The 288,358-nt window shown below is 37.1% G+C and overlaps 9 protein-coding genes across 17 annotated transcripts; 4 read left to right on the top strand and 5 right to left on the bottom strand.

Moving 5' to 3' along the window:
- Positions 1 to 11,838: 11,838 nt before the first annotated feature.
- LOC117336339 (proline-rich transmembrane protein 1-like) lies at positions 11,839 to 41,104 on the bottom strand. The gene is made up of 4 exons (XM_033896833.1): positions 40,998 to 41,104; positions 24,461 to 24,621; positions 17,359 to 17,487; positions 11,839 to 15,853 (listed from the first exon to the last, which is right to left on the bottom strand). The coding sequence occupies exons 1-4, from the start codon at positions 41,014 to 41,016 to the stop codon at positions 15,683 to 15,685; spliced, it is 480 nt and encodes a 159-aa protein (XP_033752724.1). The 5' UTR covers positions 41,017 to 41,104; the 3' UTR covers positions 11,839 to 15,682.
- Positions 17,557 to 22,488, top strand: LOC117336336. 3 transcript variants are annotated; one of them, XM_033896829.1, is made up of 3 exons: positions 17,557 to 18,365; positions 20,916 to 21,057; positions 22,329 to 22,488. In XM_033896829.1, exons 1-3 carry the CDS (start codon positions 17,585 to 17,587, stop codon positions 22,363 to 22,365), a joined length of 960 nt encoding a protein of 319 aa, XP_033752720.1. In that variant the 5' UTR covers positions 17,557 to 17,584; the 3' UTR covers positions 22,366 to 22,488. The 3 variants fall into 3 exon arrangements, with proteins under 3 accessions (XP_033752720.1, XP_033752721.1, XP_033752719.1); XM_033896830.1 differs by lacking the exon at positions 20,916 to 21,057 and having other exon boundaries at positions 17,557 to 18,364; XM_033896828.1 differs by having other exon boundaries at positions 20,916 to 22,488.
- A 41-nt stretch (positions 41,105 to 41,145) lies between the features above and the next one.
- LOC117336338 (proline-rich transmembrane protein 1-like) lies at positions 41,146 to 46,153 on the top strand. Its single transcript, XM_033896832.1, has 4 exons — positions 41,146 to 41,294; positions 43,299 to 43,468; positions 43,895 to 44,023; positions 44,317 to 46,153. The coding sequence occupies exons 1-4, from the start codon at positions 41,276 to 41,278 to the stop codon at positions 44,485 to 44,487; spliced, it is 489 nt and encodes a 162-aa protein (XP_033752723.1). The 5' UTR covers positions 41,146 to 41,275; the 3' UTR covers positions 44,488 to 46,153.
- Positions 46,154 to 51,640: 5,487 nt separating this feature from the next.
- On the top strand, positions 51,641 to 63,842 carry LOC117336337. The gene is made up of 9 exons (XM_033896831.1): positions 51,641 to 51,834; positions 58,412 to 59,071; positions 59,576 to 59,755; positions 59,999 to 60,193; positions 60,568 to 60,751; positions 61,232 to 61,458; positions 61,843 to 61,914; positions 62,592 to 62,669; positions 63,743 to 63,842. The coding sequence occupies exons 1-9, from the start codon at positions 51,693 to 51,695 to the stop codon at positions 63,745 to 63,747; spliced, it is 1,743 nt and encodes a 580-aa protein (XP_033752722.1). The 5' UTR covers positions 51,641 to 51,692; the 3' UTR covers positions 63,748 to 63,842.
- Positions 63,843 to 80,843: 17,001 nt separating this feature from the next.
- On the top strand, positions 80,844 to 129,196 carry LOC117335710 (homeodomain-interacting protein kinase 2-like). 6 transcript variants are annotated; one of them, XM_033895881.1, is made up of 16 exons: positions 80,844 to 81,156; positions 91,045 to 92,097; positions 104,565 to 104,688; positions 106,254 to 106,376; positions 109,323 to 109,409; positions 109,847 to 110,031; positions 110,436 to 110,598; positions 110,851 to 111,064; positions 111,726 to 111,814; positions 112,486 to 112,548; positions 115,855 to 116,067; positions 116,427 to 116,530; positions 116,795 to 117,043; positions 117,709 to 117,806; positions 118,090 to 118,759; positions 119,102 to 129,196. In XM_033895881.1, exons 2-16 carry the CDS (start codon positions 91,061 to 91,063, stop codon positions 119,448 to 119,450), a joined length of 3,768 nt encoding a protein of 1,255 aa, XP_033751772.1. In that variant the 5' UTR covers positions 80,844 to 81,156; positions 91,045 to 91,060; the 3' UTR covers positions 119,451 to 129,196. The 6 variants fall into 6 exon arrangements, with proteins under 6 accessions (XP_033751772.1, XP_033751773.1, XP_033751771.1 ...); XM_033895882.1 differs by having other exon boundaries at positions 109,323 to 109,418; positions 110,851 to 111,052; XM_033895880.1 differs by having other exon boundaries at positions 109,323 to 109,418.
- A 754-nt stretch (positions 129,197 to 129,950) lies between these two features.
- Positions 129,951 to 217,246, bottom strand: LOC117335713. Of its 2 annotated transcripts, XM_033895887.1 has the most exons (9): positions 215,716 to 217,246; positions 188,392 to 188,569; positions 187,693 to 187,941; positions 179,921 to 180,046; positions 179,225 to 179,343; positions 177,482 to 177,542; positions 163,531 to 163,566; positions 149,360 to 149,455; positions 129,951 to 133,322 (listed from the first exon to the last, which is right to left on the bottom strand). In XM_033895887.1, the coding sequence occupies exons 1-9, from the start codon at positions 217,176 to 217,178 to the stop codon at positions 132,735 to 132,737; spliced, it is 2,916 nt and encodes a 971-aa protein (XP_033751778.1). In that variant the 5' UTR covers positions 217,179 to 217,246; the 3' UTR covers positions 129,951 to 132,734. The 2 variants fall into 2 exon arrangements, with proteins under 2 accessions (XP_033751778.1, XP_033751779.1); XM_033895888.1 differs by lacking the exon at positions 163,531 to 163,566 and having other exon boundaries at positions 215,716 to 217,243.
- A 93-nt stretch (positions 217,247 to 217,339) lies between these two features.
- Positions 217,340 to 225,305, bottom strand: LOC117336669 (mucin-3A-like). Its single transcript, XM_033897278.1, has 6 exons — positions 219,863 to 225,305; positions 219,482 to 219,579; positions 218,872 to 219,021; positions 218,187 to 218,399; positions 217,458 to 217,836; positions 217,340 to 217,368 (listed from the first exon to the last, which is right to left on the bottom strand). Exons 1-6 carry the CDS (start codon positions 225,303 to 225,305, stop codon positions 217,340 to 217,342), a joined length of 6,312 nt encoding a protein of 2,103 aa, XP_033753169.1.
- A 5,019-nt stretch (positions 225,306 to 230,324) lies between these two features.
- LOC117336668 (mucin-17-like) lies at positions 230,325 to 238,856 on the bottom strand. The gene has a single exon (XM_033897277.1). It carries the CDS (start codon positions 238,854 to 238,856, stop codon positions 230,325 to 230,327), a length of 8,532 nt encoding a protein of 2,843 aa, XP_033753168.1.
- A 27,043-nt stretch (positions 238,857 to 265,899) lies between these two features.
- On the bottom strand, positions 265,900 to 271,687 carry LOC117336667 (filaggrin-2-like). The gene is made up of 3 exons (XM_033897276.1): positions 271,637 to 271,687; positions 267,074 to 269,476; positions 265,900 to 266,769 (listed from the first exon to the last, which is right to left on the bottom strand). The coding sequence occupies exons 1-3, from the start codon at positions 271,685 to 271,687 to the stop codon at positions 265,900 to 265,902; spliced, it is 3,324 nt and encodes a 1,107-aa protein (XP_033753167.1).
- Positions 271,688 to 288,358: the final 16,671 nt, after the last annotated feature.

Raw genomic sequence — 288,358 nt, 5'->3', positions numbered from 1 at the left:
TTCAGATTATTCTTCATAAATTGTAAATGAAGGAGACTCATTCTCTCCCATCATTCACACTTCTTAACATCCCATCTCTACCTTTCCCAATCTCCAATTACCGAAAATAGTATCACTATGTTAAACTATAATTCCATCTTGTGTAAATACTTACGTGTTGTATAATGTTGTTGGGAAAAGGCTTCATATATGTTGGAAAACTTGTGCCCGATCCCCGTTGTATCAAAACTGATATGATCAGAGCGGCTCATTCAAGATGGCCGTTTCAATAGTCCTTAACCATGATAACTCATACATGTATACAAAGGTAACTTTTCAAGTGCTCATATCGACCTCGCGTGAGAGTGAACAGCCTGTCCCCAATGTTGCTCCACATTATGGCGGAGAAAATATTGACTGACATTTCTCAGTCCTCCAGCCAGTGCCCAGTTGTTCAAAAGGTTAGTTTTTAGTCAGTTTAACAACAATTTTAAAATCATTACAAAAGCACTTTTGGTAAAACTTGACAGAATTTAACTAAGCACTAACACTTTTCATTCTCTTCCTACCTGTTAAACCGTATCTTGCTATAGATTTGCCCAACCACTTCTCCCACACTCGTACACTGTATATGATCATCAATTAGTACATAATTCCAACGTTCTCGCTTCAATTAAAAATGCGTCTCCTACATTGTTCACAAGGAAATATGGTGACAATGATTCATAACTCAGTTAACCTTCAATTTCCGGAATGTGAAATTCCACACGTTTTACACGAAATTGCCATGTATCACATGCATTGTCATAATGTTTTACACATGCAAACATCTAAGGTTGATAATTTCATAAGTACGGTTGAGTAAATATAAGTATACTTTAAGGTGACAGGAGTGCAGCATAACAAAAGATTTAATTACTGTCGTGGAGCTACAACATGAAATGTACAACTTACCTATCATGGCGTGTGTGGTCCTGCTAGTATTGACAAAGCTGTCCTAAAGGTTAAAACATATAGTGCGCCAATCAAAAAAGATGGACATATCAGTGATCATAATCCAGGTAGATTACACCAAGTCTGTTTACATAGATCCACATATCATCACGACTAACCTGTCGACACACTACTACATTAATATTAAAGGAAATATATCCATGGTTACGCCCTCATTAGAAGCACTACGGGAACGGCAGAAAGTCATTAGGTGTAACTGGTCTAAGTCACATTACAACCAGAAATCGATGACCAGGTGTGGTTAGTTGCTGTGAATGCAACGAGTGTCCCTGGTGTATATATGACCAGTCGGTACGGTACGCTTGACGAGTACCCGACTTTGGACTCCTCCACCGATACTTCATAGGCTAACGATAGCCTGGGTTGATTGATGGGCTTTAACAGGTATGGTGAGGCAATAGTGCGATTCCCGGTGATGTCACAAAGTCACGTGATTTGAGTGGTAGGCAATACGGGTGTACTCACTTGTTTACATTCTGTGAGTCGATAAATGCCGAACTTTGTAATAAGATATGCCGACATCTTGCTGTGTCATCGGTTCACCTTTTATATCTGAAGAACTTGTTGCAAGAGGTGCCTCCCTGCCTTTACACGTGGACATACCCATCTTTGCCCAAGACATTGAAAGAATACATGACGAATTGCAGTTCGACTCTTAAAAACTTAGAAAGTCATCAAAGACCCCAAGCCTTTGTGTTTAGTTCCTCGTGTAGACTGTCGTGACAACATGTGCTGTTAAGTAACAGAAAAAGAGTACATGTGCCATTTTTTTTATATTCTATGTGAGAAAGTGTAAAACTTATTAAATCTAATTTATTGACATATAAAATAAGTGTCTGAATTGCTACACCAAAATGTGTGTACTGTTGACACTTGCATCAGTGAATATAATGAAGAACATTCTATTCGATATGTCAACAACTGACCAAAAACAATAAATTCCAAACAGTTTCATAATAATATACATGTACTCAAAATACTACATTTATCTTACATAAAAAACGACAAAAAACATAGATATCAATAAATTAAAAGCATACATAGCAAAAATGTACAAAATACATAAAACAATTGCACCGAAACATAAGTTTTTATTCAAACATGGGAAGACTTCCAGCAATTATTTTCTTATTAACTTAAGTTAAAACTAAAATGAAATACTGCATACATGTACATGAATATACAAAAAGACAATTTTTAGCATTTCATCATTAAATCTTATGTTTCCAAACAAATCATAAATATGTTTATAAATATGTGTAGTACATGTATATCTGGCCATGAGCTTACTTAATTCTAGTCAATATATTTGCATTTTTGTTTTATTTTATCCTATGTGGCTTGATCTTATTTTGGCTTCCTAACAAAGTATAAAGATGTTTATTGATGTGTAGCAAATGTATATTTATACTTGTGTATCTGGACAAGGGCTTACTTAATTCTATTGAATATATTTGCATTTGTGTGTGGTTTATTTAATCCTATATGTCTGGATCTAAAACTGTTAGCTTTTTATCATTTATTGATAGACTGGGTGAGAGAATGAGTGTAAGTTGTTTGTGTTATTGTTATGTGGTAATGTTTATGTGAGAGAGTATGAGATGTGTGACATGTTTCAGTTGTGTGGCGAGTAAGAGCCCCCGTATATGAGGATATTGTTTATATTTTTAAGGCTGACCCAAAGGTCCCTACCTTGGCAGCCTTCCAATGTACTCACGCTCTGTGGGATTAAAATGGTTATTGTAAACCAGTAGATAGTTTACCACAACTTAAATTCTCACAAAGTACAATCAATGTATATATTAAATGAACCCAGCCTCTATTTTCTTTGGAAATTTTCTTTTTTTTGGGGGGGGGGGGGGGGGGGGGGGGGGGGGGGTTAAGGGGGAGGGGGTAAGGGGGGGGGGGTAAGGGGGAGGGGGTTTGTATCATTATTTATTCGTATGCTGGTTTCTTGGTTTATGCGGCAGAAGCTCTCTTCCTCGACTATGTCTGGTGTGGATGACTCTGAACTATAGAGAGGGCTTGTCAGAATCTCCGGCATTACATAGTCCATGAAAATTGTCTTAAACTTTGCTAGCACTTTCTGGCAAGATTTTTAGTAATAGTGTATTATATTCGCTATTGTATCTTTCCCTGTGTAGATAATGAAGTCACAAAATTGAACGCGGTGAACAGACATTTGAAGTTGCCCCTGGGTTATCATATTATATCCAAGCTTGAGTTTCAGGTCCTTATCAAGGCAAAAGGAGCTGTCAAATTTTGCTGCATGGTCAAGTTGTGATTTCCTGAATTTGTAAGGACACTTTATTCACGGATACCTTCTCATGAGGCTCCAAGATACGACTTTCTGATGTCAGAGATTAAATGGATAGTTATCATGGCTTCCTTTTCTCTAGATGTCTCCAGAGTCCCATGAAACATATTTTGTCCTTGAAAGATAATAGGATGGAAATCCAACAATTCTTCTTACTAAATTGTCTTGCTTATTGGTATTTCGCCTTACAAACATATCATGAGCTTTACTGGCCGTAATTTCTTCTTTCCTTTAGGCCCGTAATAGATGAATGGTGTTATTTTATCTCGACTGAGTGTAATCCTTTCACGAAGCTAACGGATGATACCAGTGAGAGTGAGTAATTATCAGCATAATACATACCCCTTCATTAAGACTAGTACTGCATGTGCTCCGCTCTGAGCGAGTGGTACGGTGTCCGAGTCTATAGGTGTTTTGAAAAGAAAGGATAGTATTTGGGTTATTCTTTGCAATCTTTAGCTGGAATAATGTCTGGACTAAAAAGATTGCAAAGAATAACCCTGTCCACACTGCTCTCTGGCTGACGACGACCATCCGTCAGAAATCGTTCGTTCGTCGTCCAGATCTACGTTATCGCAGCTATGTATGGACAAATAGGTTCATGTACTTGTATATGCTGCTAGAGTTTATATACCTGACTCATTTTTATGTTGGACGGCATTGTTTTATATGGTGATTGGTCTAAATCTGACATTTCTGAAAATTGTCTTTTTCGTTATGAAAACTGACTGAAATAGCTTACTCAAAACATGTGCATTGCTTTTGGTGAATTTTATTCATTGGATATTGTTGGTTTGCATATTATTTTTTTTTTTTTTTTTTTTTACTTTTGATAATGTTACGAAATTCCTTTTTGCTGTAATCTGCAGAATATCTTAATACGATGCATGCTGTCAGCTCTGTGTGTCTTTTAGCGTCTCAGATTTTAGGCTTTTTTATCTGTCCTATTCCTGTGGCTTACGGATTTTCCTAACTTTGTTTTAAGATTAATTTTTTTCATTTTATCTTTTACTGGACATCATATTCGTTTGAAAACTAGTCTATATTTGTTTTTTGCCGCACGCGTGTTTTAACTGCACTGTTTATCACCCTGGGAGATTTTGTCGGAGAAATGTCCAGTAAAACAACACCATGGAATAATCAATGAAGACTTTTTGTTAGTTAGGAAACAAGTGTGGTGCTGATTTAGAGTATTTGTAGTAAAAATGCCACCGCCATGTTTACTGGTAGGCTCAAAATGAAATCTAATCCGAACAAAAACTGGTATTAGGGAATTCGTTGAGGCTTATTTCGGTTATGTAGTCATTAATGAACTGTAGAATCTGATTTGTTCGATAGTCTCAAGCAGAATCAATAATATATATATAAATCCAGAAAAAATAATCCACTGTCAATAGTTATCTGCTACGTAGCCAATGTCCAGAAAATACGATTATTATGGAAAAATGTGTCCACCAAACGCATTGGAACCTGAGGATATCTAACACTCTATCAGAACATTTTATGTCTGTCGTCAATACAAACCGTTTAAAAAGTAAAATTTGGACAAAGCATGCATGACCTTACTATTTTTAGAGCCAAGTAGTTAATTTGACTATAAACATAAACTTACAGGCGTTATAACATGTACAATTGTACCAGGCGCTGATTGATAAGTTGTGAGCCTCGTATTGAAAGTGGTACTCAATGATGTTCTTTTTAAGTCCTACTATTCTCTGACTATACAGGGTCGTGTACCCAAGGACTGGTGCCATTTGGTTAGTTCATATCGACGAGGTAGCACTGTAAAGTAATCGACTTTTGCAAAATGGACAGAATCGGTTAGGGTTAGGGTGAAGAGTCTGTCATTGCCATGGCTGCCATTCACGACTGTGGCTTTAAATTGATTTAGCATCCGCCTTATTCACCTGATCTCGCTCCATCAGACTTTCATCTATTTCCAAAACTGAAAACAGCTATTTGAGGCACCCTAATCCCTAACATGCAGTGGAAGACTTTCTGAACAGCTAAGAAAATGAGTTCTATAAAATTGGCATTGAAGCCAAGTGTATCAAGTGTTGAATTTCGGATCTACAAAGTCAGTCCACGGCGCAGTATTACGATGAACGTATCATTTTTTTATATTTTACTGGGTTTTTTTTAATTTTTTTTTTATTTCAGTTTTTAAGTTCCAATCCTCCGTCCGTTTTTCCAGCCAGAAAAAAAAATGTGGAAAATAAACCTTATGCACATTGCATTGGACATGTGCAATCAGGTTGCAATACATAAGGCAATATGTAGTAGAACTTAATAAATAGCTATTGCAACAACTGATTATTGTCAAATCATAGCAAATTACCAGGACATTTAGGACAAAAAAAAAAAAAAGAAAGAAGGAAAAAATATCAACAGAAAGTAAAATTTTCTTCCGTTTACAAACTTTCTACTTATTGTAAAAATCATGTTTTTACTGAAAGCAATTTTTTCACAACCTGCGAGAGCATTCTTTGTTTACAGAAATTCAGCAAACCACACGTTTTGTAAAAATTAAATTAAAATATAAAGAAATGAGATATCTTAGAAATAATTCAGAATATAAATATAATTAGCGCTGTGGTTGAAGGAAAAATATCACTTGGCAAGCCTTCCTGACGACGTGTATATAATCCCTAGTAAATCACCTTTAGGAGCCCCGGTAAAACTGCAAGCTTCCGATGTTTACATTTTTGTTCGAATGCAAACAAACGCTTTCAGTCATAAATACTTATAATATGAGGCTACTAGATAAGGCTTTGTTTTCCGAGATGGAGTCTAGCACGTACAAGTTTGCCACTGCTATAGCCGATTGTGGCGCCATTACTCCTCGACAAAGTTCAATTATTTGTAAAGATTTAGTCCGAGGAAGATATATTCATGTCACTAAGCCAGGGAGAGAAAACTCCTCTTTATCAGTTGGATAATGATCAAAATAATACATTTGAAAATGTGTCGCATGCTAATGAAATCAATTCAATAAATGCACTATTTTACCAGGCAATGTAACTCAGGATGATATTGACCATTCTGTCGATCAGTTTGATGGGGTTTTACTTAAAACCATGCAACAATATTTCAAGTCGCTCACTACAAAGAGTAATAAGGGAGATAAAATATCTAGAATACTACTGGTCAAAAGCGTTATGCCTTCGCAAAGTCCATGAAAATTTCCTGGATTCAGAAATTACTGAAAGAATACTCATTAACGAACTTACATTTTTGAAAAACAAAGTCTTAAAGAACCAAAACATTCACCAAAACATTCACTAAGAATTTACGGGTCATGGATCTATAGGAAAGAAGCTAAAACAATAAAGGATTTGTTCTGGAAAGAAGTTTAAATAACTTAGATATATTTTTGCCACTCCCCCTTTAAATGAAGAGTCTATTTTTACCAAGCTCCGTGGTTTAACAATGATATAAGAATTGACTACAATTCAGTCTTCGTCAGTAAATGGTCTGAAAAAAGGTATTTATTTTATTCATAACGTGTGTAATGAACACTGAGATTTTATTGTGCAAAGAATTTTATGAGAAATTCCTCTTTTCTCCGCCTGTTACAAACTGGATAAAGAAACTCCATTTGTCGCAATGGCCATTTTTTAGAGAAACTATTCTTTCCCTTTTATTTTCCCACATTGTCCAACTCATGTCCTATAAGGCCAAAAGTGAGGCATTTTTAAGGGGAGACATTAGGAAGAAAAAAGTTGTTAAGAAAGAAAAGAGAAAACATAAGATCCCAAATTTAGTCGTCTCTTACGATCATGCAATGGGGGCAGCAGGTACAATTCTTTCGTCCTACCTGCAGGGCAGACTTTGAAAATAACAATACGGGCTCGCGTTTATGAAATTTCTGAAGTTCTAAGGAGTTGCTGTGGGATAATTTCTCATTGTTTGCAAAAGTTATATTAAGAAATTAGGTATTAGTAACATATTCTTCATTCTTTTCCAAATTTATCGGATTCCAAAAATTGTCTTCGATTGAATGTAAAAAGATTGTACTTTTGTAAAAAAAGAAAAGGAAAAAAAAAGAGAGAATGTTGATGTCAGGTATTTTTTTATTGTCTTACAAATGTGCATAAACAATACTCATATGACATTGTAACAAAAAGTACAATAGATATGTTATAAAATATTCTTGACCTTGAAGATTTTGTTGATATTCTAATGGTCAAAAAGATAGATTGTCATACGTAACACCGATGCTAGCTATTAGCTAATGATGGCGCTTCTTCATAATCATTACTATGTACAGTTTAGTTTGCACAGACTTTAAAAACTTGGTAAAATTTGAAGGGAAAAGTACGGCATTGGCTGTTAAAGCGAGACTTAAAACAATTCAGAGTTGGTGCTAGAACTACGGGATCAGGGAGTGCATTCCAGTGGTTAATTACCCTCCTGGTTAGGGTTCACTGTGTGCTGGATGTCCTGCTCTGTTTCTTGAACAATTTATAGGAGTTTCCTCTAGTTCTTTTTGAATCTACAGATGTAAATAGCATGTCCTTGTCTAGAATATCTATGTTGTTCATGATTTTATAAGTTTCCACTATGTTGTTCCTAAATCTTCTGTATTCAAGTGATGGAATGCCAAGTTTAAGTAAGTTTCAGGAAAGCTGTTCGTTAGACATTCTCAACTGTGATTTGATCTTTTTAAGCACTGTAGACCAAACTTGGGTGGCGTCTTTTAACTTTGTCGTAACAAGGTGTTATATAAGCACCGGAACATATTTTCATCAATATAGGTGAAGGTCCTGAATATAAGGCCTATATATCTATTCGTTTTTTTGACAGACACATTGTCTTAATTCCAACATGAAATCTTTAATCCAATCTAGAGTATTTCCTTCCACTCCATAACCTCTAAGTTTGGCTAGTAGATGTTGATGAGGAACCTTATCAAATGCTTTACTGACGTCTAAATATACTGCCTTGGCATTTTCGCCGTTAACACCTTAACATATAGAACACAAAATTTACAATAATTACAAACATCCCCTGTTACAGAATATTTGCCGCTTTTGTTAATAGGGGTAACGTGAGCAGTTCCGGTATTTCCCCTCGTTATGTGATGATTTGAACAATTTCTAAAGGCACTGCCAATTGATCCTTAGTTTGAAGCAGTAAGGGATGGAATCGATCTTGTCCCTGGAGATTTGTTGCCGTTCTTTATAATTTTGGTCCTGTTGATTAGTACGTCAGTTAAGATAGTCTTACAAAGTCTTCTAGGGAAGGATGGAATTGTTTCGTCACAGTAGGGGTTAAACACAGTACTAAAATAGTTGTTGAGTTCTTCTGCTGTGGCTAGGTCTGTCAGAGTATATGTCCCAGATCTTCTTTCTCCATGTTAGTGACAGAAACGGTTGTTCGAGTTTTTTGGCGAAGCTTATTAACACTTTTGATGTTTTCGGCCAGGTGTTTTTCGTAGGTGTACATGGACTTCTTAATGGCTTTGGTAGCCAAGTTCCGACCAGATTTATATCTCTTCAGATTGTTTTCAGATCCACGGTGTTGATAACTGATCCAAACTCGTCTTTTAGGACTTACCACCAATTTGGCATCTCAGTAGGTTTCCATGCAACTCTGGACAGGTTTACATTGTTTTCTGGTATAGCGTCTTCTATAATATTTGATACGTAACCAAGGTATTCCATGTTTGCGAGGGGCCGCGGTGGCCGAGTGGTTAAGGTGTCCCGACACTTTAACGCTAGCCCTCCACCTCTGGGTTGCGAGTTCGAAACCTACGTGGGGCAGTTGCCAGGTACTGACCGAAGGCCGGTGGTTTTTCTCCGGGTACTCCGGCTTTCCTCCACCTCCAAACCTGGCACGTCCTTAAATGACCCTGGCTGTTAATAGGACGTTAAACAAAAACAAACCAAACAAACCAAACCATGTTTGCGAGGTGGGGCGTTTACTTAGGACTTTCTGCCCGTCTACGTCTTTCATCCGCGTACGTATGGTGCTATATTGGCCTCTGTGGTAGTTCCTTTTCCTAGTTTTCGTTTCTTGCTTCTAATGTTTTATATTCAGTTTAACAGATAAAAGCAGGTGATCACTCTTCCCAGTACTTGGGAGTAAGTCTATAAGTTCGATCATGCCCTCCTCCTTAGTGAGGACCAAGTCCAATATAGAGGGATTCTGACCCTCACGAACCCGCGTCGGCTTACTTACATGTTGATAAAGGGAAAAGTCTTTAATAGCCTCTAGGAAAATAGTTGAGTGATGATGTTCTGCTACTTTACTCCTTTCATGTTCCAAATCAATTTCAGGCATATTAAAATCCTCAATGATTAACATTTGGCTGTTATTACGTAACTTTATTTCTCCATTTACATTTTACAAACGATATTTGAAAAGTGACAATACTCTCGGTTGGAAGGTGACATGCTAGAGAATCTGCGTTTAAATAATCCAAAGCAATTTTATAGAAAATTTAGCTTGACCAAGTCAAAAAAAAAAAAAGACCAAGAACGACAACTCTGTTGTGACCAATAGTGAACATAATTTATATTTCTAATTTCTTTCAAGAAGATGATGTAACGTTATACATACCAGGAAATAGATCAAGTAATTACCATTGAAGAAATTAATAACGCTATAAGAAATTAGAAATGAGGTAAATCACATTACTTCTGATGCCCAGTTTAAGTTCGACCAGGACTTCCACATTTGCCGCCATTTTTTTAATGTCTTTCAGTAGAAATCAGTGGCTTTGTTGTTATTTTGTTGATTTCAGGAAAGCATTTGTGATATAAACTTTCGAAAACTGGAATATGAGGGAAAATCCTATATTTATGTACATGTGAAATCTTGTGCTAACTTGAATGGAAAAGTGTCTGCTTTTTCAATAATTATATCTGTTTATTACAGGGCAAAATATTATTGCAAATTCTATTTTGCTATGTGTATTCATGATTTTTTTTCTTTTTGTATTCATGATTTTGAATCATTTTTCATAAATAGCTGTAGAAGTAATTATAATTTTGAAGAACTGAGTTTATATTTATTACTATATAGCTGATGATATGATTGTATTCTCAGAGTCTGTCGAAGGTCTTCAAGAAATGCTGAATAACTCAGATGCATATTGCAGGCAGTGGAACAGTTAATGTTGAAAAAACTAAAATAATTATCTTTTTAAAGCAGGTAGAATAAGAAACAATGAGAAATGGTATACAAGTTACAATAATAAGTTTACTAATGTTCAAAAACTGTTCAAACACGGAAAGCTGTTTTAATTATTTTCAAAATGTTCAAATTCAAATCTAAATATCAAAATTATATGCTACATCTTTTTGATACATATGTGGTTGGTGGTATACATTTTATGCTAGTGAAGTTTTGGGAGTGTGTAAAGCCCTTGATGTAGAAAAGATTCATCTGATTTTTTGTAAGAAACTATCAAAAGTAAAAAAAAATTAAAAAAGAATATCAGCACGATTTATTTTGAATTAGGTCGCTTTCCCTTAGATCTGATTAGAAAATATAAGAAAATAAAATACTGGTTTAAAGTGGTTTACAGGGAGAAATGTATGATCTCTAGTTGTTGTGATTTTTTGGTAAAATGGAGTGGAAATAGAAATGTATTCGACTGGGAATATAGTATCGGAGACGATTTGAATAACTGAGGATTTGGAGGTGTATGGCTGAACCCATTCAATGTTTGTTACCAAAAATTAACTCTGCTAGAGATTAAATAGAGACTATTTGATCAAGGGGAGCAAACTCTACGAGCTAATTATATAAATATCTAAATACCTGACAAACTTTCTCTTCAATTTTGTCTTAATATAGGACCTGTCAAATATAGAATGACTCACTAAAATACCTATTTTGGCTAACTTACTTGATATTGAGACAGGAAGATACAGAAACATTAGGAGAAAAGCAAGATTTGTAAACAATATGGAAGATGAATTCCACTTTTTACTTTCTTGTAACAAACTTTGTAATCATAGAGTTAAATAAACTTCAGTTTATAAGGCTATCAAGCTTCTAAATTCGCAAAGTATCAATGAACTCTGTGCATTGGGTAAATATATTTTCGAATCAAATAAGCTAAGAACCACTTTAATATGTTTTGAATTGAAATTGTATGTTGTTCTAACAGATTCATTCTCTATGCATTATGCATTGTATTTCTGTCGTATTTTGGTTATGTTACACTGATGGGACAATAGACTAAAGTTATAAGTTAAACTTGAAAAAAACTGGTTTCAGCCAGGTTTCAGTTCCGATAAAAAATGCCTAACAGACGACACATGCCACCCAACAGCATAAGCTCACTTGCCCTTCAGCCAGTTGAGCTAAAACCTCAAGGGAAGTAACTCAACAAAACTTATCAGAGATTGTTCATTTTCGAGCTGAGAATGTAATCAAGGTCTTCTGTCAAAATTAAATGTTTGTAGAATTGAGAAAACAGACCAGTAGACAAGCAGATAAGCTGACAGACACCAGCATTTCTATATCCCCAAACAATACGTCGTGGTGGGGGGACAAAAAAATTCAACAATTTGTTTTATACTGACATGTTTATTTGAAATATACACGTATGTTGAAAAATTACAACAAACCTTTATATCTGTTCATGATAGTAAAAACTAGATAAATGATAGTAACAATTAGACAAATCATGTTTTAAAAAAAAAAAAATGTAAAAAATATAATTGTTTTTCATTCTGAAAATAAACCAAACAAAATCCATTTAAAAGAAGGAAAAACCAAACTGAATGTCTATATTGAAAATTCTAAAATACCAAATTATCAAAACCATTTCTGTCACTTTATATATCAACAAAACATAAAGTAATTCAGAATATTAGTAATGCATATTCTATGGTATTTAATAAGGCAAGCAACGGTATCAGTTCTAAACAGAAACGTAATTAACCTTGTCCATATAAAAACTGTCTGTATAAAAACAAATGCATGTAATTCATTTAACTTCATTTCAAAGTGAAATTTTTAAAATGTAAAAGTATTTGAACACATTAAAACTGTCAACAAAATAACTTCAAATGGCACTTTTTTTCATAAAATAGAGGCAAAAAACCCCGACAGCCCATGAGGCTTTAGGAGAGTACCAGGGTAAGATCAGGCCAATAACATCACTGACGAGTTCTAGAAGGACGAAATAGCTATAAGATGTAGGTTCATTCATTTTTGGTCTCTACTGTATCCAACTCTCAATTTATATTGGAAAGTGTAAATATCTTGTGTGTCTTGGTATACATAATAACCCATTGATTTCATCAGCCAGAACTTGATCTGGAAAAATATTAATTTATGAAACACAATATCACTGCATTTTTCAATGCATACAGCCCAGTAATAAATGACAACATCACTATATTATAAAAGCATTTTTTAAAAAGCACTTTACAGTATTTCACCTGATCAAAACCACAATGAGAACAATGTCAATATATAGACCCCATAAAGTGCCAATAGTGCAGATTAATTTTACACCGATTAACTCAAAAGTTCTTTTATCATTATAAACAAAAAATCAAGCCAATCACGCTTGTTTTGCTAAGAGATACCTCACATTCATCAATTATTTTGTTGATGCTTAAAAGAATGGGAAAAATAATCAAAAAAAGCCTAAAATGGAAGCCAAATTCAGGTATGGATATGAAATTATAGTATTAATGTGAATTTCAATTATTGTGGCAACATTTCCCCTGGGGGTCAGCTTTCTAAGAATACAAATTGTTTTCAAGATAATAAAACTTTGGTGTAAGTATGCTTATAAATAAGCCTACCTGGGGTATGGAAACCATTTGTGAACAGAAAGACTGCAAAAGAGACAAATATTTTCTTTGCAGAAAAGATAATGAAATAAACTCCCATGGTAGGGCAGGTGACCCAATACCTTTACCCACCCAATCAGAGAAAACATCTGGTGATAATCTGACCATCCTATATCTATTTAGAGTAGCTTACTTTAATAGAGTGTACCAAACAGAGAGATGACGGTCGAATTGTATTTTATAATCAGTAAATCACTGTAAATGCCATCAACCTGATTACTACTTCTAAACAAACTAATCCAAATTTATCTATTTTACAAAAGCATACAGAAGAGGACACTTCCTTTTAGGTACAATACAAAGGACCAACTATTTATGTCATGACAACTTGGACTAGAATTTGCAATGGCCCATCTATTAAGTAGCATTGCCACTGGGATTTGTGATTTGCAATGGTCCATCTATTAAATATCATGGTCACTTGGACTAGAATTTGAAATGGTCCATATATTAATATTATGGCTACTGGGGCTTAAATTTGCAATGGTCAATCTATGAAGTACCATTGCCACTGGGACTTCGGTTTTGCAATGGTCCATCTTTTCAGTATCTTGGCCAAAGGGACTTGAATTTGCAATGGTTCATCTATTAAGTAGCATTGCCACTGGGACTTGGGATTTGCAATGGTCCATCTAATAAATAGCATGGCCACTGGGGCTTAAGTCATGAGAACACAATGAAGAGGCTTGTGGTAGGATTCTAGATCTACTTCAGTTCACATAGTCCTGACACTATTATAAGCTGCTTCTAGAGGGACTTGACACAGATTTGCAGTGGTCCTTCTTCTAAGTGTCTTAATAATAAAACAACATTGGGTACTTCATGACGAAAAATACTGCACAAAAACAATTTTATGTTGTTAAAATGTCGCCGCCCTAAATCTTCCACTTTGAACAACCCCTTGGTGGGAGATCTCCCATTTTCGCCCCTCTAGAGGATGGCAACAAATATCTTATAATTTAGATATCTTACAGGCCATGGGGTTGGGAATTTGTGATTAATCACTGAATCAAGGCAGAATCAATAATTAATCTTTAAACTCTTTCTTTTGGATATACACATTGTTGATAGGACTGTCATCACACCTAGAAAACTCGGAAAAAAAGGCCGAGATTTAGAGGTAGAATACTGGGACAAGTTGTGGTGCTGAAATAAAGCAAGAATTTGGTCGACATTGAATACAACTACTATAATTTGTAAAACTTTGAAAATATAGGGTCCTAATTTTTAAAATCCTATAACATTAACAGCTACATTTCAACATACAGAATTCAAAATAAATAAAGAATTTCAAGACTCCCAACATCATGAATTTTGTGACCCTGTAATCTTCAAATCCTTATACATTATATACAGGCATTATATATATTAAATTGTATTAATACATTATTTACGGGAATTATATTAAGTAAATTGAATTAATACTCCAAATCAGACTCAATGAAACTCTTTAAGAGTCCATGACAAATATGTAAATTCAGAAGGAAAGACACTTTCACGAGACCCTATATTGTATATTAATTTTAATTCTTATTCAAGATTTGTAAAAATGAAAAAATGATAGGGAGTTAAATCCAATTCTCAAAATCCAACAAATTTGTGAAATTTTCAAAATCCACAAAATAAAATCATTTTTGTCTTGGAATCTCAGCCATGTTAAAAAAAAAACATGGCTATCCTGCATTGAGTTTCAAAATTGATTATCTTTTCAAACACTAATTTTGTATGCTTTGTACCTAATATATTTTCTGAGAAATTTATAAAAAAAAATTAACTAATTATATATAATAAATATCTCTTTTCCAGACAAATGGGTACAACTATGTACTATAATCATCATATTTCTTCTTTAACAGTAATCAACTGAACAACCTCTGTGGCAAGAAAGGGATGATACAATCTTCTGCACAATATAGATAATTAATGTGTAAATACTTAAACATGGGACAATCAACACCAGTATTACAGATTATCTTTATACAATTAATGTAAAATACAGCTAAAATAATCTTACCTAATAAAAATACACTGTATATTGTTCTTCATTTATCATTTCTATATCAAATAGATTATCACACAAAATGTCTATGCTTAGATTCAAAATTAAAAAATATACTTTTTGTTCATCTTTTCAGTTTTCAAATTTATAAATCTATCAATTGGTCATGATTTTTGTTTCAGTAAAGTAAGAATAAGAATACTATACTACAAATAAAACTACACCTTACAACATGGAAATTCTAACCTCATAACAACACACGTCGGCCTGAGAATTTGATACAGTCTATGTGTATCTGGACATAAACAAGTGGATGTAGTAGCACATTTCTGTAGGTTTCAGTGAACTGGATTTAACATTTAGCCTTCATTATACACACCAGGATAGGGTGATATACATCTAGACTATATCAAAACCTCATATCCCTAATATACATAGACTGTAACAAGTTCTCAGGTCCCTGTGCCCAATAACTGCCCTGTTCATGTACTGGCTACATGCACCACCATCAATAACATGTTGGTTTGTCTATATGGACCAGCCCTCATTTTAGTAACTCCTCATGTTGGTCATGATCAGGCCCACATACACTCCAACAATAATCATGGACACAACAATGCTGGCAACACCAGCGAAAATGGCGATGTTGGAAAGTCGCCTAGCAGAGTCTGAATGTTCTCTTGCCCGTTGAAAGTCGCCTCTAGCATAGGCATTTTTGGCCTGAAAGAGGGAAAAAAATGCAATTTTTGTGAAAACTAGGTTTATGGGAATATAAGAAGCAAAGCAGAAACTAGAGAAAGTTTTGTTTTTGACATATCTCTAAACTTAGGGGTCAGGCTGACCTGAAAACCAGGAAATATAAATGGTGATTCATACTTGACCTAGATATTGAATAGGATTAATCTGAATTGAGTAATATATAAATTTACTGTGTTAATTTATCGGTCAATCCGAGTACATCAGATTAATCAAATAGCTTCAATGAAATGAAAATTCTGAATAAAAACTAATTATCATGAAGAAACCAAATTGTGTTTAGACAGACAGATACATTCTAAACCTATGGCATGGCTATGTACTTCAATACTGTATACCCGGTACATGCACAAATCCAAAAATTAAATAGGTAAATGACTCGATCAAAACAGCCTTCAGAGTGGATGTCTCCACCAGTTATTTGAATTATTTACATCAAGTGGAAAGCTTAAGATAAACTCCAGTGGAGTGCTTAAAAAGTCATTGAAGGTACACTTTTATTTAATTTAGTCTCTTAGAAAATGTACAAGCACTGGAAGTAATCTCATTTTAGTCTACAAACAACTGAAGTGGAAAGCTCGAATAAACACGACTTAGACATACTTGTGTTCAATCATATGAACTTGTGATGGAAAGACAGCTTGATTTGACTTTTTTGTTTACACCATAAATAGTAGAGAAAAAATGAATCTGTCAATTCCTATCTAGGTAAGAGACAGCTCACATGTGCCTTTTTCCTTAAAATATCTTAACTCAAAATGGGATCATGTCATCACTTTCTGCATATTATGTCAAGCAAAGTCATTAATTATTTCACACATTCAATGTGCTCATGATGATATTGTGATTATTTGGTCCAGCAAAAGAGAAGTTTAGAACAAGTCAACAGGAGACTATATAGGCCTGCATCCCTGGCCGGGTACTAATGTAGAGTTTATCTACGGTATGACATTTGTGCGGTTGCTAAGCTGAATACCTCTTCATTTCAATTTGAGAGTAGGCTAAATGTATTAATTTCAACAAAATTTGAAGTCCTTCAACCCAGCATATTTTCGATCCATATCATGAACCTAGGTCTTTAGCTTATTTAGATAATAACTTCGAAAAGTAAATGTTGTTCACTTGGAAAAATAAACTTAGTACCCCTTCATCCCAGGTGGCCCAAGTTTTCTCTGGCCCTGTCACCATGTCTGGTGACAGGGCCAGAGAAAACTCGGGCTACATCCCAGGGTGCTACAGGCCAAACATCAGGTATCTGGACCACTTTAATTGATTGCTGACATGAAGTCTTTTTAAAATTTTAGCAAATTTTACCTCTTTGGCCTTGAAAGAAGATCAAGGTCATTCATTTGCCCTTCATCAGAGCATACTACAGGCCCAATATCAGGTTTTGGGCCTCTTGGTTATTGAGAAGTAATGTAAAATTGTTCGCACATTTGACCCCCGTGACCTTGAAGGCAGGCACTTACCTCACTGGCTTTCATTATGGCGAATATTCCCACAGGCCAGAAACAGCAGACAGTAGTGAAAATGGCTCTGGTCATGTAATCAGGTGGAGGGGGTTCCGAGAAAGTCTGAGGCGGAGGTACCACTTGAATCTGTTGACCAATAGTAAATAGATTTATCATAGTTATGTAAATGAGTGTATGGGTAAGTCCGGGTCTCTATTCCCTTATCACTTGGGTTCACATTGACATGTCTGAGAAGGAAAGTTTAGAGGAAATCATTGATTCTCATCCTGCTCCTCCAGCAAAGGAACCAGCCAGCAATGACGCTTTCCAGGCATTAGGCTTATTCACTACTTACCTGGATGAAAGACTAAAAAGTCTCCGTGAAGATATACGAGATGAGCAGGTCCTATCTGCTAATTCTTTCAAACGGTTGAAAAAGGAAAGAGAGGTAAAGTTCAAGTTTAATGGTAACCAGAAGCAATTTGAGTTTAACACAGAAGTGCTTGACGAACTTGAACTAGCAGAGAAAGCTGTTCAGAAAAGTGACGCAAACTCTACTTTGTTAAGCCTGTCGAAAATCAAGACTCTTATTCATAAAAGAAACAAGCTCATTCGTATTGCTGACAAATCTTCCTGTGGTTGGGATACTGTGAAGGAGTATGAAAGTGACGAGCTCGCAAGTGATTCCGAAGATGAAAAGAAAATCCGTCAGGCGGAATTTCGGGCACAACGCAAAAAAACGAGTCCAAAAGAAATCTACTCCAGCAGCCGCGACTGGTGGACCCCCCCGGGAAACTGTATGGCTCTCAAAGTATTGGCGGTAATCATTCTGGTGCTTTTCGTGGCTCCCCTCAGTTTCACCAGCTTTCCAGGTTTCATCGCGGAGGGACCTGGCCTCAGTTCGGAGGTAGGGGGCGTGGCAGCCCCGCCCCCACAGACTTGTGCCATGCCTGTGGAGGAGTTGGACATTGGAGAGCAAATTGCCCAAAGATCACGGATTCAGCCGGAAAATGAAGACAATTCAGTTAAGTACCATACTCGAGATTTGTTTGATTGTCAGCTTAATGACGAGAATTATGAAATTTCAGAAAACCAGATTTCACGTGATTCGAAGCCAATCTCCAGTGTTAAAGGTCGTTTGAAAAATTCGTTAGACTATTGGAAAAACTGTGTAGAAGCAAACGATTATATTTTGAGCGTTTTATCTGATGGTTATTTAATACCTTTTGTATCCACTCCATACAAGAAATGTAATAATAACAATAAATCAGCTATGAACCATTCAGAATTTGTAACGGAGGCTATCTTAGAATTGTTACAAGCAGGGAGTGTAGTTGAAAAGTTTGAAATTCCACATGTTGTAAACCCGTTGTCCGTGTCGGTTAATGCCAGCGGCAAAAAACGTCTGATTTTAGATCTGCGTGAAGTAAACTTTCATGTTTGGAAAGAGAAAATTAAATTTGAAGACTGGAAAACAGCTATGGATTACATCGTACCGAACGGGTACATGTTTAAGTTTGATTTGAAATCGGGTTATCACCACGTGGACGTTCATTCTTCTCATCAAAAATATTTAGGTTTTTCATGGGTCATTGACGGGAGAATTAGGTATTTTTGTTTTACTGTTCTTCCTTTCGGTCTTTCTTCAGCCCCGTACATTTTTACAAAAGTGCTCCGACCCCTCGTTAAATTCTGGAGGAAAAATGGAATTTGTATTGTTGTGTATCTTGATGACGGATGGGGTATACGTTTAGATTTTGACACCTGTAAAGGTCATTCAGATTTCGTCAGACAGAGTCTTGTATTTGCTGGTTTTGTAGCTAATGATGGAAAGTCTATTTGGCAACCCACGCAAAGATTAGAATGGTTAGGGATTAATTGCGATTTGGTTATCAACGCTACATCAATTCCTATAAGGAGGCTAGATAGTCTTACTCAAGTTCTTAGGAAGATCTCTACCCCCGGGTGTGTGGTGACAGCACGTCAAGTAGCTAGTGTCACGGGCAAAATCATATCCATGTCCCCTGTCTTGTGTAATATAACTCGATTGATGTCTAGGTATTTATACAGGTTGGTCGAGAAAAGGTCGTCTTGGGATTCCGCTTTCGTGATAGACAAAGATAACGAATGTTGGAGTGAAATGAAGTTCTGGCTTTCTAATGTTAACTCTCTCAATTTGAAGTATATAAGCAATCGTATCCAAAAAAGTAAATGTGTCGTATACTCTGATGCGAGTAGTCATTCTTGTGGAGCTTATGTAGTGGAAGTTGACAATGCAGTATTTCATCAAACTTGGTCGTATGAAGAGTCTCTCAAAAGCTCAACTTGGAGGGAGCTCTATGCTATTCAGTTAGCTATGTCAGAATTTCGAGATATATTGAGAGGTCAAATAATCACATGGTATACTGATAATCAAAATTGCGTCAGAATTATTGAGAGCGGAAGTTCGGTGTTAGAGCTTCAAGTTTTAGCCTTGAAAATTTTCCAGTTAGGTATCTCTCTTAATTTGTCGCTTAAAGTTGAATGGATCCCTCGGTCTGACAATGAGAAAGCTGATTACATCAGTAAGATCATAGACTATGATGATTGGGGTATATCAAAAGATTTTTTCGAGTTTTTGAATGATATGTGGGGCCCACATACTGTGGACCGATTTGCTAATCATTTCAATTCTAAAACATTGAGATACAACTCAAGGTTCTGGTACGCTGATTCTGAAGCAGTTGATGCGTTTTCCCAAGATTGGTCGAATGACAATAATTGGCTTGTTCCTCCTGTATATTTAGCTCCTAGGGTGATAAAATGCATGATAGATTCACGATCTTCTGGTACGTTAGTGCTTCCCAAGTGGATTTCGGCCCCCTTTTGGCCCTTACTTTTCGGTGATCACCTAGAAACCCAAACCTGTATAAGCGACATTCTTGTTTTCACTGAAAGTGACCGCATTTTCGTACCGGGATCACACAAATCGCTGTTTAATTCAGTTGATTTTAAGGGGCACGTGCTTGTAGTACGTTTTGATTATCAACAATAAGTTGTAGCCAGGTGATTGGTTAGTGGTGATTGTGAGTGCGTGATCAGCTAGAAGGACTGTGATTGGCTGACACGACACACCCACTTACTATCAATCGTATGTAGTTGTAGTTTTGTTCACTCATGTGGAACCGACAAGGCCACTTGCATTGACTCGAGATGTATATATTGTTGTGCGGCCACTTGGACATTGACATGAAGCATGTATTGTTACAATTGATGCCACTTGGCTTTTGACTGAAAATTACTTTGAGGCCACTTGGCTGTTGAAATGAATAATTAGCTTTTTTGTTTGCTTATGTCATGAAAATATCATGAGGCCACTTGGCATTTGATATGAATATACGAGGAGGCCACTTAGCTTTTGATAATAGTGTACATGTACACTTTTTAGATAATTGATGTTTAGAGTATATTTATTGGATTTACTCAGCTTGTGGACACATGAAGGTTAATTTGTTGTTGTTGTTTTTTTTATAATTTTTTAGTGGTGATCATAATGAAATAAATGTTGTTGATTAGAGTTTGTTTACACGTTACAGATATTTTCTCGAATGGTATTTGGAAGGAGCGTTCCTTAATAAAAGACGGTAGTCTACGTAGTCTGGCTTCTGACCTACACGACTTCGTGCTAAAATCAAGGGCAGATTCTACCAGTAAAGTTTACCAAAGGCGATTTAAAAAGTGGGTTGAATGGTGCAGCCTTTACCCAGAGATCACCCCTATTCCAGCCAAGGAATTCCATGTTGCGTTGTATTTCAAACAGATCGCAGAGTCTTCAAAAAGTTCTACTGCGATTGATCAAGTATTTTATGCTATCGGTTGGGCCCACGATTTGGCAGGATTGCATAACCCTTGTAAATCAGCGTTCGTCAATCACGTGAGAGAAGCTGCCCGCAGGCAATTAAAGACATCCGTTATTAAAAAAGAACCGCTTACTCCAGAACATTTGAAAAGCTTAGTCTCGAATTTTGCGGGTCATAGAGCTAATTTGAGTGATTTAAGGCTTGTAACATTGTGCCTGTTAGGATATTCTGCATTTTTACGTTTTTCGGAAATTTGTAATATTAGAAGATCAGACTTAATGTTTTTCGAGTCGCACATGAATATAAACATACCAAAGAGTAAAACGGACATTTACAGAGAGGGTAACACAGTTTCAATAGCTAAGCTAGATTCACAATGTTGTCCTGTTTCTATGACACTTAGGTATTTGCAGCTTGCTGAAATTCCTCACGATTCTTCCGAATTTATATTCAGATCTTTGTCATTTTGTCCAAAATCGAACTCCTATAAATTAAGAGGTACTTCACCGTTATCATACACTAGGGCCAGGGAGGTGTTACTAGAAAAACTGTCAAGCATAGGACTTGACCCTTCAAAATTTTGTCTACATAGTTTGAGGTCTGGCGGTGCGTCGGCTGCGGCTAATTGTGGGGTATCTGACAGATTATTCAAAGCGCATGGTCGATGGAGGTCAGAAACTGCCAAAGATGGCTATGTGAAAGACAAGCTTGAGTCAAAATTATTTGTATCAAAGAATTTGGGTTTGTAACTTGATGTTAGTTAATGTACATTTTAAGGGATTACATGGTAATAAACATGTTAACAGTGTATCCCGTTCTTTGTTGTCTGTACGTCCTCATATAGCTAGGCGGACTAACTCCCAGTAATGAGTTTGAGTTTATATGATAAATAATTTATGTTCGTTTGAGAGAAACGAATTAGAATATAAATAGATTTATCATAGTTATGTAAATGAGTGTATGGGTAAGTCCGGGTCAGAGTTCAGCACGTGCCGCATTATTGGCACGTGCGATAGGTAGTCTTAGGACAGTGATGACACGTACAGGTGTCTGTGTTTGCCTAGCCATTGTACTATACGGACTTCCCACCCACCCACCCCTTTTTGAATCGTCTGTGTGTCTACTTTTGTTTTCGTTCTGTGATTGTAGAACCTTTATTGGACGGACACAACATGGATGTTTGTAACATTCCGAAGTCGGATTGAAGCGAAGACACAATGGGAAAGTGATGGACTCTGTGCTTGTGATTTATTGTTATATCTAAAGTGAATAAAGTACGTCCTCATATAGCTAGGCGGACTAACTCCCAGTAATGAGTTTGAGTTTATATGATAAATAATTTATGTTCGTTTGAGAGAAACGAATTAGAATATAAAATGACTTACATCAATGAAGACTGAAGTTCTATATTATCACAGGGACTTTGCACAAATTCGAAACCTAACGACTATATATATGTAGTTAATATAGGAGAATACATATGTAGTTGATATATGTATATATATATATTGACAGACCAGCAGTGGTCGGGATTTGTGCCAAGTCCCATGATATACATGAAATTTAAACAGATATATATTTTACAGAAGAAGACTTATCTAAAGGAGATAAATCAACATTTCTTCCAAATAAAACAAGAGGCCCAGAGGGCCTGTATCGCTCACCTGGTTTCATAAGATATGAAACAAGAATGATGCTTAAGTATATTTGTCGCTGGTATTGCTATGTCAATATATATCATAAGCATTTTATATGGGTACATGTACATTGGTTTTATTTTAATTCTAAAAATGCCAAAAAGTGCATTAATCCATGAAATGAAATTGACTTTTGGCGCGACCCCATAGGGATGCTACCACACAAATGTGAGTGATATTCATTGCTTGGTTTCAGAGAAGAACTTGTTTAGACCAATTGACCCCTTTCGACCCTGCCCTCTGCCCCCTGGGGGGGGGGTCAGCTCCTTCCTTTATACAATTTTGAATCCCTATCCCAATAGGATGCTACCAGTCAAACCATTGCTAAGTTTCAGAGAATAAGTTGTTTAAATAAATTTAGCCTAATTGACCCCTTTTGGCCCCACCCCTCAGCCCCCTGGCGGCCCGAGTCAACCCCAACATTTGTACAATTTTGAATCCCCACCCAATAACCATGCTACCCCATACAAATGTGAGTAATATCCATTGCTTAGTTTCATAGAAGTTTAAACAAATTGACCAATTTTGGCCCCGCCCCTCAGGCCCCTGGGGGGTCAGCCCCACCATTTGTACAATTTTGAATCCCCACCCCATAGGGATGCTACCAGGCAAATATGAACGATATCCATTGCTCAGTTTCAGAGCAGAAGTTGTTTATATCAATTCTGCAAAACTGACCCCTTTTGGCCCCGCCCCTCAGCCCCCAGGGGGGTCGGCCTCGTCATTTGTACAATTTCAAATTCCTACCCTGAGGTGATGCTACCAGTAAAATATGAGAGATATCCATTGCTTGGTTCCAGAGAAGAAGTCAATTATATGAATATAGCCCGATTGACCACATTTGGCCCCTGGGGGTCAGCTCCATCATTTGTACAATTTTGAATCCCCACCCCATAGTGATGCTACCAGGCAAATATGAGTGACAGCCATTGCTCGGTTTCAGAGAAGAAGTCGTTTATATCAATAAAGCCGGATTGACCACATTCGGCCCCGCCCCTCCGGCTCCTGGGGGGTCAGCCCCATCATTTGTACAATTTTGAATCCCCACCCCATAGTGATGCTACCAGGCAAATATGAGCGATAGCCATTGTTTGGTTTCAGAGAAGAAGTCGTTTATATCAATAGTGCCAAATTGACCCCTTTTGGCCCCGCCCCAGAGGCCCCCAGGGGATCAGCCCCATCATTTGTACAATTTTGAGTCCCCTACCCATAGGGATGCTTCTGACCGAAATTTGTTCAAATTCCGATCAGCGGTTATGAAGAAGAAGTCAAATAAGTCAATTGTTGACGGACAGACGGACGGACGGACGACGGACGCCATGGTATGGCATAAGCTCACCTTGTTCCTTCGGACCAGGTGAGCTAAAAAACCTTAATAACATTTCTGAAGCAGAAATTCAAAGGGCAATAGCTCCAGCAAATTGTTCAAATGAACAATTCTGGTAAAAAATCCAAAACCTTATGCATGAGAGAACCAGACACATACAGGTTTTGACAAACACACTGCTCAAGTTATCTGTCCAAACCAATATACATGTATTTAATGTATTTGGGGGGCGGAACAAGCACTCATGAACGACCTACCTGTGTTTGTCCGGGTCCCATCTGAGGTTGAAAATGGGGATGGTCACCTTGGTACATTGGGGCTCCTGGCGGTGGGCCATACGGTTGATGTTGTGGCACTGCACTATAGCCAGGTGGTGGCTTTTGTAAGGGCTGTCCATACTGGGGCGGATAGCCTGGTGCTGAAAAATATATGTATTTATAGATCTGATTAGGAGAATAACATGGACATGAAGAATGTGAATAAGGTAGCACAAGGACTTTAGGATGATGATCATGATCATATAGAGTATGCATGTTTGATGATATCAATTATATATATTGGTACTACATTCACTGGTACATACACCTGTTACATGTACATGTATAATGTAATATGTACTTGTGTGATCATTGACCTCGCTGACATCACTCAGATGACAAAACTCTCAACAAAGACCACCCCCATTATAAGACCATCTGATGTCTGTCTCATAACAGGGGGACCTACTGTTTATACTTTTTCATTGAACCATATACATGTTATGGCATTTACAGCTGATATGATCCCTTTTTCATCGCAAGTCATCAGATTATTCATCAATAGGCACTAAATTCAAAACTTTTTCAAAGTCCATATTGAATGATTTATTAATGTTTGCAACTTGCATTTAAATACTATGAAAGGCTAATGCAGGAAAGCTCATAAAACCATTTTCTGTGTACATTCTCCTGAGCAGAAATGAGATCTTGCTTAAAATATCTGAAAATCATGAAAGAAGTCAAGTTAACCAATCCGAGCCTTCTCCTGTAATTGACTGAACCGTTAAAAATGTTCTTTCTAAACGACAAAAATGTCTGCTAAATATTTTGGCATGAACTACCACAGTACTAGTACGATCCTTCTGATTAATGGGAATTAGGGTAAAATCATATCTCTTGGTTTTAGCAAACATATTTTCTTTCCCCACGATACAATGGCCAATATTAGCACAGATTGGGGGATACATAATTTTGTTAAAAAAATCATGATGTTGTATGAATATTGATCTTCAAATTTATTTCATGAAAACATCCAAATTTTGATGACTTTCCGGCAAAGGTCATCAGGCAATCAGATGAAACTTGTTCCAGAAACAAATATTTTTGTTGTTCGAAATTGTGAACATAGCCATTATATATACATAATGATGTTTTCACTATATTAAATCTTCCGACACATAATATACATATGTAAACCGATCTTATCAAAATTAGCATTTCAACTACTGAACTGATGCACATACCGGTACTTAAATGGATTATATAAAAGCTGTTGAGCATTTGCTTGCCATTTTTTGAATTACCAGTTGCAGAAATAGGTATATCATTCAATTTTTACAAGAAATAATACCAATTTAGCACAATTGTATGGTCAAATTTGATGACAATATTATTATTTTTGTATGTGCATGTACCATCGGTCATATATATGAAAAATCAACCAAACACCATATTTTCAGAGCAAAACATAACTTGTTTTGTTAATAAGGTTACTGTATACATTTAAAAAGACAATAAAAGCCATTATCAACGTGCAATAAATATTCAATATATATATTACCGACCATGGCAGGTGTAGTCTACGATCACACAAGTATTGATGCGTAAAATATGTACTAATACGTAACGAGCTTGACCAAGCGTAGAGATTGAAGTCATTTACATTTACGGCTGAACATCACCTTCGGGACGAGCTGACATAAACACCTTCGCTTAGAGAAGTCAGTTCGTCACGCATTCACAACAATTCAATATTTTTCAATCTAATGCCCACCTATCGGGAAATCTGTGTTGTATTTCGGTTGGTTTTACTATGTTGTTATTTTTTCACATCTATCACTTTAACAGAAAAGCTGGGTAGACACGTAAGCTTTGGCTACATTTAGCCCGAGTTTCTTCTGACACTGACACCATTGGCATTGTGACCATAAGCTGACCGTTTGTCCCGCTTAACGAGTAGGGTCTGTCAGCCTACATCCCCGCCTGTACAGGTCTCTGTCTGTACCGGAAGGACCCAACTGTACCGGGGTGCATTCGATACAACATGTACTGTGACGTCTATACAGGCTTTTGTTACACATTAAGTGTTATTTAAAGACGAATGGCAATATCACAACTGTTCCTCTCAACATTACATCATTATTATTATTATCATAAATACAGGTACTGATCTTGACCGGTACGGTCCGGGATGTAAATTAAAGTTGTATTATATCATCAATACAGGTACTTAATTATGTTGACCGGTACGGTCGGGGATGTATATTAAAGATGTATATTATCATTAATACAGGTACTAATGCTGACCGATACAGTCAGGGATGTAAATTAAAGTTGTATTATATCATAAATACAGGTACTGATGTTGACCGGTACAGTCAGGGATGTAAATTAAAGCTGTATATTATCATAAATACAGGTACCAATGTTGACCGATACAGTCAGGGATGTAAATACAAGCTGTAATATATCTTTAATACATGTACTAATGCTGACCGGTACAGTCAGGGATGTGAATTAAAGTTGTATTATATCATTAATACAGGTACTAATATTGACCGGTACAGTCAGGGATGTAAATTAAAGTTGTAGTATATCATAAATACAGGTACTAATATTGACCGGTACGGTCAGGGATGTAAATTAAAGTTGTATTATATCATAAATACAGGTACTAATATTGACCGGTACAGTCAGGGATGTAAATTCAAGCTGTAATATATCTTTGATACAGGTACTAATGCTGACCGGTACAGTCAGGGATGTAAATTAAAGTTGTATTATATCATAAATACAGGTACTGGTGTTGACCGGTACAGTCAGGGATGTAAATACAAGCTGTAATATATCTTTAATACAGGTACTAATGCTGACCGGTACAGTCAGGGATGTAAATTAAAGTTGTATTATATCATTAATACAGGTACTAATATTGACCGGTACAGTCAGGGATGTAAATTAAAGTTGTAGTATATCATAAATACAGGTACTAATATTGACCGGTACAGTCAGGGATGTAAATTAAAGTTGTAGTATATCATAAATACAGGTACTAATATTGACCGGTACAGTCAGGGATGTAAATTCAAGCTGTAATATATCTTTGATACAGGTACTAATGCTGACCGGTACAGTCAGGGATGTAAATTAAAGTTGTATTATATCTTTGATACAGGTACTAATATTGACCGGTACAGTCAGGGATGTAAATTAAAGTTGTATTATATCATAAATACAGGTACTAATATTGACCGGTACAGTCAGGGATGTAAATTAAAGTTGTAGTATATCATAAATACAGGTACTAATATTGACCGGTACAGTCAGGGATGTAAATTAAAGCTGTATATTATCATAAATGCAGGTACCAATGTTGACCGATACAGTCAGGGATGTAAATACAAGCTGTAATATATCTTTAATACATGTACTAATGCTGACCGGTACAGTCAGGGATGTAAATTAAAGTTGTATTATATCATTAATACAGGTACTAATATTGACCGGTACAGTCAGGGATGTAAATTAAAGTTGTAGTATATCATAAATACAGGTACTAATATTGACCGGTACAGTCAGGGATGTAAATTAAAGTTGTAGTATATCATAAATACAGGTACTAATATTGACCGGTACAGTCAGGGATGTAAATTAAAGTTGTAGTATATCATAATACAGGTACTAATATTGACCGGTACAGTCAGGGATGTAAATTAAAGTTGTAGTATATCATAAATACAGGTACTAATATTGACCGGTACAGTCAGGGATGTAAATTAAAGTTGTAGTATATCATAAATACAGGTACTAATATTGACCGGTACAGTCAGGGATGTAAATTAAAGTTGTAGTATATCATAAATACAGGTACTAATATTGACCGGTACAGTCAGGGATGTAAATTAAAGTTGTAGTATATCATAAATACAGGTACTAATATTGACCGGTACAGTCAGGGATGTAAATTAAAGCTGTATATTATCATAAATACAGGTACCAATGTTGACCGATACAGTCAGGGATGTAAATACAAGCTGTAATATATCTTTAATACATGTACTAATGCTGACCGGTACAGTCAGGGATGTAAATTAAAGTTGTATTATATCATTAATACAGGTACTAATATTGACCGGTACAGTCAGGGATGTAAATTAAAGTTGTAGTATATCATAAATACAGGTACTAATATTGACCGGTACAGTCAGGGATGTAAATTAAAGCTGTATATTATCATAAATGCAGGTACCAATGTTGACCGATACAGTCAGGGATGTAAATACAAGCTGTAATATATCTTTAATACATGTACTAATGCTGACCGGTACAGTGAGGGATGTAAATTAAAGTTGTATTATATCATTAATACAGGTACTAATATTGACCGGTACAGTCAGGGATGTAAATTAAAGTTGTAGTATATCATAAATACAGGTACTAATATTGACCGGTACAGTCAGGGATGTAAATTAAAGTTGTAGTATATCATAAATACAGGTACTAATATTGACCGGTACAGTCAGGGATGTAAATTAAAGTTGTAGTATATCATAAATACAGGTACTAATATTGACCGGTACAGTCAGGGATGTAAATTAAAGTTGTAGTATATCATAAATACAGGTACTAATATTGACCGGTACAGTCAGGGATGTAAATTAAAGTTGTAGTATATCATAAATACAGGTACTAATATTGACCGGTACAGTCAGGGATGTAAATTAAAGCTGTATATTATCATAAATACAGGTACCAATGTTGACCGATACAGTCAGGGATGTAAATACAAGCTGTAATATATCTTTAATACATGTACTAATGCTGACCGGTACAGTCAGGGATGTAAATTAAAGTTGTATTATATCATTAATACAGGTACTAATATTGACCGGTACAGTCAGGGATGTAAATTAAAGTTGTAGTATATCATAAATACAGGTACTAATATTGACCGGTACAGTCAGGGATGTAAATTAAAGCTGTATATTATCATAAATACAGGTACCAATGTTGACCGATACAGTCAGGGATGTAAATACAAGCTGTAATATATCTTTAATACATGTACTAATGCTGACCGGTACAGTCAGGGATGTAAATTAAAGTTGTATTATATCATTAATACAGGTACTAATATTGACCGGTACAGTCAGGGATGTAAATTAAAGTTGTAGTATATCATAAATACAGGTACTAATATTGACCGGTACAGTCAGGGATGTAAATTAAAGTTGTAGTATATCATAAATACAGGTACTAATATTGACCGGTACAGTCAGGGATGTAAATTAAAGCTGTATATTATCATAAATACAGGTACCAATGTTGACCGATACAGTCAGGGATGTAAATACAAGCTGTAATATATCTTTAATACATGTACTAATGCTGACCGGTACAGTCAGGGATGTAAATTAAAGTTGTATTATATCATTAATACAGGTACTAATATTGACCGGTACAGTCAGGGATGTAAATTAAAGTTGTAGTATGTCATAAATACAGGTACTAATATTGACCGGTACAGTCAGGGATGTAAATTAAAGTTGTAGTATATCATAAATACAGGTACTAATATTGACCGGTACAGTCAGGGATGTAAATTAAAGCTGTATATTATCATAAATGCAGGTACCAATGTTGACCGATACAGTCAGGGATGTAAATACAAGCTGTAATATATCTTTAATACATGTACTAATGCTGACCGGTACAGTCAGGGATGTAAATTAAAGTTGTATTATATCATTAATACAGGTACTAATATTGACCGGTACAGTCAGGGATGTAAATTAAAGTTGTAGTATATCATAAATACAGGTACTAATATTGACCGGTACAGTCAGGGATGTAAATTAAAGTTGTAGTATATCATAAATACAGGTACTAATATTGACCGGTACAGTCAGGGATGTAAATTAAAGTTGTAGTATATCATAAATACAGGTACTAATATTGACCGGTACAGTCAGGGATGTAAATTAAAGCTGTATATTATCATAAATACAGGTACCAATGTTGACCGATACAGTCAGGGATGTAAATTCAAGCTGTAATATATCTTTAATACATGTACTAAGGAACAACCAACCAATTGAAAAAAAATATTTTTGAAACAGCCCCTGTGTATAGAACCTTGAGCCAAGGATAAAATGTCTGGCAGCCACTGATTGGCCAGTATGCTATGAAGTGAGAAAATAGATATGTAGCCTGATAGGTAACTATCAATAAGAAATGTTGATATAAATTTCTTAAGTCCGATTGGTTTTTTTCCCAAAAGTTCACGTAATAATAGTAAACAGGTAAACATTTAAGATTTTGAGAATTTTTACTGCGAAATTCACCTATTTTCAAAATGGCTACCCTGGAGAAAATTTGAGCTGAAGGACCCAACTTTTTTTTTGATTAGGTGTTATATCAGACCCTAAACTTTTGTTATAAACCATATTGTCATATTGAATTCAAGAATTTGAATGAAATACTCCAAAACGTTAACACTAAAGTCTATGGGAAAACAATTGGTTGGTTGGTCTCTATAAAGAAAAGTTTGAGAAACAACGAGGATCGCTGAGAATCGGGCGACGATCTATGGGATTATAGTGCGTATATTAAATGTGCATAAAACATTTTTTAATGATTTCATTGTTTTCACTTACGATATTATGAACACGAAACATCCAATATGTTCTATCACGGACATATATTTGAAGTTTGTATTCAAATAATCTTTTAACATTAATATATCAATTTCAAGAAACAAACTAATATATCAATAGTATTACAACAAGTATGATAATTCAAATGTAACACCGCTGACAACGTATTCACTACTGGTCACAAAAATGCATCAAATGTATCTCAGTGCCGTACGGTAAAGAAATATATGTTATCAATAGCAGCAAATGGAATAACTGAATAAATAAATATCAGCGTCAAAAAATAATCGCATATACATTTGTATTACAGAATTTCGGGTAAAATGTGGAGACTCTGCGCAACGGAATTTCATCTGAATGCAATCAATTATCTATTCGCATCTTAAATTTAAAAGATATAAAGATAAAGTTTAGCGTTAAGTACAGGTGTTCAAGATATTTAAAGTGTTGCATAAAAACATGAAACAGTCTCTTCTTGTTTTCTAATCATTCATATTTACCTGTATTGGGAGATAAAACATCTTTAAAAAAAATTATGACCTTTTATAACTGTAAGCCGATGGCTGACTTACAGTCAAACCTCGATGATTCGAACTTCGTTGATTCGAATTTCTCGCTGTATCGAACTTTTTGCTTGGTCCCGAATTTCCTTACTATATAACGCTACTAACGAACCTATGCATGATTCGAATTTTTATAAATCGAAGTTTTCGATGTATCGAACTTTTTTCATGGCCCGTTAGCTATGATGTCATAGGTAATTGACATCTCATGATTCGAACAAAAGTTTACCTGTACTGACCACTGGACAGGTGTTGGTCGTGACCCCCGCGGCAAGATTTCACACTTTTCCCCTAGATGCCCTGACTGACAATAGGGATAACGATAGCGTGTGTTGTCACTCCCGATCATGGGGTTAATTAATAATCAGACCAAATTGATAGATAAAAGGTGTATTTAGAAGCCATGACATTTAATCACTCCGGTAAAACATTTCGATAGTCGTCTCTGATAATCTTCGCCGCCATTGAAATCAGCGGTCGGTGAGTAAATTTTACGGAACTATAAAACAAGCGGACCAATTTTAAACACAAACAATTAGCGATGTCTTCACTCATAAGTGTCACATTGCAAACTTATACATAAATATCCAAGTAAATCGATTATTTGTCATTCAATCATGCAGTCTCCAACCGATCGGCATTCCGTATTTTATATGCACATAACGTAACCGCATGTGTCTTTAGCAGAAAAGCCTAACGACTTACGTAAGTGTGCATTGTACTTCTTTTGCTTTATCTGTTAAACGCGATATAAGTGTTTTGTAACCGATACATAGTTTGTTTAATTAATAAAATGTTAGGTATAATTAATGAAAAGTATTTTTATTTTGTTGTGTTTGAGGTATAAATTAACTTTTGAGCCTGACAGGTGACGATCATCACGAAGACACCGAGGACATGTAACGTTAACATATATGGTCATTATCAAGAAAACATCGATCTATTGTCAACCATGAATAATTCGAAGTCCCGCTGTTTCGAAGTTTTTCTGTTAGTCCCTTGAACTTCGAAACATCGAAGTTTGACTGTATATACCCCGCTCCCCCTCCATGCTATTTGCAAAGTACAGTTTTGTAGTATTTTGAATACTTACAAATTCATATTTCATTTTGGATAAATATGAAATCGGCCAAACGACTGAGGGGTATAGCTCTTTATAATGACCTATTACCATAGTAACCATAATTCTACACACGACCCTTTATATTTGTGTGAAGTTTCATTGGAATCGGATCACCAGTTAAGAAGCTGTCCGGACAAGGAAAACCTGTTGAAAATGACCGGCCACCTTGCCAACCGAAATTTTGTAATTTTAACAGCTGCATGCAAATCTACATTCGATCCTTTATATGCGTGTGAGGTTTCATTGGAATCGGCCCATCGGTTTAGGATGAGTTGTCCGGACACGATTATGGGACGACAGACAGACCGACAGGCCGATTCCAGTATACCCCCGGGGTACAATAAACTCAATCTTCTGAGACTGTTTTGTGTTAGACTTGGAGGTAAGCGTTGACGTGCGCCTAGCTAAGATGTTTACGATGAAACTGATTAGTAACATGCACGATACTTTCATCATACCTTCACATGAAAAATGACACACGCAAATAGGCTTGAAATAAGTTGTGCCCCCCTTAATCCGGAGAGGTGATGACTTAACCTTATCGGACATATACTAAAGGTTAGCAAGCCAGGTGTCCTGACAGGTAAAACAATCTCCCTGCACTGGCTAATAAGACAGTTTAGAATTGAAAGATAACTTAATTAAATTTCCACTCGAATTTCGGGTCATTAGTTTACTCTTAGCACTTAACATATCGAACAACTAATATTTACTAACGACCAGAAAAGACACACACACACGCACATTCGATGATGCGATAAATATGCAGATAATCTTTTCAGCAACTTTACAATTTTATATATACATCTATACATGAATGCAGAGATAATTTTCTAGGGTAACTTGTGTCCAGTCCTTTTGCATTTATCTGGAAATAAAACTTGTTTTAACTAAAGAGTGTTATCTTGACGGCAGGACAGCCATAGTGTCAATGACTATAATTGATTGTTTGATAAATGAGTATTATCGCCTTGAGTCGACCAGCTGTTTCCACAAACTGATCCCGCGTTTGTATACATTTGCTTCGGGAATAGAATTGTGAACAGTAATCTATGATAGACAGTAATGGTCAAGGGATTCGGGAACAAATTTACTGTGCCCTGAGGATAAGATCTACGTTTTGAAGTGTGGTACACCACTATGTGAAGATGTGATTACAGTTTGATAGCTGCATTCTTTGTGATTTGTGTGTTATTGCCATTAAAGTTATTTTTCACATTCTTATACTTCGCATAACAAATGATTTTAATTGGCATGCAAAAATATTTCATAAAGTGTCATCTGGATATTCGGCGGGGGATTTTGAATATCACATTCTACTTTGAGAAAATACTAGCTTTACTTGCACATGTAGTTGGTGCATTATGGACGTTAGCTATAAAGCATGAAAAAGAAATGATTTGGTCCAGAGGAAATGTTTCCCTCATACACAAAGAGATTTATATGCTTTATCAGTATATCAGTATTACTAATACAGAAACAAAGTACATTTTTTCTCGAGTGCGAAGCAAGAGTCATACGAGTGAAACAGATATTACCATTATTTTGCTTGCACTTTTAAAGGAGAAACAATACGACACCTTTTTGAATTGGCCACTTCACGTAGTAATTTACCATTGTATGATGTTAGCTGGTAATAATCGCTGACACAAATTGTAATATATCAAATATTACAGAGAACCCAATATGGACACGCAAAAGATTTTGATGGGAAACCAACTACTTCAACCTTCACTTCGTTCGGGTCCTGACACTAAAATCGGCGAATCTTAAAAGTTATATCATTACAGGGTTTTTCGGCATTGTCGTTTGAGATTGATCATCAATACATACGTCATAAGATCAAATTGTCAACAGTATTTGTTACACAATTATTTATTAACTAATATGGGATATATATTCGTCAACTTAAAAGTCTTTCACAATTAACAGGACGAATGTTACGTCCAAAAATTACCCAATAAATCAACAGTAAATTGACGTGACATCAATCTTAAATATCTAATGGTTGTATATGCCAAATTAGAGGGGTCTAGGATGCATACTTGTGGACACAATATCTTTTTAAATACTTACCTGCATAACTTTAAGGTGTGTAGACGCTGACGCGGAAAAGAGCATTACCCCATTAGTAAGTAGTGACCAATTATCTAAAAACGGACCCTGCTTATATCATTATAACTCTTTACTTAAGGAATGGACTTTGTTCGCTACTTACCATTTCTACCTTCTATGCGTGTTTTTCAATGCACTTCCAAATGTGCACGTAATTTTGATGCTGCTCTGGGTTTATATTTTGAAACTGGACATAGAGGGCAGTGGATGGATAAATAATCTCCGCTACAGCAGTCATTACATCTGGACAATTTTGACTGCAGAGTTCTTAAGGAATCGAATACGTATTGATTCATGCTTTCCCACAGACTTTTGTCAGCAACTGAAATAAACACGTTCTGTAGTTAGTATGTTTGTATTATCAATCATAGGATTAACAGAAAACCATTGAATATTAATAGTATGTATGTAAGATACTGCCATTTTTACTTGCGTATACAGTGATGTAATTTTTCTATCTTTAACCACTTTATGTAAAATATTATGTATGACTACGTATACCAATTCAAACTTTCGACACTGATATCCACTCCATGTACCCGTTTAAAGATGAAACTTATTTTCTCCGATATAACTACAAATCGCAGCCGATAGGTGTACAGGTTTTCCATATAGTGCTGAGATTTCCCCGCAATTCTACAATATGGTACATTAAAAGGCGAACGGCTAGCGCATGGCAACATATTGAGGTAACCAAACTTTTAGATACTTTGTGAAACTTGCACCACGGGAAACTGACAAAAAGTTGCACTCTCCTCAGAAACAAGACAGATGCAAATATTGATTTACATCCCTGACCGTACCGGTCAACATTAGTACCTGTGTCAAAGATATATTACAGCTTTAATTTACATCCCTGACTGTACCGGTCAACATTAGTACCTGTGTTAAAGATATATTACAGCTTTAATTTACATCCCTGACTGTACCGGTCAACATTAGTACCTGTATTAATGATAATATACAACTTTAATTTACATCCCTGACTGTACCGGTCAACATCAGTACCTGTGTTAAAGATATATTACGGCTTTAATTTACATCCCTGACTGTACCGGTCAACATCAGTACCTGTGTTAAAGATATATGACAGCTTTAATTTACATCCCTGACTGTACCGGTCAACATAAGTACCTGTATTAAAGATATATTACAGCTTGTATTTACATCCCTGACTGTATCGGTCAACATTGGTGCCTGTATTTATGATAATATACAACTTTGATTTACATCCCTGACTGTACCGGTCAATATTAGTACCTGTATTAATGATATAATACAACTCTAATTTACATCCCTGACTGTACCGGTCAACATAAGTACCTGTATTAAAGATATATTACAGCTTTATTTTACATCCCTGACTGTACCGGTCAATATTAGTACCTGTATTAATGATATAATACAACTTTAATTTATATCCCTGACTGTACCGGTCAACATAAGTACCTGTATTAAAGATATATTACAACTTTAATTTACATCCCTGACTGTACCGGTCAATATTAGTACCTGTATTTATGATATAATACAACTTTAATTTACATCCCTGACTGTACCGGTCAGCATCAGTACATGTATTAAAGATATATTACAGCTTGTATTTACATCCCTGACTGTATCGGTCAACATTGGTACCTGTATTTATGATATAATACAACTTTAATTTACATCCCTGACTGTACCGGTCAGCATCAGTACATGTATTAAAGATATATTACAGCTTGTATTTACATCCCTGACTGTATCGGTCAACATTGGTACCTGTATTTATGATATAATACAACTTTAATTTACATCCCTGACTGTACCAGTCAACTTTAGTACCTGTATTTATGATAATATACAACTTTAATATACATCCCTGACTGTACCGGTCAACATAAGTACCTGTATTAATGATAATATACAACTTTAATTTACATCCCTGACCGTACCGGCCGAAATAAGTAGCTGTATTCATGATATAATACAACTTTAATTTACATCCCTGACTGTACCGGTCAACATAAGTACCTGTATTAAAGATATATTACAGCTTTAATTTACATCCCTGACCGTACATGTCAACGTAAGTACCTGTATTAATGATATGATACAGCTTAAATTAACATCCCTGACTGTACCGGTCAACATAAGTACCTGTATTAAAGATATATTACAGCTTGAATTTACATCCCTGACTGTATCGGTCAGCATTAGTACCTGTATTCGTGATATAATACAACTTTGATTAACATCCCTGACCGTACCGGTCAGCATTAGTACATGTATTAAAGATATATTACAGCTTTAATTTACATCCCTGACCGTACCGGTCAATATTAGTACCTGTATTTATGATATACTACAACTCTGATTTACATCCCTGACTGTACCGGTCAACATAAGTACCTGTATTAATGACAAGAGGCCCAGAGGGCCTGTATCGCTCACCTGGATTTCATGAGATATGAAACAAGAATGATTAAGTATATTTGTCACTGGTATTGCTATGTCAATATATCATAGGCATTTTATATTGGTACGTAAGGATTTGATGTCAAAAAATGCATTAATCCATGAAATAAAATTAACTTTTGGCACAACCCCATAGGGATGCTACCACACAAATGTGAGTGATATCCGTTGCTTGGTTTCAGAGAAGAAGTCACTAATATCAATATAGCCCAATTGACCACATTTGGCCCCGCCCCTAAGGCCCCCGGGAGGGGGTCAGCTCCATCATTTGTACAATTTTTAATCCCCACCCCATAGTGATGCTACCAGGCAAATATGAGCGATATCCATCGCTTGGTTTCAGAGAAGAAGTCATTTATATTAAGAGAGCCAAATTGACCTCTTTTGGCCCCGCCCCTCAGACCCCTTGGGGGTCAGCCCCACCATTTGTACAGTTTTGAATCCCCACTCCATAGGGATGCTACCAGGTAAATATGAGTGATATCCATTGCTTAGTTTCAGAGCAGAAGTCGTTTATATCAATTCTGTAAAACTGACCCCTTTTGGCCCCGCCCCTCAGACCCCAGGGGGTCAGCCCCATCATTTGTACAATTTCAAATTCCTACCCCAAGGTGATGCTACCAGTAAAATATGAGAGATATCCATTGTTTGGTTCCAGAGAAAAAGTCAATTATATGAATATAGCCCGATAGACCACATTTGGCCCCGCCCCTCAGGACCTTGGGGGGTCAGTCCCATCATTTGTACAATTTTAAATCCCAACCCCATAGTGATGCTACCAGGCAAATATGAGTGACAGGCATTGCTCGGTTTCAGAGAAGAAGTCGTTTATATCAATATAGCCAAATTGACCACATTCGGCCCCACCCCTCAGGCCCCTGGGGGATCAGCCCCATCATTTGTACAATTTTGAATCCCCACCCCATAATGATGCTACCAGGCAAATATGAGCGATAGTCATTGCTTGGTTTCAGAGAAGAAGTCGTTTATATCAATATAGCCAGATTGACCACATTTGGCCCCCGCCCCTCAGGCCCCTGGGGGGTCAGCCCCATCATTTGTACAATTTTGAATCCCCACCCCATAGTGATGCTACCAGGCAAATGTGAGTGATAGCCATTGCTTGGTTTCAGAGAAGAAGTCGTTTATATCAATATAGCCAGATTGACCACATTTGGCCCCGCCCCTCAGGCCCCTGGGGGGTAAGCCCCATCATTTGTACAATTTTGAATCCCCACCTCATAGTGATGCTACCAGGCAAATGTGAGTGATAGCCATTGCTTGGTTTCAGAGAAGAAGTCGTTTATATCAATAGCGCAAAAATGACCCCTTTTGGCCCCGCCCCAGAGGCCCCCAGGGGGTCAGCCCCATCATTTGTACAATTCTGAGTCCCCTACCCATAGGGATGCTTCTGACCAAATTTGGTCAAATTCTGATGTGTGGTTATGAAGAAGAAGTCAATTGTTGACGGACGGACGGACGACGGACGACGGACGACAGACGGACGGACGGACGACGGACGACGGACGCAACGGTATGGCATAAGCTCACCTTGGTCCTTCGGACCAGGTGAGCTAATAATATACATCTTTAATTTACATCCCTGACCGTACCGGTCGACATACGTAACTGTATTTATGATATAATAAAACTTTAATCTACATCCCTGACTGTACCGGTCAACATCAGTACCTGTATCAATGATAATATACAACTTTAATTTACATCCCTGACTGTACCGGTCAACATCAGTACCTGTATTAATGATAATATACAACTTTAATTTACATCCCTGACTGTACCGGTCAACATCAGTACCTGTATTAATGATATAATACAACTTTAATTTGCATCCCTGACTGTGTCGGTCAGCATTAGTACCTGCATTAATGATAATATACAACTTTAATTTACATCCCTGACTGTACCGGTCAACTTTAGTACCTGTATTTATGATAATATACAACTTTAATATACATCCCTGACTGTACCGGTCAACATAAGTACCTGTATTAATGATAATATACAACTTTAATTGACATCCCTGACCGTACCGGCCGAAATAAGTAGCCGTATTCATGATATAATACAACTTTAATTTACATCCCTGACCGTACCGGTCAGCATTAGAAACTTTATTAAAGATATATTACAGCTTTAATTTACATCCCTGACCGTGCATGTCAACATAAGTACTTGTATTAATGATATGATACAGCTTAAATTTACATCCCTGACTGTACCGGTCAACATCAGTACCCGTATTAAAGATATATGACAGCTTTAATTTACATCCTTGACCGTACCGGCCTGCATTAGTACATGTATTAAAGATATATTACAGCTTGTATTAACATCCCTGACTGTACCGGTCAACATAAGTACCTGTATTAAAGATATATTACAGCTTGTATTTACATCCCTGACTGTATCGGTCAACATTGGTACCTGTATTTATGATAATATACAACTTTGATTTACATCCCTGACTGTACCGGTCAATATTAGTACCTGTATTAATGATATAATACAACTTTAATTTATATCCCTGACTGTACCGGTCAACATAAGTACCTGTATTAAAGATATATTACAGCTTGAATTTACATCCCTGACTGTATCGGTCAATATTAGTACCTGTTTTTTATGATATACTACAACTTTAATTTACATCCCTGACTGTACCGGTCAATATTAGTACCTGTTTTGATGATATACTACAACTTTAATTTACATCCCTGACAGTACCGGTCAATATTAGTACCTGTATTCATGATATAATACAACTTTGATTAACATCCCTGACCGTACCGGTCAGCATTAGTACCTGTATTAAAGATATATTACAGCTTGTATTTACATCCCTGACCGTACCGGTCAACATTGGCACCTGTATTTATGATATACTACAACTCTGATTTACATCCCTGACTGTACCGGTCAACATAAGTACTTGTATTAATGATAATATACATCTTTAATTTACATCCCTGACCGTACCGGTCAACATAAGTACATGTACGTGTATTAAAGATATATCTTACAGCTTTAATTTACATCCCCGACCGTACCGGTCAATCTTAGTACCTGTATTGATGATATACTACAACTTTAATTTACATCCCTGACTGTAAAGGTCAACATCAGTACTTGTATTGTTGATATAATATAACTTTTATTTACATCCCTGACCGTACCAGTTATGTTTTTCGTAGTGGACATTATACAACGATCGATATCATAACAGGTATGTTATCATTCATTATTTGTACAATTATAGTGCTTGATTACACAAGTCAATCATGATTAGATATTGTCAATGGTTATTTTGAAACTTCCATAACCATTTCTTTATTGAAATCTTGATATTCAAAGTGTTCTTGATGATAGACAGTTTGAACCCTACAGTATCTTTACAAGCATTACAACAGCAACGAACGCGCCGCAGTACAGTTGGGGACTTCCTGTACAGACAGAGACCTGTACAGACGCGGATGTATGCTGACAGGTCCTGATGCGCTTAACTCTAGATCTGATACCATTGACAATTTGACATTGTATAATTTACATAACGTTACTTATATAATTAATAGTCCGATTCTAAAAAAAAAATAGCTTACCTCCCTTTCCATCGCTCATTCTTGTAGGTGATTAGTATCAATAACGTAAGTAAATAGGCCTACGTAGAATTCTTTTCACGATCTGGTTCAGATCCCTGTGCTCAAAACGAAACTGTACTGTAGTTATTCCCCTTTGAACACCGGAACACATAGGTGGCGTGGAACAGATCAGTATATTACGTCAAAACAAAATCTCAGAAGGAGCATCATTCATCATCCGAACTCGCCCTTATCCTAACGATCAGAAAGCTTAGCAAGACATCCAAACAGGAGAAAACATGAGTAGTGAAAAAGGAGGTAAGACGTGTGTGCCGTGTCACATTTCCTCTTTAGTAGTACAGCAGTATGTTTGAACTCTTTGGAATCCTAAAGCTGACTTCTCGGACATCGATCGTAACTTGATACAGCAAATTCATGCTGTCACCACAATTGCTTACGAGAACCCTGTTGAATATTTTTGTAACAACATGTATCAGGCATTATACATAACAGAATCATATTTTGGGTAACAATTGGACATTCTCTTTCAACTGGTTGCACTGTGTCAAAGTGGTCCACAGGGACTTGACACGTTCGGCTATGACCCAGAATAAGAAATATTTAATCCAAGGGTATGGCCATAGTCAGAATTTTCCGACGATCTTGCTATGCATTTTTTTGAAGTTTATAGTCTACTATTCTTTTACTTTTAATTTAAATGATTTTGCAAACCAACAGTTATTGTGCAATACATGTTTTTTTCTTCAGAAATGCTACTCCTGTTAGGCCGATCCTACTGACACTGTTGCGTAATAATTTAAGTTGTTTAAGGTCACAGATATTAAATGTTGTGAAAGCCTAGCTGTGAACACATGTGATCAAGGGATGTGTTCTAGATGGGTCATAAGTCATGATAAGATTTAATTAAGTACCTTGGAACAGTCAGTACAGGAACATATATAGAGGGAGTGGAGACTCCACTAGGTTGGAGACCGACATAGCGTGAGCATTTGTATTTGTGCACTGAGCCGTGAAGGCGTGACTATCACTATATCCTATAAACCACCAGACATTATGTAAAACAATTGGATAATTTTATCCAAGGTCTGCTAATTGATGTAAAATTGAGTTAACTTTTTCAAAATTGTTTGCTATTTATTAGTGAACTTGATAACAAGTTAGTAAACATATTCAACTTTTAATTGATTCAATAATGATAAAAAAGATTGGATGAGTACTTTTGGAGAAAACTTGCTAAAAATAAACGATATTTGATGCAAAATTTTAATAACTTTATTACAAATAAAATGTTTCAAAAACTTAATCAGTGCACATGGAATTTATTCAGCTTTTTACTAATCCAAAAATGAAAAAGATTGGACAAGTTTTATTGGAGAAAAGTGGTTCACAATAAGGTAGTATATTTTAGTAATATTTGTTATTTACTACTAACAGTAAGCAGCAATGACATAGAAAAAGTGATTATTTATGCAAAATTTGAGCAATTTCCTGAAAATCATTTGCTAGAAAAACTATCAGCGCATATGGAATTTATTCACCTTTTTACAGATTCAAAAATTGAAATGATTGGAGAAGTTTTGAGAAAAGTGGTTTACTGTACACAAAAAGGTAGTGTAATTAACTTGGTGTCATCTCGCTACATGGTTACTAAAAGATAGGCCTAGTTAACAATGAATCCCTGTATGTAAGTCCCTGGTCAACAGTATCATATTGGATTTGAACAAGTTTGATGATACTAGCTTGATGCATTTCAGACTTAAGTAACACATCTTAGTTGCAGACAATTTAATTACATTCAATGAAATATATTATAATGATAACTTTAACTTGGAAACCTGGGTAACAAAAAAATATGCTAAATAATTGGCAAATATGAAAGCTTTGTAAGTACTGCATTCGTGTTAATAAATTCCAGTTCATGTAAGAGAATAATCCGAAGAGTTCTGATGTGAATATCTAGGAAGTAAGAACGTCAGAAAATTCGGACTAGTATTAAAGTAAGAGAACAGCATCGGGACGGGACTCGTCTGGATGGGTTTCCCCTCCACAAAAATGATGAGGGCATTTTGCCAAATTTTGTTCTGGGGTCAGTCACAGTCCTTATGCTCCAAATGTATTTATATTTTTCCTGTTTGGCAAAAAAGAAAAAGAAAAAGTTTTACACATTCCATTGATATGACCTCACCTGCCTGCTCTAAGGAAACTGTTTATGATCTTGATTTCCTGTTGACATCTGGTATGAATTTAAGTACCATGGAATAACATTATATGAACTTCATTTGTAAAAATTATTTTTCTCAGGTGGACCACCAAGCTACCCACCCCAGGGCCAGTATGGACAGCCTCCACCAATGGCACCACCAGGCTATGATTCTGTGGCAAATCAATCTTATGGAGCCCCACAAACAGCCCCAATGTACCAAGGTGACCATCCACATTTCCAGCCTCAGATGGGAGGTGTACAAACACAGGTATTAAAACAAATTTATAATATAAACTATATAGTTATCACAACAGGTACATTCAATAACCTACATCACAATTTATATAAAAATTCCTAGCAGAGCTGTGAATGGATGCAGTTATCCCATTGTTTCGATTGTGACACCACAACTTATGCATGGAGAGAAAATGTTTCTTTGTTATGATAAAAAGATGATTGCGACAGTTAGACATGTAATTTCAGAAATTTTTTTCATGTGAAATGTAAACTCATTTGAGATCCTCTATTTCTTCCATAAAGAGTAAAGATTGATTCTATATGAATGTCAAATCAAAACAGTTTATAAACTTAATTTCAAATTGAATGGATACAAAGTTAATTCTGCTATAAACAGTTTTACAGTCAGACACTTTTCGCATTTTACTTGACATGAGTAAATATTACTGGTCGACAGATCCATGTGGTACCACCACCCCAGACCTTTTCGGAACCCCCTCCACCCGATTACATGAACAGGGCCATCTTCACTACAATCTGCTGTTTCTGGCCTGTGGGAATTTTTGCCATAATGAAAGCTAGTGAGGTAAGTATAGTGAAATGTTAAGTTCTAAAGCTTTCCACTTGACATACGTACCTGACTGTTGAAATTTCAGTTCAAGTCTTGTGATAATGTTCAATATTCAAGATTACTATCACAGTAATTTTAGCTATGTGTTCCTGTGTCTAAATTTGAGCATTCCAAAAAAACTTGAAAATGTACCCAGTACTAGTTAAGATAAATTGTGATAAAGAGGCCATGAGATATTTAAGTGGTTTTTTTTTTTATAATTTCGTACAAAATTTTAAATAAACAAATATTGTAAATTTTACTTTCAGGCCAAAAATGCATATGCCCGTGGTGACTTTCAAGGAGCACGATCAAGCTCTAACTCAGCCCGACAACTTTCCAACATCGCCATTTTCGCTGGTGTTGCCAGCATTGTTGTGTCCATGATTATTGTCGGAGTATATGTTGGCCTGATCATGACCAACATGAGGAGTTACTAAGATCTTACCATGGACCCAGATCTATACTCATGGACAGATATATCGGACAGACAGTTGTATACATACATTGTATTTGGGACCTTGAGGACAGAGAATAAGTATTGTCAGCAAATATTATCAATATAACTCCATATATATATAACAAATGGTGGCAATGTTGGTGATGCAACTTGTGGATTTATATTATTTATCAGCAGGAAATGGTTATTATGAGATTTAGTATTTTAATGTTGTATTAATGTAACAATGTTTTATCAGTGAAAAGATGACTGTGACATAATGGTATACACTGTTATACAGATTTTACATAAGCACTTATAATTTTAATCCAATTTTCTTACTATGTAAATTACTTTTTGTAATTTTTATGAAAATACATTTCTGAATTATAGATTTTATGACATTTTGAAAATGACCCATTCTCAGTGCTGTATCTTCTGGTTAGTTTTTTTATAGTTAAGTTTTGAGAAATCAATTCATCATTACCATGAAATTTGTATCACAAAATCTATTGATAGCCTTAATTGAATCATTAACATGATATTAAGTTTTTTTAAACTGGTAGATGTGAATGCAAGGATGAAGTTTGATATACATGTGTGTTTTAACATGGTAGGTATTCCTCAAGTTTGTTGCTGGAGAAATTGATGCAAAAAGAGAAATTATAAATGAATTAGAATTAAAAAAGAAAAACCAATTTTTGAAAATTCAATTTTATCCTAGCAAGAAACTAGCTGCTGCTTTGGTACAAAGTTTTGCACAAAAGAAGAAGGGTCAGGAGAGACCTATTTGTTGTATGATATTTGTAGAAACGGTAAAAAATATATACATTGTATGTATTTTTGTCTTTATATTACAGCATTGTTTAAAGTGTTGACAGGAATTGTACAAACGATATATACATGTACTAAACTCTGTAATCGTCCAATACACATTTAATTATTGCCATGTCCTCAAGAATCAGCGAAACTGAGCATATGCAGGTAGTTTTTAAAAGTTTATTTAATATGTGGACTTTTAATTGATATGATAGGAAAAAACTTATTGACAATATAAAGTGAAATTTTTTATGCAAAGGAAGATCTACTGATAACAGTACCAATTTATATGAAGTTAGTGATGATTTGTTTAATTATGTGGCATAAACTCTTGGAAGTTTGAAGACTTGCTGATTACTTTTAGAATGCTGTAAGGACATTATATTTTGTGATATGATTTTATCTTTCTTCAGTTATGACTTAATTAATTTTCAAAGACTGCTGTTTTATTTTTTTTAATAAGTTTTATAAATTATCATTGTTGTGGTAAATCTTAGCCATGAATTCATATTTTGGTTTTTGCAGGGAGATACAGCTGTTGATTTCTTTAACTCTATCCGTCTGATGGCAGTCTGTACTTTGCTTGACATGACAGAAAATATTAATGCTTTTAGATAATTTAGAGTAGAGTAAAGTGATGATCTGTAAAACAGATATGGTACTGACAGATTGATTCTCAGCCATTGTATCATGTGAATGGATACCTTATAGGTTTCGTGTTCAGTCATTTGTTATCTCGGTATTTGAGAAAATTTCACCACAGTTCTTGTATATTATACATATATTATTGTCATAGTAACATAGATGGAACTATTTACATGTATTAAAGATTGTTTTATTACAGCATTTGATTTACCTTGAGAACATTTTATATACCTTTTCAGTCATTATTTAAAAGTACATCTTGATTCAATTGATTTTCTTTTTTTTACATGTAGAATCTATATTTTACAGTTTTCATTATATTCTTGACTTAACATCTGATTAGAATTTCATTTTGTCAAATGCAAGAAAATAGTTATTTTTATTTTATATTGAAGACAACCATACTTTTTTGCCTTATCAAAGCTAAAATTTAAAGTGGCTTAATTAAAACAAATTTATACATATACTATATTTGATATACAAAACTAACAAAAGTTTCCAATCTAAAACGTTCTAGATCTTAAAATTGAGATCAAATGTTTGAAGGGGAAAAAAGCTCATTTCATAGGGTGACAGCCACCATCCGTCCACCATAAAATTTGCCTTTTAAACACTACATGTCCAGAGTAGCTAATGAGAATTTGATTCAATTTGATGATATAATGATATTCAACATTGTATAAGCAGTGAGATTCCCCTACTATCATTTTGAATGGAGCATCATTAGGCCACCTCTCGAATTTACTAGACCCCTGCTACCTCAGGACCAGTAAGAACACTGTGATTAGTTTCCACATACCACATATAAAGAGAGATCTTTGTTCTGTTGATGAACTGGTTCACATCTAATTGTATGTACTGGTACACATTTAATTACATGTACTGATACACATCTAATTACATGTACTGATACACATCTAATTACATGAACTGATACACATCTAATTACATGAACTGATACACATCTAATTACATGAACTGATACACATCTAATTACATGAACTGATACACATTTAATTACATGAACTGATACACATCTAATTACATGAACTGATACACATTTAATTACATGAACTGATACACATCTAATTACATGTACTGATGATACACATTTAATTACATGAACTGATACACATCTAATTACATGAACTGGTTCACATTTAATTACATGAACTGATACACATCTAATTATATGAACTGATACACATTTAATTACATGAACTGGTTCACATTTAATTACATGTACTGATACACATCTAATTACATGTACTGATACACATTTAATTACATGTACTGATGATACACATCTAATTACATGTACTGGTTCACATCTAATTACATGTACTGATGATACACATCTAATTACATGTACTGATACACATCTAATTACATAAACTGATACACATCTAATTACATAAACTGATACACATCTAATTACATAAACTGATACACATTTAATTACATGTACTGATACACATTTAATTACATGTACTGATACACATTTAATTACATGTACTGGTACACATTTAATTACATGAACTGATACACATCTAATTACATGTACTGATGATACACATCTAATTACATGTACTGATGATACACATCTAATTACATGTACTGATACACATTTAGTTACATGTACTGATGATACACATCTAATTACATGTACTGATGATACACATCTAATTACATGTACTGATACACATTTAATTACATGTACTGATACACATCTAATTACATGTACTGATGATACACATTTAATTACATGTACTGATACACATTTAATTACATGTACTGATACACATTTAATTACATGTACTGATACACATTTAATTACATGTACTGATACACATTTAATTATATGTACTGATACACATCTAATTACATGTACTGATGATACACATTTAATTACATGTACTGACGATACACATTTAATTACATGTACTGGTTCACATCTAATTACATGTACTGATGATACACATCTAATTACATGTACTGATACACATCTAATTACATAAACTGATACACATCTAATTACATAAACTGATACACATTTAATTGTATGTACTGGTACACATTTAATTACATGTACTGATGATACACATCTAATTACATGTACTGATACACATTTAATTACATGTACTGATGATACATATCTTATTACATGTACTGGTTCACATCTAATTACATGTACTGATGATACACATCTAATTACATGTACTGATACACATCTAATTACATAAACTGATACACATCTAATTACATAAACTGATACACATCTAATTACATAAACTGATACACATTTAATTGTATGTACTGGTACACATTTAATTACATGTACTGATGATACACATCTAATTACATGTACTGATACACATTTAATTACATGTACTGATGATACACATCTAATTACATGTACTGATACACATCTAATTACATAAACTGATACACATCTAATTACATGTACTGATACACATCTAATTACATGTACTGATACACATTTAATTACATGTACTGATGATACAAATTTAATTACATGTACTGACGATACACATTTAATTACATGTACTGGTTCACATCTAATTACATGTACTGATGATACACATCTAATTACATGTACTGATACACATCTAATTACATAAACTGATACACATCTAATTACATAAACTGATACACATCTAATTACATAAACTGATACACATTTAATTGTATGTACTGGTACACATTTAATTACATGTACTGATGATACACATCTAATTACATGTACTGGTTCACATCTAATTACATGTACTGATGATACACATCTAATTACATGTACTGATACACATCTAATTACATAAACTGATACACATCTAATTACATAAACTGATACACATCTAATTACATAAACTGATACACATTTAATTGTATGTACTGGTACACATTTAATTACATGTACTGATGATACACATCTAATTACATGTACTGATACACATTTAATTACATGTACTGATGATACACATCTAATTACATGTACTGATACACATCTAATTACATGAACTGATACACATCTAATTACATGTACTGATACACATCTAATTACATGTACTGATACACATCTAATTACATGTACTGATACACATTTAATTACATGTACTGATGATACACATCTAATTACATGTACTGATGATACACATCTAATTACATGTACTGATACACATTTAATTACATGTACTGATACACATTTAATTACATGTACTGATGATACACATTTAATTACATGAACTGATACACATTTAATTACATGTACTGATACACATCTAATTACATGTACTGATGATACACATCTAATTACATGAACTGGTACACATCTAATTACATGTACTGATGATACACATTCGATTACATGAACTGATACACATCTAATTACATGTACTGATACACATCTAATTACATGTACTGATACACATTCGATTACATGAACTGGTACACATCTAATTACATGTACTGATACACATCTAATTACATGAACTGATACACATATAATTACATGTACTGATACACATCTAATTACATGTACTGATACACATCTAATTATATGTACTGATACACATCTAATTACATGTACTGATGATACACATCTAATTACATGTACTGATGATACACATCTAATTACATGTACTGATGATACACATCTAATTACATGTACTGTATATATCTGCTTACTAGAAGGAAGAAACCAGAACAATATATCTATCTATTACATGAATTATGGTTGTGCTTTGCTTCATCTCTGCACTACCAGACTAAGTCCCTCATTCAACCATGCCATAAAAACAAATAGGTTCATCACCCCTTAACCATTCATACAATTGCTTGGCATGCAGGAGTAAATACTGTCATGCTACCATCATTGACCAAGGATCCTGACTTCCATGGATTCAGACTTGTGTTACAGAATGGAACAAAACTTAAGCTTTAAGAATACTTGAACCAAGGGTACTGATCAAACACACACACACACACACACACACACACACATATATAGGTTACATATGTCCCTTATTATCGTAAAAACTGTTTTAAAAAGACAAGCTGAGCCATTAGGATCTTGGGACCTCTGTTGAAGTCAGACTGTGTCTTGACTCCATTTCACTCATGTGGGAATAAAAATAAATAAATTTTTAGAATTGAAAATATTTAAAAGTGATTATAAGATTATGTGACTTACGTTTATATTTGACCTTTTACATTTTAATCTAGTTGCTGTTATTTTCATTATTATTATGGAAAATTGTTGTACACTTCAAACTTCGATGTATATACTTGTATATTACAATTAAACATATTAATAGACGTGGCTGTTTGATTCCTCATTACTAGGGAACATACACTTGTAGTGGGAAAAATAAACTGATTTAACAATCATCTGAGCACTTGAATACATAATAATGTATTTCAAGTACTGTACTGGAAGTCAACATTTGTCAAACTACTTGTATGTGGATTAATCTTGAGACGAACTGTCCCTTTACATACCTAAACATACTTGTACACATATTAACTACTCGTGTATATAAAGAGGATACAGGGACCTGGGAATCTGTTGTGTATTTCCCTATTGTGCAACACCCCTCGTGCCCCTCGGAGGTCAGCCCCACAGTGTGTATAACTTTGATTTCACAATAACGGTATTGGGATGGATGTTACTATTGAATGTAATAATGCTATGATAACTAATTATAATGTATTAATTGGAGTGTTATTATCGATGCATTTTGCAAATCATAACGCGTATAAATAGTTTTTAAGTTTATTGTATGATGGAACAAGAAAGAGTGGATGTATGTGTTCTTTTCGTATGTATGTACCGTAAAACTTGCCTTAGGGACCACCTGGATTAAGAGACCACCTGTCATATTTGACACACAGGGACTTGAGAATTTGTGACGGTCTATGGGGATTTGGACCTTCCCTAGTGTGTAAGCACAGGTTCAGCTTTTTTTTTGGGGGGGGGCTAGATTAAAATTCGGTATAAATGACATCCTGTTAGTTATAAGGACTGATTTCTGAAAATATGCTGTATACCGCTAGGGAAGGTCCAAATATTCTATGACCGTTTTTTCTCTCCTTATGTTGTTTACTATAATAGTTACCTGAACTTAGATAAAGAGACCACCTGTCATATGTGACCTTTTTATTGCCTCCCTTAGAAGATACTGTTATCCAGTAAGTTGTAAAACTCCTTGTTACTATAAATCGGCAAAAGTTCCGGCCTATCACAAGGAGACTTAACACGAACATACCGCAGCCTCCCTAAACACACATACGCACTCGCCACACGCATGCATGTCGCACGCACGGGAGGCCGTCCTTAAATGACCTTAGCTGTTAATAGGACGTTAAACAAAATAAACCAAACCAAACCTTATTTCGTTCGTGATATGGAAAATATGATAAAGATGTTTCCATTTTTCATTTGATACGGAAAATAAATAAATGAAAATAGATAATAAATAAATAAAGAGGCATAAAGAGTGGAAAATACTCTTACTCCACGCCTAGAATATCTTATAAACCTATACCAAGGATAATCCTGGATTAATTATCACATTTTTATCAAACATTCAATTTAAAAGTAAATGTATCTCGCATGACGGGAGACAATAACCTTTGCACCTGTATCAGTCGTGTCTTCAATGATTACAAGTCATTTACACGTGCTAATCCTGTCTCGGAAAGCACGAGCTCAGGTCTGAACCAATGAAATCAAGGCTTTGTTTTGTGGCTATAAAGTCGTGTCTACGTGTAGATCAAATCGTCGGAGGGACGTCTGTTCAGGAGTGGGAATTGGCCAAGATGAAATTCACGACTGTTTTGATTCTTTTAGGGACGGCAGCATTTGGTGAGTACCCTTGTATTATTAACATTACATCTAACGAACCAATGTCCATGAAGCATTTTCCCGTCCGTCTATATTGGAAATTACTCTTTTCATTTTAAATAAATCCTTGGTTTAACATCAATCCCTAAGGTTGAGAAAAACCACCAACTTTATATTGGCCGAAACCATCAGGTTAAAACAGGTTATTCAGAAAACGTGCATAGAAACGCTTTTGCACAAAATTAATCTATTCACTGACTTTATAATGGAAATATTGGCAAAAGTGACATTTCTTTTCATTAGAAGTTATCGCATACTTTGTCGGTAGCTGCATTGTTCTTTCTTTGAAAGATAATTTATTCTCTTCGCGTGTGTTAGTCTGTACTTACGTAGTGCCTGTATGTCAACCTATCGAAGTTTTGTTTTAGAAAACTGGCGAGAAACATCACACAAACATTCATTTTCATGTCCATAATATCCAAAAAACAGAAGCTGAGATTTGTATGCAGAGAGTCATTACTACCGGTCAACAGGTGGCTTCTGGGCTATATATGAATGTGGGCTCATGTATGCACGCACGTGCAACAGGTATTCATTCGTACTGTTTTGGATATTGTGGACATGGAATTGAATGTGGCTTTGTGATGTATCTCGCAAGTTTTCTTTAAAAAATAAAATGGTGACGAAAAGATGAATCCTATCAATTTTCGTGACAATCAGTTCATTGTTTTCTCATCGTGTCTTATCTCTTTAAGGTGGATCATGGCACTTGTACTCTCAATATTACGCCAGCATGAATACTCCGTATCAAATATAATAACAGAATCATAAGAGTATAATTACATTTATGCCAACTAGTTGCTATCAATAAATGACTGGTGTTGATGAGTATTTAGCAAAAAACTTTTGTATGAAACTTTGAGAAAAGTTAACTAGCCGACGAACGTTTTGTCTGAATGGCAACGCACGTGCACAGGTAACCGGGTTGTCTGTAAAAACACATGGAATAAGTATACACGGGTTAGCCACACGCTTACCTATGTCTGATTAACTTACACACTTTTTTATATTGACATAAACACTAATACAATGATACTACTGTTTCATAGGTAGCACACCACAGTAAGACAGCCTGGCCATGGGCAATTTTTTTGTTAAGCAAGTAACTCCTGTATTATGATATGCATAAAAAATGAAAAAATAAATGTACACTATAATTGGTATATTCAGTAGGAAGTAGTACATACAGGCTTCACATTTATTAAAACAAAAATCAATAAATTGGTTCCGGATTTTAAATATCCGGATTTTCCGAACGTGTGTTTACACGGGAAATTTAGTTTTGCCTACAGCGCAAAATGGAAGCCCACAGAAAAGGTAAGATAGCGGAAAAACTTAATTTACAACATATGTCCAAACAAGATTAATTCTGTCTTTGGGATAGAGATATTTAATTTTAAATAGGTTTCAGAAAAAAAATTGTGTAGAGAATTGTGCCATTTTGGGTCAAATATCATAATATTTTGCAATTTTTGAGAATTTTTTAAGCTGTTACCATGGTATTCACAGCTCCAAAATTCACAGAAAATATCAGTTTACTTATCCTTCAGAGCTCTATTAAAATTGCAAATGTTGTACAGATTTCAAATATATATACTTTATTAGAGGTTATATGTAAGGTTAACTGGCAATGTTTACATATCTAAAACATGTGCCATATTTTTCAGAATTTGGCATTTTTACTGTACACTGCTACCATAAAAAAAACCATTTTAGATAAGCTCTCGGAGTTCTTTAGTTTCTGATTATATACCAATTCGAAACTTGGTCATTCAATCTAATTCAAATAATTTTATATTGAAATATGTTTTTAATGTTTCTGTAACTATCTCTTACCAAATGTGCCCCATCAAAATAATTGTGGATAGGTTCATCGTAGATTACAAACAGTTTGGTTATCTCTAAAATCGTACTCGGCACACGTGTACTGGGACACATTAAAGCTTTTTCTTGGAAATTTCTCAAGCTTCACATGTAGATTCCCAGTCTGATTGTGCCCATTTGAATTGAAGTCTTATCCAGAAAACAAAATGGCCGACAGGCAGCCATCTTTTATTTTCACGTTTGAAGATTGTTATCGCTATTTCTTGAAGGGTTTTTCTCAAACATCATACCTAGGTTTCCCTTTCATGTGTTTGAGTCTGATCCAGAATAACAAAATGGCCGACAATTAATTTAAGTTCTTAGATTTCATATGTAGGGTCCTTATCAAACCATTAAAGTAGAGAAAAGATCAGTCTTCGGTAAAACCAATTTGCGACAATGCGCTGGAAGATTTACCTTAACTGTCGGGTATGTGCTAGCTGTGAATTTGAGCTATATATTTGGGGCGAACTTGATTCTGAGGTGCCGGTGGTAAGGCGGTAAAATTATTTGATTGTGTCCCGAAAATGCGCGCGCAATTTCGGCACGTGCCGATCGGCGTAAATTCCTGCAGGTTTGGAAGCACCGGCAAACAAGATGTCGACGTGTTCAACCGAAAGATTAGATTAGTGAAATGTTAAAGAATTTCAACTTGTTTGGAGTCCGTCAGGCTATTATAATTATACATATTGCAAAATAAGTTTATTTTGAATGTATCTGCAGCGCTCGATGTATACAATACTTTTGAAATGTGTTTATTCATATATAGATATATAAAACAGATAAAAATAAATACAAATAAATATGTTTTCGTCTATGTCGGCCATATTGCAAGTGAGCCGCTTTGCTTGAATGTACGTGCCGTCGGCAAGCTCAAAACCGGCAAACGGCACAAACGGCAAGCTAGAATCAAGTTCGCCCTTAGATTCATCTTATAACTGTCTTGGTTCTGTACCGGTAACTATGACAATGTTGGTAAACAAAACCAGCCATTTATTCCTTGATGAAAAACATCTTAAAATAAAGTCTTTACCATAGGACTAGTTGGTACGATAAAAATGCCAGGCTATGGTCATATGTTGGGTAAGTTAATATTATATTGTGTATTACAAGTCAGCGAGACCTTACCACCTATAGGCGTACTTGTGCTTCTACCATTCACAGTTCAACTTCATCAAATTGAAGATTATGTCAAAGAGATATGCGAAGGAATAGATGGGGAGTGACAAAAAAGTTTTTGTTTTGTGAAGTTAGGATAGCCGGTTTGGATGAATAAACTGTATTTTACTCTACTGTGACATAATTATCTATTCCAATCGCAGATAGATTTGGGGGAAATGATTATTTTCTCAAATCAACCATGCTGAGGCATCAAGCGGGCTGAAGTTAGCAGCGGATTCGTTATTCGTTATTGGGGATTCGAATAACGAATCCGCTGCCAGCAGCGGATTGGGGATTCAGTTTTTTATGTTTAAATGATGTTTCTTTTTATTGACGTTTTGACGATTGGATTCAAATAACAAATCCGGTTCAACCGTGGATTAGAGATTCAGTTACATATAAGTATTTTTCTTTTGATATGTGATTGGGGATATCGAATAACGAACCCGCTGCCAGCAGCGGATTGGGGATTCGAATAACGAATCCGCTGCCAGCAGCGGATTGGGATTCGGTTTTTTATGTTTAAATTATGTTTCTTTTTATTGACGTTTTGACGATTGGATTGAAATAACAAATCCGTTTCAGCCGTGGATTAGAGATTCAGTTACATATAAGTATTTTTCTTATTATATGTGATTGGGGATATCGAATAACGAACCCGCTGCCAGCAGCGGATTGGGGATTCGAATAACGAATCCGCTGCCAGCAGCGGATTGGGGATTCAGGCTTTTTTTATGTTTAAATGATCTTTCTTTAAGTTGACATTTTAATGTTTGGATTTAAATAACGAATCCGCTGCAACAGTGGATTGGGGATTCAGTTACATATAAGTATTTTTTTCTTATTATATGTGATTGGGGATTCAAATAACGAATCCGCTTGATAAACTATGATTGGAGATTCGATTTTACATTTTTATTTTGTGATTCGAATAGCAAATTTGTTGCCAATAGCTGCTGGCAGCGGATTCGTTATTCGAATCCCGAATCCGCTGCTGCTGCGGATTCGTTATTGGAATCCCCAATAACGAATAACGAATCCGCTGCTAACTTCAGCCCGCTGAGGCATCACATATATGACCTATAGTAGTTCTGGAGTGAGATGTGGTAGGAGTATGTATAGTATACGTGAGATTCTGTTTAGTCGTGTTTGAGGTTATTTCACTGGACTAAAACTATGTAGAATCGATATGTGAAATAGAATATGCATTACTGGTGGGCGAGTGGTTAAGGTGTCCCGACACTTTATCACTAGCCCTCCCTTTCTGGGTTGCGAGTTCGAAACTACGTGGGGCAGTTGCCAGGTACTGACCGTAGGCCGATGGTTTTTCTCCTGGTACTCCGGCTTTCCACCACCTCCAAACCTGGCATGTCCTTAAATGGCCCTGGCTGTGAATAGGACGTTAAACAAAATAAACAATAAACAAAGCATTACTGGTGATCTGTTAGGGGAAGGTGGCATTCAACTTGGAACCGCCAACATATATGTCTCCCTGAAAATAAGCCAGCCTCAAAAGAATCAAAGCGGCAATATATTCTATTCCAATACAGTATGACGTTATGTTTTACTGGAGTTGAATTAAATGTGCTGAACCATTATCTACGACATGTCAGTCAGGAGTCTTAGTTCTCGATGCGTTTCGTTTTTTAGTTTAATAAGGTATATTATGCGACACCCTGTTATTTTTATATTGCGCACTCGTGAAAAATATCAAAATATCAGCCTCACGCCTCTTCAGTAATACCAAATATATTTCACGAGTGGGGCTAATATTTTGGTATTTTTCACGAGTGCGCAACACGAGTGAAAAATATCAAAATATCAGCCTCACGAGTGAAATATATTTGGTATTACTGACGACACTGTTAGATATTCTGTTTATTACATTTTTTATCAACGAAAAACCTACCCCGTATGCTAACTAGGCCTGTAGCATAATTTGTAAACAAAAAAAAGTAGTTCCCCCTGTCCAGGTGCTGACATATATGTCGGGCTTTCTGATTGGTCAATTAATTTGGTATTTTCTAATCATTAATTTGATTGGTCAAATCAGCAAAAGTGATATTTTTCAAGAAAAATATCACTTTTATAGAATGAATAATTTTTGATATTTCACTGGTAAAAATGTAATAAATTTGCTTCTGCGTACGGTGCTCGTTCTGTGATTGTTGCCTTGTGCGTATCCTACGTTGTGTTGTATTTGAATGAAATGATCTTGTAAGTTTTAACTTTGGATAAATGAAAAAAACCTTTATCAGTTTTTATACGCATGGTGTGCACGTGGTCCTCATACATATTAGGTACCGATGCAATCAATACTGTGATGTTTCCATATTCTTTTCTACCTTTGGTTGAAATATGCAATTTCATTGACATAATAGAGGTGGATTGTAATATGACAATACATTTTTCTTATTGTGATCAGGGTAACGACTTTGTCTCTCGCTGACTTGCTGAAGTTAATGTGATGAAGTGACACGTTATTTGTGTACATGTAGGCGTATTAACCATAAGCAGACACAACGGCATTTTCTTATTAATATGTTCAATATATATTCAAATTATAAATTTCATTTGAAAAAAGTTATATTTTTGCACAAATTGATTAACTGCACCACTATTCAATATTCTTTGATACAAATTAAATCATTGGTCAGAAAAACGCAGTCTTAAAATAGATTCACTTACCAGTGCATGATTTTACGATGTCCGTCCATTGGACACATTGTAATTTTTTTTTTGGCATAGCCGTATAATTTTCTTTTGGCCCCGATATGAGGCGACAGGTGGCGTTACTGGTCAAGATGAAGTATGTGATTGGTCAATGTAGCTGTAAATGCAAAATGCAGATATACAGTTAAAACGAAACAAAATTAAGATTGATTGCAAAAGTGGATGTATCTATTCAAATGACACATTAATAAAATTATATTCCTGATTCAAATGCAGTCTTATTATCACCAAAAATGATTCAAACTGAGATAATTTTGTTATCCGTGCTGAAACGCATGTATTGATTAGTTCGTTAATCTATTTCACCAGCAGTTTTACATTATAACCACCAGCATTAAAACTATGACGTTTATCTTTTTTAAAGATATTTCTTATTTTTATTTTGTATTTCTTTTTCATTATTTTGTTTTTTCAATCAAGTTTATCATGTGAATATCTCGGCATTTAAATGTAGAAAAATGTCATTTTGTCTGGTTATTGTTTTAAACGCATCGCTTACCTTCACCAATATGTCCCGAGTAGTATTTTTCCTGTTCAGAGTTTCCAGAGAATCCTCGTAAAAGGTCATTTGATGACGGGCGCCAAGATCCCCCTGGGGTCTTGTTTTTCTATATTACTCCAATGCACAACTTTTGATGAAATATTTGATGCAAGTTTCGTTTTATAATTATTCAATATTTCTGTTCCAGTCTTGGGGGCGTAACCCGTGCCCCACTATATATCCTTTTGTTTTAATGTTTTTGTCTTAACTCTGTAGAACGAATTTTTTTTTCCATTCCAGCCTATGGGACAAAACGAAACGCACGGCCATTCCTTTCACAGCTGTTAGGTTCGTTGCAGCTCCACAAACGCACACCGCAGGGTAACGAAGCAGGACCTCGCCCATACAGCACCCCGGAATCGGAGACGAATGCCCATGAGGCGAGATATGCTTCATCCCAAGGTCAGAACGGCAACGCTAAACCCACCGGAAAACCTTATCCCTCTGGTAAACCCTTTACTGGTAGACCTGTCACCGGCAAGCCCTTTACAGGCGGGCCCTATACCGACAGGCCCTTTACAGGCGGGCCCTTTACAGACGGGCCCTTTACAGGTGGGCCCTATACCGACAGGCCCTTTACAGGCGGGCCCTATACCGATGAGCCGTTTACTGGAGGACCCTTTACCAATGAGCCGTTCACAAATGTTCCAGAAACGCAAAATGAAAGAGAACTCTCACAGATTCTACATCGCCTTCGTAAAATACTGGATCAACAGAGCAAATCATTTACTACTAACAATGTACTGTCGACCACTCCAACAACTAAACCTGACGATGACGATGATAACAAGGATGACGATGATAACGATGACAAGGATCACATCAGGGACCTGATGGAGTGCTGGTTGAGCGATATAATGGGAGATGTCTTTAAAGGATTCCCGAGTGGCCCGATCAGAAGTGAGTTAACTCAACATTTCATTGGTGACAAATGTATAAGGATTTAGTCAAGCTAGTAGTTTATTGTAGAAACTGAATACACACGCTTTGTATAAGTGAAAATATGGGGCCAAGTGTTGAAAGTACTTAGGTAGATGACGTCTAAGTTGAGGTTCATGATTTGTATTGCGTCTGGACTTCGTTTTAATTCATATTCCTGAACTTCGGGGATTTTTTTCATAGGAAAATTAAAAATTCCGGTTAAACTGATAAAGCTTCCCAATAGAATTTAAGTTTAATTCTCTATGCTATGCAACGTTGACACCAGGGTCAGCACAAATAAGTGTTATTTTTCTGCTTTAGTACAATTGTATAATGTAGAGAACATTGATAAACTATGGTAACTTCTGGTCCTTTGGCATATTCATGCAATAAAATTTAAATTCAGTGGGTGAACGGAGCCGAGAGTTTAACTGTAGGTAGATAACGTGCTGTACTTTTTAACCATCACTGGAATGTTTACAGAAAACCTGACGATTGATGGAGCTGACGTCCACTACATCCTGTCGAGGGCGATTCGACAGTTTCAACTTTCGGATGGCGAGATGGACCAAGTCCTTAAGAGTATGGTCAGAGGTTTGGTTAAAACTGTTATACTGCCTCACGGTACATGCCCAGCTACCAAGTTTCACCAAGTTATCGTATGTAAGTACACCATTCACCTTGCGGTAGATATCTTTAGGACTAAACTGATTTACTAGGAGCTACCGTAGTGACAAGAACTAAAAATGGCTAAATACACTGTCATTCCAATGAAATGCCATTTAGAACCTCTTAATATCTGTAACTACAATGTATAGATATATTTCAAGTTAACATGCGGTTATTGTCGAGACAGTTTATAGATATAAAAGACGTCGATATTCTCAGATTTTGGCTTTGTTTCAGGGGCAATGAAATCATTATTAAAGTACCACCTTTCCAACGACACTGGAAGTTTGAAGGAACAGTTCAAGGCCGTGCTCACGACCTTCAACTTTGACCCAAATAATAGAGACACAGTTGCGACTTACATGGTTTCGGAACTGCATCATCACCTACTTAGAGAGGCCATCCGCTTTTTAAAATTTCAACTCTTTAGTGGCAAGTATAATTTACGATTTACGACTATTTAGAGTTATCGTAACACGGCTAGACATGTCTGTCTGTAGAATGGAGAAAGACATCAAAGTTCGACAACCGAAACAATTCAGTAAAACCATTCATATCTTGGCAGTAACTTTTGAACTTTTACACATCTTTTTGAAAGTTGAAACTGTATTTCGCCTACAAGGGGCGTGCTTACTGAAATTAGGTCGCTGTGACTTGCATCTTGAGGTCAGTTTAAATCTATCGTGAACTTGAGATATATATTACATACAAGTAGTGTCCATAACACTGTCATAAGGTCGCTTTGAGCAGCGTTTGATTACGGTTAATGAAATGCATTTACGCCAAACATTTATACTTTGCTACAGATTTCCTCGATCCCATTGAATACATCGTTGAGGAGATGGTACCAATGTTTGAAGCCCCGCGGAGTAATTCCCACATAGATGCTTTGCTTCGTAAAGTTGGAGAGAAATTCCCCTGGTTACGGACTTGCATCACTCCGAGGAGACTGGCCGAAATGCATCTCGATATGGTCAACGAAATCAATGTGTACGTTTTATTGGTACTGAAACTCTCAGTAGTGTGGTTAAAATATAGTCAGCAGAAGGTAAGGTAGTTAAAATATTGTCAATAGTTAGTAGGGTAGTTAAAATAAAGTCAGCGGTAAGTAGAGTACTTAAAATATAGTCAGCGGTAAGTAGGGTACTTAAAATAGACCGCAGTAAGTAGGGTACTTAAAATATAGTCAGCGGTAAGTAGTGTGGTTGAAATATTGTCGGCAGTAAGTAGGGAGTTAAAATATAGTCAGCGGTAGGCAGAACGCTGTCGAAATTCTTTTATTTCTTGAAAAGGAAAGGTGTTTTAAGATTTTTTGTAATTTTTCAATAGCATGGATTTTGTAGCAATTGTCACTATACGAAAACAGGAATGGATTGAAATCTGTATGGATTTGGTGATGTGGGAAGGGTGTAGCTCTCGTGCAAAATTAAATGAAACACTTAAAATGTTTCCTCTGGCTCTACCGTTTAGGTTTGTAAAAAACGAAGAAATTGGCAAATTCCTGGATAGAGCAAAAGCCACTTTGAAGGAGGAGTTCCTTTTGTCTACCGGAAGTGAACAGATATCGTTAGTACAGCAGCTCGTCCTCACCCTGGAGACACACATCTGGTCATTTGTTAACGGGTCTAACGACTACGTCGAGGTATTACTAACTAGTGACGCCAGCCGACTGACAACCGCACTAGCCCCTTTGATGAGTAAGTAATAGTTATAAATGAAAGGTTATCTGGGTGTTCAAAGATAGTTTACATCTAAAATTCAGTATGTGTTATATATATATACTCATTCATCTCCATAACTGTATTGAAAATGGTGCGGTACGCCATATTTATTTTATACTTAACAAATTCGTTCATATATTTATAGCTTATGCCCCAATTGGAAGAATCGGGCAGGAAAAACTCTTTGGCGGAAGTATTAGACAAAGCAAAAAAAAAACAAAAAAACATGTATTTATAATTGTATAAGGGTACTTTGTTTTAATTATAAATATTTGCGAGACTAACCTATGCTGTTGTACAACAGCTCTCGTATATAATTTGGCATCTTTCAAATATGCCTTACTGCATTGTCTTTGACAGGTTCATCACAGCAAGCCTACGTCCAACGGATCCTCACAAAACTGAGCCCACTGAACATCCGAACTTCTCCGGGTATGTTTTGTTAAACATTCGAGTCTAAAATCTTTCATATTGAGAGCACCTGCGTAAAGATTCTGCTTTAAAGCACCTCGTTGTAGTGGATTCTGTTAAATGAACCTGAATGAGACGATTGACCGATATATAGGATCTGGAATGAGTCTTGGGTCTCGAGCCTTGGCAAGCAAAAATCAAAAACCTGGATGAGTTTCATAAAATCTCAAAACAAATTCACAATCCTTTTTATCACGGAACTGGGGACTTTATCGATCGGAGACATATTTTTTGCACCATTCACAATCGTGACGTAACGTAATTGTCTATATTAATATATGACGTCACATTGGATTTCTGACTGACAAAGCCAATGAAAAACGCTGTGATATATAACACTAGTCACACGTGTTAAATAAATGACCGATTATATAAGACTGTTTGGTTGGAATATGGACTTTGACAATTTTCTGTGGGAAGATTAAGATTTGACAAATTAATTCTTTTGGTTATATTTATAGTAAAATAATTTACACTTACATCAAATTGCGCTTTCATTCTGTTGAATTTTGAAGTTAAATTATACAAAGATAACAGGTTTGACTGTACTTAAATGTTGGAAAGACGAAACATAATCTTGCACAGTGCTGGAGTACTGTCGAAGTCCAACCACTAAATATTTACTGTTTCTCCTTCAGCACCTGTGACCAAGACATCGACTGTAAACAGTGTGAACACCATCCCGTCACCAACGGCTAACGTACAGAGACGACACGGTACGGCAAACTAGTTAATAACTCATAACAGGAACCACAATATGTACCAGTCTATTACATCTTGTCTTCAACTCTTCTACACTTGGTACACAAGTCCTTCTAAACTTCTACAAAGAGTCTACTAGTCTTCTTAGTCTATTAGTCTACTACACTTAGCCTATTAGTCTACTACACTTAGTCTATTAGTCTACTACACTTAGCCTACTACACTTAGCCTATTAGTCTACTACACTTCGTCTTTAAGTCCACTACACTTAGTCTATTAGTCCACTACACTTAATCTATTAGTCCACTACACATAGTCTATTAGTCTACTACACTTAGTCTATTAGTCTACTACACTTAGTCTATTAGTCTACTACACTTAGTCTATTAGTCCACTACACTTAGTCTATTAGTCCACTACACTTAGTCTATTAGTCCACTACACTTAGTCTATTAGTCCACTACACTTAGTCTATTAGTCCACTACACTTAGTCTATTAGTCTACTACACTTAGTCTATTAGTCCACTACACTTAGTCTATTAGTCCACTACACGCAGTCTATTAGTCTACTACACTTAGTCTATTAGTCCACTACACTTAGTCTATTAGTCTACTACACTTAGTCTACTACACTTAGTCTATTAGTCCACTACACTTAGTCTATTAGTCTACTACACTTAGTCTATTAGTCTACTACACTTAGTCTATTAGTCTACTACACTTAGTCTATTAGTCTACTACACTTAGTCTATTAGTCTACTACACTTAGTCTATTAGTCTACTACACTTAGTCTATTAGTCTACTACACTTAATCTCTTAGTCTACTACACGCCAATCTACAACAGTTCCAATGAAAGAAATCATTTCTCGATATAAGAATCAAATTCTTTATCCAATCATTCCCTGGTATCAAAAATGCTAAAAATAGTAAAACAGCGCCTCCAATAAAACATCCCTACTCATAACCTGATTGTTCATATTGTCATACATTACCAGTATTTCAGAACTTTAAATCTGTATTACTGAACTGAATTAAATGACCATTTGTGACCACTTTGTAATCTTATTTTTGTTCATATTTGCAGGATAGCGTGAAGGACTGGGAGACGACAGACGAGAAACACTGTTGATTGTTATCCTCTTTGTTGTATTGTTTGTTGATTAAAATGTTAATGATTGTTTTAAGTCACGGCTCTAGTGTTATTCTGATACCTCATTGTAACCACAAGTTTTCAGCAACCAGAGACGTGGAAAGCAATTTTCCTATAAGTAAGAGGTGTCATTACACATAGAAATACACGTCAATTCCATCCCTTAGTCGGCCCCATTTCATGACAATGTAAATCCTTGTGCCATTTTCGGTCCGGCCGCAATTAATAGTTTTAGTTTTTTTTTCCCCAGAATAGTTTGCTTTTAACACCAGGAGTGTATTTGATATAGAAAAAAATCTGACTATTAAAATGGACTCTGGTGGCCGACATATCATCTTAATCCTTTCCCATCGGGAAACAGCCAAACGTGAAACAAAGGAATTTACTTTAAACATATTTTATTTACACATATTTGCAAATAGAATTTGGCAAAAGTTATTACAACTTACGAAGCCATTTCCTTACAATAGTTACATAGACAACAGATGATATTACAGACTGATCAACTGCAGTACGAAAGAGATATAGGCCTACATAACATTAGGCACTCACACAAAATAATATTACAAAGTCAATAAAATTTTCAAACATGTTAAATATTGTTAAAATCTTGTTAAAATCTTCCGCTGGATTTTATAAAATTTTGTACTTTGTTAAATACAACACAATTTAAATCCAAAGACATATTTTCATTTCCAAACAGTAATAATCTTAAAGATATATTTATATCCAAATCACTTAAATGATTTGAAAGCACAACTCGAGCATTTGTGCAAGATTGACATTCAAAGAAGAAGTGATAGGCACTCTCACAATAATAGCCACAATTTACACAATTTGAGTTTTGGACCAGATTTGAACGGTAAAGATCATGATTAAGGGAACTGCATTCATGTCTTAATTTAGTGTGAATAATATAGAAAAGGAATGATCAGAAACGGTATAAACCTGAAAAGTATACAGTGCGACCAAAGTATAGGATCTACAATGACACAAACATTGTTTGTCTTAACTGCTATAACTATTTAACTTTTAAAGAAAATGTATGTAACTGTCTTCTACATTGAATATACGCAAGAAATACGTTTTTGTTGACAATATCTTTACAATCGACAACAGCACTTTACAATCAATTGACATCTCTTTACATTTAACATCTCTGTACAATGGGCAGCATTTCTTTACAATTGAAAACATCTCTTTACAATTGAAAACATCTCTTTACAATTGAAAACATCTCTTTACAATTGAAAACATCTCTTTACAATTGATCATCTCTTTACAACTGAAAACATCTCTATACAATTGACAAAATCTCTTTACAATTGACATGTCTTCAAAATTGACATTTCTTTACGATCGACAACTACTCTCTACAATTGACAACATCTCTTTGCAGTTGACAACATCTCTTTTCATCAATCTCTGTCGTTTTACTGAAAAATTGAAATAGGTTTTCGCGTGAATATCGGCTATCCAAATGCTGCACGTATAGTAAACAGATGGACAACCCTCTGTATGCAAGTGAAATCCAAATAATGTAACATCAAGAAAAACCAGTGTCAAGTCATATAAAAGAGCGTCAGATATTTCATACCAATCTGACCCCGGTTCGGCACTTCAGTCTGTTTTCAACTATTGATATCTTTGTTTGGATAGAAAACGTATATATCGAAACACCTGTCATTTTTGACATCCTTGACCTTACCTCATCATCTTTTATTCCTCAAAATTTGAGAGTACAGAAGGAAGAAAAGAAAAAGAAATTAAATTGAAATGGACATAATTACATTTAATTATAACGTTAAATGCACATCGTGATTAAGAATCGCATCTGATCTGTCCCATTTGACTCATTCTGAGTAACATATCTTATTTCATATCACTTGGGTGCGGAAGTAGATTTCGGCTGATTTCTTTAGTAGGTACGCACAGTCTTTGGTAAACTCTTCCGTTAAAACATCACTGTCATATTCAAAGTCTGAGATTTTACCTTTGAATATTGTCTGAGGCAGCTCTTTTGACAGGTTAGAGATTATCAGATAAGTCGGCACTCCATAATAATCAACCACTTTTGTTAAATATGTATCTCTTAGCGTAAAGGTATTGGTACAGTCTGTAACAAAATGTCTTATAGTGTCGTATATATATATAACACGTCAACATATATTATAAATAAACGGGGTATTCCGTAATTTTTTTCTGTCCTTTCTTTCACTCTAGTTAATTATTTTCCAAAAGTTTCAAAAAAAACTAAGAGCTTTAACTAGTGTCTGTTTTTAACTTTGGAAAAATGACTAACGAGGGTAAAAACAAACACGAGTTAATTGATGTGACCCGTTTCTACCACAGTAAAAAAAACTGAATGTTATAAGTGAGGATGAATCGACCTGTTTTGCGTCAGCGTGTGTTCTTTTCACAATATCGGGTGGGGTGTAAGATTTGCCTAAAGTGAAATATATCCAACTAATATGCAAAACTGACAATTTCGGAAATACTGTATGTGGAAATATAACTATTTATGGCACCATAACAAATAATAAACAAGATTATTCTTTTCAAAGCAATTAATTCATTTAAAAAAAAAAAAAAAACATTATTTTTAGATATGACAAAAACAACTGCCAACTACTTCTTGTGCGTTATAATTTCGGGACCTCGTGATGTGGCCTTCAAGTGTTAGCCAATCAAAACGTATTGAATCATGTGATTGGAAAGTAGTCCCTGCCAAAGCTGACCGTGTCGACCAATCAAATTGATATATATATATATATATATATATATGAAATGTTATGTAAAGTGTCGTGATATATCAATGTCTGTAATAAGGTCGGTATAACATTGACACCCGTCTCGTGATCCTGTAGGATTATGTGTTCTCAGTGTTGGGTGTGCGTTCAATATTTTAAATTAATTTTTGAAGCCTTAGTACATTAGTGTTAGTGCATACAAGTGTTCGGCATAGTCTGTAGTGTTGTTACACAGGTCTAAAGAATTAATAACCTTGTACATAATAGTGTATATTCAACCACTCGTCGATACATGAGTACCCTTTGTGATAGTTTCTGTTTAAATTAACTCCTATGAAATGGAACCCGTCAAAGAGTAAGTATGCAGTATAAATTATTTTGCTATCAATAATGAATTTACATGTGAAAGGCGCGCTACAGATGTTACATATGTATCTGAAAACGTAGCTTGGGTGATGAACAGACGATCGATTCCGCCGGATGGTGAGTAGTGAGGCTGGGTATGAATGATGTGTCGACATTTTAGTTTTCCAACAAATGCTTACTTTGTAGGGGAGACAATTCTGCTATGTTACCATGTTTTACGATGCCTTTCCTACAAAGATATAATAACCGATGTGTTTGAATGTCTTAGTATTCTGATACAGTGACGATAGTGTAATACAACCCATCGCCACATGTATGAAAAATATTCAGATCGAGAATTGATGTTAGCTAAATATCAATTCAATTCAATTCTTTTATTACCTTAGGCCTTTCGGCCCATCGGTTTTTAACAAACATATATATACATATACATGATACATTTACACAAAATATCACACTCTACAGTGTACATGTTACATAATACTAAAGCGGTACACATTTTCCACCTAGAGTAATGATATGAAATTTCATACATATAATCATTAGATAATACTTTGAATTAATATGTAGTTATATGTACTAAGGTATATCGAAATTGAACGGTTAATCCTTACACCTGTACAGGTATCAAAATAATGGAACAGGCGGACGAACGGACAGATTGAAGAACATACAAATATCGGACAGAGAGCAGCACTTTGAAAAATACATTGCAGTAATAATGTAGTTACACAATTCTACGTTTATAGGCTTCTGAAATAAATCTTCCCAACAAATTCAATTCTTTCTGACTTCTTGAGTTTAACAATTCGATAACTTTGAGAACTGATGGTTTGTGCCAGAAATATTTCTTTATAAATTTCTTCCTAATATCAGTATAACAATGACAGACAAGTAGAAAATGATATTCATCTTCAACATCTAATGAATTACAATATGGACAATATCTGTAACACCTTTCTATATTCCTGTATCTTCCGGATTCTACAGCTAAATTATGGGCAGATAGACGAAATTTAGTAATCATAATTCTTCGTTGTTTTGGTAATGATTTAGTCAGATAGAATTGTAAGGCCGCCTTATCAACCATATGCCTATAGAGTTCACATTTACTCGAAGTTTGTATTAAATTAAATAAATTTTGATTGGCCTGATCTTCAATTCTCTGTTTAATTAGAGGCAAAAGATAAATGTCGGTGGGTGTCTGTCTCGCCCAGACATAACCAAAACCTAGCTCAAATAATTTTCGTTTTAGAAAAACTAACCAATTTTGCTTAGGACGTTCCTTCTCCGTTTCCCTGTAAAGAAAGTCATACGCCTCAGTTAAAATAAAATTATCCGAATTTAACAATTTAAACCAATATTTTAACATCCTAAACAATTGTGTATTAGCAAGCGGTTGGCGACCAAGTTCAATGTATACCATAGCGTTACATGTAGATTTCTTTACACCAAGTAAATTTTTGCAAAATTCCAAATGAATTTTTTCTACTTCAAGCGCTTTATTAATTCCCCATATTTCACAGGCATAAAAAAGAATACTTCCGACATATGTATCAAAAAGGTGCAACATAGTTTTGATATTCAAACTCATATTATTACATTTGGAGTGGAGAGCAAAAAGAGCTTTTCGTCCTTGTTCAGCCACATGTTTAGACATAAAACTAAATTTATTGTTGAATCGGAAGAGGGCGCCTAAATAACAAAACTGATCAACTACTGAAAGCAATTCCCCATTGAAAGTCCAAGTTTCGTTTACTTTAACTATGCCGCCATTACGAAAAATAACAATCTTAGTTGTTTCTGTATTTACTGTTAACTTCCATTTGTCTGCATAGGTATTTAAACTGTTTAAAAGCCCTTGCAACCCTTCAACTGATTCAGAAAACAACACCAGATCATCAGCGTATCAATTCATTTTTTATCTCGTCTGTTCGAAGAAGAGTGAGAGCTTATGTCGTCACGTCGGCGTCGGCGTTGGTTTTTCAAATGTTAAATTTTGGTGCAAGTGTTGAAAGGCATAGTAATTTATGGTAATATGGTCCCTGTGGGGGTCAAACTATCCCCTGCCGGACTTAAACTAAAAGATTTTTTGAGAAAAAAAAAAGAAAAAAGAAAACAGATTTTTGAAAAATTTTGGACTTGAAATATTTCTTCGCTGAGTTTTTGGTGCAAGTGTTAAGAGGTTTAAAGTACAAGGGTGCTGATATTTGGCAATATTTAAAGTCCTATGGAGTAAGACAATCCCTTCCTGGAGTAAAACTTTAAAAACAATTGGATTTTATTCTTTTTAAATCTGGTTTTTGTTTGTTAAATCTTTGGACTTTGTGTTAAGTTTATGTTGTGAGTATTGGAAGGCATAGTAATACATGGCATTGGGTTCCCTGTGGGGGTTAAACTATCCCTTGCCGGAGTTGAACTGAAAGATTTTTTTGGGAAAAAAACACATTTAAAAAAAAACTTGTGGAAATGTTGAAAGCTATCAACACATCACTTTATGATTGTACTAGGGTGCTGATAATTGGTAAAAGAGTCCCTATGGAGTTATACTATCCTTGCTTGGGGTGAAACTGAAAATAAAACAATGTGAAAATGCTCACAATAGACAATTTATACCGGTCCACATTTTTCAAGGGAGATAACTCTCATTAGGTTAATATTTTGTCAAAAAATTGAAGAAATATGTCCAAAAACAATTACATTTGTATTTAATATATTCATTTAATCTACAACAGCATAACTTGTCTATCGAATGTTTTTCAATAGATAATTTATGTATATTGGTAATGGTTTTTTAAATTGCATGAATTCACAAAACATAATCTGATCAAGTAAACAATATAAATATAATTAATGCAATACGCGAATCCATTCCAATTAATATATTTAAATTATTTATTGACAAACAATTGCGAGACGAGCTATGCTGTTCTCCAACAGCTATTGTTACAGTTTAAGGAAATCTTACATTCATGCAAGGCAAAGTTGACTTGACGTGATCTTATTGTCCAGTGTGACGTCATAGTGCTGTTGTCGTGAAGTCATTGTTTTATTGCCGCGACGTGCAAGGACCATGTGTGGCTTGTCTTTTCCCTAGGCCGAGATTATAAATTCTCGCCCTAAAACCACGCGGAACAGACCCATACTTTATTATTTTCCCACATACTTGCAAGCAAATGTAAGTTTTTATGAAACTTTTTCAGCGTGCCGTATATAATGCTCCGTGCAAAGGCTTGAAGAATTTATGACGGCATCATTTACGACATGGCAACTGAACGTAAAATGAAGATATTATGTTACTGTGAGCAGCGTCATAGCGCGCCCCCCCCCCCCCCCCCCCCCCCCCCCCCCCCTCCTTTGTTGCACGTCTAGTCTTATATCTAAATAAAATAGCCAGAAATACAGTGTACCCAGGCGGAATGAACACTGCCACTAATTTCTTCACCAAATAAGAGTCGGTATGATCAGTATTACTAGGTATAAGACTGGAAATGCCCACGCGGACACTAGTCAAACGAAGGGAAGTAACTCTGGAAGACCTAAATTAATCCGGATGTCAGACTGTTGATAACGCCTAATTGTTCTAATGGACAATGCATTAAATAGAACATTTTGGTGCCATCTATAGATATATTTTCGTATAACCTTTCGTTGCAGTTTAAAACCAAAAGTATCTTACTTTAGATAATAAAATATTTCTATCTATAACGCTGATTTCTGTTTCCACACACTTTTCTCCGGGGACTTTACCTTTATTTCTTTTCCCCCCTCCCTGTTCTCTCAAATGTTACCACACCATTACATGTAACATTTACTGGCATCAAATACATCAAGCTCGTGTAAGTAAACTTGTGATGTATGAATGTATAGCCCGGATCTATTGATTGTAAATGAAATATTTATCTTGAATAAAAACAAAATGACGAAGTACTTGTTTCTGAATCCTTTCTTGTTTTGTATAACGTATGTATACAAGTTAAACTAAATAACAACAACAACAACAAAACGTCTTTTTGTCAAAGAAAATAAATCAATTTCTGCTTATGATATAAAAGCCTAGAATGATAGAATGAAGATGGTTGGCTGATAACATAAAGGCCTAGAATGAAGATGATTGGCTGATAACATAAAGGCCTAGAATGAAGATGATTGGCTGATAAGGTTCTGATGATGATACCCGACAAAGTTTGCATACTCGAATTCAACATAAGTGGATATGTCGCCTGCAATCACTTTAAATTGAGGAAAACTGTTAAATTAATTTTATTATGAGAATTCAGATGTCCAACACCAACATAAAATGAAATATCAATAGTGATACAAGATTCAAACTTGATTTGTATAATCCATTATGATAATCAGCAAGCTCCTTACGAAGATGAAATGAGGATGCGATGGATTCAGTAATAATTTATATGATATTCACGCGAAAAAACAACAACAACAACAACAACAACAAAAAACAGACAAACAAAAAATTCATATCCAAAAATCCATAATTGGACTTCACTTTAGAGTGATGTTACTTCATATAAGGCAACAGCAGATAGGCATAATGTCACACCAAAATGATACTTATCTAACGATTTCCTCCCTGAAAGTTTTACATGTTAATCGATTTGTTGGAACCATCAACGTAAAAATGTACAACATCATAGTAGATGTCAAGAGCGACTTTAAAATTATAAACCGCACATAGTAAGTGTAAAAAAGTGTAACTTTGTGTTTCGTGTGGGCACTATGATGATACCAATTTGTTATGTTTAGATATGTGGGGTACCTCCATATGTATGATAGGGATAACATTCGTCCTTTTTTTCAATGAGGAAAAGGGCACATGTTTACAAAAAAATGTTATTTAAGATACATTATTTTACAAGAATGTCATTTACAGCGTTAAGTACGTTTATTGGAAACTAAAGAATTAACGGTTTTACTGATGATGATCTATATTTTTGCATGTCATTAACCAGGCTTGTTGGACCTTCGATATGATAACTTTTCTATGTGCAAAGGGTCATAACTCATGCAACAGTGTAATATTTACAAAGGGTTCAAAATCGGACTGTAAGTTGATGTGATATGTGGTATAGTGAAAGTACGGAAAACAGTTAATTCTGAAATTATTTAAGTATTAAAGACATGAAAGAAAGGGCGTCACTAATTAAGCAAGGAAAAACTTGTCGCTTGAAATATTGTTTTATCTTGTTCCATCTTCCACATGTTAAAGTGACTGATTTCTGTCGTGTTCCATTGGCGCTCCCGCCAAGTGAAGAGCGGCAGTGCGCCATGTATAGAGCGATAGTGCGCCATGTAAACAGCGACCGTGCGCCATGTATAGAGCGACAGTGCGCCATGTAAACAGCGACCGTGCGCCATGTATAGAGCAACAGTGCGTCATGTATAGAGCGACCTTGCGCCATGTATAGAGCGACAGTGCGCCATGTAAACAGCGACCGTGCGCCATGTATAAAGCGACCGTGCGCCATGTATAGAGCGACAGTGCGCCATGTATAGAGCGACATTGCGCCATGTATAGAGCGACAGTGCGCCATTATAGAGTGACAGTGCGCCATGTATAGAGCGACAGTGCGCCATGTAAACAGCGACCGTGCGCCATGTATAGAGCGACAGTGCGCCATGTATGGAGCGACCGTGCGCCATGTATAGAGCGACAGTGCGCCATGCATAGAGCGACATTGCGCCATGTATAGAGCGACAGTGCGCCATGTATAGAGCGACAGTACGTCATGTAAGAGCATAATCTAAATATAGAGTATAGCAGAAAACATAATGTTCATAGGGCTAACAGATTGTGCGCTTGTTGTAATTCAGAGGAAATTGAAGACGAGTATAATTTTTACTGACAATGTCCATTTTACTCTGATCTTCGTCAAAAATATATTAAAAATTATAATTACAGAAAGCCAAGTGCATGTTTTCAAATAAGTCAAATTATTAAGTGTGAATAATGTAAAAGAACTAAATAAAACTGGTAAATTTATCCATTCAGCTTTCAGAAAAAGGACAGAAAAAGTTAATACAGTAGTTAAATATTATTTTGTTAAACTAATGAGATGCATAAGCTTACAATATCATGTTGAACACTCTCCAACCATGTAACTGTTTTATTGTTTATCTATGCATTACCATGTTGTTATTTTCACTAATGGGCCGATAGGTAAGATGGCCGATAGCGGCCGACAAAGCACTCCTATAAGTAAAAAGTGTTCTGTCCGACATTTTGTCAATTCACTAGGAGACAGTTTACACATTTTGTAAAAAAAAAAAAGTGAATTGTCATGGCACTTTGTCAATTCATGTGGGCAGTTTACATTTTTAATTTCATAAAATAAACATCTGGGGGAGGAGAGGAGGTACATGTAGTTACAGTTAAGGCGGGCTGGGTGGGGGTATAGGATTATATTACGAGACTCGAGAGCTGAGAACAATGCCTTACGTGCGATAAGTGATAAAGGCAAATATACACATACGACATGGCCGCCAAATAGAGAAGTTATGGAAAATTCCGTATGAAAGAATTATAGTTATTTGCCGAAATCAGCCACCATACTCTTCACGGACTTAGATAATAGAAATCCGTGGTGCTAACAGAGACGTACATTTATAACAATTGTTGTGTGCGTTGTCATGATAACAATTCTCCATTACAAACGACAGTATTACCATGGTGATACAGAGGAATATAGTATGACGTACCCATGGTATCTCAATTGATCGATGTTGTCTAATCACCTGCCTTGGCAACACGGTGTTTTGTATTTCCGTCGTCCGCACAGGTAAAAATCACAGGCGCTTGCATATTTTCTATGCAAGCGCCTGTGGTAAAAATGGGTATAAACTCTATAAAGGAATATACTCTATCTGTTCCGTTTCACTTGCCTTTCCCTACATCATTTGTTGTCACATCGTCGGCCTATCATCTATATATGTCTCTGCTATCACGGACTTATATTTAGATACAAAAGTCCGTGGTTTTATATTGATAAAATTAGTCTGAAATATGTCGTTTACATACGAGTGATTTCTAGCTTGTCCCAATGGTGTCTTCCCACTCGGCCAACATATCCTATTTTAACATTGGGGGTAGGAACAATAGAGAACAATAGGCACTAATTACAGGTTTGTTTGTTTGTTTGTTTGTTTTTGTTTAACGTCCTATTAACAGCCAGGGTCATTTAAGGACGTGCCAGGTTTTGGAGGTGGAGGAAAGCCGGAGTACCCGGAGAAAAACCACCGGCCTACGGTCAGTACCTGGCAACTGCCCCACATAACCTGTTTTGGAGAAGTTTTTGATTCTCAGGTTACCTGTATTACCTGTGCTACATGCTGTTAACAGTTTGTAGATAATGTATACTAAATATATATATATCACAAATACTTTTATATAATAAAAAAATAAAATAAAATAACTAAAATTTTCATAAATTAATGAAAATAATTCATTTTTCTATATCATTCATTGTTACAAATTTCACACTTTATCATAATTATTATGTTTTATAAATAAAACAGAAAATGCATTTGTTCAATTTTAACCTTTACATTGAAAGGTCACATTATCAATAAGTTTAAGTCAACGTTACCTGTTTCATTGTAATATATAACAGGTATATATAATGTACTTAAGAGAAAACGATTAAAAACAAAACACTTTAAATCACATTTTAATAGTTCAAGTAAAACAAATCATGTATGATAATGAAACTGATTGAATAATAAAGCACAAATCAGTATAATCCTAGAAATCACGGATAAAGTTCACAATATCACCAAAGTCAGTTAATCATATCGGCGGTTCTCATATATGCAGTCTTCACATACGAAATTATTCACGTAATAAATAGTTCAATCTTATTATTACAAAGAAATAATAGTCTATATAATTGTCACTTCCTTTAACACGAGTATATGGTAATCATAACCCTTGCAAGTTCAAGTTGCTTTATGAAATTGAATGTTAAATTACACTTGTATATAATGTTTAGAATACACAAGTTCAATTTCTCAAAGTATATCATAATCACTTAGGTCCATTTATGAAATTGAATGATCAAGGGTATATAATTTTCATTATCCTGGATTTAATACTCCAAGTGGATAAGATGTGAAGCTGCATCAATTTCAATTTCAATTTCTTTATTGACTGTAGGCCATACGGCCCATAAGTACATATTATAAACAAAACAATACATGATAATGGCATAGAACAGCAATGCTACAGTACAAATACAAAGTGGAGTACGGATTAAAGATATAAAGATCGGATTTTGTTTGCTTCAAATATAAATTTGCCTAAGCGCCTTAATTCTTTGATATTTTGTACACTTAATAACTGTATCAATTTGAACATTGAAGGCTTTTGCCAATAGTATTTCTTAATGAGGCGTCTTCTTAAATTGGTATACTTATTACATATTAATACAAAATGGTATTCATCTTCTATCTCAGTCGTTGATTTACAAATTAAACAGTGTCTCAAAATTCGATCAATATTGTTAAAGCGGCCAGTTTCGATTGCTAAGGAATGCGCAGACATGCGTAGTTTTGATAAACATATTCTGAATTTCATAGGTATATACTTAGTTAAATAAAACTGAATAGAAAAATTATCCACAATATGTTTATATAAAACACATTTCGAGGACTTTTCTAATGCATCTCTCAAATACTGTTGGGCTTGGTCAAAAATTCTTTGTCGTATACAAGGTAAAATAGTTTCAGAGTTATTTGGTGATTGACAGAACCATATTTCGCCGAAACCTAAAGAGCATAATAACTCCTTTACACCGTGTACCCAATTAAAACATAAACCAGTGTTTTTACTTAATAAAAAATCATATGCAGTATTCAAAATACAGTTTTTTGTGTCGAGTAATTTGAACCAATATTTAATAATTCTATATCTGCGTGTATATTCTAAGGGCAAACGACCAAGTTCCCAGTAAACTGTTACATTATTTGTTGATTTTTTAACCTTAAGTAATTTCTTACAAAAAAGAACATGTACATTTTCAATATCTGGTCCTTTGGTCGAGCCCCACACTTCACATGCATAAAACAGAATACTACTTACATAAGTATCAAACAAACTCAGCATGGTTTTACAATTTAAACTCATATTTGAACATTTAGAAAATAAAGCAAACATGGCTTTACGTCCTTGGTCCGCCAATTTTTTTGTAAATTCGTGAATTTATTGTTGTATCTAAGGTTTACACCAAGGTAAGAAAATTCGTCAACACTATCAAGTTTTTTCCCGTGGTAAGTCCACGATTCATTATTTCGAATTTTACCGCCTTTACGGAAAACCACAACTTTCGTTTTTTGACTATTCACAGTTAATTTCCATTGTGAGCAATAATCGTCCAGGTTATCTAGTAGGTTCTGTAGACCTTCGACAGATTCCGAAAACAGGACTAAATCATCAGCATATAACATAAGAAATAAACTTAACTCTTCAAAATCATATTTGCTGTTGCATTTAGAGATGAAAAAAGACTCAAAATCATTAACGTACATAGAGAAAAGTATTGGCGACAAAATTTCGCCTTGTAATAAACCGATATTGTTTTCAAAAAATTCAGATAAGTATCCTTTGAATTTTACACAGGATTTAACATTACTATAAATTGATCTAATAACATGTAAAAGCTTGCCTCTGACTCCTAATTTTGACAGTTTATACCACAGGTTTATTCTGTCTACACTATCAAACGCTTTACGAAAATCAACAAAACAACAATACAAGCGTTTATTTTCACTAAAAGTTTTTGTTATAATTGAATGTAGAGCAAAAATCGCATCTACCGTACTGAGACCACTGCGAAATCCAAACTGAGCATCCGTGATAACATCATATGATTCAGACCACTTCAGAAGTCTCGTATTTAAAATAGACGTGAACAATTTACCAAGACAACTCAACAGGCTAATGCCTCTAAAATTATTAGGGTTTGTTTTTACACCTTTTTTATAGACCGGAGTTATAATAGCGACGGACCAGTCAGTAGGGAAGCATCCGGAGTCCAAAATTTTATTAAATAATGTACATAAGGCAGGCAGTAATAAATTTTTACCAACTAAAAAACATTCATTCAAAATTCCATCAACTCCATGTGATTTTCCCCGATTCAAATTACGAATAGCTTTATCAATTTCATCCATAGTAATAGGGCAGTCTAATTCTTCAAACAGTGGCACAGAGCTTTCATTTGGATCGTTTACAAAAATATTCGCAGAACAAGTTTCATCTCTTGCCTCAGCAGCCATATCTTTAAAATGATTATACAAAACACTCATACTCATTTCGGGACCGGATGCTTTAGAAGTTGAAAATTTCTTGAAGAACTGTTTCGGACTAAATTTCCTCATGTATTCCAACATGTCCCCTTCAAATCTAATATAGTTTTTCTTTTTAATGACTTCGGTCGATTTATACAACCTTTTTTTATCAATAAGATTTTTGTGATTTTCTGTAGATTTACATTTGTTAAATATATTCAAAGCGTTTTTGTAACTATAAAATAAACGTTTTAAGTCAGAGTCAAACCAAGGTTTGTCCTCGCTGATGTGTGCGCCTCTAGACATATTTGTCTTGTCACGCCTCATTGCATCAGCATATGCAGTCACATCCATCGTGTTGTTTCGTAGTCTCATCTTGAGAGTCTGCAGAGTCTCCATTCCAGTTGGCGATATTTCCTCTTCTTTGCGAATGGTTTACCTCCAGCTTGATACTCTACCATTCTCCAAGAAATCAACCCTAATCTGGGCATTTGCCATTGCAATCTATAATCTATTTTCAGTAACGTCAAGTACAGTAAGTGTTCAGAGAAAAATAACTAATGGATCTGGTAAAATGATTGGACCAAGGTGTATACTGTTTATTGTAATTTTGAGGGAATAACAATTGGTTGTTTTTGTGTTGGTTACATACACATACTCTTATAAACAGTTTTGACTACATATCATTGAAGTTTATGCCGTTAACTCTTTATGTGATTTTAACAAGATGCACCTTTATTTTTGTTGAAACAATAATTCAATTTGTAAGAATTAGTTGCTTATTATAAAATAGTAATCATATCTAATTGAAAGGGGAAAAAGAACAAGAAAAAAAATGATTGAAAGTACACTGTATATCATTGTTACCTGTATGTGGTGCATTTTTAATTATAAAAGATTTTTCCATTATTTCAGTTTTGAAGTGTTGTGTACTATCATTATTAACATAAGTAATAAATTATCAGTATATGTATTCTGTTATTAATACGTACACATGAATGTATATTTTTAAAGGTACATGTATTCTTAAACATTTTCTTCACTTTTATTGTTAGTCACCTTTGAGTCCCATGTATACGTATACTGAAACAGACTATACCTACATTTTCCACAGGTAAACTCAGGTAATGTTTATATAGCAACAACATGTTGGCCAAGTGGGAATGAACCGTCCCAATGAGGTGCGAGTTAGAATTACCGATGGTAGTTGGGCACTCTAGTCTGATTATCTGATACCTCCTGGGTATGTACTATTGCCAGGATGTGTGATGGACATGCCCTCAAGGCTTTGTCTGACGATGTGAGCGTCGTCCTTTCACACTTGACCAGGTGAATAAGACAACAGGAATTGATTTAGGGTGATGGGTGACGTACGTGGGAATGACGTGTGTGCAGTGATTCCGTGTGGTGACAATTGAATTCAATTCTATTTCGAGAGGTTTACAACTTATGGGATAATAGTACATACACATCACCGAAAGACAAAGACATCCAGCTGGTCTAACTTTCACCATACACACTAGAAAATCATTATTGTAACCATCAACTTACAAAAAATGATAGCAATATCGTTGTTTATAAACAATACTATTAAAGATCTCAGGATAGTTACTGGTATCTCCAAACAGTCACGTTTTAGATTAAGGATCCAAAAGTGTTTATTTCCCACGCATATCATCGAAACAGGCTTTAGTATACAATCATCACAACATTTTAGATTTTACCAATATTCAAAAATTATTACTTATATACATATGAATCTTTGCATTTACTACATGTACAAAGATAATGTTCAGGAATATACGAATCAATGTATTTACCATATCTACAAAGATAATGTTTAAGAATATGTGAATCACTGCATTGTATAAATGTGACCTCTTGTTCCACACAAAGTGCGGCTGAGGGAAATAAAATAGTTGAAATCGTAAAAATCGATATCGTTTTCATTGAAATACTATTTACATTAGTGTCAATAAAAGCAAGACGAGATACAATATTTCAAAATAAAAAGTTTTTTTCTGCAAACATTATCTACAGTAAATCAATGTCCTCGTTTCCGTATAGAACCGATTCTTCTCTATATATTTAAACATCGTTCCTAGAGATGGCTATTTATTGTTTTATTATTATTGACAATTAAACTCCATTTTCAACCGTACTCTTCTAATGATAATTACATTTTCTGTAAATACTCCTGTGTTTCAAATAAAGAACATCTAGCTGCAAACATAAGTGAAAAGAGCTTGTTAGTTTTGATTCTATCGATGAACATTTTTTATATAAATTCTATTTTTAAATCATTAACGAATATTTACATTTGTTCCGCATTTCCCCATTGACATAATGCTAAGAGGCAGTTGCCACCATACGCCTATAACACACAGTGCCTCAGGCTATAACACCCAGTGGGTATCCCAGGTGCGGAGCAGTCTCCGTAAAGACTCGTAATCATCTCAACTAATCTTAGCTGATTCGGCAAGCTGTTCCACACCTGGGAGGCCGTAAACCGAAAAGATCTCTTCCCATAAATGGAGGTGTTCACCTTAGGAATCCTGACCAGATTATCCTGTCTAAGATTGTAAAAAACTTCTTTCCTCTCAACAGAGACCTATATTAGTATATAGGTCTCTGCTCTCAATAAGACCTTGTAAAATAGATGGCGATATACCATTTAAAATCTTAAAAACATCAGAGGCCATATATTTGATACGCGTCACATGTAAAAAATCAAGCTTGAATCTTCTTAAATGCAGTGCAGTACTATATGTACCATGTAACATGAATACCAACACCTTAATTTACAATTTACACGGTGGTATTAGCACCACAGATTTAGAGTAGTACAGTAGAGAGCCAAAAATGATTCAAACTGCTATATAGCTGTGTCGTCCTTCTAATAATGGCCTAAAGTATTGATAGGTCTCTGGTGATATTAAGTCCGTGGTGATTGATGATCAGGTCAAGTGGGACCCGTCGGAAATCATTGTGGATGGAAAAGGACTAACGACATTTCAGCCAAAATTAATGTAGCAAGTAGGAGGTCGCAGTCATTTATGAGATATAGCATTCGTTAAACAATTAAAAGCTACTCATTAACAAAATCAAATAATTTAGGCATTTTGATCTGCCTATTGCATGCACGGATATTAACACCAGCCTGATATATATATAGACCCTTGAATTTATGTTACTTTAAACTAAGAAACTACACAAATTACATTTAATTATCATTTTATTGCAATTGGTTAAAACAACCCGTAAAAGTGTTCATAAAAAGCGCACTTGCCAAGAACTCATACGATTGGTTATATCCTCCTTTCTTCCTCGACACTGGTTTCCATGAGATCACGTGGTTACATTATCCTCATAGGCACGAAAGGACTTCCTGTCGGATTTCTAGGAAATGTGCACAAATTATTTAGTATTTGTATTAACAACTGCTGACAAATCAATTGATATTGATATATATCACAAGGCGGATCCTTTTTGAAATCATGCATTGATAAAATGGATCAATAAAAATGCAGATCGTTGTCAACAAGTACAACTATTTGGCGTAATTATTCGCCATCTTGTCGGATATCATACACATCTCCCCTGTGAGTCTCCTACCTGAACTCGAGTTGATCCCCCGAAAGCAAGAGAATATGATGTGCTTATAAAGAAATGGCTCGAATTGAGCCAAATTTTCGGGGGTTGTAGAAGCTCATTGTACATAGTTTTACTTTTAAACACGGGGGATACTTAATACCGTAGTGATTTTAATGAAGAAGTGATCTACAACGTCGGAAAAGAACAACACATGGAGAGGAATTACAACACGCACACCGAGACTGCTTTGTTGATATGACTGGGTTGGAATAAGTGGTCATTTTACGATAAAACAACGTATTTTCTCTCTAATTTTTCTTTCAAGGAGAGAAGGTAAGTTTATTATGTTTATTTCAAACATGATCCGACTATTGTCGATGTCGTTGTGCTTGTGTTATTTCAATTGTTTACTGTGTTTTGGAAATGGGGTCATCATTGCCTCAAGGTTATGCCGCGTGTTTTGACGGATGTTTCCTTATTTTGTGCGCATGGCTTCGATGATATAGGATGGTGTACAACATATTATGACCGGTTACTGTTGGATGGTGGTTCATTTATTTGTAACAGAAATGTCTGGATCGAAAGTTTGCCTGAATCCAACACACACCTTTCTGTAACAATATCGATTGTAAACATGTACTGTAGTCACGAATCATCAACAATGTGCTGAGTAACACAGTAACACGCGGGTGTTTTTACCATTTAAGGTTCGGTCCAGGTGTTTACGCATTACTCGACGTTGTTATGGATTAGGGCTGAAACATCGCTAGAATTGTTGAAATTATCCAGTTTCAATTTAGCCAGGCCTTATTTTAATCAGTTGATTTATTGTGAACTCGAAATCAGTGTCTAGTAAACATGTACAGTAAGTTTTAGCTTGCACATGGTTACACGTTTATATTATCGTACGTACATCTGTACAAGGATAAATCCTTTATTGTGAAACTTTTATATCTTTTAAATTATGTCATGCTGGTAAGTGTAACATGAGTGCTGATGATACTGATTTATGGCTGCGTATATTCTGAAGTGACCACCAACACTGAACTGGCAACAGCACTATATTAGTATATATATAGCTAGCACAAACACATTTTTTATTTCTACCACCCAAACTTGTATTTAAAAAAACATGTCATAAATGTGTGAATTTGAACAAAATCATCCAAACCGAGTTGAAGTTTCCAATCTTTTATTACTCATATAAAATAAACCCTACAATACAAATAGTAAAACAGTAAATATATATTATCACCATTATAGGTATTATGGACATGTTACACGGTGAAACTTTGATTATTTAACATTTCCCGCCATTTGGCGTGCATGTACTTTGCTTATATAAATAGAATAATTTACACAAATAAAATATTCCCTATTATATCTATGGTAAGTATAATTCCATTGATGATAAAACATGTATCTATAAATTTTACATAATACATGTACATACGTACCCGAACAATGGGTTTGGGGTTTCAGATGTTTCATGAAAAAAACTCTCGGCTAGTGCCGGTCAGTATTCTGCTAGAACAAATAATAATTTCCTAAATTAATAATATATTAGATAATGAACACCAAAACGAAATCGACCGCGTCCAATAAATACCAAATAACAAAATATAAAATATGACTTCTAGAGTTTAAAAGAACTAACCTTTAACGGACCAACTCAAACACACATCCTTTCACCTCGGCGGCTCTATGTCTGATCAAACTATACAAGACAAAGACACCAAATTGACCGCCAAAACCCAAAACGAGACGACACTGGACATGACCATATAAGGAAACATTCCAACACCACATTTACATAACAATTCACAACATACATGTAAGACAGGTAACGTACACAGGTAAACAGCACAGTCGTACACAAGTCCGCGCGCACCGCAAAAACGTTGACTAAAACAGCGAGCGGCGCGTACCTGAGGTAAAATATATCAAACATAATAAAAACCAATACATTGTCAAATTTTTCACATTGTTACATTCTCCCCCTACTTGAAATATGACGTCCTCGTCACACACTAGTATGCATATAACAACAGAAATGTTTATTTCAATATAATCTCAACTTGATTTACTTTCTATTACTTATTATGAATAAATATCCATTTTCACTTATGACCATGGAATACTTATTCCACAATACCGTGCACACTTGCTAGTTAATATATATCTACAAATCTTTAAATACGTAAACAAAAATAATATACGGAACAAATCATCCATATCCCGACTGCAAAATGCTCGTGATGAGTGTGTGTCCAACATCCGGAGCTGATCCTGATAAAACACCCTTCTTTGCAAGTGTCTCCAGTAACCCCATCCGGAAGTTCCATGATTGACTGTTCGACGACGATATCCGACTACATAAATAATCGCCTGATCTCTGCCACTGAGGCTGCCTTCTGGTTCTAGCGCTCTTTCTTGGACCACTTCCAGCCTCCTCTATCTCCGGCTGTTGTTCTCCCCCTCCTGAAGAATCTTCTCCTCCGGAGAGATGGTCGTCATCAAGAGGAACAACATGATCGACATCCTCAGGTACACCAAAATCGTCATCCGGGTCCTGAGACGTCGCACCTTCACCATGTGCATCGGAAGGTAATCTGCCCTCCAAATCATGTGAATTCCCACTGCCGATAATATGATAAACATCGTCTTCCTCATCGCTCTCATCGCATGTGTCTACAGGAGTATGTTCCAATACCTCGCGTACTGTCGGTTTGAATGTGCGTTTGGCTGGAACAGGCTTCTCCGTCTCCGACAGTAGTGTTCCTATGGGAAGGAGGTTGTTTCTGTGCAATGTACGCTTCTTTCCACTTCCGGACTCCAGCTGGACTACGAAAACGGGAATATCCGGATTTGGCTGCTCAAGAACAATGTATGCCTCTTCCTCCCATTTGTCCGACAACTTGTGTTTTCCCTCAAATGCCAAGGCCTTGACCAGTACCCTATCGTTAACTTGTACCGTAGCTCCTCTCTGTTTCTTGTCATATTGTATCTTCTGTCGGTTCTTGGCCTTTTCAGCTAATGATGATGCTAACTGATAGGAATCCTTCAAACGTTGTTTTAGGCTATCCACATATTCTGGAAGTGATGTAGATTCACTGCTCTGCTCAATGCCAAACGCAATGTCAATAGGTAGCCGTGGTTCTCTCCCAAACATCAACTGGAAAGGGGAAAATCCCGTGGTGTCGTGACGCGTGCAATTATAGGCATGGACCAATGGTGCAATATGGTGAGACCAGTTACGTTTCTCATCTTCCTCCAATGTCCTGAGCATGTTGAGCAACGTTCTGTTAAAGCGTTCCGTGGTACCATTTCCCATCGGATGATAAGGCGTAGTCCTAGATCTTGACACTCCTAGCACTTTGCACAACTCTTTCATGAGATCACTCTCAAAATTTGCACCTTGATCTGTATGTATCTTCTTTGGTATTCCGTAGTGAACTATAAAATGGTTAAACAGTGCTTCTGCCGTTGTCTTTGCTGTCTGATTTCTGGTAGGGATGGCTTGTGCGTATTTGGTAAAATGATCTGTTATAACCAATATGTTACAAATTCCTCCCTTGGATGGTTCCAACGACAGATAGTCAAGGCACAGCAATTCCATCGGTTGACTCGTGTGGATACTCACTAGTGGAGCTCTTATGTTGGTTAGGGTCTTCGCTCTAAGACATCTTGGACAATTCTTTATCCAATCATCCACATCAGTTGTGACGCTCGCCCAATAAAATCTATCCTTGCACAGAGACAAAACTCTATCACGGCCAGGATGTCCTAGGTCATCATGTAGTCCTTGTAATACATCCTTGATATACCGAGCTGGCAACACCAATTGCTCCCGTGGTTTCCCATCTATAATGGCTTCTCGATATAGTACACCTCTCTTCAGCCTTAAGCTGTCAAAGTTGCGGTAGTACATAGTATGGTCACGTGTCATGGGTAAACTCTGGCGTCTTGGTCGCTTATGTTCCACAACAGCATCCATCCAAGGTTTCAGAACTGGATCTTGAGATTGCTCTCTCCTCCATTGTCTATTAGATATACCATCCAAGTTACCACCCTCTGGGTCCAGTAATACATCCACAGCTGTGGCCGACATGGATAAACAACTAACATAGCCAGGGTCAACTAGCGACTGACAAACTGCTTTGATGCTGTCCAATGAGATTTTCTCCTGTGGTAATCTTGACAAGGCATCTGCATCCTTATTCTGCTTCCCAGGTCTGTATAAGATCTCAAAGTCGAATGCTGCTAAAGCCGAGACCCAGCGATGACCAGTTGCGTCCAGTTTTGCTGAAGTTAGAACGTACGTCAAAGGATTATTATCTGTCAACACGGTGAACCTATTCATGTACAAGTAATCTTGAAACTTTTCCGTAATTGCCCATTTGAGAGCTAAAAACTCCAGTTTGTGTGCTGGGTAGTTACGTTCCGATTTGCTAAGTCCTCTACTGGCATAACTGATAGGCCGTAGTTCTCCATCCTGACGCTGATACAACACAGCACCGAGGCCATATCCACAGGCATCAATGTGCAGCTCAAATGGTTCGTTGTATCTAGCATAAGCTAAAACGGGTGGTGTAGAAAGAATATCCTTCAGGTGTTGAAAAGCTTTCTCCTCTTTTTCTCCCCAACTCCATTGTTGCTTTACCACCGACGTTCGCTTCACTTTCTTCTTTGCACAGGCTGGCAGTAAGTCATTTAATGGTCTGGCAATCTTCGCAAAATCCTTCACAAATTTACGGTAATAACCCGCAAAACCAAGGAATGATCGGACATCTTCGGGTGACTTCGGAGTGGGCCAAGTCTGAACTTTGACTATCTTCTCAGGATCAGCTCCAATACCTTCTTCCGAAACAACATGGCCAAGGTATACCACTTTGCGCTGAAAGAATTTGCACTTCTTCGGGCTTAGCTTTAAGCCGCACTCCCTCAGACGTTTGAAGACCATTTCTATTCGTCTCAGGTGCTCTTCGTATGAATCGGAGAAAATAATCAAATCATCAAGGTAAATCAAACATACTCTGAGATGTAAATCTCCTAAACATTCCTCCATCAACCTCTGATATGTCGCGGGCGCATTCGAAAGACCAAACGGCATTCGATTAAACTCGTAAAACCCAAGTGGGCCTACAGTAAATGCTGTTCTTGCCTTGTGATCCTCTTCTATTCCAACCTGATGATAACCAGACTTCATATCTAATACTGTAAAGAATTTAGACCCGGACAAACAATCTAATATCTCCTCTATTCTCGGAAGGGCATAGGAATCCTTAATAGTCCTCTTGTTTATCTCCCTGAAGTCGATGCACATCCGCAACGAGCCGTCTTTCTTCCTAACCAGTACAATGGGCGATGCCCATGGACTATGAGATGGTCTGATGATTCCAGTGTTAAGTAGTTGATGCAAATGATCCTGTACTTCCTTATACATGGATGGTGGAACTCTCCTGTGCCTTTGCTTTAGCGGTTCCTGATTGGATAAATGTATCTGGTGATGTACAGCTGCAGAAAATCCTATATCATCATCGCCTTTAGAGAAAATATCGTCAAACTGCTTTATTAAATCCTGCCCTTGCTTGACTTCCTCTTCCGACAGACCATCTGTGTCTATGTCAATCTTCTCGAGTAAGGCTGTGAACTGATCACGCATATCCTCCTCCTCAAAAGAAGAATGCTTATCCTCAATAGTCACAGGCTGAATTTCTGCAAGAATTGCTCTTGGACGAATAACCATCGTTCTCATAGAGATATTGGTAACTTGTACTTTCAGCTGCATCCTCTCACCATAAGTATAGTTGATTATCCCTGGTGTAAGGTCAAGGTCATCACCAGCTGTTACAGCCTCTCCTGTCGGTTGTAGTATGGCACATGTTCTATGATATGGTAACTCTTTGTCCAAGTATGCTGCTACGGTCACCTGACTGTTTGGCTTCAGTGTAATATTACTACACTCGGCACACTTCACAATTCCAAGTCTATTCTTACTCTTAGCAAGCTGCTTCTCTCTAAGCGATAGACATCTAAATGATAAATACCAAGGAGTGTGTAAGTTTGCTGCCTGTAAAAACCTAACTCCATGAGTCTCCTTACAATCCTCCATAAGTACAGTTAAGACATTAGTTCCAATCAAAAATGGCACTTGACTATTGTAATGACTGTCTGGAACAACTAGTAAAATACATCCATGTGTCTGTTGTCCGGAAGCCAATCCTGTCATCTCCATGTCAACCTCAATGTAACCAAAATATGGCAGAGACTCCCCGTCTGCGCACTCAATATTAAGTAAGTAATCCAGTGGTTGAATCTCCAAGTGACGTAAATGAGTCTCGTGAAATGACTTGCTGACGGTCGATACCGTTGATCCAGTATCCAATAAGGCCTTTGTATCAACACCTCCAACACGAACTTGAACTTCGTTGACCGAACCAACTAATTCCATTTTCCCTCCAGGATTCGTGTCAGAAAGGGGAACATCAGGTTCTATCGGCGGCCCCGTCCCATAGAACCGTTTCCGTTTAAACGACGATAACCTCCTCGAGCACGCCCTCTACCGGAATAATGATCCAAACGTACCTTACAACCTATCTGAAAATGACCAACCTGTCCACAGCGATAACATGTAGGTCCCTGATAATCCTCATAATCTTGTCTCCCACCATCATACTGTCGCTGGGTGTTGTGTTGGTTGCCAAAACCAGACTTTTTCACTTCGCCGTCTCTAGACTTCATGTTCCTCACTTCTGCTGTCAGCTGCTTGATCATTCCTTCCAACTTCTCATACCTTGGATCTTCATTACAGGTATCACTGCATGCCATCTTAGATGTAGCTGTCTTAATAGTTGACTTCTGTTCAATAGCCATCTCTGATTCCATCTTACGCAACTCCACCTTAAAATCCTCATAACCTGGACATAACTCAAACTTTGCTGCAGATCTTTCCTTAAGTGCAGATCTTAATCCCTTCCATATCCTACTGTGTAGCATATGGTTCCGCTTTGTCATTGACAGTGGTTCAGTCCTTGTGGCTTTCACTAACAGGTCTTCTAATCTGCAACCCCAGGAGGTAACATCTTCAGAATCTCCTTGACTCGCATTATAAAACTTACCCATTAAAGCCTCCTGATCCTCTACCACACCATAATTGCTGTCCAACTGGGTCAATAGTTCTGAAATAGCTGCACCGCTGCCAAGTCTCATTGCCACCAATCCAGCATTACCTCGCAGTGATCTATGTATGATCTGAGCCAACATCTCCTCAGTGATTGTAGAATCACGACAAAGGCACTCCACTTCATATCTCCACAAGTCATATGAGGGTTCCTGCTTCGCAGATGGATCACCACTGAATGGCGGAAGTCGAGCTTGTTGAGTAACAATATGGTGTTCTTTGGACTCTGTCCTGGGCTTAACATCAGCACTACCTCCTTGCTCTTGTAGGTACGATGACATCCACTCCTTGAATTCCTCAGGATCCTTACACTTGGGTGCAAGTCCCATCTCATCCAGCACCTTGATGAGTTGTGTTTTATGATCTCTATCCATGGTAAAATTGTAGAACAAGAACAAATTCCGAATAATAATATGATAAAATGTCACTAGTAATTAAGAAAACAGTACAGCTTCTACAAACACAACAGATTCCACAAAGCGCCAAAGTACAGTACCTAAATCTGTATGAAATGAAAATAAATACGTAAATTACAAAGTAATTGCCTATGATTTTACTATAGGCTAAATCACAGTTTCAATAGAAAAACAACACAAAGTCTAACTACCAAAAACTAAAGAAATCGCGAAAAAAAACAGCAGGCAAAAACGCGAAAGATCTAAAGCGGATTCACAAATTTGATAGAAACACGGAAACAAATCAACATACACGTGTACATATAACTATCAACATATAACATATAACATTGAACACAAAACATATAACATTCAACACTCAACACAAACTAAAATAACCTGAATAACTAAATATCACAGAAGAAAACCCTGAGCAAATATTAAAAAAAAACTGAAATCACCAAAGAAAACCAACAACTACCAGTTACCTGACCACACAGAACCACAAGTTCAAAACCAACCAATCAAACTATGAAAAATCAAAATGGGGAAAAAAATAAGTAAATAAATGAATAAATGATTAAATAACTTAAGGGTGATACCAAATTATATCTCCTACCTCTAATGAAAAAAAAAATATTATAATACTCTGAAAAATCAGAGAGAAAAAAAAAATGCAGAATTATCCAACTAGGTCGCACGTGGCCGGATGTTTACAGTTTACACCGGAAGTTACATCACCATACACATGTTTGCATTACAAGCGTCTGGAAGACCCCGAATATAATACTACACACATCAAAATACGCAATGCGAATAACCTGAAAAGAAACAATTATACAATGATACAGTCTACACTCTTAAACTCAATACAAATATAACTCTAATTTTATAAAGTCAATTCAGCAGCAGCACAGAATATTAAGTTCAGTTCAATCAAGTAGACAATTACAGTTCAGTCATCAGATTTACCTGGGTTGGTCGATACTGTTGGTTCTCCAGCGACGATGACACGCATGATCGAACGCGTGACATGGCTAGTACGAAAAGTTCATGATCACTGATCACGAATGGTAATGTTACTCAGAGAGGATAAGAAAATAATAGTTCATACCTCTGTAGATTGTGTTCCTTTGTCATTCCCAACGAAAACTTCCAGTAAATCCCATATTGGAAAAAAAATTGCACTTATATCCCAAACGATATCACAGCAATATACACAAATATTGTAGTTACACGCATGAAGAGCCGCACACACATATTCCGAGGATGGGTTCTTGTCTCCTGTCGGAATCGGTTTGCCGAAATCCGGAAAACGGAATCTAGCAGTAGGAATCCTGAGACATCTACATGGGCGCCATTGTGAATTTGAACAAAATCATCCAAACCGAGTTGAAGTTTCCAATCTTTTATTACTCATATAAAATAAACCCTACAATACAAATAGTAAAACAGTAAATATATATTATCACCATTATAGGTATTATGGACATGTTACACGGTGAAACTTTGATTATTTAACATTTCCCGCCATTTGGCGTGCATGTACTTTGCTTATATAAATAGAATAATTTACACAAATAAAATATTCCCTATTATATCTATGGTAAGTATAATTCCATTGATGATAAAACATGTATCTATAAATTTTACATAATACATGTACATACGTACCCGAACAATGGGTTTGGGGTTTCAGATGTTTCATGAAAAAAACTCTCGGCCAGTGCCGGTCAGTATTCTGCTAGAACAAATAATAATTTCCTAAATTAATAATATATTAGATAATGAACACCAAAACGAAATCGACCGCGTCCAATAAATACCAAATAACAAAATATAAAATATGACTTCTAGAGTTTAAAAGAACTAACCTTTAACGGACCAACTCAAACACACATCCTTTCACCTCGGCGGCTCTATGTCTGATCAAACTATACAAGACAAAGACACCAAATTGACCGCCAAAACCCAAAACGAGACGACACTGGACATGACCATATAAGGAAACATTCCAACACCACATTTACATAACAATTCACAACATACATGTAAGACAGGTAACGTACACAGGTAAACAGCACAGTCGTACACAAGTCCGCGCGCACCGCAAAAACGTTGACTAAAACAGCGAGCGGCGCGTACCTGAGGTAAAATATATCAAACATAATAAAAACCAATACATTGTCAAATTTTTCACATTGTTACAAATGAATTAGTAAATTTTACAATTTTATCACAGTATAGACCATCAGTTACCTGTGGAAAACATTTTCTCTTCCGATGTGCTGTTTGCACTCATGGTCTTTCATGATAATCTGTACATGTGTTGAACTTTGTTATAATTTCTTCAAAGTTTCTTCAACACTGATCATGAGAGGTTCTGGCTCAGATAAACATTGTTTACAAGTGTATACATGTGTGATTGACTTCAATGGTAGGATCACATGTTTTTTATTGTGAAAACAAAAAAAGGAAAACAATGGTCAGACCTTGACCCAGACAGACAGGGACTATATCTTTTAGAACTTTTCAAAGTAATTTTATTAATGTCTGAAATTGTTCACAAACGACAAACTATCCATATATTACAACAGAAAATTACGATATATTCAATAAGTCGTTATTATTTTTGTCTTTCAGATTCTAAGGGTTACTAATGCAAGAAGACCTTCGCATTTACAACTCCAAAATAAGTGCATTTAGTAACTTCAAAAAGATTAAGCTGGAAGCAGTTCCAGATCTGCATGATGTAGTTTCAACAAGAGGACCAATACGTCCACATAGCCCTGTATTTTATTCATCAGAGATTCCACAATTTAAATCCCACCAGTCTCAATTAGAGACTGCCGTAACAAGCACAACTGCTTTTGTTTTCCCACAACACAGGGATGCATTTACAAACTTGGAAAACCAAACTCATAATTACATTCGAGCCTCGGCTATAAAGCTTCGTGATAATTATCACCAGAGATGTGGTACCAAGCGTAAATGTGACGATCTCAATGCACCGATGCAGCTCACAGAAACTCAAGCTGTCTCGAGCGAGGATGACAACACCACCAACAACAATACAACAACCACAACGACGACGACCACATCAAAGACGACGTCCTCTTCCAACACAGAGGGTGACTACCAGCTGGTGCAGCATGAGGTGTTGTACTCGCTCACCAGCCACAACACCTATGAGGTGTTGGAGTTTCTGGGTAGAGGAACCTTCGGTCAGGTAGTCAAGTGTTGGAAGAAGGGCACAAATGAAATCGTTGCTATAAAGATTCTGAAGAACCACCCGTCATATGCACGACAGGGTCAAATAGAAGTAAGCATACTGACAAGACTCAGTCATGAAAATGCAGACGAGTTCAATTTTGTGCGAGCATTTGAGTGCTTTCAGCACAAGAATCATACATGTCTGGTGTTTGAAATGTTGGAGCAGAACTTGTATGATTTTCTGAAACAGAATAAATTTCAGCCTTTACCACTGAAATACATCCGTCCGATTACCCAGCAGGTTTTGACGGCCCTTCTGAAGTTGAAGAGCCTCCACCTCATCCATGCGGACTTGAAACCAGAAAATATTATGTTAGTGGACCCAGTAAGGTTTCCTTACAGAGTCAAGGTCATAGACTTTGGATCAGCAAGCCATGTTTCAAAAGCGGTGTGTTCAACGTACCTGCAATCTCGCTATTACAGGTAGGCATATATTTCTGTTTATGATATTAACTGAAAATATTTTTACCATGCAATGCTTTTGAGGAATTTTTTGTTTCCACTGATGAGCGAAATATTTTACTAAATAGTGAAATTGTTGGCTATATCAAGGAATTATTTCATTTATATCACATAATGGTCCCCGAGTGACAGTCGTCTGTTGATAATCCCAGATTTTATCGGTCTCCAGGTTTGTCAGCTTATATATTTTGATCTGGTCATAGTTTTCAACAGATTTTCTGAATTGTGTAAGTTAGCCCCAGATCTCAGAAATGATGTATCAAAATAAATATTGTAATTAATGAAATGTAGAATTTTCTGTTTAATGAAAAATCATTCAACAGTTTCATTAAAAATAAGGATAATGAAAATCAGAAAAGGTAGTTTATCAAATGATTGTTATGTGAATATGAACTCCATTTTTATAACTGACATTTGATTGGAATTTTCCTTCAATATGTGTTGCTTTTTTGGCTTCTTTGTTTGTTTTTTTTTTAAATTTACTTGAATAAAACACAGAAATACACTAGAATATATATTGTTTAAGTTAATCATTCAACTAGAAGGTGATTGCATTGTGTTCAAAATGAAATATAAGTATTTTGCACCAATTTGATTGATACATTTGATTTTGATAATTGTTCATGGTATTAATCTGCAGTCTGTAGCTCTGTTGTGCTTATTAGAGGGTGTTGAGCTTGGTGAAAATCCCTTTGAAAATTTGGGACTTTTTGACAAAGAAAGAAATTATTTGAGGAAGTATGAAATGAAGTATTTTTTCACACAATGCAGTAATTGAATATGGGTATTTGAAATGAAAATATGTTTTCTATTTTGTGGTGTTCTGTAGTTTGTACATGTGTGTGCATGCATGCAATATTTCCGACATCATTTACATGTATTACATATATATGTCGGGTAATATATCATGACAGCAGACTTTTTCTAAGTGGTTTATACGACTGATAATGGGTCCCATTTCCAGTTGAAATTATATTTTATTTTAGTCAAATTCCTGAAATTTGCAGGTTACTCATTAAAATATCCTTCTAAAAATTTCTTTCCAAAATGAGACAAAAAGGCCCTATCCAATGAAAAAAGCCCTGGAAGTTGAACATGGTACTTTTCCCCCACAGTAGACCTCACCCTACTCGGGTTGACATGAAATGTTTCTTGAATACCCGAAATGCGGTTGGACATAAACTTCCTGTTGGTTTTGTAAACAACAGGAAGTCTTAAAGGTTTAAACAAAGACGATACCTGTTTACCCAGTGATTCAAGCCAGTTTACACAGGTTTTAAAAGTGGATAAATTTCCTGAGGAACACTAATAAATTATATATGTTAAAACTTAAGTAGGTCAGCAGTTGCTGAATGTAGATAATAATATACCCATGGATATAAAGGTCACAAATACATGTTTTATCACAATATCTTTAGATGTATAGATCTTTCGTGATTAAATTTGTTACTGTGAATTTCATTTTATTTTATTTACGAAACCTTGCATTTACATATAATTGTGTATTAAAACACATTATTATAAATCTGTGGAAAATGAATGACATGTCAGATTGACAGGGTTAGAAAAATATTTTTGAAAGCACTCGTTTAAGGGGATGAGTGCCTAATAGGAACCACTCGTCCCTGAACTAGAATCACTCGTCCCTCCGACTTAAATTTAAAAAAAACCACACATAACTATGTTTTCAAAAAAAATGTTTTGATCATTACTAGTTGTAATTATACAATTTGAACTGCACTTTTGTGAACATTTCCTTAAAAAAACGAGTCAGTATACCTTCGCTTCGCCATGGCCTAACAGGAACTAACAAGTCGGTTCTAATCAGAAAAACCTTTTTTCCAGATTTGTTTTTAAAGTTCAATCATGTATTTGCCTGTGATACTTTTTAATATTAGGTATTACAAAAACGAGAGATAAAAGTGTACAGAAGTGTGACTGGCTTGTGTTCTAAAATTATCATTCTGAGTGCCGTTAAGCATGATCGTAATTGATTATGATATTGGGTCTGGATTTATTTCTGTCATTTACCTGTATTAGTCTCGCCCTTCTTCATCACATAAACGCATCAGTATCACATAGACGCTTCTGCAGAGCAATCGCGGAGAGAGGGCTCACTGCTCGATGAAACTGCTTTAAGTATGATTTAATCCTAATTTGTTTAGAAAATTCTATAGAATTCGTGGAATAAACGCCAAAGACAATATGTATAAACATGATTTATCATTTTCTTTTGAAATTTACTCGTCACCAGGGACGAGTGCATGACGACATTCACTCGTCCCCAGCCAAATTTTACTTGTCCAGGACGAGTGGACGAGTGCTTTTTTCGCACCGATTGATATTCTCTAAATCCTAGCCAATCAATAATTTCCTGTCAGATGACCATATATGCATGTCCATTACTTGGTCACTTAATGTTTTTAGATTATTTTCTGGTAAACTGGACATGTTTGGATTTCAAAGTGTAGCTCCTTTTTCCATCAAAGTGGGTGCAGGTTATATATACAGCTTTATGTACATGTATGCATAGATATTTTTAGGTATATATGTGTGCATGCATGTAAATTACAAACATCTGCAAGATGAATCAGAATGAGGCATCACTGAGTGATGTTTAGGTGCCACTTTTTTTGGCAGTTTATATTTACATAAGTATTTTCATGTAAAAGAAGTTTGGTCATTTTATTTTGCCGGTATAAAACATTGTTCTGGTTGAAGAATTCTTACAGGATGGTGTCCAACCTCATTTCCATACAGGTGCTATATAAAATTAAATACTGGTATGTGTGTTGAAGGTGATGTGTTGGTCGAATGCATGATAGCAATTAACTGGTGATTTAGTAAGTTATCGCTCTTCAAAGCATGATGGGTTAAATGTATAATATATTTTCTATTCACTAGAATAATTTGGGTACAGGTGCAGAGGTTGAGAATTTAGATAAAGGCTTTGCAGTATGTAGAATGCCCTTGCAAATTGAAATTGAGGCTAAAAGACACAAAAGATAAATTAAAGAAATCTGGTTTAGTGAATTCTATGAAAAGAGTTAATCTGAAAGTTTTCTTTCAGTTAATACTTCATAGGCAAATGATAATGTGATCACTAGCCCTAGGCTTTGTAATTTGATTTTAAATAACATGAGCTGAAAATCTGGTAGCCCCATGGGGATGTTGTGCTTGTGGATTTTCAAATCATGATGAAAATCGCGATGAAATTAACAACTATGATATCCCAGTAAGTTTCAGTATGTGGGCTCAAAATTATGCTTTTGGTTTTAATATAGTGTGTTAAAAAGTGGCTATCCAGGGATCAATCTAGGGATGTTTTACTACCGTTTATGGGTAGTTTCCCCTCAGGATTTTGTTCCATTTTTCCCCTCAGATTTCTGTTAAATTCACTGAAATATTTTATTTTCCCTCATTTTTATGGCAATGATATTCCCAAATACTCAAGATTTGCTTTCCTAATTAACCATTTGCTGTTTTTACTTGGAAAATGTGTTTTTAAAGCATAAAACTTAATTCATGTGATGATTAAATTTCCGGTATGGTCCAAAAAGGGTAGTTTCCCCTAAATTCTAGATTAATCCCTGCTATCACTACAGCAGGAGTCAATATCTGAAATGTTTGTAGATATACCTACTTTTGGTTTTATGATTTGAACTGGTAAATTAATGCTTCACTAACTGCTAACACCAGACTTATTCAGCTTTGTTATTTTGTTGTTGTTTTTGTTATATACTGTATATATGTACACATGTATACGTTGACATTTGTGAGAAAATCCCCATCAATATGTGAAATAACTCTGGATCTGCCATTCACACCTTATAACTTTGAGTTAGAAATAGCAATTTTAACAGTTTCATATTATGACTTGGACTGACGACTTTTATATTATGACTAAGTCTGTCCACTAGCTCCTAAGTTCTGCTTATAGAGCTCAGCAATTTTGGGAGTTGGACAAGTGAGGAGTTCAGTGAGGTAGCACTAGATAATTTTGGCATCAGTTTTGGACTATCACAAGGAGAGAAAATAATGATTCAATCTTGCAAACAAAGGCGAACAGTGAATGAAGACGATCTTTAAAACATTTAACTTAATTACATGTAACAAAAAACAGGAAGGTTTAATTTTGTAAATTCCGTATTCTAGTACCATTTTAAATGTTATTATTCCCCTTTAGTCAGGGTCTCAAACCAATGAAATAAGCATGGTGCAAGGAAACATCTTTTAACTTTTGAAGTCTGCACCATGCATGATTTGGTTTGATTAAATTGATAACAGATGGTGCAGGTGCATTACTACATTGGAACTGTGTTAATTTGTCAAAAACAACAACTAGAAAGCCTTTTTATTGAATGGTAAACTTTATTGGACAATCTTGTCTCAACACCACCAATGTTTCGATATATATATTGCAGTATTTTTATTTCGAATCGATTTATCAATACTTAAAACTCCACCAAAGTTTTGATATATATATTGCAGTATTTTCGTTTTGAATTGATTTATTGATACTCAAAACTCCTATCAATGACAGCTCTATGCAAATTAAGTGAACTAGTAGCTTTGTCCACTAGTACTGGCAGGCTACAATAACATCACAAGTTTGCATTTTTTTCAAAGTTTGTGTGAAGTAACAGATGGTCTTATTTCATCAGTGAAGATGTTTCGTGCAGGAATTGAATTTTTTGTTTGCAAATTACAGTGCTGTTAATAGATTTGGGTGCATAATGCACATGGATGATGGGTAAAACTTATAGCAAACATATGCTTAGGCTAGCTATTTTTATTTCAATTTTCTTTTTTTGTCGAAATAATTTTGTCTTTAATGGAAAATTTATGTTTGCTTTCACCCCAGCTTATAGTGTCTTGTTCCTTGGTAAATCCGCCCTTGTCTTTTCTTTGAAAAATATGAGCAGACTGAAAAAAAGTCTATAATAGTACCTGTTAGAGAATTTTGTAAATACATGGAGGAAGGAAATTCCAGGATCTAGTTTCTTTATGGGGGAAAAGGACATTTATCATTTAATTTTTGCTACTCATATTGCTATAACATGTGTCAGCAATGAGCAATCAGCAATGTATATATTCCAGCTAGCTATCACTTTAATCATGTATATATTTTTTCTGACTTTAAAATTATTTAAATAGTGTTCATTGATGTAGACATGTGCAATGTGAACAATTAATATATTCCAGTCAACCTGGTATGAATGTATAAAGGTGCTTTTCACATACAACCACATATGAAAAGGAAGGGAATTTCCTCAAAATACTGTGGATGTTAATAAGTACAGTGTTACAGTATATTAAAACATAAACTTACAGCATAATTGGCATGCCTTAGATGTTTCTAACAACCTTTGAAGGCTGAACATCAAACTCTCTCCAATTTTGTCTTGGTATCTAGCATAACTTTAAATTTTACTAAAATTTGCTTTGCAATTTTTACCCCAAGGTTAGACAAAACGGCCCATCCCCCTATACCTGTATTTATTGTCAAGTTATGAATGCTGGACAATACATGTGATCAGATTCTGGTCAATGAAATTATGGATTTATATATATTGTGGCTGAGAAGGTTAAAGATACCATAGCAACTAGCTATATACCTGGTATATATATATATATACTGATGCTTGTGGTACAACCTGACATTTTATATATTATTATGCCTGAAACTCCACAAGTATCAGATTAAATTTAATCAATAGTATATTACCTGGCATGCTAAGTTGGATATTTATGACGTCAGGATATTCCGATTGTGACATGGTTACAAATGATCCTCACCACCCTCGCTTGTCAGATGCAGATTTTAACATGAAAAAAAAACTCCATGCCCTAGGAAAAATGTCACATGCAGCAGTGATTTTGATGTCTTATTTTCACAAGGAAATTTACAAATTAGAATTTTTTGAAAGTGAACTGCACATTTTGGGAATCCTTGTTACTTGTCAGATGTTTATAATTAATTATTGAACTGAAACTTAGAACATTTAGACATAACATCTTTTGGTATGCATTGCTAATTTAATTTGTTAATTAAATATGAATCTGCAGTGTTAAGTGAGACTGGTTTAGTAGATTGCCTTTCTGCCAACAGTAAACAATCTTACCTACCATTAACAATTTTATTAAACCATTAATATTTTATAATAGATTGGAGGTGAATTTATATTATACATCTGTGCCCAATCCCATTTCCAATACACACTACAGAATACATACGGGGCTATACAGCATTACTGCCATTAGCATAGTTTAGGACTGGAAATGATAGATGATGTAGTTGACATATGTACAAAGCACAGCAAATTTAAAGCTAGGGACATTTGTTGTAAATGTAGATATGTTTGATTAGCAGAATGTCAGCCTGACTGAAGCCTTCTAGGTGTTTTGACGATGGAAGTTTATAACACAGCCAATTAAAATGATAAAACAGTAGTTAAATTGAACATGGGGTTAAGCTTATGTACCTTCGGTGATTGCAAAATATTAGTTTTGATAGAAATTGGAAAACAATTATGTTTTTTTTTTTTTTTGCTAATTGTACTTATGATTATGTTCCCTTGGTGGCAATTCAGCACTCCTAAATCAGCAGATTACATAGTCAACAGGTACATTAAAATCAATTATTTCTGCTGTGTTGTGTTTTGTACAAGACAAAATCACTAGTTGTATACTTAGTAATATGGCAGTGTAGGTCACCACTATGTCACCAGAGGGCCTTGTCCCATTACAAGTGACATTTAAGGGAACTAGCTATATAGCATGTCCTTGACCTGGGTTTACTACAGGATCAGGCTAGCTATCAGCCCTGTAATAAACAGCCTGGAGGTGGATAGAGACCAGTGTGGTAACAGGGCTTCAGACATGCTTAGCTTCTGGGTAGACAGCTATAGTACACACATATTATAGCTTCATGTACAGTGGCTGAGCTTGTCAGTGTGGATATGGTGGTAGGCTCTAGAGACTCTGGGCTTATCTGACAGACACAATGTTCAAGTGTTGAATAGTAGTTAAACCTGGAAAGTACAGGTACATGAAACACACCTGAAAATAGAACACATGCATGTTTATATGTTGCTAAGTGATAAATAAAAGTATAAATTCCAAAACTTCCACAGTTACTGAATTATTGCAAGGTCTTGCATCCTTTGCTTTTCAAACGATACAATTTCTACTCTTCTACCTTATGAAGGTAAAATGTTAAAAAGTTACCAGCAGAAGCGCTAGCACTACCAGGTAATAAGTACCGATAGATTCAGTTTACACATTGTACATCTGTAGCAGGGATGAATCCTAGCCTGTCTTATATATAGATCTATACATGTCATTAGATAGTCACTGGACTGTCAGACATATTGCCATGTACGGTATTCTTTATGTCATATACGCTGACCTGTGTAAAATCGCCTATTGAACTGACACAGTTTCTAATGCCTGTCAGGCTGTGTGTATATATATACACTATATATGTAGGACTAGTGTACCTGTCACATACATATACATTGGATGTGTCCTGATAATTTATCACCAGGCTTTTTACAAACATCTACATCCTGTTTTGTGGGACATATATGTAAGGGTGTATGCAGTAAGGCCCAATACACATGTATGCACTAGTTATAATGTAGTCTGGTTTTAAAACCAAAATAGGATTGGTATAGTGTTTTATAGGCAGAATTCCACAGCTGTATGATTATAATGTTTGTTTGTAGTTTTGCATCAGTTGTCAAGTACACCTGCCAGAGACAGGGATTGTTTATGAATCCCAAAGAACTGTCATCACTCAGTGTCTCACGGTGACACAGTTTATGGGTTGACATGTACTCCTCATTCCTGTACACATGTTAGGCAAAAAATAATAATAAAAACACTTTAAACCTTCAATCTTACTACAAATCAATTAAGATACTGCTTTGTCTGTTTAAAAGACATACAAAACGTACAATTGGCTATATATTTGGATCAGATCATGTTTCACAGAAATTAAAAGAAAAGAATGCAAAAATTTCAACTGATTATTCAATCTGAACAACATATATATACATGTAATTAGATTATGTTATGTAAACAATTCAATTGATTTTCGACTATATAATCGATAGTAACCATAGTTTGCCAGAGAGATTGATCAATTTTCTATCACTTAAGATTGTATACTCTAAGATGAACTGTTGTGTTATGGAGGGAATGAATGACAAGTGTAAAAAAAACCTGTATGTTCGATTCAAGATTTATGTGTACATATCACTCGGGGGAATCTCAACCTGAGGATGAAGATTCTTAATATGTTTGGCAGCATATAGAATCTTACCCTGAGGGTACTGAATGGTATATAAGACACTTCATTACCATCATACTGTTGCCTTCTGTGTGTGGGTTTGGGAGGGAGGGGGGCCTTTAGCTTAGGCTCAGCTACTATACATATATATTAGACATCATGGCTGTAGGCAGGATAAGCAGTTAATGTCCTGCTTAACGATGTAGAAACAAGTGTATTGTTTTTGGAGAATAACAAGTCTGAGTTACAAGGATGTGTCTGTGGGTATGAGGAAGATGTGGTAAACAAGTTATTTTCCTGCTCTTGTAAGGTCAGTGCTCCGACATTTTTAACACAATGAACAAATACATTCATTGCTGGATGATAAATACCATCCATTTTCATCCTGTTCAAAAGTCATTTGTCATTCGTTTTCCAATTAAGAAACAACATTTTCTGTAATGAAATTTCCCCATTAACCTTTATTGAAGGTCACAGGTATTATTAAATGTTAAAATCTTTAAATGAGTTCTATAAGGTTTGAATGAAATATTGCCATTAAATCAGATTGGTCAAGTATTTTAAAAATCTAAAAAAAAAAATATTAAAGTTTGAGACTTTGGTTAAAGATATTTGATTTGTCCGGTGTCTAGGATGAAGATTATTACATAGGAAAAAAGATTTCAGCAAACAAAGTTGACCTCTGGTTGAATTTGCATGCTATCATTTGAAATAATTTCTTGCAATCTTGGAAAGGATCTGAAAGTCTTCTGTTTTGATATTTGATCAATAATTGGTTAGATTGAACTAAGGACTACAGATACAAACAAAAGCTGACTGTCCATTTTTTGTGTGGAATTCTTGTACAGCTGGGCCCAGTTGTTCAAAATGTGATTAGCTTAATCACTTAATTAGCGAAAATTTCTCCTTAACCTCAAAACCTGAGTGTGTGTATTCCTTAAAAATAGGCAGGTATGAAAAGACTGACAAGTGTTATAAACATTGTTTCATAAAATTTTGTCTAGTTAATTTTACAGGAAATTATTTTATCAGGTTTATAAATTTATCAATAAACTGTGATAATCCTAATCAACTTTTGAACAACTGGGCTCTTGGGTTTAATTTTCACAGAATGAAAGTTGTTGGAAATTTGAATATTTGAAAAATGAACAAAAATGAAATCATCCATGTTTAACAAAATTAATATTCAATAAAATCTGTAAATGCCACGCATATAAGGAAGTTCAACTTTGCCAATTATACAAAGTAACTCTTATGTTAGCTCCCATTTTTTTTGTTAAATTAACTCTTAGTTGAAAACACCATAAAACTGAATTCTTCATAAAAATAAATGTCGTATTCATTAAGATCTGAATTGATTATGACAAAAAAACACTTGCCATACATTTAATGAAATTTTAAAATTCATGTCCATTTGCGAATCTCAAAAATGGTACCAGCTGGTGTAGGTGTTGATTCCAATATTTTATACATGTTTTATTTTATCTGATAATGGCGGTGTATACCACAAAAGCTCCTGTGGGGATTGAAACGTCAATTAAGCTAAAGTGAAAACATAAAGTTTTAACTCATCATCAAAAAACTTCAATCTAAAGGTGTTTTTTGCTAAAAAAAAAATCTGTTCAATTTCAAATCTTGGGAATGGTTGATTTCAGGTCCAGTGGTTGTAATAGATAACAACCTTGACATTGGTAATTGCTGTAAACAACTTCTCCTCTCTTCACTTTCCCACTTCCCCAAGTAAACATGTTCTCCAGGAGAACTTACAAGATACAATTTTCCAGAGCCAGGTTACAGCTGGCAGCCTTAATAAAACTACAGCCTTTCATACTGAAGTTTTATTTTGGAAGAGACCTTTATGGAGTCCCCCCCACTTTCCGCAACACACTCAGTGAGATTCTGGTGCTAGGCCATGAGGAACTTTGAGCTATAGACATATTGCCTAGCAACACCGGTTTTAATCAGAACCAGAGAAACCTTATGTGTTCACTGCTTTTATATCCACAACCTGTTTCACCTTCCTCAGAGAGAATCTTGGCAAGTGGCTACACAAAGATTTTCACAGAGAATTCCTAACATTATTTTTTATGTGATCATATATGAACACTGAATACACTATCTGACTGAGTGGTTGTATATAAGGTTACCCATTGATTCATTGTTAATTTAAAAGGAATAGTGTCCTAACAACTACCAACCATTTCAATTACTGTCCTATATTTCTGTAATATGAGTGATTAATCATTGGAAGCTTTGACAGCTGGTTCCTTAAGGATATACCTTGAAACACAATGTAGTTTATCTTACACCTCTGTCTTCTGATGTCCTATAGCTACAGTATTATTGATCTGAATGGAAGCTTATATTGGCAAGGGGCTGTACATGTGGGTGTAGCGATGTATTTATCTGTCTCTTTGTCTGTTGGGGGTAGGGGGAATGGCTCTGGGACTTCTGTCTGTTAGAGGAAAGAAGATAAATAGAATTACAATACAGCGATAACTGTAGATAGACCAGAATATATATAGATATAGCCATCTAAAGATATTGTAGATTGAGAAGTTAATTCCTTGATTGAGTGAACATTTCCGAAGTTCTTATATTAAAACGCTGATGCATGATTTAAATATGAACGATGTAGTGTAACTATTGACTATTAAAATTTTATTGATGAAAGTGGTCAAAATATTGAAATTCAAGCTTCAATAAAAAAAAAAAAGCAGTGACAATATGTATTTTCACATTTTGATATTATAATATTATCTATAAGATGAATGCCAGTACAAACAATTAATGTGTGATTAGAAAATAAGTGTTATTGTCAATGTTTGAGTATTTAAACAGAACCATCATACAATCCACACAGAGGCCTTGTAAGAGTATCAAATGGGGTCATCTAGCAACATGTGATGTCTGCTTTACCGTAGACACAGGTCTAGGTATATTGTTAACAGGGAATTCAAATTGTATCGAGTCTGGGGAATGTTACTGGTAGAGTGCATATGTCATGTGAAAAAGCTTGTTGATCACATCTAATTTCACTTTATATCGGTAAAACATGAGGATGCTAAGACAGTAACAATCAGTCATGCTGTTAACATCAAAGAGAAATTGAACTGTACAAATGATAAATATTGTATCACAAGTAAAACAAAAAAGTTTTATGAGAAATTGAAAAGTACATGACAAAATTGATTGATACTTTAAGCAGTTTGATTCATTGTACATTGCAAGGAGATTTTATTTTAACAGGAAATACAACATGAAACATGTTATTCCTAATATATATGCTAGCTGACACATGTTGGGGACCTCACAATATCTTCTCTGTCTGTTGCACATAAAATCTGTATTTTAGGGTCTCTGCATACAATACTGATGTACATTGATTGACCTAGTGGCCTGATAGGCTCGAACTGAAAAAAAAAATATGACGATGCAAACCCGTATTTTCACTATCACAATTCTGATAGGTTTTCGGACAGAAAAAGAAAGCAATATCTTTCAGTTGATCATAATTGTTTTCTGGCTGAAAATGAAGAAAATATCTTTCAGTTGATCATAATTTGTGAGAAATGTTTTCAGAGTATTAAAAATGTTTCTGGCCCTTTCGTTAAACCATTCAGTAATAGGGCTGATCATGGGTTGGTTTCTTGTATCACCAGTTTTGTCCTGGTCACTTCCCTAAGGCAGCCCTGAGATCCAATATTGATAGTGGTACATTATTAATCGTTCAATCAATAACCTCTGAACTTTCTCTCTTACATATGCAGAGCCCTTGGAGTTTCGCAGCTTAAGAAATCCTCTTTATTCTAGAATTTGCATTTTGCCAGGTTTTACGTTTTTCATCTGAATTTCCAATATCGACACATGGAATTAATACTTTCTCCCTTGATTTGAATTTCAGAGCTCCAGAAATCTACTGCATTGACACTCGAGAGTACTATCAATATGTATGCCCTGTTATCAGTAATTTGCAATTCTAAGCTCCAGGAGTCTCATGATTAAATGATAAATTGATGTCTTATTTTATCTATGTTTTATATTTCAGAGCTTCAGATAAATTGAAATAACAGAACTCCCGAGACCCCTTCATATTGACATTTAAACCTTTTCATTATGCTTTATATTGCAGAGCTCCAGAAATCCTCTTGGGCTTGCCTTTCTGTGAAGCGATTGATATGTGGTCTTTGGGGTGTGTGATAGCTGAACTGTTCCTAGGATGGCCTCTATATCCGGGCTCCTCTGAGTACGACCAGGTATGTTGTCCTGTTGTTTTGAGTACAATTATAGGTTGTCCTACTAACCATGTATCCTTCCAAGATTGTAATTCCACTGCCTTTATCAAGTAAAATCGGGCATATAATTCTGTTGTCCAGCTATAGCTACCACAGGACACTCTAGATATAGCTAGGTTATATTATCAATCAAGACCTAAGACTTGATATTTTATCAAATCACCATTGAGTATTTTGAAATCATCGACACCTGAATATTCAAGCATCCTGTATATTCTGAACCTGTTCTCTTCTTGCATACTTGCCAATTTTACAAATAAGTGTTCTGACATCTGACATTGTGCCATTTATTTGACATACCAGGTATATAACTTCATTTGGTATTAAATTTAAATCTCATTTCCACCATACACATTTGTTCCAAGTATATTGTTAGCTTCACAGAGTGATGTTTATTCAAACAGAACACATCAATTAAGAACTTCATTGAGAAGCTCTGACCTTTGCCTCAATTCGCAATCTGCTTATTATGCTGAGCTTCAAATTCTATCAAAAGGATTAACTGTAAAGATAAGTTAATGAACTGTTAAGTGAATTCTCAAAATAAACTTTAAATAAAGCATACCTAATGAGTGGATATTATCAAGCCTAAAATAAAGCGTGCAATGAGAGAGTGTATATTATCAAACCTCAAAATAAAGCGCGCCTAATGAGAGAGTGGATATTATCAAACCTCAAAATAAAGCGTGCCAAATGAGCAAGTAGATATAGCCACATCTGTGGTATAATATAAGGAACTGTTTATTTTCCAAGTGCAGAATAATGTTTGTTGTGTTATGATGATGGACATACAGCAGTAAGCTATGGAACTTAGCTAGCAAACAGGTCCCTGTAGGTATTGTTATGGAAAGTTCATAATGGATTTACTGTGTATGAGGTTTGGAGCCTTCCTCTTCATCTAATGCTGATGTAAATAAAAAGATCATCTATTGCTTGTCTATTGTCTGACTTGGCTGCTAAGCTTTGTTTGAAAAAAAAATATACATAGAAAACATTAAGAAGTACTTCACAAGCAAATATATTTAGTATTGAATAAAAAGATAGAGAAATTCATATTAGGTTGCTAATCTAGTTGGACAGGAAAGCATTTTCTGCTTTGGCTTGTTTATCTAAAACGACTAAATCTGTATACAAATATTGACTCTGGGCTTCAAGTTAGCTTAAATTTCACCACTGACAATATTTAAATATGTAATCATGTTTGTTTATGCCACTTAGTTTGAGTGTATTTGGGTTTTTTTTTTGTGATGTTCACTTTAAACCTACAGTTGATAAATATGTACATAAATTATTGTGTTGCTTTTAAAAAAAAATCTACTTAACTTTTCTGACATCATAATGTTGTAATTTCAGTTCTATGTAACTGCTTTTAAATTGTATGTATATTGAAGATGAGCTATAATTATAACAAAATTGAATTTATTAACAGCTCCTCGATTATTTTGCTCCAGATCCATGCAAACAAAACACCTAGAAGAAAACATGGTGTCAGATGATGATTTATAAAACATGTCCATCTATTGCAGATTCGATATGTCTCACAAACACAGGGGCTACCTGCTGAACACATGCTAAGTGCTGCTACAAAGACTACACGGTTCTTTATTCGAGAGAACACGGACAGTAACTACCCATTTTGGAGATTGAAGGTAAGTAGCTGTCCTATCAGCTGAAAATCTGGAATGTTTTACCCCGAGACAAATCTCAAGTGAAATCTGGTAAAATGTAAAGCTTTTACAAATTACGGAATGAAATATTTTGAAATTTAAGCTTTTGTTTTGACGTCATGGTATTAAGTTGATTGGGTGGAATTTTGTGTTAAAATATGTTTGTATGCAAAGTGTCATTTAATCCCTGCCTGACGTGTAAGTAACATGTTAATTTAGACAATTATAAAGCATTACCGTAAGTGACAGGATTTGGCAGTTCAGGCTATAATCATATGTCTTGTCTAGGCTTATTTGAGGGTAAATGTAGTACTAAACTGGTACACAAGGGGAGGGGGCTTTATTTGAGGATAGATATGTTACTAAACTGGTACACAAGGGGAGGGGGCTTATTTGAGGATAAATATGTAACTAAACTGTTACACTGGGCAGGGTGTTAATTTGAGGATTAATACAGTATATATTGTCACTAACAGCTGTTCTGTTATCAAAACACATCTTTACTATCTTGCCAATAACATTGTTCATGTTATCGAAAAAATAGCTTTCTTACCAGTACAGAATAATTAATTTCCTTAAAAACAACTACAAAAATTTCCTGTAGTGAAAATGGAAACCAAAACAATGTTAAACTACACTGAGCAACAAAACTGTTGATAATGGTATAACTGTATATGTGCTGTTAAATAACACTGTTTACTCTTTACCCCGACAAAGCATATCTTGCCTGACTACATGTAAAACATACTTCACTGGTGATTAGCGGTAGTGCTTCTCTCCTATGCCATTCCTACCAATAAATTAAATGTCATATTTGGCTAGCTTATTCACACTCAGAAGGCATTGTACCACAAATCTGTAGTTATTAAATTCCTGTCAATAACAGGTCTGTGACTTGTCCTTATATAAACAAACACACTATAGATATTGTACAGGCCTTTATTTGATTGTTGTTAGCACTTCAGCCTGCAGAATAGGTTAGCTCAGTGGTCAACACATGTACATAATAGATCTCTCAAATCTTGTATCGTACCCATTGATATGGCAGATCAACACCCAACTACTAAAGTCACTTGCCAATGTGACAGACTGACAACTCTCGATGTCTGGTTAATGTCACTTACCAATGTGACAGACTGACAACTCTCAATGTCTGGTTAATGTCACTTGCCAATGTTACAGACTGACAACTCTCAATGTCTGGTTAATGTTACTTACCAATGTGACAGACTGACAACACTCGATGTCTGGTTAATGTTACTTGCCAATGTGACAGACTGACAACTCTCAATGTCTGGTTAATGCCACTTGCCAATGTGACAGACTGACAACTCTCAATGTCTGGTTAATGCCACTTGCCAATATGACAGACTGACAACACTCGATGTCTGGTTAATGCCACTTACCAATGCGACAGACTGACAACTCTCGATGTCTGGTAAATGTCACTTGCCAATGTTACAGACTTACAACACTCGATGTCTGGTTAATGTCACTTGCCAATGTTACAGACTGACAACACTCGATGTCTGGTAAATGTCACTTGCCAATGTTACAGACTGACAACACTCGATGTCTGGTTAATGTCACTTGCCAATGTCACAGACTTGACAACACTCGATGTCTGGTTAATGTCACTTACCAATGTGACAGACTGACAACTCTCAATGTCTGGTTAATGTCACTTGCCAATGTGACAGACTGACAACTCTCAATGTCTGGTTAATGCCACTTGCCAATGTGACAGACTGACAACTCTCAATGTCTGGTTAATGCCACTTGCCAATGTGACAGACTGACAACTCTCAATGTCTGGTTAATGTCACTTGCCAATGTGACAGACTGACAACACTCGATGTCTGGTTAATGTTACTTACCAATGTTACAGACTGACAACTCTCAATGTCTGGTTAATGTCACTTACCAATGTGACACTGACAACACTCGATGTCTGGTTAATGTTACTTACCAATGTGACAGACTGACAACTCTCAATGTCTGGTTAATGTCACTTGCCAATGTGACAGACTGACAACACTCGATGTCTGGTTAATGTTACTTACCAATGTGACAGACTGACAACTCTCAATGTCTGGTTAATGTCACTTGCCAATGTGACAGACTGACAACACTCGATGTCTGGTTAATGTTACTTGCCAATGTTACAGACTGACAACTCTCAATGTCTGGTTAATGTCACTTACCAATGTGACAGACTGACAACACTCGATGTCTGGTTTATGTCACTTGCCAATGTGACAGACTGACAACTCTCAATGTCTGGTTAATGTCACTTGCCAATGTGACAGACTGACAACACTCGATGTCTGGTTAATGTTACTTACCAATGTTACAGACTGACAACACTCGATGTCTGGTTAATGTCACTTACCAATGTGACAGACTGACAACACTCGATGTCTGGTTAATGCCACTTACCAATGTGACAGACTGACAACTCTCAATGTCTGGTTAATGCCACTTACCAATGTGACAGACTGACAACACTCAATGTCTGGTTAATGTCACTTGCCAATGTGACAGACTGACAACACTTGATTTCACATTGGTAACACTCGCCGATGCGACAGACTGACAACTCTCAATGTCTGGTTAATGCCACTTACCAATGTGACAGACTGACAACACTCAATGTCTGGTTAATGCCACTTCCCAATGTGACAGACTGACAACACTCGATGTCACATTGGTAACACTCGCCGATGCGACAGACTGACAACACTTGATGTCACATTGGTAACACTCGCCAATGCGACAGACTGACATTATTCAATGTTTGGTTAATGTCACTTGCCTGTGTGACAGAATAAAAAAACGCAATGTCATGATAATGTTGCATGTACATGTGACTGATTCTATGAACTTTTGATATGACTTTGACAGTAATATTTGATTGAACTATTTCAGACTCCAGAAGAACATGAAGCAGAAACCAAAATCAAGTCAAAAGAAGCTAGGAAATACATTTTCAACTGCCTGGATGACATGGCACAGGTAGCTAGGGTAAAATTATTGTTCCACAGTTATACTTTATAACAGGTATCTTCAGCATCTGTGACAAAGTGTCTATTTTAAACACATTCTATTTGAAATATTTGCACTCAAATGTTGATAATGATATTATTGATGCAGTGCAATTTGAATGTGAAAAATATCTTCTCTGTTATACTTGACATTTTTTCTGATACAGACCCAAGTTTTTAGGGAAAAAGTTAAAATATAATAAATCTGAGTCACATTTCACTATTAAAGGAAAGACATTATGGTTTATCAAAACAGCGATGCAGTGCAATTTACTTAACATTTTTTCTGATATGGACATAAAGCCATTATGATTTATTCAAAGTTAACATAGAATGAGGAAATTTAATCAGGATTCAGGAACTATTGCAAGTAAACAGGGAAATAATATGTTTTCCGCAATTTTACAGATCAATGTGCCAACAGATTTGGAAGGGAGTGAACTCTTGGCAGAAAAGATAGACAGGAAGGAATTCATTGACCTTCTGAAGCGAATGTTGACCTTGGATCAGGAGCGCCGGATCATGCCAGGGGAGGCCCTCAATCATCCGTTTGCTACCATGGCACACCTGATTGAGTATGCTTGTAGTAGCATGTAAGTTCTGTAGTATACACTTGTGCTACACATAACCAACACACATGTATGGACCATACTGTGCTGTTGTGACTGTGTTTTTGCATAAGATACTTTGATCCAATTGCACTGGATATAATTCAAAGAAGCCCCAGTATGTTCAGTGAGGAAGTCATCAGCTTGCCTCCTACATTAAGAGGACAGCACCTTTAAATGACTGTTGGCAAGGCAATAATCCCCACAAACAGTAAAATAAATACACGGTCAAGGCAACCATACCTAATACCTACATGTATGACTTTCATATGTATTTTATCTAGCCCTCAAGTATTTCTTATTGATCCTTTTTATTTGAATGTAAATTTTGTCATCGAGACTACATATTATAAAGCTACGAATGACGACATGTTACCTGGGCCTTACAGGGTGAAGCAGAGTGTTCAAGCTATGGAGATTTGTCGGAGAACTGTAAAGAGTATATTTGACATCAATCAAAATGGTGGAGGGTTGATGTCCAATCTGGTACCAACATCCACGGCCAGTCTGACAGTGACTTTCAACAACCAGATCAATGCCCTACACACTCAGGTATGTAGCTCATTAAAACATATGCAGATCAGGTATCACTTTGCTGATACTAATACTAAGCACTACATGTAAAACAAATGTCATCTAATTAAAGGAACATTACATGTACTTAAATTCTATGTTCATTATATAGCATGGTGAATAAAATTAGCAAAAAAATACAAGATGAAGTGTAAGCTGTATTTCATTCAATCAATTGTAAGAGTTGCTTTTGAGATAATGATTTGATTAATATGATTTAAACATTTGTAGATGGCATCCCAGAACTTGGCTGCTTCCTCCCATCAGGCTGCACCCGAACTGCAATATCTGCCATACCCGCTACAGTCCCGGCCCTATATCCCCTACCAGGCCTCACAGGTCAGCCAGCCCCTCCCCGGGGCCAGCCAACGATCCAACACACAGTTCAACAGAGCCGACCCCTTCATACATGTGTCCTCCATCGTTGTACCAGGTACTCTCCAAGGTAACCACAGCAATCCCCATGCAGATCAATGGCTGTTCGTGATAAAGGAAAAAATGTGAAAAGAAAATGGTAGCAAAGGCTCTGGTAGTCTGCTAATGGCCATTAATTTCCCCTGTCTAGTTTTTAAAGTGCTTCTACATATAATTATGAAGATGGAGTATGGCAAATCAGCCCCCAGTAAATTCAGTTAAGGATTATGGCTTAAAATATCTAGCTTGAGAGCCATAACAGAATTTCCTATCACAGGAAACAAGTAATTTGCCCCAGTTTATGTAAGTTTTTATAAATAAGTTGGATTATGTAATGAGAGGTATGTTGCTTAGTTATTACCAATAAATTATCTGCAAGTAGTGATTCTTAAATACCATTGGGAGGGGGGGGGGGGGGGGGGGGTAATTGGTGGCACTGCGAAGTCCTTGTTTTGTGAGAGTTTGTTATCTTAACATCAACAAGTGAAATAAATAAATAAATAAATAAGTGTTTTTTGAGGAAGGAAGTGACTAAGCAACTTGATGATATTTCAACCCACCCCTCCAATATCCTGTTTTAGATCCTTGTAGTAACTTCCTTTCAGAATCATCACATTTGAATTGGCTCCTGTATACGCCTTATCCACCGCCTGGAGTAATTCACTGTATATTATTGCTTATTTGATATATAGGTCTAAGCTCGCCAACCAGATATAACCATGTTCCCATGGTAACACAAGCTGCCCCGACGTTACAGTTGCAGCCGCAGTTAATAACTCAGGTAAATATTGTCAAAATGTTGTTACCATGGAAATGAGGTAACTGGGTTCTAGTTTATCAAATGTGAACAGGAAGTTTAATAGATACAAAAAAAAATACATGTCCTTGGCATTATATTCAGTAACTATCCAATATTAATGAGTTATTTGGGTTAGACTATTTTGCTGAGGCTTCATATTTAGAAAATATATTTACTTGATTTTGTTTAAGAATTTTGATATTTTTGAAATTGAAATGTTTCACTTTATGTTGTTAAGTTGTTATTATCAACCTGAAGGTGTTACAAGTTATAGAAATATTTACTAAGAGTGATGTCAGTCAGACTATGATTTACCTAAAAAAAATATTTGCATGTTTGTTTTAGAAGACTTTTGTTCAAGTTTCAAAAATATGTTGTGTTCAGATATATTTGTTTTGAAATGGGATGTTCAGCTTAAATCATCATTATCATCATATTTCATCATTAGTTTTGTGTCCATATCCTCCTGTCTGTACGATTTACGAGTATTAGGGATGTGTTGTATAATGTCTCGGTTGTGTTGATGATATCGTTAGATGACAGGATACTCGACTGTTTGGGGGTGTTGTGATATCACACTGTGTATACTAACGAGCACCCATCCAGTCTTCTGTCACATGAGATCAATGCGTGAAGGTTTTGTTGTATTTTAGCCGACCACACAACAGATCACGCCCGTAACAATGCTAGAGGGTGGTAGACCAGTTTTAATGACAGTACGTAACATACACTATTGATTTTTATATCATTATGGATTTTGAACTGTTTGTGTCTATATATATTACTCTTTGGAAACTTGTTTTAACACCTCTGTGATGCAGTACTATCTTAACTGTAACACTTCTACTTTACTAGCAGTCATCCGCACACATATCAAGCCTGTTAGCTTGTTATTCTACCAATTTTAGTGGATGTTTCTTCTTCAAAAATGAAAAATCAAAAACTAGAAAAAGAAGATTCTGATCTCTGCTATGTAAACATGTTTGAATATTGTTAAAAAAAAACAACAACTGAATAAACAATTAATACTTAACATCATGTATAAGCCATATTTGCAAGCCCAAGCTCATAGAAATACCAATGAAGCCTGTTGATTTACAAAAAAAAGAGAAGAAAGATTAAAAAACAAAATAAAAACATAACACGAATTTGTGTCCTCTATACAAGTGTCTCTTTAAGAATCATTTAAATGCAGACATATACAGTGTTAAAACCCTGACAGTTTGAAGGATTTTATAAAGTTTGTCCATGAAGAAGTAACAAAGTTTTAAATGATTTTATAACCCTGATACTCCACCCCATTATATATCCCTTTACTTCTGTTCCACCACTATTTCACCGAGATAACTCTCTATAACATAGGTGTTGTATAATGTGGGAATTCCTTATTGGTTCCATCTGTATATCCCAACAGAATATGCTATAAAACATTATTCTGAAAAAATTACATTAGGTAAAGTTAAAGTTCCCTTTGTAAAATGTGTTTTACGATTTGATCCTGATCATTTCTGGAAATAAGCAGCGACAATTGCAAAAGGGATATAATCCATTTGAAAGTGAAAACACTTGATTATCTTAAAGGCAGGATCTGTCATCATCACAGATGACAGACAGAAATAGGATTATTCAGGTTCTCAGAGCAATGATGTTTGGCATGATGTATAGCTTGCTTGCTGTATGTTATTTACTTCTCCCCACTTTGACGGTCACCGAGATCAGTCAGATATGATTTCCATCACTATTTAATCAACCACAAAAACTGATACAGGATTGTTGGGCCTCTTATCAGTTAGCCCCAATAAAGATCTCTTTAAGGTATAATTTGAGGGATATTGATTAGTACTACCAGGGTAGTAAGTTTTGTACCAGGCGTAAACAGCAGACCCAAGTCCTTGTTAGTTTTGAAAAGTAGTAACAGAATTCAAATACAAGACGCCAACCTTATCTTCATGTGTTACGTGTGCTGTAGATAGTGACTTGTGTTTTTGTGTGTCATGTATGTTGTTATATTAACTCAAGTGTGAACTAACGGCAGATTTTGCTGTAGTGCTAATCCCATAGAACCTGTGTATATTAATGTCCATGAGATAATTCCTGTTTGTGTAGATTTAGATCTCCAGTAACTTGTATCTCACATTTGCATGTTTTCACGAGTGCCTTGATCAGTCTTTTTTTTGTATGCAAAGACATGCTGTTGTATTGTGGAATTTTGATGATAGATTTTAAAATTTATTTTAAAGTACTGATATTTCCATGTATATTTATTCTATGAGCTCACCTAGTTTAAAATAAATAAATTTATTTATTTATTTATTTTTTATTTTTAAGAGATATCAGTGCAATCCTCTCAATGTTCTGCCCTGTTGATGTTTGTAAGACTGATAATTTCTCTGAAGTTAAAAGCTGTACTTGGTAGTGAAAATGTTCATTCTCCTTGTGCAATTCATTGGGATGGTAGTGAAAATGTTCTTTCTCCTTGTGCAATTCATTAAGATGGTAGTGAAAATGTTCATTGTCCTTGTGCAATTCATAAGGATGGTAGTGAAAATGTTCATTCTCCTTGTGCAATTCATTGGGATGGAAACTTTATTTGCCTTAGGATATAATTGGAAAATACATGTTGTCTATTAATTGTGGTCTTCATTTAAACAGCCATTTCATGCTTCAAATCAAAACCCTGAAGTCAAAGTAGCATTTAATGATTTCGTTCACCGGATTTAAAGAAACCTATTAAACAATAAACAAGGGATTTGTGGCCTGCCATATCAGCTGAAGTACCTGTAAAAAGGGACATGAAACATAAATGAGTTATATCTGAGAACAAAGAATCCAAAATTTGAGCGAGAGTGAAAATGGTTTTATGATTACTTAAAAGACTATTTAGCTGTTACTTGGTTAAGAAATGTACAGTTTAGATATTTAGCTGTTACTTGGTTAAGAAATGCACAGTTTAGATATTTGGCTGTTACTTGGTTAAGAAATGGACAGTTTAGATATTTAGCTGTTACTTATTTAAGAAATGGACAGTTTAGATATTTAGCTGTTACTTGGTTAAGAAATGTACAGTTTAGATATTTAGCTGTTACTTGGTTAAGAGACAATGAAGTATGTTACTGTTTTGTTGTTAGATGTTACAGGATGTGGTCAGTGGTCAGTAAAGTCGTGTTTCACTATACTTGTCTGCTAATTCTTTTGAATAATTTGCTTTGTATTTTGATGTGTATTTGCTTGCCTTTCCATTCATATTACTGGACAAGAAATGCTGTAGTAATGTTGATTGTTAAAAAGTGAACCTTTTTAGCTCACCTGGTCAAAATATCAAATTAATTTTACCTCCCTTGATCTGAAGGACAGGTGAGGTTAGCTGTGGCATGATGTCTTTAGTCCATCAACATAATATTTACTTTCATGCTGTATTGTCACTCTGATAACCTTAACGTTCTGTTTTGGGTTAAAGTGAAGAGAAATGAGTATGAAAAACAACATGAGATGTCGGGTAACAAAAAAGACATGTTGTACTTTTCTCTTTTGATAAACCTTTATTGTATTTGGCAAAAATAAATTTTACTGAAAAAAGACCAGGGGATCTAGGCCTGAGCCTGTTCACTCTAATACAATCCAGAAATGTCACTGTCTATAGACTGATATTTATACGCATTGATGTTTCTTAAATTCATAAACATTTTCACCTAAAACATTTATTTTTCTGTTGATAATTTCTGTATTCTATCTGAAATGTATAGCTGAAAGTTTCACATGTCACTGCCTTACATTGTTCCTGTAGTAATTTGAAGATCAAATATATAGCCTTGAGTACAAATCATCCATAAAACATTCATACCTATGAATTATTAGAAATAACAATCACCACTTTCTTCCAAGAATATTAGATTTTTTTTTGAAGACAGTTATTTCATTTTTCCTTATAAACAACTATTTTAGTTTCTGTACTTCATTCAGATGGCTATCTTCACTTACATGAACCACCACCTTGATTTACAACAAAGTTTACATTTTGACAGAATGCCCCAGGAGGTGCATGGCCACATGCGGCAGCAGCAGCGGCTGCACAGCAGGTGCTTGTTGGGTCATGGCAGCAGATCCCTGGCCTTCCCACACAGCGGTCGGTCCAGCAGCCCTTACTCACAGAAACTTTGGCATCACAAGCTCTCCCAGACAGCTGGCGCCAGTCCATTGTACTCGACAGCTTCGACCAATCCTCGTTAGCCCCATTGGTATGGAAACAAAAGATTTTACTGTTTAAACTTAGTTGGGTTTTTTTTTTTGCAAAATTTATGTGTTTCTCTCAATAAATGAACTGAAAGTGGACTATGATCATGATAGAATCAACGAGTGTTGTTGAGATATGATTTGTCAGAATCAAAGAGTGTTGTTGATACAACCTTGTCAGAATCAGTGTGTTGTTGAGATATGATTTGTCAGAATCAAAGAATGTTGTTGAGATATGATTTGTCAGAATCAACGAGTGTTGTTGAGATACAACCTTGTCAGAATCAGTGTGTTGTTGAGATATGTTTGTGTGTTAAGTTGATGATGTTATTGTTGAGGCAATATTCTGTATTTTGTTTTGTAGGGGTCAACATCACAACAGTGGAACATAGGAATGGTCCCCACTACCTATAGTCTGAGTGGGCAGCAATCCTCTTCCCAGTCGAGTAAACGTCAGACAAAACAGGGGTAGGTTACTCTCGCAGCAATATTTACATTGTTACGAACAAGAAGTACATGTCCTATAGACCCTTGACCGATACACTTTGAAATATGTACGGTCTATATACCAGAAGTATGTTATTCTACACTTCGTCTATAAACACGATATCTAGGTCACTGAAGTTTGGATGTCACTTAAAGCAAGTGTTGATAAAACTTAATTCTGTACACTTCTCTGTTATAAGAGAGTTTTTCTCTCTTGGCTAACTCATTTGCATTGATCCTTTGTAGAAGGACGTCTATGAAAGAGCCTACGTCCACTCACCTGTCTCCAGTCAAAAAGCGTGTGAAGGAGAACACGCCGCCAGACTCATTGCTCCAGCAAGATGCAGCACAGGCCCTGTGTAACTGGTCCATGTCCCAGGGGAGGGAGCAACGTCAGCCAATTGTGATAGCGGACACTCCAAGCCCAGCTGTCAGTATCATCACCATCAGCTCGGACAGCGATGATGATGCCGACCACAAACATCACAGTCGCAGGTATGTCCGTTTTACTAGAAGTCTCCATGTATTGATACTGTATGCAAAGGAAGATAACTCAAATTTCTTTCATCATATTTTGACAAAAGTGTTCTTCCTTAAAATTCTGATCAGGAGAATCGCGTCTATCTTGAGAATTGATAAATTAAGTTCCTATTGGAGGTATCCTGTATCCAATATGCAAGTTTTTTTTCCAATGTAATGATTACATTTAGTTGTTTACTTTGTATGGATCTGAATTTGCCATAATCAATCGTTTCATTATAATATGCAAACTATTAAGAGTTGCTTACATTTGGAGTAGATTTGAAAATAAATATTAGGTCATCTGTGAAGTGAATATGTATGTAGGGTTCAGCTTTTGGCCACTCACAATTTTTCATTCAATGCTCTTGAAGGATTTCAATGCAGCTTTTTACAAATAATAACAGTATCACTAGTTGCTATGAGTTGGTTCAAAAATAGGTTCCTTGTGATTAGAAAAAAAGAATTTGCATGAAAATTGTATCATAAATTTGTAGTAGCAGTTTGTTTTGCATAGAATGTAATGTAATAAATTCCACCTGTTTTAATGTATATTTGATAATTAATAATGGTAATGGGTTTCTTGTGTGTGTATTGTGTAACTGACTGTATTCAAACTTCATACATTTGCTCCATTACAGGGGTAAAAATAACCCAGGCGTACATTTTGTGCAGCCTACTACACGGAATACACAAGCATTTACCTCCTCTTTGGCAAGTTCTGCGGTAGACTCTTTCGGTGAGTGGAAGTAACATTTCACCAGGGCTTTTTTCTCAGTGGTTTGGGATGGGGCCTTTTTGTCTCATTTTTGGAAGAAAATTGTTGAATTGGGAAAGTATTTGCAGGAATAAATTGCAAATTTTGGGAATTTTGCTTAAATATTTCAATTAACGGTCCCCAAAAGCGCTCAGAAAAAGCTCTGTGAATATAGACGTTTGTTTGATGCTTTTGTCTTTTGGTACCTACACCATTTAGGAGGATGATGAAATATCAATTTATTGATCTGCTGTTTGTGTTTTAGACTCCCTGAGAGGAAGGAAGAACAACAGCAGCGTGATAGTGGCTGATGCACAGGACAATGAGTTGGAGGAGAATATCAACTCCTACAACAAGAAGCAGATTATCCTCACACCTATCAAGCATGAGGAGGTGGAGCGTTCCACTCTGGCCACTGACCCATCCCACTACCTGTACAGCAACAGTTTAAATCTACCTAGTACCACTACTACGGCGCAGGTGCCCCCCATGATGTCAAGCAGCTTTGACACCAAGCCGAGGAAAACACGGGAACAGGCAAAGGTTTCGCCTTACATGGCTAACATTCCAAAGCAAGAACACTGTGTTCCTTCATCAGTCGGGAGAAGCCATGAGAAAAACCGTGGCATGCGTAGTCCCAAGCTGGAAGTTAGGCTTCCCCCGTTGGAGGTGGAGATTAATAGTGCTGCACTTCAAGGCAAACTTGCTTATGTGTCGCCAACAGTGCGGCCAGGACATAGCTCACAGAAGATGGGCGCCACCCAGAGTATCGTGTCTCAGACTGGTTCAGTTTTAGGAGGCAAGCACTGGTCAGGCAATATTAACTTTGGTAGTCGACATGCTGCTGGCACAAGCCAGCTTTCGCCTGTACAAGGGAGTGTTTCACTCACACAGCCTGTTTTTCTAAGTGCCGGTACACAAATGGAATTTAACAGGTTTGTACATCAGTTTGTCAGTGATTTATAGAATACTATGTCTAAGCATGGCACAGAACTTATGTGTTATACATGTATATGAAGTTTGAATGGCAGAATTTAAAAAAAAAATCAATTATAAAGAAAACATCTTCACCACCATCAGCTTTCAAGCCATTATCAGGAGAAACTTTGACAATGTATTAGGGCTGAGGTGCAGAGATAAGGATTACAATGGTAACTGATATGTTGTATGACATCACTGTGTTCAGTCACATGTCAAATTTTTTGGGTAAAGATTTAATGAAATGAGAATTACGATAGAGAAAAATTGCCTGGTTATGGTATGTATGTTTGTTACAGAGACTACCGCCGACCCCCTACCCTACAGGGAAGTCCAATCCACCACTACCTTCTGCCCGCTCACCAACAGCCACAAGTTGCTGCTATCCCGGCTGGCATCAGTCAATATGCGCCTTTCTCTCCCAGTGTGGCTCCGCCTCCGGCTCACCAGAGCCCACGTCACGTCCAATACACCACCCAGCCATTACCAGCACATGTACACCCAGTTCTGCAGTCGTCCACCCTGCCGGCGGGGCCGTACCAGCCTCAGCTCACCTCACAATATGGAGTGGGAACTGCCACTACTGGCTTGTATGCGACCTACCCTCTCAGTCCCAACAAGGGCAGATCATATCAGTATTTCGCATGATTTCTAATCTTTGTGTATGGCAGCTGAACGACTATCAAATTCCTTGTATACAGTCCACCCTTGATTTTCTAAAGTTTAAATCATGTATTGAATATGCATCGAAATCGTTGCAAAATTGACTGCATCGAACCTTTTAATCAGGTGGGGAAAAAAAGAGACGATTGATTTTTATCTTTTTGTTCTTATCGCAATTTTATAAAGTTTTTAAGTTTCATTACAGAAATTATATTAGGGACTTACGAAAGTTTGGTTTTTTTAAAGAAATTTAACTTGTATCATTTAGATTTAATTGAGAGTGATCTGTATACTATTATATTCTAGTACTATATCAATGGTGCTATAATCGGACATTGTAACAACACAGACTGAGTGTAACTATGGCAACAGAAGTGTGTGGGCTATGACAGGCTAAATTGAACATACAGCACAACTTGCGTGCACAGGAGATATTACCGAGAACCTGGTGCAACATCATCAAAGTTGGCAACACAAGCACCAGTCCATGGATCTGTGTTGGTGGTGGTGCCAATAATCAAGCTGGTGGATCATCATAGGTGGCAGTACTAGTCTGGTGAATCATTGTTGATGTTGTCACCAGCAACTGATTGTTCGATGCTAGTTGGTGGCAATGCCAAGAATGGATGGTTGGATGTTTGTTGGTGGCGACGCCAGCAATCGACTGTTGGATGATTGTTGGTTGCGACGCCAGCAATCGACTGTTGGGTATTTGTTGGTGGCGACGCCAGCACCAGACAAGTGTATCATCATAGATGGTGCCACAACTCAGACAGATGTTGTAGGTGGCAGCACCAACACCCAAACTGTTCCATCATACACAGGTGGCGACACAAGCACCTCCAAGGCCACATGGTCATTTCAAAAATGGTGCAGTGAGGCAAAGCTTGGTTGTGATCTTTTAAATGAAGCGTTTCAAAATCTTTAAAGCAAGACAAATAATAGATGAGAGCAAAAACAATTTCACTTTTTTGTCAAAATGAAGGATTTTTGCTAGAAAAAGTTCCATTAATTGATCTTTTTGAAAAAGAAATGATAAAACACTGGAATTTTCAATACCAGAGGTTTTCAAATTGCTTTAAAGGTGTTGATAAGCTTCATGTGTTTTTTTAAAACTTTGATATATAAGAGGAAAGTTTAATTGTCATCATGCTTACAAATTTATAAGGTAATCTTGGAACTTTGTATTTTCAATCTTAGGCTTTTATATCAAAGACTTTATTGTCATGTGAAATGTGCATGTTCGTTAAACAGTACTGTGTTTCTATCTGCTTCCAAGAGATCATCGTTCCCGTCTGTGTTGCCCACACATTTGATATTTTATCCATCATTTAACTGTACAGTGGTATAGGGTTATCAAACTTTCTATAGAGATAATATCTTAATACTAGACAAGCATTTATGTGGTTTACATGGCATTAGAATCATTAATTTATCGTCATTTTTACCTTCACATGTATTCGCTGTATATTCATTATTAAATTTGAGGAGTGACTTCATAGGAAATCAATTTTAGACGTTTGATAGATGTACAGTGAGAAGCTTCAATTTCGTACGATGTAGTCTGTCTGCTGGTCATATTTAGCAAATGATAAGGCATGTAAAGGAAGTAGCTCCAAACAATATAGTCACTAGTTTTTTTTTGGAACATATATATCTGTATTAATAGATTCCCAGATGGGGCCATAATATATATACATGATTTTTTTTTAATTCATTTTAATAATTAATGATAATCCCAATATATATTTTGTAATTTTTTTTAGCAAATTGTCTGGATAATGCCTGTTTTAAGTTGATTATTTTACATAATGCAATTTTTAGCAAATACTGTATTCAATTTTAACTAGCTATAAATAGTGAAACTCTACTTCATTGCCTTCAAGCATTTTAAAGATGACAGCAGACTCGGAGAATGACTACTTGCATCTGGATTGAATCCAGACTTCAATCAACACTGAATGTCAATTGCTTCGGTTTGGTTCACATATTTGTCAGTGGATTATGAATTTCCTTATATATTACCTGATATGTATGAGAAGTGATTGAACCCAATTGACAAAATGTGATACTTACTAGCAGGTATGAACTAAACCATGAAATTTTATAAAACAAGTCAAAAGGAATGAATTTGTTGATAGCCTTACTGCCTAAGGTTTAGATGAAATTGTATGCATATCTACAGATTAATTATAATGCTTCACATTCTGTTGTGAACATCCTTAAATTGCTTCCCTGGCATTTTTCGAGTGAATTTGTGATACTGAATCTAGTGTGAAAGTTATTGAAAGACTTCTTTCAATTAAAATTTTTGAATTGGGTTTAGCTGGATTTCAGTAACAAGTTCTACAGCATTTACTCACTGGTGATACATTTCTATTTACCTAGGAAGGACGTTTTATGAGGACTCGCTAGGTAAAACTGGTCTACTTTTGATTTTGCATTGAGTCACTCTTTTTTTTTTTTTAATGCCATCTCTTTATCAACAGTATTTACACCATTGTATAATAGTGATGTTTAATTTTGTGCAGCTGTTTCTAATCTGTGGTAACATGGTGTTGTTTTAATATGCTTGAATTTGTACAGTGTAAATTTTATCTCGTAGTGCCTGTGATGAACTCGACGGAGAGAAGTAATTCATAATTGAAGAAACACACCACAAATATTTGTGTCAATGAAATGTGTTTACCTTGTGTTTGTCTGAAAGTAAAATCATACAATATGCCAATACAATTGTAGTAAATATATTATATTATTATCATATATATATATATTATATATCAATCAAGTGCACTATTTTTCTATCAAGTAATGAATTGTAAAGACAATATATAAATATCGATATTATGTAAATTAGTATTTTATGATTGTTGTATTTAGTTTTAATTGTACTTGGTGCACATAGTGTAAGTCTTTCTCTCCCATATTTAAGTACCTGCCCATTAGATACCATAGCAATACCGCTAATTAGTACATTATTTATCTGAATGTCCTCGTAGTATAGACCCCCTCTAACATCCTGTGTAGCTTTGTGTCTGAGCCATATATGGTGCCATTATTATCATTATTATTATATCTAATATTATATGAAGTTCAATAGGGCTTTGCAAAAGTCCATGTACAGTAAAATGAGCTATATTTTTTAACTTGGGAGAAGTTGTCAAGTAAGAGGGAATGAAGAATGAACTGCATGATATTCACAAGAGTAATTCTTTTTTGGGTTTTATTTTCTTTTCTTTCTTTTTTTTCTCTGAAAATTTGCCTAGAAAAAATTGCTGTACTGAGTGAAGGAATACCGCTGTGGAGATGCAGTGGACAATTTGTATTATACAGTGATATGTAGATATGGTTTTCCCCCTTGACGAATAATGTATTTTACATACATAGATGTAAAAGTAGAGGCCTTCGGGAAATGTTACATGTTTTTGACCAGACACCCGTGTTTGTGTTTATGCACATAAACCATTGTGATACTCAATGTTTGTACAAAGGGAAACATTATGCCAAAGTTTGTGTAGATTTTCGATTGTTGACCTAGCATGATGGTAATATCATTAGAATGTCAACCTCACCTAACATTGTATAATATGTATGTTGTATAAGTGTGTGTTAACTGTAGGCCAGGTCATGTTTTAACACTTGCCAGTATTTGGGATGTGGATAGTCTTTCATAACCTATTTCCTTGTTGTTCAGTCTTATTTTTTTATGAATTTTTCAAAGTATTTCATGAGAAGATTTTCCAAAGTAGTAAGATAACATCAGTAAAATTATATGATTGATACAGAGCTAAAAAAAATATTTCGCTTTCTTTTCATGAAACTTGATTGGATATTACAGTTGTAATTAATTATAAATAATTAGTTTGAATAAATTGTAGGGCTGAATGTGCCGCCCTAACAGTGGATTGTGATTACGAAGTGCTGCAGTTGCTTCCTCCCCCATCCCTCCCTCTCTCATAATATCATTGTCGTTCCAATATAAAGTGTAGTTCAGCACCATTCCTGCACCCATTACTGGCCTCCACTGCCATTTATCTTAACACTGTGGACATCAGTATTCCCATCACTTGACAATGTGTTCAGACATAATATATTACTGCTAGCATTGCTAGTGTTTGTTACAAATTTCTGAAATTATATCCTATTAACATTATGTAAAGATATATTCTCATAAAAGGGCGCACATCAATTAGAAAAGTAATGAATGGATGACTGGGTCACAAAAGCAATAATATGCAGAAATTTTTAGTTGTATATATTTAAGTTCATTCATGCCTCATAGCAAGTACATACCCTGAAGTGTGGGTGTTATTTTGGTGCAATTTCAAGTTCATTCCTCATAATGAGTCTACTACCCTGGTACTGATTTATTTAACCACATAATGTCTAAAGTCAGCTGTCATAATGCTTATTATGTTACCTCTTACATTGTAATAAGAAGTCCTCTTCCCTCACATAACCACATACTATGTCCAACGTTAGCTGCCGTCATATTTATGTTATCATATTTATCTTAGATGGCATTTTGACATAGATCCATTTTGTTTAGAACTATCCCTAATTAAACAAGTTTGACATAACAAACTCGTAATCCTGAATGTTTTGGCTAATTTGTCTGTATTTGTACATGGACTCTCATAATGGCTATAGTTAGCACAGATAATGTGATAAAGTTAGTTTTCTGGCAACATGTATCAATGCTATACATAAAATGTTGCCATTAGTCAACAGCATAGCCCAAGTAGGTCCCAAAGCAGTTCATCTTGGTCACCAATCCCTGTAAAATCTTTAAAAAATAAAACTGAACAGCTGATTTAATTCTACCTGTGTGTGTTCATTTGATTATATTAACTATTATCAATAATTATTGTTGTGTTTCAGCATTACTTATAACATTGTAGTACAGAAGTTACACATTTGTTGGTGCACCATACTTGTATAGCTGTAGCAAGTTTTTGGTTTAGTTTTTTGATTCATATAAATCTGGTGTGTGTGTTGTTTTCTTCAGTGATTTCTGATAGAAATATTATTTATCACAAACTTTTTTTTTGTTGTTTAAGAAAGTTAGATTTGATTTTAAAGTTTGTTCGTAGTTTCATTTATAGAAGAAAATCTTATCAATTAAGAATGAAATATATATTTTGATAATAGAGGATGCATGTTACAGAAGTGGTAGAGCACAGAATTATCAAAACTCAGTGTTTGGTAGCATAGCACAGCAATAGTTTTTGTTTTGATTAGATAGGTTTTAGAATTGGTTTTGGGTATTATTAATTAAGATTTATTATAGAATATTTTATTACAATTTGAACAAACAGTAATCCAGTGATACTTACAACTCAACAGACAAGGTTTTGGAAATGTGTACTTCGGTAGTCCAGTTTGTAATAAGGTTTTGTTGAGTTTTGTCTGAACTTAGTGTTAAAGTGTTTGTAGAATAGTTTCCTTCAATTATGCATAGTTTGAAAATGAGTCTCAGCGCCATTCCATTTAATGAGTTTGTTCAAATTTGTAATGTTGCCTCGTGCGATTAGAACTCAATTCTTTGAGATAATCATGTGTTGTTACTGTATTCATTGATGTTTGAATTGTCATGTATTCGGATATCATAGCATTTTCTTCTTACACTGTAAATTGTCATATTTATGCAAAAAAGAATATTTAAAGTTGTATTTTAAAACTTGATGAAATTTTTGTCCCAGTTTTGAAATCTGGAGATTCCTTTTTTCCCCTCACAAGCTTGTCATTGGAATTAACATGTTATATTGATACTGTAATAACAGAACAGTGCTTGATACCACCATCCAACATTCACATACTAGGGTCGCATATATATTGGTTTTGGTAAACATTTTTAGTGATCAGTTTGTATTGTGAATTGACCACCATAACTGAATTATCCAGTTTTGAAATTTCCATGCTATTCATGAAGAAACCTTTTAAAACATTATTTAGCATACCGGGTATATTATATGTTAATTTAGATGGTGTTAGCATATGAAAGTTGTTAATGATTTGAAAATATTTTCTGTTTTGAAATGGGGGCAAAAGAATATGTCTTACAGAAGAATTTCTGTATGGTATACAAATGATTTTATGATGCAAGTGGAAAAAGGAAAATTGTGGAGACATTTGAATTTAAAGCCAATATCTTCATCTGTATCATGGGAATGGACAAAACACTTGAGCATGCACCTAACAATGCTTTATCACTACTCAGGGTAGGTTAGATAACCAGACATTGATAACGCTATTTTGAATCAAATTAATGATCTGTCTTGTAAGTCGTGAGCCCAGTTTTGTGTATTACTGTGTTACTGTATTAGCCCATATAAACGGGAGGTATGTCATATCAATATTGAAGATATCCAAAGTTTTATAATGTAATAATATTAGCTTGCCTTGTTTATTATTAATAATACTATATTTATATCATCATTTGTCAGACACATTTCATTTGTGGAAGGTATACACGTTCTACAGAAAGTTCCCATACCATAGCATTAATAGCATATTTCTTGCGGAGAAAAAGAGCTTTGAATGATATAGATAGTAGATCATCAAATAAAAACATACCTCTCTGCATACCTGTCTCAAGTCCTGCTGTAAGGAAGTACTTTTACTCGGTTCTTAATCGTTATACTGGTCTAACTTATAATAGAGGAATTTTTTGTATATACTTCTTGCCATATTTACTAAATGTTCGCTGTTAGAAATTCTGGCCAGCTCCTGTCTGATATTTACTGTGATGTCTTTGAGAAGGCATGTTAACGTAATCAGATTGTCTGCCATGAAGATGGTTTTCACAAAAGTTAATTATTTGTAATCTTTATGTATTAATCAATAATTTCAACAAACTGCAACTTTGGTCATAGTAAGGTTTTAGCTTCTGTTCATTTTCACTGTCAATTGTGGTTTTCTGGTAAATTGATTGAATACTTGCTTGCTCAGGTAACTGATATTTGTCCACATTAAGAGGGCATTACTGACTGTTCTACTGTACTCTGTTCAGTAAGTCTACTCGACACTGGGAGGGGGGCAGGTACATTATCACAATTCTTGTTAAAATATTTGTATATATGCGGGTATAATGTTCAGTCTGATGGCATTCTTTATAATACTGTATTATTTGTCAAAATTTTCGTTATGGCATGGACCCATCTGTTCAATAACCCATTTCATTATCAACCACACTATTTAATCTGTCGATAGATGAACATTCATTTTATTGTGAAATGAAAAAAACAGGTTACTAGCTTTCCATGATAATTGTCACATCCAGATATGTTCAGTTGTACACTATTCTTGTCGAGATTTTTATCCTCGTTATCATAGTTATATATATATATATATATATTTTGCCATATCATATCGGGTTTTTTATTGTAACATTTTTAACACCACGATAAGGTGTGTGTGCGTGTGTGTGTGTTTTCCAACTTAGTATCCTCACATGGAGAGCTATAGTGTATGTGAATTGTTACCCCCGAGTTTGATCTCAATTATAATCGGTTTTATGTTAATCAATTGTAAGGGTTTGTTATTATCAATTTAATTCTTAGACATTTCCTTTTTAGTATGTTTTTTCCTTATTACTTTTTCTTGGCACACTCTTGGATTGAATTGGATGTTATAAAGCAAGAGAGAAAAGCACAAGTCTGGTATTTGTGACTTCTGTAAACTATAAAAATCCCTTTTAGTAGGAAATGATAGACTTGGATGGACAAAAAAATGAAACTTGAAAAAACATTCCTAATATAAAGTATTCTGAACTTTAAGTTGAACAAACATTGATGCACATCTATTGGTTTAAAGTTTCAAGTAGTTTTTGTGATGTTTCAAGAATACAATTTCTCTGATTTTATAATTGGAATATTTCATGACTGAAAATCACTTCGAGATGTTCATCTACCATTAACAGTTAATTTAATGTCATAATTTGAAGATCGAATATCTACTGAAAAATAACTATCCAGAGTGTTGCCATTTTTTTTAATTATTTTAATTTGATTTTAATTATGAACAGATTATACTTAGTATTTTGTAATCCTTCATTATGATACTACTCATTTTGTCTAGTCAGTGGTAGACAGTTGTCGTGGTTATACAGTTATCCAGTGTGCTATATCTCGCCGTAGTCGCTCATCCATACATATCCTTTTTTTTGCTATTTATTTTCATTTATGTAGTAGATTTCATTTAAGGTTTTAAGAAAACAGAAGCGAGTAAAGGGACTAGAAACTGCTTCACAGAATAGCTTAGGGAAGGATTATGGTTTTCATCAGAGAATACACACACCTTTTTCAGCCTCGTTCGATATTATGGTTGTCTTGCAATTTTACTTATTTTATGTAGTTCATCAATTCATTAGCAATTATTTCATTGACTTTTGAATTTCTTGTAAATTTGATTTAAATTTGATATCAGATTAATTGCTTTCCATATAAGTTAATATTCAGAATGCATTTTTTACTCGCCTGGTCCAAAGGACCTTATGCTGTGGTGCAGTGTCTGTTGTCACTGATCAGGCTGATGACTAAGTTTGGCATGAAACCAAAGTTTTACTTTAATTTTGTATAGGTCCCACCTGGATGAAGGGTTTAGATTTTGTATAAATGTGTAAGTCATGTTTCTGTTCCCAGGACATTTTCAGCAGGCTATTGCAATGGGTAAAAGCCTGTCTCTGAACAGGTGCTTGAACTTTGGGGTTGATTATAAGAAGACAATTGGATACCTTGATATTTTAAATTGGTTCCCGATTTCAACAAAACAATTACAAGCTAACTTATTTTTCCATTACAAAATGATATTTTAATACTTCTACTCAAAAGAAAACAGAAAGAATTTGCTTCGAAAGAAGTGTTTTAATTCACATAGAAAAAGATACAGGTGACGAATAATGGCCCAGTGGTTATCAGGTTTAGAAAGCCTGCCTTACTATAATGGCGGTATAATGGCGACTGCCCATTACACTATTTAGTGATTGTAATTTTTCTCATATTTTTGTTAGTATCCTTCATTTTAACCACTGCAATTTTTAAATTATATTCCATTTCTTTGTTGACATTGATGCCTGCATTTGTTAGGAGTGTGTATTGGTCAGAGAGTCCTATGTAATCCAGTGTTTCACCGAGGTTTAGGCTGGAATTTCATATGGGTGTAGCATTCTTAAATCTTATAAACAAGGATGAAAATAAGTTAACTTTCATATATAATTCAATTAGGTATGTTATACTATTTATCATTCATGAATATTTCTCCAATAATTGGGATGGTTTTTATTCTGGACTCTGAAAGATAGTTCTATTGTTATTCTAATGTTAATTAGTAATATGGTCTTGTTTTGTATGGATGGGTTGGATGAATTACTGGTTTCGGTCCACGGCCCCCTTTATCAATAGACACTCCTAACTAATGCAAAGTATTATCATTATTACCCATATTATTGCACATCCATTGCCTGTTTTTTGACTTTAATGATTTTGTCGTTTTTTTGTGTTTAACCATAATCCATCGTTGTATTATAACACTGGTGTGCAATATTTCCAGTACTACAGACAGATTGGTGTCACAATAGAATCACTTTGGTATGGGTCGCTATACGCCATTATTTGTTGCTAACTTGTGATGGTAGTTTCCAGCAGGAGTTGTTTAACATCAGATGGTTGATCTATCAGATAACATTCACCGTGGGATCAATAGCACTATTAAAAATTGAATTCACCATTTAACAAAAGGGTTCTGTTTTTTATACTCCCTGAAAAAACTTGGGGAGCATTCAGTCACTGCCTTGTCTGTCTGAGAAGTCTGTCCGTCAGGCAGAAAAGAAACCAGTATGCCATGCCCATGAGCACAATTTATATGAATGCCTACGTTACATGAACAAATAACGACATCACATATGGGTCAGGTCAGAATGACCTTGGTATTCTTATCTGAATATTTCACTTTCGGGTCGAATTTGTCAATTTTTCGATGTAATCGATCTCGCCCATTCATCACATGCATCTGAAGCTAAGCATTTCGGTACAGCATGTATATAGCTATATGCTTAGTTGAGGAAATGACTTGAAACTGATTGACAGATTATGCACATACAAAATTCACTTCTAAGATTCTGTAAGTAGTAATTTGATTACCTGTGGGCAGAGATCAATGTCTGAAGAGCCAGCTGACCTCTATGTTTGATGATTAATTATTTTTGCCAAAATTTAACAAGACATTCAATCTAATCAAAATCTAGACAGTCATTCTAACACTGTTACATGAACATCTAACGACATCGCATAAGGGGTCACGTCAGGATGACCTTTTGGATTAACTACTAGCCTCATCTGTTGTAACAACAAAGATTATATATTGGGTGTATTGACAGAAGAGGATACTGCAATAGTACTGTGATCTGCCATCTGTAATTCTGGACAAGAGTTGTGTCCCTTTAACCCTAATGTAATAAGTTTGATAATGACAACTAAAACGAGGGTGATCTTTGAGAAGCTTTTTATTGTAAAATCTATGCAGAAGGAACAGTGTGCAAAATCTGGATATAACTGACGATGAGACAGAATTCATGATGTTATTCGTACCAGTAGCTTCAGCTACCATTGATAAGTACATTACATACTATAAGATTATGACTTGGTTTAAAGCTTCACCTGCAAACTGACTACCATCACTCTTCCTTCTCTTTAAACCAAACTTTATAAACCAGTAAAAATAACTGGACTATTGTACTGTGTACTATGTGAAGATCCGATTTTGGTCCCTTAAATCTTGTACACTTAGCAAGCAGATCCAGCTCTAGGAAGTTTGTGAGGAATTTTATCAAGGTCAATGCTTTCTTTGTAGGGACATTACAGTGTAACTATATATTGTATTGAGACCAGAGACATGGACATGAATCTGTACAGCCCATTGTTACACCTGTAATGAAGTTGGGCAGTTCTGAGCTGTTCTGTTTATTTAGTCAATGATGTGAACAAAAAATTTACAAATTCATTGATGTGACAATTTTTTTCTTTGATACCTTGATCCTATATCAAGAACCATTTTAAAAGCTGGAGTATCATTGGAGAATATCTAAAGGATAGGAATTTTGCTTTAAAGCAATACTAATTAATGCAGTATTCAATTAGTGAAATTTCAATAAATGTTTAAGCAGTATGAGAAAGAGTTTTACAATGTATAAAATTGAATTTTCTTTGTAGTGGTATATATATACACTTAATGTATACATCAATCTTACAGGAGTATGATACCTTCACCCTTTACCATACAATCTTAATTCTATCAAACTATTTACTGAAACATAATAATATGATGATCTTGCTATACCAGTAAAACTGCTGACAAAAGTTTAGTAAGCTGAACTAACAGAGTTTATAAACAGATCATACAGCTGCTTTATACATGAGTAAATAGAAATCAATTAACATCTAGCCCCTATTCAACACATTTAAATGTAAACACTACTTGTATAACTCTAATTGCAAAAGAGTTCTCTTGACTATAAGAAACAATATCACCATCACTTCCTCAGTTTTCATAATTGGAATACATTTGAAATGTGAATCACACTAATTTAGATATTGAAGGGGAGATAACTCTCAGAGGACGATACTTACACAAGTTGTACTGTTGCATAAGACAATTTATAGATTGACATCAACTGTGATCAACAATACGAGACTGTAATTTGGGTATGGTGTATGCAAATCACTTTATCTAATGTTATTTTATGGTAAACACGCCATTTTGGAGTTAATCAATTAATAAAAAAATATTCTGATTATATACAAGTTATAAAATTCTACAGTACAAAACATCTATCTAATGAATATTCAACAGGAGAAAATCTCATTTGATTGCAGAATAGTTGACCACGGTAAGAGTTTTGAAGACATGCCATTCATGAATGTCCATAACATTTAGAAGCTTGTATCTGCACACTTCTGGTTGGAATCAACTTGTTACCATGGAATTTTAATAGCACTAATACAGAAACTGATGGATACATTAAAATAAGCCTCGTAGACAAATTGATAAAAACTACAAATACTGCAAATTAAGTAAATGAATACAGGTAAAAAAAAACACCTGATGTTATAGAATCTCCACAATTTACAAGTAAAACAAAAGTGAAGGAAAATAACATGATCAGTCAACAGATACAATAAGTTAAGATGTTCTTTCAAGTAAACCTAATACATGTATATTAATATAGAGATTTTTACGTGCAATGTTTGTAACAATATGTCGGTTAAATGATTTTACTATTTTAACATACAAGGTCATATCTTTCTAACAGTTTATGAGACAGTTTCGAATATTTAAATATGCATGTTTCCTGCACAGTTAATTAACACACACACATACACATCTACACACGGAGATAAATTACACACAAATATCACAGAAAAACATGGATCAGAGACCCCTAATAAGTCACCCTTGATACCTACACCACTCTATCAGGTGACACTGGTGAATGTGGAATTCATTTGAACTGTGGGACGGTGGATTACACCATTCTACATTGTGTGGGAAGGTGGATTACACCATTCCGCTTTGTGTGGGAAGATGGATTACACCATTCCACATTGTGTGGGAGGGTGGATTACACCATTCCGTTTTGTGTGTGAAGGTGGATTACACCATTCCGCTTTGTGTGGGAGGGTGGATTACACCATTCCGTTTTGTGTGGGAACGTGGATTACACCATTCCACATTCTGTCTGGGAGGTGGAGCACAATATTCCACATTCTGTCCGGGAGTAGGATCACACATTGGCATTATTCTCAATGTGCACTGTTTAATAAGGTGGATTATGGATACACCAAACTGTTCATACATTCACAATCATGTCCATTCGTTGAGCAAGGTATTTCTAAGGTGTGACAGTTTCTTCCATTGCCATCATAACCAACTCTTCAATCATTGAAAAGCTATGTATATATAGCTTTCTCATTAAGTTCATTAGGATACGTCATGACTCTCATCAACACTTTTCACACTTGTCAGAGTTTTTCCTTTCTTTTATAAAATAAACAGAAACAGTTATTTGGCTATTCACAATAATAAAAAAAAATCTGTGGCAATAGACTATACTGGTTTTACAGTTATACAAAACAAATGATTAGAACACCAGATTAGTACTTGGGATGTAATTTGGAGACAGAAAATAGAAATGGGACAAGACAAATTGGTATGACATTAACAGCCATCTTTTTGAATTTTCCACTTATCACATTTCAACATTGGCTAGCTTTCCTATGAGGTATTCAAACGTTGGAGCTCATCACGTATGGCTTGCATATATTTCCCTTCACTTTCCTGTTGAACCTTTTCCTCGTTGACCTGTGCCTTTTCAGCATCATCCTCAGGGAAGTCTTTTCTACCTGTATCAAAGAAATCTCCATTGTCGGCCTGAGAACTGTTTTTCCGTGATGATTGATGAGAGACCCGCCCCTCAGTCATTAATTGGTTGAGTGCTGATGTGGGTGTGTTTGAATCAGACTTGTCCTTACTAGATACATCGTCCATCTGCGACTGATACGCATAATTAGTAGGGGTAACGTCTCCCCCAGCAGACTTTCTCTCCTCATCTGCAATCCCATTGGATGATAATAAATGTTTGTGTGTATTTCCAGCCAATGGGAATGCATCGTTAAGTAATTGTTTCATTTCTTTTGTGTCCTTATTATCTAGTTTACGTTCATCAAAGCTGTCGTGGAGAAGAGCTCGATTTACCACCTGCTGAGCATGTTGTTTGATTTTCTGTTCTTCCAGGAATCGATGTCGTTGTTCTCGTTGTTGAAGCATCATATGCTGTTGTCTATTAAGCATTTCTATGAGGTCCTGAAACAGCAACAAATTCACATTATTTACATGTTATGACCTTAGCTGTTAATAGGACGTTAAACAAAATAAACCAACCAAACCATTACCATACGTAATCAATGACAACTAATATGACATTATATATAAAAGTTATCTTACAAGTATAATATTCACATCATAAACAAATTATCTTGCAAATGATATTCACATTATATACAAGTTATCTTAACAATGTAAAATTTTGAACAGAACTTCAAATTAATCCTCAGTCTTTATGAATCATGAGTTTGATCTTACTCGGCTATTTTGTCATACCAGGGTACGCTATAACTGTAATATAACCAGGCTCGTATCTACATCTCATTTGTGGATAAGTAACTTAATATCTTCAGGCCAGCAAGTAAATAATAATCTACAAGCAGGTATTAGATCAATTATTCACAGCATGTATTCTGATAATAATTTTCAACAGGTAAGCAATTTATTGTAATGGTGTAAGTAGGTATATCATATATTTACAGGTATGTGATTTAGGTACAGGTACGTTACAAAATATACTGAAAATATCCTGAGGTCAATGTCGTGAATGAGCCTTATAAATACTCTGCTTTTTGTTTGTATTTTGATATTTTTGATCTATCATTTTTGCTGTATATAAAATATTTACAATCATGCATTTTAACCATATACTATATTTATCCTCAAGTAAGCACTCTCCCCTAGTGTAAAAATTTGAAACCATATTTATCCTCAAATAAGCCCCTCCCCAAGTGAAAAAGTTTAGTACCATATTTATCCTCAAAAGCCTCCTCCCCTAGTTTAAAAGTTTAGTAACATTCATCCTCAAATAAGCCTCCCCCCTAGTGTAAAAGTTAGGTACCAGATTTATCCTCAAATGAGCCCCCTCCCCTAGTGTAAAAGTTCAGTACCATATATATCCTCAAATAAGCCCCCTCCCCTAGTGTAAAAGTTTGGTATAAGCCCCTCCCTCAGTCTAAAAGTTTAGTACCATATATATCCTCAAATAAGCCTCCCCCCTAGTGTAAAAGTTCAGTACCATATATATCCTCAAATAACCCCCTCCCCTAATGTAAAAGTTTGGGGAGGGTTCATTTGTGAACCGTTACTATTTTGCAAAATTGATGACTCCACAAAAATGAAGACGGGGCTTATTTGTGGATATGGGGTTATTTTTGGATAGGGGTTTATAATTTGTGGATAAATAAAGTAACATTCAGACAAACTAAATATAGAAATATTATACAATAAGGAAAAAAAAATGTTTTTAATACATTGTATTAAGAAAAAAACAAAAAAAATGTATAATTGATTTTATAAAACACATTACATAATTATATATTGTCTGACGAATGACCAAGCATGCACACATAGCCAACTCTCTACCAGCTAGCCTGTCTTACTGTCGAGCAACGGGACAATTAACATGCCAACAACAACTTACTGAGTAACACATTTTATCACTGTCAAAGACACAATTCTCTTAACTTAATTAAAGCAAAATGTTTCCTAATCATCACTAGCATTTCTGTTTCCTGATACTACATAGGACTAGCAAACATTCATGTCACGGAACCAGATCGGGTAAGAATGGAAAGGAAAGAAAAATGATCAAAGAAAGCATGCCAAACATTTCATGCTTTTGACAGAAAAACCCACTGTATATGGCAAACCATTCTCCCCATGAGACTTTTTCATGTTCCCAGACATTTCTGAAGCAATTTGTCTATGTACCTTTTATCCAAGCCCTTTAGCTTAATTTGGAAAGTAAATTAAAAGATCTATAGTCTAGATCTATATTATAGTTTCATTGGACCATGTAAACTTTATATAATGAACATTTCATAACTAGTTAACACTGACCCTGTAATACTAGCTTAGGTTAACACTGACTCTGTAATACTAGCTTAGGTTAACAATGACCCTGTAATTTTAGCTTAGGTTAACACTGGCCCTGTAATACTAGCTTAGGTTAACACTGACCCTGTAATACTATACTAGGTTAACACTGACCCTGTAATACTAGCTTAGGTTAACACTGACTCTGTAATACTAGCTTAGGTTAATACTGACCCTGTAATACTAGATTAGGTTAACACTGACCCTGTAATACTAGCTTAGGTTAACACTGACTCTGTAATACTAACTTAGGTTAACACTGACTCTGTAATACTAGCTTAGGTTAACACTGACCCTGTAATACTAGCTTAGGTTAACACTGACCCTGTAATACTAGCTTAGGTTAACACTGACCCTGTAATACTAGCTTAGGTTAACACTGACCCTGTAATACTAGCTTAGGTTAACACTGACCCTGTAATACTAGCTTAGGTTAACACTGACTCTGTAATACTAACTTAGGTTAACACTGACCCTGTAATACTACCTTAGGTTAACACTGACCCTGTAATACTAGACTAGGTTAACACTGACCCTGTAATACTAGCTTAGGTTAACACTGACTCTGTAATACTAGCTTAGGTTAACACTGACCCTGTAATACTAGATTAGGTTAACACTGACTCTGTAATACTAGCTTAGGTTAACACTGACTCTGTAATACTAGACTAGGTTAACACTGACCCTGTAATACTAGCTTAGGTTAACACTGACTCTGTAATACTAGACAAAGTTAACACTGACCCTGTAATACTAGCTTAGGTTAACACTGACTCTGTAATACTAACTTAGGTTAACACTGACCTTGTAATACTAGCTTAGGTTAACACTGACCCTGTAATACTAGACTAGGTTAACACTGACTCTGTAATACTACCTTAGGTTAACACTGACTCTGTAATACTAGCTTAGGTTAACACTGACCCTGTAATACTAGCTTACATTAACACTGACTCTGTAATACTAGCTTGGGTTAACACTGACCCTGTAATACTAGCTTACATTAACACTGACCCTGTAATACTAGTTTAGGTTAACACTGACCCTGTAATACTAGACTAGGTTAACACTGACTCTGTAATACTACCTTAGGTTAACACTGACCCTGTAATACTACCTTAGGTTAACACTGACCCTGTAATACTAGACTAGGTTAACACTGACTCTGTAATACTATACTAGGTTAACACTGACCCTGTAATACTAGACTAGGTTTACACTGACCCTGTAATACTAGCTTAGGTTAACACTGACCCTGTAATACTACCTTAGGTTAACACTGACTCTGTAATACTAGCTTAGGTTAACACTGACTCTGTAATACTAGACTAGGTTAACACTGACTCTGTAATACTAGCTTAGGTTAACACTGACCCTGTTATACTAGCTTAGGTTAACACTGACTCTGTAATACTAGCTTAGGTTAACACTGACCCTGTAATACTAGCTTAGGTTAACACTGACTCTGTAATACTAGACTAGGTTAACACTGACTCTGTAATACTAGTTTAGGTTAACACTGACTCTATAATACTAGCTTAGGTTAACACTGACCCTGTAATACTAGACTAGGTTAACACTGACCCTGTAATACTAGCTTAGGTTAACACTGACCCTGTAATACTAGCTTAGGTTAACACTGACTCTGTAATACTAGGTTAGGTTAACACTTACCCTGTAATACTAGCTTAGGTTAACACTGACCCTGTAATACTATACTAGGTTAACACTGACTCTGTAATACTAGCTTAGGTTAACACTGACTCTGTAATACTAACTTAGGTTAACACTGACCCTGTAATACTAGCTTAGGTTAACACTGACCCTGTAATACTATACTAGGTTAACACTGACTCTGTAATACTAGCTTAGGTTAACACTGACCCTGTAATACTAGACTAGGTTAACACTGACCCTGTAATACTAGCTTAGGTTAACACTGACCCTGTAATACTAGCTTAGGTTAACACTGACCCTGTAATACTAAACTAGGTTAACACTGACCCTGTAATACTAGCTTAGGTTAACACTGACCCTGTAATTTTAGCTTAGGTTAACACTGACCCTGTAATACTAGCTTAGGTTAACACTGACTCTGTAATACTAGCTTAAGTTAACACTGACCCTGTAATACTAGCTTAGGTTAACACTGACCATGTAATACTAGCTTAGGTTAACACTGACTCTGTAATACTAGCTTAGGTTAACACTGACCCTGTAATACTAGACTAGGTTAACACTGACCCTGTAATACTAGCTTAGGTTAACACTGACCCTGTAATACTAGTTTAGGTTAACACTGACTCTGTAATACTACCTTAGGTTAACACTGACCCTGTAATACTAGCTTAGGTTAACACTGACCCTGTGATACTAGCTTAGGTTAACACTGGCCCTGTAATACTAGCTTAGGTTAACACTGACCCTGTAATACTAGCTTAGGTTAACACTGACTCTGTAATACTAGACTAGGTTAACACTGACCCTGTAATACTAGCTTAGGTTAACACTGACCCTGTAATACTAGTTTAGGTTAACACTGACCCTGTAATACTAGTTTAAGTTAACACTGACCATGTAATACTAGTTTAGGTTAACACTGACCCTGTAATACTAGACTAGGTTTACACTGACCCTGTAATACTAGCTTACATTAACACTGACCCTGTAATACTAGCTTAAGTTAACACTGACTCTGTAATACTAGCATAAGTTAACACTGACCCTGTAATACTACCTTAGGTTAACACTGACCATGTAATACTAGCTTAGGTTAACACTGACCCTGTAATACTAGCTTAGGTTAACACTGACCCTGTAATACTAGACAAGGTTAACACTGACTCTGTAATACTAGACTAGGTTAACACTGACTCTGTAATACTAGATTAGGTTAACACTGACCCTGTAATACTAGACTAGGTTAACACTGACCTTGTAATACTAGCTTACATTAACACTGACTCTGTAATAATACCTTAGGATAGCACTGACCCTGTAATACTAGACTAGGTTTACACTGACTCTGTAATACTAGACTAGGTTAACACTGACTCTGTAATACTAGATTAGGTTAACACTGACCCTGTAATACTAGACTAGGTTAACACTGACCCTGTAATACTAGCTTAGGTTAACACTGACTCTGTACTAGCTTAGGTTAACAGTGACCTTAATACTCTTAGGTTAACACTGACCATGTAATACTAGACTAGGTTAACACTGACCCTGTAATACTAGACTTAGGTTAACACTGACCCTGTAATACTAGCTAGGTTAACACTGATTCCTGTAATACTAGCTTTAGGTTAACACTGACTCATGTAATACTAGCTTAGGTTAACACTGACTCTGTAATACTAGCTACAGTAACACTGACTCTGTAATACTAGACTAGGTTAACACTGACTCCTGTAATACTAGGATTAGGTTAACACTGACCCTGTAATACTAGGTTAGGTTAACACTGACCCTGTATACTTAGACTAGGTTAACACTGACCCTGTAATACTAGCTTAGGTTAACACTGACTCTGTAATACTAGCTGGGTTAACACTGACCCTGGATAATACTATACTAGGTTAACACTGACCCTGTATACTAGACTAGGTTAAACACTGACCCTGTAATACTATACTAGGTTAATAACACTTAGGTTAACACTGACTCTGTAATACTAGCTTAGGTTAACACTGACTCTGTAATACTAGCTTGGGTTAACACTGACCCTGTAATACTATACTAGGTTAACACTGACCCTGTAATACTAGACTAGGTTAACACTGACCCTGTAATACTATACTAGGTTAACACTGACTCTGTAATACTAGCTTGGGTTAACACTGACCCTGTAATACTATACTAGGTTAACACTGACTCTGTAATACTAGCTTGGGTTAACACTGACCCTGTAATACTATACTAGGTTAACACTGACCCTGTAATACTAGACTAGGTTAACACTGACCCTGTAATACTATACTAGGTTAACACTGACTCTGTAATACTAGCTTAGGTTAACACTGACCCTGTAATACTATACTAGGTTAACACTGACTCTGTAATACTAGCTTAGGTTAACACTGACCCTGTAATACTAGCTTGGGTTAACACTGACCCTGTAATACTATACTAGGTTAACACTGACCCTGTAATACTAGACTAGGTTAACACTGACCCTGTAATACTATACTAGGTTAACACTGACTCTGTAATACTAACTTAGGTTAACACTGACTCTGTAATACTAGCTTTGGTTAACACTGACTCTGTAATACTAGCTTAGGTTAACACTGACCCTGTAATACTAGCTTAGGTTAACACTGACCCTGTAATACTAGCTTAGGTTAACACTGACTCTGTAATACTAGCTTAGGTTAACACTGACTCTGTAATACCAGCTTAGGTTAACACTGACCCTGTAATACTAGACTAGGTTAACACTGACTCTGTAATACTAGCTCATGTTAACACTGACTCTGTAATACCAGCTTAGGTTAACACTGACCCCGTAATACCAGCTTAGGTTAACACTGACCCCGTAATACTAGATTACTGGTTAAACCTAGAGACTGACCCTGTAAACCTAGTTTGTTACACACTGATTGTCGTACATAACTAGGTTTAGTGTAAACAATTGAACCCTGTAATACTAGTTTGTTACTGACCCTGTAATACTAGCTTTAGGTAACAATGAACCCTTAATATATCTAAGAACCTAGTTTTACTGACCTGTAAACCTAGATTTGTACTGACCCTGTAATACTAGACTAGGTTTTACTGACCTCGTAAACTAGATTGTAACTGACTGTAAACCAGATGTACGACCCTAACCATTGTAACCCTAAACTAGGTCACAGACCTAGAACTAGATTTGTACTGACCCTGTAAACGTAGATTTGTACTGACCCCATAAAACTAGATTTGTAATGACCTATAAACTAGATTTGTAACTGGACCTATAAACCGTAGATTTGTACTGACCCTGTAAAACCTAGATTTGTACTGACCCCTGTAACCTAGATTTGTACTGACCCCATAAACCTAGATTTGTACTGACCCTGTAAACCTAGATTTGTACTGACCCTGTAAACCTAGATTTGTACTGACCCTGTAAACCTAGATTTGTACTGACCCCATAAACCTAGATTTGTACTGACCCCATAAACCTAGATTTGTACTGACCCTGTAAACCTAGATTTGTACTGACCCTGTAAACCTAGATTTGTACTGACCCCATAAACCTAGATTTGTACTGACCCCATAAACCTAGATTTGTACTGACCCTGTAAACCTAGATTTGTACTGACCCTGTAAACCTAGATTTGTACTGACCCTGTAAACCTAGATTTGTACTGACCCCATAAACCTAGATTTGTACTGACCCTGTAAACCTAGATTTGTACTGACCCTGTAAACCTAGATTTGTACTGACCCTGTAAACCTAGATTTGTACTGACCCCATAAACCTAGATTTGTACTGACTCTATAAACCTAGATTTGTACTGACCCTGTAAACCTAGATTTGTACTGACCCTGTAAACCTAGATTTGTACTGACCCTGTAAACCTAGATTTGTACTGACCCCATAAACCTAGATTTGTACTGACTCTATAAACCTATATTTGTACTGACTCTATAAACCTAGATTTGTACTGACTCTATAAACCTAGATTTGTAATGACCCCATAAACCTAGATTTGTACTGACTCTATAAACCTAGATTTGTAATGACCCTGTAAAGCTAGATTTGTAATGACCCCATTCAAACCTACATAATCATGAAATCCCAAAGATATAACTACCAATGGTATGTAACTCTTCCATGATCTTAATGAGAAACTGCTTACAAAGGTGAGAATGTGTTGTGCCATTTACTGTGGTATGAGTGGTCAGTCAGTGACCAATACCTGTGTTGGGTGTTGAGGGGAACATATGGAGCCAACCTTAGTATGTTGTGGCCGAAGAGGTGACCGGTCAAGAACTGACCAATCGTTAGAACGGAGGTGAGGACAGAGGGTGGAGTTAAGATATTCAGACACTCGGTCTGGAGGCTGCTGGTCATTAGTGTCCAGTGGAAGGAGTGGCTGAGTGACACTAGGGTCATGCTGTAGTGGACAGAAGTCAAAGGTATTATTTAAGGTCAATTGGCAAAGCATCCTTTAAGGTCAAATATATTATCCAAGGTCAAAGGGCATTCAAGGTCAAAGGTATTATTTAAGGTCACATATCATCCAAGGTCAAAGGTATTACTGAAAGTCAAGATGGTACCGTACCTTACTTAATAGTTGTGGTAAGACCTAACAGCGGAACAAGTGTACTAAAACAAATGGAAAATAGCAGGGGAAAGTCTTTAACCGAAAGATGGACAAACCATTAACGAATGGTGACCTAAAAAACCCATCAGCTGATGATGTTTGGCTTAAAATTAAAAGCCATCCATTTCAGGCCGACAAATTTTGTATAAGCGATCTTCTACTGATGGTACTAAAAATAGTGCTACATTAAGTAGGGGGTACTAGTCATGTGGTGGTGAGTAGCGCTACATTAAGTAGGGGGTACTAGTCATGTGGTGGTGAGACTCTGCGGTGTTGTGAGATGTGCCATTAGATAATTGAGTGTGTGCTGTTTGAATTAAGGATCACTTGTCATGGTACTGCCCACACACACAGATCAATACATTTCAATGTTTCTCTATCAACAGACTGTCCAACCCCTGAGTTTATAGATACATATATATTACCCACAATTCCCTGAGATGATTTGTAGGAACTGTCAAGGTGCTGGAACAGTTTTGGCTGATGAAGAGTTTATCCAATATTTCACCACAATCAATAATTCTAAGAACTGGACCTAGTCCAAAATTGACTAAACAGTCATTCTACTCTCCTTTTTGTTTTTTTCTATAAAAAATGACTCACCAAGAACGAGAGTTTTTAATTGACTAATGACTGATTCTAAGCTAATATAATTGATTTTTTGTTTTTTGCTTTTTTTTTGTTATAAGTGACTCACTAAGAAGAATCTAAATTTGTCTACATGACCAATACAGACTTAAATGTTTTGTCTGGATTCAAATAATGAATTAGCTGGGTTAAAAGAGGCTGAACTGTCATGGGGCTTGTCCCACGTTCTAGGAGTAACACACATTAGTAGTTTCAATATACAAAATAAACAGAAACACACATCTAAAATCAATTACATATCATCACTTTTTGACGAATGCTAGTTAATATTGCTGTTCCATGTACAATTGATATTTAATTTGAGCGACAAAAATAATTTTTGAAAATAAATAAAGCAGTTCAATCAAGGTCAAGGTCACTTCTTTGAACAAACATAGCACATTGTAGCTATTCACAACTGCAAGCTATAGGGAAAATGTGACTACTTTGGACCTTTCAATGAACCTTTAGAAGAACACAGTTTTACAGACAAGTCCCCTGTGACACTGAAAGTAAGTCAAGGTCATTGATTCAAACTGGACATGCCTCCATTTTAACATGCTGTAGGACATATCTTTTTACACCAGACAGTTTGATTCTAAGAAGACATCACCAAATTTTAAACCTGAACTCTGTTACCTAGGAAATAGATCAAAGTATCACTGACACAGGCCTGTATGTCATCAAGCTATAGGACAAGCATTGTATTTCTTAGACCTGTATAAAAAGTCATTTGAACGATTCTCATATTTGGTCTTTATGACCTTAACAGAAGGTAACTGTAATGAAAACTGTGACAGCCTTCGTCCTAGAGGGACAAGGGTGAATGACAAGTCTGATGGACATTTGTTTCAGTATATGTGACATACCCTGGTAGATAGAGTGTACCCAATGTGCTTGAAGAATGATATTCAGGAAAGCATGATGATAATATGGTGGGGGAGGGTGAAATTTCTACCTAGAAATTGGCAGAGATAAGTTTTACAACAGTTTCAATATTAGTTCTTGTTTTGTTAATGCTTCCTGTCAAAAAAAAGTTTTCAGTAGTGTCAGAATCTGATATAATAAGCAGCTTTAACATCTAAGCAAAAGTTCTCCACGATAAAAAAAATCAACATAATATTTACTTGAAGCAAGAAATTGATACAGACTTCTATTCATTTCTAACACAAACTTCATATCCCCAGATTCTGGCAAGCTACGAATGGCCAAGCATCAACACTCTATACCTTCATGTTCTTAAAAAGAAGTTGTTTGAAGAAAAAGTTGATGTTGATAGGTGATGAGCCACAGTCATTTGCTATTTGGGAATACAAGGTAAAAATAGTAAACAATTCTCTGATGTCACATTACTGAAAATTGTCTTTGCTTAAGCTCTTGAAAAGCTTCCTAGTAATCATGGCAATTCATATACGGGTGTAGATTTGTGATGGTGTTGGCAATTAGACATTTGTAACACAAGAATATATTGCAGAAACTGCAAAAGAAGAATTCCTCCTCTACCAAAAACCCTGTTAAAAAAAGAATATCCAGAATAAGGTTAAATAAAGTGACTTCCTTTTGCCAGGAACCATATTTTTTTGGTAAATGTTCACTAGGGAATAATTAACAAAACGAAAGGTTCTATTTGTGGGTTATATGCCATAAGACAAAATCTGAGGAACATCACATGACCTGAACATCACATGACCTGAACATATGTACTTGGAAACCAGCAAGCTATACTTAGTATATGTGCTCAGTAAATGACTTAGGTAAAAACAGCTGACAGTTTAAACTGAGTTATGAAATAAGGATTCACTGTCTGGGAGGACGTCAGACTACAGTATGAAGAACTTCCTCTCATTGAATCGTAAATAAGGATATCAAACGGCAGCTAGTAAAACCATCTAGAGCTGTATGCCACCCCCACCCCCCTCCTCCCCCCACATGCTGTACATGTCCCATAAAAAAATTGTAAAGAAATCATGTGACACATGCTGATCCAGCTCTCAGGAAAATTGTCACAATGAAAAATAAACTCCAAGCCCATAGCTATACTGATCATCAAGTTTCATAGAAATTCCGAGAGAGTATTGTATATGTTACGAGAGCTCCAGGCAAATATAATTATCATGGAGGGGTAATTAAGTCCCATAAAAAATCAAAATAAAATATATTATTACAGGTATAATGTATGTACCAAGTTTCATGAAATAGTTGAGACAGGTAGGAGTTTTACTTCAATCTATGCAGACAGACTAATGATAGGCCTGATTCAATTCATTGAACAAGAAATATTTCATGACAGAAAAATTAAGAGTTATCCCCACGCACATTTTTAACAGGAGCGACTTAAGGTGATAGACACTGTAACACGTTATAAATCTCATAAAGCACTTGGCACTAGATAAACTTGTTAAACGCTAGCATCTCTTTTCCATGGCCACATTCATCCATAATGGTATTTAATTTGACCGTAACGGGACATTTCATCATACTTCACCGATTACTGTGACCATGCTAATTTGACAAGGTGAGGGGTCAATCAGGACTACTTATCTACAGGGCCAAAGTAGACAAGGGTTCGACAGACCCAGAGTAGACTAGTCATTATAAACTGTTCACTATTTGAAACAGTAATTGAATTGTCTGGAAACATTCAAGGCTTTGGCTACAAAGAAAGTCGTGACTCAGAAAGAGGCTCCCATTTCTCAGGTGGTCATGAGGTATTTTATGATGTGTGGTGCCAGTTTAATGCAAATTATACAAATAAATTATCAAAAACAAACAGTAATACAATAGTACAATTTTATGAAATTAGCTGTTAAAATCTCTCCAGGATTGAAGCTGTGCAAGTACTAATAAGGATGTTTTAGAAATAATCATAGTAACCTTGACCCTTTAACCAGGAAACTCCTACACTTATAATTTTGGTCAGAGTCTTTCAAGGAAATTAAGGAATATCCCTTCCGCCCAAAAGGATAATAAACAGATTTCTGAAATAGACAGGTTTCTATTAGAGACCAGTGTCAGCCATATTCAGGTCAGCGTTTCTCCTACTAAGACAAAGAATTTAGCTGTACATCACTTCAGACTGTCTGTTTGTCTGTTCAATATTATCAGACCAATCACAGGAAAAACGAAGAGCAATAGAGGCAGGAAAATTACAGAGAAACAGAACAGGGGCTTCAGAACCACTTATATATAACGCTGCAACGTCTCGACCTCCATAATCATTTGCATAAGTAATAGTCGATTAGGTAGTATATGGCTTTTTTCCACTGTCTTCAAAGACAGATTGGAGGCCGACATACACATTATACACAGGCTGTTGTCACGGCCATAATGTAATTATAAACGTATTGTGACATCTGCCGTACAGAATGCAGATTAGCAGCGGACAGGCAACTAAGGATGCCAAATTAGTAATATGCTTTAATCTGATCTATGAGAAATTTCCCAACTTAATGTCCGTGATTCTGACTAACTGCCAACATCTTCTCCATAACCATAACTGGGCATGGACAGTTGGGAATAATGGCGGATCTCTGGAAGTCTGATGGAGAGTCTATGAGGCATCATCTCTGAATATTTTCCCAGACAACCAGGATTTGTATATATGTGATTATAAAGTAGACTGTGTGTAGTAAGATTTGGTATACCGGGGTATAAAGTAAGATTTGTGTATACCGGGGTATAAAGTAAGATTTGTATGTACTGGGGTATAAAGTAAGATTTGTATGTACTGGGGTATAAAGTAAGATTTGTATGTACTGGGGTATAAAGTAAGATTTGTGTGTACTGGGGTATTAAGTAAGATTTGTGTGTACTGGGGTATCAAGTAAGATTTGTATGTACCGGGGTATCAAGTAAGATTTGTGTATACCGGGGTATAAAGTAAGATTTGTATGTACTGGGGTATAAAGTAAGATTTGTGTGTACTGGGGTATTAAGTAAGATTTGTGTGTACTGGGGTATAAAGTAAGATTTGTATGTACCGGGGTATCAAGTAAGATTTGTGTGTACCGGGGTATAAAGTAAGATTTGTGTGTACCGGGGTATAAAGTAAGATTTGTATGTACCGGGGTATCAAGTAAGATTTGTGTATACCGGGGTATAAAGTAAGATTTGTATGTACTGGGGTATAAAGTAAGATTTGTATGTACTGGGGTATAAAGTAAGATTTGTATGTACTGGGGTATACAGTAAGATTTGTGTGTACTGGGGTATACAGTAAGATTTGTGTGTACTGGGGTATAGAGTAAGATTTGTGTGTACTGGGGTATAGAGTAAGATTTGTATGTACTGGGGTATACAGTAAGATTTGTATGTACTGGGGTATAAAGTAAGATTTGTGTGTACTGGGGTATCAAGTAAGATTTGTGTGTACTGGGGTATAGAGTAAGATTGGTGTGTACTGGGGTATAAAGTAAGATTTGTATGTACCGGGGTATCAAGTAAGATTTGTGTGTACTGGGGTATACAGTAAGATTTGTATGTACTGGGGTATAAAGTAAGATTTGTATGTACTGGGGTATACAGTAAGATTTGTATGTACTGGGGTACAAAGTAAGATTTGTATGTACCGGGGTATAAAGTAAGATTTGTATGTACTGGGGTATACAGTAAGATTTGTGTGTACTGGGGTATACAGTAAGATTTGTGTGTACTGGGGTATAAAGTAAGATTTGTATGTACTGGGGTATAGAGTAAGATTTGTATGAACTGGGGTATAGAGTAAGATTTGTATGAACTGGGGTATAAAGTAAGATTTGTATGTACTGGGGTATAGAGTAAGATTTGTATGTACTGGGGTATAAAGTAAGATTTGTATGTACTGGGGTATACAGTAAGATTTGTATGTACTGGGGTATAAAGTAAGATTTGTATGAACTGGGGTATAAAGTAAGATTTGTGTGTACTGGGGTATAGAGTAAGATTTGTATGAACTGGGGTATAGAGTAAGATTTGTATGAACTGGGGTATAAAGTAAGATTTGTATGTACTGGGGTATAAAGTAAGATTTGTATGAACTGGGGTATAAAGTAAGATTTGTATGAACTGGGGTATAAAGTAAGATTTGTATGTACTGGGGTATACAGTAAGATTTGTATGCACTGGGGTATAGAGTAAGATTTGTATGTACTGGGGTATAAAGTAAGATTTGTATGCACTGGGGCATACAGTAAGATTTGTATGTACTGGGGCATACAGTAAGATTTGTATGTACTGGGGTATAAAGTAAGATTTGTGTGTACTGGGGTATAAAGTAAGATTTGTATGTACCGGGGTATAAAGTAAGATTTGTGTGTACCGGGGTATACAGTAAGATTTGTGTGTACTGGGGTATAGAGTAAGATTTGTATGTACTGGGGTATAAAGTAAGATTTGTGTGTACTGGGGTATAGAGTAAGATTTGTATGTACTGGGGTATACAGTAAGATTTGTGTGTACTGGGGTATAAAGTAAGATTTGTATGTACTGGGGTATAAAGTAAGATTTATATGTACTGGGGTATAAAGTAAGATTTGTATGTACTGGGGTGTAAAGTAAGATTTGTGTGTACTGGGGTATAAAGTAAGATTTGTGTGTACTGGGGTATAAAGTAAGATTTGTATGTACTGGGGTATAAAGTAAGATTTGTATGTACTGGGGTATACAGTAAGATTTGTATGTACTGGGGTATAGAGTAAGATTTGTGTGTACTCGGGTATAAAGTAAGATTTGTGTGTACTGGGGTATAAAGTAAGATTTGTGTGTACTGGGGTATAAAGTAAGATTTCTGTGTACTGGGGTATACAGTAAGATTTGTATGTACTGGGGTATACAGTAAGATTTGTGTGTACTGGGGTATAGAGTAAGATTTGTGTGTACTGGGGTATACAGTAAGATTTGTGTGTAATTTCTATTCAACCACAGTGTTTCTCTTTCTGCTTATTAGTCACATTGTAGTGCTCCAAACTGACTTTGTGATACGGAGGATTCCTGAGGGATCCACTGTGTCACCCTGATGACAACATTATGTGTGTAATGTCCTGGTGTAAATAAGAATCTCCCACCAGACAAATGACTTCCTTGTTGTATGTGTTCTAGTGTGTGTTACACAATGTACTTCATCACACAGAGCTACACTTCAGCTGAAATATTTATATGGCAACGTTTATCAATGTAGAGGATAAGTAAACGTAACACCTTGTAAGAGGTCTTAGACAAGAAATTCATCATGAAACCCAAGTCTGGTGACTCATTTACACTATTGTTCGACATTTTGACGACAACCTTACCTTAAATATTCAAAGGTCTACCATATGTACATTGTGCAATTCAGAGATGGAGAGAGCTCTCTGATTCAAGAGGTAAAAAGAGTGATTTTGGTAGGTATTAAATGATAGTCAAACCTCTCTAACCTGAGGCAAAAAGTGGTCCATTTTTGTCAAATATTCTTAAACCTTTTTTTAAATCGTTATGCATGTTTATCAATTTTTACCAGTGAAACATAAGAAATTATCAATTTGACAAAATCATCATGCACTGCTTATATATAAGAAACATAAGTATATTTATTTAAAAAAAGACTGACAATTAGACGTGTTAATTAAATGTAAGTATGTCATTTAAACGTCCCACATTGTATATAGTAAAGGGAGATAACTCTAACACGACAATTTTTTTGACCTGGTAGACAAAATTTGGCAGTCCGGGAAACTCGTAATCCGGACGGTTTGGGCTGGGAACAAAGGTGTTCGGATTATCGAGGGTCCACTGTATATCATCACAGTAAAATTATAAGATTAAGTCTATTGACACTTAATTGAGTTCAATTGGAACTATAGCGAATGGAGGTCTTTATAGACTGGTTTTTGTGGTGTAAAGGTAACAGTTTAGTGATACCAAAGTGTGTCAGAGTAGTCAGGTGTCAGATTAAACAGGATGCCACAATACTCAGCGATTCAGAATACATATCAGAATGTTAAGGCATCTGATTAAACAGGGTGTCAAACATTCAGTGACCTTAAAAGACTGGATGTCAGAATACTCAGCCAACAGATAAGACAGGTTTCTTATATTAGTATTCAACTCTTCATGAACGTAAATGAATCTAGGTCTGTCTGTATATCAGAGAGGTACGTTCAACAGTCAATATCTTAAACAAAGGTAGTGTGAGAATACTACTGTATTATGGAGGCCTAAGAGTGTCTAGGGAATCATTACCTTATCCTTCGAGGCGGAGGCTGGTCGTGAACTTGTCCTGGCTGGCCGGACATGACGGGGAGCTGCCCTCATACTACGTCCAAGATTTCTTTCATCCTGCAAACAAAAAAGGATGAAAAAATAAATATCATGATAATTCATCTTCGATTGCCACTATAAGCTGGAGTATGTTTTCTGAAAAAGTCACGCAATGAAAATGGTGATCTTTTTGCAATAAAGGAAAACCTAAATATAGATTGTTATTTCCTACACAAATCTCTGTTTGTAGTCTTCTATAAAAACATTGTGATTGATCAGTTTTGTTTAAAAATTACAGAAAGTGTTACTTGTCACAATAAAAAAAAATCAACTTTTCATTGTAAAACATTGTCAAATTAATTCAGTACAGTACACATCATCAAATCTCTGTGGACAGAATTCATGAAAATTACATAAATCTGCAGAGGACAAGGATTACATGTAATTGGCAGAACCTGACAAGTTTGTGAGCTGATAATTCATATTAAGGTTTAATCGGGAATGTTCCACCCTAGTAGTAATGAGCTAATTATTTTGAACGCCTAGCTATAAAAATCTAATTCTGACATTCCAAGTAGGAAACCAGTCATGTTTCAGGAGTAAAAAAAACATGCAGCTTGAGAGGTTTTAATGGCAGCTGAGAGCATGAATGGGAGATGAAGAGAATTTTAAAGGAACATTAATATCCGATGTTTTTTTCTCATTTGAGGTGATTATAATTGTATTGTGGTTTTTTTTAAGCTCTGACAAGTATGACAGTGTGGTTTGGCTGAACACATCCCTCCATTATTTTACAGATCATTCTGTAGCAGCCTGTCAAGGCTCTTCATACTGTCTGATGGTGAAATACTGCAGTACATCAGGTTTGGAAATCTCAATCGTAAAATACAATGCTGTTTCGCAAAATCGAGAACATTCACTTTCACCTTCAATATAGTTTTAAGTTCCAGAAATTTCATCATAAATGAAACGATTTTTATGCTTAATCAAAACACATTTAAACCATCTTTCTTGACCATAGATGTACATGCTTGGATCTCGGGTTGGCTTCTAATTCAATTCTAGTCACAAATTTAATTTTGAACTTCAAGACAGTCTGATGTTTCAATAGATTTCCAGTGTAATTTTGATTGATAAATGAGTTAAATTGTGTAGGGATTCAGGAAAACATTTCTGAAATGTGATAAAAATCTTAAGTAGTATAACAGGCATTTGAAACAGATTATCTGGTATTCAATAACTACCGCATAACCCTCAAATAAACCCCTTCCCTAGTGTAAAGGTAACAACTGTACATAATTTATCCTCATATAAGCCCCTTGCCTATTGTAAAAGTTTAGTACCATATTTAACCTCAAATAAGCCCTAGCCCCTAGTGTAAAAGTTTAGTACCATAAGTATCCTCAAATAAACCCCCTCCCCCTAATTTAAAGGTTACAACTGCAGTAATTTAGTAACACATTCATCCTCAAATAAGCCCCTTCCCCTAGAGTGAAACATATGGAATTTATCCTCATATGATCCCTCTCCCCTATTAAAAGTTTAACATATTCATCCTCAAATAAGTCCCCTCCCTAAGTGTAAAAATTTAGAACCATATTTAACCTCAAATAAGCCCTAGCCCCTAGTGTTAAAGTTAAGTACCATATTTATTCTCAAATAAGCCCCTCCCCTAGTGTAAAATTTGGGTACCATATTTATCATCAAATAAGCCCCCTCCCCTAGTGTAAAAGTTTAGTACCATATTTATCCTCAAATAAGCCCCCTCCCCTAGTGTAAAAGTTAAGTACCATATTTATCCTCAAGTAAGCCCCCTCCCCTAGTGTAAAAGTTTAGTACCACATTTATCCTCAAATAAGCCCCTCCCCTAGTGTAAAAGTTTAGTACCATATATATCCTCAAATAAGCCCCCTTCCCTTGTGTAAAAGTTAAGTACCATATTTAACCTCAAATAAGCCCCCTCACCAAGTGTAAAAGTTAAGTACCATATTTAACCTCAAATAAGCCCCCTCCCCTAGTGTAAAAGTTTAGTACCATATTTATCCTCTAATAAGCCCCCTCCCCTAGTGTAAAAGTTTAGTACCATATTTATCCTCAAATAAGCCCCCTCCCCTAGTGTAAAATTTAAGTACCATATTTAACCTCAAATAAGCCCCCTCCCTAGTGTAAAAGTTTAGTACCATATTTATCCTCTAATAAGCCCCCTCCCCTAGTGTAAAAGTTTAGTACCATATTTAACCTCAAATAAGCCCCCTCCCCTAGTGTAAAAGTTTAGTACCATATATATCCTCAAATAAGCCCCCTTCCCTTGTGTAAAAGTTAAGTACCATATTTAACCTCAAATAAGCCCCCTCACCAAGTGTAAAAGTTAAGTACCATATTTAACCTCAAATAAGCCCCCTCCCCTAGTGTAAAAGTTTAGTACCATATTTATCCTCTAATAAGCCCCCTCCCCTAGTGTAAATGTTTAGTACCATATTTATCCTCAAATAAGCCCCCTCCCCTAGTGTAAAATTTAAGTACCATATTTAACCTCAAATAAGCCCCCTCCCCTAGTGTAAAAGTTTAGTACCATATTTATCCTCTAATAAGCCCCCTCCCCTAGTGTAAAAGTTTAGTACCATATTTAACCTCAAATAAGCCCCCTCCCCTAGTGTAAAAGTTTAGTACCATATTTATCCTCTAATAAGCCCCCTCCCCTAGTGTACAAATTTAGAACCATATTTAACCTCAAATAAGCCCTAGCCCCTAGTGTTAAAGTTAAGTACCATATTTATTCTCAAATAAGCCCCTCCCCTAGTGTAAAATTTGGGTACCATATTTATCATCAAATAAGCCCCCTCCCCTAGTGTAAAAGTTTAGTACCATATTTATCCTCAAAAAAGCCCCCTCCCCTAGTGTAAAAGTTAAGTACCATATTTATCCTCAAGTAAGCCCCCTCCCCTAGTGTAAAGTTTAGTACCACATTTATCCTCAAATAAGCCCCTCCCCTAGTGTAAAAGTTTAGTACCATATATATCCTCAAATAAGCCCCCTTCCCTTGTGTAAAAGTTAAGTACCATATTTAACCTCAAATAAGCCCCCTCACCAAGTGTAAAAGTTAAGTACCATATTTAACCTCAAATAAGCCCCCTCCCCTAGTGTAAAAGTTTAGTACCATATTTATCCTCAAATAAGCCCCCCTCCCCTAGTGTAAAAGTTTAGTACCATATTTATCCTCAAATAAGCCCCCTCCCCTAGTGTAAAATTTAAGTACCATATTTAACCTCAAATAAGCCCCCTCCCCTAGTGTAAAAGTTTAGTACCATATTTATCCTCTAATAAGCCCCCTCCCCTAGTGTAAAAGTTTAGTACCATATTTAACCTCAAATAAGCCCCCTCCCCTAGTGTAAAAGTTTAGTACCATATATATCCTCAAATAAGCCCCCTTCCCTTGTGTAAAAGTTAAGTACTATATTTAACCTCAAATAAGCCCCCTCACCAAGTGTAAAAGTTAAGTACCATATTTAACCTCAAATAAGCCCCCTCCCCTAGTGTAAAAGTTTAGTACCATATTTATCCTCTAATAAGCCCCCTCCCCTAGTGTAAAAGTTTAGTACCATATTTATCCTCAAATAAGCCCCCTCCCCTAGTGTAAAATTTAAGTACCATATTTAACCTCAAATAAGCCCCCTCCCCTAGTGTAAAAGTTTAGTACCATATTTATCCTCTAATAAGCCCCCTCCCCTAGTGTAAAAGTTTAGTACCATATTTAACCTCAAATAAGCCCCCTCCCCTAGTGTAAAAGTTTAGTAACATATTTATCCTCTAATAAGCCCCCTCCCCTAGTGTAAAAGTTTAGTACCATATTTATCTTCAAATAAGCCCCCTCCCCTAGTGTAAAAGTTTAGTACCATATTTAACCTCAAATAAGCCCCCTTCCCTAGTGTAAAAGTTTAGTACCATATTTATCCTCAAATAAGCCCCCTCCCCTAGTGTAAAAGTTTAGTACCATATTTATCCTCTAATAAGCCCCCTCCCCTAGTGTAAAAGTTTAGTACCATATTTATCCTCAAATAAGCCCCCTCCCCTAGTGTAAAAGTTTAGTACCATATTTAACCTCAAATAAGCCCCCTCCCTAGTGTAAAAGTTTAGTATTAAAGTTTGGAAAGGGCTTATTTGTGAACCACTTTTAGCTAACTATTTTAAAAGTAATGACTCTCCAAAAACAAAGAAAGAGGCTTATTTGTAAGCTAGGGTTATTTGGTAGCTAGGGTTATTTGTAAGCTAGAGTTATTTGCAGATAAAATACAGCAATACTGGTATAATGTAGAGAATATAGTGTGCCCATGTATGCATTCTTGCTAGTACACTGTTATAACGTCAATATTTGTAGCGTTTACACTTTGAAAATATCATGATATAATTATCAATACATGTATATTGTAAACTTTTGTATATAAAATTCTAGAGAACTCTGAAGTTTTTGTTTTTGTTTCGATGGATCATATTTTCACAACATAACCAAATGTTTGAAGCATGACTATTTTTCATGGAAATTATGATCGAAATCTTTCTGTATTTTTCATTGTTTTTGTTATGCCCATGGTTTTGATTTTGTAAATGTCTAAACACTGTCTAAGCAACTGTACCCGATATAACCATTAGAAAAAATTCTCCTTGGCTTATGAAGATTTTAACGATCATCAAAATCCTGTGAATTAGTTCTTTAATTTTGTATTCAATGGTTATAAACCGAGAAATTCCTTCAGATTTGTGTGTAACAGATCTGAGACAACAACATGGAAGTGGACTAAAAACAAGAACAGGTTATTGATCAGAAACATTTACCAGTCCGTCCCAAAATAGTGAGGAAACGATTTGAACCTATCAGATTGACATTTACACACAAAAACAAAAGAAGAAGAAATCGATAAGATAGGAAACTTTTTTGAGGGAGACTCAAATGGGTACAGTATTATATCAGATCAAGTCAAATGGGTACAGTATTATATCACACCAAGTCAAATGGGTACAGTATTATATCAGATCAAGTCAAATGGGTACAGTATTATATCACACCAAGTCAAATGGGTACAGTATTATATCACACCAAGTCAAATGGGTACAGTATTATATCACACCAAGTCAAATGGGTACAGTATTATATCACACCAAGTCAAATGGGTACAGTATTATATCACACCAAGTCAAATGGGTACAGTATTATATCAGACACCAAGTCAAATGGGTACAGTGTTATATCACACCAAGTCAAATGGGTACAGTATTATATCACACCAAGTCAAATGGGTACAGTATTATATCACACCAAGTCAAATGGGTACAGTATTATATCAGACCAAGTCAAATGGGTACAGTATTATATCAGACAACAAGTCAAATGGGTACAGTGTTATATCACACAAGTCAAATGGGTACAGTATTATATCACACCAAGTCAAATTGGTACAGTATTATATCACACCAAGTCAAATGGGTACAGTATTATATCAGATACCTAGTCAAATGGGTACAGTATTATATCACACCAAGTCAAATGGGTACAGTATTATATCAGACACCAAGTCAAATGGGTACAGTATTATATCACACCAAGTCAAATGGGTACAGTATTATATCACACCAAGTCAAATGGGTACAGTATTATATCAGACACCAAGTCAAATGGGTACAGTATTATATCACACCAAGTCAAATTGGTACAGTATTATATCACACCAAGTCAAATGGGTACAGTATTATATCAGACCAAGTCAAATGGGTACAGTATTATATCACACCAAGTCAAATGGGTACAGTATTATATCAGACACCAAGTCAAATGGGTACAGTATTATATCAGACACCAAGTCAAATGGGTACAGTATTATATCACACCAAGTCAAATGGGTACAGTATTATATCACACCAAGTCAAATGGGTACAGTATTATATCAGACCAAGTCAAATGGGTACAGTATTATATCAGACACCAAGTCAAATGGGTACAGTATTATATCACACCAAGTCAAATGGGTACAGTATTATATCACACCAAGTCAAATGGGTACAGTATTATATCACACCAAGTCAAATGGGTACAGTATTATATCACACCAAGTCAAATGGGTACAGTATTATATCAGATACCAAGTCAAATGGGTACAGTATTATATCACACCAAGTCAAATGGGTACAGTATTATATCACACCAAGTCAAATGGGTACAGTATTATATCAGACCAAGTCAAATGGGTACAGTATTATATCAGACAAGTCAAATGGGTACAGTATTATATCACACCAAGTCAAATGGGTACAGTATTATATCAGACACCAAGTCAAATGGGTACAGTGTTATATCACACCAAGTCAAATGGGTACAGTATTATATCACACCAAGTCAAATGGGTACAGTGTTATATCACACCAAGTCAAATGGGTACAGTATTATATCAGACACCAAGTCAAATGGGTACAGTATTATATCAGACACCAAGTCAAATGGGTACAGTATTATATCAGACCAAGTCAAATGGGTACAGTATTATATCAGACACCAAGTCAAATGGGTACAGTATTATATCACACCAAGTCAAATGGGTACAGTATTATATCAGACACCAAGTCAAATGGGTACAGTGTTATATCACACCAAGTCAAATGGGTACAGTATTATATCAGACACCAAGTCAAATGGGTACAGTATTATATCACACCAAGTCAAATGGGTACAGTATTATATCAGACCAAGTCAAATGGGTACAGTATTATATCAGACACCAAGTCAAATGGGTACAGTATTATATCAGACACCAAGTCAAATGGGTACAGTATTATATCACACCAAGTCAAATGGGTACAGTATTATATCACACCAAGTCAAATGGGTACAGTATTATATCACACCAAGTCAAATGGGTACAGTATTATATCACACCAAGTCAAATTGGTACAGTATTATATCACACCAAGTCAAATGGGTACAGTATTATATCAGACACCAAGTCAAATGGGTACAGTATTATATCACACCAAGTCAAATGGGTACAGTATTATATCACACCAAGTCAAATGGGTACAGTATTATATCAGACCAAGTCAAATGGGTACAGTATTATATCAGACAACAAGTCAAATGGGTACAGTATTATATCACACCAAGTCAAATGGGTACAGTATTATATCAGACACCAAATCAAATGGGTACAGTATTATATCAGACCAAGTCAAATGGGTACAGTATTATATCAGACACCAAGTCAAATGGGTACAGTATTATATCACACCAAGTCAAATGGGTACAGTATTATATCACACCAAGTCAAATGGGTACAGTATTATATCACACCAAGTCAAATGGGTACAGTATTATATTAGACACCAAGTCAAATGGGTACAGTATTATATCACACCAAGTCAAATGGGTACAGTATTATATCACACCAAGTCAAATGGGTACAGTATTATATCAGATACCAAGTCAAATGGGTACAGTATTATATCACACCAAGTCAAATGGGTACAGTATTATATCACACCAAGTCAAATGGGTACAGTATTATATCAGACAACAAGTCAAATGGGTACAGTATTATATCAGACCAAGTCAAATGGGTACAGTATTATATCACACCAAGTCAAATGGGTACAGTATTATATCAGACACCAAGTCAAATGGGTACAGTATTATATCAGACACCAAGTCAAATGGGTACAGTATTATATCAGACCAAGTCAAATGGGTACAGTATTATATCACACCAAGTCAAATGGGTACAGTATTATATCACACCAAGTCAAATGGGTACAGTATTATATCAGACAACAAGTCAAATGGGTACGGTATTATATCACACCAAGTCAAATGGGTACAGTATTATATCAGACCAAGTCAAATGGGTACAGTATTATATCAGACCAAGTCAAATGGGTACAGTATTATATCACACCAAGTCAAATGGGTACAGTATTATATCAGACAACAAGTCAAATGGGTACAGTATTATATCACACCAAGTCAAATGGGTACAGTATTATATCACACCAAGTCAAATGGGTACGGTATTATATCACACCAAGTCAAATGGGTACAGTATTATATCACACCAAGTCAAATGGGTACAGTATTATATCAGACACCAAGTCAAATGGGTACAGTATTATATCACACCAAGTCAAATGGGTACAGTATTATATCAGACACCAAGTCAAATGGGTACAGTATTATATCACACCAAGTCAAATGGGTACAGTATTATATCAGACACCAAGTCAAATGGGTACAGTATTATATCACACCAAGTCAAATGGGTACAGTATTATATCAGACAACAAGTCAAATGGGTACAGTATTATATCAGACACCAAGTCAAATGGGTACGGTATTATATCACACCAAGTCAAATGGGTACAGTATTATATCACACCAAGTCAAATGGGTACAGTATTATATCACACCAAGTCAAATGGGTACAGTATTATATCACACCAAGTCAAATGGGTACAGTATTATATCAGACACCAAGTCAAATGGGTACAGTATTATATCACACCAAGTCAAATGGGTACAGTATTATATCACACCAAGTCAAATGGGTACAGTATTATATCACACCAAGTCAAATGGGTACAGTATTATATCACACCAAGTCAAATGGGTACAGTATTATATCAGACAACAAGTCAAATGGGTACAGTATTATATCACACCAAGTCAAATGGGTACAGTATTATATCACACCAAGTCAAATGGGTACAGTATTATATCAGATACCTAGTCAAATGGGTACAGTATTATATCAGACAAGTCAAATGGGTACAGTATTATATCACACCAAGTCAAATTGGTACAGTATCAGATGCCACCTGTAGAGAAGCCCATATCAGGAATATATTAGACCTTCTCACATTTTTGTCCCCTTGATCTGTGACACTGGGTTATATATTGTGGATATGATATTTTTTGCAAAAGTAATTGATTCTTGTATACCAATCCAAATATTACACCATTTGAATTCACCTAATTCAGCTGATGATTCTAGTTTGATTTTTTGTTTTGAACTCTAAGGTAGGATTGCCTCACAATGATATCAGCCATCCAAAATTTAGATATATTGAGGTTATATGGCCACAAATTAATTTGATCGAAATGTTACATCTGATTGGTCAATCCAATGCTGTGTAACATCTCTTATTGGCCAATCAAATTTCTATATGTTACATCTGAAATGAATGTTTTGATATCGCCCTAGGAACCAGGATTGTGATGCAAGGTCTCCTTGTACTAACTGATAGCTATAACTGACACTGAACAACATACAATTGGCTGTTAATGGCATGTCTTCCTGGACAACTGGGGTAAACGGTCTTCCCCCGGAATGATACCCACAGTGTGGATTGTAATCTGAACTTCCTAAGAAACACATACCATGTACCCTGGGCAAGAATCAAACCAAATATACCTTAAACCTTCACCTGGGGTCCAATAATGTAAGCTGAAGAAATAAATGGATTAAAGATCTAATCAACCAATGTCAATTCGTAAGTTCAGACTTCCTTGTTTATGATAGAATGGAATTCATCCCAAACTCTAGTATATTTACAGCATGAAATATTCCCGGTATAATTTCATGGGTTTTCCTTGGCGCTTAGTAGACAAAGTTGGCACGAAAACAGAAAGCACTACCTTCAAATTTGGCAAAAAGTTATTTTTTCTGTATACAAATTGGCCAACATGTGCGATGAGAAATACTTCCAAGTAAAGCAAGATCAATATGAAAGCGTTTCTAAGCTTTAAAAGAGTCTACAGACACTATAATACTAGTAACTTGTCATACACTTTTGTAAAATGTTGTACACAGGATATCTGGAGCAAACCTAAGTAACATTGTCCTGTGAAGCAATTTGGAACAGGGAGGCTAATTACAGTTCCACAGCCAATCTACACATGGTAAATTAATTTCAAAGTTAAACACTTTCTGTTTTGAAACAATGCCTGTAGGGAATGTATTTGGAGATAAGCGATGCATCAGACCTAATTTTCTCTCTTTCAATTTAATTTCTTTGTCAACCTTTTAAGGTCGCATTCTGTTTAATTCTTCAGTTTTGGGCTAGATTGTTAAAATTGTCCTGGAGTAAATGAAGTCTTTAGAAAACTTTTCAGCAAAATAATTCCTTGTTTAAATTGTCTTGAAAGCTCCTGCTGTTATGTGTCCTACAATAAGACCATGCCTAGTAACAAGCCAATCCTATGTCTTTTACAGTCTATATGCCAACAATTGCTCTTTCATTGTCTTATAAGCTCATCCTCTAATCTGAATCAAAGTTAAGTGTTGGTCCCGTAGGTTTTTATAAGATAAATATGACATATTCAATATTTAAAAACAAATAATTCTGCTAAATTTTAATTAGAATGGCAGGAATTTTATCAGAAGACAAATCAATATTGTGGTAAATTCCCGTAACTATTTAGCAAAATCAGCTCTAAATTACAGACCCAATCTATACAATTTAAACAAGACTTGAATACAGACTATTTAGAACTGGTACCACAGTGTTTTCATTTAGAACCGGTCGCCGGCCAAATAGACCAGTTAGAATGGTGTTTTGGCCGGTTCAAATGACTAAATTCACTTTTTAAAAAATGTCTAAAAACATATTATCGTAATCCTCAGATACATGTATACCTGCTACTATTCATTTGTAGCCTTTTACAAATATTTTTATTGAAAACCCTGGTACCATATTCCATCCTGCAAAAAGTCACCATGGGGCCAATTGCATAATCTTTGACTTAATAGGTATGTATGTACGGGAGATGGTGCTGGCCTTATGTACAGGGCAATGAAATACATGGTAGCATATTGATAATGGTATTATTACTACATTGCAAAATATGGCGGAGAGCTAACGTTACCAGCCAGGGCAAATATCACAGAGAGCTAATGTTACCAGCCAGGGCAAATATCACAGAGAGCTAATGTTACCAGCCAGGGCAAATATGGCGGAGGGCTAATGTTACCAGCCAGGGCAAATATGGCGGAGGGCTAACATTACCAGCCAGGGCAAATATCACAGAGAGCTAATGTTACCAGCCAGGGCAAATATCACAGAGAGCTAATGTTACCAGCCAGGGCAAATATCACAGAGAGCTAATGTTACCAGCCAGGGCAAATATCACAGAGAGCTAATGTTACCAGCCAGGGCAAATATGGCGGAGGGCTAATGTTATCAGCCAGGGCAAATATCACAGAGAGCTAATGTTACCAGCCAGGGCAAATATCACAGAGAGCTAATGTTACCAGCCAGGGCAAATATCACAGAGAGCTAACGTTACCAGCCAGGGCAAATATGGCGGAGGGCTAACGTTACCAGCTAGGGCAAATATCACAGAGAGCTAATGTTACCAGCCAGGGCAAATATCACAGAGAGCTAATGCTACCAGCCAGGGAAAATATGGCAGAGGGCTAATGTTACCAGCCAGGGCAAATATCGAGGAGGGCTAATGTTATCAGTCAGGGCAAATATTGTGAAGGTTTAATGTTACCAGCCAGGGCAAATATCACAGAGGGCTAATGTTACTAGCCAGGGCAAATATGGCGGAGGGCTAATGTTACCAGCCAGGGCAAATATCGAGGAGGGCTAATGTTATCAGTCAGGGCAAATATTATGAAGGATTAATGTTACCAGCCAGGGCAAATATGGCAGAGGTCTAATGTTATCAGCCAGGGACATATTAGTTAAATGCTAGTGTCACCTTGATAAACACTAATAGGCAGGCAAGTTTTTCAATTCACATAGACAAGACACAGAATTTGTACATGCTGCAAGATTAATCAACAAACACAAATAAATATTTTGCTTATGATATATAGCTAGACAAGAGGCCCAAAGGGCCTTAACGGTCACCTGAGATTTAAAAAAATTTCGGTCAACTAAATTGACCCTTTTTGGCCCCACCCATCAGTCCTAATGGGGTCAGTCTATGAAGAGTATTTGATTCTTACATATAGTAGATAAGAAGATTTTTGAAATTTCAGTCAATTTGACCTTTTTGGCCCCGCCCACCAGCCCCTGGGGGTCAACCAGGGCCAACATGTACATAACATCAAACTGTAATCCCATGCTGATAATTTGATACAAGTTAGAATGAATTCCAATACAAATCCAACAAATAATAGTCAAAAATGTGATTTCCCTGTATAAACTATAGTAAAGTTTACCCCCTCCCCAGGGGCAAACGTGAGACCCCAGGGTCATGAAATTCACAATTTTGGTAAAGCACCTGAAGAGCCTTCCATCTATGAAGAGTATTTGATTCTAACATATCTGAGAGTAGAGAAGAAGATTTTTGAAATTTCAGTCAATTTGACCTTTTTTGGCCCCGCCCACCAGGCCCTGGGGGTCAACCAGGGCCAACATGTACATAACATCAAACTGTAATCCCATGCTGATAATTTGAACCAAGTTAGAATGAATTCCAATACAAATCCAACAAATAATAGTCAAAAATGTGATTTCCCTATATAAACTATAGTAAAGTTTACCCCCTACCCAGGGGCAAACGTGAGACCCCAGGGTCATGAAATTCACAATTTTGGTAAAGCACCTGAAGACCCTTCCATCTATGAAGAGTATTTGATTCTACCATATCTGAGAGTAGAGAAGAAGATTTTTGAAATTTTAGCCAATTTGACCCTTTTTGGCCCCGCCCACCAGCCCCTGGGGGTCAACTAGGGCCAACATGTACATACCATCAAAGTGTCATCCCATGCTGATAATTTGATACAAGTTAGAATGAATTCATATACAAATCCAACAAATAATAGTCAAAAATGTGATTTCCCTATATAAACTATAGTAAAGTTTACCCCCTCCCCAGGGGCAAATGTGAGACCCCAGGGTCATGCAATTCACAATTTTGGTAAAGCACCACAAGACCCTTTCATCTATAAAGAGTGTTTGACTCCACCATATCTGAGAGTAGAGATGAAGATTTTTGAAGTTTTAGTCAATTTGACCCTTTTTGGCCCCACCCCTCAGGCCCCTGGGGGGTGGGGACCATATAATTCACAATTTTGGTTGACCTTCAGCCATAGAAACTTTCCGCCAAATTTCATTGAATTTTGTTAAGTGGTTTTGGAGAAGAAGTCGAAAATGTAAAAAGTTTACGGACGGACGACGGACGACGGACGACGACGGACAAAAGGCGATTAGAATAGGTCACTTGAGACTTTGTCTCAGGTGACCTAAAAATGTCATGCGAGATATTCTATAGATTAATACCAGCATATGCTTGTCTGTATGGCCCATATCTAACAAAAAAAACTGATATATAATGTATAGATGGTTCATTAAATCCATACTTGGCTTTCTTAGCAAAATATACTGGTTATTGTCTTCTGTAGCTGGTATTTTCATATGATCACTAAGTCATGTAATTTCTAAATGTTCCGATATATTTTAAAACATGCAAGCAAGCAAGAATCAATCTAATGTTATCAGCCAAACACCATCTAGTAAATCACAAATCACAGCAAAATAAATTTGTTACTAGATGATTCATGGTTCATACAGAAATGGAGTCATTGAATTCAAATAAATTTTGGACATTAAAATCATTGAGACTTTCAGAACTTTCCATCAGTAAATTCAGAGAGTTTTCCTGGAGTTTTCTGTGACAATGACCGATAATACACAAGTCTGTACAGTCTGATTTCCTGTCACATTAATGAGTTTGCATGAAAAAAAGTGTAAAACATTCAATCTCTCTGACGTTTGTGGTAAATATAATTACCCTACAATTTGTCAATTAAAAACAAAAAGAATTTCCCCGGAAAATATTGGGTTTTTTTTATATGAAAAACACCAACTCAAAGACTGAACTCAACTTATCCATGGCAAATTCCAAGACAAAAAAATGAATTTGAAAGATTTTTTCCTGGCAAGAACGGGGTCGTTTCAAAGACTTGTCATGTCTGTGAGAACCATGTGAATAATTAAGCCTAAAAACAAGATAATATTTTTTTTGTAATTAAACAAATGCAAATTAATGAGGCTATGATATCAAAACAAATAAACGATATATTTATAGGAGGGTTTGTTAAAACTACCCCCTAGTTCTAGTACCAAACATTAACATATACACATCATACACATATACTATTTACCATTAATCCCCTAGAGTAACTGCTTCCCTCAGAATGCTGTAAACCAAATAAATGTCATTCATGAGTATCAAAATCTGAGATCTGAGAGCGTAAGACAATACAGAATCTGTCAACCCTTTTAGGGTGAGACGGCCGGGGGATCTCAACCGGAGGGGGAAGATTCTTAAGTTAGCAAACACAACGCTTGCCAAGCCTTTTGACAGCGTAAGAATCTTTCAACCCTTTTGGGATGAGACAGGGGTTCTCAACCAGAGGCGAAAGATTCTTAAATTAACAAACAGGAGGGTCAAGACATCCTTGTTCTCAGAATAGATCCATGTTTGATTATTTTTCCCACATATTTGCAAGCAAATGTATGTTTTTAAAGGTTTTATGAAAGTTTCATTGCACCATCTTACGACATCATCATTTACAACATGATTACTCAACGTAAACTGATGACATTACGTTATTGTGAGCAGCGTCATATAGCGCGTGCCAGCTGTATGAGATTGATTTATCGTTTCCCTAGAAACCACGAGATAACCCTGTGAAGTATGTAATACCTATCTATATCACACAGGGTTGATTGCATGCATTATCGTTTTTCTTTCACAGTTTCCTGTCAATAGATATCGCAAGTTATAATGGTGCACCAAATACATAGTGTCATAAAAATGTGCAGCAAACTTGATGATGTTACTCAATTCTGATGAGGCCACGCTGCATTAAGTGCTGTGTAAAGGGTACAAGCTTACCTTGTATGATTTTTTTATGAATTTTGACACATCTGATTCTGATGTTCTTGGTAAATTAAAGTAAAGGGAAATTCTGGTTTATCAGATAAGAGTAAAATCATTGCTAGTTTTTTTCTTTGGTCAGCTTGCACAAACATTATCAGACTTATTAACATATATTATACAACACATTGCTTAAACTTAAGTAGGGCTTTAAGTAAGGAAAATTAAGGAGAAATTGATCTAGATCAATTCGCGTCAAAACTAACTAGGCTATTCAAAGGTAAACTTTATTTAATTTTCATCAATTGTATAACAAATTATATCAACTTATATTAATCACGCTTGTTGGCCCAGAATTGGAAACATGCGATGTGTCTTATTGTGGGAGGAAACCGGAGTACCCCATGGGAAACCCACGTGGTCGGGCAGGTGACACTATACCTTTTAAAGTCTGATTGGGAATCGAACCCATACCACCTAGTGGAAAGGCAAGTGTGTTACCAATATGCCACCTGATCATCCATTCATCTGATAATGTATGTACATTTAAAGGTCTGATGACATAAATCAATTAAAACAAAGTTTAAAAAAATTAAGCCTCACAGAAAATACATGATTTTCTGTTCAGGTGAGAGGATATCAATATTAAGGTGTTATGGGTGTAATGTCACAGTTATGTACAACATAATGTAGGTATTAAAGTCAACATCTTCAAATAAACTACTTCAACTATACAAAATAATTTTTCCAAGAATTTTTAAATATAACTATTAAAAGCAAATTTCAATAATTTTTTTTCAAATAATGTATTACAAGGAAGAGTGACATTTCAATCTATCATTCCCATATATCGTGTCTTACCACCAAACCACCAGTTCACCAGGTACAGCCAAATTAAAAGTGAAAATATCCTTAAATGAAAATATGTTTCTGGCAGTTGTAAGAGTTCCACATCCTGTGAATTTCCGTTGTTATAATAGTAAAAGTTTGATTAAATCTCCAAAAATCTTCAATATCACTTTTCATTAGCTCTACACCATGAGTGAGCTGCTGGCCTTTTGTTGGGCTACACTGGAGTGTTCAGCGATCCCTTTGATACAGTCACAGAGCATAGAATCAATAACATACTGCCCTCTCAGCGTCCGAAACAGACTAGGCGTTCTGTTGGGGTCTTAAGCCTCACCACTGATTACTTGTAAGATTTTGTCGTTTACCAAGTTGACATTCCTGACGGAATACATGTACTTAGGGAAAACTGTCTGATAACGATCTAGAGGCTGTGTGGTTAAGGTGCAGGAGGTTCTCTATCATAGAAATAATCTTTGATTGTTTGGTGACCACATGGGTATCCGATTGGGACGACAACCTCCGCTGTCAACTTTCCTCAATACATGACTCTATGGCTTTTTCCAAAATCAATCTTCTCTTTTTGTTCCCAGATCAATTTCTCTCAGAGCTGAACTCCCCCTGATATTAATGTTCAGTCTAGCTCAAATATACACATAACATGATGATTGATATTACTGAGCCCCAGGAATCTTATAAACTTGAGATGTATAATAAAATTATCTAACAGTAAAAAATTAATTGAAGTAAGAAACTGTAGCTTACAATATTAAAATTTTGACATTTGCGATGCCAGATATTTTCATCTCATAGTTTTTTTTCGCCACTATGTTGCTTCCAGAGCTGTGTATTCTTAACATCAGAGCAATATTGCAATGTTCTTCCTGAAAGGATTAGCATAAAAAAAAGACTTTGATCCTAAAATGTGTTTTGTCACTGCATGGTCAAGCTCTAAAATCTTGATATCAGTCCGGATATCTGATAATGACTACAAGAACATATTAGGAGTGGACCCTCTACAATCAGAACTCTTTGAAAACTGAACTGTGAACTCTCTGTGAACTGATATCTTATTCTGAGTACGACAACCTGTTAAAAGTTGACCCTCTACAGTCAGAATTCTCTCTGATGTTTCTTTGACATTGTAAACAGTGTAAAAACCAAGCCATGCAGCTTAAAGCTTAAAACCATATTGGACTGATGAGTCTTTCTGCCCCCCTCGTCCGAGTCCTATAGACAGGTTATCACAGATCGGACTGATGAGTCTTTCTGTCCCCTTGTCCTGAGTTCTATAGACAGGGTATCATAGATCGGACTGATGAGTCTTTCTGCCCCTCGTCCCGAGTCCTAGACAGGGTATCATAGATCTGACTGATGAGTATTTCTGCCCCTCGTCCTGAGTCCTATAGACAGGTTATCATAGATCGGACTGATGAGTCTTTCTGCCCCTTGTCCTGAGTTCTATAGACAGGGTATCACAGATCGGACTGATGAGTCTTTCTGCCCCTCGTCCTGAGTCCTATAGACAGGGTATCATCTAAAACCAGATCGGACTGATGAGTCTTTCTGCCCCTCGTCCCGAGTCCTATAGACAGGGTATCACAGATCTGACTGATGAGTCTTTCTGCCCCTTGTCCTGAGTTCTATAGACAGGTTATCACAGATCGGACTGATGAGTCTTCCTGCCCCTCGTCCTGAGTCCTATAGACAGGTTATCATAGATCTGACTGATGAGTATTTCTGCCCCCGCGTGCTGCTCAGTTCTATAGACAGGGTATCATAGATCGGACTGATGAGTATTTCTGCCCCCTCGTCCTGAGTTCTATATATAGGCAGTGTACATGTATAACTGAAATCTGTTCTTATTTTGGGGATTTTGATTGTCCCCAATATTTGGCCCAATCCATCATGTCCAATGGAACTTAACCTATTTCAGTTAATAAAAACATAATAGTCGAACCAAGAATTGTTTCAAGCCAAATATTGTATTATGTACAATAGAATTTTCAAAGAAAAATACCCTCAAGTCTAATTATTGGTTCTTCACTGTCTTATGACAAGAGTTTTATAGGTATGGTTAAAACTTTAATTTCTACATTAGATTCACTTACAAATATTAAATGCTTAGTTTGGTTAAAATCTGTTAAATCCTTCAGTAGGAGTAGCCAAAGAAACATAACAGTCATATGTACACAGACATTTCAATGCAGCTGTTCATTTATATACAACCACAATTTGTGTTACCATGAAGACGAAAAAAACATGAATATTAATATTTGATGGCATACAAAGAGATACAACTGTAATGTGATATATATAGTAACAGCGGATAGTGACTGGACAAGTATATGGAGGAAAGTTTCTGTTGCTACGACAATACAACACCCAGCATGGATGTCTATAGACCTCACAAAACACAGTAACTGTGCCTAAAAAAGCAATAGTTTTGAATTTAGATGCAAGATATGAGGTTTTAGGGTAAGACTTGGAGGCCAGAGGAATATTGATCGTCCTAAGTTACAGATAGGACACAATGGTTACGATGGAGATCTGGTTAAAGGCTTCACTCGGAATCAATGACATTTGTCAATACCTATAGGCCAAAAATCATTAGTTATCTATAAGAATTTGTTCCTGTCCTTAAACTGTGGACAGATCTGAATTTTAAATCAGAACTTTGTGTAAATGTGTCCCTCTTCATACCAATATTGAATTTAGAATAAGTCTTTTGCCATACATGGATCTTATAAAAGACACAGTAAATTCTGAATGAAGAATTAAAAATCTGCCCCATACTGCTGTGTTTGTCCTTTTAGGACTTGTCAGAGATGCCAGGGGCACTATACAGTAGGGGCACTATACAGTGGTGTTGTCCTTCTAGGACTTGTCAGAGATGCCAGGGGCATCAAACAGCTGTGTTGTCCTTCTAGGACTCTTCAGAGATGCCAGGGGCACTATACAGTAGGGGCACTATACAGTAGGGGCACTATACAGTGGTGTTGTCCTTCTAGGACTTGTCAGAGATGCCAGGGGCACCAAACAGCAGTGTTGTCCTTCTAGGACTTGTCAGAGATGCCAGGGGCACCAAACAGCAGTGTTGTCCTTCTAGGACTTGTCAGAGATGCCAGGGGCACCAAACAGTTTGGTTGTCCTTCTAGGACTCTTCAGAGATGGCAGGGGCACCAAACAGCTGTGTTGTCCTTCTAGGACTTGTCAGAGATGGCAGGGGCACCAAACAGCTGTGTTGTCCTTCTAGGACTTGTCAGAGATGCTAGGGGCACTATACAGTGGTGTTGTCCTTCTAGGACTTGTCACAGATGCCAGGGGCACCAAACAGCTGTGTTGTCCTTCTAGGACTTGTCAGAGATGCCAGGGGCACTATACAGTGATGTTGTCCTTCTAGGACTTGTCAGAGATGCCAGGGGCACCAAACAGCTGTGTTGTCCTTCTAGGACTTGTCAGAGATGCCAGGGGCACCAAACAGCTGTGTTGTCCTTCTAGGACTTGTCAGAGATGCTAGGGGCACTATACAGTGGTGTTGTCCTTCTAGGACTCGTCAGAGATGCCAGGGGCACCAAACAGCTGTGTTGTCCTTCTAGGACTTGTCAGAGATGCCAGGGGCACTATACAGTGATGCTGTCCTTCTAGGACTTGTCAGAGATGCCAGGGGCACCAAACAGCTGTGTTGTCCTTCTAGGACTTGTCAGAGATGCCAGGGGCACCAAACAGCTGTGTTGTCCTTCTAGGACTTGTCAGAGATGCCAGGGGCACCAAACAGCTGTGTTGTCCTTCTAGGACTTGTCAGAGATGCCAGGGGCACCAAACAGCAGTGTTGTCCTTCTAGGACTTGTCAGAGATGCTAGGTGCACCAAACAATTTTGTTGTCCTTCTAGGACTCTTCAGAGATGGCAGGGGCACCAAACAGCTGTGTTGTCCTTCTAGGACTTGTCAGAGATGCCAGGGGCACCAAACGGATGTGTTGTCCTTCTAGGTCTTGTCAGAGATGCCAGGGGCACTATACAGTAGGGGCACCAAACAGTAGTGTTGTCGTTCTAGGACTTGTCAGAGATGCCAGGGGCACCAAACAATTTTGTTGTCGTTCTAGGACTCTTCAGAGATGCCAGGGGCACCAAACAGCAGTGTTGGCCTTGTAGGATGCATCAGTGATGCTAAGGGGCACCAAACAGCTATGTTGTCCTTCTAGGACTTGTCAGAGATGTTAGGGGCACTATACAGTGGTGTTGTCGATCTAGGTCTCACCTGTGATGCCAGGGGCACCATACAATTTTGTTGTCCTTTTAGGACTTGTCAGTGATGTCAGGGGCACAATATAACTCTGTTGTCCTTCTAAGTTATTCCAGGGACACCAAACAGCTGTGTTGACATTGAAGATATATGGGCTTATTTATGGGCAGGGGCAGATAAATAATATTGTAACCAGACTATTTTTTGAATACTATTAAATCTAATCTATAATCTGTCAAGAAAATTTAACAAAAACCTTTGTGTCATTAAATCACACATCAACGGTCTGATATTTAGCCTTTATGTGTCCTAAACCAGGGTGTTTTTGTGTTCTTTGATACCTAACAATAATTGTACACAGTGCTGCTGAAATATAACACCACTCTATAAATACCAACACTGAATCACAGTAAAACCTAAATTCCTCCTAAATTTCACATCTGACAAATTACTTTCTATAAATATTCATGATAAATTTGAATTTACAAATGTTTTCAGAAAAACAAATTAGAAAGAATCTCATAAATCACGTTTTATTTGATAAACGGCGCAACCTCGGGATAGGAGCCGATATCATTCTGATGATGTTGTTCCATATTTTATCGAGTTATATGACATTTTGGCGTGGTTGCCTGTTTTTTATGATTTCTTATCCTGATCCAATCACTTGAGCTGGTATTCAGCTCTGACAGAAAGCTATAGAAGTGTGCGCTGTGTGTATATATGGCCAAATTTTGGAACGACAAAATCATTACAAAAGCAAATATATGTAAAATTCATTAAACAAACAATATAAATATATATGTAGAGGGTGAGGGTTATATAGAGGGTTGGGGTTAGGTAGTGGGTAGGGGTTAGGTAATGGGTAGGGGTTAGGTAGAGGATGGGGGGGGGGGGGGGGTTAGGGAGGGGGGGGGGGTAGAGGGGTATGGAGGATTTTAGCCACTTTTTAAGCATAGAACATAACATTGGTTGTGACACTTTACCAATTGTTCTTGAGGCTTATTGTTGTTTATAGTCATTAAAGATTGTAGTTTTGGTAAATTGTGGGGAATTCTGTTTAATTGTATAATATGCAAAAAGAGTGTCATCAACATCATTGGTGTCTTGGGGAAATTATTCAAGAAATCTTAATATATAAATATATCCGACACGCTGTTGTGTGTCATCTGTGTCGGGTGTGTGGAGAAATTTCATGATAACGTAAAAGTGAACCTACATGTTTTTGATATACACTCTCTTAATTAAACAAATGCTGGTAACAACTTTTATATCCTTGTCAAAGAATGAAACAAGTTATTGAAAACAACAGCTTCTAATTGGCAGAATTATGCAATCTTTTTGGCAGTGATGGGAGACAGGTTTGTTAGGAGAGAAAATTATGGTTTCGTCACACATATTTCTCGTTTCAACAAGTTTTTTTTCTAAACGTATTTCACACAAAAGAAGATCAAGTTTCAGTTTCAAGACAATACTATTTTTTTTCTCTCCATTTTCTTGGAAGGAACCTTTCAGATATCCCAACACTCTTGCAATCATTGCATTGCTGATGCCACGAAACGTTCCAACTTCAGCTATCAATGTCCTTCCCTCCATCAGCGATCAGAAAAAACATAAATGAGACAGACTTCGCAATATCCTTCCCAGAACTACTAGGCTGAGTGTCCGTCTGCTCTGCCCTCAGTGATTACTTTATTGTCTTGAAAGGTTTTAACGTACACACTTTTCAATAGATGTTTCTATTAAACAACATTCTTATTTCATTGGGAATACAACACATTTAATTCCATCCTGTCAGAAAGGTGATGGACCAATTTACTACAAGGAATTCGATACATTTAAACTATTTACCTTATAGGATTTCTACAAAAGCAAAATATAGAATTACACGTAACAGGGATGTGTCTGCAAAAAATTCTCTAGTTTAAAAATTCTGCTCTGATATCTCTAGACTTCAGTCAATATTAAGATTATTTCTCTGTGATATCTCCAGACTTCAGTCAAATTATCAAGATAATTTGTCTGTGATGTTACATGCTTTCAGTAAATATTAAGATCATTTCTCTGTGATGTCTCTAGCTTTAAGTCAATATTAAGATCATTTCTCTGTGATGTCTCTAGCTTTGAGTCAATATTAAGATCATTTCTCTGTGATGTCTCTTGCTTTGAGTCAATATGAAGATCATTTCTTTGTGATGTCTCTAGACTTCAGTCAAATTATTAAGATCATTTTTCTATGATGTCTCTAGCTTTCAGTAAATATCAAGATCATTTCTCTGTGATGTCTCCAGCTTTTGGTCAATAAATTAAGATCATTTCTCTGTGATGTCTCTAGGTTTCAGTCAATATTAAGACAATTTCTCTGTGATGTCACTTGCTTTCAGTCAATATTAAGACAATTTCTCTGTGATGTCACTTGCTTTCAGTCAATTTTAAGATAATTTCTCTGTGATGTCTCTAGCTTTCAGTCAATATTAAGATAATTTCTCTGTGATGTCTCTAGACTTCAGCCAAATTATTAAGATAATTTTTCTGTGATGTCACTTGCTTTCAGTCACACTATTATGATAATTTCTCTGATGTCTATGCGTCAGTCAATATCAAGATCATATCTCTGTGACGTCTCTAGATTTCTGTCAATATTAAGACTATTTCTATCAGGAATTTGCTCAAATCTGTGAAATATGCACAGTAGACTTAAATTAAATCAGACCATTCAGCAAACAAATACTTTGGTGAAAAAACTTAAATCTCATTTTTGAACCATATTTCAAAATAATATTTCTGTAAGTTGAAAGTGAAGGGAGTTGAAAAACTATGTATATTAAAAATTTAATTATGAATCTTACTCTTACTTCATAAATACAGCGCATAACAAAAGAGAAGAAATCAGGTTTTGCTGAAGATTGCAAATCAAACTGATGGAAGACCTAGTTTAAAGAGTGCTCGCATCTGCCATACACTGTAACTTCATATGTCAAAGAAATGTTTTTATGTTTTATTGATTGTGCAAAGAAACAGAAATCATACAAAGGAATGAGACTTCACACCAGGAATGAAACTGCAGAAATCATACAGAGGAACGACGCTTCACACCAGGAAAGGTAATCAATGTCAGATCTTATATATCTCAATTTCTAATCACTCGTATAAATGGTGTTGGAGAGTTCAGATGTTCCAAAATGCTCAGATGTAGTTTGTATTTTTATTGTTTTTTTATCGATCCTAAAAATTAAGAGGGGAAAGATAGCATTAACAACAACTGAGGTGGCATTATTCATGGATGACCTTGGTACTGACATTAAGGATAACGATACCATAGGACACAAGTCCATGGCTGACCTTGGTACTGACCTTGGTACTGACCTTGGTACTGAGATTAATGATAAACCATAGGACACAAGTCCATGGCTGACCTTGGTACTGAGATTAATGATAAACCATAGGACAAAAGTCCATGGCTGACCTTGGTACTGACCTTGGTACTGAGATTAATGATAAACCATAGGGCACAAGTCCATGGCTGACCTTGGTACTGACCTTGGTACTGAGATTAATGATAAACCATAGGACACAAGTCCATGGCTGACCTTGGTACTGAGATTAATGATAAACCATAGGACACAAGTCCATGGCTGACCTTGGTACTGACCTTGGTACTGAGATTAATGATAAACCAAAGGACATAAGTCAATGGTTGACCTTGGTACTGAGATTAATGATCAACAATAGGACACAAGTTCATGGCTGACCTTGGTACTGACATTAATGATAAACCATAGGACACAAGTCCATGGCTGACCTTGGTACTGAGATTAATGATAAACCAAAGGACACAAGTCCATGGCTGACCTTGGTACTTAGATTAAGGATAAACCAAAGACACAAGTCCATGGCTGACCTTGGTACTGACCTTGGTACTGAGATTAATGATAAACCATAGGACACAAGTTCATGGCTGACCTTGGTACTGACATTAATGATAAACCATAGGACACAAGTTCATGGCTGACCTTGGTACTGAGATTAATGATAAACCATAGGACACAAGTCCATGGCTGACCTTGGTACTTAGATTAAGGATAAACCAAAGACACAAGTCCATGGCTGACCTTGGTACTGACCTTGGTACTGACCTTGGTACTGAGATTAATGATAAACCATAGGACACAAGTCCATGGCTGACCTTGGTACTGACCTTGGTACTGAGATTAATGATAAACCAAAGACACAAGTCCATGGCTGACCTTGGTACTGAGATTAATGATAAACCATAGGACACAAGTCCATGGCTGACCAACATGGACAACCTTGGTACTGATATTTATGATAAACAATAGGACACAAGTCCATGGCTGACCTTGGTACTGACCTTGGTACTGACCTTGGTACTGACCTTGGTACTGACATTAATGATGAACCATAGGACACAAGTCCATGGCTGACCTTGGTACTGACCTTGGTACTGACATTAATGATAAACCATAGGACACAAGTCCATGGCTGACCTTGGTACTTAGATTAAGGATAAACCAAAGGACACAAGTCCATGGTTGACCTTTGAACTGAGATTTAGGATAAAGATATCGTTGGACACATGTCCCAGAAAATCTTCGTAAAGGGAGACACCTTTTTTTATCGCTGAAGATCTATTTAGAAAAATCTTAATGGTTGCTTTGCCTGTTGGTTGGTTTATCATCAAGTGGATAGCCAGGACCATATTGAGGCAGGGTAGTAAATGCTGGCTAACCCCAGCTGAAATTTAACCATATTCTAAAGATTTTAAAAGGAAGTTTAATTAAACATTTGTTACAAAAGATATCAATCTTCATTCATTACTGAAGACTCCTTCCAGAAATTTAAATATTAAGGAAATTCTGTGTGTGTCTCAGATATCTATAATGGCCTTGGAATCAGTTTCTGTATAAAACCTAAATATGTGGTTTAGAATAACAATCACAGCATGTCTACAAGATGGAGATGTCAGAATCACAGCAAGATCAAGGTCACAAACTTTAAAATCTTCCCACATATCACTGTTTATAAACATTGAATCGTATTAAGGGATACAGCCCTGTTAAGATTCTGTTACTGACACTAAAATTATCATACAAAAACAATTACAGGTTTCAGAGCTTTATACAGGGAGTGTTAAATAAAGGTAATTATTTACATTGATATTGCAGAAAGGTATTAAATCTATATATAGCCCAACTGGTATTAAAGTAAATAACAATTTCCTGAGTTAGGTAGTGGTGGTGTTTAGTGAAAAGGCAAATCATTTACCAATGAACATACTGATTTTTGTTTTAAGAAAACAATTTCCTATTGTGAAAGACAGGGAACTTCAAAACCGCTGTAGTTTGATATTGAAATGTTGTGACTATTAAACTCACAATGAGAAAGAACAATCACAGACTTCCTTGAAGACAGGAAAAGGAAATCAACATAAATTATGTCCAAATTTATATCATTTGTCATATAAACAAGGAAAGAGGCCATTTATAGCATCAGCACTCCCCCACTCCCCCCCCCCATCCCCCACTCCACCCCCCCCCCCCCCCGCCAATCCTCCACCCCCCCCCCCCCCCATCCCACCACAATCCAACACCTCTACCTCTTCTTCCCTCACACAACTTAAGCCTTGTTTTAGTCATGAGGAAGGGTGCTGTTTGAGGATGAATGAGGAAGGGTGCTGTTTGAGGATGACTGAGGAAGGGTGCTGTTTGAGGATGACTGAGGAAGGGTGCTGTTTGGAGATGACCGAGGAAGGGTGCTGTTTGGAGATGACCGAGGAAGGGTGCTGTTTGAGGATGACCGAGGAAGGGTGCTGTTTGAGGATGACCGAGGAAGGGTGCTGTTTGAGGATGACCGAGGAAGGGTGCTGTTTGAGGATGACCGAGGAAGGGTGCTGTTTGAGGATGACCGAGGAAGGGTGCTGTTTGAGGATGACCGAGGAAGGGTGCTGTTTGAGGATGACCGAGGAAGGGTGCTGTTTGAGGATGACCTAGGAAGGGTGCTGTTTGAGGATGACCGAGGAAGGGTGCTGTTTGGAGATGACCGAGGAGGGGTGCTGTTTGAAGATGACCGAGGAGGGGTGCTGTTTGAGGATGACCGAGGAAGGGTGCTGTTTGAGGATGACCGAGGAAGGGTGCTGTTTGAGGATGACCGAGGAAGGGTGCTGTTTGAGGATGACCGAGGAAGGGTGCTGTTTGAGGATGACCGAGGAAGGGTGCTGTTTGAGGATGACCGAGGAAGGGTGCTGTTTGAGGATGACCGAGGAAGGGTGCTGTTTGAGGATGACCGAGGAAGGGTGCTGTTTGAGGATGACCGAGGAAGGGTGCTGTTTGAGGATGACCGAGGAAGGGTGCTGTTTGAGGATGACCGAGGAAGGGTGCTGTTTGAGGATGACCGAGGAAGGGTGCTGTTTGAGGATGACCGAGGAAGGGTGCTGTTTGAGGATGACCGAGGAAGGGTGCTGTTTGAGGATGACCGAGGAAGGGTGCTGTTTGAGGATGACCGAGGAAGGGTGCTGTTTGAGGATGACCGAGGAAGGGTGCTGTTTGAGGATGACCGAGGAAGGGTGCTGTTTGAGGTTGACCGAGGAAGGGTGCTGTTTGAGGATGACTGAGGAAGGGTGCTGTTTGAGGATGACCTAGGAAGGGTGCTGTTTGAGGATGACCGAGGAAGGGTGCTGTTTGGAGATGACCGAGGAAGGGTGCTGTTTGAGGATGACCGAGGAAGGGTGCTGTTTGAGGATGACCGAGGAAGGGTGCTGTTTGAGGATGACCGAGGAAGGGTGCTGTTTGAGGATGACCGAGGAAGGGTGCTGTTTGAGGATGACCGAGGAAGGGTGCTGTTTGAGGATGACCGAGGAAGGGTGCTGTTTGAGGATGACCGAGGAAGGGTGCTGTTTGAGGATGACCGAGGAAGGGTGCTGTTTGAGGATGACCGAGGAAGGGTGCTGTTTGAGGATGACCGAGGAAGGGTGCTGTTTGAGGATGACCGAGGAAGGGTGCTGTTTGAGGATGACCGAGGAAGGGTGCTGTTTGAGGATGACCGAGGAAGGGTGCTGTTTGAGGATGACCGAGGAAGGGTGCTGTTTGAGGATGACCGAGGAAGGGTGCTGTTTGAGGATGACCGAGGAAGGGTGCTGTTTGAGGTTGACCGAGGAAGGGTGCTGTTTGAGGATGACTGAGGAGGGGTGCTGTTTGAGGATGACTGAGGAAGGGTGCTGTTTGAGGATGACTGAGGAGGGGTGCTGTTTGAGGATGACTGAGGAAGGGTGCTGTTTGAGGATGACTGAGGAAGGGTGCTGTTTGAGGATGACTGAGGAAGGGTGCTGTTTGAGGATGACTGAGGAAGGGTGCTGTTTGAGGATGACTGAGGAAGGGTGCTGTTTGAGGATGACTGAGGAAGGGTGCTGTTTGAGGATGACTGAGGAAGGGTGCTGTTTGAGGATGACTGAGGAAGGGTGCTGTTTGAGGATGACTGAGGAAGGGTGCTGTTTGAGGATGACTGAGGAAGGGTGCTGTTTGAGGATGACTGAGGAAGGGTGCTGTTTGAGGATGACTGAGGAAGGGTGCTGTTTGAGGATGACTGAGGAAGGGTGCTGTTTGGGAACTAAGGTGAATGATGTCCTTAGGGCACTTTTAGGTGATGGCACTTTCAACATGATGCAATTTTTTTTCATAAACAAATTGGTTTTTCCTAGCACTAAGATAGGTTTTCATTTTCAGATTCAATCAGTAACATGGCTTCCTTATCCCTCTGTGATTTCTTTGTCATTAATACTGTACATATATATATATACCTAAGTTTATGTACATCATTCGGCTTTTTTGTTCAATTTTTTGCCATAAAATTGAATCGTTTTCCCATTTTGTGTCCACAGTCTGTAACGTCTTCTTTAGTTACGACTTCGGTTACCACATAGCAACGAAAATGTCAATGACTACTGACAAGTGCCTAATCTCAATTCAAACATCTTTAGGACTCTGAGCAATACAAATTGTCTCTGCATGGCCATGGAAATGAGGTAAAACCTATCACATGTTTGTACGCGTAAATATGACAAAATACTTTAAAGATTGGATTTATTTTACAGACAAATTTTGAGCAATGTACAATTGAGTACTTACACAACTGCCACCTGGTGTTGAGTATCCACTCCGAGATGAGGCGTAGTGTCTGTAGCCATATCTATTGAACAAAATGAGAGAATGCTATCAACAATCAACAACAGACTCAACAGTTTTTTTTTTAAATCATTTTGGAATGTAGAAATCTACTATTATATTTAATAGTTCTCATGATTCTGTAGATAACGGTTATTTAGGAGTATAACACATTTTGTTGTCATCTATTTAAATCAAACTTAACAATCCTTTAGGAAGCTACAGATCATTTATCACCAAGACCTCATGGTGTGTTTCAAAAGTAACATGGAGATTTTTCTAATGTATTTGACATTTTTAGTTACCATCTTGTATTATTTTACAGCTTCAAAATTTACCATCATTATAAATATAGGGTCGTAGGAAATATTTACTCCAATTTGTTCTTGTGAAAATTCTATATATATATCCTGTTTGAATCAAAAACAAATTCTAATTTATAACTTTAACATGCCTACAGAAGCCTGATGGTGGCTATGTTGAATTTCTAATTTGGTAAGACCATGATTATCTATGAGGAATAGAGAAGTTGGTGGACAAAGACAATCATTTGTTAACAATTTAACTAAACTACAATATATAAGGGTATCGGCTCATTGCCAGGTACATTTGTCTGCACTCATAGTCAGATAAATACGGTATGTTCGAAATCATCTTCAAAGTCATATGCTGATTTAAACCACAACAAATCCAAACAACTTCAGCCAAATGCTGATTTATGACATTGTTTACGTTATAACAGGTAAATTTGATCCTACACTTGAGAATTTACTCTATGTAACAAAATATAAGATGAAGCGTGTTCTGCAGCTCACATGTTTTTAGATTTGACATCACATCGAGACACACGAGCTTTACTGTGTGTGGTTGGATTGAGATATTATGTTTGGTGTCAGAATATTCCGGAGTGACATTGGATTTAAAGTTTTACAGAACAGACAATATGACTCGGTCACATCAATCACTACACAGTATCAAATAGTTCCTACAATATGATGTATCAAAGTCTGCCCTTACAGAAATGAGAGATCTAATGCCAATAGTCGCAGTAATGCTGCAACTAATGATTGCTACAAGGCTGCAACAACCTTTTACTGTTAATTTGCATTAATTATGGAGCAAAATATTTGTATGCAGAAACAATAAATTAAACAATAAATTTTTCTATAAATGTCATTGTTGAAGTTTCTATTGTTCAATATTTTACTCTACCTGGGGAGGTTATTTCATTGTTATGCAATAAGCCCCTCCCTTTGTGTCAGGGATCAATCATTTCCCACATAATAACAAGGGGATCACATGGTTTCTAGGGATAATCGATCTCACATAGGGAAGGGAAAAGCAGCTGGACTAACGGCATTCACAATAGCGTAACGTCATCATTTCATATATAGTGTAACCGCAAATTAATAACATAACAATTCTGATGGACATTTCACGGGACATTGATGATAAGCGCAAAAAAAAGGTTTTTGTAACACCTTAGTTCCTTTTTTAAAAGTATGTGAGAAAAATGATCAAACATGGACCTATTCTCTGGACAGGGATATCTCAATCCTCATATAAACCTCGGCAAGCCTCGTGCTGACCAGCCAAACTTCGACACTCGGGCTGAGATATCCCTGTACAAGGCCCGTGTAAGAGTCTATTAGTGCTGATCCTCCGGGTTTATTGCTGTCCACAGTCTGACATATAAACAATACTAACCTTGCCTCTATGTCAGAATAAGCATCGTACAAGTCATCATTGTACCCACGATAGAGTTGGTCTCTCTGTCGTCGAGTCAGGATCCGTCTTCGTCGGTTTTCCTTCCTGTCATCATCCATCTGTCACCAATAAAACCAAATCATAAATCAGATGTGTACACCAACAGTAGATATCAAAATATCCCGACCAAGTCACTTAGAACTGGGGTTAACCACATAATAAAAAATAACCAAATTAACACCAGAATTGACATCCATGTTCCTCCGACCTGCCACACAGGACATACAAAATAATATATATCAATGAAATAAATATCAATCTGGTATAGAACACAGGTATATGAATATTTCCTTTCCAGAACAATCCTCGTCCTCTAATCAACATCAAACTCCGATCTCAGACTGAAACTCTGATAATACACAAATCTCCTCCACTATAGTTTTCAAGCTTTACTTCATTTTCCCTATTTGAGTAAACTTTCACTTCTTCCCTCTGCTGTTCTTAGCAATAATGCCTTTGTTTTAAGCCTTTGGCATTTTCCAGCTTGTTGAAAGTGGTTAATATCTTGTTATCATTTTATAATACTGAATTGCATTGGTTATCATACTTTTGATAAAAATAATATTGCCTATATTCTATTTAGGTATAAACCCACGCGATTATATCTAGTACTGTCTGTCAGAAACACACCCTTACCTCCTCCTTTGACAGCTTCTGTTTGAATTCCCGCTGTCGTTGTTTGTTTCTCCACTTTTCCAGTCCTGCTTTATCTTCTATGGAGTGTTCGTCCACCTTACCAGGGGGCTCACCGGTGAATGGTGCCTGTAAGGCAGAATCACATGTATAATCTCTAGACCTCTTATGGTTCTGTCTACAGGACCAAACTCTCGTGAAATAAACATTAATTCTGGTCCCATTCAAGTAAGGATCCATCTGACCGTGATAATCCAATGACTTATTCAAATTCAATTTTGATACTGTGTATTTACAATTCCATGCTGATCGTCACAGCTTCAGAGCTTTCATCATTTGTTCATTCCCAATGACTTTAATTAAAATGTATCTGATCTTAATTACCTTAAACTGATAAAACAAACTAATTAACACAACTTTGTGTCTTAGATGATAAAAATTTTCACAAAACAAGCTGCTGTAAGTACCACAATGGCATGACAATTAATTGCATATAATAAAATCATTGTGACTTTTAAATGAATAATTTATATTCTGCATAAAAAGTAAATGCAGAATTAAATGTATTCATGTTATATGGGATAACTTCGAAATCCAAAGAATCCCAAAGGCATAGCAAAAATCTCAGAGCACTGTAAAAAGTATTGACATAAACAAAACATGTCAGCATGCTGCATTCAACTTAATTGAACGATCACAACAAGGCGTTTTAGGGTGAAGACTACAGGGCATTCAGTTATTGCCTAAGTGACTTCAAAACAAAGACAAGAAATGAAATGTTACTCCCAATGATGGTTTTATAGGCGTGGTGTGTAGTTCTCACAGAAATGGTGGAGTAGTTTTATTGAGGTACGGTAGCTGTTTGTTATGACTTTCTCATGAATGTTTGATTCATTTGCGAAATAGCTTCGCCATAAAGAAAGTGACTTCCCATGGCATTGGCAGTAAACTATGAAAAGAGAACCTGAAATATAGAAATTAATGGCTCGAATATTTCACAACAAAATAACAATAAAGCTTTTTTCTGAACCAGTTACGTAAACTTTGCTACACTTTGGTCTTAAAAGCATAGCTGTATGTTTACGTGGATGGCATGATGTAAGGTTACTCTATTTTATAATAAATTTACACATGTATAAATGTGAATTATGGTTCGTGTGGACTGACAGGGACAAGACAGAACACCAACCACCAATACATGTGGCCTGACAGGGACAAGACAGAACACCAACCACCGATACATGTGGCCTGGGAGAGACAAGACAGAACACCAACCACCCATACATGTGGCCTAAGAGGGACAAGACAGAACACCAACCACCGATACATGTGGCCTGGGAGAGACAAGACAGAACACCAACCACCCATACATGTGGCCTAAGAGGGACAAGACAGAACACCAACCACCGATACATGTGGCCTGGGAGAGACAAGACAGAACACCAACCACCGATACATGTGGCCTGGGAGGGACAAGACAGAACACCAACCACTGATACATGTGGCCTGACAGGGACAAGACAGAACACCAACCACCGATACATGTGGCCTAGGAGGGACAAAACAGAACACCAACCACCGATACATGTGGCCTGGGAGAGACAAGACAGAACACCAACCACCGATACATGTGGCCTAAGAGGGACAAGACAGAACACCAACCACCGATACATGTGGCCTGGGAGAGACAAGACAGAACACCAACCACCGATACATGTGGCCTAAGAGGGACAAGACAGAACACCAACCACCGATACATGTGGCCTGGGAGAGACAAGACAGAACACCAACCACCGATACATGTGGCCTGACAGGGACAAGACAGAACACCAACCACCGATACATGTGGCCTGGGAGAGACAAGACAGAACACCAACCACCGATACATGTGGCCTGGGAGAGACAAGACAGAACACCAACCACCGATACATGTGGCCTGACAGGGACAAGACAGAACACCAACCACCGATGAATGTGGCCTGACAGAGACAAGACAGAACACCAACCACCGATACATGTGGCCTGGGAGAGACAAGACAGAACACCAACCACCGATACATGTGGCCTGACAGGGACAAGACAGAACACCAACCACCGATACATGTGGCCTGGGAGAGACAAGACAGAACACCAACCACCGATACATGTGGCCTGGGAGGGACAAGACAGAACACCAACCACCGATACATGTGGCCTGGGAGGGACAAGACAGAACACCAACCACCGATACATGTGGCCTGGGAGAGACAAGACAGAACACCAACCAACGATACAAGTGGCCTGACAGGGACAAGACAGAACACCAACCACCGGTACATGTGGCCTGGGAGGGACAAGACAGAACACCAACCACCGATACATGTGGCCTGGGAGGGACAAAACATAACACCAACCACCGATACATGTGGCCTAAGAGGGACAAAACATAACACCAACCACCGATACATGTGGCCTAAGAGGGACAAAACATAACACCAACCACCGATACATGTGGCCTAAGAGGGACAAGACAGAACACCAACCACCGATACATGTGGCCTGGGAGAGACAAGACAGAACACCAACCACCGATACATGTGGCCTGGGAGGGACAAGACAGAACACCAACCACCGGTACATGTGGCCTAGGAGGGACAAGACAGAACACCAACCACCGGTACATGTGGCCTGGGAGGGACAAGACAGAACACCAACCACCGATACATGTGGCCTAAGAGGGACAAGACAGAACAACAACCACCGATACATAGCAACACAGTTAAAAGACACACTAGTGACAGCATCTAAGACACATCAGTTTTCAACGTAATTTATATAGAAGAGACATTAAACCTGACGGACATTAAGTACAACTAGAAGAACCAAAACGGCCCATACATTGAACTTTTCTCAGTGGAGGGTTTCTGTGAAAATAAATTGCTTTTAGAATTTGCCATGTGCCTTGGATATGAGTATCCGTATTGTTGGAGACAGTCATGCAGCGTTCCATTGCGACCCTCGTAAAGTTTTCAAGATAGTAAAGCAACAATACATCATTTTCTGAACAGATTGTCAGTCCCCAAATGAATAATTTGTACTGAGTGATGACAACACTAACTTTTCCTTTTTTTCGCTTTTGTTTCTCATCAATCTTCTCCCTATATTCTGAACGATCAAGCATGCTTGCAGTGCTACATAACAGCTGCATCTCTGTACTGAGACACAATGGTAAATTCAGCCCAGACATTCGCGGTCAAATGCCGAGAGGAGATTAATTGAATGATCACCATTCTTGGTTTACACAACATTATACAGTTACAGTTCTGTAATAAAATTACCAATTTCTGGCAAAAATATCAAATGGAACTGATTCTGATTTTAAGGTTTTATGTTATACAGTTTTTAATAATGCGATCTGAGGTGAGTCCTTTACTCCTATCCTGTACTATCCTCTACTGATGTGGCTGGTGGCTGTGTCCTGAGGCAAGGCACTTTACCAATCGCTCTGGTAGTAATGTGCCATAGATGTTTGATTTCCAGTATTCATTGAGGTAGTCACCTGCTACTAAACATGACATTTGATCTCCTGTATTCATTGAGGAAGCCAACTTCTACTACACATGACATTTGATCTGTTTTCATTCAGGTAGTCACCAGCTACTACACATGACATCTAGTCTCTTGTATTCATTGAGGTTGTCACCTGCTGCTAAACATGACATTTGACCTGTATTCATTGAGGTTGTCACCTGCTGCTAAACATGACATCTAGTTTCTTGTATTCTTTCCAAAATTCCTTCATTAGAAAAACATTAATTTGGAATATCAGATTTTATCACTAAAAGTATTTGAGTCTGAGCAGGAAGTGTGTATTAGCAGGCCGTGCAGTCTCCATTCCAAATAGGTAATGTTGGCTAGCTGCAGTAGAGTCTAGGCAATAAATGTTCCATAGTTGTTTAAATTTCCATGATTATATTAATAGACAGTAAAGTTGCAAAAATATTGACGTCCCATCAAAAATAACTACATTATCCTACAGCCAGATTCTATGAAAACAACTTAATTTCTTGTAAGAACTCAGAGAAAGAAAATTATTCATGGTAAGGTTGCTATGTAACAGGTCACTTATATTTCTTATCACGGACAGAGAAGCCATACCTTGAGTAACATAATTAGTAGTTTTCCAGCCTCATACAATATTTGGAAACTGTGATTGTTTTTGAAGGCTTGTTGAGGAGGCACACATCGTCTATTAAAATGTTGTGTATTTTTTTTTTTTACCGTAAATTTTTTTTGGTAATGCACTACAATGTTTAGCAATTTTATGTCTATTTGGAAATTTTGTTAAATTCAGAGCACATTTTCACAGAATAACATAATATTTAGAAAGGATAATTCATAGAGTGTAATTTTATGGTAAATCTTTGAAAAAAGACTGTTTTTTATGCATTTTTGGAAAATAGGTCCTTCTTTTGATCCCTTGAAATTAATTGGGTTGGATAATTTTCATGAAATTTGCTAATCTTTAAGGGTTTGCAAAGTTATAGCTTTTGATTTTCTTATCATATATCAACAATTTAAAGTCAAAAGAGTGTGTATAGCTTTTCATTTAATTACACCCAGACGGTACATTCCGTATCACCTCATCTGTAAATCAATAACAAATATACAACATCTGGCTAACACATCATCCCCATTCTCTTATTTATACTATTGAATGACATTAACAAAACATTAGTTATAATGAGTCAGGAAAAATTGATTAAAAAAAATCTACATGATGATGATGTGAGTCATACAGTAATGGTGATTTGAAATGAGATGACATTTTTATCAGACTTGACTTTTAAAATATTAAATTTCAAAAAAAAAAAGATTTCTGAATAATTAAAATAATTAACAGGAAATGAAAATAAATATAATTTTATTGTTAAGTGGGGTTTGGCGAGAGCTAGCAATGCTTGGACACATGGGATTCCATGCTTGCTATCTCTGCCATGTGGCGGTTTTTTGCACCCCACCTACAATTATTTGGTATAATGTTTATATTGTACAATGATTTATTGTAATGTTGTTCAGTGTGGGACAACATGTATTGTTACATGTTTTTACATCATGTCGTTTTTTAGGAATATAACGGCCAAATTTCAATTCACACTAGCATTACTGGTTTTCTTTGTATTTAATGGTATATTTGTATTTAACGGTATATTCTGAGTGGCTCTACAGGAATCGCACATCATAAATATAATTTTATTGTTCTCAACTTTTAATACGTTGTGCACTTTCGAAATAGTCAAATTAAAACCCCACAAAATATGGTAGGTAATGGTATTCCTTATCTCGGATAGAGTATGGGACTGATTACACGGCTCCACAAGTATTTATTGAGTTTCGTGACTTGACAATACAGAGACATATATAGTCAGCAACCATGTCACGTCCATGTCTCCCGAACTTCCAGGGTAAGGCTGGACTCTTAATCCACGAGAAATTTATTGTTCATAGATTGGTTCTGTTAATGTCACAATCAACTGCATCGACATGCTATTACATACAAAGTGGGATATGTTAAGTACAGTTTTCATTTCATGGAACATGGTTTCCAGGAGAATGGAAGATGAAACATGACCAAAGAATGTGTGCCAATATATCCAGCGGAAGTAAGGTAGCACTAAAATTAATTGGAAAGTTTTGGAAGAATTACAAGTTCTACATAAGATATATGGCCTTTACTGTGGGAGAACATAGCATTATTGGAGTATTGGTAAACTGGTTGTTATTTAAAGATAAATGGCTACTATAATCTTTTGTGCTGGAAGTCGCAATGCCGCATTCAAATCTGCCTATAATGTCCACTCAAGTGTGAATAGAAGAACAGGCTCTACAGGCAAGGGACCTTTATATAGAGGTCCATATAGAATAAGTTGTGTTATATTGGCAAGGGACCGATATATAGAGGTCCATATAGAATTAGTTGTGTTATATTGGCAAGGGACCTTTATATAGAGGTCCATATAGAATTAGTTGTGTTATATTGGCAAGGGACCTTTATATAGAGGTCCATATAGAATTAGTTGTGTTATATTGGCAAGGGACCTTTATATAGAGGTCCATATAGAATTAGTTGTGTTATATTGGCAAGGGACCTTTATATAGAGGTCCATATAGAATTAGTTGTGTTATATTGGCAAGGGACCGATATATAGAGTTCCATATAGAATAAGTTGTGTTATATTGGCAAGGCACCTTTATATAGAGGTCCATATAGAATTAGTTGTGTTATATTGGCAAGGGACCTTTATATAGAGGTCCATATAGAATTAGTTGTTTTATATTGGCAAGGGACCTTTATATAGAGGTCCATATAGAATTAGTTGTGTTATATTGGCAAGGGACCTTTATATAGAGGTCCATATAGAATAAGTTGTGTTATATTGGCAAGGGACCTTTATATAGAGGTCCATATAGAATTAGTTGTGTTATATTGGCAAGGGACCTTTATATAGAGGTCCATATAGAATAAGTTGTGTTATATTGGCAAGGCACCTTTATATAGAGGTCCATATAGAATTAGTTGTGTTATATTGGCAAGGGACCTTTATATAGAGGTCCATATAGAATTAGTTGTTTTATATTGGCAAGGGACCTTTATATAGAGGTCCATATAGAATTAGTTGTGTTATATTGGCAAGGGACCTTTATATAGAGGTCCATATAGAATTAGTTGTGTTATATTGGCAAGGGACCTTTATATAGAGGTCCATATAGAATTAGTTGTGTTATATTGGCAAGGGACCTTTATATAGAGGTCCATATAGAATTAGTTGTGTTATATTGGCAAGGGACCTTTATATAGAGGTCCATATAGAATTAGTTGTGTTATATTGGAAGTTAAAACAGTGGCGTCCTTTTTAGACAAGATTCTGTCATATATGTATGACTTTGGTTTTATAGACAGTTTTTTCTTATATAGAGGTGATGTCTATAGACAGTATTTTGTTACATAGAGGTGCCTTTATATACAGGTTTTAGTTATATAAAGATGGCATTTAAAGAGCAGGTTTTTGGTATATGCAGGTGACTTTTAGGAAAGATTTTTGTTATATAAAGGTTTGTTTCCTTTGAGACAGATTTCAGTTATATAGACGTGGCTTTTAGGACAGGTGTTTGTTAGGTGACCTTTATAGACAGGTTTTTATATATAGGTTGCCTTAAGAGGTAGCCTTTAGGGCAGGACTTTGTTATATGGAGGTGACCTTTATAGACAAGTTTCAGAGGTGGTCTTGATGGTAGGATTTTGATATATAGAGGTGACCTTTATAGAAAGGTTTTTATATATAGGTTGCCTGAAGAGGTAGCCTTTAGGGCAGGACTTTGTTATATGGAGGTGACCTTTATAGACAAGTTTCAGAGGTGGCCTTGATGGCATGATTTTGATATATAGAGGTGACCTTTATAGAAAGGTTTTTATATATAGGTTGCCTTAAGAGGTGGCATTTAGGGCAGGACTTTGTTATATGGAGGTGACCTTTATAGACAGGTTTCAGAGGACTGACAGTACCATGTGTCACAGATCTAGGCTGTTTTTAATGGTTCACAGCTTCAGTTTTAAAAAAGTTTTAAAAGTCTGGATTTAAAGGATGTACACATACTCTTGTTGGGGAAAGAATAAGTTTCCCAGAAGATTTTATTTTCTGTTGATCATGGTTTTATTCTACTGTATCCTGGCAAACCATACCTCAAACCCTAAAGTTAGGACCAGGTACTACCTACAAAGTGTAGTTGATACTTACCCTGTAAAACACTCTTTGCCCCTCCCTGCCTGACATTGGTCTGTCCCCTCGTGGTCGTGGTGGTCGAGGGGTGCTAGCGTCTGACCTGGAGTCTGACTCACTGTGCCTGTACGTCGGAGCGTCAGGTCCAGGGCTGTAGTACACTGGACGAACCTTCACAGGGGGTGGGGCTTTCTCTGACTTGCTCCCCCCAGAGGAAGGAGCAAGACGACTCATCTTGGCTACATTTTCAAACTGTCCAGCAAACACCTGTTAATATTGGTTTGATCAATGACATGGACAGTTAACATTTAAAAACAGGATACCTTTATCAAAGATTAAAAATGGATTTTCCCACAAATTGATATCAATTGTCCATTTAATTCAACAGACATGAAATTTCATTTTACAGAGATATTTACATGTTTTTATTTTCATGAAAACTAGATTGTATATATACCAGTACGTTACTGTATAATGTATCACAAGGGTCAAAATTAAAATGTGACAGTTTCGTTATTTATACTTTTAAGTCAATGGATCTGGGATATATTTTTTCAGCTTTTGGCTTTTAGTCTTTAAGAGCTACCCATCTTATATTGATTCTAAAAATATCATTCTGTCTCTAATAAACATCTACAGCATTTACATTAATTTGGCTATGTATCACACTTGTGAGGTCACCTGATGACCCCACTTTGACCAATGGTCACTAATTACCTCCATATTTGTATGGAACTGTGGGTGTCTGTTGGTCTGTGACTGTTGGATTTTAGAACTGGTCAAATACTGGCTGTAGCGGCCTGAATTACTCTTGTGCTGTCTGTCGGTCAGCTGATCTTGACCAATCACTGGGCCAGCCTCTGTACTTGATTCATTTTCTTCAACGCCCTCAATTCTGTAAATTAAACCAAGCTTATAGGTCACACAATGGCGTTCATCATCTAATACATCTACATCCTCCATTCTGTAATGTAACCTTATAGGTCACACAATGGCGTTCATCATCTAATACATCTACATCCTCTATTCTGTAATGTACCTTATAGGTCACACAATGGCGTTCACCATCTAATACTTCTACATCCTTTATTCTGTAATGTACCTTATAGGTCACACAAATACTCTGGAGTAAATAAAATTTAATTTAACCATGAATAAAATACATCTATTGGTGATTATGAAACAGACATTTAAATATTACATCATTGACAGAGATTTTAACATATAAAACCACACTCAGGACTCGATTAATTTAAAGAAAAGAAAATCATACAAGGGAAATAACTCTACACAAGAATTTTTTTTTTTTCCTCTATTCAATTATCTATATTAGTGTACATGTAAGGGGGAACATGTCCCTAGGAGCTAGTTCTCTCTGATTAAAACGGGTCCAGTGGTACACTTTCTCCTCGGGGAATCAACTGAAGTGGATTTTAAATCCCTAAAACAGCCAACTAACATGTCTCACTCTAAAATATTTGTGAATTATACAAGTACAAATATTTCATTTTAAAGAGAACATATTTTACCAACTTGACAGAAAATTGATTTCAATATTTAGTCATTTTAATTAGCTTGTCGCGATTGTTTAATAATTAAACATCACATTCCAAAGCCTGCATGCTTCCCTTGATCAACGTATCTCCAATCATGGTAATGGTTTTCCTTATATGGTCGTACAGTGGTGCAACATCTGGAAATTGTCCCTCATCATGTGTTAACACAAATTTAGTATCAGATACTTAAATACAGACTCCCATCACTCAATTATTTTCCTTTTGAAATATTTAGTTTGTAATAATATTCATTATAAAAAAGATATTTATAGCTCATACATCATTTTTACTGGAACATTTCATCCTTAGAAATGCTTTAGCATTGTTTAAACATCATTGTGATGACCTGTATTGGATTATAATCAAAACAAGAAAACCTGTTTTAGAATAAAGAGTCCTAAAATTAATTCCTTGCAGCAGAATTTTTTTTTTATTTTGAAAATAAAAATTACATTAGCAAATTTAGGGCTCCCACTCAGAAAAAAAGGCTACAGAAACTGGAGCTCCTTTTATAGAGATTATAAGTGTTTTGGACTCTCTGCTTTACAGAAGCGTCTATGTTTTCTGCCAATGCTATTGTATGCAATGTTAAACCATCAGGTTTCAATGTCAGCTTTGGGTACTTGATCGAGCTACATCAAGATACCTCGATGGCACACTGTATCTGTTTGTATTAGTAAGATCCCTGAGGACCTCCAGCTCATCTGTCCCACAGACTTGTGAATCAATATCACATATATCATCCCACCATTAATGTACTATAGATAGTTTCAATTTATTCCAAACAGATTTGATTAACTGTCCATCCAGGTCTCATTTATAACACACAATATTTCCCAGCCATGCTGTCAACAGTAACGAGATACACACCATAATAATGCCATCCTGCTTTTCTTGTACAATTCATTGTTCTGTGTAATTCATTGGTGTGTTGGGCCATAGTTCTTAGTTAAAGTAATCAATATTCTACAGGGATAACTTGACAATATACCAACATAAATATATCTGATCAGTCTGCATCAATCCTAATGATAATTAACATTGTGTATTGAATATTTCACCTGAACTTATCATTATAGCCCTATTCTCTACTCCAGGCTCCTCCAGACTTAAGGTATATAATCCCATTGGGACATACTTTATCAGCTCGTCACACCCAATCTTATGTCTAGTCTTGGTCCTCAATGCCTGCCGTCCTTGAATGACCTTAGCTGTTGATAGGAAGTTAAACAATACAAAAACAGACCAATCTAAGGCCAGAAACTCCTGATGGGCCGTATAACAATAAAAACCAGGAGGTGTTATGATTTGTTTGTATACTGTTTGTTTATTCTCCCAAGTACAGAATCTGAGAGAGTACAGAGTCATTCTGAATAAGGTCTACATGTAGTAGCTAGTGGCTACACCATGTAAGCATTACATAGGTAAAGTCTGATGCATGCTTACTAGAGGAATTTCAACAAAGTGTGTTTCCCAAGGACAATATATATATAATATGGTACAGGACATCTGTGGAAAATCTTGCAGAGAAAGGCCAACAACTCGGAGTTGGATTAAACCATACATTTCAGATTTTCACCAGAGTTTGTGTTTTAGATGGGTTCAATGTTCAAACTTTCTACTACAGTTTTAATTTCCATGATAATAGGTAATGATTTAAAGACATTAGGCTTGTTAGAGTCTGGCTATTTTCAGACCCTGTCAAAACATTTAGGTAATTGTAGGTGTAATGTACAGTTTGGCTGTTCAGCACCAGGCTTGCTGAGTACTGGCCAGCCAAACTCTTACATTCGGGTTGAGATATTCTTGTCCATGGAACAGACCCATGTTTGATTATTTTTCACACATACTCATCACTTAACAAAATTCAAGTCGAAATAAACATATCTGTACCTAAGGTAATTTGGCCACGAAAAATCCTACAGTTGAGACAGGATACTTCATTCACAACAACTATATGACGTCACAGAAACAATATAATGACGTCATGTCAACAATTCATTATTATATAGCTCGACAACAAGTGGGCTTTTTTACGGCATTATTTCACCAAGTTGGCTTGACCACATCCTGCGTAGTCCATTACAATGAAACAGGCCCATCCTATTCAATGCTGTGCCTCAACAAAATCAATTTTACTTGAATACGTCGTCAATACATTGTCAATACATCATCAATACATCATCAATTTCAAAACAATGAGTCTACATGCAGATACACTGAAAATTTGCAGAATAGATATTAACTTATGTTTCTTTTCATGATAAAACACATTTGAAAAGAAACATAAGTAAATGTAAATGACGTATCTTATGGTGTTAAAATTGGCTTATGAAAAATCCTGATAAAATTCATATGTAAGAAAATGTGTCAGAAACGTCATTTAGGGATCAAATTGTTTTTCCATAGACTTTAGTGTTAACGTTTTGAAGTATGTATATCATTAAAATTCTTGAATTCAATATGACAATTATGGTTTATAACAAAAGTTTAGGGTCTCATATAACACTTAATCAAAAAACAAAGTTGGGTCCTTCAGCTCAAATTTTTTCCAGGGTAGCCATTTTGAAAATGGGTGAATTTCACAGTAAAAATTCTCAAAAATCTGAAATGTTTACCTGTTAATTATTATGACTTGAACTTTTGAAAAAAAATTAAATTGGGCTTACGAAATTTATATCAACATTTCTTTTGGAAAGTTACCTATCAGGCTACATATCCATTTTGTAACTTCATAACATTTTTATCCCTGTCTCAACTTTCTATACACAGGGGATGTTTCAAAAGTCTATTTTTTCAATTGGTTGGTTGATCCCTATAGACAAATCGTAAACACTTCCACAGCAGCAATAAGGGTCCTCCAGCTGTCAGCTGATGTGATCATGCATAAGACATTCATTAATGTAGCGGTACATCGGGGACAAAAGATGCCAGCAGTCACTTGTTTTTATCCCTGCTGCGACAATAATGGACATTGACTCTATCTCTCTATACAAAACCGTCACTCTCATCCAAAATCTTTTGAATTATTCATGAACAACTTAACAAAACTCTGGAGACTTATGCTTTTAAAGAAAGCAATTCCTACCAGTGATTATAAATCACATTTAAATGAACTGGCCTTGACCTAAAGGGGGCCGATGTGCTGAAATCTTCTAAACAACTTCTCAAATAGAAAAAAGACCAGAGACCCAATATTGGGTCTGTGTGACATGCAGGGCTGAGCAGATACTACCAAGCTTGTTCAAATGAATGACCTTGACCTACTTTCAAGGTCACATGTAACAAATATATCAAATGTAAAAGAGCCAGGTTCATGATATATGGGCCAGGAATATGCTGGGTTGATGTGCTACAATATTTGTGGAAATAAATTCACTTGTCTATACTTATATTAAAATGAAGGCATGCATGTTCAGCTTGGAAGCTACATGAATGACATCAACTTTAAATTGCATTAGGAGCAGATGAGAAATGCAATCCCATTGGGCCTCTTGTTTTTAATTTAACTTCCAGTATAAATTTTGTTGACAGAAAATATTGAAAGGCTGTGAAATTTAAAGTCCATATACATACTGTTTTTGAGAATATCCTATCCACATTTGCGCTCTGATTTCTCGCTATCTAGTATCTTATCTGATATCCTACCCAGGCTGGGGCTCGACCTTCTCCCTATCTTATCTCATATCCGGGGCCACAATAGCTCATGGAGCTTCATCCATATAATCCCAGGTGAAGTTCTGAGGTGTGTGATTCCATGCTCCCTATGAAGTTCTGAGGTGTGTGATTCCATGCTCCCTACCCATGTTGGTTTGTGTTTTGCTGGCAACTGAGAAATGGGCCAGTCTGTGCTGTCATGGTTATGTCCTTGGGCAAGACACTTTACAGTAATAGCTCTGGATGGCATGCTAAGGGCCTCACGTATGTTGTTCAATGAGGTATAGTCACCAACTACTACACAAGGCGATACACCTGGCAAACAAACAATATCTCATATCCTACCCACAATGGGGCTTGAACCTCATAATATCTAATCTCATATCCTACCCACAATGGGGCTTGAACCTCTTACTATCTAATCAGATATCCTGCCACAAGACTAAAGGGAAATTCCCACAAGCCTGACCTGTTAAGGGGAATTGCACTCTCTACTTTTACACAAGTAAAATCAGTGTGTACACTGGATATATCCTGGCATTTTCTATCTTTTGTTTAATTACTTAACTAATGTAAAAATATATTTCTGTTCTACCAATAAACCTGAACAAGTTAGATATCACACTTTATAACAGGTAACAAGAGTTGCAACATATGCATGACCACCAGATTAAGAAATATTTACTTACACTGGCTGAAGGGATTATCTGTAATACAAGGATGGAATTATTCAATCAAATGTATTATGCAACTTTATTTCATATTCTTTTTCTGTAGGCTTCCAAGTGTGATTTTGTATCTTGATATTCAAGGCAGAATGCTTTAAAAATAAGACAATTTACTCGTGGGTTTTGGTAACATTACATCATTCCCTCCTGACTTACAGACCCAGTGGTACTGTTGTAGCAGTCTGTTATTTCAGACACAGCGATCTGATACTGGTAGATCATCAAAGTTTGAGGCTCACAAGTTAAAAATTGTCTTCCTCATCATGTATGTACTACTTAATACAATAATACATGTGTGTGTATAAAATATTAATTTCAATTAATTTCATTTAGTAATTCATGGGGAAAAATAAATGAATATATACTTTAATGTTATGGGTGGAATGATTTTGGAAGCTGCAACCCATAGGGGGAAAATCATTGCCAAGTACTTGAAATATAATCATACATATGTATATAAAAAGAAAAAAAACTACATGTATACCAAAAAAGCTTTAATTATCATACTTGGAAAATAAAAAAAAATGTCCTTGTTTCCAATTGAGATAGCTTTTTTAACAATAAAATGTAGACCTATCTGTACAATACAATACTATTTGCATGCATGACAAAGTCAGATCCATCTTCCTTTTATAAAAAAGGTGTAGTTTATAGTTCTGTGTGAGCCGTTTGAGGACACTTTCCTCCATACCCAGGTTACAGACACAGTACACCAAAGTTTTGTTATACATCTTTTATCGATCGTATGAGCCAAAGGATTACAGATGATCGACAATAAAGCCTTTTTGTACTCCGCCATTAAAACAATGATCAATATCACAATACATGTTAATTATTCATAGGGTAGTATAATTGGACGGGGGCATACAGTCTGAATGCCATTGTTTCTAAAGGCATCTTGACTGCATGTGGCTGCTGGTAAATGCATAGCTCCCTTATCAACAATTTTACTCAAATACTTTATCCAGAATACTTTTAATAGTAACACAATTCAAAACCAAAACTACAACTTAATATAGTTAAGAACAAGAACTAAAACAAAAGATATACATAAATACAGGAGTCAATTTTCAATTTTCTAAAAATATTCAACTTTGATGATTTGTGTTTGAGAACTGTTAAGCTTATAATACTTTAACTAACATGCAGGATTGGGGTATATTCCTCGTCACGATACAAACGAGCAATGGAAAAGCCCTGTTACTAAACAGCTTTTATACAAATGAGGTTCACTTAGAAAACATTTTACCGATGAGAGTTGGGTTTTCGTATTTGTGTTATGCTCATCAGGGACTTAACATAAGCCCCTCAGAGATTAAAGCATGAAATATTTCAAGTCAGAAAGTCAGCTGAATCCCAGGTCAAATACATTAGCTTCCATAAATAGGACACAACAATATTTAATGGATATCAATATTCTCCAATTTTCAGAATATTTTGCAAGCCATGCAGCAACTTAAATCACATATTTTGGTTATGTCTTTGAACACAGTACTTTACCAAAGTTTTTCCTGTATACAAATAATACCCAGCTGTAGAAATATATAGCAGCATTCTGGGAAGTAATTTATCAATTTACCAATGTTATTTCATGGTCACCTGACATATGCAGTGACGAAACATTTATAGTGCTTGCCCTTGACACATGACCTTGGACTTAAACACATCCTTGCTGGACATTGGTATCAATATGTAAATTTTATGAATTCACTCCAAATGTGACAGAACTGATATTGCCTGGACACCCTTCTCCACCTTAACCTAGCTTAGACATATTTACATGAGTCAAGGTCACACAACTGGTTAGAGTGAGATGCCAGCAAAGCCAACGTGGCAGTGAAGTACCCTATGACTGAAATCCAAACAGAGGTTCAAAAATCCATGCTCAGACAATGACCTTGACCTTCGGCCAAAGTAAGACAATGACTTTTGCTAAATGTCAAGGTCGCCATACACCTATGGGTCATGGACAAAGTTGCAGTGAAATTGATCTATCCATACTGTGACCAGACCAAAATCTATATTTATACCCCAGAGGATCAGAAACACAATCAATTGTGAAGGAACATTTATGTACAAAAAGTTTAACAAGAGTAAGAAATTATACAAGTATGTTTAGTGAAATTAATATATACACAAGAGTTGTCTTTGAAAATTTAACTTAATATTGATCCTACCTAGCTAGTACGTGCGAGTCCCTTTGTGAAATCTTCAACTGGAATTACAGGTAACACTTCAGAGCTAGACCATTGTTATTGTACATGTACAAATATTTAAACTGAGTATTCACAAACTGATGTCTGGTGTAAAGGTCTGGACAGGAAATGTCAACTGATGTCTTTACTTATGTAGTATGTTGAAATAACTGGTAAATTACATGTGTATAAACAGATGTGCCGTGTTGGATCGAGACTCCACCATAATATGTAAAGTATACATGTCCGAGGCACCCTCCAGGTTTATCAGACAAGCCCATTCTCCCTTTACACTCATTAGTAGTGACAGAGGTTCCGATGGTTCCATACCATTACGGCCGACATTACTCTCTCAGCAAAGCTTTTTTCTATTAGTAGGATTATATATCAGCTATATTAGTATAGGGCTAGTTCCATTTCTTGTATATAAGAGAGGCTGTGATAGCAGAGTAGGTAAGAGCGCTGGCCACGTAAACCCACGGCTGAGATCTGAGGTGTGTAGTTCGACACTCCCTACCTGTGTCGGTTTGTGTTTCTTTAATTGAGAAGCTGATAAACGGGCCGGTCTGTGCTGTTGTGGTTGTGTCCTTGGGCAAGACACTTTACCCTTATTGCTCTGGATGGCATGCAACAGGCCTCCCGTTTGTTGTTCAGTGAGGTAGTCACCAACTACTACTAGGAGACTTAAATGTCTCAAAATAACCTTGGCTGCTCATGGGGTAATAAACCCAGCAAACAATGTATATCAAACTTTAGCTCTATCTCTTGTTAAAGACTTTTTGGGGGATTTAGCTGTTTCTTTGTTGTAAGACTTTGCCTTTTATCTAACTTTTGGTCAAAAGACTAGAAATTTAGCTACATTTTTTTGTTTAAATTATTGATGTTTTGTTCTATACATTGGTTATAAAACCCTGCTTTCTGCATCCTTCACCTGGCTGGAGTCAAATATAATAATTACAGAAATTTTTATTAACTTTTTTTAAGTATAAAACAAAGCTCGAAGCTACAATGCGTGTCCATTCAAACTGGGTTCTCAGGACAATATTTAAAAAATGATTTTTTCAATCAAGTCCTGAGAAATAAACTCAATGTGTTCCAAATTTGAATGTTGAATCCCCTCTTTTTTTATCAAGCAGATACACAATGACAGAAATATATTTCATCACTAATTTAATTGTCAACAGACACACATCATTTCTTCCCAAGAAGAAGAAATCCGATAAAGATTACTTTACTGTAATTTTCCACATAAAAAAAAAATCTGAAAATATTATGGATGTCTTATTAAATAACTTTTAAATCTTATTCTGCTGCAAATGGAGAAGACGTAGCTTTAGGGCAACTAAAAAAACATTTTTCTTTTATTTATTTTTTCTATTTAAGTGATGAAATATATTTACAGGTTTTACGCCTTCAGCTGACAAGATATTTCTTTCGAACATCACATTTTTGTGCATGGCTTGAAACTACTATTAGAGAATGGAATGTAAATGGCCACCAAACACTATTTTCCTTCCAAGTCATATTTATCGTCAAAGCTATTGAGTTATTGCAAAAACTTGACATCCAACTCTCCTTACAAATTCACCAGCCCAATTAGTCAGGGGCCAGTGACTTTCCCATGATGTTTCAGCAGATAGGGAAACATCTAAATTCAATTCTGTTCACGCAGGTGTCCAAAACACACTTTAAAACTTAAAATTTATTGGCAATGAACATATTATTATTATATGTACCTTTGTAAAAATCTGAGTTATTTGTGCCAAATTGATCATGCAAGACCTGAGTGGCCCATCATCACAATGATTATCAAAGATTTTCACTTGTATGCTAAAAGAGCCTTTCTCAATATGATGGTTAATTAATCTTAAATTTTCTGATTTTTTCCTCACATTTGTTTGGCAAGTAGATTTTAAGTTTCGGGCTAATGGATTTCTGGTGTTTACAAGCCCTGGACTAGTAGATTTTTGGTGTCTACTAGTCTCTCAGCCCTGAGCTAGTGGAGTTTTGGTGTCTACTAGTATCCTAGCCCTGAGCTAGTGGATTTTTGGTGTCTACTAGTATCCTAGCCCTGAGCTAGTGGATTTTTGGTGTCTACTGACCCTGAGCTAGTGGAGTTTTGGTGTCTACTGACCCTGAGCTAGTAGATTTTTGGTGTCTACTGACCCTTGGCCAGTGATTAGAAATTCTGTTTACACCCCTGTACTATATTTGACTTTTAATATTTCAAAGAGGGAATACATAGTATGTATGACATGTGTAATACACATCCTTATTTCAGATAGGACTACAACTGAGGTGTCAGCTGTGTATGGGACATTGTGTTATAATGGTTTCATTACATACATGTCCCTATACAAAAAAAAGTTTTCGTGCAAGTTCTATTTTGTGTTAACTCATTATGTAATTATTATACACCGACAGTTGAATATCTTCACCAAAACTTGAACCAAACTAAATACATTAAGTGGATAATTGCTTGTTTGTCTTGTTTGTTAGGGGTTTTGTATCCTCGCAACAGAGGGGGTCATATGAGGACAGGTGTCTAGGGAAAATAAATAAATAAATAAAGAAAGAAAGAAAGAAAGAAAGAAAGAAAGAAAGAAAGAAAGAAAGAAAGAAAGAAAGAAAGAGTTAGCTCCTGGTTGTAACAATTCTTGAAACAGACATACAACCTATGCATACACTACATGACAGCATTGAATGAGAGAGCATTTTAGTGTTTACAAGAGTTGTCCCCCTTTAACAACTACCCAACAAATGCATATAGAGCCCATGATAGTGTGCAGAAAGCTTATACTAAAATCAGAATGTCACAGTGCATTAGCATACATCCTTAAGTCACCATGTCACAGTACTGTAGCATACATCCTTAAGCCTAAATGAAAGGTATCATTTGATTCTCTTGTTTTGTTCATGTCAGAGTATAAGGTAGCATACATCCTTAAGTCTCCCATATCACACTAACAAAGGTAGTATACACCCTTAAGTTTCTGTGTTACAGTATGGTAGCATACATCCTTAAGTCACCATGTCACAGTACTGTAGCATACATCCTTAAGTCACCATGTCACAGTACTGTAGCATACATCCTTAAGTCACCATGTCACAGTAACAAAGGTAGTATACACCCTTAAGTTTCTGTGTTACAGTATGGTAGCATACATCTTGCTTTATCAAAGTGTCTCATGTCAGACTTGCCACCTCATTAGATATGTATCATAGTGAGTTAGCAAGTGTCCTTAAGTCTCCCCAGTAACGAATCCTTAAGTGACAAATGTGATTCAGGGATAATCTGTACTGTACATCTGTCATCCTCTAAGTCAAATAGACCATAAAAAGCTGATATATTGATATAAATTGAAAGGAAAACATGCCTGGCATGTAGCGTTAAAAATTGCTTCTAGTACATGAGTACAAATAGTAACTCTCAATAAGTGCAGAGATGCTGTACATAGCAGTCAGTCCACAGCCTCATCAAGTGTTGATTGCCCATGCAAACCTGTCATTAAAGTTAGACCACAGGGACAATGCTACAGTGAGTACATGTATGAAATATGCCGGAGCTGATGTTAATTACAGCTATCTATGTGGGTTATATACATGTACATGTACATACAATGTATATAATATATACAGTAATTATATATAGTATATATAATACATGTATATAATAAGTAGTATATACAATATATACAGTGAACATACAAGTACAATGTAGCCTCTTATACTTTGATACATGTATATATGTGTCCCTGTGATTCGACTAGAGCAGTCCATATAGAGACTCTGGAAGGGTGTTTATTTGTAAACAGACAGTAAATCATTCACAGAATCCAATAAATGTTAATCTATGATTGTAGAAAGTCGGTCAGCAGTCGGTATGGTCAAACTGATTTACACAAAGATGTTCAACATGTTCTCGTCAAAACACATAATTACATAGCATATTCAGATGCCCTTGTATTTGAGGCAATGTGTCGATATCAGCCATAAGCAACAGAAACAGTAGGGTTCGACTGAACAGGAAATCAATATCTCAATAGGCCTGACACATCAAGTCCTTCTGTTGTCACCCGGTCAGGTCCTTAATTACAGGTATGACAACTGTAAATATGACCCGAAACATCAACAGTCCAAACGTTATAAAATACTTACAGTGGTTTAAGATAATCGTTAATCCGTTGTCCGACATTTTGTTTGTGACACACACGATTTACGTACCGCTGACTTGACGAGACAGGTACCCGGTGTTATTCCCGTTGTCACGATGCCATAACGACAAACGCAAAACGGCTCGAAATGTCGCACGGGCGTCAAACTGAGGCTCAAATTATACCCGGGAGATTTAATTTTATGGCGACTTATATAGCTAGATCTCGATTAACGTGTAAACATTGTTAGCTGAATTATTGAGATCTAGGGTCGTGTTTGAACTTACTATTTTCTTTGGTTTGTTTTCTTGTGCTCGTTTATTTTATTACATACATCAGTGCCACGATAATTTTATGATTAATAATTATGGCGCTTGAGGTTCAAATTAATTGACGTATCCCTTTGGTGTATCCCTTTGGTGAGAGCAGAGACGTCTATACCACATATGTGATATAAATATGTCTCTGGTGAGAGTTTATATTTCGGTTTCAATTTTATTTGATATTTTCATCGCAATGCTATATTAATCAGCATGTTTTGAATAATTATTCATATTTTTATATTTTTTCCTCCCCCCCCCCCCCCCTTTGAAGATTTTTTTACATACATGATATATATTTACAATTTAATTTTTCCATACATACACACAATTATTCCATTTCTTAATTATTCATATGCAAAAATAACTAATTTGAATAACAATATAATGTCTCCGGTATACCATTGTACATGTACATGTATATACAATGTATGCTGACCAGAATTTAATCAAATCAATACATATAGGATATCTGATATTACGTAATATATAAGATACCTTTAGGGACCTAAACTTACAAGATCAAATGTCTTGGTCTTATATAATAAATACGCTTTTATGTATTATATAATTTGATTAAATACTGGACCAATCATATTGCTCCGTGATTAAGCCAAATCGACAAATTGGCTTACCATTTCTAAGTAATTAGTTTGATTATGGCGGTTAATCAACTTTTTATACAATCGTCAATGGTATGGCGTCGTCGTCGTAGTCCGTCGTCCATTTGGCGTAAACTTTTGTTTGTCCGGAGATCTAAATGTTTTAACCGAATTTATTGAAACTTGGTATGCATTATAATCATGCTAATTTATAGAGTTGTGTTTCCACGAAAGGAATTTTGATTCGTTTATTTTTGCAAATAAGCCCATTGTCCTTCGTTTATTTCGGTATTTGAAAACTCAGCCTTTTAATCTTGATATCAATTTATGCAAGTTGTGTTAAATGAGTTGGGAATGACTCCTGATTACTTGTAGTCAATAAACAATTAGAAAATTAAACATATGCTTTGTAGTGAAAGCCGAGGGTTATAGTATGCAACCTTACCACGTTTCTGGTAAGATGATGCAAATCTTATATGAAGTAAGATATATAGTATATAACATTATACAGTTGACGGGCGTATATATTATTCCGCCTCACCAGTACTCTTGTTTGATTTTAGTCTGACATTAATCGACGCCAGACCGACATATAAAAAAAGTCGATATAACGTCAGAATAATTCGGACTAGAAGTTCTGCCTTTAGCAATATCAATATGACATTTCTTACTCTATTTTATTATTATTTTTTAAGAACATGTTTACCATGTGCAATATATTATTTGTACACATTTGTTGGTATATGACGATACTTATTTATTTTTCTTACCCTAAAATAAAACAACAACAAGCAGTAAAAACTGACAAATTTATTGACCTCAGGATGCGTATACTAAGATCTATAAAAAAAAAAAAAACAAGAAAACATTACACATTTGGAAACAATCCCTCCCCATCAAAAGTGTATTGTGTATGATAATATAGATTTCAGCACGAGTCCAAACAGTTTATATTACACTAGACAAAACAATTTGCGAAAAAATCTTGAAGTACAACCCCCAGTGTTACTACTGGGAGGAACATTCAGCATCACAAAATAACAGCCCCATCTGTATCTAAAATTGTCCAACGCATGCGCAGACATGAACAAAGTGACAGCACATAGTTCACAAAAGGATATGCACAATAAAGCTTAATTTTACATAAAAAAAAAATCCACTTCGAGGACCTGAATATATGTGATTATATATATGTGGCCTACTGTACACGACCCTGATTTTATCATATTAATGAAATTAGACTTTTGTGGCGTATGGCGTAGTTACTATGCCCGTGACTTTTATATTGATTCTTTAATGGAATCCATTTGTTTAAGCCCCGATGTTTATCCTAATCTGCTTGTTACGTTTTCATTTATTTGAATAGTGGCAATGTCCAGTACACATGTACTGAATGTTCTTTTTAAATTCTATATTGAAAATTGATAACTTTATTAAATTATGGGTCTTTTTGCGTCTCCATCCCACACATACAGATTTGGTCGCCTCCTCTGATTAACACTTTCGGTCCCGAGCAACAATGACAAGTCCTAGAGGGACGAAACAGCTGTATGATGTCCCTAACATCACTGACAAGTCCTAGAGGGACGAAACAGCTGTATGATGTCCCTAACATCACTGACAAGTCCTAGAGGGACGAAACAGCTATATGACGCCCCTAACATCACTGACAAGTCCTAGAGGGACGAAACAGCTGTATGTGTCCCTGACATCACTGACGAGTCCTAGAGGGACGAAACAGCTGTATGATGTCCCTATTATTACTGACGAGTCATAGAGGAACGAAACAGCTGTATGGTGTTCCTATTGTCACTGACGAGTCCTAGAGGGACGAAACAGCTGTATGATGTCCCTATTATCACTGACGAGTCCTAGAGGGACGAAACAGCTGTATGATGTCCCTATTATCACTGAAGAGTCCTAGAGGGACGAAACAGCTGTATGCTGTCCCTATTATCACTGACGAGTCCTAGAGGGACGAAACAGCTGTATGCTGTCCCTAACATCACTGACGAGTCCTAGAGGGACGAAACAGCTGTATGATGTCCCTATTATCACTGACGAGTCCTAGAGGGACGAAACAGCTGTATGCTGTCCCTAACATCACTGACGAGTCATAGAGGGACGAAACAGCTGTATGATGTCCCTATTATCACTGACGAGTCCTAGAGGGACGTAACAGCTGTATGATGTCCCTAACATTACTGACGAGTCCTAGAGGGACGAAACAGCTGTATGATGTCCCTATTATCACTGACGAGTCCTAGAGGGACGTAACAGCTGTATGATGTCCCTAACATTACTGACGAGTCCTAGAGGGACGTAACAGCTGTATGATGTCCCTATTATCACTGACGAGTCCTAGAGGGACGAAACAGCTGTATGATGTCCCTATTATCACTGACGAGTCCTAGAGGGACGAAACAGCTGTATGATGTCCCTATTATCACTGACGAGTCCTAGAGGGACGTAACAGCTGTATGATGTCCCTAACATTACTGACGAGTCCTAGAGGGACGTAACAGCTGTATGATGTCCCTATTATCACTGACGAGTCCTAGAGGGACGAAATAGCTCTATTATGTCCCTATTATCACTGACGAGTCCTAGAGGGACGAAACAGCTGTATGATGTCCCTATTATCACTGACGAGTCCTACAGGGACGAAACAGCTGTATGATGTCCCTAACATCACTGACGAGTCCTAGAGGGACGAAACAGCTGTATGATGTCCCTAACATCACTGACGAGTCCTACAGGGACGAAACAGCTGTATGATGTCCCTATTATCACTGACGAGTCCTAAAGGGACGAAACAGCTGTATGATGTCCCTATTATCACTGACGAGTCCTACAGGGACGAAACAGCTGTATGATGTCCCTAACATCACTGACGAGTCCTAGAGGGACGAAACAGCTGTATGATGTCCCTAACATCACTGACGAGTCCTACAGGGACGAAACAGCTGTATGATGTCCCTAACATTACTGACGAGTCCTAGAGGGACGTAACAGCTGTATGATGTCCCTATTATCACTGACGAGTCCTAGAGGGACGTAACAGCTGTATGATGTCCCTAACATTACTGACGAGTCCTAGAGGGACGTAACAGCTGTATGATGTCCCTATTATCACTGACGAGTCCTAGAGGGACGAAACAGCTGTATGATGTCCCTATTATCACTGACGAGTCCTAGAGGGACGAAACAGCTGTATGGTGTCCCTATTATCACTGACGAGTCCTACAGGGACGAAACAGCTGTATGATGTCCCTAACATCACTGACGAGTCCTAGAGGGACGAAACAGCTGTATGATGTCCCTAACATCACTGACGAGTCCTACAGGGACGAAACAGCTGTATGATGTCCCTAACATCACTGACGAGTCCTAGAGGGACGAAACAGCTGTATGATGTCCCTAACATCACTGACGAGTCCTACAGGGACGAAACAGCTGTATGATGTCCCTAACATTACTGACGAGTCCTAGAGGGACGTAACAGCTGTATGATGTCCCTATTATCACTGACGAGTCCTAGAGGGACGAAACAGCTGTATGGTGTCCCTATTATCACTGACGAGTCCTAGAGGGACGAAACAGCTGTATGGTGTCCCTATTATCACTGACGAGTCCTAGAGGGACGTAACAGCTGTATGATGTCCCTATTATCACTGACGAGTCCTAGAGGGACGAAACAGCTGTATGGTGTCCCTATTATCACTGACGAGTCCTACTGGGACGAAACAGCTGTATGATGTCCCTATTATCACGGACGAGTCCTAGAGGGACGAAACAGCTGTATGGTGTCCCTATTATCACTGACGAGTCCTAGAGGGACGAAACAACTGTATGATATAGTTTTAGTTCTACCGTATCTAACTCCCAATGTGACTGAAAGGTTCTAATATATTGTGGGTTTTTTTTTGTAAAATCCTGTACACCTCATCATAAATGGATTTTCTATTGTACTAGTTCGGGAAATGGTAATCAATGGGGACTTTCATATCAAGTTATCTTTTAATTGTGATTTCTCTTATTGATTCGGCTTGTCACGTGAACACATGCATGCCCTTTAAAACATTTCCCTTGATCCCGGACCTTCTGTGGTCTCCGTAGATGGGGTACCCTGTAATGGGTACTGGTACACATTGATCATGGGCTCCTTTTGTTATGAATAGTCAATATTGAACTTTAACAGTGAACACAAGAGTTTGAAAAAATTCGTTGAAAAGTGTGAAGAGAACCCATTTGTAAATCATATGGAGACAGCGTCGAGCTTGGTGCAAAAAAGTGCTTAAATGCTGGTATTCAACTTTAACTAATGCAGAGAGATTTGAAAGGATTAAAATGAAACATTCTAAAGAACCTGATTTATCATCTGAACAGATGCTGACCAGACGGTACAATACAGTGATCAGACGGTACAATACAGTGATCAGACGGTACAATACAGTGATCAGACGGTACAATACAGTGATCAGACGGTACAATACAGTGATCAGACGGTACAATACAGTGATCAGACGGTACAATACAGTGACCAGACGGTACAATACAGTGACCAGACGGTACAATACAGTGATCAGACGGTACAACACAGTGATCAGACGGTACAATACAGTGATCAGACGGTACAATACAGTGATCAGACGGTACAATACAGTGACCAAACGGTACAATACAGTGACCAGACGGTACAATACAGTGATCAGACGGTACAATACAGTGATCAGACGGTACAATACAGTGATCAGACGGTACAATACAGTGATCAGACGGTACAATACAGTGATCAGACGGTACAATACAGTGATCAGACGGTACAATACAGTGATCAGACGGTACAATACAGTGACCAGACGGTACAATACAGTGATCAGACGGTACAATACAGTGATCAGACGGTACAATACAGTGATCAGACGGTACAATACAGTGACCAGACGGTACAATACAGTGATCAGACGGTACAATACAGTGATCAGACGGTACAATACAGTGATCAGACGTACGGGAATGTGAACTGAAGAGGTGTAATTTCTTAGCTTCTGAGTCAAATCGAAGCATTTCAAACTGTAGAAAAATGCGAGCTGCAATAGCTATACGGGAGGAATCTACATCACAGCCCGAGTTTCCTCTGGCCCTAACACAGTTTCCCTACATCAGACATTTAGCTGTCAGAATGTCCAAGTCTGATGTCGGGGCCAGAGGAAACCCTGGCTACATCACAGATTCAAATTGACGCTAATGATATGTTTGTGTATGATACCAGGATCCCAAATCTTACTAGTGTACATTTATATCTAACTGGTATCATTCTTGTCAGCAACAATACCAAGAATGAAAACCGAACACAGTAATGTCAACACTCATACTAGTACAGTCCACACCCATACTAGTACAGTCCACACCCATACTAGTACAGTCCACACCCATACTAGTACAGTCAACACTCATACTAGTACAGTCCACACCCATACTAGTACAGTCCATATCAATACTAGTACAGTCCACACCCATACTAGTACAGTCCACACCCATACTAGTACAGTCCACACCCATACTAGTACAGTCCACACCCATACTAGTACAGTCAACACCCATACTAGTACAGTCCACACCCATACTAGTACAGTCCACACCCATACTAGTACAGTCCACACCATACTAGTACAGTCCACACCCATACTAGTACAGTCCACACCCATACTAGTACAGTCCACACCCATACTAGTACAGTCCACACCCATACTAGTACAGTCCCACCATACTAGTACAGTCCACACCCATACTAGTACAGTCAACACCCATACTAGTACAGTCCACACCCATACTAGTACAGTCTACACCCATACTAGTACAGTCCACACCCATACTAGTACAGTCCACACCCATACTAGTACAGTCAACACCCATACTAGTACAGTCCACACCCATACTAGTACAGTCCACACCCATACTAGTACAGTCAACACCCATACTAGTACAGTCCACACCCATACTAGTACAGTCTACACCCATACTAGTACAGTCCACACCCATACTAGTACAGTCCACACCCATACTAGTACAGTCCACACCCATACTAGTACAGTCCACACCCATACTAGTACAGTCCACACCCATACTAGTATAGTCCACACCCATACTAGTACAGTCAACACCCATACTAGTACAGTCCACACCCATACTAGTACAGTCCACACTCATACTAGTACAGTCTACACCCATACGAGTACAGTCAACACCCATACTAGTACAGTCAACACCCATACTAGTACAGTCCACACCCATACTAGTACAGTCCACACCCATACTAGTACAGTCCACACCCATACTAGTACAGTCAACACCCATACTAGTACAGTCCACACTCATACTAGTACAGTCTACACCCATAGTAGTACAGTCTACACCCATAGTAGTACAGTCAACACCCATACTAGTACAGTCCACACCCATACTAGTACAGTCCACACCCATACTAGTATAGTCCACACCCATACTACTACAGTCCACACCCATACTAGTACAGTCCACACCCATACTAGTACAGTCCACACTCATACTAGTACAGTCTACACCCATAGTAGTACAGTCAACACCCGTACTAGTACAGTCCACACCCATACTAGTACAGTCTACACCCATACTAGTACAGTCTACACCCATACTAGTACAGTCCACACCCATACTAGTACAGTCCACACCCATACTAGTACAGTCCATACCCATACTAGTACAGTCCACACCCATACTAGTACAGTCCATACCCATACTAGTACAGTCCACACCCATACTAGTACAGTCCACACCCATACTAGTACAGTCCACACCCATACTAGTACAGTCCATATCCATACTAGTACAGTCCATATCCATACTAGTACAGTCCACACCCATACTAGTACAGTCAACACCCATACTAGTACAGTCAACACCCATACTAGTAAAGTCCACACCCATACTAGTACAGTCCATATCCATACTAGTACAGTCCACACCCATACTAGTACAGTCCATATCCATACTAGTACAGTCCACACCCATACTAGTACAGTCCACACCCATACTAGTACAGTCCACACCCATACTAGTACAGTCCACACCCATACTAGTACAGTCCACACCCATACTAGTACAGTCCACACCCATACTAGTACAGTCCACACCCATACTAGTACAGTCAACACCCATACTAGTACAGTCCATATCTATACTAGTACAGTCCACACCCATACTAGTACAGTCCACACCCATACTAGTACAGTCCACACCCATACTAGTACAGTCCACACCCATACTAGTACAGTCCACACCCATACTAGTACAGTCCACACCCATACTAGTACAGTCCACACCCATACTAGTACAGTCCACACCCATACTAGTACAGTCCACACCCATACTAGTAAAGTCCACACCCATACTAGTACAGTCTACACCCATACTAGTACAGTCCACACCCATACTAGTACAGTCCACACCCATACTAGTACAGTCCACACCCATACTAGTACAGTCAACACCCATACTAGTACAGTCCACACCCATACTAGTACAGTCCACACCCATACTAGTACAGTCTACACCCATACTAGTACAGTCCACACCCATACTAGTACAGTCCACACCCATACTAGTACAGTCTACACCCATACTAGTACAGTCCAAACCCATACTAGTACAGTCCACACCCATACTAGTACAGTCTACACCCATACTAGTACAGTCTACACTAATACTAGTACAGTCTACACCCATACTAGTACAGTCCACACCCATACTAGTACAGTCCACACCCATACTAGTACAGTCTACACCCATACTAGTACAGTCCACACCCATACTAGTACAGTCCACACCCATACTAGTACAGTCCACACCCATACTAGTACAGTCCACACCCATACTAGTACAGTCCACACCCATACTAGTACAGTCCACACCCATACTAGTACAGTCCACACCCATACTAGTACAGTCCATATCCATACTAGTACAGTCCATATCCATACTAGTACAGTCCACACCCATACTAGTACAGTCAACACCCATACTAGTACAGTCAACACCCATACTAGTAAAGTCCCCACCCATACTAGTACAGTCCATATCCATACTAGTACAGTCCACACCCATACTAGTACAGTCCATATCCATACTAGTACAGTCCACACCCATACTAGTACAGTCCACACCCATACTAGTACAGTCCACACCCATACTAGTACAGTCCACACCCATACTAGTACAGTCCACACCCATACTAGTACAGTCCACACCCATACTAGTACAGTCCACACCCATACTAGTATAGTCCACACCCATACTAGTACAGTCCACACCCATACTAGTACAGTCAACACCCATACTAGTACAGTCCATATCTATACTAGTACAGTCCACACCCATACTAGTACAGTCCACACCCATACTAGTACAGTCCACACCCATACTAGTACAGTCCACACCCATACTAGTACAGTCTACACCCATACTAGTACAGTCCACACCCATACTAGTACAGTCCACACCCATACTAGTACAGTCCACACCCATACTAGTACAGTCCACACCCATACTAGTACAGTCCACACCCATACTAGTACAGTCCACACCCATACTAGTACAGTCCACACCCATACTAGTACAGTCCACACCCATACTAGTACAGTCCACACCCATACTAGTACAGTCCACACCCATACTAGTACAGTCCACACCCATACTAGTACAGTCCACACCCATACTAGTACAGTCCACACCCATACTAGTACAGTCCACACCCATACTAGTACAGTCCACACCCATACTAGTACAGTCTACACCCATACTAGTACAGTCCACACCCATACTAGTACAGTCCACACCCATACTAGTACAGTCCACACCCATACTAGTACAGTCCACACCCATACTAGTACAGTCCACACCCATACTAGTACAGTCTACACCCATACTAGTACAGTCCACACCCATACTAGTACAGTCCACACCCATACTAGTACAGTCCACACCCATACTAGTACAGTCCACACCCATACTAGTACAGTCCACACCCATACTAGTACAGTCTACACCCATACTAGTACAGTCTACACCCATACTAGTACAGTCCACACCCATACTAGTACAGTCTACACCCATACTAGTACAGTCCACACCGATACTAGTACAGTCCACACCCATACTAGTACAGTCCACACCCATACTAGTACAGTCCACACCCATACTAGTACAGTCCACACCCATACTAGTACAGTCCACACCCATACTAGTACAGTCCATATCAATACTAGTACAGTCCATACCCATACTAGTACAGTCCACACCCATACTAGTACAGTCCACACCCATACTAGTACAGTCCACACCCATACTAGTACAGTCTACACCCATACTAGTACAGTCTACACCCATACTAGTACAGTCCACACCCATACTAGTACAGTCTACACCCATACTAGTACAGTCCACACCGATACTAGTACAGTCCACACCCATACTAGTACAGTCCACACCCATACTAGTACAGTCCACACCCATACTAGTATAGTCCACACCCATACTAGTACAGTCCACACCCATACTAGTACAGTCCATATCAATACTAGTACAGTCCATACCCATACTAGTACAGTCCACACCCATACTAGTACAGTCCACACCCATACTAGTACAGTCCACACCCATACTAGTACAGTCTACACCCATACTAGTACAGTCTACACCCATACTAGTACAGTCTACACCCATACTAGTACAGTCTACACCCATACTAGTACAGTCCACACCAATACGAGTACAGTCAACACCCATACTAGTACAGTCAACACCCATACTAGTACAGTCAACACCCATACTAGTACAGTCTACACCAATACTAGTACAGTCCACACCCATACTAGTACAGTCCACACCCATACTAGTACAGTCTACACCAATACTAGTACAGTCCACACCCATACTAGTACAGTCCACACCCATACTAGTACAGTCCACACCCATACTAGTACAGTCCACACCCATACTAGTACAGTTCACACCCATACTAGTACAGTCCACACCCATACTAGTACAGTCAACACCCATACTAGTACAGTCCACACCCATACTAGTACAGTCAACACCCATACTAGTACAGTCCACACCCATACTAGTATAGTCCATATCCGTACTGCTTGTTGAGAGGAACATTTGTTTATTTGAGAATCACCAAGAATTGTCTAGTATAAAAGATGGGTTAGGAAAAAAGCTTTTAGGAAGAGACCTGCAGGCTTGTCTGCTGTCTAATCCTTTTGTGCTATTTGTATAATAAATTTGTTGAAATGAAAAGCCATGGAACCGAATTCATTTGGTATAAATCCAACATAAAAAGACCTCCATCTTTACTATTTTGGTAGCCACATCGTCTGTCTTCTACAGGCCCGAAAACAGAATAAAGTGTTATCGGTTCTTAAGTGACGGGGCTGCTGGGAAAACGAGAAAACTTTACAGTCATCGTACTAAACCAAATTGATGCACGTGTTATTGACATAATGGCAGCACTTTAACTTTCAATGGAAATAAACTTCCTGTAAATGCGGAGATTTAGAACATATCTGGCGTAAGGGGGTCTCAGAAGCAAAGAACAACGGAACACCAAATATATCTCCATAATGCCATGAAAACTACCATGACAACAAGTTCGTCATACTTTTTAGGTAACATTCTACTCCATGTACCTGTTGTAAGTGGTACTTACTTGGCGAAGTATGGATTCGCTGTATCTTTGCTAGCTTGTTTTTTTTTTTAAAGAACATATGTGAGAAGCAATATCTCCCTGGTTGACATGGATCGATATGAAGACACGTTTAGAGTCTCCAGCAGTGAGAGTCTATTGTCCGCTTATTTATACCGTGATAAAAGTAACAAATACGATTATTTCACAAATTGGACAGTCCAATGGAATACGTGTGCTTGACCAAGCTATTTAGTAAGGACAAGCAGCATTAAAGGAGAAAGATGAGTTTGAGCTTTGATCCTTCGATTTCGACTATTTTATGTAGCCCTAACATTCTTCGGCGTTAAACTAATTGAATGCAGTGAATTTGAAGGCCATTTTATAAAATGTAAAATACTTAGAGAAGGATAAGTACCAGGGTGAAGTAACGTCAATAAAATATTGCATATATTATTGAAGTTATAATATATTAATTACTCTTATTGGTAAAAAAAAAGAAAGCAAAAAAAATATGGAACGTGATGTGGGAGGAAACGGAATACATAGAAAAATAAATGGTGACCTCAAACCTCTTGGGCGAAATCGTCGCCATTTCGACTGCCCATACCACACTTGGTGTCAGTTTGATCATACAAAACAGTAATGCGTGTCTACAAACTTTTTTACAGTGGCCACTGAAAGACTGCTCCAGGAGAAAACTGCCATATGAAATTCTGGATAAGAACCTGTTTGATAAATGATCTTGTGATCAAAGTATGAAATCCAGTCAAATCAAGCGACATTTTAAAAATCAAACCGCTATACTCTAAAGTTGGAACCATCCCTTGAATCCTTGATGTCCAAACATTACAGCGATAACAGATCTTTGTTTACTAGTGTAGCTCACTGGCACCTAAATAAACTCGGGATACTAAGAGACCACGGCGATCGAGAGAGACTACATGTATTATGATATAGAGAGACCACGATGATCGAGTGAGACCACGGCGATCGAGAGACTATTATGATATAGAGAGACCACGATGATCGAGTGAGACCACGGCGATCGAGAGAGACTATTATGATATAGAGAGACCCCGATGATCATGTGAGACCAAGACGATCGAGAGAGACCACGATGATCGCGAGAGACCACGTTGATCGAGAGAGACTACATGTATTATGATATAGAGAGACCACGATGATCGAGTGAGACCACGGCGATCGAGAGACTATTATGATATAGAGAGACCACGATGATCGAGTGAGACCACGGCGATCGAGAGACTATTATGATATAGAGAGACCACGATGATCGAGTGAGACCACGGCGATCGAGAGAGACTATTATGATATAGAGAGACCCCGATGATCAAGTGAGACCAAGACGATCGAGAGAGACCACGATGATCGCGAGAGACCACGTTGATCGAGAGAGATCACGGTGATCGAGAGAGATCACGGCGATCGCGAGAGATCACGGTGATCGAGAGAGATCACGATGAAAGAGAGAGATCACGGTGATGGAGGTTACATCATGTCAGATGTATTTTGACATCAGCTATGCAGTACGGGGTTAGATTGTTTCGTTTGCCGACGTTTTCTGGTTTAGGGTAATACAAATTGAGCCTCGAAACTGAAAGCATGCTGCTCCTGGCCTAGTTAAGTGATGATAATACTAGTAAGTTTTCATGCCCATCGAGTACTGTGTTAACGTTTGCTTCTTAGATTAAATAATAAATTTCACACTTATGATATATAATAATATAATACCCTACTCCCTTCCGATTAAAACACTTTCATCAGGTACCAAAATATGTATATCAATACTGATTCAAACATGTCTTTTCTTGCAGCCATACAAAATAGATACTACATATTGTATATCAATGTATTAAGTGTATGACTTAAACCAAATGCCAATCGAAAGTTGCTATTACCGGGCCACGAAATCCAACATTTTGTACCATGGCCCTAGCTAAGAAATGTTACAATGATTACAGTGTGCTATACGGCCGTGTCCCGACCAGGGTTTCACGCTGATTCCTTCTAACCTGATATTCTAATCTCTTTTTCAAATCATGAAAGGGAAATATGATCCCAAGGTTACGTGGTCTATCACCCCAAACGATTGTACGATCGCAGGAAAAAAACAACGGATAATACCGACAAGATAAGGAAATCGAAATTCTAACTCAAAATCGATAAAACGGGGGCAAAATATGATGTGTTAACAAACAACCTTCTCATCATGTTACTACGAGTCATATGTCCTGTTACTGATAATGAAAATGAAAACTTAACGTTTTTAAACCTTGAAATATTGTGTATTTTGGAGGCATTTATATTTTTTGATTGGCTCAGCTGTTGTCAAGACGAAGAACGAAAATAAACCCCAAAACACAAAAACTTAAAAAACATATATGATTTTCACAAGGGGTCCAATGGATAGTGTGGCGCCCACAATTGAATTATCTTTATGTTCTCCCTCATTACATTCATCCAAACATAAAATAATTAAATTCAAATGAATAACAAACACATAAATGGGATAACAGCTCGTTGCTCATTTATTCACATAAAACAACAATGTCAACACCCTCTTACACAGAACAAAAACAAACCTATAACCCTGCTAACCGGCATACTACCTACGGCTATAATTACTTTATTTTCGAGCAAAAATGACGGAATATCTTTAAAGAAGCAAATATCTACGTAACAATAAATCAATGTACGTGGTTATGTGGTGAGCAACGAACTCGAAAGAGCGCACTGTCCACGTGCGTGCCTTATATAGCCTTTCACCACGTGACATCCACCCCGATGTCCACCCAGGTGCGCTATACACACGAATACTTCCGGAAACAACCGAATTTAATTTCATCTATTGCTCCTATGAAAGACTGATGTTTTCTATACATCTACCTTCTTTGTTCTTTTTCTCTGAATAATTCAGCAACAAGGTGAAGCTATTTATGAACTCTCAGAAATATCAAAGAAAAGTAGTGATGAAAAATTCAACTGTAGAAATTCATTATGACCTCCTGTCAGCTATTTTTATTCCCATATCAAACGCAAAATTATACGCGCATAACTAGTGACCAGGGGAATTTACTCATCAAGTTTTAGAAATATTCTTTTCGTACTTATCAAGAAATAGCGTTAACAATCTTCAACTGTGAAAATCAACGATGGCCACCTGACCATTTTGTTTTTATTGGATTATTGGACTCCCAATATGATTGATACAACTAAGGATCAAGTAGAATGTACTCATCAAGTTTTAGAAATATCCTTCCCGTACTTATCAAGAAATAGTGTAGAAAAACATTAACTGTCAATGTCAACGATTGCAGCCTGACGGCCATTTTGATTTCTGGATCAGACTGCAATGATGGATGGCTAGAAATATAGATTGCTGGGAGACCCTTGAGTAAGACCAGGCGGCCCGGACCGGTAAGCGCCAAGATTAATACCGGCACACGAGGTCACCAGCAAAAACATTTCAAACAAAGAACACGGATTGACATAAGGAAACTCTTCTCATAGAATCATTGACATACGAAACAACATGTCTAGGGAAATCATATTATCAAAATCTGTTTAATCTTTCGAATTCACCTCGATCATTATTTGAGAAACTAACCTCTACGATATAAAAAGCAAAATAGTAGTTCTTGGTAAAATATTCGGACATGTATTCGTTTGAATTGCCATGTCGATAATAACGTCATAATCGTGTACAAAATTTCGTTTCCTTAATGTACTGAACTAAGAGCAAAAGACTGCCGAGGCCTTAAGTAGGATTCAATCTATAATATCCCGATACAACATATTTGCTCTTTAATTGATATATTTTCTAGGGTAAATGTAACGAGAGAAATACATGTATAGCAAAAACCCTGTACTAACAAGACTACAGGAGTTATCTCCCTTTATTATCATTAAATAAAAAGAAAGAGTTATCTTTCTTATATGTAAGCGTCCTCTGAGTCAATATTTCACGTTGGATTTTTTTCTATAATACACAGATGCCCACTATAATGAACAGCAACACAGAAGCATGTTAGTGCAATTATGTGCAGTCTTTTTAAAACCAAATTGACTAAATAACTCACCTTAAGTTGTGTGTAGACAAATCCTGAACTGGCATATACGGATTATTAGGCTGCTCTTGTGGAACATGGGAAATCACAATAGGGGGATTAGTTCCATGGTTGTCAAGCGGATATCCGAGATCATATGATGGGAATCTAGTTTCCACTATTTCATAATCGTGTCCAAGGCCTATAATCTGTACTGGTTGACGACTTGGCCTAATCGGTTGTCCCGAATGTTGTATTTCTGTGTAGTCTACTGGATGTTTATCTAGTCTCGACTGCTGGGTACTAGACATTTCAGACATTGTAATGTTGTTATCGTAGTTCTGAACATGTCCGTTTGATCTCTTCGTTCCAATTTGTCTATCATAGTTAGTTTGTCCCCTTGAGTCGAGCGACAGATCACCATCCTCAGTAAAGCTATTGTTCGACACACCAGACAGATATATGTACGAAGGCTGTGTTAGGGAGTTGTCATTGGTACTATGTGTTTGAGAGTGGTCATTGGTACTACCACCTAGGCCAAATAGCTGTGAATTATTGAGGCCTCCTCCCCACATCCGACCTTCACCGACCTGATACTGGCGATCTTGCGAGTGGTGGGCGTACAGGGGTTCCATATTGGGTAAACCGTTATTTACGTTTGTTGTACTTTTGTCCACTTTAGGATCGTAGTCATCGGCAATGTACAACGCTTCGTCAGTAGTGGGCAAGGGATGGTCTTGTGTCCGACTTTCGTCGTACGCGAAGTAAAACTGATTCTGTGACTCATTTTCTTGTAGACGAAGTATTGGGGTCTGCTGATAATTTTGGAATATTTCATTAGAAAACCCATACACGGGTGTTCTTTTCTGATATTTGTCAGTGGCAATAAGTTGTTCAGTGTCGGCATTTGTGTGTGGCATCATCACATCAAAGTTGGAATATCCAGAAAAATCTTTTCTCTCATCATTTTCATGTATCGTCGATTGAGGTAACATTGCAAATTCAGTTATATGCATATTAGTATAATCGTCCAGTTTTGCATCAGGCTGAATATCTTTGTTGAATGACCTGGCGTCTGGTATTATGTCAATATTCCCAAAACGAACAGCTCTTATAGGTAATGTATCCTGATTCTTAATATGCTCTTCATCCACTGACGACGGTTCGAATCCATTGGAAATACGCGGTCCGTAATACCAAGACGGTGTTTCGAATTGCTCATCTAATATCTCTGTTGAACTAGGTCTTCCTCGATCTTCAAACAATGGTTCATTACTCAGTAATGGATCTGATATGATTCTCGTGGAATATCCTTCGAAATTTTGTATTCCAGATGTTTCTACACGACGTGGATCAGATGGTCCAAAATACGTCGACACTACTTCAAACTGATCTACAGGTGGACCTGTGACCTGGATCGAATCCGTATAGATGTCCTTGGTGTAAACCACTCGAAGACAGACGGTCAGGCCGAAATCGGTCTGTAAAGCCTTCATATTTGTGTTTGAAGGCTTTTCTGCGTTTCCAATTTTTTCTGGGATTGGTTTTAAACTGTCGTTTTTGTCTTTTACCTATGAATGGCTCTCTGTGTCTCATATTGGAAACCGCCACATCTAACAATGGCTCGAATACTAGGTCACTAGGTTTTCGTTTTGCTCTAGAAGCCTTCTCCCTTGATTGACCTTGCTGCATATTTTCAATATTTCGAGAGTTCGTAGAATTTGACCTGTTTTGGCCGAGATCTGTTTCATGAAGTCCCAAAATATGATGTTTACTCTTTCCAATGATATCAAATCGCTGTTGATCTGGTTTCTCTGTTTGGGACACCTCATCAAGATTCGTGTCAGGAAGTGTAACTATATGCATTCCTCCATTACTGATAGTGGGTGAGGCCATTGAATCATGGTCAATGAAAGGGTAGCTCTTGAGAGACCAAGATCTTGACTTGAGTGTGATGCTTATTGTATCCCAGTCATCGTCATTCACTGTCTGTTTGACACAAGTGAGATCGGGGTCCTCTTCATCCCAAATTGTCCTTAGCCAGTCCGACGTCCTTCTCGCGGTCGATCTACTACTGCCGACCGATGAACGACTGACGATATCGCCTTTCTCCATGTCGACTACAAGGTCGTGGTCCGCAAGAGACTCGCATTTCTACAAACGAAAACTTCACTGTAACAATAATCCACATAACAAAACATCTAAAAGAAAATATCAAAGTCATAACATACTGCTTAATCCATACTTATCCTGTGGACTATTCTCTTTTATGGTGTGAGCGTTTGGTAGAACTTCTAATAAAAAAGAGGAAACAGTCAGGAAAATAAATAAGACATGGGATGTTTTAGTTAAACATTTGAAATTGATTATGAACACTAAAATGCCATTTCAAAAAATCTGTTTACTCTTTTATGTCCACTCATACCTGTGGTCGAATTGCTTTCGTTTGCTTGTTTGACAGAATATCATACTCCATGGTATGTAACCCACGCCACTAATCCTACCTGACTGGAACCGCTGTGGTCAGACTTTACTGAGGCCAAAGTGCCGGTTCGTGGTTGATCATTCCAGTGCATAAGAAAATAGGCTAACGTTAGCACAATCACGATAGCTGAGGGTACAGCAATGAGGATTATTGTAAGAGGGCCTAGCAATCCATCTTCATCCGGCTGATCTGTCTCAGGTTCCTGTATCGCTAGGGATACTGGCTCCAACACCTGTATAATGGAGAGTTTGACAGGTAACGTATTTAGCTACAAACTAGAAACAACTATCAAAGGATCGCGCCTCTTCCACGTCATTGCTCTCAGAGTAGCGGACATCTTTGACCAGATAAAGAAAAATTACCATATATGGTATCTCTATTCTCACAAATACCCCATCCCACAACTACTCTCAACTCTAAACCTCTATCCCAGTCAATTCATGTTGCAGAATTCCACAAGGACCCACACTCTTTCCTGCGAAAATAGGCGATTTCGCATGTGTTTCATGCTAAGTGAAAATTAGAGATAGAGCATTTGTTCTTCAGATATCAATACTAATCAGCACATTTTCTTTCTCACACATCTACACTTTTCCCTAAGCATCTGTTTTCATATGTCAGTTCCCCAAATGGCCTTGGTTGTTGCTTGTGCTAAAATCACCGAACCAGGCAAGCCAAAATTTATAAATTTATATTGTACAAACCGGATATCCAACGATAGCACTCGTCTCCACGTCACTCAGCCGGTCGTAGGTGTCCATGGCAGTTTGTGCTGGTACTGGTATTCCATCGTCAGAGATAAGAAATGTTACATCAACTCCGTCATCAACGTCGTCCCGTGTTACATTTGTAATCTGTAAAGATCAAGATGCAAATGTTGAACAGTGTAATTGTTTTAAAACTTTTTGCGACCAAAATCTGGATGAGAAGCAAAAACTGCAACGAGTGAAATGTAATCGCCTCGGTTCATTATTTCACTGATGCAATCATTAATTATCATAAGCATTAGGTTATTCTGAGACCCATTTGGTAGACAAAATTTAATATTCTGGTGCAATATACTTGCATAATATATGGTTGTGCTGATGCAATAAGTGGACAAGTTGCATTGAATATCATCAGATGAAGTGCAGTAATATAGGTAATTTTGCCTAGGGTAACTTTAAACGTCTGTCAATATATTTTCTGGTTTTCATCTTCAAATGTAATGACAAATCTATTATAAGCAAATGCGATTTGAATCATATAGTTAAGAATTATGAATTGAACGGAATGAAATACTACAGCATTGATACACATGTGGCTAAAACCAACCTGAACTTGAAAATTCTCTTGCCGTTTATTTCTGGCTGCATACTGGATGTGTCGTTTACGTCTTGTAGACGATGCCTCAGCATAGGCCTCCGCCAGACCTATACAAATGGAGAAATACTTGTCATATCCTAATCTCGATTTGTGTTGAGACTGAAACTGGTTATTATAAATTATTTTCTAAATTAGGACAAATGTTCCTGCACCAAGCAGACTTCTGAAATACTTTCACAAAATTGACGCTTGGTGTTTAGATATATAGGTCAAATAAATACATTAGTGATGGCAACCAGAGCGTTATATTGAATGTTAATGAGCACGTGATTAAGAATAAAACAATATCTGCTCATCAAGTATAATGAGGTCCTGTAAGTAGAGCCATACCTTGTGCTACGTCGTCCTTGAATGCATCAGTTGTGACGTCAATCGTCTGTTTGACCTGGATACGTATTTGCAGCATAATGTCCTCATCCTTTTGAAGCGGAGTTGTTGTAGGGTTGTCAACACTAAGTGCTGTTGTTGACAGAGTTTCAGAGGCAGTCGTCAACGCTGCTGACGGAACAATACTAGGTGGAGCCGTTGAATGTGGTATTGACGTCTTCACGACCAAATCTGACCGAACGACTTGTGTTTGTGTCGTCGACTCTGATGTCTGTAGAGGCGGTCGTAGTTGTGTTGTCGACTCTGATGTCTGTAGAGGCGGCCGTAGTTGTGTTTGTGTCGTCGACTCTGATGTCTGTAGAGGCGGCCGTAGTTGTGTCGTCGACTCTGATGTCTGTAGAGGCGGCCGTAGTTGTGTTTGTGTCGTCGACTCTGATGTCTGTAGAGGCGGCCGTAGTTGTGTCGTCAACTCTGATGTCTGAAGAGGCGGCCGTAGTTGTGTTTGTGTCGTCGACTCTGATGTCTTTAGAGGCGGCCGTAGTTGTGTCGTCGACTCTGATGTCTGTAGACGCGGCCGTAGTTGACTGGTGGACATAGTAGTCGTAGTATTTAACTGACGCCTGCTAAATGCGGATATACTAGATAGTGGTGTTAAACTTCCTAACGGCGCAAGTGACATTATAGTTGATTCTGGAAGTAGTAGTGTTGATTGTTCGGGAAAAGTCTTCTCTGAAAACATCTTAACTGATGTTGTTAGAACCGAGAGTACCTCAGAATCGAACACCTCATCAGTAGATATCAGGCTTTGGGATGCAGATAATGGCACAATCGAATGAGTGGGTGTTGCAAATGTTGTCTCTGACACCATATTACTCGATGTTGAAAGTCTTATTACTGGCTGTTTCACGGATGATGGTACACTTTCTGACACCATTGACCATGAAAGCGTCGTTGACTTATTCTTTAGTGTCATATTCCCAAACACAGTTGTCGTCAAAGATGATTGGATGAGAGATATCTCATTATTTCCAGATGATGCGAGAGTAGTCTTAGAATCTAGCTGAGATGGTAAGACAATCTTCGATATTAAAGTTTCGGGCTGGGTAATAGTTGATTGTATGTTCTCTGTCATCAGTGAGGTATGGAGTGTCACATCCGACTGAATCAATTCAGATGACACGCTCTCCGAGTCACTGTTGAACGACATGGACGCTAAGTGGATTAATGCCGTTGACTCAATGTCTGAATTTTCCAATAGCTCCGTAGATGGTGTCAAAGGTGACTGGATAAAAGTGGTAGACAAAATGTCTGAATTCTTCATCTGTGACATAGATGGTTTCAAAGTTGGCGGGATGAATGCTGTTGACAAAATGTCTGAATTCCCAATCTGTGGCATAGATGGCTTCAACGATGACCAGATTAATGCTGTTGACACGATATCTAAATTCTCCATCTGTGACATAGATGGTGTCAAAATTGACAGGGATGAAGCTGTTGACACAGTGTCTGAATTCTCCATCAGCGACGTAGATGATGTCAAAGGTGACTTGATTAATGCTGTTGACAAATTGTCTGAATTCTCCATCTGCGACGTAGATGGTGTCAAAGGTGACTGGATTGATGGTGTTGACACAATGACTGAATTCTCCATCTGCGACGTAGATGGTGTCAAAGGTGACTGGATATATGCTGTTGACACAATGACTGAATTCTTCATCTGCGACGTAGATGGTGTCACAGTTGACTGAATTAATGCCGTTGACACAATGTCAGAATTCTCCATCAGCCCCGTAGATGGTTTAACAGTTGACTGAATTAATGCCGTTGACACAATGTCTGAATTCTCCATCTGCGACGTAGATGGTGTCAAAAGTGACTGGATCAATGCCGTTGACACAATTTCTGAATTCTCCATCTGTGATATAGATGGTGTCAAAGGTGACTCGATAAATGCTGTTGACAAAATGTCAGAATTTTCCATCTGCGACGTAGATAGTATCAAAGGTGACTTCATTGATGCTGTTGACAAAATGTCTGAATTCTTCATCAGCGACGTAGATACTGTCACAGTTAACTGAATTAATGCTGTTGACACAATGTCAGAATTCTCCATCAGCCCCGTAGATGGTTTAACAGTTGACTGAATTAATGGCGTTGACACAATGTCTGAATTCTCCCTCTGCGACGTAGATGATGTCAAAGGTGACTGGATAAATGCCATTGAAACACTTTCTGAATTCTCCATCTGTGATATAGATGGTGTCAAAGGTGACTGGATAAATGCTGCTGACAAAATGTCAGAATTCTTCATCAGCGACGTAGATGGTGTCACAATTGACTGAATTAATGCTGTTGACACAGTGTCTGAATCCTCCCTCAGCCACGTAGATGATTTCAAAGTTGACTGGATAGATGCTGTTGACACAATGTCCGTATTTTCCTTCAGTGACGTAGATAGTATCAAAGTTGACTGGAAAGATGTTGTTGACAAAATGTCTGAATTCTTCATCAGCGACGTAGATGGTGTCACAGTTGACTGAATTACTGCTGTTGACACAGTGTCTGAATTCTCCATCTGCGACGTAGATGGTGTCAAAGGTGACTGGATTGATGGTGTTGACACAATGACTGAATTCTCCATCTGCGACGTAGATGGTGTCAAAGGTGACTGGATATATACTGTTGACACAATGTCAGAATTCTCCATCAGCCCCGTAGATGGTTTAACAGTTGACTGAATTAATGCCGTTGACACAATGTCTGAATTCTCCATCTGCGACGTAGATGGTGTCAAAGGTGACTGGATCAATGCCGTTGACACAATTTCTGAATTCTCCATCTGTGATATAGATGGTGTCAAATGTGACTCGATAAATGCTGTTGACAAAATGTCAGAATTTTCCATCTGCGACGTAGATAGTATCAAAGGTGACTTCATTGATGCTGTTGACAAAATGTCTGAATTCTTCATCAGCGACGTAGATGCTGTCACAGTTGGCTGAATTAATGCTGTTGACACAATGTCAGAATTCTCCATCAGCCCCGTAGATGGTTTAACAGTTAACTGAATTAATGCTGTTGACACAATGTCAGAATTCTCCATCAGCCCCGTAGATGGTTTAACAGTTGACTGAATTAATGGCGTTGACACAATGTCTGAATTCTCCCTCTGCGACGTAGATGGTGTCAAAAGTGACTGGATAAATGCCATTGAAACACTTTCTGAATTCTCCATCTGTGATATAGATGGTGTCAAAGGTGACTGGATAACTGCTGCTGACAAAATGTCAGAATTCTTCATCAGCGACGTAGATGGTGTCACAACTGACTGAATTAATGCTGTTGACACAGTGTCTGAATCCTCCCTCAGCCACGTAGATGATTTCAAAGTTGACTGGATAGATGCTGTTGACACAATGTCCGTATTTTCCTTCAGTGACGTAGATAGTATCAAAGTTGACTGGAAAGATGTTGTTGACAAAATGTCTGAATTCTTCATCAGCGACGTAGATGGTGTCACAGTTGACTGAATTACTGCTGTTGACACAGTGTCTGAATTCTCCATCTGCGACGTAGATGGTGTCAAAGGTGACTGGATTGATGGTGTTGACACAATGACTGAATTCTCCATCTGCGACGTAGATGGTGTCAAAGGTGACTGGATATATACTGTTGACACAATGTCAGAATTCTCCATCAGCCCCGTAGATGGTTTAACAGTTGACTGAATTAATGCCGTTGACACAATGTCTGAATTCTCCATCTGCGACGTAGATGGTGTCAAAGGTGACTGGATCAATGCCGTTGACACAATTTCTGAATTCTCCATCTGTGATATAGATGGTGTCAAATGTGACTCGATAAATGCTGTTGACAAAATGTCAGAATTTTCCATCTGCGACGTAGATAGTATCAAAGGTGACTTCATTGATGCTGTTGACAAAATGTCTGAATTCTTCATCAGCGACGTAGATGCTGTCACAGTTGGCTGAATTAATGCTGTTGACACAATGTCAGAATTCTCCATCAGCCCCGTAGATGGTTTAACAGTTAACTGAATTAATGCTGTTGACACAATGTCAGAATTCTCCATCAGCCCCGTAGATGGTTTAACAGTTGACTGAATTAATGCTGTTGACACAATGTCTGAATTCTCCCTCTGCGACGTAGATGGTGTCAAAAGTGACTGGATAAATGTCATTGAAACACTTTCTGAATTCTCCATCTGTGATATAGATGGTGTCAAAGGTGACTGGATAACTGCTGCTGACAAAATGTCAGAATTCTTCATCAGCGACGTAGATGGTGTCACAACTGACTGAATTAATGCTGTTGACACAGTGTCTGAAGCCTCCCTCAGCCACGTAGATGATTTCAAAGTTGACTGGATAGATGCTGTTGACACAATGTCCGTATTTTCCTTCAGTGACGTAGATAGTATCAAAGTTGACTGGAAAGATGTTGTTGACAAAATGTCTGAATTCTTCATCAGCGACGTAGATGGTGTCACAGTTGACTGAATTACTGCTGTTGACACAGTGTCTGAATTCTCCATCTGCGACGTAGATGGTGTCAAAGGTGACTGGATTGATGGTGTTGACACAATGACTGAATTCTCCATCTGCGACGTAGATGGTGTCAAAGGTGATTGGAAAGATGCTGTTGACACAATTTCTGAATTCTCCATCAGCGACGTAGGTTGTGTCAAATGTGACTTGATTAATGCTGTTGACACAATGTCTGAATTCTCCATCTGCGACGTAGATGGTGTCAAAGGTGAATGGAAAGATGCTGTTGACAAAATGTCGGAATTCTTCATCAGCGACGTAGATAGTGTCACAGTTGACTGAATCAATGCTGATGATGCAATGTCTGAATTCTCCATCTGTGATATAGCTGGTGTCAAAGTTGACTGGATCGATCCTGTTGACACAATTTCTGAATTCTCCATCAGCGACGTAGATGGTGTCAAAGGTGACTTGATTAGTGTTGACACAATATCTGAATTCTCCAACCGTGACGAAGATGGTGGCAAAGTTGACTGGATTAATGATGTTGACTCCATGTCTGAATTTTCCAACAGCGACGTAGATGGTGTCACAGTTGACTGAATCAATACTGTTGACTCAATGTCTGAATGCTCTATCAGCGACGTAGATTGGGCCAAAGTTGACTGGATTAATGATGTTGACACAATGTCTGAATTCTCAATCTGTGATGTAGATGATGTCATGGGTGACAGGTTATGTGACAAGGCAATTTTTTCCGACATCATACTTAGTGAAATAGATGATGCAAGTGATGAATGAACGAAAGGTGACGACATGGTCTCTGAATCAGAATTCAGAGACATTGGTAGTGTCACCATTGATATAATATCCGATGACGATATGCTGCCAGGATTCATACTTTCTGTTGTAGATATTGTTCCATCTGACTGAAACATCGGGGATGTATTAATCACTGAAATCGTACTTAATGACTTCGATGGTGTCACGGTTGAGTGGATCACTGATGATAACACAGTCACCGACAAATCACTGAGCGTAGTAGATAGTGACCCGGTTGATTGGACTGATGAGGATAACGAAGACCAAGATAATGGCGGTGTCTTAGCTGACTTGATAAGCGATGATGACATGCTTTCTGAATTCACAGTCATTGCCATCAACGAGGGTGACACACTCTCCGATGACATATCTGTATTCATACTTAGTGATGGTGATGATATCACAGGTGACTGGGTCAATGATGCTGACATACTCTCAAAATTCCTGGTCAAGGTTTCGGGTGCCACATCTGACGAAACAAACACGGCTGATGTTTTCTCTGAGTTCGCTATAAGTGTTCTAGACGATATCATATTTGACTGGAACAATGAAGATGGCACATTCTCTACATCCGTAATCAGTGTCGAAGATTGTAGCGGAAGTGACCTGCTCGGCGAGGATGACTTACTCACTGAATTCGTAATGACTGACACGGAAGGTATTACAGCTGTCTGGAACATCGATGACAACATGATCTCTGAGTTGGAACGCGGTATCACAGATTGTGTAAGAGAGAAAGATGGCAAAAATGGTGTCGGAAAGGACTGGACAAATGTTTCTGATACGCTCTTCGACTTCGAAGTCTCTGAATTTGAGATCAGTCTGCTGGATGTTTTCACAGTTTGCTCGAACAACGAAAATGGTGTTCCTTTCGAATTAGAAAACAACATGCTAGATTGTGTCAAGGCTGATTGGATGGAAGATGATTCAGTACTCTCTGACACCATTTCTAGTGATGTCGTTGTTGATGTCAGAGATATCTGTTTCCGGGAGGATGATAAACTGTCTGAATTCATCCCCAGTGTTGGAGACGATATTGTTGCAGCTGGCAGGTCCGATGGAGAAGACCGACTCTGTGTTGAAGTCTGGAACAACGAGGATGATTTACTTGCTGAAATCGTACTCATTGACATAGATTGGGTCACTTCCGATTGTACGATAGGAGATGATATACTCCTCGACATAGTGTTTATTGATAAAGGTTCTGTTCTATTCGACGACACACTTGTTGATTGGAAACTCAGTGTTGCAGCTGGTTTCACAGGTGACTGAACAAACGAGGAAGCCAGACTTGGTGAGCTCGTACTTATGGATGTAAGTGGTGCTATATCGGACTGGAATAACGTTGGTGATATTATTTCTGAGTTCATATTTAATATCGTAGATGATGTCACAGTTGGTTTGATAAACGATGACGACATGCCCACTGAATTCGTGAGTAGCGCCGTAGGTTGCGTCAGACCAGGCTGAATCGTTGGTGATGACATATCCTCTGACATCGTACTCATGGACGTAGACGATGTTAGAACGGACTGGAACATCTGGGATGGCATACTCTCTGACACCGATTTCAATGACAACGACGGTACCAATGATATTTGAACAGATGCTGATTTAAAACTCTGTGAACTGGTGTCTATTGATAAGGATGGTATCAGAACTGAACGGATAAATGATGGCGACATATACTCCGGATTCATACTAAGGTTGGCAGATTGCTTCACAGTTGACTCGACCAGTGATGATGGATATGTTGTCAGAGGTGAATTGACCAACGTGTGTGACTCATATCCTGAATTACTACTTAATGGTTTAGTTGGAGTAACAACTGACTTGACAAACGGTGATGACATAGTCTTTGAATGCCTGCTGCGGGTTGAGGATGGTATTTCAGTTGACCTGATTAAAGCTGACGACAAACTATTTGAATTTGAACTAAATTTCATAAATGGTGTCAAAAGCGATTGGATCAATTCGGAAAGCACACTCTTTGGATTAGTACTCGTTGGTATGGAAGGTGTCACAGATGACTGGATAAACATCGATGTTTTCAAATCAGTTTGTAAAAACAATGATGACGCACTGTTTGAATTCGCAATCTGTGTTCTAGACGGTGAGACAGCTGACCTGAACGACGAGAGTGAACTTATCACTAAAAGCGTGCTCGATGGCATTTCGATAGACTTGATACTTGAATGTTTGTCAAGTGACGAGGACGGATTTACTGATGGTTCAACAGACGATGTTTCAATACTATCAGACATCCTATTCTGGAACGTAGACGATGTTGCTTCTGACTGGATCGACACAGATGGTAGACTTTCTGAATTGTTCACCGCAGACGTGGAATGTATCCCGAAAGACTCAATGACTGTTGGTAATATAATCTCCGACATCGTACTTGGTATCGCCGCTGAATGGTTTAACAATGATGACACACTCTCAAGTATTCCAATGGACTGGATAAATGTTGGTATTATACTTCCCAACATCGAACTTAGTGATACCGATGGTTTCACCGTTGACTGGGTAAATGGCAACGATATGACTTCTGAATTCATAACCTGTGTTGAAGATGGTTTCAAAGTTGACTGCAACAGCATCAGCGAATACTGATGAGAATTTGTGGTCGGCGTCGAAGATGATGTCTGAAGTGTCTGGCTAAACACGGGTGACTTACTCGATGGATTTGTACCTTTTGACACGGAAGGTTTTATAGATGACTGGGTAACCGATGAAGGCACAATCTCGGAGTTCTTACTCGATCCTTTGGTTTGTTGCCCAGTTGAAATGACCAACACGGTTGTCTTAGCCGATGACATAACTGGTGTTACAGGTGGCTTTGTAAATGGTGATAACTTACTCTCTGAACTCAGAAACATAGACGAAGATATAACTGTTTCGATAAACGATGAAGTTATATATTTCGAAATTCTACTCAGTATCGAAGTAGATGTCTCAGTTGATTGGGTCAAAGGGGATGAGGAACTCTTCGAGATTGTATCTTCTGACACTAAGGTTGTTACAGAAGTTTGAACAAATATGTTTGTCATATTCTCTAAATTCCTTATTGGTCTTGATGATGATGTCACCGTTGACTGGAACAACGAGGATGAAAAACGTTCTGAGTTTGCTTCCAATTTCGAGGATGGTGTCACAAGTGATCTGGAAAACTTACTCGTTACATTTGTACTCGATGGCATAATTGACGTCGCATCTGACTGAATCAACAATGATGACACACTCTCCGGATTAATACTCATTGACATGGTATTCGATGACAGTTGTGGTATTAAAGCTGTCTGCTCAAACGATGACGAAATAATATCTGAATCCACAGTCAGTGTCGTAGGTCTCGTCTCAGTTAGGCGGAATGACAAAGATGGCTTACTCTCTGCTGTCTCTCTGATTGTAAAAGATGGTATCACACTTGACCTGATCAATACTGATGATATACTTTCTGAGTTTTTGATTATGGATGAGGACTGGATGAAAGAGGATTTGACAAACGTAGAAACATCCTCTGAAATCATGATCTGTGTCATAGATGGTGTTACAGATGATTGCATGGAAGATCTCGACACATTATCTGGATTCATACTCCGTGTAACAGGTGACTTCATTGTGGACGTGAACCGTTGTAACGAAAAACTCTCGGGATTTGTACTCGGTGTCTTGGAAACCGTACCCATTGGCATAGATGGAGTCACGACCGACATGGTTGATATTGCTGGCATATTTTCCGACATTATACCCAGTGACATCGATCTTGTATCTGAAATCATGTCAGAATTCATTCCCTCTGCTGAATGTGGCGACTGGAACGAATGAGGCTGGGAAGGTAGGAAACTGGAGGTTGAAACGCTCTCAGAAGTAGGCAGCGTCGTCGAAGACGTTGGTGACTTTGATTTGGTCAATACAGATGATGATTTCTTTTGATAAGTACTCACTGATACGGAATATGTCACAATTGGCTTGATAAATGTCGATGATATATTCTCCGACATCGTTCTCGTTGACATCGTTGGTGTCAACGCTAATTGGATGGACGCTGAGGGCAAATGTCCTGTACCCGTGTTCAGTGACATGGCCGGTGTAGTGGCTGACTGAATAGGCGGTGTAGTACTCTGCGGCATCCTACTCAATTCTGCAGTTGATTTCACAGAGAGAAACAAGGAGGGCTGCATCATTTCTGATATCGTTTGTGAAGTAAACGAAGATTGAATGGTTGACCTGATGACTTCTGATGGTATACTTTCTGAGGACATGCTTAATGACCTGGACGGAGTCACAGCTGGGTCGGCAACTGAGGAAAAAGTATCTGAATCTGAAAACAGCGTCGTTGATGGTCTTAACGCTGATTGGATAGACGAAAGTGCAATATCGTTTGTCATCCTACTCAGGAACGTAGATAGAGTCACGGTTGAATGGGACGGCTGGATAAATGGTGATGATATACTCTCTAACATCATACTAGTTGACATCGGTGGTGGCAAGCCTGACTCCAAAGATGATGGTGTCATACTTTCTGAACTAGTTCTTCGTGATGTGGAAGGAATCAAAATTGATAACGAGGAGAAAATTGCTGAGTTCATACTTCCAATTGTAAATTGTGTTAGAGGTGATGGTGGTTCAATCGGTGAACTAGTACTCAATGACACAGACGATGTCACCTCTGACTGGATAAGCCGTGATGGTTTATCCTCTGATTCCGTGCTCTGTGTTACGGGTGGTGTGGTAGATGAATATGACCGCACACTCTCTGAATTCAAGCTCAGTGACATATATTGTGTCACAGTTGAATGAAATGACAAGAATGGAGAGAGTTCTGAATTCCATCTCAATGGCAACGACGTCGACTGTACAGACTCTGCTGATAAACTGTCCAAATTCGTTAAAAGCGAAGACGTAGCAACTGAGAAGGAAATCAATGATATACTACTGGAATTTACAAGCAGTGTCGTAAATGGTGGCACAGTTGGCTCTACAAACGATGGCGTCAGATTTACTGAATTCATCCCCAGGATCTCTGAAGGTGTCATCGAAGTAGAAGGAAATATCTCTGAATGCGTACTTGGTGTTGAAACTGGTGTCCAAAGTGACTCAACAAGCAAAGATGACTTATTGTTGAGATCCTAGTCAATGACAAATATCGGGGTCACATCTGACTGAATCGAAACGGATGACGTCGTCTGTGAATAAGAACTCATTGACAACGGTGGTGTCACGGTTGAGGGAATATCCGATGCGGTACTCTCTGAACTATAAAGTACCAATGTTGACTGGATTATCAATGGCATACTATATAAACTTGTCATCTGTGTTGCAGATGTGGTCATAGATGAATGGATCAACATGGATGCTATACTGCTCGATTGAATCGATGGTGTCACTGATGACTCGAACGACCATGATGGCATACTCTTCCACACTGTACTCGTTGTTGCAGACACCTTCGACTGGATATACATAGGCGTGAAACTCTCCAAATTTCTGCTCATTGCCAAAGACTGTGTCTCACCTGAAAGTACAAACATTGATGATATTTTCTTTGAAATAACACTCGGTCTTGGTGATGGTGTTAAAGTTGACTGAACTAAGGAGAATGACATGCTCAATGACATAAATGTGGTAAGATTTGTCTGGGCTAATGATGTCGATATGCGACCTGCATTCAGCGACAAAAATGACGTCATTATTGAAGTGACAAACATAGATGACATACTCTCAGACAATGTGTCAGAAACTTTTATAGACGATGATGATATACGCTCTAAATTCTTAATAACGATATTTGATGATGACACAGTTGACTGGATAAATAATGGCATCATACCTTCTGATTTCAGGATCAGTCTTGTTTTGCTTACTGCCGATGATAGTGATGACGGAATAAATATCGACAACGGCAAAATCTCCGGCATCGTGCTCACTGATCTGGATGGTTTCACCTTTGATTGAATATACGACATATCTCTTGAATTTGATCTTAATGCTTCGGCTGATATCGTAGTGGCCTGGAACAACGATGATAAACTATTTTCTGCATTCGTTCTCATTGTTGGTGAGGAATGTGGCTGTACCAACACATATGGCTTACTTGCTGAATTCGTGCTAAATGACAACAAAGGATCCAAAGTTGGCTGAGTCAACGATGACATTCTCTCTGAATTCGGAATCAGTGTTGTCGACGGTGTCACAGCTGATGATGATAAATTGCTCTCCGACATTCTACTTGGTATTTTTGTTGTCGTTGATATTGATTGAAACAAGGATGAGAAACTTCCCGGATAAGCTTTCACTGATATAGATAGTGAAACATCTGACTTGCCAATAGGTTGTTGCACATTTTCAGAATTCGAGCTAAATGTTGACGATGATGTCAAAAGAAACTTGACCTGCGATGATGACACGCCCGCTGAAATTGTACCTGTTAAGATTGAAGATATACCACTTTGATCGCGTAATATTGTTGTAATATTGTCCAATATCCTTCTCAGTGACGTCTCTGAATAAGAACTTTTCGGCAACGGTGGTGTTACGGTTGACTGAATTGTTAATGGCGACATAATATCTGAATCATTAAAATCGATAAATGATGACGACATTCTTCCTGAATTCTCATCTAATGGCAAAGACGGTGTCAATGTTGATAGGTCTGCAGGCGTTGTTGACATCCTGCTGGATTGTGCTACTGCTGACGATATAAATGATGACCTGCTCTCTGATTCCACATTCGTTGTCAAAGATCGTACCAGGAACGACTGGCTGAACGAAGGTGATATTTTCTCCGACATCGATAATGATATCGCTGATAATGACATACTCTCTGCACTACTTCTCAATGATATGGACGACATCACAGATGGTTTTAAAGCGGATGGCATATCCCTTGAATTTGGAAAGGGTGTCGCAGTTGAGTGTAGAAACGATGGTGACTCATTTTCGGTATTTATATGCAACGATACAGATGGTGTTATACTTGACTTTGACAACGAGGAGGATGTCACATTCTCGGAATTGGTACTTATATCCGAAGATGGTGTCGGAAATGGTTTGGTCAATGAGAATGGTTTGTTCGCTGAGTTTGTTCCCACGGACAATGATTGGCTGCCAACAGTTGACTGGATAAGCGACGGTATGTTTTCCAGGTCAGAGCTTCGTGTCGTCGACAGTGTCATAGCTGAATGGAAAGATGATACAGCGATACTTTCCAACACACTACTTTGTGTCGTTCTTGGCGCCACTGTTGTCTGGAGCAACGATGATGTCAGAGGTGACTGGGCCGACGATGACAATGTTAAAGACGGTGTCTGCAGTAACAGGATCGACGAGGATAGCTTAATCTCCGAATTCGAACTCAGTGTTGTAGATTGTCTCTGAGGTATCTGGAACAACGAAGTCGACTTTTGAAACTTTGAACTCATACTCAGTGTTGCAGATGGTGTCTGAAGTACATGGACTAACGAGGTCGACATCTCAATCTCTGGACTCGAACTCAGTGTTTTAGACGGTGTCTGAAGAGCCTGGACTAATGAAGTCGACGTTTTAACCTTTGAATTCCTATTTAGTGCTGTAGATTGTTCCTCAAGTGACTGGATCGACGTATATGATGCCGCTGTTGCCTGTACCGACATTGACGGCGTACTTTCTGAATTTTCAATCATAGTTGGCGCTTGAGCCGACTGCATCAAAGACGAGGAGTTAATCTCCGACATCGTACTCAAGAATATTGAGTGTGTCATGGCTGACTGGATAAAAGGTGATGACATACTCTCTGTATAATTAAACAGTGATGTTGACGTTGATGACTGATGCAACGAGGATGGCGCACTGTCTTGCATCGTGCTTAATGACAATGACACTATATCTTCTGGTTGGAAAGATGACGATATAATACTTTCTGAATTCATGTTAAATGACATAGGCGACGTCACCTCCGATTGGATAAATGATGACATTAAGTTTTCCATCATAGTCGTTGATGGAGGTACAGTTGACTGGATAAACAATGGCGTCATATTTTCTGAATTCATACTCTGGTTTCCAGGTGGTGAACTAGTCTCTGAACTCCGTGACTTGTCCAATGTTGGCGACTTACTCTCTGAATGCATACTTATAGACAAAGACGATGTCATCGGTATAAATGTTGTTGAGACCCGTTTTGACATCTTACTCAGTGACACAGTTGAAATCGAGAATGAGGAATTGCGTAACTTCATACTCGGTGTTTCAGATGATGTCAGGCGTGACTGGACAGACGACGACGACTGTAAACTCGTACTTACTGATGTTGATAGTGTCGGATCTAACTCGACCGAAACGGATGAAGTATTCTCAAAACTACTATCCAAAGTCATAAAAGATACATTTTCTGACGTCGGTTTCAGGGTCAACAAAGGAGGTTGCACAGACGATCGATCAGATGACATAATATGCGGCAATGTATTTATTGCCGTAAACGATGAACGGTCAGACTGAAACAGCGAGGAGGATATAATCTCCGGAATCGTACTCCATGTCATCGATGCTGGTACATATGACTTGATAAAGACAGATGATGGAGTCTTTGCGTACGTACCCAATGAAATGGATGGCGTCACAGCTGACTGGAACAATGAAGATGAGCTGCGACCTGGCACTGAAATCATAGTTGACATGATGAATGCCGGAGAAATACTTTCTAAATGAGAGCTTGGTGACCTGGCTGATTTGATAAACGATGCCTTACTCGTGGGAATCGCGATAATTGTCGGCGACGGTTTCACAACTGATTTGCTCGTAGCTGATACAACATTATCCAACGTCACAGTTGATGGGACCAACAAGGATATATATTCTGTTGACGCTGGTTGGTCAACCGACGATGATAATGATTGAAATAAGGTGATCGCTGACCGAGTAAACGATGGCATCAGACTAACTGAATTTTTGCCTACTGACGATGATGGTGATGACAGGATAAATGACGACAACGGCACACTCTCCGACATCGTGCTCACTGATCTGGATGGTTTCACCTTCGATTGAATAAACGACATATCTCTTGAATTTGAACTCAGTGTCGAAGATATTGTTACATCCGACAGGGACAAGGAAGAAGACACCACTTTCATTGACGGATATGGTGTTCTTGATGACAGTTTATATGATATGGATGTACTGCTTGATAGCACGCTCCGTGTTTCTTGTGATGGACGGATTGATGATATAAAAGTCATTGATGACACGCTTTCGGATGTCATAGAAAGATTTTTGTCTGTGACACTTGATGGCATAGAGCTTGCTGCAGATGTCTTGATAAAAGACTGTAACATATCATCCGGTAATGAACGAGTGGGAATTATCTTTGACGGATGGTAGGATGATATCATGCTCTCTGAAGGTATGTCTCTGGTTGTAGTTGGCGTGTCCGAAGTATTCGCCAATGCTGTAGATAACGAAGTTGACTTCCTCTCTGATATTAAACTTCTTGGAATCAGTGATTCGATCACTGGCGTACTGTCTGATGATATGACTCCCTTAAGTGTTGACTGTTGAGAGGATAATTGGATACTCATAGCCATAGTTTCTAACGTGACTAACGTTACAGCTGACAAAGGTGATTTTGATATCCTTGTTGATTTATCACTCGAATCGAACTGTGTTTTCAACGAGAACTGAATGGAGGGCGAGATACTTTCGGAGTTCACACTCCTTGTTGAAGATGGTTCAAGCATTGTAGAAATAGTTAATGAGGACATCTTTAATGGTTCCATAGTTTTTCCGGATGAAAGAGGTATCACATCTGACAGAATGGATGATGGTATAATGTTCACTGATACCAGGGGCCTCAGCACAGTCGCGGTAATTATTGTCGATTGAAGGGATGGTGTCACACTCTCTGAGTGTGGGTTTAGTGAAAAAGGTGTCAAACTTGACATGATAAAAGATTCGGGGGACAAGTTCCTTGATGCTGACGGTTTTATCTTTGAGGGTTGAACGGAAGTTATCATATTCTTGCTATCTGTTGAAGATAGTTGAAGCATTGACTTGATAACTATTGATGATATCCTTTCCGCTGTTCCCGATAAAGACTGTTCTACGGTTGACTTGAGGAATGATTGCGCTATGCTCTCTGCCAGCTTAGTAGAAAATATAGATGTAATCGTTCTTGATTGGTGAACTGATGTTGGTACCTTTCCTGATACCATACTGCTTGTTGCAGATGATACCAGCGACGATGTCAGTACTGGTGTTGGTGTTATTACGGTCGACTCCGTAAAGGATGGCGATATACTACCCAAATCAATATATCTTGAAGCAGACGATAAGGCGATTCTAGGAAGGGTAGATAGTGACACACTGTCGGATTTTTCTTCTAAAGCTGCTGAAGACATATGGAACGACTGGTTATTTATTGAGGATAAGTTACTTGATGTCAAATTCCTTAATTCTGACGATGCTGCCATTGAAGTTTGTATAGATTGGGAAATACTTTCCGATGTCGCACTCCTTTCCTCAAATTCCAAACTATTCAAGTGTATATATTTTGATGACATCGTTCTTGATTTCTTGGTTCCTGATGAAAGTGTTGTCACATCTGATACGGTATAGGACGGGTACATGTTATATGACATAATCGTTTGTGAAGCAGATTCTATTAACGTTTGAATTGGAATGGATGCTGCCACGTTCTCTGACGGATTAATCTGAGTTGTTGATGGTATTCGCGTTGCCATTGACAACACATGCTCTGAATTGCTATTATTTGATGAAGATAGTTGCACCGATGACTGGATGAATGTTAGTTTCTCTGATACTAAACTCGAAATAGACGGTTTTATCATCTTTGTCATGATAGATGGTGATGTATTCTCAGGTACCATACTCAATGATGATGTCTGTAAAAGTATTGACTTGTTAACAGTTAAGGACTCACTTTCTGATATCATTCTCTTCGTTGAAGATGGTTGCATTGCTGAAAGAATAAATGATGGTTGCAAACGGGTCGACATTTTATTCAGCGACGCAGATGGTGTCAACAATGATGTGACGAACGATGAAGGAGAGATAAATTCCACCTGGATAAAGCTTGATGTGACATCGGACTGGATAAATGTTGATGAGACATCTGATTTGAAAAATGTTGGTGAGACATCTGGTTTGATAAATGTTGGTGAGACATCTGGTTTGATAAATGTTGGTGAGACATCTGATTTGAAAAATGTTGGTGAGACATCTGGTTTGATAAATGTTGGTGAGACATCTGGTTTGATAAATGTTGGTGAGACATCTGATTTGAAAAATGTTGGTGAGACATCTGGTTTGATAAATGTTGGTGAGACATCTGATTTGAAAAATGTTGGTGTGACATCTGGTTTGATAAATGTTGGTGAGACATCTGATTTGATAAATGTTGGTGAGGCATCTGATTTGATAAATGTTGATGTGGCATCGGACTGCATAAATGTTGATGTGGCATCGGACTGGATAAAGCTTGGTTGGACATCAGACTGGATAAATGTTGGTGTGACATCGGACTGGATAGATGTTGGTGAGGCATCGGACTGGATAAATTTTGATGAGACATCGGACTGGATAAATGTTGGTGAGACATCTGATTTGATAAATATTGGTGTGACATCTGATTTGATAAATGTTGATGTGGCATCGGACTGGATAAATGTTGGTGAGGCATCGGACTGGATAAAGGCTGGCGAGGCATCGGACTGGATAAATGTCGGTGTGACATCTGATTTGATAAATATTGGTGTGACATCAGACTTGATAAATGTTGGTGAGACATCTGATTTGATAAATGTTGATGTGGCATCGGACTGCATAAATGTTGATGTGGCATCGGACTGGATAAATGTTGATGAGACATCCGATTTGATAAATGTTGGTGTGACTTCAGACTTGATAAATGTTGATGTGGCATCGGACTGGATAAATGTTGGTGAGGCATCGGACTGGATAAAGCTTGGTTGGACATCAGACTGGATAAATGTTGATGAGACATCTGATTTGTTAAATGTTGGTGAGGCATCGGACTGGATAAATGTTGGTGTGACATCGGACTGGATAGATGTTGGTGTGACATCAGACTTGATAAATGTTGGTGTGACATCTGATTTGATAAATGTTGGTGTGACTTCGGACTGGATAAATGTCGATGTGACATCTGATTTGATAAATATTGGTGTGACTTCAGACTGGATAAAGGCTGGCGAGGCATCGGACTGGATAAATGTCGATGTGACATCTGATTTGATAAATATTGGTGTGACTTCAGACTTGATAAATGTTGATGTGGCATCGGACTGGATAAATGTTGGTGAGGCATCGGACTGGATAAAGCTTGGTTGGACATCAGACTGGATAAATGTTGATGAGACATCTGATTTGCTAAATGTTGGTGTGACATCGGACTGGATAGATGTTGGTGTGACATCAGACTTGATTAATGTTGGCGAGACATCTGATTTGATAAATGTTGGTGTGACATCGGACTGGATAAAGCTTGGTTGGACATCAGACTGGATAAATGTTGATGAGACATTTGATTTGATAAATATTGATGTGACTTCAGACTTGATAAAGGTTGGCGTGATATCGTTGTTGGTAAAGGCTGATGTGACATCTAAGTGGATAATTGTTGGTTTGACATCGGACTGAGTAAAAATTGATGTCGCATCGGACTGGATAAAAGTTGGTGACCCATTCTCTGATATATCACGGGAAATCCTAGATACCATGGTGACCTGGACGTATGGTATGTTGTTAATGGTAGATATTTCGTCTGATGATGATGTCATGGTTCTGGATTCGTTGGGCGAGACTTTTGACGGCATGATAGATGGTGGAGTATTTCCTTTTTTAATCTCTGATGTAGGTAAAGATGTCATCCGGAAAGAGATTAACGATGAAATTTCTGACTGCATGCTCCTCGTGAAAGATTTTTTCATGGTGGACTGGACAAGAGATTGTGATATTTCCTGCGATATAGGCGAAGTCACAGCTAGCTGGTTGGATGCCGATAATACCATCTCTGATGATCGATTGATTATTAAAGATGGTGATTGAGACACATGTAAAACTGTAATAGAATTTGATGGTTGACTCTTCATTGTTGGCATAGAATAAAGTACAGAAGATCCTCCACCGAATGCTGGCAATTCACTAATAGACGGATGTTGTGACGTCATTTTGTCCGTTTCTGGTTGGGACACAACTACGGTCATAGTATCAATTGATGATTGTGTCGGTGTAGGTATATATGACGTCCTATCCGCCACAACTGTTTGACTAGTTGAACGCTGTATCGATCGGAACATCGAGGCCGTTAAAATGTCCTTTGATGATTGGTTTGGTGGCACAAACTGACTCGTGAGTGACGTCAAAGTTGGATTTGGTGATTGGCTTGGTGGCACAAACTGACTCGTGAGTGACGTCAAAGTTGGATTTGATGATTGGCTTGGTGAGACAAACTGACTCGTGAGTGACGTCAAAGTTGGATTTGATGATTGGCTTGTTGAGACAAACTGACTCGTGAGTGACGTCAGAGTTAGATTTGATGATTGGCTAGCTGATAACTCCATATGTGAAGACATATATGACGTCAAAATCTCTTTTGATATTAGACCCTTTGATGACTGCATATGCCGTGAAGTGGATGCCGTCATTATGACATGTGATGCATAGCTAATAGATGATTCATCAATGTTCATTGATCGGTAGGTTATTGATGATTGTGTAGAATGCGTTATCGGTGATATCATATCTTTTAATGAATGGCTTGTCGTCATTATTGCAGTTTTGGACACATACGACGTCACAAAGTCTTTTGATGACTGGCTTATTGACGGGAGCATAGACGAAATGACGAATGATGTCACAGTGCCTTTTGACGTTTCCGCTGCTGCCAATAATGACGTCGGTGATAAAGATGATACCAAAGTATGTTGTGATTGAGCTGATGACTGTATAGTACGGAATTTTGGTTGAGAAGTCGATGGCTGTATATACTGAATCACATCAGTAAGCATCGAGTCTGCTGATGAATTTATACTGGATGGTTGTTTACTCTGAGCCACAACAGTTGTCCAAACGTTGTTTGCTGACTGACTGACGGAGGGATGTATAGACACGGACATCGGTGACGTTACCATATCTTTTGATGATTGGCTAATTGGCAACTTTGTAGATCGAGACGATTGTGACGTCATCGTATCTTTTGATAATAATTCTACTGATTGATCTGTAGATTGAAAAACGAATAGTCGGGATTGGTTAGTTGATGGGTGTTCAGACAAAGAAGATGCCACTGTATTGCTTGTATAAGACCTAAAGGACTGCCACACACTAGCTACTTGTCTTTCATATTCAGAAACATGAGTTGTCAAAGCGTCTTCTGATGAATAACTAATGGATGGCTGCAAATAGTGTGATGAAGATGACGTCACAGTGTTTATTGGTGATTGGCTAATTAATGAATTGATTGATTGATACAGTAACGGTTCAGCATTAGTTGTTAATTTGGAAGTTGATGGTTGTGATGTCATAATGTTTTTTGACGATTGGCTAACTGATGCATTGATCGACTGAGACAGTAACTGGGTAGTTGATGGCTGTGACGTCTCGATGTCTTTTCGTGATTGGCTGCTTAAGGAATCGATAAGTTGAGATGGTGACAGCACAGCATTTGTTTGTGGTTGGGTAGTATATGATTGTGACGTCACGATGTTTACTGTCAGCCGAGTTGTAATGTTTTCTTGTTGTAACAGCTGACTTTCTGTCGACCGATGTCTCACTGATCCGCCAGTGACCGAATCAGGTGGTAAAAGTGTTTGTAATGACGGTAAAGTACTAACACTAATCACTTGATTAGATTTCACACTCGGACGCTCCGTCACTAAAGTCTTCAGCAAAGGTTCAGCCACTGCTGTTCCAAACTGTGTTACATAAGGCGATGGAACGTGATAAATTCTACTGATGTGACGATCCCGACTATCAGTAACATAGCCCCACTCACTTAGGTAACTGTTAGGTTCAACGGATGAAGGGTAGGTCACACTACTTGGCGAGGCGTTGTAAGGTGTATCCCTTTCTCGGAAACCAGTGACGTCAACAAGAGAGTTTGAATTAGCACCTTCAATAACAGGTGCTGTAAATCCGCGCTGACTCGAATTACCTTTAATAAAAACAAAGTATTAGCTACTTGGTTTAACCTAAATTATGAGGTATAGGTATACAGTATACATAAGGTAGATGTTATCTCATCAAATAACATAGCAACTTTAACACCATCACTTTATAACTTAAATGGGGCATTCCTTCGTTCAGACATCAGAAACATGCACAATTTCTATTGATGGAATATATGTCCGAACGATGATTATATGAGGGTCTGTGCCTACCTTTAAAGAAATTAACGCCAAAATGTACAGGAAAAAGGCGTATCGTATACAAATACCATGTGTCTTTACGGTGATTAGTGTTACTTCGGGTCGAATTAAGAATTTTCAGGAATTGCTTCTCGAATAACGTTGGTTTATCTTGAGAGTAAAACTGCCTTATTAATGTAAAGATTATAGCTTTTACTACTTGATAAAAATACATATTTCCCACTAAGTTTAATTTTGACGACCTAAACTGTATTCAAACGAAGGAATGCCCCTATAGACATAATACTACAAACATATAGTGACAACAATACCGTATTATATACATGTAGAAACATAATTAAATAACTTCAACATCACAATATAACACACACATATATATAAAGCGTTTGCACTATCATAAAATGATTTTTTTGCGTTATGGAATCATCGCACAAAACAGGGTTATGAATTAAGAACATTCCATTCAACTCAAAGGTGTATACCTTCGACAAATAGTATTTTTTATGAATTAAAAAACCGAATAGTCTCATATGTATTTTTCTTTAGCAATAAAAGTTACACACTTCACACTATTACCATCCTCGGAAATTGGCATTTTTTTTTTATTTATCTTTAAAATTAGAAAAAGAAAAGTAATTAACTGCGTCCCGAGGAAATTCCATTCCGCTCCGCCTCCATATTGAATGAAATACTGATTGCGCATGCGCCGAAAACAGAAGCACAAACGAGTAATGACGGTCGCAATAAGAAGCGAGGAAGTGTAAACATCTCCAGAAAAAAAAAGGAATTAAGCGTAAATTAGATTATGAAACGAATAGAGGTGAGGATTTCAATCAGAGATTGCATAGACAGGTGGAATTATAAAAAAAGAAGACAACAATGGAATCGGAACATATGCGGAAATGGCACAGGTTTAGTTGGAGATCACATTACAATTAAAGATGCTGCACCTCCGACAGAATGTAATACATTTTTATTATCTTGACAGTAAATGACACTTAGTCAATATATGTATGCCTATTACTTAAGATCTACAAATAAAAGAAATAATTTCATAACGTCAAAAATTGTCCTAATGAAGCCAAGAAGTTACGAACTTTTGAATATCCCTGCCTATGAAAGTGACCAACATTATAATCTCCTTTGCATACACGTGCCTTTAATCGCAGTGCATTCAGGGAGAGATTTACATACAGAAGAATGCAAATACTGTTTGTTGCCTATCTTAACTACAAATTTGAAATGCAAAAGTTTTAATGCAAAAAGAATATAAAAAGCAAAATAAACATTTCAATATTATTCGTCAAGAAAAATCACGATCCTCCGCATGCTGCCACCCACGAACTGAAAGGCTTTCTTAGCGTTACCCCCTTCGGTCCAATTTGGCTGGATTGATACAAATCTTATTTATCTATAAGTTTAAGCTGGTTAACGATAAATAGTCAAACTGCAATCAAAAGTATCACGAAAGAAATCTTAACCATTGATTCAATCGCATCATATGCTTACAGTTTTCAGTAAAGATGACAACAGACCGAACGTTACACTACATACGTGTCCATTGCCGTCCTTTTTATTATTATTATTCCACTTGTCTGTGCAGTCTCCGACTGAAATCCTTCCCTTTATTCGTTTCATAATGCTATTTAAGCTTAATTCTCTTTTTTTTCTGAAGATGTTAACACTTGTGGCATTCCTCGCTTCGCTGCGATAGTCATTAGTTTTTAGATATAATTCCACAAATCAAATCGAATTTATTTGACTGACGGAGACTTAAAATATGAGACTTACGTATACCATTTTGTACAGATAATTGATGATTTATTCCTCCATAAATTACAACATTATTGGAAAGAAGCCTCATCAAACACTGCACGAGAATTCTGGCTTTTTACGGGTCGGTATGTACTTTGATATCTCCTTAGACACAGCTGTAATTAAATTTTAACTGGAGTGACATTATATTAGCGAGTAAATGTTGTGTTTATTAGTAGATGCGACATGTGGTCCAGTGTCTGTGTGGTGATAATCTGCTATGTCAACTCGCCAACACGTGTTGGCACTATAAACATCTCCAGCTATAGATTTTAATGTCGACTGTGTTTGCTTTGGCTACAGACCGTTATAAGTGGGTGTCTATCTTATATTGTTCTGTTTTGTTGTTGTTGTAACATTCAGATTTCTTTATCAATAATAACATTTTTATGGAGCGACAGTGTTAGGAACTGTATATTATACCGCTTCTACTATATCAGATCTTATTGTCCACAGATAACATCCATTTTGATGTCGTTGTTTAGTAAATTCAGTATGCCTCATGTCAATTCAGTTCAAAGAAAAGCCTGTTTTGATTCAAAGTATGCTTTTCTAGAAACAATCACCAGTAGAATTTGAAGTTTACGATTTCAAGTATCTCCCATTTCAATATCTTACCCGAGTCAGTAGTCGACTGGAATTGACCTGGGCTACAGGTAAAATTCAGGTAATATGCGTTTGTTTATTACCATCAATACCTCAGTTTTAAGGTAAAAATCACCAAGACAAAAAACTTTAAATGACACATGTACATACCAAAATCGATCTGTATATGCCAAAAATAGAGGATCTTGCATGAGTGGCTTTGACATATGGGATTTATTAAAGTTCATAATTTGATATATCCACATTCCGAAATCGATTTGTTTGTGGATCTGTTCACAGGGGCTTGGCACGATTTCCCAAATGATGGTCCATATATATACATTTGGAAAATCGTGCCAAACCCCTGTGGATCTGTTACCCAATAAATATGACATCGACCTCGAATACATTGTTGACACTTAACATTGGTGATAATAACCACCGCTGTGTTTAGGTCCAATCGTGCCTCCTCGATTCATGTCACAGTGTGAAACACTTAACATAAGTACGTGTCAAATAGCTAGATATTGTTCGTGTAACATTTCCAGATACAACTATATTTTTTGTTGTCTTATTAATGCGTAATGAGACATTCGACTTTTTGTATCAATCTATTAATAACACCATTATTAGGTAAAGCAGCCATAAGAAACAATAACGAGTGTTAAGGGTGTTAATATTACAAAAAATAGACCCACAGTTTCGTAATTTGGTCTGAAGCTGACAGTTGTACTCAAGTTCAAGCGGATGTTTTGAAAAAATGACCTGTTTTATTTCTGAATATTTTTTTTTATATAATTGTAGGTAAATACTCTCACCGTATCCTGTAGATTTCGAGGAGTTCCAATCTTTAACGGTGTGTTTTCTACTTGTAGTTATTTCCATTATATATGGGAGTAACATGTATACATATTGTACAATATGAAACCAAACCGGTGAAATTGCATTATACTTTTCTTGCAAATGAGTTCTATATACAGGTTTTGTATGCTATGTAAAATCTTTGTGCAGGTTTTGCACCAATGTGAGCTCTTTATACAGGTTTTGTATGCTATGTAAAATCTTTGTGCAGGTTTTGCACCAAAGTGAGCTCTTTATACAGGTTTCATTTACAAATGTGTGTTCTATAAACAGATTTTTTTTTTACATACGTGAGCTTTATATACAGGTTTTATACCTTTCTGAGCTCTATAAACAGGTGTTTTACCATGTGAGCTCTCTAATGATGTTTGTACCTATGTGAGCTCTATATAAAGCTTTTTTTACCTATTTGAAATCTGTCTACATGTTTATTATATCTTTATGAGCTAGGCATACAGGTTTTGTACCTACGTGAGCTCTCTAATGATTTTTTTTACCCATGTGAGCTCTATATAGATATGTTTACCTGTTTGAGCTTTTTAAACAAGTTTTATACCAAATTGAGCTCTATATAGTTATTTTGTACCTATTTGAGCTGTTTGTACATATGTTTTTTTACCTATGTGAGCTCTATATACAGGTTATTATGTCTTTATGAGCTCTTTATACAGGTTTTGTACAAATGCAAGCTCTATATACAGGTTTTGAACCAATGTGAGCTCTATATACAGTTATTTTTTTACCTATTTGAGCTCTTTATACAGGTTAGTATGTCTTTCTGAGCTCTTTATACAGGTTTTGTACAAATGCAAGCTCTATATACAAGTTTTGTACCAATGTGAGCTCTATATACAGTTATTTTGTACCTATTTGAGCTGTTTGTTCATGTTTTTTTTTACCTATGTGAACTCTATATACAGTTATTTTTTTTACCTATTTGAGCTCTTTATATAGGTTAGTATGTCTTTATGAGCTCTTTATACAGGTTTTGAACCAATTTGAGCTCTATATATAGTTATTTTTTTTACCTATTTGAGTTCTTTATATAGGTTAGTATGTCTTTCTGAGCTTTACATATAGGTTTGTACCAATGTGAGCTTGATATACAAGTTCTGTACCAATATGAGCTTCATATACATGTTTTGTATCTATTTGAGCTCTATATACAGGTTTCATATACTATATTTACATTCTGTGTTGCATTTGCCTATATGTCGTTAGTAAACCAAATTGTAATCATGAGACTGTATACTACAATTTACAGTGATTCGGTCAGAGTAGGAATACAGCCCCGGGTGTTGCAGGTCAAAACAATGGCCACCAGTTACTTTCAGCCTGGAGAGCTTTCGAATGCTAGCATTTATTATCCACAACAAAAAAATAAAGCAACTTTACAAGTTATGAGAGTAATATTTTATAATTAAAACAAAATGTGGTCATCACAAAATAACTATAAGCGCCGTTCTTGATCTAGGAATTATCAAATTGTCAAAGTCAATGTCGTCACACTCACAGGGGCTCGTTTCCCCTAGTAAATATATCCTAACGGGCGACATTCTATTTATCTGTCACCCAAATTGTATTCATATCGACTGTATACTACCAGTTGGTAACTGTTCAATGCTTAAATGTGAGCTCTATATACAGGTTTGTACCAATGTGAACTCTATATACAGGTTTTGTATCTATGTGAGTTATATATACATGTTGTGTGCCAATGCGGGCCCTATATGCAGGTTTTGTACCAATGTGAACTGTAAATACAGGTTTTATACCAATGTGAACTCTTTGTACAAGTTTTTCTTTTACCTATCTGAGCTCTATATAAAGGGTTTGAGTATATGTGAGCTCTATAACATGTTTTGCACCTACGTATGTGAGTTCTATATACAGGTTTTGCACCAATATGATCTCTTTATACAGGTTTTGTATACTGTGTGAGCTCAATATACAGGTAACGTACACATGTATGAACTCTTTATAGTTATTGTTTTCCTATGTGAGCTTTTTATACAAATCATTTTACCTGTATAAGCTCAAAACTCGCAAGATTTAGATATATGTGAGCTCTATATACTGATGATTTTCCTATGTGAGTTCTATCTACAATTTATAACCTATTTGAGCTCTTAATACAAATGTCCATATCTATTTGAGCTCTGTATACAATTTTTTTAATATCTACATGAGCTCCACGTAAAGATTTTGTATCTGTATGAGCTCTATATAAAGGGTTTGTATCTATTTGAGGTCTATATAAATGTTTTGTATCTATGTGAGCTCTATATACAGGTTTTGTACCAATGTGAGCTCTATATACAGGTTTTGTATATATGTGAGCTCTATATAAATGTTTTGTATCTATTTGAGGTCTATATAAATGGTTTGTATCTATTTGAGGTGTATATAAATGTTTTGTATCTATGTAGGCTCTATATGCATATTTTGTATCTATATGAGCTCTATATAAAGGTTTTGTATGTATGTGAGCTCTACAACTGTATATAAATGTTTTGTATCTATGTGAGCACTATATACAGGTTTTGTACCAATGTGAATTGTAAATAGAGGTTTTATACCAATGTAAACTCTTTGTACAAGTTTTTCTTTTACCTATTTGAGCTCTATATAAAGGGTTTGTGTATATGTGAGCTCTATAACATGTTTTCTCCTACGTATGTGAGTTCTATATACAGGTTTTGCACCAATATGATCTCTTTATACAGGTTTTGTATACTGTGTGAGCTCAATAAATAGGTAACGTACACATGTATGAACTCTTTATACAGTTATTGTTTTCCTATGTGAGCTCTATATACAAATCATTTTACCTATATAAGCTCTAAACTCGCAAGGATTTAGATATGTGAGCTCTATATACTGATGATTTTCTTATGTGAGTTTTATCTACAATTTATAACCTATTTGAGCTCTTAATACAAATGTCCATATCTATTTGAGCTCTATATACAAGTTTTTTTTATCTACATGAGCTCTATGTAAAGATTTTGCATCTGTATGAGCTCTATATACAGGTTTTGTATCTATGTGAGCTCTATATAAATGTTTTGTATCTATGTGCGCTCTATATACAGTTTTTTTTTTTATCTATGTGGGCTTTATATACAGGTTTTGTATCTATATGAGGTCTATATACAGTTTCTGTATCTATATGAGGTCTATATACAGATTCTGTATCTATGTGAGGTCTATATACAGATTCTGTATCTATATGAGGTCTATATACAGATTCTGTATCTATATGAGGTCTATATACAGATTCTGTATCTATGTGAGGTCTATATACAGATTCTGTATCTATATGAGGTCTATATACAGATTCTGTATCTATGTGAGGTCTATATACAGATTCTGTATCTATGTGAGCTCTATATACAGATTCTGTATCTATGTGAGGTCTATATACAGATTCTGTATCTATGTGAGGTCTATATACAGATTCTGTATCTATGTGAGGTCTATATACAGATTCTGTATCTATGTGAGGTCTATATACAGATTCTGTATCTATATGAGGTCTATATACAGATTCTGTATCTATATGAGGTCTATATACAGACTCTGTATCTATGTGAGCTCTATATACAGGTTTTGTAACCCCTCCCCTGTTTAAATTTCCTGTTCGGGATTAATGGTTTAAAATGGCAGTTGTTCGTGATGTCCTTTTTGTTTTGGTTAAATTTTCGCGTGTCTTTGTCACTCAACGTAAATCCTGGCGTCAATTCCTCTTGTTGTTGTGCCTCCTCAATCCTCGCCTGTTTCAATTTCTCAAGAGTTCCTGTTTTGTTTGTGTGTCTTCTCAATTCCTGTTTTGTATCTCCTCAATTTTTTTTGTATTTTCTCAATTCCTGTTTTGTATCGCCTGAATTCATTTTTTGTGTCTTCTCAATGCCCGTTTTTATGTCTTCTCAATTCCTGTTTTAGTGTCTTCTCAATTCCTGTCTTTGTGTCTTCTCAATGCATGTTTTTGTGTCTTCTCAATTCCTGTTTTAGTGTCTTCTCAATTCCTGTCTTTGTGTCTTCTCAATTCCTGTCTTTGTGTCTTCTCAATTCCTGTTTTAGTGTCTTCTCAATTCCTGTTTTAGTGTCTTCTCAATTCCTGTCTTTGTGTCTTCTCAATTCCTGTCCTTGTGTCTTCTCAATGCCTGTATTAATGTCTTCTTGATTCCTGTTTGCATCTCCTCAATTCCGGATTTTTGTGTCTTCTCAATGCCTGTTTTTGTGTCTTCTCAATTCCTGTTTTTGTGTCTCCACAATTTCTGATTGTTTGGGTGTTTCATAAGTTCTTGCTTGTTTTTTGTGTCTTCTCTGTTAATAATTTTCAAGGTATTTTGACAAAAAATATTTCCACTAAGATAAATGGATGTCCATCAGGTAAACGCGCGTGATCACAGGTGTGTAACTGTATCACCGGGCCTATTGTCTAGCGTCGGGTCAATGTGTTTTAACGCCCCGTTTACATATTGATATAAAACTGTCAGCACAATGAATGCATCAATCTTAACAAAACCGCCATAAAAATTACATCTTATGTATAACAAAATCAATAAAACAGAACTGTAGCATCTGTTCCTTCAGACAGCATATTGAACAGAGGTATAGTTATTGTATCAATGTTTTCTTGTCCATTGGTGGACTACAAAGAACGCCACACCCTGTGACACTCTGCGTGACGTCACTCCTTGTGATTCACTGATCAGTAAACAATCCATGACATCACTCCTTGATTCAGTAATTTGCTATCTCTTTATGACGTCACTCCTTATGAATCAATGATTTGCTATCTCTATATGACGTCACTACTTGTGATTCAATGACTTGTTGTCTATAAATGACGTCACTACTTGTGATTCAATGACTTGTTGTCTATACATGACGTCACTCCTTGTGATTAAAGAATAGGTTACTATATATGACGTCACTACTTGTGATTCAATGACTTGTCTATATATGACGTCACTCCTTGTGATTCAATGATTTATTATCTATATATGACGTCACTCCTTGTGATTCACTGATCACTAAACAATGCATGACATCACTCTTTGATTCAGTAATTTGCTATCTCTTTATGACGTCACTCCTTATGATTCAATGATTTGCTATCTCTATATGACGTCACTCCTTGTGATTCAATGACTTGTTGTCTATAAATGACGTCACTACTTGTGATTCAATGACTTGTCTATACATGACGTCACTCCTTGTGATTAAAGAATAGGTTACTATATATGACGTCACTACTTGTGATTCAATGACTTGTCTATATATGACGTCACTCCTTGTGATTCAATGATTTATTATCTATATATGACGTCACTCCTTGTGATTCACTGATCAGTGAACAATGCATGACATCACTCCTTGATTTAGTGATTAAATATCTTTATATGACGTCACTCCTTGTGATTCAATGATTGACGTCACTCCATGTGATTAAAAGATTTGTTATTTATATATGACGTCACTCCATGTGATTCCCTGAACAGGTAACTTTATATGACGACACTTCAGAAATGGTATTCAAATGGACGACCTTTAGGATATTATTGACCAGTATTACCAAAAGCTAGTATCGAAGACTCTTTGTTATTGATATTGACAATATTATTATCAATCTATATAACTTCTACTGGTTTGTTTACATGTATAAAATAGAGAAGTATTTAAATTGCAATGCAAATAACATTTCATAAATAAATACATAACACCTTCGCAGACAGACACCTATAATATAATACAATACAAAATAAATCAAACTGACCAATCAGAAAGGTCGATACAACAGTACGGAAAATATTAATGTTGTTAGCTTTTTGTTAATTTGTATTTGGAAAGAGGATTTGAGGAACTGGTCAATGTAATAAACATGATATAATAGTGTATAAACTGAAAGCTTACACTAATACACATTAACATATATTCTGTTGTAATTGGCTTACAGCGACAATTGCCTTACCTTGGGCTGAATCTGGAGACCGGGTGCTGTTATGTCGATTGGTGTTTGATTGGTAGAGAGGCGAAGATGACGTCACAACAATGAGACTGTCGTTTACAGATACAATGACGTTCGTTTCTTCTGTATTGTATTCTGTTCGCACATAAGATTTTACGGAATTAAACGATAACGAGGATTTTGATGGAAAAATACTTATTTGATTATCGATTTCCATAATACTATCAATTGTCTCAAATGTATGATCGATAGTTGTGTATTGATTCAAGAACACCGATTCAGTCGTCGATGATCTGATATTATTCAAAAGGTGGGAAACTGTTTTTGATTTGGTGCTGGTCAATTCCATAGAGCTTTGATTAAGAACAGGAGTTTCTATCGCATACGACTTGGTTGGGATCACAGTCTTATACACACTGGAAGCAGCACGTGAGTTTGACATGTCTTTAAGGGAAGGCTGTAAAGGAGACGGTTCGACTGATATGAATGTAGGTGTAAAACTAAGCGCCGGAGTTGATGACGTATATTCGTGTAAAATAGGGGTAACAGTCCATGGATTGGTGCTTCCGAATGATGTTGATGTGCTGACTTTAGCAAAGTCTGACTCGAAAAATGGTGAAACCACATCTGCAAAAACCACTGAAATAAAACAAAAAAAGCATTTGATTATGAATCAGAATTCAAACGTGTGAATGGTCTTTAAACCGCGGACTAAACTATTTAAATATTACTGGTTATGTTGTATGTACCATTAGGTCATACAACTATCATCGACGTTTTATATCATGGTTGACGGAATTTCCCGAGAGCTCACGGAGACTACCGAGCGTTAGATCGCGTATCAACCTCGATCAAAAGCTTCTATTTTCCCCCAGTTAGTCACTCAATACGATTATGAAGAAAAAATGAATATATGTTCATACTTTGTCGATGATGTACATCTGTACATGCACGAGAAACGTCTAGTGTCAATGGAGTATAGTCAAATGAGGCCTCAATTTTGTCGATCTTTCACTTAAAATTACTATCAGTAAGACAACGGAACGTTTGAAGATGAATGTCTATTTACTTTAGTAATGGACGACATCTCGTGAAAATGTGGCAGCGGTATTAATTACATGTTGACATTTCATTCGATCTGAATGTGTGTGTGTCTGAATTACCACACCACATAAACAACACAAACATCCACAATTGAGGAGTTGCTGGCGTTTTTGTCGGAATTAAAAAAAATATTAAGAAGTACAGTTATATCAAAGGTATTGTTTCTCCGACAAACTTTAGAACAGATACAATACCTAAAGTGACATAGGTCTCGCTAATACCATCTTCTGTCTGAATTATCTTAAATTTGTAATAATTTCTAAGGTCAAATTCATGCATGAATTGTGTATACCCTTTCAAGGCTAACATTATCATCTAAAGATACATTGACATTATGGGTATGTGTATGGGGCGCCGTTTTACTATTTATTCCCATTTGGTGATATCACCTATTCGAATAGGTGATATCACCAATTCATTTTTCAAATAAGTGATATCACCCATTCGAATAGGTGATATCACTTAATGAAACGAATAGGTGATATCACTTATTCGAATAGGTGATATCACTCATTCGAATAGGTGATATCACCAATTGGAATAGGTGATATCACTTAAAAATATTCTTAAGTGATATCACCTATTTGAATAGGTGATATCACCCATTCGAATAGGTGATATCACTTATAAAATTCTTAAGTGATATCATCTATTCGAATGAGTGATATCACCTATACGAATAGGTGATATCACTTATGAAATTTTATAAGAGATATCACCTATTCGAATTGGTGATATCACCTATTCGAATGAGTGATATCACCTATTCAATCAGTGATATCACCTATTCGAATAGGTGATATCACTAATTCATTTTTCAAATAAGTGATATCACCTATTCGAATTGGTGATATCACCTATTCGTTTCATTAAGTGATTTCACCTATTCGAATGAGTGATATCACCTATTCGAATGGGTGATATCACTTAATGAAACGAATAGGTGATATCACTTATTCGAATAGGTGATATCACTCATTCGAATAGGTGATATCACCAATTGGAATAGGTGATATCACTTAAAAATATTCTTAAGTGATATCACCTATTTGAATAGGTGATATCACCCCTTCGAATAGGTGATATCACTTATAAAATTCTTAAGTGATATCATCTATTCGAATGAGTGATATCACCTATACGAATAGGTGATATCACTTATGAAATTTTATAAGTGATATCACCTATTCGAATTGGTGATATCACCTATTCGAATGAGTGATATCACCTATTCAATCAGTGATATCACCTATTCGAATAGGTGATATCACTAATTCATTTTTCAAATAAGTGATATCACCTATTCGAATGAGCGATATCACCTATTCGAATGAGTGATATCACCTATTCGTTTCAATAAGTGATATCACCTATTCAAATGAGTGATATCACCTATTCGAATGGGGGATATCACTTAATGAAACGAATAGGTGATATCACTTATTCGAATAGGTGATATCACTCATTCGAATAGGTGATATCACCTATTCGAATAGGTGATATCACTTTAAAAAGTTCTTAAGTGATATCACCTATTTGAATAGGTGATATCACCAAATGGGAATAAATAGTAAAACGGCGCCCCATATATGTGGCATTAATTTTCGATTAAAGTATCTAAAACATAATTCCAATCATAAGTCATATTTGATGCAACATACAACCTGTGGCTCAAGTCTGTACCAATATTTAATCAACCAAGAAGAAATTATATCGTGCCCCGCCTCTATATTCGTAACCCAATAAAATCGACAAAGGCAATATTCAATCATTAAACTAAACATTTACAATATGTTAACAATACAATGATCAATTTAGAAAAAAAGGAGTTTTAGGGGTTTAACGTCGCAACAGCAAGCGTCATATGAGGACGGGTGTCAAGGTCACACCAACAACCAGCGTCATATGAGGACGGGTGTCAAGGTCACACAAACAACCAGTGTCATATGAGGACGGGTTTCAAGGTCACACCAACAACCAGCGTCATATGAGGACGGGTTTCAAGGTCACACCAACAACCAGTGTCATATGAGGACGGGTGTCAAGGTCACACCAACAACCAGTGTCATATGAGGACGGGTGTCAAGGTCACACAAACAACCAGTGTCATATGAGGACGGGTGTCAAGGTCACACAAACAACCAGTGTCATATGAGGATAGGTGACAACGAGACACCCACAGCCAGGGTCATATGAGGACGGGTGTCAACCAACGAGACACCAACAGCCAGGGTCATATGAGGTCGAGTGACAACGAGACACCCACAACCAGTGTCATATGAGGTCGAGTGTCAACGAGACACCCACAACCAGTGTCATATGAGGACGGGTGTCAATAAGACACCCACAACCAGTGTCATAAGAGGTCGGAAATCAACGAGACACCCACAGCCAGTGTCATATGAGGTCGGGTGTCAACGAGACACCCACAACCAGTGTCATATGAGGTCGAGTGTCAATAAGACACCCACAACCAGTGTCATATGAGGACGGGTGACAACGAGACACCCACAACCAGTGTCATATGAGGTCGAGTGTCAATAAGACACTCACAACCAGTGTCATATGAGGTCGGGTGTCAACGAGACACCCACAGCCAGTGTCATATGAGGTCGGAAGTCAACGAGACACCCACAGCCAGTGTCATATGAGGACGGGTGACAACGAGACACCCACAACCAGTGTCATATGAGGTCGGGTGTCAACGAGACACCCACAACCAGTGTCATATGAGGACGGGTGTCAACCAACGAGACACCAACAGCCAGGGTCATATGAGGACGGGAGTCAACGAGACACCAACAGCCAGTGTCATATGAGGACGGGTGTCAACGAGACACCAACAGCCAGGGTCATATGAGGTCGGGTGTCAACGAGACACCCACAGCCAGTGTCATATGAGGTCGAGTGTCAACGCGACACCCACAACCAGTGTCATATGAGGACGGGTGTCAACGAGACACCAACAGCCAGGGTCATATGAGGTCGGGTGTCAACGAGACACCCACAGCCAGTGTCATATGAGGTCGGAAGTCAACGAGACACCAACAGCCAGTGTCATATGAGGTCGGGTGTCAACGAGACACCAACAGCCAGTGTCATATGAGGTCGGAAGTCAACGAGACACCCACAGCCAGTGTCATATGAGGACGGGTGTCAACGAGACACCCACAGCCAGGGTCATATGAGGTCGAGTGTCAACGAGACACCCACAGCCAGTGTCATATGAGGTCGGAAGTCAACGAGACACCCACAGCCAGTGTCATATGAGGACGGGTGACAACGAGACACCCACAACCAGTGTCATATGAGGTCGGGTGTCAACGAGACACCCACAACCAGTGTCATATGAGGACGGGTGTCAACCAACGAGACACCCACAGCCAGTGTCATATGAGGTCGAGTGTCAACGAGACACCCACAACTAGTGTTATATGAGGACGGGTGACAACGAGACACCCACAACCAGTGTCATATGAGGATGGGTGACAACGAGACACCCACAACCAGTGTCATATGAGGTCAGAAGTCAACGAGACACCCACAACCAGTGTCATATGAGGACGGGTGACAACGAGACACCCACAACTAGTGTCATATGAGGTCGGGTGTCAACGAGACACCCACAACTAGTGTCATATGAGGACGGGTGACAACGAGACACCCACAACTAGTGTCATATGAGGTCGGGTGTCAACGAGACACCCACAGCCAGTGTCATATGAGGACGGGTGTCAACCAACCAGACACCCACAACCAGTGTCATATGAGGACGGGTGTCAACGAGACACCCACAGCCAGTGTCATATGAGGACGGGTGACAACGAGACACCCACAACTAGTGTCATATGAGGTCGGGTGTCAACGAGACACCCACAGCCAGTGTCATATGAGGTCGGGTGTCAACGAGACACCCACAACCAGTGTCATATGAGGACGGGTGTCAACCAACCAGACACCCACAACCAGGGTCATATGAGGACGGGAGTCAACGAGACACCCACAGCCAGTGTCATATGAGGACGGGTGTCAACGAGACACCAACAGCCAGGGTCATATGAGGACGGGAGTTAACGAGACACCCACAGCCAGTGTCATATGAGGACGGGTGTCAACGAGACACCAACAGCCAGGGTCATATGAGGACGGGAGTTAACGAGACACCAACAGCCAGGGTCTAATGAGAACGGGAGTCAACGAGACACCCACAGCCAGTGTCATATGAGGACGGGTGTCAACGAGACACCAACAGCCAGGGTCATATGAGGACGGGAGTTAACGAGACACCAACAGCCAGGGTCATATGAGGACGGGAGTCAACGAGACACCCACAGCCAGTGTCATATGAGGACGGGTGTCAACGAGACACCAACAGCCAGGGTCATATGAGGACGGGAGTCAACGAGACACCTACAACCAGTGTCATATGAGGACGGATGTCAAGTAGACATCTACAGAAGGAAAAAACACTCAGAAAGACAGAACAATGAGAAAAGAAAGGACAGATATAAGATATCGCGTGTCTCAATGGGGGACATGCACTTCAATGTTTCGAAACTATAAGACACAGCATAAAATAATCCCCAATTCTTCAGGGGGCCCAAGCCCTCTTTAAGTCACCTTCTGCGATCAACATGCAGTTGGATATAGCGGACCTTATTCTAGGGATCTCCGATAAACTAACCCCCTCTCTCATTGTTGTAGTTGGTGACTACCTCAATGAATAACATGCGGGAGACCTGTCGGATGTCATCCAGAGCAATTAGAGTAAAGTGGCTTGCATATGGACACGAACACGACAGCACGGACTAACCCGTTTCTCAGTTTCCCAACAAACCCAAACTGACACGGGTAGGGAGCGTCGAACCTCGCACCTCGGATCTTCTACCGAAATAACCTGGCCGGCGCTCAGGTGAAGATCCGAGGGGCGTGGTTCGACACTCCCTACCAGTATGTAACAATGTAAAATTTGTAGGATAAAAAAGAAGTTAGAATAAGGTTAGAAACCACATACTTTGATTGTAGTGTGAAATATATGCATTGAATAACCATAAACATGGCTTCCGGTTGTAATCTTACCATCAAGGACAAGATTTTAGAATAGAACGACATATTTTTCTTATATATATATAAATCCGCTGATAATGACTTCAATACATAAAAGATTAGTTTTTGATTTTATCTAATTGAATATATATTCGAGAGGGCCTCGTAAGTCCAATCTCATAGCTTGTTATTTGCAATAACTAATAATTGAAAAAAATTGATTTTTAAAAAAAGTTCAATTCTAGGAATTAAGTCACATTGAATCATAATTACCTTTGATCGTTAATAAGTAGACTCCTAAAAGCAGATATTTCCTCCAAATTTTCATGCTTTGGTTTGACGTTCCACAGTTTTGAATGACTGGTGAGCTAGGACCATTTCAATCAGAGACCAAAACTTTTTGAAAGTTCAATGTTTTTGTGCCGTTTCGATGACATAGTACTCTACATTTGAATGACAGGTTCGAGGGTCTGTTCCGGATATCAAACTGTATTGCTTCCTAATTGGGTCTCCAATTACCCGGCTGTACAACTCATGTGTAAGTGTATGTGCGACGCTGCACTTGCCGACATATCTCATACATGTTGTCTGCCATGTACTTACAGGTCAGGTTCACACACAAGCTTTAATCCAACAATAGGAACAGGTTCAGATACTGTTGTAAGAAAATCGAACAAACGCTTGTTGGATGTCCATATTTAAGGCCAAATGTGTAAAATGTCTAAAATTATATAAATTGTCTTAGGCAGCGCGCCAATATCAAATCCCCGTCACTTATAACTTACTTTGATAAACATGCCATTTTGTTTTGATACATTTACACCTTTAGCAATACATTCCGAATCGTGCAACACCAGACTTTATGAAATTGAACATGCATTGCTTGTGAATGTTAACGTTGTGAATGGTATTCAAATTACCATTGTAACAGTCCTTCAATGTCTCCATCGGGATTCAAATCGATTCTAAACAATGAAAATGAAACAAAGATGTATTACCGGATCTATTAAGTACCCCTTTAAACAAATATTATGCTTTGCCTGGCCTCGTTGGATAGGTAACAGATTGCAATCTTATTCAGTCGCACTGCATTAAACACAAAAACTATCGACCGATATCGAGAGATTTGTCGCCGTCATCGCCAGGGCGGATCCCATCTACAGGCTCAGAATATAAACACTTCATACTTATAAGTGATAGAACTAATTATCTTTTGTATTTGTTGTTAACCAACACATTTGTGATAATTGGCCTATAGACACGTGGGTAGAACAGAAGTGTTATTTTTAAATAGTGTTCAACTAATTTGCTGATGTACTTTTCGAGCATGCGTTTATGCTATGTACAGTAATCTGGGGATTTCATGGGAAGAGTGTGTTGTTCAGACTGTTTCGTGATGTTTTGTTATGTAGACTGTTAGTGGTGTTTTGTTATGTAGACTGTTAGTGGTGTTTTGTTATGTAGACTGTTAGTGGTGTTTTGTTATGTAGACTGTTTCGTGATGTTTTGTTATGTAGACTGTTAGACGTGTTTTGTTATGTAGACTGTTAGTGGTGTTTTGTTATGAAAACTGTTTAGTAATGTTTTGTTATGGTGACTGTTTAGTGATGTTTTAAAGACATTTTTAATACATACACACATCAATTCTAATAGGTATGGTTTGCAACTATCATCATAATCATAATATCATAATCCCATTATCATACTTAATCATCATCATAATCTCATCCTCATCATCATCGTCATCATAATCTCATGATCATACTAATCATCATCGTCAGCATCATCATCATCATCATCATCATGTTTCTCGGTTTCTGTGATGGTCATATCAACTCTTGCCAGCGTTACACCTAAATGGTTATAAGAATAATATACATGAAAAATGTATAGTTTCATCCCACGTGACCAATGGTTTTATACCCGTATGGTCAATGGTTTCCCCGGAAGTAGGTCATCTATCTGAGATCGGTTTTATAACGGACAGTCTGATTGGTCGACATATACAGTTAACCAATCACATTGCCCGTTACAAAACTGCTCTAAGATAGATAGTCTAATTCCCTTCCATAGTCGATACATGGTCCGCTAGCTCGATCGCTATTAAACCATTTTCTGATTGTCACACGACAAAAGTATAAGATGCGTTGATATTTAAGGTTCTAAAACAAGGTACTCTAATTTTACGTTACTGAAGTATGTATGCATTTTATATTCTGGTCGGAATTAACTGAAATTCGAAATTAATTGAAGCTGAACCCCACTTCCGACTTTTCAAGTGTTATATCTTGTTAATATAGTAGAATATGGGCCACTACCAGACGTCTGTGTACCAAGGTACTGTAAACGTGGATATTTCCGCGATATCGATAAACTATACATATGGTGGTTACTTCTGCGATTTGATATTTCTTTTGTCTGTTCTATCAACACCATGAAATAATAGAGACGCATTTCCACGTTTAAAGTAATTGTTGCATATATTAAACTTTGAAAAATATTTTATCTCTTTTCCCTTCGCCAATTAATCTGAGTATTGATTGCATTATTTTTTCACCACATAATAATCATTATTTTGCGTCTTTGTTAAGATAAAATATTGACAAATCATTGTATTGTATTGTTTTACGGCCCATCGACAGGTTGAGTCATTTACGGTCAAACAACGCCAGATTAGGAGGACTTTCACTTCAAACTAAAATATTGAAATGTAAAAATCTAAATATCACTGATATCAAAGCTTATTATTTTTAGTTCTATTGCACGTAAATAATAAAATATAAGCGAAGCAGAATTTGACAACTGAAGCAGTAACACTGATAGTAGGTTTTGTAAAGTAGAATGGCCCCCTCATCCAAGTGTCCCCAAGGATATGATGGATGAGAGGCATACTATAAGTTATAGCCTGAGGCTAAGACGGTATCAATAAGCATATCCTTCTGTATACAGCGTATACACAACACCACACACTCGGTTTAAAGGTCATATATCTCGTTATTACTCATGCACATCCGAGAGATGTACCCACAATGCATCAGTGAAGAATCATACTTGAACGCAGTGCTTTGATGACAAACATCTTGGGTAGGTCCATACCAATAACGCTTCTCCGGGTGGGTTGATATATACCCTCTTAGCCTCAGGCTATAACTAATAGAATGTGTCTCATCCATCATATTTCGGAGGACACTTTGAAGAGGGGGTCATTCTATTTCGGTATGCCTTTCATGCATTTGGCTTACGAGGGTATCAGTCAGCAAGTTTGAAAAAGTCTTCAAAGCAAATCAGTTGTAACAATTGGTTACGTCAGTAGCTATATGTGTATAATGTCAGCCTTTGTATATCAAAACGATTCGGCAATATGATAATAGGAAACATATAATTATACTTATTATATACAATGTAACAATTTCATCGAAATTTTATATTTAAAAAAAAATGAAATCATCACAAATTTCACAAGACTTCTAGCATAAAAGTATCTCAAGTCCTGCCTATTTAAATACCATGTGCTTGTGGTTATTACTATATAACAGAGTACTGACAGTGCAGTTATCTTATAAGGTTCCCAAAACTGAATGAGAAAAAAATGACTCTCCATCGATATCACGGTAACAAAAGCGAAAAAATGTCCTAGCTGAAGACCAATTGGTTGTTTTAAGAATATTACTCAGCTGTACACCTGCCATAAAAGCTTCGTAGGAGGATGCTCTTAGATAGGAATGAGTCTTAAACTGATCCTTGATACGAGATCGTCTTAAAACGTCTTTCAGACATCTAGCCAAGGTGCTTGTAGATACATAGTTCAGTGTTCTAAAAGAGACAAAAAGAAACGGACCTTTTCTCCCTAAAGTACGTTTGAGGTAAGCGAGCAACGTCTCCACAACACACAAACGCTCAATAGCTGGGAAACTGTAAAATACCATTGGTCCTTTCATTGCAATCTTCTCTGCTCCATCTACATGGAAGGTGACTTCATTTTCTGTGAACAACATCAAACGTGTATCGATAAAATGGAAGTCCTGTGCATGTGAGATTCCTACGTAGATGCATACCTTGTCGGATTAGCAGTAAATACACCTTTCATAAAGCGAGGAATTAGCAATGACATTTTCCACCATAATTCTCCAAAGCATGGGAAAGTCTGAGTCAGCATTGACTTATGGGTATTGATAACGGAAACGGATGAACCGCATGTGTGAAGAAAACTAAAGTAATTCAATATCTGATTTGGGATATGGGATCTGTACTCCATTCACGGCACCAAGGGACACGTTTCGTCCAGGCATGCTCGTACTACGTTTTGGTTCCATCCTTCCAGGAAGCCAAGAGGAATTTCGCAGCACTTTCTGAAACCCCTCCGTCCTGAAAGAGCTGACCTGATAGGGCACAGGCGATTGTGTTCCATCTCCGTTGCAGGGGATGAGGCTATCCACTGTGTAATTGTACTACAAGGTCTTGATACAGTGGTAACCTAATTGGATTAGAATTAAAAATTGTGTTACAATGGGAAACCAGGCCTTAGATGGCCAGTGGGGTATAACGGGAATGGCCTCATCCACTTTGTCTTAACGGGATTCTGTTGACTATCCTCCCCAAAAGACAAAATGGTAGGAAAATGTATGGGATGAAATCACACTATGAAACCGTGAAGACATCAACTCTGGATCATAAAGCCTTGCCGCATAAGGTTTGATTTTTAAAATTATAAATTGATGCAAACAAGTCAAATTTTATCAGGATGGAGAAATTGGGAGCATAGTCTATCAAAAGACCTTGCTTCAATGTCCATTCTGTAGCATCATGGAAGTTTCTTGATAGACCATTAGCAGTGGAGTTTGATAATCCTGGGATATGTTGAGCAACAAGAGAAATAGATCGATCTAATGCCCAATTCCAATGATCTTGCTAAACATCCATCTCATCAGAACACAGACCTCCCATATCATTGGCATACGCAACTGCAGTTGTGTTATCTGTTTTAATTACCAATCACAACTGAAGATAGCTGAGAGAAAAAGGATTACAGAGCCAGATTTATTGCTTTCACGTCCAAAACGTTTATGTGATGGTGGGATTCCAACTCTGACTACCTTCCGCCTGCATAGTAAGCCCCCCCCCCCCCCCCCCACCGGAAAGGGGAGGCGTCTGTCCCTAGCCAAATTGCTAGACAAGGCTGACGGATAGATTTCCCGTTATAAGACTACATATTGTCTATCCACCAAGATATCTCTCTGATGCTGAGTTCAGATTAGGTTAAGAAAGACTCATAGTCATCATCAATGGACTTCAATGCAGTGACGTTATCTCTATCAAGGTCTGTAATGCAACGGACCTGGTAACACAGTATTAAATGCATGAACTATGACCCAATCAGTTTTGTCAAATCCGTGATAGTGACTTGAGGAGTCGCTAAGTGATTTCCAGCAAGTATCGAAAGTTTCTCTATTCTGCTATCTGTCAGGAAATCCTAATTTTTTTAATCCAAGACAAGTCCCAAAATTACTATCGAAAGGACGGGAGGAATTGTATTAGGTTATAAATCTGAGATGAAGCAGTATTTACATTTACATGAAAATGAAAGTAGCTTTGTTTCATGGATTGAATTGTCAAAAAATGTGATAAGCCTAGATAAAAATCTTATTGTTGGTATAGTATACATCCCACCGGAAAATTCAAAGTACAGTAGTAGAGATGCTTTTAACAGTATTGAAACGGAAATGCATGATTTAATGAATTCAGAAAGCTATGTGCTACTAGTTGGAGACTTCAATGCTAGAACCGGTACAGAAAATGATTCTTATAATTTTAACCAAGATGAAAATGATGTTGATGTTTTCCCTCAGTCTTTTGATCTTGAAACAATAGGAGTGAACAAACACAGAAACACTTCAGACAATACCATAAATCCGTTTCGAAAACTACTACTGGAAATGTGTCGAGGAAATAACTTATATATAGTAAATGGTCGTATAGGCGACGCCACAAGTGGAAATCTAACATGTAAAAGTACAAGCGTAGTTGACTATTTTATCTCTAGCTATAATCTTTTACAACATATATCAAATATGTCTGTCGGTGATGTAGATATACTTTTATCAGATGTACATTCACCAATTACATTGTCTATCCAACCACATGTACCTATAGATTATTCATCAACTGAAAACAATGTTTACCCAGAGGTTCTTAAACCATGGGATAACACTAAAAAGGCCGAGTTTGTTAGTGCCATATGTGTGGAAAAAATCAACAGCATGATAGAACATCTAGATATATTACAACAATCACGTGATATCACAGCAGCATCGGTAAATGAAATAGTGGAAAAAATGAATTCGATGTTTGTAGATGCTGCTGCTGCTGTGTTCGGAACATTTACGCTGAAGAAGAATAATACTAAACTAATTAAGGATGATAAAGCATGATTTTCAAAAGAATGTAAACAGGCACGGAAAAAATATAGAAGAAGTAAAAATTACTTTAACAGATGTAAAACTGAGAATGCGAGATTATGTATGACATATAACAGGAAAACATACAAGACGATTTTGAACAAAGATTTAAGTAAATATAGGAAAAATATACAAAAAATATTAAACAATATGAAGTCAAAAAATCCGAAAGATTACTGGAAAATAATTAACAGTACTAAAAGAAAACAAAACAATATTAGCACTGAAACCTCTTCAATTTTTCCGTGACCTTAATAGCTCACCCACTATCAGCTCAGAGACCATGCACGATTTGGAAAACGAAATCGACAATACTGGTTTACAACAAATTAATGTAAAACTTAATGAGACAATAACTATTGAAGAACTAGAAAAATGCATAAATCTTTGAAAAAATAACAAAACAAGCGGCGATGATCAGGTTAAGAATGAGTATATCAAAGCTACTAAAGATATCATGCTACCATTATATGTAAAACTTTTCAACCCTCTAGTTCCAGTACATCAGTTTTAGTTTCTTGGAAACCTATCAAATCATACTGTGTAACTAAGTTTTGAAATTCAGGATAATTCCGTCTGCGTTTTATTCCGCAACAGTTGAGCGAAAGTACCTTTAAACACTTTAATTGGGGGCTAGTCTTAGAGCTCGTGCTGTTCCCCTCGTTAGCGATGTTCAAAGGATCATATGACGATAACCACGTGTCAAAATACGCTTGGATACTATTTACTTGTTACTAAGGATTAGCTGAGTCTTTCTGTAACATGATAGACATATGACGTATCCGTAGATGTTGATCACAGCCTGACATTTCACATTATCACCGTTCACATTGATGATACATCTTCTAGACATGCAGCTTTATTAATCTATTACCTATTGTACCCAGGGACAGACACGACTCCCAGCGAGGCGGACTTATTTCATTGTAATCACGAACGCAATTTCGGTGAGTATCTATGACTTATTAAGCTTATTGGTGCAGCTTCTGCATATGGACTAAAATGTCACAAGTTCGAGTCCAGTATATCACAGTATTACTGGTTAGTGGTAAGTACTCAACCCTCATCCACTTTAGACAACACCGCTTAATATCTATCTAAATTTGAAATATATTTTATATAAGTTTTATCAAGCGGACAGGATTCAATGCAATACCAGCAGAACATATCCGAATAATTATAAAAGTCGTGGATGGGATCTAGCGTTGCGTTCGTGCGTACTTTACCATTTGAATTCATTTTAAACGGATTTCAAACTTCATATAATGGTCATTTATGAAAATGTCTCGATCTAATTTTAGGATGCAAGATCAAGGACATGATCACCATTATCATTGATAGATTTTTTTACAGACGCACAAGCGACTTCATTAATGAATGCATGTTAATCTAGCGTAATATATTGGTCAAGTTTGAGAATATCCTGAACATGATTTTGCTTTTATGGTTGCAAAGGACAATGTGTCGTTTGGCATGCCATTCTAAAACAGATTTTGATTAAACTTCATACAATGGTCAAGAATGAGAATATCAAGAACATGATTTTGCTTTTAAGCATGTCAAGGACAAGGTCGTTTGGCATGCCATTTTTATCCAATTTTGATCAAATTTCATACATTGGTCAAGTAGGAGAACGTACCTTGAACGAGTTGGCCTAAGGTTTTCTGATAGGATATTTCAGTGAGTATGTTTGGCACGTGAGAGAATTTGTGTTGTTGTACTTTGTGCCTTTTCAAATTTGAATTTAAAATCATTTAAAACATTTTTGCCGATACAAAGTTTTTTATATTCATTTTATATAGCTTAACGACCATCGTCAGAAGAAATGATTTAAGACCGAATAAAACATGCAAAAAGTAGAGAAACTCAGATATCATAATAACATGCGGAAAACTCATCTCCCGCTGTTCTCGCACAATCACACGTGATTATGTTGTTATCTAAAATGAAATTGATCGAGCCTGATATTTAGTGGCGCACAAACAAGGTTGTCATGTTTTGACACCGACTTTCGAAACAGGGACGCCATGTTCAAGTTACATGTGAATATTGGCAGACATCACAGCTTAGTTGTCAAGCATTATCGGTAAATGACCTGTCAACAACATCAAGCACGCGTTACTATATATGAAAGGGTTTTGTTGTTACCTGTTCCAAAATCGAACGTCAACAACACAGGCGCTTGTATAGAAAATGTGATTTTCATTTTTTTTTTTATATGACAGTGGTATGTGTAATCTGTTAAGTACAAGGTTGGCAACTCCGTCACGAGCGAAACGGCACACCACCACACTTCAATCGACTAAAAAACACATTTATTCAAACTGACACGGCGCATACTATATATTACCGCCATCTAGAAACATTCATCTTTAACCTACCGTGTCACTCAATACGAATTGTTACATCCAAAACACAATTATCCGTGAAAAAATTGCCGAATTCCTCCTTCGTGACACCAATTTTCAAATTGCTCCCTCAGTCTGCCCAAATTCCTCACTTACATACAGGGTTGAAATGTAATTCACTTAAATTTTCGGATCATCTCGGCATAATTTATTTTACAGGTGCATTAAAGGAAGTCGTTTGTGAGACACGGACTAATTAGATAGCATGTTTTAATGCCAGTGATGGGCTCGTCCTTTCCTTTTCTTCAACTGCATCATTTCGGTAGTTGTTGAAACTTCGTTTTGAAATCGAAAGATTGAATGTAACGGTGTTCAATAACTTGTTCAAGACAGGGCCGGGGCATTATACGTATACCATGAACTAGCAGTATCAGCTGATTTTTTTCGAAGTTGTTAAAATTTGGACGGGGTGATAGCTGATAGTTGTTTGATATTTTGTTTTCAAATTTAACTTGCCATTTATTTAGGGTAATGCCTATCTACAATTAATATATATATATATATATATATATATAGAATAAAGTTGAAATGTCCATGTGACGGTAAATAATAATAAAATAAAAAGTCAAACACAGATCTGCCGTCTCCCTAGTTCTTTCGTGGCTACATTGTGCCGCTCTTCATAAAATGATGTACCGAATAAAATTCAAAATCCCCTGAAGAGCGGCACAATGTAGCCGCGAAAGTACTAGGGAGACAGCAGATCTGTGTTTGACTTTTTATTTTATTATATATATATATATACATATAGACCACATACAATACCGGTAAGAATTAGAGGTTTGATTTTCTAGGCATTGTTGAAAATTGACTGTAGTTTGGAAATCAGCAGTTTGCACCCATTCTCTCTTTTTTTCTCATTTCAATTCAGTTTCTTTATTCTGCAAGCCCTTCAGCCAGCTTAATTGTTATTAGAGTAGCGTTGAATACTTACACACGCAATTACACTTAATTTAATCAAATAATTCATCAAACTTACATATGCGATTTACAGTAGAGTGGAGTTACATAGATAACCAGTATTAAGAAGAATACTTTACAATGCGTTTAATTCTTTGACATTGTTGACACTAAGCGACTCTAGTGGAGTGTCCTAGCTGATGTATTCCAGTGGAGTGTCCTAGCTGACATAGTCCAGTGGAATGTCCTAGCTGACGTAGTCCAGTGGAGTGTCCTAGCTGACGTACTCCAGTGTAGTGTCCTAGCTGACGTAGTCCAGTAGAGTGTCCTAGCTGACGTAGTTCAGTGGAGTGTCCTAGCTGACGTAGTCTAGTGGAGTGTCCTAGCTGACGTACTCCAGTGGAGTGTCCTAGCTGACGTACTCCAGTAGAATGTCCTAGCTGACGTAGTGAAGTGGATTGTCCTAGCTGACGTAGTGAAGTGGATTGTCCTAGCTGACGTACTCCAGTGGACTGTCCTAGCTCACGTAGTGAAGTGGATTGTCCTAGCTGACGTATTCCAGTAGAGTGTCCTAGCTGGCGTAGTCCGGTAGAGTGTCCTAGCTGACGTAGTTTAGTAGTGGAGTGTCCTAACTGACGTACTCCATTGGATTGTCCTAGCTGACGTACTCCAGTGGACTGTCCTAGCTGACGAAGTGAAGTGGATTGTCCTAGCTGACGTAGTTCAGTGGAGTGTCCTAGCTGACGTACTCCCATGGACTGTCCTAGCTGACGTAGTGAAGTGGATTGTCCTAGCTGACGTAGTGAAGTGGATTGTCCTAGCTGACGTACTCCAGTGGAGTGTCTTAGCTGACGTAGTCCAGTATAATGTCCTAGCTGACGTAGTTTAGTAGTGGAGTGTCCTAGCTGACGTACTCCAGTGGAGTGTCCTAGCTGGCGTAGTCCGGTAGGGTGTCCTAGCTGACGTAGTGAAGTGGATTGTCCTAGCTGACGTAGTCCAGTGGAGTGTCCTAGCTGGCGTAGTCCGGTAGGGTGTCCTAGCTGACGTAGTGAAGTGGATTGTCCTAGCTGACGTAGTCCAGTGGAGTGTCCTAGCTGACGTACTCAGTAGAATGTCCTAGCTGACGTAGTGAAGTGGATTGTCCTAGCTGACGTAGTGAAGTGGATTGTCCTAGCTGACGTAATCCAGTGGAGTGTCCTAGCTGGCGTAGTCCGGTAGGGTGTCCTAGCTGACGTAGTGAAGTGGATTGTCCTAGCTGACGTAGACCAGTGGAGTATCCTAGCTGACGTACTCAGTAGAATGTCCTAGCTGACGTAGTGAAGTGGATTGTCCTAGCTGACGTACTCCAGTGGACTGTCCTAGCTGACGAAGTGAAGTGGATTGTCCTAGCTGACGTAGTTCAGTGGAGTGTCCTAGCTGACGTAGTCCAGTAGAGTGTCCTAGCTGACGTACTCCAGTGGAATGTCCTAGCTGACGTACTCCAGTGGAGTGTCCTAGCTGACGTACTTCAGTGGAGTGTCCTAGCTGACGTACTCCTTTAGAATGTCCTAGCTGACGTACTCCAGTAGAATGTCCTAGCTGACGTAGTTTAGTAGAGTGTCCTAGCTGACGTACTCCAGTGGAGTGTCCTAGCTGACGTACTCCAGTAGAATGTCCTAGCTGACATATTCCAGTAGAATGTCCTAGCTGACGTATTCCAGTAGAGTGTCCTAGCTGACGTACTTCAGTGGAGTGTCCTAGCTGACGTACTCCAGTGGAGTGTCCTATCTGACGTACTCCAGTGGAATGTCCTAGCTGACGTAGTCCAGTAGAGTGTCCTAGCTGACGTACTCCAGTGGAATGGCTTAGCTGACGTAGTCCAGTAGAGTGTCCTAGCTGACGTACTCCAGTGGAGTGTCCTAGCTGACGTAGTCCAGTAGAATGTCCTAGCTGACGTAGTCTAGTAGTGGAGTGTCCTAGCTGACGTAGTGACGTGGATTGTCCTAGCTGACGTAGTGAAGTGGATTGACCTAGCTGACGTATTCCATTGGATTGTCCTAGCTGACGTAGTTCAGTGGAGTGTCCTAGCTGACGTATTCCAGTGGAGTGTCCTAGCTGACGTACTCCAGTGGAGAGTCCTAGCTGACGTAGTTCAGTGGAGTGTCCTAGCTGACGTACTCCCGTGGACTGTCCTAGCTGACGTAGTGAAGTGGATTGTCCTAGCTGACGTACTCCAGTGGAGTGTCCTAGCTGACGTAGTGAAGTGGATTGTCCTAGCTGACGTAGTGAAGTAGATTGTCCTAGCTGACGTAGTGAAGTGGATTGTCCTAGCTGACGTACTCCAGTGGACTGTCCTAGCTGACGAAGTGAAGTGGATTGTCCTAGCTGACGTAGTTCAGTGGAGTGTCCTAGCTGACGTAGTCCAGTAGAGTGTCCTAGCTGACGTACTCCAGTGGAATGTCCTAGCTGACGTACTCCAGTGGAGTGTCCTAGCTGACGTACTTCAGTGGAGTGTCCTAGCTGACGTACTCCAGTAGAATGTCCTAGCTGACGTACTCCAGTAGAATGTCCTAGCTGACGTAGTTTAGTAAAGTGTCCTAGCTGACGTACTCCAGTGGAGTGTCCTAGCTGACGTACTCCAGTAGAATGTCCTAGCTGACGTATTCCAGTAGAATGTCCTAGCTGACGTATTCCAGTAGAGTGTCCTAGCTGACGTACTTCAGTGGAGTGTCCTAGCTGACGTACTCCAGTGGAGTGTCCTATCTGACGTACTCCAGTGGAATGTCCTAGCTGACGTAGTCTAGTAGAGTGTCCTAGCTGACGTACTCCAGTGGAATGTCTTAGCTGACGTAGTCCAGTAGAGTGTCCTAGCTGACGTACTCCAGTGGAGTGTCCTAGCTGACGTAGTCCAGTAGAATGTCCTAGCTGACGTCGTCTAGTAGTGGAGTGTCCTAGCTGACGTAGTGAGGTGGATTGTCCTAGCTGACGTAGTGAAGTGGATTGACCTAGCTGACGTATTCCATTGGATTGTCCTAGCTGACGTAGTTCAGTGGAGTGTCCTAGCTGACGTAGTCCAGTAGAGTGTCCTAGCTGACGTAGTTCAGTGGAGTGTCCTAGCTGACGTATTCCAGTGGAGTTTCCTAGCTGACGTACTCCAGTGGAGAGTCCTAGCTGACGTAGTTCAGTGGAGTGTCCTAGCTGACGTACTCCCGTGGACTGTCCTAGCTGACGTAGTGAAGTGGATTGTCCTAGCTGACGTACTCCAGTGGAGTGTCCTAGCTGACGTAGTGAAGTGGATTGTCCTAGCTGACGTAGTGAAGTAGATTGTCCTAGCTGACGTACTCCAGTGGACTGTCCTAGCTGACGAAGTGAAGTGGATTGTCCTAGCTGACGTACTCCAGTGGAGTGTCCTAGCTGACGTATTCCAGTGGAGTGTCCTAGCTGGCGTAGTCCCTTGGACTGTCCTAGCTGACGTAGTGAAGTGGATTGTCCTAGCTGACGTAGTGAAGTGGATTGTCCTAGCTGACGTATTCCAGTGGAGTGTCTTAGCTGACGTAGTCCAGTAGAATGTCCTAGCTGACGTAGTTTAGTAGTGGAGTGTCCTAGCTGACGTACTCCAGTGGAGTGTCCTAGCTGGCGTAGTCCGGTAGGGTGTCCTAGCTGACGTAGTGAAGTGGATTGTCCTAGCTGACGTAGTCCAGTGGAGTGTCCTAGCTGGCGTAGTCCGGTAGGGTGTCCTAGCTGACGTAGTGAAGTGGATTGTCCTAGCTGACGTAGTCCAATGGAGTGTCCTAGCTGACGTACTCAGTAGAATGTCCTAGCTGACGTAGTGAAGTGTATTGTCCTAGCTGACGTAGTGAAGTGGATTGTCCTAGCTGACGTAGTCCAGTGGAGTGTCCTAGCTGGCGTAGTCCGGTAGGGTGTCCTAGCTGACGTAGTGAAGTGGATTGTCCTAGCTGACGTAGTCCAGTGGAGTGTCCTAGCTGGCGTAGTCCGGTATGGTGTCCTAGCAATATGCATAACTACGCACTGAGGGAAACCTACATATGAAATTTGAGAAAGATCCCTTCAGTACTTTCTGAGAAATAGCAATAACAAACTTCAATTGTCAAAATCCAATATGGCTGCCTGTCGGCCATGTTGTTTTCAGATTAGTCCCAAAATGCAATATGCATAACTAGGCACTGAGGGGAACCTACATGTGAAATTTCAGAAAGATCCCTTCATCAGTTTCTGAGAAATAGCGATAACAAACTTCAATTGTCAAAATCCAAGATGGCTGCCTGTCGGCCATGTTGTTTTCCAATTGGTCTCAAAATGCAATATGCATAACTAGGCACCAAGAGGAACCTTTATATGAAATTTGAGAAAGATCCCTTCAGTGCTTTCTCAGAAATAGCGATAACAAACTTCAATTGTCAAAATCCAAGATGGCTGCCTGTCGGCCATGTTGTTTTTCGATTGGTCTCAAAATGCAATATGCATAACTACGCACTGAGGGAAACCTATATATGAAATTTGAGAAAGATCCCTTCAGTACTTCTTGAGAAATAGCGATAACAAACTTCAATTGTCAAAATCCAAGATGGCTGCCTGTCGGCCATGTTGTTTTCAGATTAGTCTCAAAATGCAATATGCCTAACTAGGTACTGAGGGGAACCTACATATGAAATTTCAGAAAGATCCCTTCATTAGTTTCTGAGAAATAGCGATAACAAACTTCAATTGTCAAAATCCAAGATGGCTGCCTGTCGGCCATGTTGTTTTCAAATTGGTCTCAAAATGCAATATGCATAACTAGGCACCAAGAGGAACCTTTATATGAAATTTAGAAAGATCCCTTCAGTACTTTCTGAGAAATAGCGATAACAAACTTCAATTGTCAAAATCCAAGATGGCTGCCTGTCGGCCATGTTGTTTTTCGATTAGTCTCAAAATTCAATATGCATAACTAGGCACTAAGGGGAACCTACATATAAAATTTCAGAAAGATCCCCTTCATTAGTTTCTGAGAAATAGCGATAACAAACTTCAATTGTCAAAATCCAAGATGGCTGCCTGTCGGCCATGTTGTTTTCAGATTGGTCTCAAAATGCAATATGCATAACTAGGCACTGAGGGAAACCTACATATGAAATTTCAGAAAGATCCCTTCATTAGTTTCTGAGACATAGCGATAACAAACTTCAATTGTCAAAATCCAAGATGGCTGCCTGTCGGCCATGTTGTTTTCCAATTGGTCTCAAAATGCAATATGCCTAACTAGGCACCAAGAGGAACCTTTATATGAAATTTGAGAAAGATCCCTTCAGTGCTTTCTCAGAAATAGCGATAACAAACTTCAATTGTCAAAATCCAAGATGGCTGCCTGTCGGCCATGTTGTTTTCCGATTAGTCTCAAAATTCAATATGCATAACTAGGCACTGAGGGGGACCTACATATAAAGTTTCAGAAAGATCCCCTTATTAGTTTCTGAGAAATAGCGATAACAAACTTCAATTGTCAAAATCCAAGATGGCTGCCTGTCGGCCATGTTGTTTTCAGATTGGTCTCAAAATGCAATATGCATAACTAGGCACCAAGGGAAACCTACATATGAAATTTCAGAAAGATCCCCTCAATAGTTTCTGAGAAATAGCGATAACAAACTTCAATTGTCAAAATCCAAGATGGCTGCCTGTCGGCCATGTTGTTTTCAAATTGGTCTCAAAATGCAATATGCATAACTAGGCACCAAGGGAAACCTAAATATGAAATTTGAGAAAGATCCCTTCAGTACTTTCTGAGAAATAGCGATAACAAGAATTGTTTACGGACGGAGGGACGGACGGACCACGGACCTCGGACGCAGGGCGATTTGAATAGCCCACCATCTGATGATGGTGGGCTAAAAATCTTGGTTTGAAACAAAACATGCCTCCTTTTACTTCAGCTGCTGGACAAATGTCTGTTGCAGATGTACCAGAGATGATAACCATTGCTAAACATAGAGTACATGTGGAAAGGGCCATAGCCAGGGTGAAACAGTTTAAAACAGAGGATCAATTTGGGTTTATTTAAATGTGTAAACCAAATTTGGCTTGTTTGTTGTTTGCTAACAAATTTCATGCCTTTTAGCAAAGATAAGTCATGTTAAAATTTCAACAAAGCACATCTGTGTTTCAAACAGCTGTATAAATAATGCTACTGATACAGGTAGAAAATGTATAATCAATAGCTGAAATTTCATTGGATACAAATATTTTTTATTGTTTAAATTATTTTTTGTCATATATATGTGATCTACATGGTAACTTAGTGGCGAGCCAAAAAATTGTTGTCCAATCGGGGTGTCTATGTTTTCCTGATTCCCAGCACATGCCACCAGATAGCTGATTGGACTTTCTTTTACCATCTCAAGTAATTCAATCCATCCTTTAAAAAAATAATTTATTACCTATTATCATTGAATGCTGGCATCACTGGTTTGCGTTTTCTGCTTATATTTCCTGGTCTGGCGATTACAATTTGGGAAACTGGTTCAGATATTTTTATTTAGATATAATATTACAATTTTAATGTGCATATTATATTTATTCATGGTGTTTAAATATGAATCTTTATGTAGTTATATTTGGTGGGTTTTTTTTTTTTCGAAATCATTTATTGACTGATCGACTTTTTTGCTTTGCCATTGTATTGTCATAAATTAATGAATATAAATATATGAATAGATCTATTTGTATTTTTTATTCATTTATTCTGGTATGCATGTTGATTGGATTATGTGTTCATTAAATACATAGTTGAATTTATTTACTAGTTGTTATTTTATATATACTGTATATAAAAGGCTACAGTTGTCTCTTAACTACCTGTCATGGGCATATCAACATGAAAAGGCTTCTACTGAAGTCTTTAAGTAAATGACAAGAGACTGCAAGTGAATTCTTTTCCTAAAGCAAAAAAAAAAAAAAAAAAAAATAATCAAAATGAAAAGGAAAGATATATATAAGTTTTTTGTAAACCTACGTCAATGGAAGATAACCCAACGCATAATTTCAAAAATACAAATATTTATTGAAATTCACATTGCCTATGTTCACAACTTAGTACACATCCACCAAACATACAATATAAGTACATGTACATGCAATTATAAGCATGAATAATTATTAATAAAAGAAAATCGCTAAGCAAGAACTGATTATAAGGTGGCGTGTAGCACGCCACCTAGCGTACACATATAGCTAAGGTTATCTCCCTTGACTACACTTTTTGTAAACCTACGTCAATGGGAGATAACCCAACGCATAATTTCAAAAATACAAATATTTATTGAAATTCACATTGCCTATGTGGTGAGTAAAAAGAAAAATTATGATATTATACAATTTAGTCTTACATTTTGATACATTTCAATACTTTTCACATTTTCAGGCATTATACCATGTAATATGGTTATTTACTATTTTAAAGTACTTGTATGGTAATGTCACTTTATTACAATGAGTAATATTAGTTTTCAGAACACTGATAATCTGCTACAAAACCCCTAAGATTGTTTTAGCAATGATTCAGCAAAGTTATTTGGTGTTTGCGAATGTACATAATGATCAAAGAAAACTGATTCAGTCTTCCATCGACCTATCTTACGCACAACAGACGGATCAAATTTTGATTCTATAGCACAAGTAGCTCCTGTAGGGCGAAATGACTTTGCAGAATAACCTTGGCCAGATAGACCTGCCAAGTTGATCACATCCTGGAGAATATTTGCAACGGCTGACGCGTCAATAGGGCCATGTGGGTATTTAAGACTGAGGAATACAGGTGATGATCCTTTGTCTCGTACCTGTTCAGTTTTGTCTATGTAGTCACGTAGTGTTTGGACAGGATCAAGCTTTCTGGAAGTAGTCTTGTTAGGGATAGTAACTTCAAATCCATCGCGTGACGAGTCATTCTTTATTCCAAAGAATTTTATTTTTACAGATCCATTTTCAAGGAATTGTAATTGTTTTGTCGAAAACACAACCTTTTCAATAGCACCTGTATCACGATTAAATGTTTCAGATTTAGGTGCAATATCGGACGGTCTAAGCATAGCGGTAATGCTAAGTAGACATATTGCCTTCATTCGCAGTTGTTTTATCGTTAGGGTGTCATTGTCCGGCCAACGTAAAAATACGTCCATTAACTTAGGAATAGGAAAAACGGTTGATTTGGTCATAGGTAGTCGAGTACCTGATTTCACCAAGGCGTCCACAAAGCGTTCAACAAATGGGTTCCTTGCCAGACTAGGTAGTTCTAATGCATCAAAAGCTAGATTTATAGCTGCCAATGCAGAATTTAACTTGGATTTTGGTCGATCGCTAGAATCTGCTAGTTCACACAAAAAATCAACAAGTCCAGCAGAATCTAAATGGCTGAACTCTACACCTATTTTATCACAAAATGTAAAACATTGTAACAAATATCCATTGTACAATCGTAGGGTAGAAGGTGCTAAACACATAGAAAATTGTCTGATAGCATGTGGAGACCACCCTTTCTTAGTCAAAGTTTCTTGCCACAAACTCTCCATGCATATGTTCTCCATTTTTGATTTCGTAGTGGTTCTGCCTTTTTTCCGAGACTGATTATTGCGGTGTTTGGAATTTTGATTGGTTGACATATTGATGCCACACGAAGTCTCTGAAACCACGGTTGAGCTGGCCAGTAAGGTGCTATCACTGTAGCCTGTGCCTTTTGAGATTGAAGAACGTCCAAAATTTGTGTTATTAGGCGGAATGGCGGATTCACAAAATTGTTTTCCACAGCCCAGTTTTGCTGGGCAAGCGCGTCCACTCCTTCTGAGAGGGGGTGATAAAATCTGCTGTTGAATCTTGCTAAATGTGCAGTCTGTAGCGAAGCGAAGCGGTCCACTGTATGTGGGCCCCATATATTGTCTATGGTATTGAATATTGCGGGGTGTAGTTTCCACTCGAAATGGCTTTGCATGCGACTCAATTGATCGGCAGTTGTATTGTCTATTCCCGGAATATGTCGGCACACTAACATCACATGATTGTCTATTGCCTCGGCCCATATAGCTTCCGATAATTTTGTCAAGTCTTTGCTTGGGCCCCCCATATGATTCAAATATGCCACGGTTGAGATATTGTCTGATAATACTTGAATTGTCTTTCCCGTTATGTCTGTACGAAATGACACTATTGCCATTAACACCGCCCACATTTCCCTGTGGTTTGATGAAAGATTGCTTATTTCTGTGTTCCAAAACCTTGAGCATCCTTGTTGAGGTAAGTTGCCCCCTATCCACTTTGGGATGCATCGGTAGTTATCTGCCCTTGGACCACTGGGGTGATTATTGTACAACCGTTCCATGTCTCTAACGCATCAAGCCACCAGTTCAGGTCCTTGATAGTTGACTCATCTAACACGAGAACAGATTCCCAAGATGTACGACTACCTAGTAATCGGTACACTGAACGCAGTTTTAGTTTTCCTGGAAATATGGCTTTTGCGGTAGAAATACACTGTCCAGCTATTCTAGCCAAAATTCTAGCTTTCACATTTTGTTGTTTCAATAGTCTTTTAATGTCACAACGGATTTTTCTAATCCTTGGTTTAGGTACCTTTAGTACAACTTCATTACCGGAAGTGTCTATAATATAACCAAGAAACTGTTTTGTAGTCTCTGGTGACAAATTTGATTTTTCAAAATTAACCACAAATCCTAATCGTTTGAACACATTAAGTACACAATCAGACCAAGACTGTATCTCATCACTTGCTCCAGCAATCAAAACATCATCTACATATATGGTAAGTCTTATACCGAGGCTACGCAAATAAACAATGACTGGTCTCAATACTTTGCAAAAAAAAAAAAATAAGGACTACATTGTAAACCAAATGGAAGCACATTCCATACATAATATTGCTCATTCCAAAAAATGCCTAAAAATATTCTAAATGAATCGGCTATTGGCACATGAAAAAATCCATCTTTCAAATCTAAAGTAACTAGATGATCTTTTACTTTTACAATCTCTGGTAGAATTGTAATATCCTCATATCTACACTTAGGTGTGTTACAATATGAATTTACATATCGTAAATCTGTTATAAGCCTGTATTTCCCATTCTTTTTCTGAACACATCCTATTGGGCTTACACAGTGAGGTACATATTCTACTTTAGATATATATCCCTTTTCAAGCAATGAATAATTTCCTCCGATATGAATTTTTTCTGATTATCAGGTAAGTTGTGATTTGGGGAAAAATGTTGGTCAGGTTGTTCTATAAAAGGAATTTTTATGCCATCACGTATCCATTCAATAACCTGGTTTGGAGCATCTATTTCAGCCCATTCCTCTAAACATGATTTAAGAGAAGACATTTAAAGGAGATGCATATATAGGGTGCATACTACACACACTGTAGATCTATCTGTATTACCTGAACATTTTAACCTAAAATACACAATGTTTAGTTATAACGTAAACAAGTACTACTAGTACCATGTAACCAACATATTTCCATCGACTACATTTGTAAACAATAACAGTGACACGTGTGTACTGTGTACCAATGCACCTAACTGTCACTCAGTGCTGCGCATGCTTCTCCCGACGACTGTCTAGACATGACGTCACGACTCCCGAACGACCTGAAGCTATTACCGTACGCGTGACCTCGACCTCTGTAGCTCTGACCACGAGTGCTGAAATTGCCTCGTCCACGGTAGCTGAATGTACCACGATTCTGTACACTCCGAACAGTTGCAGCTGAAATTGTTGTCGCTTTTTCCAATAAATTCAACGTATTTTGTGAAAATCCAGATGTGTTCTTCTGCATGGTCCGGAATAATCGCGACACGTCCGGGTTGAACTGACCCTGTACCACTAACGCTGAATGTTCCTCCTGGAGGTAACGTATCTGGGCTACCTGTGTATGCCACAGTTTCTCAAGTATAGCACCCGCTTCTGTTCCACTTTCAATAGATAACAATAGTTTCAATGTAGTTTCACTGAACTTCCCACATTTCTGTATAACATTGCCGAATGGCTGATCCTGCCTTTTTATGCCCCTGGATGAGTCGGGTAGAATCTACTCGTAATTCTGTCGGTAATTTCACTTTTAAAACAGAGTCTTTTATGACAGCAAACTCATCTTGCAGATCATCAGCTGTATGCAATTGCAATTCATTTGGTGAGTCTCCACCCTCATGGGTGTTAAAGTTAGTGCCAGCTCCTGCCTGGTAAGATCCCAAACCACGTGGTTGTGGTTCGCCCCGAAAGTTGAGTGACGAGGGCTGGTTAAAATCCAACGATGGTGGTGTCTGTGCCCTCTCTCGAGTTTCCAATCGTTCACACAATTTGTCCGTAGTTATTTTGACATGTTCCAGTGTTTCTTGTAAATGATTCAATACTTGCGTATTTTTTTCCTCTTCACCCATGACACAGTGCGAGGAGAGCGATGCTGGCGGATGTAGCGCTAAGCAAGAACTGATTATAAGGTGGCGTGTAGCACGCCACCTAGCGTACACAGATAGCTAAGGCTATCTCCCTTGACTACACACTAACTTAACTTTGCACGAAAGTGGGCGTCAATCAATACAGTCTCGGAGCGGGAAATTTCAATATTGGTTGAATGAGGTTCCTCTAATTTTCGTTAACTGCGGTATATTTTGGCACAAACATGAATAAAAGTTTCCGTCAAATCCATTGATAATGTCACACTTTTTACATAGCTACCATTCACAAATGCTGTTGCTCTCTGTTTTTGTCTTAGAGTTAGTTTGTACGGTAAATACGTCGCAGAAAAGTCATCTGGTATATGGCCTAGACTAGCAGGGGCGTGGCTTAATATCGGCTGGCGATCGGCCAATTGCTGCGATTCGCTAACCTAAAGCATAAGTAATTGAAATCAAATTAATCTAAAATTCACATTTCGTTTCTATTATAATCCTAAATTTTTTTATCACAAGATCGTTTAGAAGCTTTGCAATACCGACTCTTTCAAACGCACAGATGCTTTGATTTAAGCAAAGATTGCGACCTGAAGCTGTGTGGCGGTTTGGGTTGGAATTAAATTGCGTATATTTCGGCAAGTAAACATTGTACAATGTTCCCATGTGGTCAGATCATCTAATTTTGTCAATATGTATTCAGAACAGTTGTTGTTTAGTCGATACGGTCATTAACATAAAAATTCCGATTATTATATAAATACTTATTTAATTATTCTTAACACTTTTTTTGTGACCAAACTCTCTCAAAAACGAAGGCAGATAAAACGCTCATATCTTAGTACATGATAGAGAACATCAAGATGACGATCCTGGTACAATTTTATGTTCATAAGTTCAACGGTCAAGGTCACAGATCTATAAATAGAACTTTTTTCGACGTTTTTTGAACGACCATAACTTCATAACGGATCGTTCTATTGCGTTCAGGTTCAGTGTGCCAGATAGATCAGGGACAGAGCTAACTTTTCTCCATGCCATCTTATCAGAGAATATGTCAAGGTCATGACCTCGCTATGGGATAAAGAAAATGTCGAAAAAAAAATTCTCAATCTAAGAACTTTTTTCACCACAAACAGGAAAGAGTTTGATGCACTGAGACGGAATGTGAATTTTTTTTGATCGCCGGATAAAAAAGGACGAAGATATGGCACTTTGAAAATTTCAAAGTTTTTCCCGCCAAAATTCAAAAATCGAGCAAAAATGCCTTAATTCTTTTCAGCTCCTTCATTTCAACACATTCAGATCTGATATTTGGCACAACTATAGAACGTAAGAGTGGTTACAAAAGAAGTTACTTTTCAATGACCTTGAACCTCATTCAAGGTCAAGTAATCCAAAAAAATAAAAATAAATAATGTTTTTATTTTGAATCAGGTTCTTTGTCTGTTCGTTTTTTTCCTTGAACAATTGACGCATGTTATAGTTCATGATCGGGGCTAACTTTTCTCTGTAACATGTTATCAGAAAATATGTCAAGGTCAAGGTCCCAGAACGAGGTCAAATCAAGGTCAATTTTTTAAAATTCTAAATGAGTTTATTTTTTTAATTGCATTGCAAAGTGCATGATTAATGAAGACGAACTGTGCAAGATTTATGGTTGTGCGATAAAAAATGGCGTAGAAATGCCACTTTGAAAATGTTCGTTTTCCCGCCAAAATTCAAATTTGTCGCAAAAATGCACTTAATTACCCTCTGCTCCTATATCTTTACATACACAGATATGATATTTGGCACAGTGATAGCATGTACGCATGCCAACAAATTCTATTACTTTTCATTAACCTTGACCTTCGTTCAAGGTCACAGAGGTTAAATGATAAAAAATTGAAAATTGAAAATTCTCTTTCAAACGGTTTATTTTCATCGTATATAAAAGAAAACGTTCTTTTGAAGATGTTCGCAACGTTTCAAGAAAAATCATCAAATAAATCTCAGAAAAAAAACACTTTCGAAAACATTTTACTGCCAAAATGAAATAGTATCCTACAATTGCACTTGAAATGTTTTTCTTCCAATATCTGACACCTACAGACTTGATAATTGGCACATATATAGCATGAATGACTGGCTACAAAAGGTATGCAAATCCTTGACCTTGACCTTCGAAGTTCAAGGTCACAGACACGGTTGAAAGTCAACTGATCGGTTAAAGAAGGGAAGCGAACAAAAAAACGAAGAGAAAACAAAGAGAAAGCGTAGGTAAAACATACAAAAGCGTTCGTTAGGACGAGAACATGTCTGCGATCATTTTCTAGTTGGAAATCCCGTGTTTTGATATTGATCAAATCTAGTTATAATTACTGTGACGTTTTACAATTATATTTAGTTCAGTTATTCTGTGGTAAAGTTGTCTATATCTCAAATAGGAAAATGGAGAACTCCTGCGTTGGGTTGGGATGTAAAGTTAAGTTCAAGTACAACCAGGTTGGCGATGGTAAAAATCCGCGAAAAATTCAGGACTGGATGAAAGATGTTCTCCTTTCTGAAGGTGTCATACTTTCTGAATCAACAGAAGCAAAGATTCGTCCAAAATGCTTTCTCAGATACCTCAAGAAACGTCCTGCATCTGAGAATGCCAATGAACCGGAACGGAAAAAAGCTTCCGTAGACAATGATGATTCTGTTGACGAATCTGACACTCTGGACGGGTATCTTTCTGTAGATGATTTATACTATGCCCCTTCTTCGAACAGAAAATGTAGCATTTGTCGAACTTACAACATGAAGAGTTTTAGCTGCATCAGTGAGAAAGCAAGACACCAGCTGCTTATCAAACATAAACTGTACATGCCTGATAATTCCAGGGTGTGTTCAAGTCATCTTCTTGGTAAGGATATCAGTCCTGACATTGAGCCGGTTTTGACAGGGACGGATAAACTTGTTAATCACTTAGCCACCAAGTCACCAGCTGTTATCAACGATTTACTCATAATCATACAGAACATGTCCAATAACTTGTCACCGCTTGTATTAAACTTCGACAACATGGATGATGAAGATTGCCAAGCTTGGACAGGCTGGGATTGTAATCAATTCAATCAAATACACGAGGCATGTTCCGAACATATTACTGGTACAAAAGCATTGTCATCTAAGAATGCCCTTCTGCTGTTTTGGGTTAAACTCAAAACAGACATATCTTTCACTCAGTTGGCTTCTCTTTTCCGCATTCACAAATCGAGCGTCAGCAGAATTTTCCAGATCGTTACAGATGCTCTAAATCAAGACGTAGTTCCCACACATCTTGGTGCGGATCACGTGTCTAGGGCGCAAGCGTTGGATCACAATACAGTTTTCACAAAAACATTCTTCGGCAACAAATTCACTGTAATATTGGATGGTACATAATATATATCGGCAAAAGTGAAGAACATTAGTTTCAGCGGAAAAGTTACTGCGGTAAAAAAAAAACCGCAACTACGTGAAGTTTATGAGTATTGTGTTCCCTAACGGTTACGTTCTAGACACTGTCGGCCCATTTCTTGGTAGTGATAATGACGCCAAAATCACTGACAAGATACTTACCTCATTACAAAGTCTGTCAGGTATCCTAGAGGAAGATGATCAGGTAATTGTAGACAGGGGTTTCCGAGACATTTTGAGCAACTTATCAGACGAGGGATACGAGACTCACATGCCGACATTTCTCAAACCTGGACAGAGTCAACATGATGGTATAGAGGCAAACACAGACAGGTGTATCACTAAAACAAGATGGGTGGTCGAAAGTTATCACTCTCGTTTCAAGCAATTCAGATTTTTTAAACTGAACTCACATCAAACTACTTCATCAAAAATCTCGAAAGTCTTCTGAAAAGTGTCACGGCATGTCTGAATTGGCTACGTGGACCCATATATCAGCCTTCATCAACATAAGCAACCGAAGATGAAAAAGTTGCTCTGGAGATGAAGTCACTTCTAAACAAGTCCAACATCCTAGCAGAGCGTGTTGAGAAAGAGCCAGACCTATCACGGAGAGCCAAATCCCAATGGCAGAAGCTAGAGGCAGCCCAGCTCGAGTTCCCACGTCTAGACCAAGAATATCTAGAAACTCTGGCATGTGGGACGTACCAGGTGAAGTTGGCCCCCTGGATACATATCGGAACATTTGACAGCAGATGGAGATTATGAAGTCATGGCATACCAACACTCTTCTGGCCTGGTTCGATGTCAAATCCGATCTCGTCATCAATCGCAAACGAAATACAACATATGGATCCAGTACTCAGTTACCGAACAACCACCAATACAGAATTACTACTGTACGTGTCCAACCGGTCAGAGGACTGTTGGTATGTGTGCTCATATCGCCAGTGTTCTCTTCTACCTTGGGGTCTATGTCCATAGTCAGTCTCGAAAACCACTTCGACCAACCAAGTTTATGCCACTGATGAAGTAAATTGCCCGCTAATACATATAATCCAGAATGTAGGGAGGATACTACATTGAATGTTTCTGATATACACAACGTAGCGTCATTGTCACTCTTCAAGATTGTAACTGTGAAGGAATATAATACTCATATATATATGATATTAAGTTCTAAATACACAAATAATACATCATGAGCTGAATGAGCAAGAACAAAGCACATTAGTTGTACAACAAAGTCATGGAGATAGGAAAATTGATAAAGGGACTAACATTATCCTGACAAAAATCTTGAAACAAATAGTTTTCTTGAAGGCGAATTCGTCCAATCGTGTTTCCTATAATATGTCAACGTATTTCATGTCCGGACGAGATGTCTTCTCTAGCATGCAGCGCTTTCAACACTTTGATCTATATGAAGATTTATGCGGGGTTGATTAATAGAAGAAAAACGAGGCATATCCAGTAATTCTGAAGCGCAATTTTTTTTCATGGATTACACAAATGAATGGAGATATTTTCTATCGTACTCGGGGTTTGAATTAGACAAAATGCCGTTTAAACGTGCATTCAACTTTATGAGAAATATCATTTTTTATGTTTGATGTCAAATTTCACAGAAACTAACGAAAAGATTCATACAATCGATATCCGATTACGTTGCCCGATATATAAATGTAATTTTAGTACAATTTTCCTTACAAACAAATAACATTTTGACCTTATGAATACTTGATAAAGTGTGCTTGTGAATATTTACGACTTTGGTACAAAATGGCCTCGTTCTGGCATGTCCGGAACGGAACAAGGTTTTCATATGTACTATCAGATGCCCTATGGATATGTCTATCCGGGCATTAGGTAAAGGATCGATTTCCTTCGTGGGCGGTTTTAGAGCATTCCTGCAACAGTACTTTTGAATTTTAAAATGACTTCAACTCATGCATATGTATGAAATTTGAAGGCGACACCTGGTCATTTATTTTCGAAACCATCCTCGGTCAATCAATACATGACTTGTTATGAATCTTCTCCATGTTTAGCAGCGAATACATTACCGTCGCTAATACAAATCTAGTTTCTCTCTATACAAGTATCCATTTATATTCAATCTTCACGTCAAAATATGTGCTGTATCATTTATCGATTTAATAGCTAATACATATGTTTTTACATTTGCATGGCACAGTCAAGATAACATAATAAGAAAGATTTGCAGTCTATGACAGCATAGCTGATACCCAAATCGTGACTTCATTTAATGCGTTTGAATACAAAATTCACAGTTTTGACACGCAACATATTGTGTTTTTATCCAATAACACACAAAATATGACGGAATCATAGAAGCACTGATTTCGGCCCCTGTGACCGATGTTTACACACACTCCTTCCCTGTATAACATAGAGCTGTCGTAATAACTCTCGTTATGTATCCATACAGTATATGAAAGTCCAAATACTTCAACTTACACTTTCCATTCCAAAATCGCGACGCGGTTGTATGTAAACGGTATAAAAATGTATCCCTCCGCAAAATTTGTTCTGGGAGACCATTCGAAAAAAAAATTCAAAATTAAACATAAGCAAATCAATAACAGGATTCTATCAATTAAAAAAACGCATTTTTTATGTATTCCATACACTATTTTGTTTTACCAATTTACACGCGACAATAAGGTGTTCCAGTTGTTTAACTGTCGGAGCAGTCGGTAATGCGGGGGTTCTAAAACATAACTGGAATTATATAATTATCAAAATGAGGCAAAAAAAAAAAAAAAAAAAAAACCTTTCAGAGCAATAAATTGAAGTCTGTATAAATATTAATAATCAAAACAATTGCGAACTGCTTTTTCTGTGTTTTCATTTCTGCGACACCGTGAAGTGGCCATCAAGTGTAAGCCAATCAAAACGCCATGAATCACGTCATAGTTTAGCGCGTCAACTAATCAAACAGATTTAGAGTTTTTTTCCACGTGTGGCACAAACTGAATGTTATCATTAACAGCTGTTATGCTTATTTGATGATTTGAATAAAACGTATATATTGTGGTAGAGAAGCTGTTTAACAATGGATATAATTTTCACGGTTTGATAATTAGTTTTCCATTTTTTGTATGCAGAATACAGCTTTCTGATTGGTTGAGTTGTTCTTTTCATACCTGTGAAAAAAAGTAAATGGCGTGAAAAAAATTATGTCACATGTCATCATGGACGTTGCATATTGATTTGTTTTAAAATAAATTCTTTATTAGATAAAATTGTGAATAAAACGTATTTTAAATTAGAATTACATTTTCAGAAATTAACTACATTGTTGATATCAATATGTTTTTTGTTTAAAATGTTTTACGCGGATTCATACAGTTTGCAAACAATTTTTTGAATCTATGAAACTAAAACATATTGACATCAATGCTTAAATGTTTCCAACGAGAAAAAAAAATTTTTAAGTAGAAATTGTTTAGCGGCTGATAATTTCGGTTTTACTTTTTATAGTATTTTTGTCGATGGTTTTCTATCCTTAAAAAACTTAAAATAAGTAGCAAGCTCTAGCTCTATTGGTCATATTTTGTAATCAAACCCTCTTGTTATTAACACAGGAAGAGTGAAAAATGAACGGAAGTGGCAATGTACATTGGAACATGACGTCGACAAATTCCACGGAGGAATGGAAGGATTCGATAGAAGTGAAATTATTACCATTGACTGTTGTTTTTGTGATGTCCGTCTTCGTAACCGCCTCCAATCTTCTAGTCTTAGTCATTCTACTCTGCAAGCCAGGAATACGAAAGAATTACAGGATTGAAGTTTATTTTGTGGCTATGCCTGAGCGACATCGTTGTTGGAATTACTGGCTGGTTGTTTGTATTTAACTACATCATCAAGGATTTGTCGACCAATACACACTACTGTAGTTTGATGTACCACTTCATAGGAGCTGGTATTGGACAATCTATCGCGCATACTTTCCTTATTTGTATCGATCGATACATGGCTGTTGTCAATAACATCAAGTATAAACAGTTTAACAAGAAATATCGCTACATGGTCATATTCGGTACCTGGTTTTTCATACACGGGTATGTCGGTACACTTGTCGTTATTTGTATGAGAGTGAAATCTATTACTTACTGTTCGCTGGAATCTTTCCCTAGATATAAGATATTTGTGAATGGCACTAACGCGCTCTACATGCCCCTCCTAGTATCCATACCCTGTTTATACATCTATGTTATGATAGCATTTAAAAAAAGTTTAAGGCAGACACACAACTGTCCGGATGTTCCTTTGTACGTGGTAGGGACTGCTTCCACATCTGAGATCCAGATAAACAGGGGACAAAGAAAACAAAGGATTCAGAAATATGAGGAGCATGTGATCGTAACGACAGGACTGATCGTCGTAACATTCCTCCTCCTTACCGGCCCTTTTATCTTAATAGTATCCTTTCTGGACGGATTTGGTTTAATGTCGGTCAACAGATCGACCAGGATACTAATAACAATACTAACATTTTGTAACTCTACGGTCAATCCATTCCTGTATGTATGGAGAATTAGAAAATTTCGACTAGTATTATACAAAATATTTTGTCCTTGTAAAACACCTCGAACTACTTAGTAGCACGGGGTTTGATAACGTTACGATGAACATTTTCTGAAAAAAAAATTCAAGTCTGTTGTAAAGGATTGTTGTTTATTTACAATACGTCGCTGTAACAACATAATCGTCGGCCGGTTTAGCATGAAACGCCAGTTTTCACTGTTTATTTATTTGCTGGACCTATTGAACTGATACATATATTGGGGACCCTTCGCATGTTATCTACAGCAATTCGGCTATAATGTCCTACCGAAGTATACAAGCACGTGAGTACAGGAAGATTCATTATCTTAGACCTTCGAGAAATGAACAGAATAATATATATTTTCATGATGATAATTGAAAAGTTTATCTCTGATGGAGAAATTCGGTATGATTTTTACGGTTTACCTATCTACGGATATACATGTTAAATGCAGTGCCTGATATGTTCACATCAGAAACAAATTCGTCGGTGGTATCTTACACGACTTTCACGTATTTGCATATTTGTATTATGAGGGCAAACTTTATACCTCGGGTCGATCCTTTTGATAGTAATTTGATGGTGAAGAGGGCAAATTTATACCCCGAGTCCAGTCCTTTTGATTGTATCTTGATTTTGAGGGCAAACTTTATACCTCGGGTCGATCCTTTTGATAGTAATTTGAAGGTGAAGAGGGCGAATTATATACTTTTGTCTATGTCATTTTCACTCTCATCTGTCTCACTTTCCTGTGACAACGTTATATCAGCCATCATCAATGTTTACAAAATCAACCAGTTCATATATACATAGCTGTCGATCGCTCACTGTACTCCGATAGAATGGCAATCATCATTAGTCACACAGGTGAATTACGTTCACCTGTATTATAGATAGTAAACAATGGTGCGATTTCAAATTTTCACGATTTCTCTTAAATCATCAATCAGAATGTCACACAAATCAATGTCAGGATTGTTGGGACTATAAGGCACACATGCACTTACATCTGGTATGAATAGGTGTCTTCAAAAGTTGGTTTTCAAACCATTTCTTCGGCAGCTCATTGAACACCGTGTTACCGGTTCGTACACCGGAAGTAGGCCTTATAGTCCCAACAATCCTGACATTGATTTGTGTGACATTCTGATTTACGTTGTTACAGGAAAGTGAGACAGATGAGAGTGAAAATGACATAGACAATAGCATCTACCATTCTGTGCAAGACAGATTTGGACAATATGACAAAAAATCTTTTAAACAAACCATAGTTAATGCGCTGAATCTGAATGATCTACGCAGTGTTCGTAAATCCCTATTTGATATACTGAAAAAGAATGCCGATGAAGAAATGCATGACGGAAAACTCATTGAGAGAACTCATAGAGAAAATAGCCCCCCAGTCGAGGAAAAACTAGCGGATGATATATATGTTATATATCAATATCTGCAAGGGGACAGTAACATGAACGATATTAAGTCATGTATTTCAAAGAGGAGAACAACATCCAGCGGAGATTTGTTAAAAGATAAGGTGCTTGATGAGCAGGCCTCTGAAGCTCTGAAAAACATTCTCGGGCATAACGACGGAGCGTCTGATGACATTAACCACAATGCAATTATTATGGGACATATTTTTGAGATTAAGCAACAAATTGCGGACATTAACCGAAAATATGAGAATGAGACAAAAGAATTGTACAAGAAATTAAAAGAAAGTGATAAAGAATATGAACGATTAAAGCAACAATTATCTGATAGCCGAATTCGCGAAGCGAAAGTGCGGGCTGAATTGAAAGAAGTGAAGCAAAATGCCAAGGAAAATGAAAATATAAGACTTATCATTGATAAAATCCTAAATACACTGCAATCTGTTGATGATAGGCTTAAAACACAAAAGCAGAACAATATTTCATATGCACATGTGGTGAAGTCTCCAAAACAATCCAAACAAAAGGAAAATACTCCAACTAACAGTGAGGACGTACAAGTACATATGGAATGGTCACCGAACGCAATGCTTGCTACATCAACACAGAGTGAAAATGTATCTCCTCAGCTAGTAGGCCATGATTGGCATAAATATGATTATTTTCCAAACGAGGAAGACAAAGGAACCTACATCACAGTGACAGAAACGGAAAAGACACATACTAGAAATGACAAATCGTTCGAGGAAAGACGAACAGTACGTGACAAACAAGATGACATGGAAATCACATCTCAACGTGGAATGAAGATTCCTACTATCGTAAATAATGGTGACACGTCCATTTTCCGTGGTGTCGTTCGTAAAAGAAAAAAGAGAATTGTTCTCTGCAATGTGGAAGGAGAAAAGCCCCTGGAACTCATCATAACAGCAATTAAAGCTTATGCATTAGCGAAAGATGTACATATCTCATATGTAAAATTGCTGAAACAACGTGAAGGTTTCTCTGGAGTTACGTACACTCTACAACTAAACATTGATTTTGATGATTATGAAAAAATAACAGAAGAAGACTATTTCTGGCCCAAAGGGATATATTGGAGAGATTGGAATCCGCGTTTCAGACGAGAGAATATCCTTTCCTCAAATTTTTCGTAACTTTGTTTTATGTATTCTAAAAGTATGTATTCAAAATTAGTATTATATGTCATTCTGATGATGTCACTATGTACCCTGCGTATTGCAACCTTGAATATATGGGGTATTATGTATGGTACCTCATACACCCAAAGTGTTTTAGACAAAACAGACATTTGTGTAATAAGTGAACATTGGTTGAATTCGACTAATGTACAAGTTCTAGATCAAATTCCTGATGATTTTATAGCTTCTTCCAAAACTGTTGAAATACGCAATGATTGTACAATATCTGGTAGGCGAGGTTCTGGTGGGGTTTGTATATATACCAGAAAAAACTATCAACATGAGGGTAAGTTCGATTGAGGTAAAATAATCAAGAATCGCATGTGTAAAGATAGAAATTCCAAATGTTCAAACTATTAATGTAATAGGAGTTCTGCTCCCATCAACTAATGTATCAATCATTACATATAGGGACATAGTCTGTGAAGTCTTTGAAACATATGACAAAATTTGTAAAACTGGACTTACAATTATATGTGGAGATATCAATGTTGACTTATCACAAAAAAATAACTGCAAAAGTAAATTTGTTTTTGAATTCCTAAGGAAAGAAAT

This window comes from Pecten maximus, chromosome 10, assembly GCF_902652985.1.
Source record: "Pecten maximus chromosome 10, xPecMax1.1, whole genome shotgun sequence".
In the NCBI taxonomy this organism is placed as follows: Eukaryota; Metazoa; Mollusca; class Bivalvia; order Pectinida; family Pectinidae; genus Pecten; species Pecten maximus.
This window is presented reverse-complemented; position numbering and strand designations above follow the sequence as displayed.

Bases quoted from the DNA above. Each gene is read 5' to 3' on its own strand.
- LOC117336336 (XM_033896828.1), top strand. From the start codon at position 17,585: ATGTCTGAGAAGGAAAGTTTAGAGGAAATCATTGATTCTCATCCTGCT. The intron at 18,366-20,915 runs TTAAGTACCATA...TACACGTTACAG, and splicing joins GGAAAATGAAGACAATTCAG to ATATTTTCTCGAATGGTATT.
- LOC117336339 (XM_033896833.1), bottom strand. The intron at 17,488-24,460 runs GTAGGTCGTTCA...ATTGGTCAACAG, and splicing joins TGGGACCCGGACAAACACAG to ATTCAAGTGGTACCTCCGCC. The intron at 15,854-17,358 runs GTAAGTGCCTGC...TCCCTCTTTCAG, and splicing joins CCATAATGAAAGCCAGTGAG to GCCAAAAATGCCTATGCTAG.
- LOC117336338 (XM_033896832.1), top strand. The intron at 43,469-43,894 runs GTATTAAAACAA...ACTGGTCGACAG, and splicing joins TGGGAGGTGTACAAACACAG to ATCCATGTGGTACCACCACC. The intron at 44,024-44,316 runs GTAAGTATAGTG...TTTTACTTTCAG, and splicing joins CCATAATGAAAGCTAGTGAG to GCCAAAAATGCATATGCCCG.
- LOC117336337 (XM_033896831.1), top strand. From the start codon at position 51,693: ATGAAATCAAGGCTTTGTTTTGTGGCTATAAAGTCGTGTCTACGTGTA. The intron at 59,072-59,575 runs GTGAGTTAACTC...GAATGTTTACAG, and splicing joins CCCGAGTGGCCCGATCAGAA to AAAACCTGACGATTGATGGA. The intron at 60,752-61,231 runs GTACGTTTTATT...TCTACCGTTTAG, and splicing joins ATGGTCAACGAAATCAATGT to GTTTGTAAAAAACGAAGAAA.
- LOC117335710 (XM_033895880.1), top strand. From the start codon at position 91,061: ATGCAAGAAGACCTTCGCATTTACAACTCCAAAATAAGTGCATTTAGT. The intron at 116,531-116,794 runs GTAGGTTACTCT...GATCCTTTGTAG, and splicing joins AAACGTCAGACAAAACAGGG to AAGGACGTCTATGAAAGAGC. The intron at 117,044-117,708 runs GTATGTCCGTTT...GCTCCATTACAG, and splicing joins CACAAACATCACAGTCGCAG to GGGTAAAAATAACCCAGGCG.
- LOC117335713 (XM_033895887.1), bottom strand. From the start codon at position 217,178: ATGAAGGCTTTACAGACCGATTTCGGCCTGACCGTCTGTCTTCGAGTG. The intron at 179,344-179,920 runs GTAAGGGTGTGT...TATTGGTGACAG, and splicing joins AGAAGCTGTCAAAGGAGGAG to ATGGATGATGACAGGAAGGA. The intron at 133,323-149,359 runs GTAATGATTCCC...TTGCTGTTTCAG, and splicing joins CCTCCGCCTCGAAGGATAAG to GACCTCATAGAAATGCTTAA.
- LOC117336669 (XM_033897278.1), bottom strand. From the start codon at position 225,305: ATGTTTCAGTCAGATGGAACAATATCTACAACAGAAAGTATGAATCCT. The intron at 219,580-219,862 runs GTATGGCTCTAC...CCATTTGTATAG, and splicing joins CAAGGACGACGTAGCACAAG to GTCTGGCGGAGGCCTATGCT. The intron at 217,369-217,457 runs GTAAACATCATA...GAAAATATGCAG, and splicing joins ATTTGATATCATTGGAAAGA to CAAGGTCAATCAAGGGAGAA.
- LOC117336668 (XM_033897277.1), bottom strand. From the start codon at position 238,856: ATGACGGCATCCACTTCACGGCATATGCAGTCATCAAAGGGTCTAATA.
- LOC117336667 (XM_033897276.1), bottom strand. From the start codon at position 271,687: ATGGTTATCATCTCTGGTACATCTGCAACAGACATTTGTCCAGCAGCT. The intron at 269,477-271,636 runs GTAAAAGGAGGC...GGACTACGTCAG, and splicing joins ACATTTGTCCAGCAGCTGAA to CTAGGACAATCCACTTCACT. The intron at 266,770-267,073 runs GTACGTCAGCTA...TCACTACGTCAG, and splicing joins AGCTAGGACAGTCCACTGGA to CTAGGACACCCTACCGGACT.